The 288,358-nt window shown below is 40.6% G+C and overlaps 4 protein-coding genes, 3 long non-coding RNA genes and 5 other non-coding genes across 15 annotated transcripts; 5 read left to right on the forward strand and 7 right to left on the reverse strand.

The window, feature by feature from the left end:
- Window positions 1–22,126: 22,126 nt before the first annotated feature.
- LOC124075112 lies at window positions 22,127–27,390 on the reverse strand. Its single transcript, XR_006845953.1, has 3 exons — window positions 26,913–27,390; window positions 26,310–26,414; window positions 22,127–22,468 (listed from the first exon to the last, which is right to left on the reverse strand). It is a non-coding gene; the product is annotated as an uncharacterized LOC124075112 (long non-coding RNA).
- Window positions 27,391–35,732: 8,342 nt separating this feature from the next.
- On the reverse strand, window positions 35,733–222,279 carry ptprua (protein tyrosine phosphatase receptor type Ua). The gene is made up of 30 exons (XM_046417582.1): window positions 222,012–222,279; window positions 171,674–171,802; window positions 129,640–129,911; window positions 118,464–118,545; window positions 111,923–112,038; window positions 108,180–108,351; window positions 106,704–106,997; window positions 100,875–101,195; window positions 96,284–96,393; window positions 92,824–93,025; window positions 88,912–89,014; window positions 87,076–87,355; window positions 83,624–83,660; window positions 73,696–73,834; window positions 71,911–71,940; window positions 71,301–71,458; window positions 70,775–70,962; window positions 66,109–66,181; window positions 64,806–64,882; window positions 57,879–57,915; window positions 54,171–54,268; window positions 51,897–52,013; window positions 51,562–51,716; window positions 49,770–49,905; window positions 48,041–48,190; window positions 43,917–44,231; window positions 41,304–41,429; window positions 39,092–39,249; window positions 38,187–38,322; window positions 35,733–36,786 (listed from the first exon to the last, which is right to left on the reverse strand). The coding sequence occupies exons 1-30, from the start codon at window positions 222,079–222,081 to the stop codon at window positions 36,724–36,726; spliced, it is 4,344 nt and encodes a 1,447-aa protein (XP_046273538.1). The 5' UTR covers window positions 222,082–222,279; the 3' UTR covers window positions 35,733–36,723.
- A 15,368-nt stretch (window positions 222,280–237,647) lies between these two features.
- LOC124074551 lies at window positions 237,648–240,165 on the reverse strand. Its single transcript, XR_006845872.1, has 3 exons — window positions 240,043–240,165; window positions 238,725–238,838; window positions 237,648–238,542 (listed from the first exon to the last, which is right to left on the reverse strand). It is a non-coding gene; the product is annotated as an uncharacterized LOC124074551 (long non-coding RNA).
- An 8,028-nt stretch (window positions 240,166–248,193) lies between these two features.
- On the reverse strand, window positions 248,194–258,039 carry gmeb1 (glucocorticoid modulatory element binding protein 1). Of its 2 annotated transcripts, none has more exons than XM_046417271.1 (10): window positions 257,885–258,039; window positions 255,521–255,714; window positions 255,267–255,319; window positions 255,011–255,126; window positions 253,949–254,052; window positions 253,087–253,235; window positions 252,616–252,741; window positions 252,366–252,503; window positions 251,938–252,060; window positions 248,194–250,796 (listed from the first exon to the last, which is right to left on the reverse strand). In XM_046417271.1, exons 2-10 carry the CDS (start codon window positions 255,646–255,648, stop codon window positions 249,943–249,945), a joined length of 1,791 nt encoding a protein of 596 aa, XP_046273227.1. In that variant the 5' UTR covers window positions 255,649–255,714; window positions 257,885–258,039; the 3' UTR covers window positions 248,194–249,942. The 2 variants fall into 2 exon arrangements, with proteins under 2 accessions (XP_046273227.1, XP_046273226.1); XM_046417270.1 differs by having other exon boundaries at window positions 251,938–252,075.
- A 404-nt stretch (window positions 258,040–258,443) lies between these two features.
- On the reverse strand, window positions 258,444–258,580 carry LOC124049173. Its single transcript, XR_006841364.1, has one exon. It is a non-coding gene; the product is annotated as a U11 spliceosomal RNA (small nuclear RNA).
- Window positions 258,581–259,139: 559 nt separating this feature from the next.
- On the reverse strand, window positions 259,140–265,321 carry rab42a (RAB42, member RAS oncogene family a). Its single transcript, XM_046417275.1, has 2 exons — window positions 264,972–265,321; window positions 259,140–263,498 (listed from the first exon to the last, which is right to left on the reverse strand). Exons 1-2 carry the CDS (start codon window positions 265,184–265,186, stop codon window positions 263,066–263,068), a joined length of 648 nt encoding a protein of 215 aa, XP_046273231.1. The 5' UTR covers window positions 265,187–265,321; the 3' UTR covers window positions 259,140–263,065.
- Window positions 265,322–266,936: 1,615 nt separating this feature from the next.
- LOC124049178 lies at window positions 266,937–267,073 on the forward strand. Its single transcript, XR_006841369.1, has one exon. It is a non-coding gene; the product is annotated as a small nucleolar RNA SNORA16B/SNORA16A family (small nucleolar RNA).
- Window positions 267,074–267,139: 66 nt separating this feature from the next.
- On the forward strand, window positions 267,140–268,156 carry LOC124074393. Its single transcript, XR_006845845.1, has 4 exons — window positions 267,140–267,204; window positions 267,410–267,462; window positions 267,705–267,784; window positions 267,962–268,156. It is a non-coding gene; the product is annotated as an uncharacterized LOC124074393 (long non-coding RNA).
- Window positions 267,240–267,309, forward strand: LOC124049177. The gene has a single exon (XR_006841368.1). It is a non-coding gene; the product is annotated as a small nucleolar RNA SNORD103/SNORD85 (small nucleolar RNA).
- On the forward strand, window positions 267,502–267,631 carry LOC124075239. The gene has a single exon (XR_006845981.1). It is a non-coding gene; the product is annotated as a small nucleolar RNA SNORA44 (small nucleolar RNA).
- On the forward strand, window positions 267,824–267,896 carry LOC124049175. The gene has a single exon (XR_006841366.1). It is a non-coding gene; the product is annotated as a small nucleolar RNA SNORD99 (small nucleolar RNA).
- A 25-nt stretch (window positions 268,157–268,181) lies between the features above and the next one.
- On the reverse strand, window positions 268,182–277,069 carry ctps1a (CTP synthase 1a). 3 transcript variants are annotated; one of them, XM_046417272.1, is made up of 18 exons: window positions 277,048–277,069; window positions 275,324–275,502; window positions 275,057–275,227; window positions 274,877–274,974; window positions 274,666–274,782; window positions 273,035–273,118; window positions 272,203–272,283; window positions 271,981–272,132; window positions 271,745–271,877; window positions 270,865–270,953; window positions 270,668–270,762; window positions 270,481–270,543; window positions 269,676–269,719; window positions 269,472–269,568; window positions 269,334–269,389; window positions 269,156–269,252; window positions 268,879–269,023; window positions 268,182–268,786 (listed from the first exon to the last, which is right to left on the reverse strand). In XM_046417272.1, exons 1-18 carry the CDS (start codon window positions 277,050–277,052, stop codon window positions 268,702–268,704), a joined length of 1,791 nt encoding a protein of 596 aa, XP_046273228.1. In that variant the 5' UTR covers window positions 277,053–277,069; the 3' UTR covers window positions 268,182–268,701. The 3 variants fall into 3 exon arrangements, with proteins under 3 accessions (XP_046273228.1, XP_046273229.1, XP_046273230.1); XM_046417273.1 differs by lacking the exon at window positions 277,048–277,069 and adding an exon at window positions 276,866–277,041; XM_046417274.1 differs by lacking the exon at window positions 277,048–277,069 and adding an exon at window positions 275,957–276,395.
- Between the last annotated feature and the right edge of the window lie 11,289 nt (window positions 277,070–288,358).

Consider the following 288,358-nt stretch of genomic DNA (forward strand, 5'->3'; position numbering starts at 1 on the left):
AATCTACGTCCCAACCCTCACCTTATGGTCATATGCTGGGGGTTGTGGCCAAAAGAACAAGACTGCAAATACTAGCAGCTGAAATGAGTTTCCTCCGCAGGGCAGCTGGACTCAGCCTTACAGATAGGGTTAGGAGCATCGACATCTGGGAAGGGCTCTGAGTACTAGTTAAGGCAGTTCAAGCATCTGACCAGGATGTTTCAGGCATATCGATCTGGGAGGAGATGCAGGGGCAGACCTAGGACACAATGGAGGGACTATATCTCTTCTGGGGCCAGGGAGAGCATGGTCTGGGCTTACCTGCTGAGACTGCTGCCCCCACGATCTGGACCAGGATAAGTGTAAGAAGATGAAGACTGAGCATAACAGTAACTTCTGTTCACTATGTTCTTTACTGTAGTTATCTTTGCCTGTAGGTACGGCTAGCATTAGCTCCATTAGTCATGGAACCAGTAGACCTATAGCTAACTGGATTCAACCAGAATCATAACCTCATATCATGAGGGAGGGGGAAATTGGCAATGGGTCTCATCAGTCTGGTGTCCAGCCAAGTTCAGTGGGAGACCAGACTGGGATCGAGAGTCTCAGCCCCTGAGACTCAGACGGAGATGGTTTACAGTGGCTCTGAAAAGGATTATGACTCCATGGACAAGAAGATATGGCAGGCGAGGACAGCAGAGAGGTGAAGCCAGAGTGAGAAAGTCGGACATCAGCAGTAAGAAAAAAATGGTGAATAGAGCTAGAATATTTTTACATCCATTGTGGAAAGACAAACCAAGATGGTTTTGGTGACAGGACTTATCATGTCCCAGTGTTTTGATAAGAAAAGTCAGCAGTAACTATGCTTACTCTTCCAAATATTGGACACCAGCTGTTGTCTTCCCAAGCTGCTGAAATGTGCACATATACATGCTTTTGTCTTCCACATGACATCTAGAGCATGGATGCATAGCTTCTTGTCAGTCTCTTGTGTGTGGCTACATCATCTGAATCTCATGTAAGAAAGGCAGACTTTGCCTGTTCTGATTAAAACTACTGTTTCAGAATTTACAGAATGCAAACACACCGATTGACTATTGCTTATATTGTTCAATAAATTAAAATCTAAAGAAATTCTAACTTTACAGTATTTGAAAAAAAATGCTGTATAGTCATATGACAATTCCATGCATACAGGCTTTATAAGTAATTTTAGACTCATTAATTTGTAGGTTGGCCTGAGAAAGCATGAGAGCCAGAATCGATGCTGAACTTAAGAGGATGATGAATATTAACTGAGTTCACCCACCTTTTCATTCATCACGTCATGACTGGTTGCACGCTCCGACACATTTTCAGGAGCACTCCTTCACATCATTCTCATTACCTGCTTTAGTGCAAGTCACACAGGGAAAACCTCTGCACCTTGCAAATGCTTATTTGAATGCAAAGCAGAATGCTAAAAATGTACTCCGCCACTCAGTGCCGGAAATAATTACCCTGCGCCAGATCTCTTTTCTTCTGTGAATGATTTCATCATTTTCATAGCTATTCCTTTTATTCACATGCTCAGTTAAAAAGGCAATGATGCACATTTTCTGGGGACATAAAGATGCATATAGAATTCTATATAACCCATAAAACTCTGCATTTTCTGCCCTCAAACTGGCACTTAAGCCAAACTTTCTGGACACTTTTCCAAGTATATCACTTGATAGCTGAATAATTACCATCAACTTTTAATTAAAAAGACGAGGGAAACTATGATGTATATTTTAGACCTAATTAGCACTCCGACTCAGGGGAATGCAGTGATTAGATGAGTAAAGACTCCCAGTGGATGCTGCAGACGAGCATACATACAAATGCATGCACACACACACTAACATTCTGTGGGCGTTTGCACTCGGACTTCCAGCCCAGCAGCACTTACAACGATATTTCACTTTGGTGTGACATTTTCATTTTCCAGCTTACAGTGCTTTTTATTCACCTTCAGCATGTCAGCTACCTTTAGCAATAATTGGAGTCAAGCACAATTATCAATTGAAAGAAGAAGACAGAAAGCATACACACAGTACTATCCCTAACAATAACATCACTGAGTTGTTATGTGTTACAGTGGTTGTTTTCAGAGCTCCCATTGGTAAATTGGTCACACAGTGAGTAGAGGGATGCTAGATGTTTTTCAAGGTGTCAGTAATCCTAACTGAATGGCCGAGAAAGAAACAGTGTTTGTTTGTTTTTCCACCGCAGTCACAAGGCAACATGGGCCACAGGAGCACCCACTTCGACCATTAATGAAAGAATGTTTCTGTTTGTTGCAGATATGCTTAATGAACACCACATACAATGGTGACTTCAAACAAGGACATAAACAGACAAAATGGAGTTTGCACAGCCAAAATGCTAAAAACTGTGGCTGAAATTACTATCTTGGCGTTGTGTGTGATGTGTGAAATCGTACACAACATGAGTAGTGCAGCAACACCACTGTTCATAATTGGCTACACAAAGAAAAGTTAGGGTTACAGAACATTTTCCTGTCATTTTCAACAGTCTCATCAGACAAATGCTTTTACTCTCTTCTCAGAATTATCTAACTGGCTTTGATGTTTCAGACTGTTTCAGACTTTTTCCAGGCTTAATACGTTAGTGTAACACTGTGCGTTTGTCTTCTGTCTCCTTCTTTTGATAGATTATTGTCCTTGACTCCAATTATCGATAAAGAAAGCTGGGAAAAAATCAGAAAGAGATTTAAGAACACGATCCCCTTAATGGTGTAGCTGTTTGTGTATGGTATGAAAATGTTCTCTGTCTTGTTGTTTGTTTCTTTCTCAAACATAAAAGCATAACCTAATATTAATCCTCTATCACTCATTTTGCTGTTCTCATTAGCCCCCTTTTCAACTATAGCTCCAGGAACTACAGACCCAAGGCAGCAGTGGCTGAGGAGGTAGAGTGGGCCATCCATTAATTGGAAGGTTGGTGGTTCAATCACTGGCTCCTGCAGTTTACTTTATATTATATTAGATTAGATTCAGCTTTATTGTCATTGTGCAGACTGCAGGTACAAAGCCAATGAAATGCAGTTAGTATCTAATCAGAAGTGCAAGAATTCAAGTGCAAGTAGTGCTATAAAATTATACAATATTTATACAATAAACAGTGTTATTGATGGGGGGTTGCAGCATATATACATATATTATATGAATGATGTGGTAAATAAATTATTCAGATGATGTAGTTTGTATGTACAGTGCAAACAGTATATGCAAAATGTTCAGCTGATTATATGTGTGAAAGAATGTAAGTTCTTTAACAGTAGTAAGAACTGGAACTAGTACTGTGGGGTGGAGTTTCACCTTGGGGAAGAAACTCTTCTGAGCCTGCTGGTGCGGGATCGGTGGCACCTGTAACACCTGCCAGATGAGGGGTAGTGTGAAAAATGCATGTTTGGGGTTGGGTTGCATCTTTAATAATGCTGTTTACCCTGCCCAAACAACATAAACAAAGTAAATGTGCTCAATAGTGGGCAGTTGGGATCCAGTGATGCATTGGACAAATTTCACCACCTGATGGAGGGCCTTCCTATCAGGTATGGAAAAATTGCCATACCACACAAAGATGCAGTAGGTGAGGATGCTCTTAATGGTACAGCGGTAAAAGTCCACTAATAACCATCTGGTGAGACACTGAGCGTTGTGATGTACATGTGCCACACGTCCCTAGTTTCTACAGTAATCCAGGGCAGGCAAATCAAACACTGCTTTTTTGTGGTTGTAAATTGAGGGGGTGTTCAGTTGGTTGTAATCTGCAACCTCAGCTGCAACCTAGATGCCACTATATCATCACTTCATGGTCTAGAATTTTTGTAAGCCAAGCAAGTTTCTCTGGAATTCCAATAAAGACCTGTCAGTCAATACGTCAGTCTGAAACTGGTGAAAAATCCTAACATGGGAAATATGCGAAGACCAGAAGTACACTATATAGAAAAAAGTTTTGGGACATACATCTTTATTATTGAATTCAGGTGTGATATGTGCCCATTGTCCAGAGGTTTGGGCTCGGCCCCTTACTTCCAGTGGAGGGAAATCTTAATGCTTCAGCATACCAAGACATTTTGGACAATGCCATGCTTTCAACTTTGTGGCAACCCTTTGGGTAAGGCCATTTTCTATTCCAGCAAGTCCATAAAGACATGGTTGGATGAGTTTGGTGTGGAAGAACTTGACTGACCAGCCCAGAGTCCTGACCTCAACACCATCCAACACCTTTGGGATGAACTGGAACAGAGATTGTCCTTGAGAGACAAGTTGTTAAAATGGAGAGCTATAATTAATATTAATAAAGATTACAGCAAAATGTGACACTGATAAACTTGATACTCGTCATACTCAAGAACTACCGTTAGTCTTGCCATGTTCCATAATGAAGGATATGTAAAAAATATTTTGGATTTGGTCAAATTACAATGAAATTAACTTTTCTGATTCAATATAATCTGTGAAAATTACCAAAATACCGATCAATTTTTAATCAGTGTTCTGCAGGACCAGAACTGTAGAGTGGACATTGGTAGCAAAGCAGGACCAAGAATAAAAACATCATCCAAAGTGATCTAAACTGCTGTGCCTTCATCATTCTTTTGGTGCACAGATTATGTGCTCTGTAAAAAATGTTAAATATTACCTGAAGCCAACAGGAAAAAACTTCTGCTGGTTCCGCGGCAAGAAAACATGATATGTATAGAATTTGTGCTGTTTCCGCTATAGTTAAATGCTTTTGCATGGTGACATTATTGATGTGCTGCTCAGAAAGTTTACATATACAACACATTCCCTAAGATGAGAATCTATGTCACTCATAAAGAAGATCAGTCACTTTTGTGACACTGAAAACTCTGCATTCAGGCTTTATAGATGGCCAAATGACCAACAAAGTTTTAGCAGTTCAAAAAGGACTCAAGCGCAAAACATCAAATGGGCAAAATGAAAAAAACAAAAAAGCAATCTTTGATAACATAAAGCTGAGTTTCAGACAGCTGGCAGGCAGCAATCACAGAAGAAGCATGCTGGGGCAAATCCAGAAACACCTAGCAGAAATACAAACTGCAAAGGCACAGGAAAGGAGAACAGAAGGAACAAAGGCAGTAAACGCACACAAACTGACAGCTGAAAGAGGGAAAGTACATGGACTAAAGCCACAGAAGGCTGATCAGGAACAGGTGAAACTAATAAGGGCAATCACAAAGACAGAACATGTAAAACAAAACATGACACATGAGGAGAGTAAACTTACAAAACAAAACGGGAAATAACAAAAAATCAAACCCCAAGTCATGACAGATAAGGCTGTTTGCTGACGTTTTAAAAAGGAGAGAGCTAGAACTACAACTGAGGACTGGCCTGCTAGCTACAATCCAGAGCTGTGCATGGATGCACCAAAAACCAGTGGAGCAATGTCAGCTGTACAACCTTGTCTGACTGCTTGCTTTTCGTCACACCCATCCTCACAACTCTCACAAGAAACTCACACTAACGTTCATGGATGGGATAGTAAAGCTTTTTGTCAGGATATGTTGCCCATTGGCCTTGTTTCAGAGGGTTTCAGCATAATTAAAAGAACTGGAGTCATAGGATGAAATTCTCACCACCATCCCAAGACAACATATTTCAGTTTTATGACACCACTTAGCAAAATATATAGGCTATATTGTAGGGTAAGCTACTGTCTCTGGCTACTGTGCAGGTGGATTATGGGCTCCATGCAAATTAATTCAAACAAATCGCATGTTAGTTTATATTAAGTATAATTACGTAATATATCTATCAGATTTTGTATTAACTTAGACTAAGAACCTTAATCATTATGAGGTTGAGTTGAAAGTTGTTTTCAATATCATGAATGAAATGTATTTTGTTTTTTCCCAATTACATTACTAAAAACATGAGTGATGTCACTTTGTATCAAAAAATGTCAGTCATCTTAATTAAAAGTCTACAATCACAGTGGGAGATCTTTGACAACATACTCAAGTACAGCAATGCCTTCAGCTAAACATGGAAATTAGCATGCTAGCATGCTCAATGCTCAGAGTTCAGCAGGTTTAATGGCCACATAGCATTATACATAGCAAGTACAGCTGAAAATAATTACAAATCAATTAGTTTTGCTAGTTTATGGGAACACATCATAGTGAAACTTAAATGCAGTATAACTGCCACATAATGTAAATATTATTTCCTTTATTTTTGTTTAATTATTGCCACATGATTACCACAGCCTGTGGGTCATAGTTTCAACCATCCACCCACCCTTCATACTTTGCATAATTCTCCACCTACATCTGCATTTAGCTAGGTCAGGACTCAGATTTAATATAGTCAGAATAAGAAACGATTTCACAGTACACAGTATGCACTCCTCTGTTTTTCTGCAAACAATCTAATGGAAAGTCTAATCAAGGAATCATCTCATAAGGAACAAAGAGACAGCAATCCTTTAATCACTCTCATCTTTACATACTTTTGTGTTTTTCTCTTGTTGTGAATTTGCTATGTTTGTACGTGTTAAATCAAGAATTGTGACCAGAATCTAAAAAAGGTTTCAATTCAGTTTAAGTAGCTTTGCAATGATCCATAGGGAGAGCACTATTTGTAAATGTAAATGGGTAGTTTTTGCATAAAAATCACAAGATTAAAGCTCTATGTGATGACTTTTCATTTTAAAATAATAACATGTTTGTTTTTACATTACATATTGTCGTAGAACACCAACAGGATTACACAAAGGTTAGATAAACTACTTTGCAATAATGCTTTAAAGAGCTGGTCACCATTTTGTTTACACATGCAGAGATTTGTTTTTCTTATTAATGATTTTTCATCCAAATGTTTGCAATGGCTAGCTTCGTACAGTCTTACGTGAACCTGATAAGACTGAATATAATTTGGACCCAGCTTAACTCATGTACCAGCTCAGGTCTTGGTTATTAGGAACCAAGTACATCTTAAAATACCTCCAAATTGATTGTTTCACAAAACACTACATTTACATTATGTACATCTTTTCACCCACATCTTGTTGCTCTTTAATAAATTACCGGTAAGCCTGAACAAGCTATCAGGGGAGGCCACCAAGACACCTATGACTACGAAGGAGTTAAAAGCTTCATCAGCTGAGATGGGAGAGACTTTGCTTACTGTTGCCCAGACTCTTCACCAGTCAAAGCCTTATGGAGAAAGCCACTGTTGAAGAAAGCTCATATTAAATCTCTACTAGAGTTCACCCATAGGCATGCAGGAGATTATTGGGTCTACTGGAAGAGGGTTCTTTGGTCTGATGAGACCAAAATTGGGCTTTTTGACCATCAGACTAGACATTATGTTTGGTGGATGCCAAACACTGCACATCACCGCAAACACACCATCCCCACTGTGAAGCATGGTGGCATCCTGCTGTGGTGATGCTTCTCAGCACCAGGCCCTGAAAGGCTTGCGAAAGTAGAGGGTAACACAAATGCAGCAAAATATAAGGACAATCTGATTCAGTCTGAAAGAGAACTATGACTTGGGAGAGGATTTATTTTCCAGCAAGATAATGACCAGAAGCATACAGCCAAACCAGAAATGTTTTAAAGACAACAAGGTGAATGTTCTGGAGAGGCTGAGTCAAAAGACCTCAATCCAATAAAGAATTTGTGGCTGGACTTGAAAAGGGCTGCTAAAACCTGATTCCCAAGCAACCTGACAGAGCTTGAGCAGTTTTTTGTCCACAAGTGCAAGCCTGACTGAAACCTACCCACACGGCCTCAGAGCTGTGTGCATAACCAAATAATGACTTGAAGGGGGTAAAAGTCACTCATTTTACATTATATATTATATCATTATTTTTTTTAATTATTATTATTATTATTAATTGACATTGCTTTGTAGAATTCTGTTTTCACTTTAACAATTACGCAATGTTGATGTGCTTCTGCTCCACCAAACACCTGTCTGCTACAGTTGCCATATGCCCCCCTTCAGCACTGACAAGCCAATCTTTGATGGCTGATGTAGAACGCATGGCTATAGGAAAGTCACCACAGACACTAGATTTAAAAATGTCTGATCTACTGTAAAACACAGAGAAATTTATCCAGCCGTCTGATTAAGTAATCAGCATTGTGTGAACTCAAGGGCTTCATTTATGTTAAAATCCTGATTAAAAAGTTAACCTCACTGCCAAAAGCCTGCATAAAAAAATTCAGATGTGCCGTCACTCCCAGTGTGATGAACAGGTCTTTTTGTAGATGTGTTTACATTGTTTTGTTTGTTTGTTTTTTTAATGTTGTTCTTACTGAGCTTTAACACAGTTTTATAACAACAACAAGAAGTATAAGCAGTATAACAGATCACTTTCCCTTACAGTAGGATTGTGCACTATAGTGCCAGGTTTGGTGTGGATATTAATTCCATATTTCCTTTTAATATAACGGTCAACAGTTCACATAATCAGCCAATCAAGCAAACCAACTAATCTGAAATTTCTGCTTTTTTGTATAAGCAGGTGCTAAAGGGTGACCTTCTAGGTAATAATAACCCTGCCCCAGAGTGCCACAGCAAATACAGAATATACTAAGTGAACATGTAAGCTTAGGGGCATCTTGTAATAACAACAATAATAATAATAATCTCTTACATTGCATATGATCATGTCTAATGGCATAAATTGTTTAATTTCATCCACCCATTGTGAAGGACAAAGAGGCTCCTCAGCAATCGATTTAGAAAAAGTGCATTTTTTGCAGCTGTTATAGCTACCCCAAAAAGTGAGCTAAGTATACAGTATTCCAAGTATACTTGAAGTGAGTATTAATCTCCCAAGAGGACTACTGATTTGAATGAATTCTATCTTTAAGACTTAAGTGTAGCTTCTATGACCTCCCATCGTGGACCTAGCTTTGGGCCTGTCCAAGTCATGTATAAAAGAATCCCAATCTCAGTATTATATCCAGTCCAGTATGGAGATCTATTGAGATCTATTGTGTTAGTACTTGTGATAATTAAAAAGAAATCTTGATTCTAAAACCCACAAACTTATTAATTATGAATAACACAGTGGATTCCCCTTTATACTGATACTTGTTCTGTCATGTTAAGGAACCATAATATGAAATTGATGTGACAGTGCATGTGAACATTTAACCAAAATAAGTGGTTAGAATAAGTAGTGAAGGGGTGCTATTTTTTCAACAGTGTATAATAGCACAGAGCCTTCCTGGTTGGCAGCGAGCAAATGTTTGTATATTTGCGTGGCTTTAGGACAAAAATGAACATACTGGCACACCAACCTCCAGCAACATGGAGATCGGCCCATGCAAATGAATGCTATCAGAGACAAAGTGTGATAAATGTGCTGTCAATAGAGATAGTGCAGTGCCACATCACACTCCCCATCACAGCCCAGCAGAGCCAAAAGAAATCTCGGAGGCCCCCACAGACAGCATCACACATCATCTAAAGGGTGCATGAAATGCTGCTTTGATCACTGCAGCCCTGTGATAAACTGTAAAATTTCTAGTTTTGCCTGTTGGCCTTTTCACTAGATTTTTCTGTGCCTCAAATGTTCTGTCTTGTACCTCGGCGGTCACTGAACAAGTCATTTAGTTTTCAAGACCCACTTTCAAAAATGCTCCTGACCTTCTTAAGCATCCTATATAGCTGTGCCCTGAAATCGCTTTTCTAAAGAATAAAACACAAGACCAATGGCAGACTTCCTAAATTATCAGCGAAATAGTCTGTCATCTTTTCTGAATAGGCTGCTGTGGCAGACAATAACATACCTCCAGCTCAAGTGCTGCAATGTGCTATTAATTTTCTTGCCAAATCAATTCCACTTAAGGCTGTATAATGTCACATTTGCAGCCACAGTCTGGAGATCTAAGAAGAATGAGAAGGCACTGCACATCCCATTTTGAAGTATTGCTTGATCCTTTTGTCGATTTCCTCTGATTCGTCACCATGCCAGGTACAGGACCTGTTAAATGGTCCATACCTGCAGAGCAATTCACAGTACAGCTCCCTGATGACTGGAATTAGTTCACCTCTCTGATGTGATTACTATGTATGAACAGCTTGATAGGCTGGGTAGCTGATTGCCTACATCCTAGGGTTTCCATGACAATGTGGACCTGCTGTTGCAAAAACAAGAAGAGATTTTGAGGTATTTTTTACACAGCCTGAATGGTCACATGGAGCAATGGTGTGAATTTAAGAAACCCTGAAATAAAGTGCATGCATCAGTACAGTGAATAAACTATACTGTACTGTACTGTACTGTCAGTCTGTAATGGGAGACTGCAAACAAAGAGGTGGCCAGCTGTTGCCACTGTTAATCAGATTATGTGCGAGCATGTAAAACAGCTGATTTCTCGTCAATGGAGCAGAAACTTTCATTGAACTTAATTTGGATTAAAACATATTTTCAGTCTCCACTAAGGTTGTTTTTTTGTGCAAATTGAAAAGTCATGTAAAACTGGTGGATGAAAATGCTCTTAGTGTTGATTTAAGAGAGATTTTGATTTACAAAATTCTACTATGTGTGAATTTCAGTAGGAATTCATTAGGAAAACACCTTTTGGTTTCGAATTACAGCTATCATTTATTCTTTTGTCACTCTCTATGTCATTGCATAGCCCAGCAGAATATCATAGTTGAATTTTAGCCTGAATGTTCTTTCAGCCTAACATTGTTGAAAGAGAGCAGCTGATAGTCCAGGCTCATCGTCTTTCCTGATCTTGTAACACCGTTTAAATGGTTAGGAAGGAGATGTTTAAAAAATTTCAAATTAAATTACATTCCAAAATAAAAGATGATTACCTTAAAGATGATGATAGGGATAGATGTTTTCAGTTTGCATCTGTATATTGGATCATTGATCATTGAATCAATAGATCGATTCAGATCAGTGATTGTTACACCCCTGTCAGTACAGAGAAAATAATCTGGCAAGATGGCTCAGACAGGATTTGGACAGCATCTCATCAGCCCCAGCATGAGCAAAATAAGTTTAAAAACAGTTTTTAGCAATAGCAGTTCTTTAGAAAGTGTAGCGAAACTGCAGACTGTTAAAATAGAGGCAAATTGACCAATTTTTTTTTCTTTACCCTAAAGCAGATGTGTCAGTGTTGCTGGCAAGCATACAGCATCTCCTTGCAAACCATCACTGAAAGTGTTGAGCAAGGTGTATTTTTTTATGTTTCTCTCTCTTTTAATGGAAGAGGTGTTTGTCCCAAACAGCAGCAAGAGGAAAATGAAAGCCAATCGACAACAACTGGGAAAAACTCTAAAGCTGGCCTTTTCTGTCTCCATCATGGCTGACGTTTCATGTTTTCCTGCTTTTGTGGACATATCCTTGGTTTGTACTTATTTGGTCAAAATCGTAAACCAAAGACATTTAGGTTCTTCAGAGCAATGTTTTGATCTTAAGAGTAAGAGAGCTGCAAGCATTGTTGGAAAATAACATTAGCTACCAGCCAAATGTGGGGGATTTGCTGTAGCACCAGGCGCATTTGCTCAAAGTACCAGCCTTCCGGTCATGAAAAAAATTACATATATACGATTCCAATGATGTCAGCAAATAACAGTAACACTAAGGACTGGATGTGCTGGCTTATAGTGCATCTCTGTCTTGTCTGTCTGTCTCACTACTCTAGTTGGCCAGGACATATCTTGGCTTGTGTCTTGTTTGCTTGCTTGTCTGCCACTTCCAGGGCTGTAGGACTTTGTGCTTAGCAAAAGTGAGGGTGAAACAAAACTATTAAATCTGTTTTCTACGGAAACAATGTTTATAAACTACAGCTTGATAAAAATATAACCTTTGCCCAATTGAAAAAGATGAGTGCACTGTTGAGGAAAGGGATATGCAGTTGTGTCATCAGTTCATGGTTTTTATGTGTGTATGTGTCTCTGAGATTATTTTCCTTCAGAATTTAAATATTGGACTCATGAAATAATATAGCCTAAAGCTTGAATATTTTGGATCTTGCTTTGTTACTTTTCACATGCAAGGACAGGACTATGATGTTCCCCTGTCAGCGGCTCCTGTCAGAAGTTGACAGCACGTCTCTCTAACAATGCTGGTTCTCTCACGACAGACAGCTGCTGCCATAGGAAACACACACAAGCTTGATGCCTAGACACAATTTCCAACAAATATGTCCAACTAAAACATATAACAACTAAAATTTCATATACAAAATATAATAAATTGATTATATCTGCTTTAAAGTCAAACTAAAAGTCTGCAGCTCTTCTCAGCTCTGTGATGCTTTAGAATGACATTGAGCTCAATGTTTTGTTTATCTGGCCCACACACTAACCATTGTGGTTTACTCTCACTGCTCTCATAGGGTGTTCCTACCTTATCAACTAAGCTACCTGCTGTTGAACATAGAGGCGCATTTAGCCAACACCACTAACTGTTCAAAAACATGAGTGACATGTCTGCACTTCCTCCCACTGGGGGGTGATCGAGAGGTTTTGGCTTCATTTTAAGGAAGCTGTCATGTTGTCGATCTTTATATGCAGTCAATGGCCAACACTCACAGGGGAGTGAATGTTGAGCATGACATACCCTTAATGGCCAGAAACATGACTTCAAATGAATGCTAATGTGAATGAATGAGTGGTCCATATCTGTCAGATGTCACCATGTAAACTTAAAATGTAATGTGTTAACAGCTGCCATTAAACAGACAAAATTCAATTATAGGTTTAGGTTCTGGTTGGTCACTTTCTGAGGGTGCAGATTTAACTGCACCCAACATCATATTTGATTAAACGGGTTAAATCAACCATGTGGTCCCCCAGTATGAAAGTCTTGCCTGTTGCAGCTTTACGTGATATACGTCATCCATGTAGGTGTTGTAAGGCAATTTCAGCCCAAAGGTCACTGCCTGAGAAAACAGAACAACATTTAGAGTCTGACCGACTAAATTATTTCCGCATCACTACTTTTATGAGTTTTCTTTCTTACTGTAGTTGCTGAACATTGTCTGAAGCCTTAATTCCTTCAGTCAGCAGGGGAAATCTGAGATGCAAGGCACTCGTGGCACTTCTTGACTCATGAAGGGAATTACATGTAAATCACACAACATATAACTTCCCTTCTCACCTTCCCAATGCAGAGCACATTCCAACAATCCAAAGGCAGTGGGCTTAAGATGTGTCACACAGCAGATTGCAGCATGTGCATGTTTTTGAAGCAAGTGGCTGCATTTCTGAGTGAAATGCTTATTGGTGTGAACAGCATAGGCTCAGTGATTTGACTGATAATGCATGTCTGTGAAGGCGGGGGGAGAAAGACCTCAGTGTGTCAGGCAATCTGCTCACTCTAACTGTTTATGTTAATCTTTCCCCTGCCAGTGGAGAGATGTAAGTCATTACATTAGACTGTAGAGGGGATCCTGCAGAGAGAAGGACGCGCTGATTAACGATCTGAAGAGAGGGGAGGATAACAGTTATGACAGGACAGAAGGGACGTGACCATGACTTGATAGCCCACTGTAGAGACGTTTCATTAAAGAGGCATAATTGTTCCTTTAAGATTTTGCTTTCACATCCTTAAGCACAAAATTCCCCATTGTTTTCCAACAAGTGGCTTTTCTCAAGATTAGCATCCAATAGTGTTCTGTCTCATTTGTCCATTGTGCTGTCATGAAGAATTAAACCAGAACAATTTATCCCACTTCCATTTGAAGAGGTCAGTGCTGTTAAATGATTCCAAGTAGCTCATTCTCTCTCTTGGCAACGCTAGTTTTAGCAAAACACAACAAAGCACTTTCCATTTCAAGAAATCTCAAGTTTTGGCTATTTGGTCAATACTGTGTACAGTCTGACACTTTGCTGTAGAGCATCTGAATCTAGTCAGAATGTGTGTGAAATCTGTACTGTTCTAATGGTTCACGGTGGCTTTGTCACAACTCCAGGTCTTTCCTATGTTCCTTGGTGTGTTGTGTCAGTATATCACTTCTTGTCACCTTTGATCCCATAACCAGCTCATCACTCTTCTCTGGCACTGAGGAGCCATACGTCTCCTCACCCTGGTGGATTCAGGGTTTTTTGATAACTTCATTGACTCCCTATCAAAACTATTCTCTCTCCAAAGGATATCAGTGCTGTGTATGGTAAGCTCTTGGCTCACATGACTAACCATGTTAAGCCCATAACCGTCCTTCTCTCTTGTTACCACTCTCATCATGTTCCTGTTGTGTTGGCTCAAAACTCCATGATCCTCGCATATATTGGTCAGCTGGCACCATAGTAAGTTGGTGCATTTTTTACCATTCACAGTCATCTTTGGTTCCAAGTGAGTTATCAGTACCTTCCTCTCTTGAGTCTTCTAATCTCTCCCCATGATTTAGGTGAGGTTTTCAGTAAGCACTTGGCCCTCTCTTTACCACCGCATAGACCTTATGACTGTACTATTGATCCTCTTCCTGGTACCCCCTTGTTCACTAGCTGTATCTATAACCTTTCCCAGCCTGAGAAGGAGACTACAGAAAAATATATTTATGACTCTGGCATGTGGACTAATCTGTCATTCCTTGCATCCCTGCATTGACTATCAAACCTTAAATTTCCTGACTCCACTTTTGAGCCCTCTCCCCAAGACAACCTCTTTTTTAATTTGGACCTCTGTAATGCTTACCAAGTCACTTAGATCCGTGAGGAGGATAAATAGAAAACAGCCTTCTACACCCCTCTGTGCCATTTCGAGTACCTGGTCACGTCCTTCATCCTTACCAACACCCCTGCGTCAAACCTTGGCCCTGCTGCATTGTTAAGTGAGTGAGCAAGGGGACTCACTCATCATGTCCCATCACTGGTACAATACTAACTCGCCCTCTCCCCCGGAGCTCTTGTGCTCCATCTTTTCTTGGCACTTCAGGAGCATGCTGCTAGATCCAGAATCTCCTACCCCGCCCTCCTGAGGCCTGGTACCGCTGCTAGATCCTGAGCCCTCAATGGCCCTGCCTATTGCACTGATAGTGCTACCAGATCCAGAACCCTCTCCATGGTCCTGCCCAGACCCTGCTGCTCCTGCTCTGCACTGTTCTCTCTATCCTCCCTGTCTCTCCTCTCTCCCTCTCCCATTCTCCTTTCTCTCTCCATCTCCCTGTCTCTCCTTTCCCCCCTCTCTTGTCTCTCTTCTCCCACTCTCCCTCCCAGGCGGTCACAGCAGAAGGCCATCTACACTGAGTCTGGTTCTGCTCGAGGTTTCTGCCTGTTAAAAGGAAGTTTTTCCTCACCACTGTTGCCAAATGCTTACACAGTGTGGGGTTTTGCCCTGGGACCTGTTTCTCTCTGATTCTTTTCTTTTTTTCTTTGAATGTGTTGTTTAAATACCTGTAAAGTGTCTTGAGATAACTGTGTCATGAATTGGCACTTTAAATAAAATAAAATTGAATTGAATTGAATTAAATTAACCTGCAGCAAGCTTTGTTTAATGATGTCTGCCGAGACATGCTTAATCGCTTCATATTTGTGAATTCAGACATCCTCATCTTCTCCTTGAACATGGAGTAACACGTACAACACGCAGGTTGATACTAAATCTGGAAAACAAACTGTTAAAGTGGAAAAATGTGACTTTCATGTTAATCCTGTGAGTTTTCTGTGGGATTTTTCTTTTTGTTTTTCCATTATTGAGCAAGAGGCTACTAACTACTAGGGAAATGCCTTGACAACACTGACATTTGAAAAAAGGAGAGTCAGAGTGTCCAAAACAGCTTATTGAAGCTTATTAGTTCTGTGCAACATCCACATCCACCAATTATCAATAAACATCTTAAAAATGAAATTATGCCTCCCAAACAGGCTGGTGTAACAATAATAATGATAATAATAAAAGTGAAGTTCAGGACTGTCCTTCTGAGAAGTTATTCCAAGTTGTTGGTAACTCAGTTTCTCATGGAGTCATGGAAAAAATAGAAAATAAAACACCTTTATATGGATATTTAATAATACTCCTATAGTCTGTGGTTGTGTACATTCAAATATGTTTTTGTTCTTTTTAAGTATCAATGCACATGTGAACTGACTCCAGTAGGTCTTCTGCACTTCACAACAACAAACTCAAACAACTCAAACTCAAACTCAGCAGCAGAGGTTTTCCACAAAAGAACCTAAATTCTGGTCTATAGTTTGCTGAGGTGGCACCATTGTCGTGTATCAGCTGGGGGTAAAGAGAAAGGATCAACACATTTACATGCAAACGTGTGATTATGCCTGTAAATGACTGATAATGTTGGTTTGATACAGTGCTCTACCTGTACTCATCTTCCTACCCATGATATTATAAGATGATTTGGAGCAAATATTGACTGTCTAAAAGCAACAGGTAACCATTTAACCTTAAAACAACTTCAAAATCATTTTGATGGTACACTGACTTGTAATAGGGTGAATATATTATTTCTGTGTCACTGACTTTGTGCCCCGATTGCCTTATTCTGGACTATGTAATGAGATACGATAACAGTGCATAAAGGCTTTACAGCACACACACAAAGCTGTCACTGACCTTTGTGAAACTGCATCATATTTTCTGTTAAAATATTTTCTGTTCTTTCTGGATTACTCTTTTGGCCAATCCATCGGTGCACCCATGCATGCATCCCTCCATTCATCCATTTTTTCTGCTTATCCAGGTTGAGGTCATGGTGACAGCAGACTGCGCAAAGCACTCCAGATGTCTATCTCCCTGACAACATTTTCTAGCTCCTCCTTGGGGATCCCAATTCTCATGTCAGATGGAATATGTAATCCTTCCAGCGAGTTCTGAGTCTAACCCAGAGTCTTGCTGGCTTAAGTTAAAGTCTTGTGTTGTTGCACTTGCTCGATGTTTGGCTGCGTTAGCAAAATTGTTGACTTGCTTGTTTTGATCAAAAGCCAAGCCACCCAATTTGTACAGCACATTGTCACTGATAGTTTGGCATGCTAAGTTTCTCTTTTAAATTGTGTACATTGCTTGTGCAATGCCTAAACATACATGTTTACTTGAAAACATGATTTTTCAAGACATTAACATTGTTCTGATACTGCAGAGTTTTGTCTGTAGTTAGTATATACATTACACATGACAAATTGAGACTTGGGATTTGTACTACTATTTCTATATATTTGTATTTAACCACTTTCAACATAATGTCACCTTAATGTGAAAATGTGCATGCACACAGAAACACACGCACACAGGCACAACCTGTGAAACCAAAAGAAAAAAATCCCAACAAAACTAATGTATAGTTGGCAATTGCTGCCATATTTAGTCTTTTTTTGGCCTCCGTATAACATTATCCAATCCAATCCAATTCATATTGAGCCTACAAGTTAAAGAGTGCTGATGGAAGCACATGAAATGCATGTTGATAGGCCCTAGGGAGTGTTTTTTTTTTTTCTTTTGACTCTTCAGAACAACACAAGACACCCTCAGCAAACTGAAATGATAAGGGACAGATGAGTGGGTGGGAGCTGGGGGTGGCATAAAATGATTCACCATGGCCTAATTTACTCCTTGGTCACTCACAGTCCTTATGTTTCAGGGCAATTTTGCACCCTCCCTTGATATGCTGGCAGTCGGCCTCAGCATCACTCTCTGGAGTCAAAAAGGCAAAGGCATCATTGGCTGCCTCTCAGCGTACGCGCTGCAGTCCGGTATTTCCACAGAGATGCTTCGCCGTCAAACATGAGCACGGCAGAATCAGTACAACAGATGAGACTGAAATCGTGCCTCGAGGCAAGCTTTCATGTGCGGACTCAGACCCAGTCTTGCCAGATGACTACCGGCTGCTCCAACCGAGAGTCAGCGCTTTGATAAAGCGATGCAGAGCTGAGGGAAGTGTGCAGATATGGGTTCAACAATCTGATAAATTTCAGAGGTAAGGGTTCAGCTCAGTTCACTGCCCAGTAGTTGTGTCTGGTTCAAAAGCAGGTTTGTTTGGTTAGATGGCCGCCAGCTCATTCCACCTGGCAAGAGATGAAAAGTCCAAGAGAAGTCTGTAACAGTAGGCAACTTAATATTGAACACCTACCATGTTGGTTTCCACAGAAACACATATAGCATTTGCCTGTCATCAGTCTGTATGATGTGAGCTCTACTTTTCTCACATATCATATCTAAACACTAAGAGATGAGCTGCTGGTGTTTCAGCAAAAAAAATACTCACTTAACTCCTCCATCATCTCACTGTGACCAAATTGCCAAATGCTGTTTGACAGAATGAGGCTGGATAGTTGCCTATAGCGCCAAAAAGAGAAGTCAAAAGGGTGTGCAGAGAGAAAATTTCATCTGACAGTGACTGGGCTTACCTTCTCCTCTTCTTTTCACTGTCTGATTCAAGCACCAGATTAAAGAGAGGTCAGCCCACTCTGCCTGGGTAGATCACAGGACAGGAGGACTGCTCAATATCCCCAATTAGGATAAAGAACTAGTTACCTGAGAGAGCTGCCGCTCTGTATTACTCCTTAGCTTTACAATAAAGGGGGGTTATCTTGTTGAGTTTTGTGTGCACTGTGGAAAACAGTGAAAGTAACTGCAGCTTGTACCAACACCAACTTGTACCAACTTGCATACTGGGTGAGCACACTGTAACTGGAGTGAAGATAGTATTCAATGTTCCAAACGGGCCCCCTAAACCATCTGATCTTTTGCCAGAGAAACATTTCCAGCTAATTTGAAAGATTTTATCCACAGAAATACTAACGCACAGAAAAAAATTCTCTGTGTCTGACATGGTTTGGGAGGAAAAAGTATACTTGTGACATTAAAATCCAAGTTTACCAGCGTATGCTGCAGCATGCAGACACCTAGATGCTTTCTGTACTGCAAGGTGAAAATATTTGGACTTATCAGAATAATGCTAGTGATGTCACTGTCACTGTTTTTCAGGAAACCAATCAAATCTTAGATGGGGAAAGAGAAGCTTATCCTGAGCTTTATCAGACAGAAATCAAAACAGAGAGAGAAAAGTCTATTTGGAGCAGATTAACAGGACACTGAGTGTTGCACTTTTATCACCCTATGAGTTTTGAGCTGCTTGTTTTGGAAAGTCAAATCTCTAACATAGCATTAAGTTAGCGACGTAGCTAACGTAAATCAAAACCAATGAGAATCAATTTTTTCTGTCTCACCTTCTTCCCAGCACTCTTCAGTGCCTTTACAGTGCTACTGTAAAAACACTACACTATGTGGACATGAGGCCTTACACTTTATAGCATCAGACTTAGCACAGACATCATTCTACAAAGTGAAGCTTAAACATTCAACTGTGGGAACAAGAGTTAAAACATATTTTGACTTCAGGGGCAACACCGGGGGGCAGTTTTTCTGTCATTTACATTAACAACAAAATAGTAACTTTGGTAACAACACAGAAAGGCAATGGGGGTACAAAATTGAAACCATCAAACCGAAACCAGGGATCTGCGGTCCACATCTCAGCTTAAATTTAATCTGACATTTGAGTGTAAAATCCTGCTAGATTGTAACTAGCTGTTCAGAGCGACTTACATTAAGTGCACTTGACCACAAGGATACAACCCAAAACTTGCAAGAATCATGCAAGCACATCAGCTTCATTAAATATATTGAACTGCTTCAACTGCTGTGTGCACTGCTGACGAACTCTCTCAGTCATCTGATTATTCATCAAACCAAAAATGCACTCAGATCCCAGTTTATTTGAAAGTCCATTAAGTGAACATTAAATAATGACCAAGTGCAGTGAAGAGATAAATAAATAAAGCCAACTTCATGACCATCACTGGATTAAAATTGATGCTGAATTACCTCTTAAAAAATGAATCTCTGTTTGGTCAACTGAAAAAAATATCACAGTATTTTTATGCAGCTCATGTCTGATGCAAGATACAAAGTACTTGGCAAGTTAATTCTTTCCGTCTCTTCTACCTACCCCTCCATACACCTACCTACCTATCTACATTTAATTAAATTTGCTTCGCATGCTTCTGTGTGTCAATGAATATTCAATTTCACTTCCACTGATTGACACTTTATTATAAGATGCTCGCAGCAGCTTTGTGAATAGATCCTGGGAGGAAACTCTTGCGCTGGGCAGACATTTATTGATCTTATACTTTAAGTTAATTCCCACAACATGTTTGATTTTCTCTTTGTCCAAGAACCTGCAGGGAAAGGCAGTGCCACTTTGTGAAATTCTGTTGTAAAGAGTAAATAAAAAATAATGAGATGCCTTTGTCTGGAAGATGCTGACAATATGGTCTGTCTGTTGTGCGTCAATGCTCAGTTTTATATCTCGGCAGATTCCAGTTTTAGCCACTACATGGAAAAGACGGCTTCAACAGTATTTAAACAAGCTCACTACAGTTTATAAGAGATAAATTGACAGTCGGAACTTGGGAAATCACAACATGGAACTGCTCAAACTGCAAAAGAGCCACCTAAAATTGGTCTCATATTGAGAGAGTGAGATTGGATTGAGGCCTCATAATTTGCTGAACTGTAACGGTTACTGGGCAGCAGAAATGTTAGATAATATCTGTTGTGTATTAATTTTTGTTAATTTGTGCACAGTTTGTCGGTTTTGTTTTTAATGGTTGTTAAGCACTTTCAAAGTCTGGTTTTTGAAAGGTGTTTTTTTGGTGTTATTATCATTAATATTATTATAGATCTTTTTGTATAAAAGGAACAGCTTTACGTTGCATAGCATTTCTTTATGTTTGTGATTTTCTCTAAGCACTGTAAAAACTATGCTATGTATACCAGGGTCTGACCAAAGAGACACTAAAGTTGCATTGTAGGATTGTAGGATTTAGTGGTTTTTGAGGTTGGCCAGAGCTCAAATTAGTACCTCTGTGTCTGCAATTCTTGCAAGTTTGTCTAAGTTTTCCCCAAATTTTATGGAAGTGCAAAAACTAATTCCAGAAGTGGCCCTTTTTATGTTCAGGTTCAGGGTAAACATACGGGTTCTGATAATTATGACTGGTGATGGTTTCAGGTTTTTTTTACTGTAATAACCACAGTTATTATGTATGTTACCTAGTTGATTTCACACAGCTCTTTTCCGTCAAACTTAGATAAAAATGAAAAAAGAAAGAAATTATGTATTTTCTTACAAATAACCACATAGCCTTTGTGACATCAGGTTAACCACAGACGAACTCACTAAAACTATGGATACTGATTTAAAATGTGTATTAATTCTGGGTGTGAAGGGGGTTCGGGTATCTGAACGGGCTTTTTGTTAAACGAAAAAGATAATGACTACTCTGCAGAAACAGAGGAATACGGACAGTATTACCTTTACCGTTATTGTGCTGAAGTTTTTATTGCTCCATTGTGTGAGTAAACCTCAGATTTTTGCTAGCAGCCTGGGGCACTTCAGGATTATAAGTAGCCAAAACAAAAACTAATTGGTATTGCTGAGGGCAAGTCTGCAGTGTATGACTCATTAAGTTTAGTTTTAATGAACTACTGTAGTGCATGATTAGGAGTGCGGGACAAGGACCCTATGCCCTGGCACATTAGTGTGCTTTATAGTCTGACAAGTTGGGTCCTGGAGGATCGGGGGGTGGGGGGGATGGGGGGGACGGGACTTGTAAGTGCTTTCTGATGCCACACATTTATTTTTGGAGAATCAGTATTGAATATTTTCAAGGTGAGGAGAAGAGAACTTTTACTTCGGGTTATGGAAATGGCATCTGAACCGAGCGGCAAACTCAAAAGCCCATGCCACTTCAAATGCATCAACAGCTGAGGGTAACCAAATAATGATGCAGTTTATGAAGAATTTATAGCAAACACAAGGAGAAAAACTTCAGAGCAAAGTTAAAAAGTACAGGAGCATTATTATTATTATTATACAGCCAATATGCTGCAGCTCTATCAGCTATCTTTTATCATGCTGTGCTGGTTTCTGTCCCAGAGCTGTATACTCTGCTGTCATTAGAGTGACAGAAATACATGGTTTCACTCTCTTCATTTATGCATGCCAACATTTTGCTTCCTAGTTGCTGTGGTGCAATTGTTGAGACAATGGGGGCTTTGATCCCAATAAGAGAATCAAGCTCTACTTGCAATTAGTTTGAAATGAACACGCAGGCATTGATTTTCCTCCCAAATCTACTTTAATTACTGAAAGCAATGTTAACCTTACAGATCTCTTAAAGGATATAGCCGGAGTGATTCCCCAGAGCTCTGTCAGTGCATCCTGAAGGCACTTTCATTAGTGGTTCCACATGGAAACCTCAGCCAGTCAAATTAAAGCACTCAGACAAGCAGCGTTGGAGAAGATTGCTGGGAATACTGGCTAAACCAGATCGCCGATGGCATGGCAGGATCAGCTCAAGTTCAGTGTTCAAGGTGAGGATTCACAAGCCCCCTGATGAGAATACCTCTTAATCCTCATCTCTCCCCTTCTCTCTATCCCCTTATCTGTCTTCTCGATCTGTCGGTTTCCCTGCAGAGGGGAGAAATGCTCTGAGCTTGTTACATCAGATAATGCGCGTTGTGGTTTTAGAATGCAGTCCTGCTTAATCAAAAATCAATTTATCAAAACCAATGAGGAATTAGTCATTATCAAGTATGCAAGTGTGCCAAAGGTATTCAGAAACCCCCAAAACACAGAAAACAGTGCTGATGCACCACTCATTACAGTACGACGAATGTGGTCAGTGTAAATTATTCACCATGAACACATCAGAATCATCAGTTTCTTCAAACTACATAACAAAGGACTTTTAGAGGTTATGCAAACTAGACTGTTGTCTCTGTAAAGCCAAGGCAGAAGTAGTGTTACACCTTGCTCTGTCTGACAAGCAGCCCAAACCAGAAGACAGATCAGTTACTAGTTACCAATAGATATTTTTTTTCTTCAACTATTTCATTAGTAAGTCTTTCCCTAACCTTTGACCAAGTACTTCTAGTTGCTAATACATTAAAAAAAAACAAAAAACCTTAACAATGAGGTGACAAAGGTTGTTTGGGTTGTTTTGAAAGGAAGCGATAAACTACCTGCCAGTGTTTCGCATGAACATGCACATTCATTGAACATGTTCATGTTTTTGGTGAATGATGCACTGCATGTACTGCAACTAATAAACATGAATTAGAGTGTCAAAGATCCATCTGAACAAAGAATATGTCACACACGTGTCATGGACAACGAGGTAGGGTGATAGTAAATGTAATAATGTTACTGAAATCCTGTTAGCAATGTAGTGTAGTAATGAGTAGTGGCAGACTGCAACCAACTGAACACCTCTTGTCCCAGTCTGCACTATGGGGGCAGCTACAAACACAACAATCATGGAAGGCCCTCTCTAAAGCTCGTGTTTGGTTTGTCTATTCTGGGCTACTGTAGAAACATGGCTGACTGTGGAAGAGGACCCATTCCCTCTGTAGATGTAAAAGGCTCATCATGAAGTAACAAAAACACATTAATTCTTAGTTTCAGAAATATTAAGAAATAATAAGTATTATTATTATATTCCATTTATGCCCTTAAATACTCCATATTGAGCACAAAAATACTGATACCAGTAATTGGAAAAATACGGAACGTCAGATCCAGTAAATAGCCAGATTGATAATCAGTTTGCTCCTAATAAGAGGGTAGTCTCATTTCCAAGCCATCAAATACTGTCTCTATGTCACATGAGTCATACCAGGCTTTAATGTACTTCCTTTGCAAGCACATCAATATCAGACAATCAGGGCCACTGCACGACATGATGTAGGCTACAAAGCCAGATAGTCCCAGGAGTAGTGGGTGTCGGTGTCAAGTGGTGGCTATTTTGTGTTGAGGACGTTAAGGTTTTGCAGGTCAGCCTTACAGTACCTTTGTACATCTGAATGAGACGCACAAGTCTCGCACAATACTGACAAAAGGTCAGTATGTGGTGAGCTGGGATGAGAATGTGTTGCTAATAAAGACCCAGTGATGTGGATGAAAAGGAAGGAAGAAATCTAGTAAGAGGACCTTGAATCATGAAACACTGACCATGTTTCATGTAATGATGGAACATGTCAATGAGTGCAATAATATGGATTTTACAAGAGTTTGAAAGAATTCTGAAGCACTGAATAAACAGTATGCAAGGCTTTGCAACACAGAAGAAATCAATTCTTTGTTGCTTTCGTGAGGAAAAATAACAAAATACATCAACAACATCCTTAACCCTGAATACCTGATTCTAACTAGCGCCTATTTTAGACCCTACAGCCAGTCAAATAACAAGACATGAAACAATTTTCAACCCTTTCCTCTTTCTGATTTGCACAATCAATGAATAACAATATTAGTCTGGTATACACAGGTTAACTGGCTCTGCCCCACTTGATACAGACAGATATGTGCAGTGTGCATCGTGCTGGGTGGAGGTGAAGATAGTTCCTGTAAGACCAAGCTTTTGTTTTTTCCTCCCTCCTTTAATCTCCAAGCTAACCCAAGACCACAAAGTGAGGCCTACAGCAGTAAATGGAGCCGTGTGCTTTCATACAGCTGGCATGAAAGTCAAAGAAACCATTGATCATGCTCCTGTGTGTTCACTGTTATTCACTGCCTTTCCCTCAGGTCCATCTCATGGACTGTGCAATTTCTTTGAAACTGTACAGCAACAACAAGAAAATACACACATATGCACACAGACTCACACTGTAAACAATAATAATAAAAACATCTCTTTACGAAATGGTTAGTACTTTTGGTATCTTAATCTGAATGAAAACATTTGTCCAGAGGGTTAACTACCTAAGTACACCAATTCATGTCTTTGTACGTGATTGGCTATTGATTTCCCTTCTGTGTTGTAGATTGGTCTGTGGCTTTTGCCCAACAGACACAGAGAAGAGAACTATAGTCGTTTGCCATTTCATTTCTAGGGTCATTAGCGATGGGAGAACTTATCAGCTGTTGTTCTAGGGCTGTTTGTCATGTTCAAACATGACGCTGCTTCATTGTGTTAAGTTTAGCTCAATACTCAATTCAGATGTGTAATGGTATAGAACATTTCTGTGGGAGATATTGACTGAGGCCCTTCACTAGTGCCAGTTATGTGGTAGCCCATCCTGTATGCTGCTTTCCCGGCTATTCAGTAGCAACAAACACACTGAAGCAAGGTAAGACTGGAGTAGACTATTTTTAATGAATAGTGATGCGCTATTAGTATTCACTGTGTGCAGACAAACTGGGTTCTCTGCAGACTGTCTTTCCTTTCCATTTGAATGACACAGAGAAATCAAAAGAGCGTCAGAGAGGCGCAGATGCCTTTCATGTGCCACCAAGCAAAAGTAAGTGAAAGAACAGGGCACAGAGTTAGAGAGGAAGCGACTCAGTGCTTCTTCTGTAGATTATCTCTTTTTGCTCTGCATGCCAGCCATAAATCCTCTCTGACTTCTGTTTTGTTTTCTGGCTGTGGCCGTCTGCTCCTCTCTGCTCACATAAACAGTGCATTGAGTGCCTCCAGAGGTGGACCTTCAGTGTGAGTTTAGACTTATAGGAATATAAGCCATTTTATATTTCATGATTATAAGTCATTTTTAAGGGGTTTCAGTTCAGCCTTTTAAGGACCCTCTGTATTGAGAAAGTATTTCAGAAAGTTATACACACCTTTAAATTGAAATACAGTCAATAGTATTGGGACACGCCTCTTTATTAATAAATTCAGGTGTGGTATGGGCCCAGTGAAGGGAAATCTTAATGCTTCAGCATACCAAGACATTTTGGATAATGCTATGCTTTCAGCTTTGTGACAACAGACCGGGGAAGGTGTCGCGTCACCCCAGCATGACTGTTTCCCAGTGCACAAAGCAAAGCTCCATAAAGACATGGTTGGATGAGTTTGGGGTGGAAGAACTTGACTGGCCCACACAGAGTCCTGACCTCAACCCCATCCAACACCTTTGTGATGAACTGGAACAGAGATTTCAAGCCAAGCCTTTTAGTCCAACATCAGTGCCTGACCTCACAAATGCTCTACTGCATGAATGGGCAAAAGCCAGGAAAGCCTTCCCAGAAGAGTGGAAGCTGTTATAGCTGCAAATCTGTCTATGTATTATGTATAAAATGCAATGTCACTAAGGTCCCTGTTTGTGTAATGGTCAGGTAGCCCAATGCTTTTGTTCATATAGTGTATTTTCAAGCTAATGAAACTCATGGGATTTGAGCAGGGATCATTTTTACCTTTCCAAATTAAAGGACAAATAATAACAAAGCAAACAACTTAAATGAAAGATAAATTGTGGAGTTGCTGGCAGGTGCCCGCTTGGTTTATATTTTGTGTTTATGCGGGCGACCTTACCAAAAGCTATTCCACTGATGCTGGTGGTGGCGCCATGTCCCGAAAAAGCAATGAGCCAGCAAAAGACTGGAAAAAATCCCACAAATGGCTCTTTGCTCTTCAGTCCTTTGTAAATTTTTTAAAAGGAAGAAAATGGATTCAACATGTCAGTCAAGCCTCAAGGACACACACACAAGGCGTTTTGATGAGAAACACTAAATGTATACATAACCTGTTTGTTTGCAAGTCAGGCTGTACCCAAATCAGGATAAAAATTCTTAGAAACACCCAATATTTTTGCATTATATGACATTATTATTTTTTCCTTCATTTCACTAAAATTAAGGGTACATCGATCAGCCACCGATCAGTGTTATCATTTTATGTTTACACATAAACATAGAAACCACAACATTATTCTATCAGCTTGCTTTCTAGTTTGCCATGATATGCTGTTATTGTGATGTTAGCTCAAGTATCAGGAGATTTGCGAGTATCGCTGACTCTATGAAGCCACTTCATCCTCTTCGTTTCTTAGCTGCTTGTTGGCTTATTTGGGGGGCATAACTTCTGAAGGTGCACTAAAGGGAGAGTGTATATTTTCTCCAGAATCACTGACTTCACCTTTAATAATCAGTGTGAAGAAATGTTGACCGAACCTTCAGGAAACATCCATCAGTTCTTCAGCCTCACTTGTTTTGAAGGGATAAATTCATCCATTTAGACACGCTGCAGCCACTTCTCAGCTCAGCTCAGCTCTTTCTCTCTCAGTCTTTCAGCTTATCAGCCAAACTTTCTTTCTCCAACACATGAGCATTCAGCAGCCAATCAACACATGGAGTAACATCCACTTTGTTTTTTTAAAAAAAACGTTGATGAAAGTTTTAAGAAAAAAATAAAAAGGCCGAGATAAAGTTAGACTTGGTGTCACTTTCCAGGCCCCTGCATCTGAACACAGGTGTATCTAATGACATTAATCAACAGTGGCTGCACTCCAGTATCAGATTCCAGAGACTGTGCATGCTGGCTCATACTGACACACCCAAATGTTTGTCCTAATGGAATGGAGACATCATTAATGTCATTAGTTACACCTGCCCTTTTCCTGCCCAGACAAATTAAAAACTACTACTGAGAGAAAGGTCTATCATTGATTGGGGTGGACTTCATTTGACTTAAAAGGATATACTACCTGCAGAACCATATTTTACTTACTTTATTTTGTTTTACCTTATTCTATTTTATTTTATTTTATTCTATTATTATATGTTACCAGTTCTTAAGTTCTATGTATGCACCAATCACCAAGACAAATTCCTAGTAATGTGAAACCTCTTCACTTACATGGCAATAAAGACGATTCTGATTCTGATTCTCATGATCCTAATTTAGAAATCCTGTACATTGATAATAATATAAATAAAGTCATTCCAGCATTTCTAGATTACAGAGGAAATTTGACAGGTTACTGAAGAAACCTGAGAAAACTGCCACCTATGCTGAATATTTATCATAAAGAATACCATGTACCTATCAGCTCTGTGTGTCTGAGTGTACGGTCCGTGTCCACCTATATTGTTTTGTCACATCTGGCAGACCACTGGTTGAGTAGTTATAGCTACAAACTAGGAAAAACATGAAGTGTTCACAGTAGCACCTCACTTGAAATTGCTTTAAGATGTCATGTATCAGGACATGGCTCAAAGACGGTAGCGGTTTGTGTGTATACAGCAAAAAGTCAGCAGTGTCAGTGCAATTTGTGTTTAAGTCTAGCTTTATCAGCTATCTTATTAAGGACTTAAATGAAAATTCACTTTGAAGATGTAGAATCTACAGGCCAAAAAAAAGCACTAACTTATTTCCATAAAATCAGCCTCTTTGCTGTAATGCTGTAGTAATATTTTCCTGCTATCATAGTGAGGTATACCAGAGGTTGTTGTAACAGAGACAGATGGTGACTTGGTATCTACATTCTGGCCTATAGCTATGACTGAGGTCACCGAGGTCATGTCCTCTCTGGCTTTTGTTCTGGGAATGTTTGGAGTTTTAGCAACCTTTGGATGACTTTACCATTAAAAACATACTCAGGGTGGGCATTTTGTTAGCTGATTTCAATTCACTTTAGACTCACTGAAGGGGGCAAGTGTGTATGTGTGTGTGTGTGTGTGTGTTTAACCAAGTACTGCCAATGCCTAGACACAATCATTAAAAAAGCTTAATAATGCTATAGTCTCTACAAATGGATAGTCTATAGCAACATGTTTTGGTAGAAAACAAATGAAATGTGTTTTAAGATAAGATATATAGCTATATTGTTTCCATATTTTATTGTTACACTGTGTACAAAACCTAATTCACCCTGAATTACGATGTCCTCAGAACATGCTGTTGCAAATTAGTTGTTTACAAATGTGATCTATATAAGACTCATGTTTATTCAAATAAGTGTACCACTTTATTTGAAGTGGTGTGCATAAGACTGATGTGACAACAAGCCTTTCTGCATGTTTCACTGTTAGGAAGCATTACTAAATGTCATTCAGCCAGTTATGTCTTTCTCTTCAAATAAAGTGTTACATGACACACAGTGACACACATTTACTAGAAATAAAAAAATGATACCTGAAAAACGACCCTGACTAGTGTGTGTAGACATTCCTTTCAGCCTGCATTTTGCCTGTCCATATGCACAGGCTGCTTCTGTGTTTGACCAGGGAAAAATAAGTGAGTAAAGCACAACATGCTGCTTTTCTGCTGTCAGTACCTTACTTGAGTATTTCCATTTCTTGCTACTTCATTTCTCAGTTTTACTCCACTGACTTCTACAGTTCAGAGGGAAATCCATCCATTTTCTATACCGCTTATCCATCAGGGTCGCGGGTGGGGGGGCTGGAGCCTATCCCAGCTGACTACGGGTGAGAGGCTCAGTTCACCCTGGACTGGTCACCAGTCAATTGCAACCTGTTTATCATTGCTTTTAATTACTTACTCTTTTATAGCAAATGTACTTGTTAGCCTGTCTGTTTTTATTTTTAACATGTGCTCTTGCCTGTGTAATCCACAGAGAACTTTGGGTTGCCTGTAGGTATAAATGTGCTATATAAATAAATTCGCCTTGCCTTGCATTACTATATGTATGGATCACTTTTACATCCATCCATTTCCTATACCTCTTATCCGTCAGGGTTGCGGGGGGGCTTGAGCCTATCCCAGCTGACTACGGGTGTAGTTACAGGTACACTGCCCACAGTTCAGAGGGAAATATTGTACTTTTTACTCAACAACATTTTTTGGACAACTTCAGTTGCTAGTTGCAGATACCAGGTACAACATCGGTGGTCATCAGCTCATGGATCTAAGAGCAGACCACAGCAGTCTCCCAGAATAAGACCCAGTAACCAATGGCAGACATCCAACAACAGTTTCAGGTATTAAGAACTGGAAAGACAGTCCTCATCATGAAGGATCCTCAGAAGTGATCCCAAGTGACAGCAACATCAAAAAGGAGGAACACGAGAAGCGGAAGAAATACCAAGGCCTGAAAGAGGAGCTAGAAAAGACGTGGAGAGCAAAAGCAACAATGGTGCCAGTGGAAATCGGGGACTGGGGGCTGTGAACCCCAAACTGGAAGAGTGGATCCGGCAGGTTCCAGGTACAGAAGAGCGCAGTCCTAGGAACAGCCAAGATACTGCACAGAACCCTCAAACTCCCAGGCCTCTGGTAGAGGACCCAAGCTTGAGGAATACGCAAACCATCCCAGAGGGGGTGAGAGGGGGATTTTTTAAATATATATTATTATGCACCAGAATAAACCAAATCCACCTGCTCCACCTTGTGGGGTATCCCACCTGGAGACCCCAATCTCAACGTACAGGATCCAGCAAAGTGAATTAGTTTTTATTATTCATGGATTTACCAGCTGCACTATTAAAGAGAGGAACCCATGAAGGCACCAATAATATACAGTAATGTATATTATTCAGATGTGGTGTTACACTGTAAAAATTAGTACTTTTACTTTTTTGATATTTTAAGTAAGATGCCAATACTTAAATACTGTATGAAATTTTTTAAATGCAGAATTTGTAACTGAGTTACACTGTGATATTGCTGCTTTTATTTCACTAAATGATCTAGGTACTTCTTCCACCAATAAATAACTACAGGCAACTGATGAGTGTCTTTAAGTAAGTAGTTCTCTTTCTGGTGGTTGGACAGTAAAAAAATAATGTTTTCAACTGAATTGAAATGATGTCCATGCTTTTAGGGACAACAATGTAAAACTACCTGCATTACATCATTCAAACTCTTGGTCACATCCATCAGTGTGAGTCAGGTATGGACCTCTGACAGCTGTGGATTTATTAAAAGTGAGGGGTGTGTGTCGGTCAGGGCTGCAGGATCACGTTGCCCCCCCCACCCCACCGCCTCCCTCCTGGCTTATTGTCACACCGAGGGGTGGAAGATGGAGAGGCAGGCCCTGTGAACTGCAGGCCACAGGGATAAAGCAGGGTCATCATTGACTCGCCCTCGGCCATTGCCTCATATCTTCCCTCCCACCTCAACAGATTATGTTGTGGGTGGGAGAGCAGCCTCATCAGTTTTTTTTTCCTGTCCTGTGTTTTCAACACTGCCAAAGGCTACCCCGACTGATGTCCTGCCTTCTCACCAAACGACATTTTTGCCAATAACTGCCTCCTTCATGGATGTTCTATCATCTGAACCTGACATAATCAATGATGATTGCCATAGTGAATGAGACATTTTCTTACAAAACACCAGCAGCCTTACCATCTTGAAATAGGTTTTGCAGACCTTGTTCGACATTATTTGATTTGACCGTGTAAAGAGATGAGAGAAGCTTCCGGTCCACATGCAAGTTAAGAGCAGTCTAATTTAATGTAATGTAAAGTCACGTCAGGGATAAGATGAATCCTCACGGAGATAAATTGAATCTGCCATCAGTCAGGGAAGACACACACCTCTATTCAGCAGCTGGGCTGTGGCCCACCTCTGACAGTGAATTTTTGACACAATGGAGATATAGCTGCATGATTGGAGCCTTAACACAAAGCCAGCCGGGAAAGAGAAATGCATCATCGTGTTTACACAGCCTTTCCTTCTGACTTCTGATCCCAGACTGCCAAGGTCTGCTCCCACATGCTCATACGTCCCATCAGCCCATTTGCCCCAACACAATGAACACAACAAAAAAAGCCACTGGTTGATTACAGAACTAAAGAAGCTGTAGACTTAAATGACAGGGATGAGGAAAAGTTTTGCAGTCCTGCAGAGCCCGCTGTACTCAGCTAAAGACAAACTGCCAGCAGATTAGTTGTGGAAACCAGCCCAGTGCTGCTTATCATAGGTTTATAGTCTGCTAAAACAGCCCAGTGTGTTTGCACTTTTATTCAGATATTAATAACTTATGAGTGAGAATTTGAACAACCAAAAGGCATGTGGAAGTCTGTTGTGATTGCTCTCTTAGTAGGAGGGTGTGAGGATGAAAAATGAAACAAAAGAGCAAATAACAAGCTATTCATGTGCAAAGTTGTAGTGAGAGCAGTAACTGCAGGTAGTCAGGGAGAGAAACACTGCCGCTGCTTTCAGGATTACTGACTTTATCACCCCTTAATGACATAATCTGTATGTTTTTGTTGATTGCCTGGAATGAATATAATTTCTCAGCATGTTTGTGAGCGGAATCTGTCCTATGATTAATGAAATCATCAAGAAATCATCAAGTATCCCCAGATACCCACAAGCCTTCTTTCTGCTTCTCATTGCATTCAGTCATCTAGAAAGTCTCAGTTGCAGCACTTGAATGCAGCCTTTCATGGTGAAACAATGGCTTCTGCAGTAATTACAGACACTGTCGCTGTGACAATGAGACTAACGCTGTACTCTTAAGCATTCAGATCAGCCTCCAAAAGAAAGCGGCGGCGGCGGCAAATCTGAAGGCCTTCGTTTTCTTTTCAGCAAAACATGATGAAAAAAAATCATCTCCAGGTTTTTGTAATCTGACATAAACAGATGCTTTGAGGAGAGTCGTCCCTATCCTTTTGTGCGCTACACACAATAGCAATTGTGGTTATTATCCAACAAGCATTATGCAGCTTTTCATGCGGTAAAGGAAGATCTATTGCCTCCGAAATACAAAGGGAGAATGTAATTGAACGTGGGAGACAACGCTGACAGACAAACAATACACCCAAGCATGGCCTTTGACCTTTGCAGCATTGTTGGACTATTTCTGGAGTTCACTTGTCCCGCTGTCAGTAGGCTCTTCTGCGTGTTTCAGAAGCCCGGCCTTCAGTGTGCTGTCTCTCATTTAAAAATTGCACAGGCAGCAGTGGGAGAAGAGTGTATTGATAAGAAGCAGAGTGCAGAAAGGGGTGAAACAGTGAATCAGCAGAGCTTATCAGCCACTCATAAAGTAACCAGACGTGACATTGCTTGTAAAGCGTCACATGCAGATGAAGTGTGTCAGGGCCTCGATCAATGGATCATCAAGACTCTCCAATTAAAGAGGTGGCTCAATCTTAGAGGCTCTGTTTGGTGGCAATGATAAAAAAAAAAAGTCCATTAAGCTTGCTAATTAAATGATAAGCGTAAATTAAAACACAGGTCAAGTGAGTGAACTGTGAGATTTTTAAGCAGCTCTACCTTGTTGGGCGCAAGTGGCGGGGAGGCGCTGGGGGAGGAGGTGTTTGGGCGTCATCAACCACTCTTAAATCACAAACTCATGGGAGTTTGGAAATACCTTTGGCAGAGTGCAGCTCTCTGTGAAACTTGTAAATGTAGAAGGGGCAGACAGGCGCACAATTTCAAAGAAATGTGGGCACAGTTTTAAAAATGAGTAAAGCTATTGACCTATTTAAAACTTTAAATCTTGCCACAAGTAAGTTGCACATCATCAATAGTTACAAATGGTATTCCACTTACGCAATTTGAAATACAGATGAAAGTGGCGATTTCGGGTTCAAACGTCTTCACAGTCAACAGAGGACAGCAGAGACAGCAGCTCAGAGGGATGTACGAAACAAGTCGAACACGGCCTCATACAGCATATTTAAACACAGTACTTAAGAATTCCATTCAGGTCTGACACTGACCCACAATGACGGATACATGGAAATCACTTCAGATTTTAGCCAAATCAAAGAGAAATGATTTTTTACTGATTTAATATTATCTGTCTTAAATACTAAAGGAGTAATGAATTTTTAATCAGTCTTTTAGAGGGCAATGGCAGGAATTTGGAACAAAGCACAAAAACATGTAGGCCTCAGCTACACTGGGTGGACTGTACCACTGGTGGAACAGAGCATGACCATGACATCTGTGGATCTCTGTGGAGACAGAGGTGTGCAAGGTTGATATACGACTAATATCTAAAGTTTAGTATATACATCCTAGCAGGAAGAGTAGACTTCAGAATTGGTGTGGCAATGCACCGAGTAACATTAGTTCTATGTTAATGCTGTTTCCCCTTGATCAAGTGTCATTAAATACTTCATCATAAGACATCAGCGTCTCCTGTGTTTGCTTCCACCTTCTGCGTCTGAGGTTTTCCACAACAAATGTTACCTGAAGCAAATGGGGGGGGGCAATGATTTTGTGCATTAGCAGCTGAATTCATGCAACCGATGCATACAGTTTGCACTATATAACATATTCCCTCAGCTGAGAGTCTGTATTGCTATCAGAGAATAGAATCAGGAAAAGAATTTGTGAAAGGGAAGCGCTGTTTACTGTGACAGAACCTCCTCTGCATCAGTTCAAGTGTGCAGCAGAAGTTACTATGGTGATCAAACCAGGTTAAAAGAAAACCACCTCTGTGACACTGAAAACCCATGCACTTTGTCCAGACCCAGACTCAAACCTGGAGTCCCCTTGCTGTGAGGTAACACTACACCGCCAAAATGCTATTGCGTTGTTCCAAATCAGCCATCGGATGTTAACATTCACGTACTTTTTGACCTAAGTCGAGTTTGTCTTGAATACCTGAATTTCAGCACAATCTGGAATCAAAATAAACCCTGGACTCTGAGCTTTCAACTGATAACTCACTGGACTTGTGTTTATATCAAAATCCACATAATCTATAGACAAACACCATATGTTAGGTATCTCATTAAAAAAGGCCTTGGAGTAACTGTAAGATTGGTAAAACGCTGACAAAACCTGTCCTGGAAAAGGTCCAGTCAATCCAATCCAATAAAATATTGACTGCAACACACAGTATTACATTCATAAATAACAACAATAATTTGCAGCTTTGTCTTTTGCCAACAGATGATTGATTCTTCTGGGGTTTTCTCTCCTTTGTTATCAAACTCAAGCTTGCACTTTAAGCTGTTGACATTTTGACCAAACAGCAGCTTCGTTATACAATCAGGCTAACTTTAGTTTTACTACATTAATTAGCACATAATTTCCAGTTATTATGCTGAATTGAATGTCTTTATATTGTTTTGGTTCACTGTCAGTTTAATGATACTGATGAACAGGCCATGCCCACATTCATTAGTGTCACTTCAGATTTTGGTTAATTCTTACCACCAAAGCATGAGACTGGTGAAAGTCTCTCCAACAGGTTTTGAGGTGCACGTTTTTTGGCATTTGTGGTGCAACTAGTATGAATTGAACTAGAGTAAGGATTAGGGGTACCTGCCAAGATTTATGGTGGCTGGACAAAAGGTCAGTGACATCTGGCTTTTTTTTTTTTTTGATTGACAACTGCCATGTTTAGGGATTTATATTAAAATTGTTTATGAGTTCCACTGTTCCACAAGGCTGATTAAATTTGATAGAAACAAACAAACAACAGTCAAAAAACAGTCTATTCACATTAGTTATGCAGAAGAAAAAAATATATTATGGCAGACATTTATGGTCCCACAGGCTTTTCTGCAGCATGCATTGATTGGGATGTGTCGAACATTAATAATGCCTATCTGAATTTGTGTTTTGGATAGTAATTACAGAGCCACCATCTGGTCAGTTCAAGTCACATTTCCTGGGAAGCATTTGTACTTCATTTCCAGTCAATGAGTTTAATGTGCCTGGCTCATTTCAGCTCACAGTAACTTGAGGTGCAGCAAAAGACAAACAAATATTAACAATAAATGAGCACAAACCCCACATAATATCACCTAATAAGAAATAGCTGCTATTTGTAAATTCAAATAGCTGACAGTCACCGACAGAAAAGGCCCCCCACCCCTTCATAAGAGAGCAAAGAGCCTGTGTTTTGTGTCTCTCTGTGTACCGGTGTGTGTACCAGTAAACCAGAAATCCAATCCTGATGCTAACAGACCAACTACCTCTTACCTTCTCACTACAGTAGGGGTTGCACTTTTCTGTAGGGGCCCTTGCCTCACCTCTGGCTTCTGCCATATCTATGAGTTGTAAAAACAAAAATTCTCAAAAAAGCTTGGCTGTTAAGCAACAACATATTTTATTTATTTTTGTGTTTTATACACTATTTAGAAAATAAAACACAAGGAATAAATACAAATTTAGAAAGCGACAGATTTTCGCCGGATTCTCACAGCAGGTTATTCTCACGGAGTTCTCTCGGCATTAGCAAAGGGATTCGTGTCACAGAATCCACCCTTAAGCAGACTTGGGCCACACACTGTAATGAAACACTTAAGACTGAGCATGCAGATGCTGAAGTGGTCCCCATTTACAGACACAGAGAGAATGGATTGGCACATTGATGAAATGTCGAGAACATCTAGAAACAGCTGCAGAAAGGAGGGAAAAAAACATCTATATACACAGAAAATAAATAAAGAGAAATTAGGTCCAAGACAACTCTACTGTACAGATATGTCCATCGGATGTGAACAACTTCTCTCCTCTTCACCCTCAGTTATACATCAATTCTCAGCCTTACCCACAACAAAGTTCAGATATAGTACAGTACAACATGGAATATTCACCAACAGCAGATTGCACCATTTACAGTGTTACAAACAAACACAAAATATCACCCAGTGGTTGGCATCAACTGTAGTTCCCTTTTAGTGTTTGTTCATAGTAAGGCAGGACACAGCTGAGCTCTTTGAATCCTGTCACTGAGGTGTACAACAGGTAGTCCGGCTGCCTTGACAGTGGTTGTGTATAAAATGAACTCCACTTCTGTTAAGTGTCCTCTGGTCTGGCAGATGTAAAGTGGCACAAAACAGTACAGGTTGGATCAGAGCACTGAGGAAAAGCAAAAAGGGTGTCAGTAGTATGTTACAAGTTGTCCACTGAGCTTTCTCAGTCAGTCTTAATGGCAGGCGATGTTTCATCTGGGCATGGCGAAGGAGACAACCAGAGCTGTATACATGGACTAAGGAGGCAGGGGCAGAGATCCAGGACGCAGGATCTGGGATCCAGACCTTCTACTCGAAGAAGGATGAGAAGTGAGGGATTGGTGCTATCTGACCTCTAAACAGTCCAGGTACTCCTGGGCCAGGTCATAGCAGAATCGGTACTGCTCCTAGGAGAAGAATAGTTTCCCATATTAACAGTGAATAATTAGCATGAACCATAAATTCTCCCTTGTATGTTCCTGTGTTTATACAAGGTAGTGCACTTTTCAGAGGTTACTTATTCATCAAATGTTAAAATTAGCTCATTGTGTCTCTACCTTTCCAGACTGAACTTCCCTTGGAATCAATTGAATTTCCCTCAGGATCAATAAAGTATCTATCTATCTATCTAGCTATCTTTCCTCCATCCCACTTTGTTAAAGGATAAATATTTGTCTTAATAGCCACAAACTTAAAAAATAAGCAGACCCAAACCAACGATGAACTGATCCTGCAACGGCAGGGTTCATCATGTTAAGACTTTTTAATACCCCATAATACCTTTTTCACTGTCATACCAGTCAATGAATGATGGAAAACCAGTAGTGGCCTTAAAATACTTACTGTTAAACATCTGTGAGATCTCGCACATGATGAGACAATAACCTTCCTAGCTACTGCAGTTACATCTACTGACAGTCATACACACAAACATTTCAAACCTTTGTGCCCATGACAGGCAAGAAGAAATATTTCCCACTTCTGGAAATTAAATTTTAGAGTTTTTAAAAATACATTTTTGAAGAAACCGAATCAAAGGCCTACACCTGAACATAGTCCACAATAGATGCACTATTCCTTCCTCGTGAATAAAGTTTGCTAAATGCTACACTCCCCAGTGTGATAGCTCAGGCTCGCTATCGTTATTTAGCCAGAAATCATGTTTTAGTCGCCCACTTTTCATGTTTTGTTTTGGCTCTAAACAAGCAGTTGTTATCAAAGTGGACTTACAACCGCCAGTATAACTGTGCTGATCTCATCCAGCCATTTTTCTGTTGCTATTTTCGCTTGTACTAATTCAGAGGCCTTGAACCAGACTGACTGATCTTAGAACTTATTAAAGACACCAGCTCTCTCTGTTATTTTCCCTTTCTCTGCAAGTTCATAAGCTCATATGAACTCAGGATAAGCACATGTATGATTTATCACTCAACTTGAGACATTTTCAACACGTCTTCACCTCAGTTTGAGCTACCTTGAGAGAGAGACTGTAGGAAGTCATTCCCATTCCTCTCACTTTGTATTTAAAATACATCTAAAGTGTAATTCCCATTCAGTTTAAACACACCTTTAAAGTGTTTTAATGAAGAATATTTCATCTCTTTTGTTAGTCTAATTTAAAAATATACAAAACAAATGAAACCAATAGTAAACATGTTTCATATTACAGAAAGCGTTTGAGTGTTTGATTTCTTTGTCTTCCTGCAGAGCATTGTTTTGCTTCTCTGACATCCCCTGTGTGGGGCAGCAGCACAGTATGATATAACATGTTGCAGTAAAACACCTCTGCAGTCGCCTGCTTGCTCACCATTGTCTCCACCATGTTTGGCTTAGAGTTGCGCAGTGTTTTGGCAGCAAAGAACACGTCCACCATGCTGTGGTGACGAATCATTTCCAGTATCATGGTGCAGGCACAGAAAGTACCACTTCGACCGCCACCGTTCCTACTCCAGAAAGAATGAACAAACGCATGCATGCACACACGCACACACACACACACACACACACACACACACACACACACACACACACACACACACACACACACACACACAGACGAAACAGAAGCATAAAGACATGAGTGACCTGATAAAGATGTGCAGCTCAGACAGGCTCTCAGAGGGGGGAGCTACAGAGTGAAATGTCACAGTTTGACTGAGCGCAGATCAAGCATGCTGTCAGAAAAAGGCCAAATGGCAGACTTTCAAGATGAATATCTGAGTAAAGTTCTCATTAAAATACAGGAGCGGGGACTTAATCAGATATGAGACATCTAACACGCAGCCTGACCTCCAGAGATCAAAGGGCCCTGACATGGAGATGAGGATAAATCTAATGGAAGGCAGGCTCCACCACTCAAGCAGCTAATGTAAAGACACAAACATTAAATGGTTTTTTCCTCTGTAACTCAGAGTTAATGAGATTTAAGAACTTTGAAAAGTATATTTTCATAAGCACGAACATGGAAAGTTGTAGCACAGTGAGGTGAATAATATGAATGCAACATTGCATCTTATTACAACAGTCTGCTTAAGGACCAAACATTCAAAAGTTAAGCCTTCAGTGGAAAGTCTGAAACATGTTTCTAATGCTTTTTTTTATCCACACAGGAACGCAGATCATGGGGAGAGAGATTTAAACATCAAAAGACTAAAAGGGCTCACATCAGTTTTAAAAACGCATGAACGTCTGGATAGATGTAAGCGAACTCACAGGCAGTGGACGATGGTGCGTCCTTCTCCACACTCCCTCTGCCAGTTGTGAACCTGAGCCAAAAGGCTAAGGAAGGCTTTCTTGGAGTCGGGCACGTCGCGGTACGGCGACCAGCGCAGGAACTGGAAGTGGCGCACCACGAGCTGACCTTCCTGAAGCTATTGAGAGTAAGAGTTGTGAAGAAGTGAGAAGAGTTGTATTTTTCTTTCTCATGCATTAAACTCATCGTATATGCTCCACACATCACACACTCATTCAAAACATCTGTCTGGTTATCAGCCAGAGGAAAATCTGTCAACAGCGGAAACCTGCTCAAAGTCAACAGTAGAGCTCCTGCTCTTAACTTCTGATTGGCTAACTCCTTAACAAAGCTCTTGAGAGAGCTGAGAATGAACTAAAATGAAATAAAGTCGCAGGTGCTAAATTCTAAACATTAGCCTGAACGATCCTAGAAAACCCCGTTGAGCTTAGGGTAACTGCAGAGTTGGATTACAATTCATTACTAGGACAAACCTCATTCACATTACAGATGTTTTTTGGGGCTATTTTGTTGCCATTATGTCAACCTTTCAGACATTTTTGGGCTCCAAAATGCCACAGAACAGTTAACCTAAATTCAAGCTTCACAGCGGCCCGTAAAACTATTACTATTGGTAATGTCAAAGAAGCCACAAGCTTATTTCTTCCTGGTTCTGCAGTCTGACAACTCGAATAGAGTTCCAGCACTTGCAGAACTAAGGGTTTCTGGTTTATACATTTCAGTAACAACATAGACAGCCAGGGGATGTTCAATGGATTGTGGCACCTTAAAGGTACTCTGTGGAAATGCTGAATGTTCATGAATGATTGGAGAGGCAGATTTTTAGGTGCCATTTTATTATTTTTCTGGGAACGGAATAGTGTACATGCGTCCGGGTGCATGCATGCAACAGGGACCCGCCTCTAAAACACTGCTCCTTGACACTAACAGTGGTCAAACACTCCACATGGTACTTAAATTTTGAAGGAACTCATGTAAGTCACCTCAACAACGGTTGTCACTTGTTATACTCAGTTATCACAATTTATTATTGCTGCTCGTAGCACCTTTGCTGTATCTACTGGACGATGGAGTACCTTCTTGGGACAGAGGCTATCGGTGTCTCGCTCTGTGGTGTCTGTCTCCTCGGGATCCTGCAGAGAGGCCATTTGGGAACAGTTTCTCATATTGTGTCATGGTATTTGAGGGGCTGGTTGGGAATGGAAGGGTGATGGGGGGTACTGATAGGGGAGGTTTAGGCCAAAGCAAGGGTTAGCACACGAGCTAGGAGAGTTTGTCAACTACAGGTGAAATCCGGACAAGGACACATCTGTTCATCTAGCTGCTGGAGGCTGCAGGAGATTGCTAAGACAGCACCTACTGAGGTCAAAGGATGGGAGCTGGAGGAATTGCGACAGTGCAAAGCTGAAACTAAGTTAAATTACTCACACAGAAGTGTACACCACACACACTCACAAACCACAAATGTACTTAATAACACAAAAGCCATACTTATATGTATGTCAGATATGTTCAAAATCAACAAGACTCTTCAGGTAGATTGTCAGAAAATGCAGAATTTTAGATTTGTTTTACATATTTACTCAAACCATATCTGCTGATTTAACAGGTCTGAGTGTGTGGGACATATGTGGCTGATAACGTGCTGTTGATGCAGAAAGTAGGATTAATACGGTGCAAATTATTCCGACCACCGGGAATAAAAAGTGCCAGCTGGGACCGAGGTTACCATCCTGAGTCATTATATTAGAATCAGGCTTCATTAACACTCTTAAACTTAAATTAATTGGCTCAGTGCCATTAAATACCTCCCAACAACAATACAGAGCTAAAACAGTTCTTTGTTGAGGAAGGACTTGAAGAAAGAGTTTTAGTTAAAATCTACTATTAAAGAAAAAACAAGTCCTTCGATAAGATTAGACATTTAAAAAGCAATTTTTACCACTGAATCTGTCAGACTGACATAGCAACTTCGAGTGAGTCAGAGTTTACATTTAATGTTTCTTTACTCTGAAGACAGCCAAATGAAAGAAATTACATCCTTTCATTAAATTTCATTAGGGAAGATAAATAGGTTTCCTGATATGTTCAAATATAACTAACTGGGTCTATACATCTTCTTTAAAAATAGAACCATGGGACGCTTTTTCACCGTGTGGTGGATCCACCTACTCGAGTGATATTCTGGACCCGGAAGAGACGGATGATAACGTCATCATCGGCTGTCCGGGACAGAAGCTCCACCGTCATCGGCCCAAACTGCTGCAGGCCTGGTTCAGGCCAATACTGCAGACAGGGCTGAGGAGGAGAGGAGAGGAGGAGTGGAGAGGAGAGGAGAGGAGAGGAGAGGAGAGAAAGAGGGGAGAAAAGAGGAGAGGAGGTGAGATGGGGGTAACAGGTCATTAGCCACACTTGCTTGAGGCAGGACAAATCATTCTGTCAGCAGCCAATGATGGTGAAGCCCAGTAACAAGACACCTGAGTATTGACAGCAGAGACAATTAGCCTAAATGACAATGATTATCTACAAATAGCAACCGTAAATTAAATGAGCAAAAAAACAACCCACTCGTCACCGGGAACAATCTCTCACATAAGCTGCGGTCACCTAGCTTGAATTATTCATGAGACCAAATCATTACCATTAGCACATTATAAATTAATGGAGAAGGAGACCTTGGCAATGCCTGCGAGAGATAAACAGGAAGTTAGCCGAGAGGTTGGCGCATGCAAAAGCCGAGGTCTCACATCAGCTCCGCTTCAAAGACACATCCCCCTGGCCCATAGGAGGGTTTAAAAAAAAAAACCAACAAAACAGGGGAGTGGCGGTGACACGCTGAAGAGTTCTGCGGTGACTCTGTGTTTGAAGGGACCCCTGGAGCTGGAAGTGACGATGGCATTTCACAAAGACAGAAGGGTATTAACAGGTGACATTGGGCAGGAGGGGAGATAAATATTTATACATTTAGACAGGAGACAGGCAGCTCCAACTCGGGAGGGCAAACTGTGCATGTGTGTATGTGTGTGCGCGTGAGAGAGAGAGAGAGAGAGAGAGAGAGAGAGAGAGAGAGAGAGAGAGAGAGAGAGAGTATGTTGGGAGGTGTACTGTTAATCCACTGGCAGTGAGAGACAAGGAAGGAGAAGAAGAAGAAGGCAAGAGTGACAGAGGAAGAAGGACAGGTTGCAGCTGACAGGCACGGTGGAAAGGGGGAATTCAGCATGACGATAGGCAGAACAAACCCACGCATGAGCAAACATGGAGGATACGATAAGGCCGCATTAATGCCACCACAGCCAGTGCAAATGAAATAAATGTGGGATTGAAGCCTTGTGGCAGAGCACCAGTTAAAGGCCAGACAAGTGACGACCCATCGTCACCGTGCTGTGTGTCACATTCACATTCTCTTATCTGAACAAAGGATGACATGTTGTCACTGCTACTGTCCACAGGTTACACCATGAGGAATGGTAATACGGACAGGCATGTTTATTTATGAATGTGAAATCTGCATATAATTCTCAACATTCAAATGAAACCATTATAAGTAGTGCTGAAGCATTTCATTAATTAACAACATTTTTTGAAATAGATGTTTAATATATTGCCTTTGTATGACAGTGGGAGGTGGAGTCAAATGACAGGAAGGAGAGTTAACATGTGCTGCCTCCAGCTTGTCAAATGTGATGATTTGCTGCTATTCTCTGCTTTAAATCAAAAAAAAAAAAAATCTAAAAAAAAAAATCTTAAAAAAAAAGAAAACCTACATTATTTCCATGTAATTTTTCTTAACTGGCAAAATAAATAAATAAAAAAATTTAAAAAATCAAGGGTGCAGAAAACATGTTTTAATGGATGTTTTGAACACAACTGTTCTAATCAAAGCAGATGTGTTAAAAACAACACATAAGGTGTGACATTTTAAAACTGACCAAAGATTTTTTTTCATATTTATTGGAGTATGAAAACTTGAGTAAAACGGGGTCCATGTCAGACTGACGTGGAGATGTTTGAGTCTTGCTCCAGCTGGAATACAAGTGTATTTTGCCTTGTACACAGCAATGAAAGAGAGCCTCTCAGCTTTAAGAGTATCCAGACCTACAAGGCAGTTTTTTGATTTTTCAGGGAGAAGGAATTGCTCCTCGCAGGAGAGTCTGCTCTTTAAGTGGACAGGAAAGGGGAGTCTGACAGATTTTTCTTTTTACGTTGACTATTTATTTCTCTGCTTCTGCTCTGGTCTTCGAATGACTGCATTCCTTACAGTGTTGGGAAGTGGAAAGAAATTGGCCCTGACACTCCATACCCCTCATATCTTCTTTAGGTAATACATGCTGTACTTGTCGCAGAGGAAAAGCTGCTGTGCTGGCAGAAGTTAAACAGCAGTGAGCTGATTAACTAATAAAGAGTAACAATCAATTAAATAAGCTTGCAATACATCATTTCTGTCTGATATTTTTGGCGCACTGTCCATGCTGCTGAAAACAATGTATGAAATGATAGCACTGGCAAATTAATATACTTTATTGCTGGGTCATGAGAATTTTGGGGTCTAAAAAATGGGGTCATGGGATAGAAAATGGGGGGAAAAAAAACAACCCTCTAATATCACAGTATGATGATGCAGATGTTGTCACACATTGGTTACCCATGAATTAATTCCAAGTGGCAAGCTGATAATGCAGAACTTACAGCTCAGCCTAATGAGATTAGTAATAAATTGACTTCTACTTCATAGATGTGTGTAGACATTTTAATCTTCTGCTCATTTAATAGCTCCTCTCCTCTTACCCAGGCAGAGTTGGACTGGTTGAGCTGGTTGAGCATCACCACCGAGGTGCAGCCGTAGTCGTACACGAGCCTCCAGAAGTCGGTGGTGGTGCCGGGCAGCGGGTGCGGCGTCACCACGAAGGCAGCAGGCCGCAGGAAGCTGTCGGCGAGCGCTGCGTTGATGTAATTGCTGCTTTCTCCGTCAGTGGTTACAAGGAAGGCGAGGGAGCGGTCCGGCGGCAGGACATCCATGCTGCGGTTCTTCTCACGGTTCCTGGGCATCAAAGAAATGCTGCACTCCTCCACGTCCAGGTGAGGAGTCACCGAGTTCAGAGTCTGAGGGAAGAAGGTGGGGAGGGGGAGGAGGAGGAGGAGGAGGAGGAGCAGCCGCAAAGGAGAAGGGAGTGTATGCAAGAGCGATAATTAAAAAGGTTGGCACGTGTGTTTGGGAATGTGTTCAAATTTTAGATAAGAGATAAAATGAAAGTGTGAGAATGAAGACTGCGATAAGAAGAGACGGATGTAGCAGAACAGACAAATGGATCAAAGAGAGAGGGACAGAGGCAATGATAATATCCTCCGCTGTCAATACTTGACAAGCATAACTGTCTCCAATCATCTCAGGGAAACTTTCAAACACATTAATTATCATTCAAAACTGCCACAGGGCTTAATGGATAAAAACACATTTGGCACAATCTCATACATTATGAATAAGCATATTAGGAAGCAATGAAAATTGAAATGAACTGATTATCTAACTTGCATTCATATTAGGTTTAGACAGAATGAATAGAACACTCCAGCTCGTTACTGGAATATTGTGACTCGGCTACAAGTCGCAATTATGAGTCTTATTGGATGGCTATGAGCAGCACTGAGGGAAGGCAATTGTGCTGCATGTGAAATGGAAAAAGTCTAATTATTCAGGCCACAGGTCACCAATCAATAACATCATTTTAAACTGGACTAATACCATTACATAACAGACAAATAGATGTTCTCAGCTGTAATGTAAAAGTTTCCAGTAACGCTTTCTATGAAGACCACACACATAGTGCTTTATGGGAGCATTTCTAATATATTATGATGCATTCATAACGCTTTATGTAAATGCACACAGTGCTTTCTAATGCAGTAACAGTCATAAAACACAGTACTGTACATGTGACTTATAATGAATTAACATGCAGTATGATGGTAATCCCTTATGAGGCAGTACAGATGAAAATGCATTAAACGGTGCTATCACAATGAAACACTTTGATGAAGCCTGCATCATTATAGATGCCTTGATATGTCTTTCACTTATCATATATAATGATAACTTACACTGCATGGTCTGTTATAGCATATTACAAGTTGAGAGCTGAGGTGAGTATAGGTGAGTATAGGTGGTTATAATGCATTACAAGTCCCTCTTATTTACAACTAACATCCAGAAGATGCATGAACTTTTAAATTACATTTAAGTCATATTTATGACGTGTCATGTGAATACAGTCATAAAGAATTAAGAATGCATTTTAATACAATATGAATGCCTCCACAGGGCATTACGGATGTGGTCATTAGAGAAAGTGTGACCAACCTTCACACTGAGCTAAACGTTTAGTTTTTTATGCTGAACGTTTACCAGTTAGAAGAGCAGCCTTTGTGACAATCACTCTCACGCTAACTAACCTTTAGTTTTTCAATCAAATCAAAGACCTACAGTGCAAGGTACAGTGCGCATAGTAAGGCAAGTGTCTGAATGAATAGGATATAGACTGAATCACAGTTGTGTTGGAGCAATCATCAGATTGTATTGAAATTGACTTAAATGAAAGAAGTCAAGTGGGAGCAAAACCTTGTGCAGGACAAAATAGCAGGACTAGAATCAGGTCTAGGATGTTTCATTATGCCCCATCTTGAGCCTTTCCAGAGCCAAGTAGCATATTCTTAAATTGTTTTATTTATAAGAAAAATGTTGAATATCAGATACAGTAATTAGCCAGGCATATTATTCCTTAAGTACTCAAGTAAAATAACTGTTGTAAAGCTGAGCATAAATGGTAGAGCCAAACACATACACTATGGCCTTGACAAAGACAGTGTCCATAAATATTATTTACAGGTAAAAAATGACAGTCATTCCTCTCTCACAGCATCAGCTCAGAGAATAATATCCACACAAACTGTTTTCTGCGGTGGAGAAACTCACCATCTGACAAATACTGAGGCCTCATGGGTTTAGTTCCACAGTCACGTAATGACTTTGCTACTTCTTTCTCAGAGAAAATTTCAAAGATTAGGCAAACTATCAGTGCTTCCTCCTCATGCTGCTTTGAAGTTTTTAGTCGCCTCACTACAGATATATTACATACAGGCAACAGTTCACTGCTCTCAGGGGTCTTCCCCATATGACTTTTAGACTGTGCACTTTAATAACATTGCATTCTAAATACATAGACATTAACAAGAAGTTGGTCCCCCTTTGCAGCCTTAACAGCTTCCACTCTTCTGGGAAGGCTTTCCACAAGATTTTGCAGTGTTTCTGTGGAATTTTTGCCTTTTCATGAAGCAGAGCATTTGTGAAATCAGCCACTGATGTTGGACGAAAACGTCCGGTTCACAGTCTCTGTTCCAGTTCATCACAAAGGTGTTGGATGGGGTTGAGGTCAGGACTCCATGTGGGTTAGTCAAGTTCTTCCACCTCAAACTCATCCAACCATGTCTTTATGGACTTTGTGCACTGGGGCACAGTCATGCTGGAATAGAAAAGGGTCTTCAACAAACTGTTGCCACAAAGCTGGAAGCATAACATTAACCAAAATGTCTTGGTATGCTGAAGCATTAAGATTTCCTTTCACTGGAAGTAAGGGGCTGAGCCCAACCCCTTAAAAACAGCCTCATACCACATTTGATTTCAATAAAAAAAGAGGTGAGTCCCAATACTTTTGTCTATATAGTTTAGATTTACAGCTGTGTGTTTAGGGCCATAGCTACACACCTGGTGCTGTGCTGTAAGCTAAAATGTAGCTCACGTGCAACTCCTCAAAAACATGACTATATGTGGAGACCACAAGAATTGCGACTGGTCAGCTCCGGGTGCTTGCGATCTCGTCTACAAATTTCTGATGACAGTAGAGATCGTTGAAAGCAAAAACAACATGAAGCAAATTCAGTAATGAATTTGTTGTCAGTCTGAATCACAAATTAAATAAGCAAGACTGTTTTTGCGGGGAGTATAATTAAAGCACAGCAGTCAGTTGGACCAGCTATGTTAGGCATCACAGTGCTGGGTATCATTTCTCTACCGTTTTGGCTGACAGTGCCAATACACTGTAGCCTGCTCAAGCCAGAGCAGCCATCCAGGTTGTGATATGCTTTCTCCCATGTCCATTAAAGTCACCATTTATATTTTTTGTGCAAGAAGTTCAAAAAAAGAAGAATTTATCTGAGTCAACTGACAAATCACTAATATACAAAGCTGAGTAGTGTTCATTATTTATTTTATTATTTAAATGGGACAGTGGACGAAATTCATTTTGGCATTTTAAAAAGAACAATGTAAATGCGCTAGACTTCAACAGCTAATTTGTACCTGTAAGCCTTCAGAAAATGTGGTCCTTGTCTAGTAATACAGTCATTAACTACGTGTTCATGTAAATATGTATGTTTGGATAAAGCTGGTGTTAGTTCAGTCTGCTAGCTATTTAGTTCTATTCAAAACCAAATAATGACGTGTGAGATTGCTTTATAAACTGGCCATTTAACTGTGAATTTATTAGGTACACCTCGCTAGAAGTAACACCCAATTTACACTTGGTATTAAATTATGAACCGCAAATGTTATTTGGTTGGAGCGAGCCGGAGTACGTCAGAGAGATCCAACTGCATTGTGATCACGACACATTTACAGTTTGCATTAAGGAGATTATAGATGATACCACAAGCATAACTTGATAATTGCTGTGGTTTCAACAGCATTTTCATTTCAACTTTTTTTTTTTTTTCACAGTAGAGGGCGACCGCTGAAACTCAGAAATAACACTTATAGCTTCAGGGTTAGAGTTAATGGTTAAGGAATGACTGTGATCAATCACACGCAGGGGAGCCTTTGTATGAATTCTATTATAAAATCATGCGTCTGTGTGTGTTACCTGAAACTCCTCTCTGAGCTGCGAGGTGTTGCTCTGAGAGTCAACCTTTAGCATTTCCTTATAGGTGAGTGCAAACTCATTCACGGGGATGGCAGTCTCTCCGCACAGACAAGCCTCCAGGATGGCATCATGGATGAATACATACTGCTCCTACGAGACAGGCAGCAAGGAAAAAAAAAATCCACCAATTTACAAAGTCACACAACTGCACTTTTGAGCCTCCTAACTGTTAATTGCCCACTTGTGGAGAACAATGCAGAATTTAATTACTGCTGCTGAATGTTGACTAATGGTAATAACTGTCAAATATTCTTCACATCATTGTGCCTATTCTTGCGTATTGTTTCCAAGCAGGAAATTGTATATAAATGGGGTAAAAAAAAAGAAAAAAAGTGCAGAAATCACACATCAGAGGAGCAAAACACTGCCCACACACAATATTCGTATAACGTCGTGAGATGAGCAATTAATGAAGAAACTGAGAAATTTGTTTTGACATCCAGCCAAACAAAAGATCAAAGAGGCTCGGATACATTCAAAATTACAGCCGTAAAACTGTCTCTCTTCCAGCTTATTTCGAATTTTTAATGTGCTCTGTAATTGCAGAAATATGTTTTCAGCTGGTAGACCAGCTCCAGCTGAAAGGTGAAAAGAAGAAATTAAAAGACAGATAAATACCATTGTTTTGGTATTTACTGCACTGTCTCCAGTTCCAGACTTGCTAATAAGTTGAAAAAATATTTTCCAACTTTTATTTATGTTAATAATAATAAGCTTAATGTTTATTGAAAGACTGGAGTTCATATTATGCACACTTTAAATAAAATATTGTGTAATTGTGTGTTTATTTTTAATGAAAGCAAGTATCTTGAAGAATAGATCCTTCTGTTTAAGTAGCAAGTTGATGGCAGTGTTCTGTAGCAGTGGTGTAGGACCCCTAGGGGTTCGAGGGGGTCCTCAGCAAAAAGAAAAAAGGAATTATTCATTTACACTATAACTCTATTCATAATAAACACAATGACAGCAAGTTTGACAATATTGGTCCTGGATTAAAGTCATAAAATATCTAAAAGGAAAATTCATCTAACCTAACATCTAACATCTAATTTCACTGGAGAGCTGTAGAGAAGCAAGTTACTAAGCACAGCGTGAGGACTTTCAAAACTCAAAGTTGTGCTCATCTTTTTTATTGATTTATTTTTTTCATATTACAAATGAATCAAATCAACTTGTGCAATGTAAAAGATCTGGCTTACAGTGACAAGATATAATTATCCCCCCATTCTGCAGTTCCCCTTGGAACTTTTAGCCTCTTTTAGCTCGTTATTTTGGACTTACAGCCTGCGATTTCTGTTCTTTACAAGCCATTTTGAGCTACAGGTGGCAGCAAAAGTGCAGAGAAACACACACACTAAGGAACTTCAATATTTGTTGTTCAGTATTGTTATTTTGTTTACAACGCTGCTCCTACTCTTACTTGTTAGGTAGCCATAGACATAACATAGAGCACAGACAAATGAATACTAATACTGCTCTATGTCTATCGAATATTGAAAACTATTTGCTACAGTTAGTCAAGTCAAATGTCAGTTTAGCTTGTTATGATGCCTGAAGATATTAATGATGGGAAATGTCCGCAACCAATAGCTTCTCATTGTGAAGATCAAATGTGTGAGCTTATGGTTAACACTGCCAGCACTTCAAACCACAGTTCTGCCCTCCCACTCACTTCAGTCTGGATCATGTTGATACGTCTGGAGCACAGGGTCTTGACACAGTTGTAGATGTCCACCACTCCTTCGCACTCAGCCATATCCAGCATGACATCCAGCACAATGTAGCAGCCGGTCCTGCCTGCCCCCATACTGGTGCAGAAGAGAGAGAAGAAGGATCGGCGAGCCTGAATACACCACTAAAATGGAAAAGTCTCAGCGGGAAGCCTTTGGTAATGATTGTGATATACTACCCAAAGTCAAGCATAATAGAAGGCTTTGTTCTGCAAAGAAAGGTTGGAAATACAATGACCATTATGTTCTGGCAACTAATGAAATCTAAGTTTAAGTCTGAGGGCGAAAAACCTTTTAGTTAGATTGTGCTAACAAAAGCTTCCATGCTCGGGTCTAACACGTAACACAGTCAGAAAGGTGTCTGAGTGTTTATGAGTGCCCTGACCCTCATCAGGTAAGGTTTGGCTATGTTAAAACACCATGTGTACTGGGATATTTTAGGCCTTGGGAATACATGTGTTTCCATAGTATTTCTTTCTTTCTTCCATTTGTTGAACGAGGGCATCATGTTGGATAAGATGCAAAAGGATGGTGATTATTCAGAGTAAGAAGCCACAGTCAGATAGCTGGTGTACAGAGATAAACAATAAATCTCAGCATCTTAACATTAGAAACCTTCGCTGTCCTCATGATACCTGCCCAGGTTCTTATTTTCCCCACTTGCTTGAGCAACAATGCTGATATTTTTAAAATGCATCTTTATGCTCCACTATATTCATTTGACTTGAGACAATAATGCACAATACAATCATATCATTGAAAAGTAGAATGTAGAAAATGAATGAAACAGATGACTCATACACTGAAAGAAATTTGTAATCTGGCCAAAGACAACAAGAATAATTTTTGTTTCCTTTACAGTTTGACATCATTCCCTCATAATTATATAGATTACATTTTGTTTTATTTGATTGAATTAGGGAGCTGTGACATGACAGTTTGGTAAATTGTAATATTTTAAGTTCTAGTGTGGTTTGCATCATCATCACTGCATAAACATATACGGGGAAATGATATTATAGTAGACTTTTGACTGCTTTTGACCATGTGGTTGATCTGAGAATAAAACCTCTCAAAGGTTGCTTATCCTAAGATGGCACCCTGAACAGTTCACAGTCAGCAGATGGATTTAATATGACATATTTACTATCACAAATGTCAAGATGACAAGAATAGTCTGTGTCCATTAAGCTTTTATGGGCTGTCCTGTTTTTTGATCATTGACAAATTTCCACCTCAGCAAAGTACATTTTGTTTATAATATATCATTATTTTTCCTTATTTCTGGCATGTTCACTCAGTTCTTTTAAATGCATTTTAACAGGTGAACGGACCGCATGAGCAATGGTTTCTTTTGTTCAAATGAGATTAAAAGCCCTTCACTGGAAAGGCAGGCAATGTACGAGGTGGTCAAAAAATTCTGTTTTTGTTCATTTCTTGCTGGTTATGTGTGAAATACAACATCCTGTTGGACTGTCTGTTTTAAAGTTTTGGTATTTGTTGTCGCTATTGTGCTCTCCACCTACACAGCACCAGAACACTGCAAGTTATTTTGAGAAATGTGGAAAAATCTCTGAAACTGAAGTAGAAATAAGCAGGGCAAAGTAAGCGTGCTGGAATGTGTTGAACATCAAAGAAAGAATATATTAAAGAGTAGAAGTAGTTCTCAGGTTGAAACTGTTTCAAGCACCTACTTCTGTTAGGTCTTAATCAGTTTAGAAAGTGTTGTATTACCTGCAGTGGACCACCACAGGCCCAGCATCGGGAGGTGTTGAGGCTTTGACCCGGCGCAGGAAAGCCAGCAGTCCGGTAGCGTGATATGGCACCCCGTGCTCAGGCCAGGAGGTGAAGTGGAACTGGCACACCTCATGTTTTGCAGGGTAACCTCTCTGGAGGAGACAATCAGGCAGATCTAATGAGATGCTATTATTATAAGAGCGGAAATGCTAGAGGAGCTCACAAATAGAAACCAATTACACAAACCTGAATCTGAAATGTACTGGTGGGTATACATAACATAGAGTCCAGACTGAGAGAGTTGAGATAAAAATAATACAAGTATGACTCACCCTCTCCATGGCGAAGGTACGCACAGTGTACTCTGCCAGTGTTTCTGTCTTCAGTAGCGTAATCTTAATGTCACCATAGAGCTCAGTGTCATCAGGCCAATACTTACAGCACTTCATCTGGACAAACAGCAAACGACTCAAGTTCAGAGAGCTTCAAACACACATTATCTGAACACAAGACAACATCCACACCACTGGGAACTGAGATTTCAGTCAGCAGAAGAATTGCAATGCGTTAATCCTGTTGTGACCTTTGCTAAATATTTGGACTTTACTATAGTTGTTCCAATCATCTCAACCATCCAATAGGAGACATAAAAGTACTGACACCCAGGTTAGATAATACATTTTTCGATACCATTTCTAGAAGCACTTTGCCACTCTTGGAAATAAAACTTATCATCTGAGACGGTGTTATTTTCCCCTCTCTGTCCCAAACAAGAGAGTCCTTTAAACCTGTTGAGTTTTTAAGTGAACGGCAATTTTATTTTTCCCTTGATGCAGTGTTTTTTGTGGCGTTGACATTTTCTTTTACTGCTGGCTGCTTTGTGCCACTACATTTTCTACTGCTTGAGGCTGTGGAATCATTTTCTGACACTATATTTTTCTTACCTGCAAAGGCTGGGAAAGACTACTATGACCTATTAGCCTATGGGGGATAGCAGTTGCAGTGCTATGTAAAAGGATGAAAAGCTGTAACACTCTTAATCATACAGCGTATTTCTGGTGTCTTATTATTTTTTTTTTTAAATCTGTTCTTAAGATGTTTTATTTATTATTTTTCCAATTTTTTCCAATTTTCATAAAGTGCCTGTTGTAACCTTGGTTGATGGTTATTGGGTTGTATTAGTTTCACAGAATGAAACGTGCATTATGTGTATGTTTTTACAATGGTGGCAGTTGTAAAGCTAAAGATTCTGGCTGCAGAAGTCTGGTTAATGGGTTACTTCAGTGATTCAAAAGGCTTTTCCATGAAACTGGAGGACTCACTATATAAAATTTTTTTTTTTTTTAAAAAGAATGGTCAAGATGGCCAAGATACATCAATGACAAATAACAGTTAAACAGCACGAACTAGTTCACAGAAACAAGCTGTTATTTACACTCAGTAATGATGTAGCTAACAAATTGGTGAACAAAAACTGATATTAGCTTGCGAATTTAACCTGCCTATAGAGAAGAATAAAAAATGAATTACGTTTGACACGTGAACCGACACTTGATAAAATGCTGTTTTATAATGAAAAATAAAAATTATATCACATGCCTCAAGTTACAAAACCATATTCCAGAAATGTCAGGCTAAATTACCTAATAATGCCAGCTAGGTTAGCGTAAGTGGATATACGCCCCTCATTCTGAATTACATGAATACTATTAACTCTGGAACACATCTCAACACATAAATAAGCTAAAGACATTAAGGACTGGCAATCACCCCCTGCCCCATCCCATACCCCCAGCAGCCATTTGTGCCAGCTCACTGCAAGTTAAACCTCACCCATAGGCTCTTCTCTTTCTCATGTTAGACTGCTCTTCTGGTTGTCATGCATAACTGCCAAATAACAGTTTTTCTGTTATTTTTTCTTCTTGTTTACACAGCTGACTGCTTTTGACTTGACAGCAGTACAGATGTTTCCTTGCAAATGATTTACAAACGACAACATTTTTTATTAGCTTGGATGTTCTTTAGGTTTTAATTGTGCAAACTGATTTCAAAAAGAATTAGTCTGAAACCATCAAGAAGTTGCTAAGAGCTTAAAAAGGACACAGCCTTTGTAATGGACTGGCAATCAGCTGGTGAAACCCTATCCAGAGCAACAGAGCTATTACACAACTGTCTTCAGTTTGAGTAATTCATACTAACAACATTTCTGGCTGAGTGTGGTATCTTCACTGATTACATCTGATCAAAATTAAGTGCAAACTAAAAACCTCATGTTAAATATTCTGTTAGAATAATTATAATATAATAATTTAAATACTATAACAGAAGCCTATTGTATTTATCAAAGGCAGGAATAGTTAATAAAAGCCACACTATTCCTCCATGGTCTTTCATATACATCAAAGCTTTGACCTTGGAGCACAGCCACCAAAGCAAAAGGTGATCACTCATGAAGAGACAGCGGCAGCCATTTCCTCCCACAACACGGAGCCCAGAAGCCATTCTGATATATAGTGAATGATAAAGGGAGCTCCAGAAATACATCCCCTTCATCCATCTTCACACGCATCTGGAGAGGTCACAGGACAAAGGGAAAGGAAACCTACCCTGCCCACTTCCACCAGCTTGGTGATCATGACAATGCTGAAGCAGTTCTCCTGCCAAACCATCCTCCAGAAGTCATAGATCATCTCCTGCTTCGGGCCTGCAGGAGAGGGGGTATACAGTAGAGGTATAAGCAGAGGAATGGGAGAGGAAAAAGGTGGAGAAAGAGAAAGGAGGATAAGGAGGGTGGAGAGATGAGCCATAAGTCAGAGAAAATAGCAGCAATAACCATCAATGTAGAGGCGCTGTGTAATCCATGCCAGGGAATGGAGCAACAATGTGTCATTCATGAACTATTGCTCGCTCTGTGTTCTCATAATACTACAGAGAAATGTCATTTCAATACACCCACAAATCCTCGGCCATTGTGCAAACAAGCTCCTGTATTGCCTTCCTCAGACACCAGCGGCTGACACAAATCACAGCCCCCTGGAGAAGATGACACTTTCATTGATTTCATTACACTGTGGCGTTGATAATATCACAAGGTCCTCCTTCATACTGACTCTTCTGCCAAACACACTACACCTCTTTTAGTGAATAAGATGTCCATTCATTTCTACCCACTCAGTTTATTTAATAAGATTACCTTGTCTCCTGTAACTGGCCTAGATTACTTTTTAAGAGAACATTGCACTGTAAAATCTTTTATATGTTTTTTCACTGTTGGCAAAGTAGAACATCTTCTTACTCGTTCTTATGTATTTCTATTTGTGCTTGATTCGTTGATTTGAAGTGTATTTGGGAACACAATCTCGAGTTTAAAGTCATTTCAAAAGCTTAATTAAACTTTGTACACAGATGTTGATTGTTGACCTCTGGTGACAGTATATGCGTCAAAATAATTCGGTGTCAAGTCATGATCCATGAAGCAACAGATATGTGGTGTTTTATATTTTCTTTAAATCATTCATTATTCTGGCAATGTGCTGTTTCAGGAGATGTGTTCATTTGTCACCCACATTAAAACTGTGACATCACATCCTATGCTAAGCTGAGGGTAGGGAAATTAACTGTCTTATTCATATTTACTTGGGCTGGGATGGTATAATCATTTTCAAACCAATCTGATACAAAGTCAAACTCTGGACAAGTAGGACAGTGCGTTTAAACATTAGCTAACCAGCTGTCCTGGGGTTTCTGCTGACTAGACGCTTCCTGCTAGTTCTCTCCAACGACACCTGACGAATTCCAGTTGGTCCTAAGAAAATCAAACCGGTTTAAGCTTGTACACCAAACGGGGCTGACAAAACTGAACACTCTCACGTTTATAATGTTTTTCATTCATTTCAGTTTTGAATCTTGAATAACAAACAAAATCATGTGTTTCCTGTTTTGCTGTGATTAGCAAACTGATTTACCAAGCAAAAATATTTTTCTTACAATGAATGCAGAGAGAGAGTAACACCAGCCTCATCCTTTGAAACCATCTTTGGAATAAACACTTTGCTGTTGGAGACGTTGGAGAATCAGTGTGGTGTGATTGAATTTCTGGGTTCTACTTAAAACAGAATTGGAAAAAGCTGACCCTTTTGAATGGCTGTAATCCAGCCTGACAGAGACAGGGACAAATACTTCGGCACACACCTGGGATAGAAAGCATTTGAATGAAGTCAAAAAAGCAACACACAGGCCTACAGAGGGGTTTTTTTTGTCTCAATAGATAAACAAATACAATGAGGCATACAGTGAAGCTTGTTCTCACTGCTTTTTCCCTTCACTGTTGTCTTAACAAGAGGAATCAAAAGACAGACATTTGACTACACACCCCAGGGTAAACATGCACAGACCTCTGAAGGCCGAGGAGGAGAAGGAGGAGTAACAACCTTTCTTGCCTGTCAAGAAACAAGGCATGTGCAGAGCCTGACAACAGCCTTCCCCTTCATAACAGTTAGCCAGTGGTCTTCGATATGCACATGCAGGCAGCTACTTTAACCACCGTTTTCCCTTCTCTTCACGGGGTTATTCACAGATCCCTCCCCTGTTACCAATCACTGTGCCGCTTCCTATGTGTATTAGTGATATGAGATGTTAATTTTTCAGCAGCAGTAGGAGAAGCCCACTAATGCATTGCCAGAGGGACGGGGCAGTCGGCTGAGAGACAGATGAAGTGTGATACCAGTGGCTGGGTGGGCGAATCTGTATGCACAGCACAACATGCGGCCGCTTTGGACTCGGGCTTTCAGAGTGCACTTGGCATTTCTCCTCCTCGTCCGCCTCCTCCGTCTCCCTCGTCTCTGGACATAATGGAGAGTTAGCCAAGAGCACCTGCTGCCTGCTGCACATGCAAAGCTGCCTTAAGACTCTTCATGGTTGCAGCAAATCGACCTCTACATGCCACGACAGCCGACCACCCGGGGGGTCGCCACGAGTATGTGGACAGCATGTTGTTCAGGGAACGCAGTGTGAGTCACTCTAAATGTGTCTTTACTTAAAAAAAAAATAATAAAAAATAAAAATCACAATATATTCCTTACTTACAGTATCCTGCATCATAACCCCTGCTTTGCTTCACCAGGTCGTGCCAATACACAGCTTGAAGCCTAAGCACCCAGCCTCATGAATACATAATTAACCACCAAAATACTGCCATTAGCCTGTAATTAATAAAGACAGAATCATAAGTACATTATCTCTTATTAGTTATATTATTGCATTATTCGATGTTGTCATGAACAGGTCTGGAAAACTATTGAAATATATTAAAGTAACTTTCTGTGTTCCAGTTTTATGTAATTTCCCTAATAACCCTCCTGGCCACTCTCCAGGTTATGTATGGTAATGTATGCATTGCATTTAACAGAAAAAAAAAAAAATCAACCTTACTGAAAATGCAAATCTTTCTAGGCATTTTTTTTTTTTGCCCAGGAAACGACTAAAAATGTAAAATTATTCAATTTTTTTATTTGTTTGTTTGTTTACATAATCTTCAGCATTCCATTTAAAAATCAAAGACACATTTTGTTTGATTCTTTACATCAGCAACTTCAGTTCAAGTTAAAGTAAAATTTCACTGAGTGCTCCTCCTTGAATAGCAAACACATCGTAGCATTCTTTCCACCTCTGCCTGCACCCTCGTATGCAGAACGACTTTTTGAGCAAAATGAAAGAGAGAAATTTTTGGAGGTTACTTTTGTGAAACGGTAGAACTGAGACCAAAGTGAAAGATGGAAAGAAATCAGAGGGGGATTACGAAGTGAAAAACATATTCACAGAATAAATAGGATCAGAGCCGGCAGAGAATAAAGAGAATGTCTTGCTCTCTTTCTCTCCTTCTTTCTGTCTCTCTCTCACTCTCTCTGAATGAGTGTGTATGTGTGTGTGTGTGTGTGTGTGTGCGTGCAGCTAGGGGAACGCAGCCTATATAGTGTATCAAACCGACATCAGAGAGATGGTGCACCACACATGCAGATGGCGGGGAGGAGAGACACAAAAGCAGAGCTTCACAGAGAGTGACAGCCAGTAGTGTTACAGTGCAGAATGACTGACAGTTACAGTGGATTGTTATGGGAGTGCTCCTCGCAGACGGAGGAAAGTGGTGCTTTTTGGTGGAACTCCAGATGTGAGCATGAGGCAACACAGGCTCCTTGTTGTTTACACATTAATAATTCAGCAAACTCATTTTAATACTGTCAGCTGTTGTGCTGTGTAAAGAAAAGCAGACACGGACATTAGCAGTCAAACAGCGCTGCTGGGTATCTCACACTCACCTTGAGTGGCGATGAAGTGGTTTGATCGCTGGTAACCCTGTGAGACGGAGGGAGCGAGAAAAGAAGTGGAGAAAAGACAGAGAAAGAGATGGCAGAGTTAATAATTATAACAGCGCACAATGAAGTGAGACTCAGAGACCTCTAACTCTCATCTCAGCCCTCCCATCCATTCTCTTTCTCCATTTTAAGTCATCTCTTATTCATCTCAGGGCTGAGTCTGATGTTAGCGCTCTGCTAAATTTTTGCTCTGCTTCTGACAGAAGATATTTCAGCTGATGATGATGATGTTCGGCTTCAAATGCATTAGCATATTTGGCCCAAATTTTTTTTTTTTTTTGCAATGTTTAGGCTCCGACTTTGGGTGAAGAATTGCACTTGAATTACAATGCACAGAGAAACGGCTTTAATTCAGCTTTTTCCCTGTCTTTCTCTGAGCCAGGTCATTACATGCAGAGTGAGGGAGCTGCATTTCAAAAGCAGCTCGGCGTGTGGTGCTCTGCATGCAGCCAAGGCTGATGATCAAAGGTAGATTGACAAGTGAAGGATCTTCAGCTCTTGGAGTAATTCTACCTGAGTGACACTGACTGATCTGGCTGTGTCCTTATTGCTCAGCTTGGCATTAGTACAGTTATGATACAGTGTGCACGGTCTGGATGGCTATCAGGAGCTTCCTGGCTCCACACCACACTAAGCCTGTGTGCAGAATGTAGAGCAGCCAAGCATGATAGATGCCAAGAATTAAAATTAGTGTGCCCTCTCATCACTCATGGGTAAAATAATTCCAACTGCTGTATATGGTAAACATTTGTAAAAAATGTTGTAAAGATGCCCTGACACACACACGCACACACACACACTGATATACATGTACAAACTATTCAGCCAGACAGGCACACAAATTACATTCCATAACTGTCATGCCACAGAGGGAAGTTGAGATGGATGGCCATCGCTATGAAAGAGTGCGGGGACCTTCATTCCCTTGAGTTTGCCGAGTTTCCCTGGGCCGACCAGTTTCCTGTCTGTCACCTTGACAACCACATTTCCAACAGCAGGCAAGCAGAAAAACATCAAGCAACGTGAATTCACAATGGATTGGAAAGAAAAACATGCAGAGTCATTTGAGACATGGAAAGCTTATCAATCCCGTCAAAAAAAAAAGAAAAGAAAAAAGGGAAAACAATCATCTTGTTTTACTGTGACAAATTCGACTCACTCTAACTGCAACCCGTGACCAGTGAAAAACTGACCTTGGTGTGTGCAACTAAATGAAAATCAATTTTATCATGCATCCCTTGTACAAATCCTGCTGAAATTAAATATAAATCATTCTCTGAGAGTACTGGAGAACATTAAAGGAAGTTCTGAGGCTTCCTCTGCTGAAAATAAATGACATTAGGGTTTTGCGACACCTCAACAATCTAGTCTAGCCTACTTTTTCAATTCTGTTTTTTTCCTAGTCAAACTGTGGAGTCAACAAATTCAAATGACTTACATCCTGCATTTGAAAATCAGCTACATGAAAAGTGAGATAAGAGAGGGACTATCAACTTGTGGGTGTACAATGAGCCTCTTAAGTACAAATTAAGGCTAAAAATAAGCAGTAGTGGTATTAGTATTAGGGTTTCAAAATACACAAATGTGTATTTTGCGTGTAAAGCTGTGTTATTTAAAAACTACCCACCACTGCATTTATTCAGAATATTGAAAGTATCACTGTGATAGTGATATCCATATTTCCATATATTTTACACTATATAGACCAAAGTATTGGGACCTCTGTCCATTACACTTAAATGGACTTTTATGACATTGTATTCTAAATATATAAACAGCTTTGCAGCTTTAACAGCTTCCAGTCTTCTAGGAGGGCTTTCGACAACATTTCTGTGGGAATTGTTGCCCATTCATGCAGTAGAACATTTGTGAGGTCAGACACTGATGTTGGACTAAAAGGCCTGGTTCACAATCTCTGTTCCAGTTCATCACAAAGGTGTTGGATGGGGTTGAGGTCAGAACTTTGTGTGAGCCAGTCAAGTTCTTCCTCACCAAACTCATCCAACCATGTCTTTATGGAGCTTTGCTTTGTGCACTGGGACACAGTCATGCTGGAATATAAAAGGGCCTTCAACAAACTGTTGCCACAAAGCTGGAAACATAACATTATCCAAAATGTCTTGGTATGCTGAAGCATTAAGATTTTCCTTCACTGGAAGTAAGGGGCTGAGTCCAACCCCTTAAAAAGAGCCACATCCCAATACTTTTCTATATAGTGTACCTCCTGTAAGCAACATCTCAAACAAAATCAACCACAAAAAATTTTTATCCCCTCAGTACCTTTGAATATGTTCACACGTTAGAACGTGTCAGTTTATTTATTATTATTTTTCACATGCCTGCACCACTACCGGTCCTCTAGTTGCAGCTATTAAAAGAAATACCAGTGGAGATGGGACAACTTTCTAACATAGATTGAGAAAATGTATTATTTGTTTATAATTTATTACTAAAAGCAGTGCATAATTTGTAGGGTTGAGTGAGTACTCGGCTGAAAAGGGTATCCTGAATAGATAATTTACTTCTTTACAAACACAAGTATCATTCAAGTGCGTCAAATGTGTCCATATCTGTACTGGTGATGAAGGAAAATTCTCAGTGGGTAGCTGACTGAATTTCATTCACACAAGTGTATAAAATACCGTAACTAGCTCTCTTACTCTTGTAATCAAAAACCTTGAGACTGTTCTCAAAAGTTTTCTCTGAAACAATAAACTTCTGATCAACCTATATTAACTTCAGGCTTAAATTAACTTCCCACGCCCTTCTGAGTACAAATGCAGATAGATAATTTAGCTAGCTGAACAGATATAGATATAGATAAAGGTGTACTTGCTCATCCCAAACCATGTGTATGACTTGTTTTGTGGCCAGTTAGAACCGATTTCTTACATTCACACTGAGAACTTGGGCGCTTGGTTAGTTATCCAGCCACAACACCTCACCAATCAGCCCTGCACACAGTCAAACTTCCTGCAATCATTTCACAAGGACAAGACAATAAATTTTGCTGTGTCACTTTCCTCGCTGAATATGGGCCCAGATAAAAAGTCTGTTATTTGGTGAAACACTTGTTGTTGTCTCTAAAACAGTTAGCACTTGTATGCTTTATGTTTCATTTTTGATTTTTCCTCAGTGCAGTGGCAGTGAATGTGTTCCAGCCTTTGCTGTGTCACGGTGTCACTTAGACCCCTGCATTTTCAGTAAGGCAATTTTTAGGCACTTCACAATATGACTCAATTCAGCTTCAGAGGGGTATCATGTGCTGGTAAAAAGGTGCACTGATATGTCAATTGTTTTGATTTTTCTCCCTATGTACAGTTAAAACACAGCATATTTGTAATGAGCTATTGAGTTTAATTAGGCACAACTCTCTTGTCTAGGTCCCTTTTCCCTTTAACTTCATAGAAGTCAAATCCTTCTATTCACTAGCTTTCAAAGCACAGGCTGCCTGTTGGATTGTTAATAAATTAAGTAATATGAAAGCATCCCACACTCTCCTGCCTGAATAACAAATGAGGAGGAGGTGGAGAGCTCTGCTGTGTTGTTATTACCATTAAATCTCCAGCAGTGGAGAGCAGCCTCCCTGTTGCAGCCATCACTGTCCAGTCCAGGTTCTTTCAGGTGAAACAGACTGACCATAGAGTTACCTCTGAGTTGGTCATCTGTTCTCATTTGTTACTGTTAATCGCTGACCCACTCTGAAGGTCAGTCTCTGGGTAACAGTATTGAAGGTATTCACAGTATACTTTCTGTACATCTCAGAATTTATCCTAATTGCATCAACACATGCTCACAACTGCTTCACAAAGCCTTCTGGAAGATGAATTACGGGATAATGCTGCATTCCATTTACCTCAGTCATCAGAGCTGGGAATGACGACACAATTCAGAAAACCGATGTGGATTGCTCTAGACAGGTTGACCATTGTTAGCAATGCCACTTGATAAAGACGCATTACTCTGTATTTTGTGCATACAAACACATGTCCACAGATAGAGGGCAGAAGGCCTATACTGTCTGGACTACTGATTTCATGGAACAAAAACAAGACTAAAGTACATTAGACAGCTTCAACTACTGTTGATGCGCAGAGTAGCCACCTTTGACTTTGAACTTGGGATTGGTGGGGTTGTGCTGACTTTCTGAGTCAGAAATCGAGTTGAAATTTACAGCTAGGAGCTTGGGAAGCCCATCTTTCCAGTTTACAGTAAATGGAATGCAGCATAACTCTAGCGTGTGCGTGCAGTAGATTGCCTGGGTGCTGCAAAGCCCATGCAGCTGAGTTCCACCTTTTTCATTCCATCAACATGATGGTAATAACATTAACACCAAAAATTGATTTTTGACATTTGTGAATTATTGCCAAATTATCCACTAATGTATCGAAAAATCTGCATTTTCCCCCTCCCCCAGTTTCAATAAAGTTTGGCTTGGATTTGACCTGATCTAATGTACTGTCCCTGTGGGACTACCAGACCTTTTCTAGAAAACCTTGATGTAAAGCAAGAACTGCAGGTGAGCATAACTACCGATGAAAGGACAGAGAGATGGCTCCACTCAATTTTGCAAAAAAAAAAAAAAAAAATTCTGAGGGCAAAAGTGATGGCTAGCGGCGGTCAAGCTCAGTAGCGGGAAAAAGGAAGGAAGATCTGCTGTTGGAGGGAAGCCATGGAGGGCTGGCAGAGACAGCAAGAGGGGGCAGCGTGAAAAGCCAGGAGATGGAAAGAGAAGAGAAGCAAAGTACTTACTTCCCTGTTTATCCGAATCTAAGAGATGCCAAAGGGGGCAGGTGGAAAACAGAGAGAGATAAAGAAGGAAGGTAGGGGAGGAAACAAGAGCTAGTTATAGTGATTAAAGAGCAGAAAAACAGGGCAATGAAATGGTTAGAGAGCAGCTTGCTTTGAGGACCTGTGGAGAGAATAATGTTCAAAAGTCTTAAATTCCCATGTTTCCATGCAAATGATAACATCTGATAACACTCTACACAGCAAGATGATCACTAAGATCTGGAAACATGTCTACATTGCTAAAAAGTCAGACAGAGCAGAGTTATCAGACAGGCTGTACGCAAACCAATAATATCTAATCCTCTTCATTCAGAGGTAAAACCAAAAGTGAGCACACCAAAAATATTGATAATAAACCTTCAATTCCCCTCAGGAAACCCACAGTTTTGAAAAAACATTCAATAGACACACTTTTTTGAGTTATGTGGGAGTTTGTCCTTGTTTCTAGGCCCAGATCTAACTTTTCAGCAATGTTGCACCATTCAAAGATCTCAGAATTTAACTGGCTACACTGTTGTTATTGATGATGCAGATGACGGCAAAAACTACTTAATGAGTAAGTACTTGAAAACTGTATTAACAAAGTTGTACAAAACCAGAATGTTTCTGTGAGCGCACTTTGGAGTGACATGGACAAATAAATGGGCTTATCCTGCCTTCCATAGAGGACTGACAAAAACAGACAATGATACAAGCCAAAGCAGAATTTGCCACTCATTCAAAGAAATGTTCCTTTGTCTGCTCAGCCATGGCAACTATTGATGCCTATTCTCTTTTTTTAAAATCTCTTTTTATCTAATTCCAAACAAATTACTGTTACTTCCAACATAAGTGTGACAGACATCCCTTCCAGAGCACCAGAATCAGAAAAGACTCCCCAGCAGTGGGTGTAAACAACAATGAATGCAGAGTGTGCCGCTTTTGTGTTACATCTGTCAGTAATCAACATCAACAAATGGAACAGCCAAAGATTTGATGTCTTGCTACTCATCCATAAGAAAAATGATGTAAGCCTGCATGTGAATGGGAGGGGAGGACGGTAGAACTTTTCAGTTTAACCTTTAAAAAACTGAAATGTTCCAACCTTTGCATCTTCCGTGAATCATTTGGAATCGCTTTACAGTAGTGTCGTGAGCCAGGGTGCTTGGCGTGACATGCAGGCGTGCTGCATGCGACACAGTTAACAACATAAAGGTCCTGGGAGCCTTCGTCCTAATGCATCCCTCCTGGGCCATGAACGGGAATAAAGCGGCTACGCACATCACACAGAGCTCTGACGTTCCGCTCCAACCAGCGCCACCCACATATGTTGCGTCAAACACCCACTACCGATATGGCCCTTGTTGTCCACTTTCTATTTCCTTTTGTTTAAAAAACAATAATAGAAACAAAGGATGTAATACAGCATTTGGAGACAAGAGCAACCCACATTAAACCCAGCAATGAGGGCTTCACTGGGTATAACCAAAAACAAAAGCAAGACTGTTGAGAGCTTTTCACAGTCACTATTTTCCTATGAGAGAGCAACATATCCTGGCTTGTACTGAAGGAAAAAGTGACTGTCCTTCAGCTAGCGTTGGTCGATCTAATGCAAAGCTGTCCAGATAGGATCTGGCAGGAGTGCGTACTACTGCTGGGACTGGACAGCCACCCTGAGATACTCACTCAAGCTGAACTGTAGGTGAGATCAAAACATCTGAAAGTAGATGAAAGGATCAGTATTTTATATCAGGCCCACTTGCAGTGGAATGTCACCTTACAAAAGCATTTGGGTGAGTCATGAGACCCGACCCGACGAGCTTATGGGCTCCTGTTGGATCTCTGTGACAAAATCTTGCCTCAAAGCCTGCATGCAGAGATATAATGCTATGCTGTGGGTGTAGTTACTAAATGACAGTTCAGTTCACTAACAGAGCGATCACACAGGTTCGGAGAGTATGTGGAGATATCCTCTGAGCAGGCACTGGGTCAACTACAACAATAAGAGACAGTATAAGGCGGAACTGTGGGATCAGCAAAGACAGAGATGAAGGAGTAGGAGGAGAATTAGGAGGCAAGACAAGACTGAGGCTGACTTACGTCAATGTAGTTTGCATTGACATAATCAGAGCTGGGGTCTGCAAGTAGAGAGTGGAGCTTGACTCGATGGCGATCATCTGAAATGCACAAAAAATAAAACCTTTAGGGTCGGTCTGCAAAACCCATATTGACACCTGTCTCACAGACAGCTGCTATCCTCCCTCAAGGATTACTTCATCTGGGTTTTAAACTTGCACTGTGCAACATCTGCTTTCTGCTTCTAGCAATGAGAGTAATTACACAAACACTGTCAATGTGTTTATGACGCTATAGGCTGTCTTACTCTATTCCATTTGCAGAGGCTTACTTACCACTACAGTTAACCCCCCCCCCCCCCCGAGAGATTATCTGGCGATGTCAGGCTTATTCAACACTGTGTGAATTGTCTGGCAAGGGCTTGAATGTACCTGACTTTCACTTATAGGTAAAAGTCCCGCATTGCAGTTTAACGCAGAGTTTCAGTGTCTTAAAGTCATTTCTGAGGCTTTTCCACAATGAGTCTGAAAGAACACTGAAACAAAGACTAAGTCTACACAGTTAAATACCCTGCTGAGCAATTGTCTTTTAAACCTCAATTTACTTTCCTCCTGCTTTCTGTGGTAACCAATGATGTGTTTTAACAGTAAAAATCACCTTATAGTTGTTGCAATTCAAATATTTTTTCTGTATCTGTTGTCAGACAGCTGAACAAGTATGAAACTGTGATTTAATCGCAGTCAATAAAGACTAGTACATGTTGAGCTGCAAGGATAAAATCATTATTTTATAATTGCTACATCATCTAACAAAATTAACATGAATACAGGTTAATGACAACACCTGTTCGATGTATACAGGAAAAAATGGCATTTAAGATGAACAATCACAGAGAAAGTTAGAGACAGCAGAAAGTTGTCTTTAGCTCTCTTTACTCAGTACATGTCGAAACACCAAGGCAATGTTTTACGATTTAAGATACACTGACTCGCAACATTTCAGAAACAATATTAAAGCCACTGTTAAAAAATCAAGCTCAATTAAAAAACCCTTAATTGTATTCTCTAACTAGAGTCATCCTTTTTTTTTTTTTTTTTTAAATAACAGCCACTCAGCTGAGTGTAAAAACAATTACTGGCAGGCTTGGCAGACTTGTAAGACTCAGCGGTAGTGTTGTTAAATGGTAATCTACTTTACAGTGTATGTATGAAAAGCCATAAATGTTAAGGTGTGCTGTAACCTACAGTAAAAGTAAAAGCGCACTGACACAGAGCCAAGGAATAACAGCATTAATGTCTTTTATTTCGAGCATCCCAAAAGTACTTACGGCTGAGCAAGCTATCGTGCCTTCCTTTGGTCTTGTCCTTCTTTTTCGTGACATCCCAGCCATCAAAGAAGCTCTGCGAAATGAGAGATTATAAGTTTAAAAAAAAAAAAAAAAATTAGCAAGCAATGTGTCTTTGATGCATCATAAAACTCGCAATAGCAGTGACTTTGATAACACAGAAGTGATATCCTAAGGTTGTCTGAGTTACTTCACCATTGTAGCATCGTGCCAACTCATCAACAGACATCTGCCAAAGCATGAGGTGGGGGGAGACTGAGAGAAGGCACGCAGCACTGAGAGATGGCTGCGGCCTTGAAAAGGAGGAGGCGACCCGTTGCACTCATTCTCATTCTAGACGCAGTGTGAGGCTCGCTCCTCCAAGATGCCTTCGCTTCATAATACCTCAGTGTTAAACGGATAAATTTGTGACAGCTGTTTACGACAGCCATCTACTAAATCTGCAACCGCGGCAAGATGAGTCATTGAATATAAATCAATACTATAAGTGAAAGAAGTGCAGGTGGAGAAAGCACACGAATATCAGTGTTGACGGGCCTGGCTTCAGTCGTGTAATATTCTGTTGACTTTTAAGTCACAGCCTGATCTCCTTGCTGTATCGGTAGGCACATCCAGGCTCTTGTATTGAATCACGTTGTCTCTCATCTGCAGCCAAACAATCCCCCTCCTGTGTGAGGCAGCTGGGGCAAATTGGGACCACCTGAGACCCCAATGAGCCGCACAAAGCAAGCTGATTGGGGGATTACATCTGCTACTGGGTCCTGTACAGGTAATACCTGATCTAATCCCGCATAACAAACCCGCCTTTGTCCGGCACCTTGTATTTATGGAGCCTCAACAACACTCTGTTCACCTTCACGAAGCACGATCTGTGTCTTCTCTGCTAGCTCATCAGCTAAACTCAACATGCTCAACACTTAAAGCCATAAATAATTGATTTCAAACTTCAAAATAACTCTGTGACAGTAAATATTCATGAATAACTAAGCAGCGATCAAAGCTGAACTTCAGAAATCCCTCAGTTTATGAAGAATTTAACAACCAAAAACCCAGATAATCTGCTTCATCAGGATAGTTCAGGTGTGATTACATCAGATTAGGTTCACTGAGGCCTGGCATCATTAGCAAACAACCCCACAAGCATCATAACATTTTACTGAAATAATTATATCCAACAATGAACTATGATGAAACCATGTTAATGATACATAGATAATAATATTGTGTAAATAATCCAACATAAACGTTAGGCCTTGTGGATATTTTGTTCATCGGTTCATCTGGTTGCCTGGTTACAGACTCTCTTCTCCACCTGGGGGTCTGTCTCCACTAGTGTAACCTTTTAAATTAAACATGTGATCTGCTGTTAAGACAAAAATGTTGATTGTCACAGCTTTAATCAAACTCAGGGGTTTCTTATCAAAAGGTTGCTATATCAAAAGCACATGTGCACAAATGAGCCGTCAGATGTCGATACTGTTCAATCTAATATCGGTCGAGCGCTACATCGTGTCGTTGTTCCACTGTGTTGACAAGGTGCTACAGTTAAGGTGAAAACAAAATGACATGACTTTAGCCATAGAAGCGCTGCATCAGTCATGGAGGATGACACACTTTCTGTCATTATATTTATTCACTGGCTCTGGTTCCAGATGTTAGCTCTCGAGCACAACGCAAACAGTGTCCTACCCACACAGAGGCGCCTGACTCATTCTCAACACCCCCCACAATGCCTTGCAACATGTCTGATCAATGGCAGCAGCACGACCCTGTGGGGAAATAAGGGTTATGAAGTCTGACAGTGGTGTGCACGCTGATCCCCTTCATCTTGTTTATTTCTCCAGGCGACGGGTAGCCAGACTGAGAAGTGAAAAAGCGACCCATACATTGATTTTGGAGGGGGGAGATTTGTTAGCCCCTCAGGGATCTTAATGAATCAAAAAAGAGCATCTGGTTTCCTGCAGGTAGACGTGTGCAAAAAGCCTCATCACCACAGGTTGATATGGAGGACTACATATTAAAGTAAAGAGAAAGCTGAAAGGGGTAGCTTCGAAAAGCATAATTAGTCCCCACAGTGCCAGAAAGTTCAGTATATCTGTTTTATCTCTGTAATGCAGATGAAGTAAAACAGCACATTACTGCTTGCTCATGAATATTAAACGCTCCATTTAGGCTTTTCAGTTGTCTGCAGTAACACAGACAGGCTCTGTACACTAACTGCACCTCAAATAAAAAAAAATAAAAAATACCAGTAATTTATAAACAATGCCAGCTGTAAAATTGTTTGAACTCGTTTTTCTTAGCTGGAGAAAGGGAGGTGTAGGTGCTGGGGAGCATTCTGTATGCAAAAATCTGAACTCTTTTTAGTGGTATTTCTTTTAGAATACTTAACTTTATTTTTCTGTAGATATGTTATATATTTCCCTTTTATCATTTGTAGAAAAAAAAATGTTTTATATATATTTCTGTAGCATATATGTGGAGTGAATGTACATACCTGCTGCAATTGTGAAATTTCCCAGGCTGGGATCAATACAGGATATCTATCTGTCTATCTATCTTTAAGAGCCAGGCACCAGAGCCTCACAGTAATCTTCAAAGCTCAGTGTATGGGATCTTCCCCCCCTCCCTCTTTGTTATCTCCGACAATTTGACATTGACCAAGACAACATAATGTCATTTCAGGATTAATTACCACACTTACAGAAACTATTTGGCCTGATGCATTAACTCTTATGGCTCCAACTGGGACTGTCTGACAATGTGCTGTTTATCTGTTTTCTTCCTGTCTCCCTTGTGTCTCCTCCTCCCCTGTCTAGTGATACATCTCAATCCCCTTACTTATTTTTTCCCCGCTTGAAACGGAAATTCAAGTTCATTCGGCTTAATGCGTTACAAAGCACTTATTTCTGCTTAGAGGATCAGAAAAGGATCGGAGCAAGGATACAAGGAGCCTCCTTCACAGAAGTCCAGCTGACCCCTTATTGGATATCAGTAACTGACTGAACACTGCAGCTGATTAGATTGATCAGATACAACATAACTGGAGCTTCATACCGACAAATATCAGGTAAACTGAAGTATAACAGTGCCAAATACAAATACAAACTATGTCATGCTTCATCTGGTTTGCTGATTCTCGATCTATTTAAAAATCTGCCTTAATTGCAGGACTGAACAACAGGAGGCCAAACACTACATCATTTATCAATCTGTCTTTTCTGACCTCTCACTGGCTGATGATTCCTGAGCGTTGGGTTTGATATGTTACATAATTTCAAATTTTCCTTGAAACATTTAGCTTACTAAATAATTTCAAGTATTCAAGAGACACCAATACACTTGGTTATTAAATAATGCATTCACAATTGGAATATCAAAGAATACAGATGCAAATAACAAATAAATAATAGAAATGTGTTCTGTTAGTAGAAATACTTCCTGTGCCTCTAAGCAGGGCACAGCACACAGTTCAAATACGGAACGCAGCTTGTTATTCATGATCGGGTGTTAAACAGGTAAGCGATCTCTACATCTCTCTGCAATCAACTCCCTGGAACTTATTCAGCTAATCACCACATTGTTCCACCTGCTAAGTGGTCACTCTCTCAGCCACTCAGTATTTCATATACTTGAATAATTTCTCGTGTGTTCTCCCAACGTTTTCTTCTCCCGTGCCTCGAACTGTCAGCGCCAGCATCTTCAGCCCACACCGCACCAAGCCTGCAGCCCTCAGCTTCGCCAAGCCTTAGCCACTCTCCACCCTTCGCCGCTTGCCTGCCCTCTGCCACCATCTCTCTGATCATCTCCATTTATATAATACTGTCTCTGCTTCTGGGTTCTTGTGCCTTGACTTCTGACACTCATGCATCTGAGGACTGAGGGCCAGAACAGCCAGAGAAGCGTACTAGTTTGCATAATACAAAATGTGACCGTTGCAGTAGGACATCATGACTGATATTTTTAGCATACTGCATTTGACATTATGTGCTGGGACATACTTAATCATTTTCTGGCACACTAAATAGCATCACTGGAGCACATCATAAGTCAACTGTAGCCAAAATGTTGTCCCATTTTCTTACCCAGTGCATCCTTTAGATAATAGGACAGAGAAGTGACAGAATCCGACTGCATGGTTGTATTGTATACAATCAAATGTGAGACATAAAATGATTGACAATTTAATGATCGCTTTTTGTTTGCTGCTGATGCACTTTGATTGTTTTTACCACCACGCTTGTACCATTTCTAACTGTGGTAAGGGGAAAGCTTCTTTAATGTAAAAAAAAAAAAAATTCTACTGAAGTCAACGTCTGAAACATAAACTCACAAGGAAACTGTTTACTATGGTAATAGATGAAGTGAGAATTAGGCTCATTAGGCTTCCCTTTTCAGACCCGGAGGCTCAGTCTATATTTTATACAGACTGAACAGACATAGAACAGTCAGTGCAACAGCCCACAGGCCTGTGCGCAGGTCAGTCAGATCAATCAATTTTTGTAATGATTTTTTGGAAGCACCAGGTGATTACATGTTGAAGCACAATTCCCCTCAGTTGTAATTAAAGTTGAAACTATGAAAAACAGGCCAAGACCAAAGTTCACCTGAGTATTAATATAATGTATCTTTCTTTTCTCCTTTTTACCTCATATTCTTGTTTGAAGCCATATCCCTCAGCGGTCTTCATCTGGTTGATGTGCTGGAGGAGGTCAGCCACCCTTACAGCGGGGTGGAGCTGACCGGTGTGATAAGGCGAGCTCTTCCTCCGGCAGTGACGGTGCGGCGAGCCACCCAGTAAGCTGCTGGACTCGTTGACGGAGCTACGCTGCTCATCTGAGAAAGTGGACACACACAGTTCAAGACACTGTGCACTCTGCGACAAGCACGCTGCTACTTTTTTTTATCAACGTAAACTCGGCTGAAAAGTCTAGGGGGCAGCTCAAGGAAATAAAGTCAGTGTTTCTGCAGAGACGTGAGGGCTGACTGGCACTGCAGAATATTCAAACAGACAAGAGACTTGCAGGAGATTTCTCTGCTGAGAGCACCTTATGGTCTGGCAGAACAGATTAGATACATGTTCAGAAGTAAACATGGCTGAAGGTCAGGAAGGAGGGAGCTCCATCTCTCTAGACACTTCCTCAAGAGTACCCATATGCTCCTTGCTGTCTTACTTCGAGCAGTGCAGCCATGGGCCTCCATGAAGGAGTGGGCCATCCTCTCATCCTGCTGAAGTGTGCTCTGTTCTGTCATGCTGCAGTCGATAGAGCTCAGCTTCCGACTCTTCTCCTGCCTATAGGACATGGCTGCCTTGTTTATGGCCACCTTCTTCCTACTGCAGGGAGAGAGAGGTGGAAGGACAGAGAGAGAGAGAGAGGGAAAGGTAGGGAGTAATAATAGACAGAGGACAGCAAAAAAGGGGCAGAATAAGAGAGAGACAGGCAAAAGAGATAAGGAAGAAAGGAAAGGAGGGTGGGTGAGGAGATGAGAAATTGGACTGAGGGGGAAATATAAGGACTACAAGACTGAAACTGGACAAGGGAGAAAGTGTGATTTGGTGATAGCAAAAGAGAGTGGAGGGTGATGGTGGGATTGTGGCAGAGCTAGTGGGGTGAAGGCAGAAGGAGGAGGAAGGAAGGAGGGGAGGGGGGGGGTTATACTGGAAAATGAGGTGGAGATAGCAATGCTGATTTCCACTCTAGTAATCCTGGGGCTACCAAGGGCAAGCAAGGGGAAGATGGTTTTTGTGAATCAGGGTGGCAGATGGAGAAAGGAGTAACTTACGGGTAGTAAGGGTAAGAATAGAAGTCCCTTCTGATTAGCATGAAGGAGGAGGAAACGAGAGAGAGACAGAGAGTGAGGAGAAAAAAAAAGAGAGGTGACTATGGTTTATCAAGATGGCATCAGAAAGGTAAATGAAGATGCTCCGTGCGTTGGGATGTTCCTTGCAAGCACACATGAAGCAAGATCAAAGCATAGAGAATGAAGAAAGGACCTGCGGCGCACCAAAACATTTTCTTTTTACTTTTCACCTTAATCTGTATTTACATTGTGCTGTGTACAGGATTAGAGCCCAGACAATACATTGGTATAAAGCAAGTGCACATGATTTCAGTGCACTGATGTCACTTAAGACAATCAAATTAACATTTACTATGACGCATTACGGGTGCAATCATACTGTCTTATAATGCTTTAGAACTCCACTCAAAGACACACAAGCCCTTCTGAGGCACTATGTCAACAGTCATAAAACATTACAAATGTGACAGTATAACATAATGAATTGAAAGTTAGTGTCTTAGCGATGCTCTTAAGAAGTTATAAACTAGAGGTTGGCTGATGGGGCTTATAATACATTATGGCTCCCTATACTCACCTATGTACACCTGAGAAATAACTCAGTTCAATTCAATTTATTTATATATTATATGTCAGGAGACAACAACAGTGGTCTCATGGCAGTTTCCAATTAGAGCAGGTCTAGACCAAACTCTCACTCCTCCGCTTATTTCCTGTACCACAAATCCTTGACCATCACATTTAAGATCCATTAGAAAATAGAAACTAAAAAAATTGATCATGTAATCATATGGACAGAAACAGAAATTGTGGCTATATGATATTTATTACAAAATGCTAATATAAATGAATTTAAATCAAAATACATACATTTTACATTAAATTTTACACATTCTGTTAGAATTACTGTGTAGCAGTCACTGTTCATCTTGTAGTATAGACGACCAGAATCCTTACCATATTTACATATATGGTGTAAAGTTGTACATGCACAGTAACAATATCTAGTGGTTGAATACATGTCTGCTCCCCTTGCCCCCATGTGGCTGTCTAGCTGTCTCCTATTGTGCCTTTGAGATTGGCCCAGTGAATCTTATCAGTCACTGCCTTCTTCCAGACATCCCATTCATTCTCTCTCTATTCTCTGCCAAAACATTCCTTTTGCAGAGAAGTTCCTCTCCCTCTCTCTCTCTCTCAAAAAAAAAAAAAAGAAAGCAAAAACAACCTTCCTAACCAATTACTAGCCCATCCACTGGCACCTCACAGATGCTCGCCTCATGTAATTGAGTGGGCAATGGAATAACATGCCCCTTGATGAAATATTTTACACTCAGATGAGTGTTCCACCATTGCCCAGCGAGCAAAGGAAGAATACACTGCAGGTGCGATCGACGACAGAGGTAATTTGCAGGTGGAAAGCAGCCAAAGATTCCAATGCGAGCAGGCTGCATTTGAACATGCTCAGCCAACGCGCAGACCTTGAAATTAAAAGATGAGATGAAACAAAAAAGCTTGGCTGCGGCAGAGTTAAGGATTAATGCTCTACCATTCCACTAACTCTGGCTGTAATTCACTCTTATTGCCAAATGCTTTCCTCAATAGACCCAAGCTGCCAAGTGGGATAGAGATAAATTTACTCCTTTGGATAGGCTATGCAGGAACAATAAGACTTTAGACCATAAATGGTTGACTCTGAAAAGGTCTAACCATCTCACATCAGCTAAAACACACACACGCACACACCCACACACTTTAATGGCAGCTCACCCCTTCTTGACGATGATGACGACAGCTCCGAGAAGCAGAATGAAGACCACCAGACCTCCGACGCAAGCCCCAAGAATCAAACCCATGTCTTCGGAATGCTGGGATACCTCCAGAGCACGCTTCGAGTCCTTACAGGCGGCTGCACAGCATGACAGAGAGGCAAGGAAAAGGAGGAGAATCTTACAAAGACAGCAAGTGAATCCAGTCCTAACAACCAAAAAACAAGATGCTACACGTAGTGGTTCGATGTCATAAATCAATCATTGCCACAGTCATTTTGAAGTAAATACCAGAAACAAATATAGCTATTGTCAAGAAGATTGGCAGTTTATGCTGGTCTCAGTGTTGAAGAACTGCTGGGTTGGAAATCCCAAAACTCTGCTGTTCTCTTATCGCTAACACAGCCTAATTTCATCCAAATGATGAAATGAAACCTGAAAAACATGGATGGATGAGTTTGGTGTGGATGAACTTTACCAGCCCACACAGAGCCCTGACCTCAATCCCATCAAACAGCTTTGGGATGAACTGGGATGGAGACTGTCAGGAAGGCCTTTTTGTCCAACATCAGTGCCTGATTTCACAAATGCTCTACTTCATGAATGGGCAAAAATTCCCACGTAAACACTCCAAAATCTTGTGGAAAGCCTTCCCAAAAGAGTGGAAGCTGTCTATGTATTTAGAATGCAATGTCATTAAAAGTCCCTGTTGATGTAATGGTCACATGTCCCAATACTTCTGTCTATGAATCCAACATTTAATCGGTCAAATTCTCTCTGACAGATTGAAAATAAAAAATGTTACAATACTTTGGTAGCTGTTAGTATAAGGTGGCCTGCATAAGTAATGTCCATGAGTAGGAAACATTGATTAACCGAAATACACTTAAAATAAAAAAACAAATAATATGTCAGCTGTGCAATGCACTTTTCATTCACTGACAACTCATTTCTATACTATCATTTTGAAGAGTTTATAGCAAAAGTTGGTAACTATTTTGGTGTTTTTTTTTATTTGTGTATTATGTTGGTTCTGCTCTTGTTTTACTCTTTTATACAGCCTGTAAATTAACAATGTCATGAGTACTATCTCCTCACACACACTCACACACATATAAACCTATAGATCTACATATCTATATATATATAAAAACTTAAAAATATATAACATACATAATTTTCACATCATTAAGCTGCTTTGCTTTGTTAGTAGACAGGAGTAGACAAGCCACTGACACTTTTTCTTCTTCCTTTGTGGGAAGGTCTGAGGACACTGCATACATTTCATACTTTTTGGACACATGTGTCTTCAATCTGCTGTATGTGCACCAATTTGCACCCTAAAAAAGTCTCCCTCACACCGAGGTAGGATTTCTTGTGGCCTTTACTGTCATGCATTGGTAATGCCTGGTGATAATTCCAGAATCATCGTAATGACTCAAAGACAGCACCTCACTTTTAACTCTAATTTACAAAATATGTGATTAGAAATGGATTCAAACAGGTTGCCATTGCTGCAGATCCTGATAGAGCTTCCTCCAGCAAGCCCAGCATGGTTGCTGCAGTGCGCTGACAGGGTGAGGACCATCACTCTGTGGTGTTACATCCACCAGGCTAATTCACACAAACCAGGGAGGGAGTGAGACGTGTTAGAGGTCACCACAGATCCACATGGAGGTTTCAAAGGACAGTGTTTCCAACTAGTCAGCAAGCTCATGCATTACCATGTAAAATGGCTTGAGGCTGCAGTAGAATAAATAGCTCTCTTAACAGCATCAAAAAGAGCTGGAGCACTATGTCAGTGCACATGAGCATCTACAAAGGGGAGCTAAACATATTTGGTTTGGGAGAGACTCACTGAACTGATGCATGCTCCCATTCTGCAGGTATTTCCCTCCTACTCATATATCACGGTCTCAGTGCATTTCTGTCTGCATTGCCATCTCTGCCAGCCAAGAGCATGAAATCCTGCTCTCTCTATGAATCATCTGGGCTCCCTGTTGCGTGTTATCCAAAGGTGAAAAATTGCTATTAAGTCTAAATGAACTGAAGGTGTATTATTACACATCTGGCAGCATGCTCTTCATTAACAAGCTGATGAGAAAACAAATCAGGCGGGGAATAAAAGAAAATGCAGGTAGATGGAATCATTTAAGGGTCTCAGGGCTGTCTTGGTAAGTTTGACAGTACAGCATCTCTGTATTTTAACAGAGCAGGGATGTTTTGCAGGGGGAGTTACTGCTTCTTGTCGGGAAAAAAAGCCTTTACAGCAAGGCAGAGTGCTGAGTTTGGCTTGATAAGCTGTGAATTGGTGACGGTAGCTTCTGGCAGACAATACAGCCTGACAGACTTGCCATAATCACACAAATCATGCTGGGTGAGTCATTCTGCTTTCAGGGCCATATTTGGAAAGCAGCTATCACGGTTAATTTCATTGCACCAAAAAAAAAAAAAAAGAAAGAAAAAAAAATCCATCCCATGCAGGGAGGTAAAGGTAATGGGATGCATGTTTCATCATAATTCATGACTGGTCTGCAATTTATCAGGCAAATCGCATTGTATTACATATATATTATATGCAGATTGTAAACTGAACTACATTAGTTCACTTAGTTAAATTCAATGTGGAGCACTTCATTCATCAGCATGTCTCTCTCAATAATTTACTCCTATGAGGTTTTCAAAGAAACAATGTTCTCTGTCACTAAATCATTCCATTCATTTTTACGTTGCTTTTTTCAGAGCACTGTCAGAAAGACTCGGCACCTCCTTATGCTTTCGTGTAAATGAACATAGACAGTTTAAGTGTCTACTTCAATGCAAGTAAGAAAATTCAAGCAGCTCCTTGGCTGTTTTAAGTCCGGCTCCCTTACCTCGACCCTCAGCTCCAAATAACAAGTCCCTCCCTGCTGTGCTGTGATTAACTCATACTATTATGCTGTAATTGGCTAGTACCCCTTGCTTTGATGTGTGATTGTGACTAAATACTACCTGCGAGTTCACGCCTTGCCCGACTGTGCTATGAGCAGGAGTGTAGATACCAGCAGTTGGGAAAGGTTTATGGTGAAGTCACGGTGACACAAGAGACCACCTGAAGTCAAAAGCCGGTATTTGTGTATGATTATTAGATTTAATTGACTTGTTATTATGATATATTATGATAAAAATATTTGTTTGCCATCTAAGCATGCATTAGCCATAGTAGCTGTTGACACTTCAGGTGCAAGCAGCATCTGCCTAAGCCATCCAGAAGTCAAGTCAAGTCAAGTCAAGTCAACTTTATTTGTATAGCCCATTTTTACAAGCAGTTTGTCTCAAAGGGCTTAACATAACATCAGCAACATCCTCTGCCCTTCGACCCTCACATCGACTAAGGAAAAACTCCCAGAAAAACCTTTAACAGGAAAAAATGGAAGAAACCTCAGGGTGAGCAACAGAGGAACAAACAGAGGCTGGGTAAGGAATTACCTGAACTGTAAGTTTACTTATGTGCCATATTTAACATTACGGAAGCGAACTTACAAATGACAGTAATAGTAGGTCAACATTTAGTTTTCAGACGGCGTTCAAATACTCATATTCTGGGTGAAAGTACTGCAGGTGTTTGACCCATCAAGCAACACAACCTGTATACTATGCTAAGACTCCAACACAATTTTTCAGTCCAGTCCATGATATCCTGTCAACCATTCATGACTGTCGCTGATTTAGACAGGTGATTTTTATCTACCAGTTGAGTCTTAAAGTGAGATGAGTTTCTTGTGATGACATTGTTGTTGTGTTTAGCTGTCACCATGGTACCTTTGACAGCAATGACCTTGTATGGGTGGGGATTGATGACACAGGACCATGTCACCCACTTTCAGTCAGAAAGTGTCAGAGGAGCAGCATGGCGCCTCCTCTCAGCAATCTGTTTCATCCGGTTCTTTGCCAGAGCATCTGCCTGTCGTATTGCTGAATCAATCTGAGACTGGAAAGGAAGAGGAGATCCAGGTAGGTTGATTCTGAATGGCCTCCCAAACAGCACATCAGTCGGAGCCGTACCAGTTGAGCAGTGAGGCGTGGCCCGGTAATTGCGAAGGAACGTATACAGAGTCTGTTTTCAGGAGCGGCCTTTAACATGTGCAGCACGTATTGCCTTTTCAAGGGTATGCATAAAACGTTCAGCCTCTGCCTTGGCCAGAGGCCAGAAAGGAGTGATCTTTCTATGTTTGAAACCCAGGTATGTTGCAAAATCAGCAAATTCTGAGCTTTGGAAGGGTGGGCCATTGTCTGTTTTGACCTCAAGCGCAATCTCCAGTGTAAAGCTCATTTTGTCAAGATTTGGGATTGTGGCCCGGGCTGATGTGGACTGTAGAATTTCTACCTCTGGATATCTGGAGTATTCATCACCAGTGGGGAATGGGTCCCAAAAATCCACATCAACTTTTTTCCCACGTTGATGATGGTACCTCAGACATGTGGAGAGGTTCTGATGTGTGATGGGGTACAACGGCCTGACATGGGATGCAGCCAGCTGTCATGTTTTCCACCTGTTTGTCAATATCAGGGAACCAAACTTTTTTGTTTGTGAATATTTTTGTTCAATGGGGGGGGGGCAAATCTCTGCTCGCATAACTTATCACTCTGGCTGGTTCATGTGGGCCATTCATCTGTGGCAATACAGCCCCAAGAACCACTGGACTTGCTCAGGAACTTTTACACCTGCACCACTGAGAGCATCTTAAGTGGGAGCTTCACCACATGGATGGGCAGCTGCACAAAGGAGGAGGGTAGTCCACTCAGCTGAACGGACGATCAGAACAAATCTACCCGACCTGCAGGACATTTACATCAAACGATGCAGGTCGAGAGCTGAGAAGATCCTCAGGCAGCCCCATCACCCCGGACACTCACTCTTCTCCCTGTTGCCATCAGGCTGTCAGTTCCGCTGCCTGAGAACCAACACGGAGGGGATGAGGAAAAGCTTCTTCCTCCAGCGTTAATCAGACAATCCTACTCCCACCTGCACTAGATGTAAATACTGCACATTTTCACATTTTCACATTTTTATTATTTTTATAAGGTTTCTATTTAATAATATTTAATTTTACTCATTCTATTTTACTTATCTATTTTTTTGGTAGCACGGACAAAAAGAATGTCACTGCACATGGTACCGTGTATGATTGTGTGTGTGACAAATAAACCTATCTTGTATCTTGCATCAACCACCAGTTCAGTTAGTTTGTATGAGTCAAAGTAAATCATGACAGCATCACTTGTTAGACTTTGCTTCATTTTATCAAGGGACTGCTGGTGTTCATCTGTCCAAGTCCAGTGAGCATTTTTTTTGTAATTTACCTTAAAGGTTGAGTTAAAGTCTTGATGAAGCGAGCACTGTAATTTGCCATGCCAAGAAGACTGTGGACTTCACTGACATTGGTTGGGGCAGTAGCATCGTGCAGTGCCTGAACCTTGTTGGGATCTGGAGAGAAACTTCCATCTAAGAATGTGTATCCGAAGAAGTCCGTAGTAGATTGTGCAAATGAGCATTTGGTCTTGAGAGTGAGCTTTTTTTTTCCTTGAGTTGCTGAAATGTGGTCCTCGAAGCTTGATCATGTGCAGCCCTCATTCTGAGAAATGGTACTCTTCTGTGAGGCTGTGTGACTGGAGGAATGTCATTCCTTATATGCAGCTTGACTTGAAAGTCCTCCCCATGAAAAAGGTCAGCATGCTCAGTGAAGATATCAGCTACTGCATTCACCTCTGTCTGATCTGAGGATGTTGTAGGCTGCAGTTGCTGATGCGGTGATATGTCGAGTACATTAGCAACTTTAATTAGTCCCAGCTGACTTGCAGTGTTGAAGCCAAGTAAAGTGCCATTACTGCCATGATGTACTTGGAAAGGTGCAGCTGTGAATCGTGATTTGGACTCTACCGGTGAGGCAAATCTTCCCATGCTATTGTGAGATTTTTTGTGGGAGATTTGTTCTTGGTTGGATAACGGTGTACAGATATTCTTCAGAAGACTCTGTGTCTGCAGTGCTTGCTGCTTGAGATGTTGTGCCACTGTTTCCACTGGTATGTACATAATGCACAACATCTCTGATGCTGCTTTGTGGCCTGCCGGAGGGGCAGCACTTTGCAAAATGTCCTCATTTTCCACAAGCATTACATATGTGCTGGGAATGGCATTCCTTCGAGGTGGGGAAAAGTGCCAGAACAGTTATAGCATCTTTTCTTTACAGCCCCTCTCCCCATCTCAACAGCCATAACATCTTCCTTCGGACGTCCTTGTGTTGCACATTGTTGTGTTAATTCCATACACGATGCCTGAATTTCTGCAAGTGCCATGGTCCTGCCGAGTGAGAGGAGTTTGGCTAGTGTCATCTCCGGTTTCTGTAGGGCTTGACGCTGTAGTTTATTGCATGCGCACGTTTCAATGACCATGGTCTTGATCTCTCCCCTCCTCCATTAGCCGGCTGATGTGCCCTTGAGCAAAGCACTTAACCCCCGATTTGCTCCCCAGGCGCTTGATAGTTTCAGCCCACTGCTCCTGTGTGTTTTACTGCATGTTGCATGTGTGTGTGTGTGTTTCAATCAGTGATGGGTTAAATGCAGGGAAGTAATTTACCAGCTTGGGATTAATAAAGTAAATAAAATTAAAATTAAATTAAAAAACATCTGGAAAATCACAGGTTTCTGCTAATTGCCGTGATACGAGTCAAGCGTTTCCCCTGCTAGTTGTTTAGCTTGTCTGAATTTATAAGTCTCATAGGCGATGTTGATTTTAGGGGAAAAGTACTCACTCAGCTTGTCTTTTGCACGTTTGTAGTCTTTCGCTTCCCTGGTGTCAGTAGGTATGTCAAAGATGTCTTGTACATCGTCTCCAGCATAATGCAGGGAACGACGGATGTGCAGCAGCCATGTTTGTGGAAAAAAAATATTAAATCCTCGCCGCCAGTGTAAAGTTTTGGAATAACACTCCAATACAATTTGAGATGTTTAGATACTTTTAAGTTAGCTTCTCAAAAACCACATTACATTTTCATTTCGCTATCTGTTTTTCACTCTGAACTTTTTCTTTCCTTCGTAGTCTTAACAAAACCCGTAACAACTCAGGAGCGCCCCCCCATGAAAAAGCTATAACAAAGCATGAACATTACAATATGCCACCTGATATTTTCTTCTCTATATTGCTGGTGCCTAAAATGACACAAGAAAAGCCTGATTACGGTGGTGATAAAAAGTCGAAATACGAAAAATGCATTGTGAGAAAACACACTGGTGTCTTATTTATGTGTGGCCAGGCTGCTCTTTTTTTTAGCAGAAACACTGTCTCTGTCTGTCTCACTCTCTTATTCCAGTGTCTCACGGAGGTAAATTTATGTACATCTACACAAAACAAGTCACTTCTAATTTGCAGGATTTTTATTCAAAGCTGTCTAATTATATCAGTGGCACTGAACATTTCTCAGAAATGTCTCACATTAAAAATCTATGGGAAAAGAGGGGAGTTGCTATAAAGATTTTAATCTTTCATCTGCAATATGTTAATGCTGTACCCCAATAGCACTGCAGAACCAACTGCAACTGATACAGCAATCAATAGCATGTACTCAGTTTGTCTTTTCTAATAAGTAAAACTTAATTGAATGTAAGCCAATGGGTCTGAGGTAAATAAAGTATAAATAATTATTTTAGAATTTTTGGTATGATGTCATTCCACTGAGCTGTCACACAGGATTTTAGGCAGATCTTTCAAGTGCTGCGAAAGCTAAATGTGAATTTGATGCTTTTTCTGCTGGCTGAGCATGAATTCAAGCCCCCTCTTGTAGCTGAATGGTGAATCTTTCAAGACAATAATGAACACGTTCTGACTGTTCTTCAGTGTCAGATAATGTTGCTCATATTTCATCTGCGGACAAAAAAAACAAGACAACGAAAAGGGTCCCAATGTTGGGAAAAAAAAAAAACAAAAAACACCCGCCCACCATTGCGGCAGCTTGGCCAAGCGCAGCAGTGAACACAGCTGGCAGCATCTGTGAGTGGGAAGCTGGTGAGAGGAAATGAAGAGCAGCCTGTAAGGGTCTTTACAGGACTTCTGAGGCACCCCTGGAGTAACATCAGCATGTCCTCTGGGCCTGCCACAGTCGTATATGCACCGCTACAGTAAAAAATGTCTCCTATAAATATGCCTGCAACCTCTGCAGCCTCCTGCGATGACACACCGGCAGACAATAGCCAGGCGGAATGCCTTGATGTCATTGCACTTCAGATAAGAAAGAGTTCGGCGAGAGGAATCCAATTTAACTGCCACCTTTCTCAAGAGCACTACAAACTTCAGACATAATTCAGCAGGGAGGAACAGGGGAACAGCTTCATTTCACCCCCTGTCTCTCTCCCTCTCCCCTATTGTTTGAACTGAGAGCCTTCTATCTGTGTCTGTCTGTCAAGCAAACACTCCTGGTCTCTTCTTCTCTCTGGGAGAAAAAAAAAAAAAAAAAGGATACGTTCTGGTTTTCAAAGCCATCGGAGCCCAAGAGGGATTTGCCAAAATGTCAGTGATTTGCGAGGAAGAGAGCGAGATGCATGTTTGCTTTCGCCTTTCCTTCGGTGTCTCTGCAGACGCGAGGCTGGCACGGGGTTTCCTGACTGCAGCACCCAAAACAAGCCTGTGTCAAATCCCCTTAACAGCAGCCTGTTCCGGGATAACTGTCGAAATCTCTGTACCACTTAGTTGAAACCGCCAAAAAAACAAACAAACAAAAAAAAATTCTCACAATGGTAATGATCACTTGGAGCATCACAACTTGACATATTCAGCATTGTTAGAGAGGAGAACGCAACCGGTGGCCTCTGTCTCACCCCCAGTGCTGTCTCTATTGTGGCAGCATTTTCTAAATTCTAGCTTTTTATAATCAGATTCTCATTTTCAGTCCCTCATTGCAATAGATAATGATAACATTTTATTCAACATCTTAATTGCTGAGACGTGGGGATGTGACACTTCATGATACAGTTTAACAACGGAGCTCATGAGGCACCTTCATAAAAGTGCAATATTATCTTAACTAGTTATTATAATGTGATCCTGTCAGACTAGATAATAAAATGTAATCTCTGTATGTATTTGTTCATGTTTTGAGCCATGCTATACAATAACAGAAATCAGATCATATCATAAGCTGTACGAAGCTGTTAAAAATAAATAATTTATCAGCATTTCATTCTGAACTTCTCCAAACTAAGTGTGTCTGTGAGATTGCTGGAAAAATATATTAGCATCTACAGTTCAAGCATGTTAAAAATGTACAGCTACAATGGTGTTGTACATACATCATCACAGCTTGGTCTCTTCTATGTCATGCACCAACACTCTAAATTTATTCTTAGCTGTGAAAAACACTGTTCGGTCCTCTCTGTCAGCCTCACTTTGTGTCAAGTTGCTAACGTTTAGCACCCAGGGGTGTGGGGAAATTACATTAGTTAAAGACTACCTAATCAGCAACACGTTACCTAAACAAAAGTAATGAATCATTTCTTAAAAATTACCATTGCTGTCTCAGTATTTCAAGAGTGAATTTATAGTGATTTGTGTTATTACAAATATCAGTGTTACTCCGAATGAGGTTTTCTCATTTCTGGAAAAGAACCTGGAAGTTCCGCTATCTTTTTGGTTCACTATAATGTTAACTTCCTCCAATATTTACCCTAAAGCTGCAGCTCCACCTGTACTAAAAGAAGAGCACCATCAACTTGTTTTGTGCTGTAAACCACGTCTCTCTGTGCTGTACAGCAATTCAATTATGCGACTTCAAAAAAAAAAGGCCAGAAGACAATGTCATGTAGCCAAGTTTAGGGTGCACATTATAATTAAGGTGATTATGACTTATTAATGTGAAAATGTAAAGCACACTCAAAACTGAAAAAAGGATAAGTGTTACCTTTGCGAGCAATCCGAATGCAGTTTATCCTCGTCTCCTGTGAGCAAAAGAACAGGCCGAGTTAATTCATTTTGTTTGGTGCCATGAATGATTAACAAGGAAAAAAAAAATGACCACAGTGCAACTTAATTATGAGTCAATCTGTTGAAATCCACAACCTTGTTGAAAACTTGCAACTCAGGCAGCAGCGTGTGTCAAAGTCACCCAGGCCTTTGCTATGTGGAGGAAATAATTGAAATTTGCGAGAGGATGACATCTCCTCGTGATATGAGAGACCTACGCTCCCCTTCACCATGTGAGGTCCCGCACTCGGCTTCACTGATTGGCTCAACCACCCACCCCAAAATGGCCACCTCTATCTGGGAGATGGAGGGGCATGTTACCAAATTAAGATTTAAGGAACTTAAATCAGTCTTTATGGGTAATTATGCTAATCTGTGCTCTGAGATTGGAGTCAAAACCCTTTCACCTAAAACGGTTGCCAAATTACCTTTTTTAATTGGAAATGTGTTTCAAGTGGATTCTCATCTCCTCTCATCTCTAACAGTGACAGATAAGTCATATTTACTCCCACCCAAGGGTTATTAAAGCAGTGGCAGGTAGTATGTCATGTGTCATCTTGTCCTCTATCAAGGTGGGTTTTTGGCCTTTTGGAGCAGAAACACCGGTGCTTGTCAAAGAAGGAATTTGAGGGAGCTGAGTTTCCAGTCTTGTTAAGAAGAGGTTACAGTATACTTAAGATTCCCCCACCCATGTATTTTGATTGCATCAAATTTGATTTTCGGTAGTGGATCTGACTGGAATGCTTTCTTATCCTTTTGCAGAATTCACTGAGACTCAGCTTTCAAAATTTGTAGATGAATACAGTTATGAATATCAAAAACTCAAAGATTCAGAACAAGTGAGTCAGTTAAAATATCAATATGGTATGTAATGAGAGCATAAAGCAGCATCACTTGGTATTTTTGACTAAATAGCAGCAAGCTAAGAAACACAGCACTGATATGCAGCACTGTCACCTTAATATTTCTTATGGTGAATAGCAAACTGTTACTACTACACATCCAGATGAAACACAGAACGTTAGCATTCATTTGCAGCCATGTGTCTGGCTCTGCTCAGCGCACAGTTGTGTTCTCCGGCTAGCTGCTAACTTTCTACTGTTCAGTGCTGAGAAGTAGCATACAATCAGTATTTCAGAACTTTTTTTTGCAAACAATGATAGAGCGGTTAGACTGACTCTAAACGGTTACTTTCGGTTAGTCGGTTTTGTTTTAACACTGGATTTAATAGATGCTAGAGCTGGGTGTAACTGTAGTTACATGATAATTCACTGCGTGTTTATCACTATGAGCAACAAATCCTTCACGTTGCATATAGTCTTTTGATCCAGTGGTAATATGACTGAATATGTCTGAATCGTGCAGCTTTTAAGATAAAATATGTGCAAATTTAGATTAAATAAGCATTCGAAAATAACTAATATTCTCAACAGAATGTGAAGAAATAATGAGTTTTAATTTAATAACAAGTCTTGACATTATGGCACTAAATATCACTTTGTACCTTAGGATGCCATAATGACAATACAGCTTCCAGTCTGCCCTCTGCTAATAGGACGGTTAGCTGTAGATATCTGACTAACTACCTAACAGCAGCTACAGCTAGCAGAAGTGACTGATTACTCTGGTGATGTGCTGCCCCATATTTGTTTGGAGTATGAGCTGGTCTCAAACAGTCCGTTGACCGTCATATAATGGTGGTACAAAGTTTCAGATTTTGCACACCAGTGCATCCTTCGTCATTAAATAACTGAGTAAAAACTTGTAAACAAGTGATGTCGGTGTTTTAGCAAGATACTTCCACAGAGTATTCCTGTCAGTTAGCTATAGCTGATATAAATTACTACAAAGGCATGTAAAAAATTTAGTAACAGATTTGTTAGTTGAGTGATTGTGAGTGTTTTGTGAATCTGAAGCTGGAATAAAGAACTCAACCCTACCCAATACACTTGCCAGTATATCAAGTCAGTAAAAAGTCAGTATATCAAGTATATCAGTATGTCAAGTATATCAAGTCAGTATGTCAAGTGAGAGATTTCCCTCTGTGGGACTAATAAAGGCCTATCTTAAAACAAGGATAAGTGACAGAAAATCCCAGAGGATGAATAATGATAAGTGCAACAGAGGGTTGAAAATTAAATATCAGCATTTTGATTTTTTAGTGTAACAGATAGCGGTAGCTAATCTAGATACTGAGTACAGATAGGATAGAGAGAAAAACCGTTCCCTGCTTGTGTTTGTCAGAAGAAACTGGCAGCACCAATCACGGATTTTTCAAGCCCCACTGAAGGCCTATCTGCCAAAGCAATTAGTGTTTCAATTCAAGGGCAGCGCATGGTCCACAATAAGCCCCATACATCTAATTTATCCAGGGTAATTGTCAAAATAATTTTCTTTTTCTCTCTCCCTGAGCATACCATCTTTCCTGAAAACAAATTATAATGAAGGAAACAGACTGGAGATGAAAATGTTTGCAGGACATAAAAGAAAATCATCCACATGAATTATATTACTTGGTTTGTTGTGTTTGCTGATTTCTGTCTCGGAGCTGCCGTGTGCCAACAAAGCTTTTAATTTGCTCTTAAGGGAGAATCACCAAGAATGACTGCAAAAGTAAACTGCTGATTTCAGATCAAATGATGAAGATTTTAGTCAGCCTGTCTGCAGAGACCCTGACCACATCCTGCCTGTGAAGGCCCCACTCTAGGGACCCACCTAAAAGCACCCAGAGGAAACTGGCTGTCCTCTGATGAGTCAGACACTGATACCTAGATGAGAAACTGCAGGCAGCCAGGCACACATAAGCTCCATATGGACCTAATGAATTAAACAGCATTTACTTTCACTGCTTCTGCGCACACTGGCCGGCACATTCCTTATTCATGCTTCAGTCACTTTTTCAATTGCTCAAGGAGTTGCTTTTCAGATCATTTTAAGCTTGGGAGGCAGAGTTTGATTTTCCCCACAGAAAAAAACAAAAATGTACTAAAAGAGCTTCAATGAGGGAATCTGGACTAATCCAAAAAATACAGGGGCGTGCACTGTGTTCTGCGTGTAATTATCTTTCAAACACAACAGATATTCATTCAGCGACTTGGATGGATTTTCATTTAGAAATGGTGCAAATCCAAGGTTTACCAGTGAGAAACGGTCGAGCCAAAGCTGACCTGAAAATGCATTAAAAACATCACCCCATTTGGTATTAAATAAACCCTTGTTTATTCAGAAGACTTCCTGCTCTCTCTGTTCGCTCTGCCAGCATTCTACCTCCTGCCTTCTGACTAGCTCCACACAAATCTAAATTGACTGTCAAGGTTGCTAAAACATAAAAGCACTGTGTCTGAGCACAAGAGAAACAAAAGCCTTGTCAGGCATCTTAATAGGTCTTACCCCTCTGAAGTTGCTGGTGGCCTGAAAGTAGATGAGGTAGTTCTTTGTGGGGTCTAAAGGACTGTTCCAGTAGCCATTGTAGGTGTGGTTGTCACCCACGGTGAAGGGCGTGGCCTCGGGCAAGCTGCTGGGAGCCAGTTCAGCTGTGTAGTAATGTGGGGCCCCTTTGGCCTGCGGCCCGTTGTGGGAATTTGGTGTGGGGAAACAGTCGATGGTGCCCAGCTCCCTCCTCCTCACCTGACGGGAACCATCCTCTTCCACAACCACCACCTGGTAGGCACTGGAGGAGCACAGTGTTAGGGCTTAGTACTACAAAACAGCACAAAGTACCGTGGAGGCAAAGCTATCTATTGCTGTCATGCTATACAACAGGTGTTCTCAAGCTTATTACTCAAAAGCCCGAATGTGATTTTTATTCAAGATCAAAGGTCCAGCACGATAGGCAATAAACAAAGAATTGTGAGTGGGCCAGCACAAAAGGAGGCAGACATGTCTCACAAAGTCCATAAGTATTTCTGACTCACTGATTCCTACATTTCCACTTGGTGTAAGTCCACTTATGGCATTGCTCAGTCCTCACCTACTTAAAAAATTCCATCTGCTAATTAAGACTGTATGATCTGATTGAAAACTATAGAAAAAACAAATTAGTGGACCTAAAGTTAGGAATGAATAGTAAACTGCTTTTTCCCAGACTGAACCTTCACACGTCTGTTCCATTGCTCTGTTAAAGTTTTTATTAGTCATTACATTGAAGTCTGGTGGCAAAAAGACAAACCAAAAGACGGCTGGTCAAATGTCAGTCAGGCTGTAAACATGGAAACAGTTTAGCATTTTAATAGCTTTCTTTTTAAAAGCCCCCTAGATAGTTTTCATTTTTAATCAGGATTAAGTCATCAGGGTACAACGTTTTCAATGTTTGATTTTAAGGCAATCTGAAAGCATTTAGATAAGATAACATTTTTCATTTCTAATGGATTGGAATGGATAATGAGTTATTATTAGTCGTTTCAAAATTTGCTGTGAAATTTGTATTCAGTAACTGGGTACATCTCACAGTAATCTGAGTCATCCTTGTGTACTACTGTGACTAACTATGACAAACTTTAAAATGCATATTCATTTCGAAAAATCATGTGTGTACTGCTTGTCTATATTGCCAACAGCACAGTCAATAGCTCTCCAGAGGCTCTGATATTCACGGCTGCCTTTATAGAGTGTTCATGTTCTGTATGTCTATGTGGTTCGTCTCACATGCCACACACGCCATATATTCCTGTTTGGACTGTTATGTTTGAGTGAGGGGAATTCATTCTTCTACGAAGGATTGGACTTTCTTTTCTTTTTTTTCCTGTTTTTCTCATAGCATAGCGTTTCCATTTTTCACTCAGACTGATTCCTGACTGAAATTGCTGTGTGGTGCTCGTTACTGTGACACAGCTGTCAACCCGTCAGCATGTGATTGCTTGGTATGTGCTGTCATTCCAAAACTGTCCAACATGACGAGTCAGGTTTCAGGACAGAGAATGCTGGGGTTTTGGGGTTTTTTATTCCTCCAAACTCAATCTGGACAGGATCAGATTTAGTATCCTGATGTGATCCGATGTGGCAAGATTGAAGAATGAATCCCTGGTAATTAATTTGAATCATTTCATACGTTCTGCACAAAACCTCTCATTTTCTTCCAACATTGTTCTTAAAGTGGTATCTGCTATGCAACAAGCCTAGAGAGCTATTTGCTCCGGAGAGCTCTTTTTGACTGCAGCTATAAATATCACAGTGCGGGTGAGCGCTGTACGAATGCTGGTGTAGGAGTGAACAGTGTATTAGTTGTACCTGACAGGAGCCCCCCTTGCCAGCGCAGGGCGCAGCAGAACAGTGATGGTGCTCTCCGACTCGCTCAGTGGAGAGGGGATGTCTTCATAGTCAAAGACCGGGGCTGAGGAATACAAACATCAAGTAAGGCAAAGAAACAAAAAACACATAAAATAATGTTGTGGAGGAAAACAGAAGTCATTTTAATTTTTGTATTTCCTGAGTAAGACCGAATTTTTGTTGTTCCTGTGGGTTTAACAAGACATGTGGCAGCGTTTTTGCTTGGACTTTTTCGCAATTTTTTCACTCTTATATGAAAGTCTAGTGTGTGCTATCTTTATTCATTAGCCGCACATGTCCCCTGTGTACTACAGTGTGTGGAGGCCTCCCACACAGTGCCACTGACTGATGATGACTCGAAACAGCAGCCAACTACAGAGAAAACAAGAGGCCCTTATAACATAATTAGGGTAGATCTCAAAGCTGAACAACCTCAGCAAAACTCTGGGGACAATGAGGTTGAGTGTTCCCATCTCTGTTTACTATAGGGAGTGAATTAACTGGAGTATGTCGTGAAGCAAATGGCTGCCCTGGTACAGCAGATAAACTGAAACAAAAAGGCTGCAGAATAAAAGTGGAAGCGTTTCTGCGTCGGAGGCATTAACGCTTGTTGTAAAAATCTGCTTGTGTAACCTGTCATCCAGTAAAAACCACACACTCAGGTTTGCCCACAACAGCTGAGGTCTGCTTTGTACAAAGTGGAGTCGAGAAGTGTTGGAGCCAGTGCGTGTTAGGTGGTTTAATCCGGCATGAATTATGAAAAGACTAATGCGTGCGACATTACACTTTCATGCTCGCTACCAAAAAAGAGTGCAGGAGCTGGCTTCCCAGTGGGCTTTCCTGACAGCGCAGCCAAGAGAGAGCATTTGATACTGTAGGTTGAATTGTATACCATGACAGATGTGAGCCCACATAGGCCACCTTCTAAACCAGATGGAACAGGTACACATAATAAGGAGTGATGGATGTTGTATTATTTAAAGTGTGGGGTTAAGGCAAATAAAGGACTCAAGATTAATCTTTTGGGGAAAATTCATGATGTTTGTGTCCAGCGAGGCACATTTTGTTGATATTTTTTCAAATAATAAACCTTTACTCATCCAGTAAAGGTCAACCATTTTTCATGTTTCACAAGTACAGCCACTTCAGTCACACCTGTGCAGCTCTACGCCAGCAGCATTTAGCATTCTGATGCGACACCCTCATCAGCAGGAAGACATCGGGACAACAAATGTTTCGAGTATGATTCACATGTCCTGATCAATATATATAAGAACAAAGTAATAAGTGTGCACAAATCCATGAAGCCACTTTTTGTTATTATCATTTTCGTAAACAACTGTATACATTGCTCTATTTTATTCATTCACATCCTCTAAATTTCATAACCTGTGTGCATGTTCTATACGTGTATGGCATGAAGGGGGCCCAGCGGCCCAGAGATGTTAAAGGAAAAATAAATTAGCCTACTGCATCTTTATGCAAATTCCTAACAAAACTGCATTAAACTGAAGTGGTTTGATTACACTGCATTTCCTCTGGCCTGACAACTTTAACCACTTTATTCCAATGTAGCATCACAGCTGTGGTTTGAGAAAAAAAAAAACAAAAAAAAGACTGTTGAGGGGACAAAATGTAATGAAAGCAAAAACCTAAATATGTTCATATGAACAGCTGCTTGCTAGCTGCTACTCAAAACTGTAGGTGATGGAAGCATTTCTGATTAAAAGGTTGTCTCCATCCGCATTCTTTTCTGGGATTTTAAGACAGAATCTCCCACTCAGCCATAGATCAAAAAATAACAATAAGGCAGAGCTTGGAGGTGGAAGACAAGGTTTTATATTATCACTGAACTTTCATTTGAAGCCATACTATGCAGAATTTGTCATTTGCTGCTGTGGCAGATGTGCAAGAAGGACAGTGAATGGAGAGAAGGACCAGCGTGAAACAGAACCAAGCAGTGAATGAGAGAAACAAAACATTATTTTCAGTTACATTCATTCCAAAGCACAAAAACAATCCTGTAGGATGATGGCGCACTGCCTGATTTTGTGTGAATTCATCCAAAGCTCAGGCTCCATCCTGTTTGAGGCCAGTTCTCTGCTGCTGCTGCTGCTAATGTGTGTGCGTGTATTTCCTCAGTCAAACAGACACACAGACCTGCAGCTCTCAATCGTCAGGAGAAGAGGCACATTAGGCTGTCTAGAGGCTTCACATGCGGCAACCTTATCCTGCACAAACCTATGACAGGTCATGTGAGATAAAGTTTGTAGAGGTGCTTTGACACTAAACATGTGCATTTCAATCCAATTTTTTTAATGATGGATTTAAATTCATAAAGAGAACTGCTGGGAAGCTACAGAATTAAACATCAAAAAACAATGGACCCTGTCACTGTGACTCCTGGCTCTTTTGATCCTCAGGACAGACCACAGAAAAATTTTACCACTTTGGCACGAACTTCGAATCTTTGGTATTAATTAACATGCACCTGTTTTCAGTCACTAATTCAGTTTTTGCCCCAGTTCCTTAGAAAGTCTGCGATTCGCACTGATGTGACATCTGTGCTTGACACGGCAAAATCATCATGGCAGATTTTACAAAATACGTGCCTTTTTTTATTTTCCATAAGAAAGGAGAACTCATGTCTCCAGGATGCCGGAAGTTTGTTTGAGTAGATCTTTTCTTAGTGTCCCTTCATTTCTCTCATGGATATGAGCAGCTTGCTTCTGTATCACACGCATGCAGCTATTAGCTGGTATACCCTCTGTGCAGAGCCCGAAACACGTTATGATAGAAAGGAAATAAAGATGTAAAAATTTTTCATAAATCCCAGAAGGAAACCGAGAGTCTCGGGACGGTTGGCTGTGGTGCACCCAAATAAGAGTTGTTTCATGGCTAAAAGAAAAATGTGTGACACACAAAAGTAAAGATTCACATGGCTAATAGGCAATCTACAGATTAATGTAAACATAGATTGTTTGAGAGGCATTTGAACAACACAAAAAAGGAATATTGTGCAGCATTAAGAGGTTTATACTGATGTATCTGATGAAAAACCCAGAAAAGGTGATATGAGCTGAGCCAACTTTTCACTATTTTTAATACACATTCCTGAAAAAAAAAAAGAGAAAGAGAAAAAAAAGAAACCACCTCATCAACACGTTCTGCTATTTCCCAGGATTTTTCTTATGGGAAAACAACACAATAGCATGCGATGTTTCATCTGAGTAAACACAATTAGTGGAACAGCTCGCAGATACCTATTTGTAGATAAGAGCATTTCACATTCCCTAAAGACACATTTCTCCAGACCGATCTCAAGATCCACACCGGCAACCTTTTCACTCACAAACACTGCCGCTCTAATTTCTCAGCTGCTGTGTCGCCTTTGAATGATAAACAGACTCAGTTTGCGGTGATGTTGGCTGAACAAAGCTGTTTTCACCCAAACCATTCAAACGGAACACTCGTAGCTCACTATAATTCAGGTGTGCTGTTATTTCATCAAACGAAGGCAATGCACGTTTGAAAGCTGTTTGGCTCAGAGAAAATGAAGATAATTTCTATAATTTAAAAGTATATGAATCATTTAATTAAAAGCTCTTCGGAAAGGGACGTATTACAAGTGTCATACTTGGTGTTCTTTGCTATTGTTGGCACATGCTCTGGGAAAAAGCACACCTTTTGTTTGGAAAAATAAGGTTTTTTTTTTTTTCTTTCCTTTGAAGCGGCATTGTCACGGTGACTGAATTCCACATTATTGGCACACACTAATCACATAGCCGTTCGCATGCACACACACAGACAAAAGTGACCTCTACTACAACAGAACCAAGCACAACAGGAACAGCAGCCAACATGAGGCCTCACCGGAGATGTTGGTGGTGATCTCAGTGAGCGCCGTCTGGCCGAAGCCCTTGGTGGTTCGAGCCCGGACTGACACCAGGTAGGTGGTTCCAGGATGCAGGCCAGAGAACATGTGGTATGTCTCATTCCTCAGCTTGGACACCGTACGGCGTGGTCCTGGCACGTTAATGCCTGGGTCTGACGACTCGATACTCTGGTAGCTGATCTGGAAACAGCGAAAAGACAAAAATGTACAGGCATGCTGTTTACTTATACAATGATTATTTGTGCTAAATGCTAATGGGATGATGCTAATATTTTCACAATGAAAATGCTAATGCACAGATGTTAGTGTAATGTTTACCATTTTAATGTGATCTTATGCTAAGCTTTACTAATTAGCTCTAAACTGTTAGGTTTTGTCTTTGTGCCAGCATTTTTCCATTGTGTTTCCCCCTCCTCTATCTCTCTATCTCTTTTGATTCTTTTCCCTCAGCCAATCCTGGTGGAGCTGTGCTGCCCTGCCTTACCTGCCGGATCTCCTCTCTCACCTGCACACCTGTTCCGCATTCTGCAGTCACTCCACCCTCTTCCTGCAGCCCGTTAAAGACCAGCTCAACCACCACATCTCTGCCAGATTGTTCTGGCTTCATAGCGGTATCAGTGCCAGGCCAGTCAGTTGTTTGGAAGTTTGCTCAGCGTGTTTTGCGTGACTCTAATCCTTGTCTCTTGTGGTCAGGTTCACCTGGTCCCCTCTGGTCCCCTCTTGGACCTAGCTCTGAACCCTTGAGACCTTTTGCACTTTCCTGCTGTACCTGCCATAGTCGGACCCCTGTTAGAGTTGGAAACACTGCGTTATCTAGCCAACGTTTAAGACTTTGTAAATAGTGTTTTCTCTAAAAGACTCTTAAAGTCACTGTTTTTACCTAACTGCTTGTCTCGAGTGTTCTGCTTTGGGGATCCTGTTTTTGAGCTTGTAACATAAACCTGAAGATAAGATAAGATAAGATAGGCCTTTATTAGTCCTGCACATGAGCTGGGGCTCATAGGAATGTACATTTAAATGTACCCTGTGGATGTTCTTACCACTAGTAGTGCTCTGGAGCAATGTTTTCAAGAGTGGATCCTGTGACAATACATATTCCTTCTGTATGTTTTAGGTTACTACTCTGGCTGATAGTTGATGCTTATAATGTTCCAAGAAATGCAGCAACCAAAAGAAGAAGTAAGCATGGACATAAACAGTGCATGGATTCAATATTTTTAAAAAAAATCAGCTTTGTAGATGCTTTATTAGGAATGCACTCAACACAGTTGTAAGATAAAGTTTAGCAAAAATAAAGAAAAAAGCCTCTACATCTTTAAATGAAAACCTGAGGATGGTGCTGGAAAATCTTGCACCTGCAGGGCTTTTACATTTGGTGATTTAACAGGTTGCTGACCAAAATTAAAGTGTATATGTTTCAAATAATATATATATATATATATATATATATATATATATATATATATATATATATATATATATATATATATATATATATATATATATATATAACAAAAAAGTTGCTCCTGTGGCACAACTTGCTCAGAGGTAGTGGTAAAGTGAGCATGGGAATGACCTCGTTCCTTGTTTTGTAGCTGACACTTACTTGAATTCACATGTACTAATGTCCAGAAATTTAATTAAGACACAACATGATGAATTCACTTGACAAAAATTATTACCACTCTTTCCATGTACTTGAGTCCAAGATGGATTGAGTTATGAGAACTACAAGTTTTTAATTTGTGGTCACATGATTATTCTTTTTAACAGTTACCTACATGGGGGGGGCAGGACTGACGTAACACCCCATAGCATTAATAAGAAATAAAAGGTGGCCCATTAAGTTTCTACTAGGTATATGTTTGGTTTATACCTTAGTATATGTTGTTCAAATGAGGTCATCCTATTTCCTAATTCATACCATTGTTCAGTCAGAGCAAATCCTGTATAAACCTGTAAACTATTCATGATATGAATTACAACCTATAGCTTATTTATCACACTACCTGAGAGATTGAATTTAGATGGCATTTTATTTAAAGGCTCTCTCACAGGAAATGCCTCTCAATTAATCTTCTGACTGCAAAAAAGATGTCATCTCACAATGCAGATCTAATAAATCTTGGACTGCAGTTAGCCACTAATAATCAGACTCAGGTAGATTCTGTGTCACATCCTCGGCCTGCAGAACTGCTGGCCTGATTTTACAGTTAACAATAATAATAATAAATAAAGTGCTGAAGGTGAAAAGTATGAATAAAGACTAGCACGATGCTTTTGCCTTTTTGTTCCGTTTTTCTGAATGTGTTAAAGTCTTTATAAAATGTGTTCAAGTGTTTAAATCTGAAATTATATTGATTTTTTTCATTGAAAAGGTCATTGGACTGGTGTGGAGCTTGATACAGAAAAAAATATAAGATGTTACAGCGCTCCTGTTACAAAAATATGAAACTTTTCTTTTTTTTGACTGTGTGGGGATCAATCAGGGGTCCTCCCATTAAGGCTGTCGAAAGTATTGCTGCTCTTTCGATGTTTAAGATGATGCAATAATCGCATTTGATAGTATGTTTAAGTTGGTGTGTGTTCAGTAACTTTTTCTGTGTCAGCACAGTGTTCAGGTTGCTAATAAAAAAATAAAAACAATTTTTGGTTCCTTTTCCTTTCTTTTCTCTTCCCATATGTGGTACCAAACCCCACTGGTACAACATACAGGTTGATATTTTGTTATCAGATGTTTGACTGACACTGACAGTGATATCTGCCTCAGAAATCCAGCACTGTACATCCAGAACAGCAGCAGTTTGGAGTTTAGGGGCAAGGTCACCTCATCTGTATGTGATGCAAGGTTACAGCACCCCTCACTTCTCTGCCGAGTTCCTTACTATCTAAGTTTCTGTTTGTGAATAAAAACAGACTCTCTCCAAAGAAAAAAGCTCCAAAGTCTATGCTACAAAGGTCTACGGGTTGATATGGGGCCATCAATAATTAATTAGAAACATTTAAAGTTGCCCCCTTGTGGAGGCATCTCTTAGGCAAATAAGTAATTAGACTGGTTGTCCCCCATGTAATTACAGCCTGAAGTCTGTGCCTCGGCTTCATTACCATATGAACATGTACAGTAAATCCCATGAACTGTGAAAAGTGGGTCCTCCTCACTCTAGTGGCTCAGGCTTGTGTGTGCAACCAGCGTTTGGGCAAGAAACAGAAAAAAAACAAGCCTGGGGGAAATCAGTACAGTCTTTAATGTGAGCAGAGGAGACTTTTCCTTGATCCAAGTCATTATACTGAGGGAGGATGAGTAAAATAGATATTGGCAAGGGGAAAATAACATCCTACACCTGCAGAGGATTAGTGTGTGTGTGATGTGAAAGCAGCTGCATCACTGAGGATTCTGGATTTTTTATTTTTTTTTGCATAAGTAACAAGATACCCTACCTCGTACTGCGTGATGAGACCATTAGGCTCCACAGGCTCCTCCCACTTAAGGAAGATCATGTCATCAAGTGGGGTGAAGGTCAGAGACTCCGAAGCGATGCCGCCAGGAACTGCAGCAGGAGAGAAAAACAACTTTCTCTGAAACAAACGCTCTTCTCCAGTCTCAAGTTAATGGACTCTTGCACAGGCACCAGGGGGTAAAAACACCTTTGACAGAGTGAAAAGGCACAGGGCCAAGGAGGGATGGAGCAGGACGGAAAAGAGGGATCAGAGAAACAGAGCAGAAGGTAGTGGGGGGGCCAATGAGAGGAAAGTGTGGAGTGGCTTGCTCTTAGCCCTCAGAATGAATGGAGATTCTGGCTTCTACTGTCTGATAACGGAGCACTGTGTCGAGGAGGATGACAGTCGATTTTTCTTCTTTAGTACCTCACTGACAGAAAACAGCAAAGTAATCCAACCTGTGAACTGCCTGAGTACTTCTCTGCGTCTTTTTCCGTGTAATGAGATGCATCTTCTTAAAGAAGTACACCTACTTTTTGGGTGCCTGAAGTGCTGCACCCTTTAGAATATATATTCATTCATAGTGGATTGTTGGCTCTGCTGCATTGTGTTAACACAATGGTGACAATAGCCTTCCAACATGTATTACAAAATGAAAATAAAGAGAGCTTAGAATTAATATTAAAAAATATGTTATCAGGTCTGATAGTTTTGTGCAAAGAAGTGAAAAATAGTTCCTCAAATAGGCTTTGAAGTGTCAGTGTGTTCAATTGGATCATGAGAGACTATGGATTAAAACACAGCTGTTCACCTGAAAAGGAGTCCAAAGTAAACCTGGCTGCATCGATAGAGAGTGAATTATATTTTCATTTGAAAATGTAGAAACTCTAGGGAAGAATGAATAAAATGCACTGAACAAACTTTGATGGTTTTCTTGATAATAACCAAAATCACTTAAGTTCTTACATCAATAGCTATGGCATTGTACTGCCAAAAACAGTGCTTTTAGGCCTTCCATGTTTTCATTTCTGTCTGTTAGTCACATGATACACACAGGAGTTAGTACTTGATTGCATAACCATTGTTTTTGATGACTACAGCCACGTGTCTTGGTATGCTCTCCACCAGCCTCTGACATTGTTCAGCTGTCACAGCAGCCCATTCCTGTTGCAAAAATTCAAACAAATTTTCTTTGTTTTTGGGCTTGTGGTTCTCCATTTTGAGTATGATGATGTTCCACAGGTTTTCAATTGGATTTAGATCTGGTGATTGAGTAGGCCAAGGCATCACTTGAATGTTCTGGTTCTCCATCCAGGCTTTAACTGACCATGTGGCAAGGGGCCTTGCCTTGATGTAAAATCCAGCCATTTGAGGCAGGAAAGAGTTTATCAGCTGATGCAAGAAGACTTGTGCAGTGCAGCTTACGACATGAAATGGCCTCTTATATACCCTGGGAATACAATTAAACGTAAGCATGTCAAATAGGACATAAAGTATTATGGAATCAGCTGAATTTTTGTGTGTTCATTGCATTCTTCAGGTAATATACCTTAAGTGGTATCAGGCATTAAAGCGAACAAGAAAAAGGGGAAAACAAGGTTGGTCTAATGATTTTTTCCATGACTGTATGAAGATGAGGAAGATGACACTTCTCCACTTTCCCCAATTTGCAAAAGTGAAAGCCAAAATATCTAACAGAAACACTGGCACCTTGTTCTGGTGACATCATTTGGAGCCAGAGATTCTTTCTAAGATTACTAATCTAATCTTAGAAAGAAAAATAAACTCTTGAACACTCATCAGTGTGATAAGAACTATCTGAAATGTCAGAAACCATCTTTGGGGATAATTTATTTGATTTGTATTTTGAGTTTTTATCTTGACTGTTGTCCCATCTGCTAACAAGGAGGGAGAGGAGTGTCTAACAACTATTTCTACATATACAGTAGAATTCCCCAATACTAGTGGACAGATTTCACTGTGTAAAATCAAAGAGCTAGAAAAAAAAGACGATTTGACATTTTTGGAGCTTTAGAACTAAACTCTGCAGCCTTCCTGTAGAGTAGCCCAGTTAGTAATGTAGTCTTTTCTCCCCTAAATTTAGTTTGATGATAATCTACCCGCAATGGTAGGTAAAAATTGAACCAGGAAGTCAGTCCATAAACTGTAATTAAAGTTTCTAACAGACGTTTTGATTAATCATGTTTCTGTTTCTATTTGTCTTCTCTTCCAAATAATTTTTGCTTACGAGTAGGTTTGTTTTGAAGGTCTTGTTGTAAATTGTGCTTATATTGGTGTCAGATATTTTGTATATCTTTTGTTTCTATTTCTGTGTTTCATTGTACGGTCCTTACACTTAAATTGCTTTTTACTTTTTCAAATTCTCCTGGGGACTGATAGCTTCATGCTACTGTACACAGAGGAAAAAAAGTATTATGGGCATTCATAATGTATTCTAATGTCTTCATATATGACTACACTCATAAAGACACATAGTGCTTTCTGCTGGACCACATCAACAGTTGTAAAGCATTATAGATATGACTTATAATGAATTATAAGTTCACTGGGGCTTTTGGATGCTCTTGAATCTCTATCTACAAACTAGAGGTTGACCTATAATACATAATCATGGCTTACAATGTATAATCACCTATACACACCTCAACAATCAACTGTAGTAAGTACTTATACTGTGCATGCAGTGTAATGCATTATATGTTTCACGTTCAGGCAGTACATAATGATACATCATGTGACACATCATGTTACTTCATTGTAACATTTTTAACATTGTTGCTAATTTATGGCGCTAAGTAAAATGTAATGCATTAAAAAGTACTGAAAGGAACCTATCCTTCATCACAGATGATTATCATGATACTGAATGCACTATTACAGTATATTATGAGTCTTTACTACAGTTGTTTGTTGAGGACAGTATACTTTAAGTGCTTGAACACCACTGTATGTTGTAATTCAAGTGGTACCTGTGACTTTTTATTTATAACAAGATAGTGGAGAGACCTCTATGTTTGTGAGTTCTTAGCCGTACAAGCTGGAGATAAGAAGTACACTAGAGGAAAATCCTGCTGTATCCATGAATCCCTGACAGCCAAATCTGCTTCCACCAAGCAGCAGAGACACAGCATAAGCAAAGCACAACACCAGCACTGAGTCCAATAGGAAGCATACAGGAAGAGCTGTCACTGGCTGCGGCTCAATTACTGTAGTTGTGAGATGACGGCGGCTCTCCTTGTGACAGGGGGATTGGGTTCTGTCGGACTGTCAGACTTGCATTCAACAGCTCAAAACCAAACCTCTCCATTGGTGCTGACATTCAAAATATCAAGTAAAGTAAAGTAGGGGCAAAACAATCACGGCTTGTTTTAACCTGTCGCTTCCAAACCAGCTGAATCTAATGAATAAAATCACAACACCGTGCTCTATTCCATATGTTATTCCATTCATGCCAATTCATTTCCTGTTGCCTACAAAATAGCAATGTGTAGGGGTGAGTAATTAAGGGTGCTGTCTCTTTTTCCTTATCTCCTCTACTGGTTGGTATTTTCAAGTGTTGCAGTAAAATTGAATGTAAAACAATATCACAGACGGTAAAATGCATTTTGAAGATGCAATAAAAAATAAATCATACCATATCTGTCATTCCCTCTCACTCTCTTCACTGGGTCAAGAATATCCCTGAGTGGCATTCAATTACAATGAAAGTCTTGCTTATTCTACACAACAATAAGTGTTTGACCTTCTGTACTTCTGTACTGTGGGAATTTGCATTAGAATGTGCCTAATCTGCTGATGTACACAGGAAAATATTAATAAACAGACTGGCAAAATCATTTTACCATTTTGCTAGTGGCCACGGCTCCAGCTGATTAATGTTCCACTGGTCTCCATTTAAAAGGCTGATCTTCCATTTAGTTACGCTGATCCAGCTTATTTTGTGAGTCAATATTTGTGTTTTTTTGCTGGTGCTGGATGACTAAAGGCATGGATTTGTGTGAGCTGTGCACAATAATTATCTGAGCATGAAAGCACATGCACAGAAAACTAGAAATTCTAGAAGATCCGAAGCCAGAACTGAGTAACTATGACAGAAAAGGGTTTCAGTGCATACAAAAAACAATCCCTGTTTTCCATTGTGAAGCTGCAGTTGCACAGAGGTAACAATTCAGCAACCCTTGCATCAGCCTAGAGGCCTAGAGTTTGGAGAAGCGGCTTGTGATCGGAGGGTCACCGGTTCGATTCCCCCACCGGACAGGCAGGAAAAATTTGGGTGTGGTGGAGTGATTAATGTGAAAAATGCCCTCCTCCATTAGCTGGCTGATGTGCCCTTGAGCAAGGCACTTAACCCCCAATATGCTCCCCGGGTGCTTGACGCAGCCCACTGCTCCTGTGTGTGTTTCACTGCATGTAATTTGCCGGGTGTTGCATGTGTGTGTTCAACTAAGGATGGGTCAAATGCAGAAGACGAATTCAGTGTGTGTATGTAAAAATATATATACTGTCAATAAAGCTGATTCTTCTTCTTCTTTTGCCCTGTTTACTATTGAGTGGGTAAAATAAAACTCACTGTCTTCCTCAGTCTGGAAGGTGACCTCTCTGCTCTCCTTCTTGCCTTCGGGGTTGGCCAAAGACAGCCGGATGTGGATCGAGCGGAAGGGTGGCAGGTCTCTTAGGGTGAAGTGAGATGTGTTACGATCCACGGAGAGACACTCTCTGACTGTGGCATTGTTCCCCCCACTGCCCCCTGTTGGCATGGAGTAGCGGTAGCACAGGGACAAGGTGTAGGTGTGACAGCGGGTGAGGTTGTAGCCCAGTGGCTCCCACTGAAGGGTCAGCTGCCGGGGCTGGATCTCTGAAGCTGTCAGACCCCGCAAGGCACGCATGGGCTCTAAGAGAAACAGGAAGCAGAAATGATATCAATCAAGTGCAAACAGTGCTCATATCAAACTCATATTTACAGAATTCTGTAGTGGACATCAAGGAGTTCATTGACAGTATTTTGTTTGTTAGGTCGAAATGTCAATACTAGAACTGGAGCTGCAAATGAGGAGAATATGTGAGACTGTAGGTTAAAAAAAAAAAGATGAAAGATCAGAAAACCTAGCCAGTTGAGTTGAAACTATTTAGTCACATATACACAACCCAAAGTCAAGAAATAGCTGCCAAACTTAAGTCAGTCAAAGAGTTGCATGAAATCATGTTCTTGTGGAGATTCCAGTTTCGGTCAGGGAGTCCGACACCTTTCCCCTCTCTTGCACCCCCCCCCCCCCATTTTCTCTCTCTCTGACTTCCTCTCTCTTACAACCCAACTGGTCAAGGCAGATGGCCCCCATATAGAGCTGGGGTCTGCTCCGAGGTTTCTGCTTTCTAAAAGGAAGCTTTTCCTCTTCAAGTGCTTACTCATGTTGGGTTTCTCTCTATTAAAAACTATATTGAAGAGGTCAAGACCTGCTCTATTTGGAAAGTGTCATGAGATAACTTTTGTTGTGAATTGGTGCTATTTAAATAAACTGAATCGAATTGAAAATTGGCACGTCACAAAATGAACATTCCTGCTGATATGACAGGCCATTGAGATGATACTATGTGATAATCATGTGCACGTGGCACGAACCACTGAGAAAGCAGTTTACTTATTTTGTCCAGTGTATGACTGCATCTGCCACTGGGAATTAGCAATAAGTTAATTCCACTACAACAGAGACTTGATGTTTTCTGGAATTAGGTGGAGTAATGTGCATATATCGGTACTGGCTTTGGCGTTTGGATTGGCATGAAATTCATGAAATATCGAGTGTTTTTCCTGCAACGGCACTGACACATCATAATGCCTACTCTTACTGTGATGGCCAACTGACAGATGCAGAAACGTACACTGAAGGGGTGGCTGATTGTTCACTAATCAGAAGGTTTGGAGCTCATTTCATTGGCCAATACCAATGATGTGCCAATATTATTCTGCATCTATAAATCTTGGTTTGTAAAACCAAAATGAAAAAATGAAAAGATGCTAAAACTTTAAGAGGTACTGCATTGTACTGTCTATTACACTTCTCTTTTGTTTCATCTCTAAAAGTAACACCTTCCACATTATACACGGCTTTTACATTTGGGGATATCAACAGATAGCTGATACATATTCGCAGTCAGAAGTAGAGTCTTTAACACGCAAGACATGGTGATATTCAAAAAGGATTTTGCAACAGAAACACTGTTCTTTCACTTTGAATGGAGCCTGTCGAGGTTATTCTGACTCATAAGGATGCAAGTTGCCTCTTTGTGGTGATATTTTGGACAAGTTGATTTGGGAGACCCCAGGGATACACATCCCATTCAGTCTGAGAACATCTTAGGATCTCCCAAGAGAATGTAACTAGGGAGGCAGTTATCTGGCTACTGGACTTCGATACAAAAGAGGATGGATGGATGATTGGGTGGAAAAACATGATCAGTTTGTTTCTAGTTAGAAGGAGTGAGATTCTATTTTCTGTTGCAGTACTATTTTGTAATTTATGCTGACAACTGTATTTTTTCCCCAAAATCTTTCCCAGTAGAGCTTAAACATGGAATACTGATGGGGAAAGAAGACAGCAACAGTTGCAGTTGACTTTATACGCTTACACTATGAGGTTACTGAGAGGTGAATCAATGAAAAACAAAAAACTGCCTGAAGAAGCAAAAGAAGTACAACACAACATTCTACATTCCGTGAATGGCATTTTGTAGGAGACCAGTGCATGGCCTTGGCAGAGAATCAATCGCGAGCGGCTGAAGCCTAATTAATACTGTCATGTGTGAAAGCTGTGATTGCAGACCTCCATGTCCCTGTCACGCTAAATGTCCAGTCCAAGCACACAGGGGGTTATTTCTGTCTTGTAGCCTGCCCTAAAACTTCAAGTGTACTGCTGAGACATCAGATAGACCAAGAGGAGGGCAAAGCCTTCAGCCTGGCACAGACTGGCAGAGCAGGGCTGTGGACTGCTGGGGGGCTGGACTGGGGAAGCACTAGCTCCAGCCCTGCTGCCTCACTAAACATAGATCAAAAGCTGCTGCGTAAATGAATGAAGCAATGACAGGAAGGAGACATCAGTTCTGAGGGGACAGGGGCGACGTAGTGAAAGAGATGTCCTTGGAGTCCTTGCTGCTTTGAAAGATGTTTGTTCCCTCCCAAAAGGGAGAAATAGGCTGAGTTTGTCTCAATTTTGTCTTCATAAACAATAATGACACAAGCTAAAACCCTCCCATGGAATGGCATCAATAAGTCATACAGTAAAAATAAAATGGATGCGCCCAAGAATAAGTTTCTTGATGTCACACTTTTTTGATAATATTATCTTTATATAGCAGTCTAATCCTGCTAAAACAAGATCTGTCGACAGAGGCCCACTGCCTAAATGTGCGGTTTCTGCTCGAGACACCATTATTCGTCATTACAGCAGCACGACGGCAGGCCCTGTCCTCTACGACCTGCCAGTTCTCCGCCAGTCCTGCCCCAAACTGACATTCAGCTTGATTAGCCTAATCAGAGGGATTAGCCAGAGGCAGGAGGAGTGAAGGAGGGATAGGGAGGCCACACAAGACATGAGCAGGTGAAGTGAAAAAGATGAATGAGGGAGAATCTCTATGGGTCTGCACATTTCATCTCATCCTCCTCATCTTTAACAGCTGCCTCAGTGAGCTGCCACCGAGTCTCCTGCCAGGAGCTACACCGGAATTATGATGGACTTTCAGTACACATCCTGATTGTGAAGATGAAACCACATGTGGTTTGGGCTACTGACATGCCTATTTTTAATGAAATTCTGCAGGTGTCAGTATCTTGAAATTCATGACAGTTCATTACCTTGTAATTTTTTTTTACGGTTTGCCAGTTAATTGGCCTTTTCTTGCTGCTTTCATCATTTTATTTTATCAGCCATTTAAAATCAGTCAACTTTGAACAAATACCACCAGTTTTCAAAAGGACTGAAAAAACAAAACCAAAAAATAGCCACGATATGTAGCAAAGAGACGGGAAAAATTAATGCTAAGGTACATGAATGGTACATCTGCACTCATGCCCAGGTCGCCCCCACAAAAAGCATGAATACTGGGAAAGAACCGAAAGGGCGCATCATTCATTTAGCATCTGAACCAGGCCTCTGTGTGGCTGACCACCCGCAACAATGGCACCATGGGATTACAATCCTCTGCACCAGTCAGCATGAAATGTCACTCAACTAAATGTCCGAAAAGAGGAGTCACGGTGCTAAAAGACATGGTTCTCTGTGACACATTAGGAAGACAAATTCATCTAGAGTTTTGTGTCACAGGGCCTCTGCTGTCTGCTGCTTTCTCCCTGGGGATAAAGCTTCAGATGTGAGCAATGGGAGTTGACAGGAGGTGGGCGAGTTGAAGACACTGACGAGAGTGGATCAAAGAGTGTGGCAGGTGACAGGGGCGTCATGTTGTCTACTTGACAGAGTAGCTGGGTGCCTTTTTCACCCGGATGAGCAGCACTGCGGCTAAAACACAGATGAGAGATAGCAAGAAGGCTCTGTCCTCTGCTTGCATGGCATGGGAACCATCATACTACACAAGCTTTTGATTTTGAACTTAACTTTCATCTACAGCCAGAGTCAGACCAAGCCATGAACCAAGGCTGTGGTGCGTCGACTGTCATTGCTATCATTATCACTTGTTTTTCACAGAACACCCCCAATCCCTGTCTTGCAGGTAAAAGACTGTAGATGCTAACACACCTCGATTCCTTCGGTATAAATATATTTTTCTTAGAGGTAAGACACCTTCCATGCTGCAGCGATGACTAACACACCTTTTGTTTTCAGTGGCTGCAGGCGAACTACAAGTTGTTAAGTGATGCATCAAAACAGTTTGATGCAGCTCGCAGCTGCAGCTCAGAACTCAAAGCATCAGAGATGTAGCACAGTCTGTCTCTTGTTTTGTGCCGATTCTTTAAGCATTCCATATGCGGCAATGCGCTAAGGATGCCAAAGCAACTCAGCGATGGTTTGACCATAAGCTGCAATTAGTCCATGATGTGACAACCTTGTACTATGGACTGACTGTTTAACCTTTTGTTCATGTTTCATTCCCTTTATTAATAGCCTTTTGACATTGTCACAACAACTTCATGGCATGGTCTATTTCAGACTGGACCAAAGTGGTGGACTGAACCACAAAGTACCTGATATAAAAATGTGACCTGCATTCAGATTAACTGTCAACTGCCATCAACCAGATAAGAAAAAAAGCATATCAATGCAAGGTGTAAAAGCATCTGGCTGGCACTGTGCTTGGATCTTAGCTAACCAGAAAACCAATGTCTACAATGTGTGCATACACAACATAGTACCAATACAGATATTTGTTTTTAGCTAACATCAAGAACAGGTTATAAGTTGGGAGCGAGCAAGCAGAAATGCTGAAAGAGGCACACCTCTAATTACTGATTATATTATCTATTTTGTGCCATGAAGGTGCTAAGGATGGGTTATTCAACACAACAGCATTAAAAAAAGAAGTGTGAAATGTGGGAGACGGCATGTATCACACTCATCTGTTCAGCCGATTCGCTCTTAACAAGGCGTATCATTTTATCCAGACCCAGAGTAACCTACATGCCTGAAACACGGCCAGACAAATTGACACAACATTTTTTAAACAAAGAAGGAAATAACTTTAATTCAGAATTTGTCACAGAGTTTCACAAAGTTTCTAAATTTCCCCTGACTCAAAAAGTCACAGAACTCCATGTTTTTGTAAGGGAGTCTGGGGGTGATTTGTCGCTACTTCAAATAAGTCAAGTGCAGGTTTTGCTCTGGAGGACAGGAATCTGATCTTGGGTATAAAAACAAATGACATAAAACTGCTGGAGTCATGTTGCTAGCTAAAAGTGTGTGTGCACAATGAATTCAATTAATATTCCTAATTTTCATCACTATTGTTGTTTTTCTTTTTCTTATTTGTATATGAGATAAACACGATTTAACTTTTGGCAGGTCCCATATGAAACCATGCAAACAACATTCAGTGCTGCTTGAAAGTTTCTCTGGATTAAGTGATGGTACAAATGGTGGGGGAGGGGATTTGGTAGCAGAAAGTAGGAAACCTCTGCTGAGCAATTTTATAAAGTAAACAAACTTAGACTTATCAACAAATTGACATATCAACCATTTATGAAAGTTATCATTAGCTTTCACTCTGACTGGTTATTAAAAAAAAAAAAAAACCCAAAAAACTAGTGAAGCCCCGCCCACTGAGGTACATCCCAACCAATTAGTCCAATTAGGTTCTTGTGCCAGAACAGCTCCGTCTCTTTGCGACTAAAACTCATTTCATTTCCATGTATGTTGTATACATTTTGGAGGACAATTCTGTACTTGATCTGACTCACCTGCACACTTTGTCCTGCTGATCAGAGGGGGTCCAGGTGCTCCAGTGCCGCCCTCACCGGGTCGGGTGAGCAGGACGCTGATGCGGTACTCTGTGTCTGGTTCCAGATGCCAAACTTTATAGGTGAGTGAGCCCACACCGTGAGTCTCAGTCCACATGGACTGGCTGGCGCGGTACTGAATTTCCCGCCGGATGACCGGTCCGTCCCCAACAATGGAGTTGGTGTTGAGCTGGATGATGAGATAGGTGGGGCCTGCCCGCAGGAGCTGGGGAGGGGCAATCGGTGTTGGTGGCACTGCAATAGAGAATGTTTTGTCATTATACTGTACATCTAAATATATATAATCCTGTTAGAATTAAGCTTTTTAAATTGATTGAGTGATATTACTGAGGAACAACAGAAAGATATAGATGAGAACGTGTCCTCGAAAAGACTGTCAAAGATTTTCAGCAGAAAAGAAGAAAAGTCAAGGATTTCTGTCGCTAATTTTCTCTTTTTTGTTCCACAGTTTCAATAACATTATTTCTGCTCTGCTAGAGGATTGAGTCATAAAATCTTTTAATCACATCAGGACTATGAGAGTGAGAGAGAGAGAAGCTTTTAAATGCTGTAAATTCTTCATTTTCTCTCTAATGATGCTGAATAAGAGCTTATTTGCATGAATAATTGTATAAGTAATTCTGTCCTCTCCACACATAAAAAAACTCATCCTTGATGGATAATATGACCCTTATCAACCCGACGAACAACAAATTAATTCATCACATGATTTTTGTGTGTGAGCAAATGTGTGTGTATGAGTGGATGAGGGGATGGCTGTCGACTGACACAATGCGCAGCGACTACACCTGGCTGCCTCTACAGTGTTTTATGACATGATTTATTCAAACAAAAGACATTTGAAATGCTTGTTGGTTTACTTAATGGAGTGGTTCATTTTTGAAATATGTCTGTTTGCTTTCTCTTGGGAGTGGGATGAGAGTGTGACTGCAAGTACAGAGCTAAAACCACGATGCAGTTAGACTGGAAGCAGGGGTCAAGAGGTAACCCTGCTCTGTCCAAAGTGAAAATGATCTCCTTTGGTCTCGCTGTAACTGCAAATACACATTTTTCCTCTTACCTGCAGTGCTATTTATCCACCTAGATTGTTTTGATCTGAGTTGCACAGTTACATTAGCTGACATTAGCTAGCTCAGTTAGCTGGCCTCAGATCCACGATTCCTAACGCACAGTAATACAGAAACAAAACAGCTCCTACAAGGTCTGTGGGCTATCTTGCCTCATTGTATCTTGCTGGTGGGTTTTTCAAAGTAAGTTCCCAAGTGCGGGTGCGCTTTAATAAAACCGGAACATCATGTGACATGTTGGTGAGGAGGTTGAAAAGGGAAGTAATCTAATGAGTAAATTAGTGTTGCAATGGATTGATTAATTATTGTAATTACTTAATCAGTGCATCAAGCCATAAATCTAGCTTACCCCTGACGATGAGTTCTCCAAAGTTAGAGATGGTGGCGCCCCTTGGGGACAGGGTGATGCAGCGGTAGAGGTCCTGCTCCCCACGTTGGGCCTCCACTTGAAAGGTTGCCATCAGTCGTTTATGGCTCAACCGAGACAGCAAAGGAGAGTCCAGCACCATGCCGTTTCTCCGCTGACAGCCAGACAAAAAGAAAAACACGCAGAGAGAAATCAGCCATGAGCACAACAACCCAATCACACCTGAAGTCTACTCAAGGGATTACACAGGCTGTGAAGCAGACAGGAAGACAAAGGAGGGCTGGAATTAGCTACATGGGATGGCGAGATAATAAATACGTGATAAATGTCAACGGTAACAACAGTGTTTTTTTCGCTCGAGATGCTGGTGACACAGGCCTCCTGGGGTGGTTGTCTAAAGCACAGTGGCTGAAGCTGACATCTCCTCATCTCTCGTCATGCTAATGTGTCGGCGCTCGAGGCACACCGGCAATTGGCTCAGGCAATGGAACAGGAAATCAGAGACCAGCGCTCACAATGAGCTGTTCCAGGTGCAAACTGCAATCTGTGCAGCCCTCTCACAGAATAAGCAGATTATTATGTTAAACTGTCCCCTGCTCATACGTTTTACATGTAAGTGGATTTGACATCTGCATGTTTGAATTGGTTTAGGAGAAATGCAGTGCTGTTAGAAAATATGAAATTAGACGGGTGCCTGGAGCTATGCACAGATTATAAGTCTTTTTAACTTTCTCTTCGGTCTCAATATAAACTGTCTATTCATGGACTTTTGTTTTCAGCACTCAGTTTGAAGTGACTCCTCAGAGTACAGCATACACATTTTCGATTTCAAACATTAAAAGTCCACATCCACCTGCAGCCATTTAAAGCAAATAAACGCTTCCATTTGCCAGTCTGTTATCATTCCTGTCTGGCAGCGAGCCCTCCATATATTAATCAAGAGCCGGTGCAGTAACTAACTTCGGTTTGGACTCAGAACATGTCAAAGTTGAAGACGTAAACAGCATCTGAGACAGCCGTGTGCAATTTGAGCCAGTGGACATCAGAGGAAATCTGATGCTAATTGATTAAGAAACATTATGCTAACAATTTGTTTGGACCTAAATAGAAGAAAGAGCAGAGAAGCTACAGACTGGTCCAGAGAGGACCTCCACAGCACCGGGGAGATCAAAGAGAAGGAAGCGATTAGCACACTCATTGTTGATGATCAAACAACTAATGGAGAAGACGAAAGGAGTTAATGGTTTGCGATATATCTCTATTTTCTGCTGTTACCAGGTGTTTTTTTTCTTAATGAGAAAAGTAAGGTGGAGCTAAGGCGAGTGTTAACTTAGACAGAGAAGTTCACTGCAGCGTACTGTCAAATTATAAAAAGACAAGCCTCGTATTGTTTGTTTGCATCTCCCTCTGTCTGTGTGCGTCTGTGTGTGTAGTTCAGTCACAAACAAAGTCACAAACTACTCTGAAACTGATAAAAATGGCTCTTTCACATGCCAATGATCTTCAAAGGCTTCAATTCAGAGAGGAGAGAGGGGGGTGTGAAATAAAATCGGGCGGAAACACAAGGGATGGATCACCAAGCGTAGTGAGATCTCATTTGCAAAAGCGCCTTCTCCCTGCTGCCATCATTTCAAAAGCACTTAGATGTGCAGGCTTCAAGGCCAGAGGAAAAGTGGAGGCATTCAGGGATGGATTTTTGAAGACTAATATTAGCTCATATTCAAACTAAGAAAATTGAAACTATTTTCAGATGGTGCATGAGAGAAATGACTTTAGGGGCTTTGGTAAACTAAATGCCATCACAATCAAAATGCTACAAAAGCAGAGGCACAAACTTAATAATCTCACAGACCCTCAAATGACTCATTTCACCACAACAACACAAACATTAAAAGACAGTGTCATAAACATACTGCGTGATTTAACTTTGTCAAATTACAATATTATCACTTGTGTTATGCTGATGGTTGAGATAACGACTCTCATCTTTTTAATAACTACCATACAATTCATTACAAGGTTAGTGGAGGTGACTCCTCTTTGTTATCAGGCAATTTTTAGATATTAACAAAGATTGTTGTACAAACATGAACTTGGGGGAACTTTTAAACAAGAACAGCAAAAACATAACATCAGCAGAAGCTGATATATCCTGACTTGTAGTCCCATAAATGGCTCTAGCTTTACAACAGAGTATCCTACATCCAAAAGGCTACTAATCCATCTTTCCCTGTAAACGCTCAACACCTGGTAAATGTCTACAGCAGAGGTCGTCAAGGGGCTTTCAAATCATGAAAATAAATAAAGTAGTCTAATTAGCCGGCATTTGTTTAATATTTTCCCTTTTTTACAAAATGATTCACATGATATTTTTTGTAGCATATCGATGTGAAAGGACTCCTAATAACATGGGAAATCCCTAATGACGACTGGATACTTAACTAGAAAATGATCTCAGACCTCCACCCAGGTGGTGCTGAATACAAAACAGACAGTTCAACTGATGAAAGAATCCTTGTCTCAACAAAAACTCCACATCAGGATCTCAGGGGGTAAACAAACATACTGGTTTGATACTTGACACAACACTTGGCCAGTGACCCAAGTGAGGACTCTTGTATCTAACAGACAAGCTAGCGACATCTCCAGGGAACGGTCAGACCAGGAGCCAGGAGGTTTGAGGGAGGGTCCACAAAGTAGAGAGGACAGAGTTAAACAATGGGTGGACTATGAATTACAACGTTTTGGCTTTATTATCAGGGGTTGGGAAGCTATGACCATCACTGTCGAGATGAACTGGGCCTGTTTCACTTGTGAGTAACGATAAATATATGTATTTTCTGAATTAACTGATGGGAAGCTTTGGCATGACAGATGTGGGCTACAGGCCACCAGTTGGTTGTTACACCTACATAATATCTGCCTCTGATACTTCTGATCTCATTGTCAACAGTTGTTATAAAACAATATTTCCCATTAAGGAAATATTCTCCATGAGGTCTATGATTACGTGCAGGCAGCAACAAAATTTCTGCTGAAACTGTAACGTCTGAGATCACATTTCTCTTTATAACGGTCATCACATGGTATTTACATTTTCAAAAGTTCTTCAATAGCTACTTCCTGTAATGACATTCAGAAATGTTCAACTTTCACGAGTTAACACAGACCACCCAACCACATCATCAGTTTTTTTGTTTCTGTGAGGCTTGGGGCAGTACTTTGAGATGATGCCATCATGAGGCCCCTTTGGGTGTCTAGTTTGAGGGAGAGGCACAGGATTCAGTGTTGCAAAGATTACACTTTCTGTGACTATCTCTCAGAAAAAGCCAACACCTGCAGTACCCAATAGACTGAAATTTCACCGAGCTTCATTTCTCGCTCTAAGGAGGGGGACTCAATCTCAGAAAGAGCCAAGTGTGATTGAGCATGCAAGAGTCACAGTCACGTGATTCAGTCACAGTATGAAACGCTCATGTAAACAGCATCCTGAATGAGACTTTAAAAGAAATACGGCCTGCAGCAGTGCATGCAAATGTAAGCTGTTGTGGATAAGACTGTCAGCCAAATGCCAAACATGTAAAACATCTTTCTCTTTATCCTTTGTGTTGCTTTGTCTTTCTAAAATCTCCAGTCCTGTTCTATTATCCAGGTGCTGAGACGAAGGCTCGACTGTTCAAGCGAAAATAATAATAATAAAAAAAAAAAACACAACTTGTTCTCACCTCCAGGAGGAAGGGCTCAGTCTCAGATACTTTGCCGGTGGCGACACACTGGAACGAAGCGTTCTGCCCGGCATTCACCTCCACGTCACCCAGCCGAGAGAAATGAGGCACCTTGTCTGTGGAAGTAGGACACACAAGACACACACACACACACATACAGAGTGATGAAAGTGGCACATCTGCAGCCCAGCATCACTGCCGAAAAATATTAAACACACAGATGTGAAGTGTAATTTATTCAGAGTCTGTACAGTAACTACACACTCAGATACAACCTCACAAACATGAATGCATTTATATATCACTGTCACATACTGAAAACATTATATATACATACCATGCAAAAATATTCTTTTAAATGTGTCATTACATCTTTAATGAACTATTAACTAAACTGTTTTAATCTAAGAATCATCTCCAACAGCAGATGTTTTCCTGTGTATTAAGAAAGGAAAAAACACGATCATAAGGCTACATGTGTGGCTAAAGCAGACATTTTTGTGATTACACATGCCCAACAACACACACAGACCTTCTCCGCTCAGTTTGACAGAAACACAGTTTATCATAAATCCCAATAAAATAAGAAATGCCTCACTGAGATGTACAAATCCATAGACCCCTGCTGAACGCTGCTGTTTGTATCCTTAGACAACGCTTTGTTTTAAACTTTTAAAGCACATAGTTTTCCTTGAGGCTGAATGCATTTTCTTTCTCGGCTGATTATTTTGAAGCCTACATTGTATCTGCACCTGCGCTTTTCTTTTTCCTGACTATTGTGCAGTGGCAATTTCACTAATGCTATGCTTGGCTATTTGTCAAGCTCCAAATTTCATGACTTTGGCTAAAGGAGGTTTTCACTTTTTCTAACAAAATTCCTACAGCATTAGCATTTAGTTGCAAGTTGGCACATTGTAAATCACTATCCGTTTAATCCAAAATGGTTTTCCCACTCTTTTCACATGTACATTACAGCAACATTGTGCAACTATTCTACCTTAATAGCTTTTGCACTTTGTAACACTTTGGAACTTGGACAGATACAAACTCCCACGAGAAGTGCCCAACACTTTGCAGTGCCACATCACACACACGCCACCAATTACAGGCCTTCAGCTAGCTACAAGGAACAAAGTCAGTATTCTCAGCACAGATATCATGGCAGAGACAAAGAGACCAACGAGGATGTTGATGGAGAAAGCTAAAACGAGAAAAAGAGACACTCACTGAGCAAGAGGCTGGGCAAGAGTAAATTTTACACTGGTTTTTAGTTTTGCAACAGAAGACAGAAGCCAAACCAGCCTTCTTGCTGTTGGACTCTAAGTAACTTGAGCTGGCTTGCTATGTCTTCCAATGTCTTGCTTTGCTGACTGGCAAGGAAGACACTTCCCACTTTTAAGAAATTACCCAAATGAATGCATCAAATGCAGACTTCTGCCAGCTAACTTCCCACATCATCGGCGCAGGATGACAGCACTCGTATCTGGGATTCTTCGGCTTGATGTTTGACGGTGGGAGGAAGTGGAGATGCGTCATCCATCTTAATATACGTCAATGGTTTGGCCACCATGTCAGAATGGCAATTTTACAATCTGCAGGGAGCTAGGTTGTCGCACATTTGGTTGTGTAGCAACATTTGTCGACTTGCTTTTTTTTGTTTTGTTTTTGATCATTAGCCTTGACAGTCAGCGTGGCTCAGCTAACTTTACTTGGCTCATATAAACCAAGCAGCTTCCATGTTGATGATTATTTTCTGAAGATTGTCAGAAGATATTGTGTTGAAGTGGAAAAAAAAAAAAGAAAAAAAAAGTTCAGCTCTTCAAATAAGTAAATGCACTGAACAAAGATTAAAGTTAATGAGCATAAACTAGACTGTCTAATGTGACAGGTGGAAAGCTGAAAGTTGAAAAATGCTAATTTGTTAATTTTTCCCAAGATTTTTCCTTCATTTCCTCTCTGTTTGAACTTGAATCTCCTAAACAGCTTTTTAAACAAGATGTGAGTAAAAACCATACAACGTTCTGGCTTTACATGACAAATGAAACCCTCCAATATCACACTGAAAAGCATGATAACAATATAATGAGAAAATAATAACCTCCATCATAAGAGATGACCTACAATAACTGGATGCCCTGCTGTGGTGTTAACAGACTTTTTTTTTTCTACTGGACACCAATGTGATGGACAAAATTAAACAATCATGTAGAGGCATGCATTGTTCACACAACCAAGGCTTTCACCAAGGCTTTTTTAACACACCAACAGCAGCATCTGGCAGAAGACAGGATGATAGAAATTGCATGTCACATTTTACCTAATATTCATTTCTCTCTTTCCTCTCTGCTGTCCTTGCTGTATTCCAGCTGTCCAATAAGCAGAGCAAGAGGGCTCTGACCAATTTCCTCAGCAAACATATCTCTAACAACACCCAAACTCATTTCACATGTGTAAACGTTGTGTGCATTAAAAACTCCAGGGACCAGAAGGAAAGATAGCACCACTCACAAAGCATAGATGTTTGTTAGGGTAGCAGTCAGGTTATTTTTGTCTGGAGGAAATGACCATAAACTTTGAAGTCATCTTTAAAGACACATATTCACTGCCCCAATTATAAGAGAAGTCATCTGAGTACGAGGCAGTTGCACTAATAGTTACTAACTTTAAAATTTAATTTAAAGTTTAAAAGCCCAGTAATGTGGATGTGTGACCTGTTTAGCCTTAATTAATACCCCTCAACATAAACAGAGGCAAGGTAATTCGAGTCTCAATTGTATTCCGACTGTCTGAGTTGCTAGTTCTCTAAATTAGTAATGCTGCCTCTTATTCTTGATGCAGGAGGGATTGGTCTTGACTGAAACACGTGTTTAGAATAAAGACATGGACTCCAGAGGAAAACAACATGAATGTCAAATGAGAGGGAATGCAAACTGAACAGCAGCAGCCTTTGACTTGAATATTTCCTCAGGGGTGTACTATTATTCTTGCTGCATGTGGGGAAAATTTCTGTCAGCTTACTAATGTTTACTTACATCTTTTAGTGACTGTGTGCGTTTCTCAGGGTGACTGCACTTGCAGCTACAACAGCTGGTACAAAAGTGATTGTGCACGTGTATGCATTTTTGGTGGCTTGGCCTTTGTTTGGGTTTAGTAGATGAGTTTATATATGCGTGGGTGAATATACATCAATTGTGCTTTATGAGTCATGTATTTATGGTGTAGATATAGCAAGCAGTCGCTGCCAGGGACACTGTCCACTAATCCGAGCTAATAGGCATGGTGAGGGTCCAAGTGCTGCCATCTGCACCAAGGCTAAACTCAGCCTGAGTCACAAACGGAGCTGCCCAGGAGATGCTACCTCCCAAAGGCCCCAACCAAAACCACCGACACGCATCCTGCTCCACTGATCATAGGGTGATAGAGGGCCAGTGGCAAACTTTGACATATGTTTGTGTTTAAAAAAAAAAAATAATAAAATAAAATAAAATAAAATAAATAGTTCATCAGTCTGTTCCGTCCCAGGGAGAATTCAATGATTTATAACATGTGGTCTGCCTTATTTTTTAGCAGAGCCTGGTAAAGATTTTTATGAATTTTATGAGCTTATAAATATCCTATATTATCATTCATTAACATTTTCTCACATTTGCACAGTCAAAAAACAATATCAGAATTTTCACACAAGTCGAGTGTGTATCTAAGAAGCAAAGTTTGACAGAAATACTAGAGTTTGAGTGAAATGATGACACTGAAGGTGTCTAAGTGCCATGATGATAACTGTTCAAATTCTCTAAATCCTAAAGAAAGGGGGCTTCAGTGCTTCCTTTCACACCTTCTTTAGCACTGGATCCATCAGACCATCCTGTACAAACGGAAAACAGATAATATCGTCCCACAGTTCCTTGCAATATCGTCATTTAACGCGACGAACCATTTGGAGGTTCACGAAAACAAGTGACCAACATAATGTCACATTAGACATCCACGTGTCAGTTTCAACTGCACGGCTTATGGAGTGAAAGCAATCTATTTTATCTATTTTAAATTTTAATTTAAATTTAACTTTTATCCATTTTCATTTTTCATTGCTGTTATTATTTCAATAGTTTATCCATCACTTTGAGCAAACAATATTACCCATATATCAGTTACTTTTTCTTAACTAGCTTATTGAACGATTTGAACATTACTACTAGAAGTTACGGGTTAAAAGTTGGAACACAGTTCTCTTCTTGTATGAGAGCTTGTAGTATTCAGGTGTTGCAGCTGACTCGAGTGGATGTATACACAAATTAGTTGAGTTTCTCTTCAATCATTTCAAGTACCTTGGCAACTGCAGAAATACCCCCTGGGGTACAAGTACCCCCGGATGGGCAATCACTGTCAAATGTAAAAAGAAACTACACAGTCATCAACACAGAACTGTATACAGATGTAGGGGGACAGAACCAGTCAGTCTCAAACAGAACCAGTTTGTCATGGTTTATAATCATGCAGCACATTGAGGATGCAGATGTTTGTTGTCTGTTTGTCGCTGTGAACAGACAATCTAGTCTGCAGTGCAGTTCATACACTTCACTGATAAAGCACAGAACTGCAGATTAACATTAGGCTTCATGATCAAAGAAGGTTTTGACATCACATCGATACTGTTCATATTCTCACACACTCTCTCTCACCATGAGCTGACCCTCGCTCTCTCTCTCCCTCTGCAGTGAGTGTGCATCACACATTTTTATCAGCTGATGGTTTTTATAATGCCTTGTTTTAGGAGGTCCTGCAGCCCCCTCAGCACCCCTTCATCCCATGTCTAGACTTATGGCCTATTGCTTTTTTTATTTAAATTCCAACCTTGGTAATCAAGTAATATTTTCACCAGTCTGTGCATGTTTATATAACCTGCATAAAACAACATGGTGCACAGGGAAAAGTAAAGTAAGGTGAGCTTTTAGTAGTTCGTATTTGGAACACTGTAATTTCACCACTGAATGTCCCTACATCTAAGTCTTATATTCACTCCCCTTTTAGCTCTCTAGCTACCAAATGCTCCACTATGTTCACCACATAGTCGCAAACTTTCTCTGTCTGCCATTTGGTGTCAGGCAGGTATCACATAGTGTGTTTATCAAAGGCTTCCTGCTCTCCGTGGTGATTTTGGATGGTTTGGATTTTAGATGACGATTTGGGCAGGTAGCACTGCCAGGGCCATTCGGTATGTAACTCAGGATGAGTTTCACTTTGGTGCAGATGGCGTTGCTTGGCTCCTCACCATGCCTATTAGCTCATATTTGAAGACAATGTCTCTGCTAGTGGCTGCTTTATATATGTATACCATAAATACATGACTCATAAAGCACAGTTTCCTACTGCAGACAGTAAATGGGTTTGAAAGGATAGTTTGTGTACTGTGAAACCAAAACAATAAAGTAAAGGAGGCAAAAAAAGGGGGTCCTACAGATTTAGAGGATACATCATAGTCATCTCATCCACTGTTAATATGAAATACTGATCAGCACAGCTTTAACATAATATAAAACCTTTTAAACATTACATGGGTCCAGCTTTTAATTTCTGCCTCTAGACCATCACGATGCACAAAACCCTTCACTGAAACCACTGAAATTCAGCACACAATTACATCGACCAGTAATAATGACAACAAAAATATAATCTTCAGTATATGTGTAAAACCGTGCATGGTACTCAATTTAAGTTAATGGAATTCCATCAACAGCTAGAGTAGAACTCACCAGTTTATACAGTAATTATGTAATCTAACAGTCTGTATGATGTCACAGTTCAGAAACAATAATTCGTCAAACTAATAACTGTTAAACGGAGAAGGCTATTATTTAATATAGAGCCAACAATGACCCAGATTTGCAGTTGAATATTATCATTTTCTGCTCTGGTACCATGTTATCACTTTTTGGAAGTCTGCATGGGTCAGTATAGCTTTTACAACAACAACTTATTCCAGGCAGACCAATCAGATTGGGTTTATCTATGGCATCCAATAGAACTGATCATCATAACAGCACAGCAGAAAAGGGGTCTGTTATGATGGGTACTACACCTACACAGAGCCTAAGCACCAAAGGACTATAGGGGGTACAATATTAAACTAACAGAACGGAACATAATGTAATATCACCAGCAATCATAAAGCTCCAAGTTCCTGATATCTCAGTGATGACACACACACCCAGAGGTGATCAAACTACAAAAACTAGCTGTCCCTTTCCTTTCTCTAACATGACACTATCCTTAAGAGCACCTGGCTGGGAGCTTAGCAATCAGAGGAGGTAAAGGTCAGCCATTCAGCCAGAACAAAAGAGAAGCCTCCTACTGTGTTACTGTGGCTGTGACACTCGGACATGTACCAGGTATATGTGCATCAGTTGTCTTCAGTCACTCCATGGAAACCATTGTGCTTCCTGAAGATCAACAGTTTCCAGCTTTCGCTGTTCGTCTGGACACTCTCCCTAGGCTCCGTAAAGGTCAGCAGGTAGGTTACGAGAAGTGCAGAATGGGTACTTACAACAGGGGTAATTGAGCAGCACAATGTCATCCAAGGCAATGTAGCCTTGTCGCTCTTCGGAAATGGTTGCTTCAAAGATGACCTGTGGACAAAATGGATAAATTAAATAACTACAGACCATTACAGCTTGAGTGGCAAGCACATTGACAAAGAAGGAAATTGGGGGGAAGGGGTCCAAAGGCCTGTCAAGGACAGAAATGCACAGATTTTTCTTTAATTCCACTGTACATTTGGAAGAAAGCATTATAGTACACTTGATATAGCCATTAAAACCAGGAATGGTTCTTTCATTTTTTTTTCAAAGACAGCCATGATAGAATTTCTTAGTAGAACCTTTTCATTACATCGCACTACACTGATTTAGCTGATGCTTTTATCCAAATAGACTCACACTAAGAGTACTCAACCATTGAAATACAAACCAAAAATTACAAGAACCATGCAAGTACATTAACCTTATCAGCTATACAGAACTGCTGAGGACTATTTTTTTTAGGGCCAAGGCACTATCTGAACAGGTGAGTTTTTCAGTCTGCGATGGAAAATGTGTAGTTTCTGCTGTCCTGATATCAAAGGGGAGCTCCACCCATAAGGACAAACAAAAAACAGTGGGATTTTGCTGAGCAGCAGGTGGGCACTCTCATAATGATGGAGTAGCAAACCTGGCATAAGCAGATTGTAGTGGAAGAGCTGGGGTGGATTGTTCAACCATGTCCAGGATGTAGGCTGGCTGTGAGCCATTCACAGCACGACTGTCAAGTACCAAGTGTCTGGAATTGATTCCTTTTCATCATTTGTCAAACATCAGGTTGAAGCAGACCCCCACAATGAAAAAACAAGTGCTCTCTTGAGCCAGTATTTTGTTCTAAAACATCATAAAAACTATCATTGAAGAGGCACAGATATCAGTTTCTGCACCAACAATTCATCTTTCTGGCAATAAAACAGATTAATTATCTGAATAAAAATCTCATTTTTTGCCTGCCCAGTCTGGATCTTAACCAAACCTTGACCAAACTCAATCTTAAACTAATCTTGAGCTTCCATTTTTATTTCCATGTTTTGGTGTTGTACAGATTTTAAAGTCCTTTGAGTTACATTTGCGGTACTGGGCTATAGAAGGTACACTGACTTGACCATCAGCCATCTCTTACCTAATGGATTAGCATAAGCATTCTTACCTTCACCATCTATGATGTTAGCTAACCCCCAGTGAGTAACTGACAGTGGTTTCTGACACTCAAAGACAAAACAGTACATTGAGCGGAAAGCTTTACCTTCATACAAATTTGCTCTGACGCACAGGAGCGGCCAAACCAGTCACTGTCATTTTTATTCCCAATGATGATGACAAAACCAGGACTGGCTCAAGTGAAGCCTTCAGTCTGTCCTGTTTGTATGTTGTATAGTGGAAACATCAGAAACTGCCCAATCAGTTTTGAGTTCGTGCATTGCATGCTCATTGCTAAATAATCTTTAAAAGCTTGACTACTTTAGATTCCACAAATCAGAACTGACTTTCAAGGCACTTTTGTTGTTTATGTATTTTTTTTTTTACAGTGATTTTATCCTATCAAACCAAACAGTGCTCTCTCCTTCTCGGCTGTCTTTCTTTTATGAATCCATGCAGCAGCTGCAGGTGTCCTTAACCATAGCCTAAATATTCACTCACTCATCTAAATGAGCCAGACGCATGCAGAGCCTGAAAGTGAATCAGTAGGCTTCCCAGAGTGCAACAAAGTCACTGTGGCTTTCTGAGTAGTAATTACAGTCAGCAGAGCCCAAATCATTTCCTCCTCAAGTAACTCTTCACTTTTTACTACAGTGCCACAAACTCTGAACTTAAGGGTTGAGTGCATCAACAGCCAGTAATATGAAACTTGTAACTGTATGCTACATCAAATGTATGTGTGTGTGTGTGTGTGTGTGTGAGAGAGAGAGAGAGAGAGAGAGAGAGAGAGAGAGAGAGAGAGAGAGAGAGTCACCCCCTCACACTACTTCTAGTTATCTATGCCAAAGCCCAGTGGAAGTCAGACTGTGACCGCGCACTCAGACGAGCAATAGATTGCAATGTTGACAATACATCAGGCTTTAAGTGCCTGGGGCCAATCAATACCACAAAAGGCCTTGGCAGATGGAAACAGACTGAGGCTTTCTTTCCACTAATTAATTTTTATTTTTCATTCCTATTTCGGGCCATTAGAGACGTCTGACCGATTAACTCTTCAATTCATCACGCGTCAGTGCACCCATGACCATTGATTCACTCTACCCCGTGCTTTGAGCCATCATTAGGCTCCTCCGCATCTACCCTCACTTATAGAAAAGTGCGTTTGACTATGACTGCAGCAGACACTGAGGAATAACCTTGGCATGCAACAGTTATGCATAAGAAAACAAAAACTATTATACATATGGTGGCAGTACAACAGTTCCAGCTCCTTGGTGTCTGCAGCTGCAAAGTGGGGCACTGGAAATGAGACAATATGCCCAATGTGTGAAGGTTGCAGTGAAGGTGGAGTGGGAGACGGTACGGTGGCCCTGAGAGTACAAGGCACCGCAGCAAAAAGGAAACATGATGGATGGATGGGCAAATGGACAAAATATTTCGATTTTTGCCCTGTGACAGTCTGCTTCATGTTCAGGTTTCTCTGTCTCTTGCATCTTGACCTGTCCAATCAAGGCAAATAATTAAAAAATAAAAATAATTAAAACGCTATGAAATTAGGAAAACATCTTCACCCATAGCATAACAAATATGTACTCATAATAAAAGCGATAAAGCTATATAAAGATGGCACAAGTGCGAGGTGCTGCAGAAACAGAAAACACGAGCAGGTAAGGAAACACACCTCAAGCTGCACAGAAACAACCGAACTAAGCGGTGAAAGTTTCTAAGGGACAAGGAGAACAATGAATGTGTCCAGGCATGCGAATTGTTGCCATGGTTGCAGACTGTTGTGACATGATGGATACAGTGTCTGCAATGAGACTGCTAAAACTGAAACAAACTTAAATTGCTGCCTTATATTTCGGCACTTGGGTAGTCAACTTCGTTGTGTATTTGATTTTTTCTGTATTTGCAGTTCCTGTCTGTATTTGGATGCACCGAGGTGGAAGTGACATTTTGGACCAAAATGAGTTACATCTATCAAATGAAAGCTCTCGATGAGCTCTCTTGCTACTGCCAAAAGGGCACATGTGAATTCTAAACCAATCCAGAGTTATTAACCATAAACACTGAACACTGAAATATTTGGGACCAAATAAAGACAGATTTTTTTTTTTCTTCAATAAATGTCGAAATAGTGTTATTTAGGCACACTGCTATCCATGCGTTTATGAAAATACTTTCTTCATTTTGCTTGTGTTTTGTCTATTTGCACTTCTTTTCTTATGTTGCCGTGTGTTGAGTTGTTGGCGCCACCGTAGCAAGGAAATATAAAAAGATGTATAGGGAGAGAAACCGTGCAGGAGAAGATAGTGCATATAGGAGGAGGAGGAGACAGAAAGTGGAGGGTGGAAGCTTAAGCTACACTGATATTGTTTGCCATGACTGGGCCTGATAGCATCTTTAATATTTGATAGCAAAGTTTCACCCTTTTCCAGTACTTACACAAGTAGTGGCACGGTGGAAAATGTATTTCTGCAAACAATATAACAGATGGATTCATCAAATTGAGAATATACGGTTCAAGGTGGAGTCGTTCCTCAGCCTTCTCTCAGCTTCTCCCAGGCTTTTGTTGTGACCACAAAAGAAAAAAAGAAAGAAAGAAAGAAAAAAAAAGGAAATGCTTTTAAAAAAAAAAGTCAAAGTTAAAGCACAGTCTGTGAAGTGTGAATTGAGGTTTGGTTTACTGCAAGCAGCAGGATGCCATTTTCTGAGACGCAGCTCTGTGCCATCGTCAGCAACCAAAGGAAATGACACGAGAAACAAATCCAAACAAGGAAGCAAGTTCTGGGCTCTAAGAAAATGGAGACAGTAAGGGAGAAGCAGCTGGCCAGTCACATTTGATGTAAAAAGCATGGAAGCATTTTAATATGTGCCTCCTGCTGCATCGTGTTTGGCTCATAAAATTCAATGGCAGAGAATTGATAGTGTAGAGTAACAAAATCCATACTGCATCCCAGGAGGCTGCACAGTGAATACATAAAGTCAGTGGTGGCAGTAAAAGGGATTACATAAAAAAAAGAAAAGATTTGCACAGTAATTAATATTTTAAGCATTTAGTTTTCATTACAGTGCTGCAGAAATTATTTATGCGTGTGTACTAATAAATAGATAAAGCTCTCAACTGATCTGTTGGTGACACCAATCTTCATGAGGACTTTGATTCATTTAATGTCTTCCATGTAGTCGTTTGAGGTATGTGGTGTGCAAAAAATGTAAGAAAGTTCCCTTAATTGATTTCTTCAACTACAATGAAAGCAACACTATTGATCCATATTGGCAATGAGGCAGTAAAACACTGAAATATATGACATGCAATTCCACCTGCCACCTTTTCCCTGCAGGCTGAAGAAATAAACTGAAGTGTACACTGCAGCGTGCTGCTACAAGACAACATATGCTGAATTTCTGTGCGTGATTGAGGTCACTTGCATATATATTCAACAGTGCACCTTGACTGTGTGCCCAAGAACTTGCTTGTGGTTATGGTGATACACAATATTTGAAAAACATTATTTTATTGACTGTACTGCTTTTATACCACCGTTATATACTGATCCTCTTAACTAGCACCACCATTGAAGAACTACTTTATTTTGGAATTTGCTTCCATTCCACTCTGTGCTTTTAAGGAAACAAGAGAAAGAGAGAGAGAGAGTGGGTTGTCTTGTAAATTAATAATAAGACACAACAGACAATAAGACATAACAAAAGGCATTTCTACCTACTGGTTACTTTGAAAACAAGGCTATCTTGCTGGAATGAGCACCTGGTACAGATAATGTACTTTTAACAACTATTAGCATCATTTGAGTAAAACATGCCAAGATCTGTAGCTGACTGAAGTTTACTCATTCAAATTTAGGAAAAACATGCTCTGTGAAAAGTTACTGTGCCCTGCCTCTCACCCACAGTCAGCCTATCCCAGCTGATATTGGACGTAAGGCAGTGCACCCCCTGGACATCATCACAAGGCTGACATGTAGACACAGCTATTTATACTCACATTCACATACATGAGCAATTTAGAGTCACCATTCATCCTAACCTGCATGTCTTTTGACTTCGGGAGGAAGCCCGAGAACCTGCAGGAAACCCACACAAGCATAGGAAAAACATGCCTTGTTCCTGTGAGCTGACAGCGCTAACCACTGCTAACCTGAAATGGATAACCCGCACATTAATTCCATGCCTGAAATGTTAAGATCCACTAAACATGAGATGAGTAAGTGCCTGTTTTTGTTTTCTCTGCCACCATCTTGACTGTTAGCCTGGTGAAGATCTGCATTCTACTGGGTGCACTCTTTTTGTTTCAATTTTAGCTAGGAGGGGACCTGCACAGGTGTGATGGATAAAGTTCAAACTCAGCGCTGTCTCTGCAGGCCAGAGCAGGGGTTTTAATGACTCACTCACACAAGTTATTTTTCGTGTTCCTCCGATGTGTGGATGCCTTGTAGCCTCAGAGAAGCTTTCTGATCACAGGCTATGGTGAAGGATCCAGTCTTCTTAAACATGATTGCTTTTGTTAAAAAAAAAAAAAAAAAGAAAGATAAAGTTCCAAATACAATGGTCAGCACTAATCGCTAAAACACCCATAACATCTGACTTTTACCAGACCTTTGAAATCTTTCCGTCTCCCCTGACCAGTTTTCAGAAGCCCAGGAGTTACCTACACAATCCACTCCATAATTTAAAACGGTGACACTGCGCTGAGAGAGTGAACAGTCTCTGTGCATGCTGGGCAATCAAATAAAAGCTACTATATAAAGGTCATTACAGAATGTATCTGCAAGAACTGGGTACGGACAAAAATATAATCAGTATAAACAGTATCAAAATTAGGGGCTGATTTAAATGAAATCTCAAGAATCACAACCTTGAAGTTTGCAAAGTTTCAAGAAAAGAGAAAAGGACTTACCCTCTGTAGCTACATCCCTGACTTACGGTATTTTGCCTAATGACTAAAGGTATTAGTTCACCGGACCTTGCCACACTGCTTCACTGCATTGGTAAATTAAGGTGATGGGTTAGTAGGGGGAAAAAAGCAATGAAATAGGCAAGTAAAAGAGAGAGAGATAGGAAAGATAAAAGTGAAGGAGGCTAAACAGAGAGCTGCTTTGGGAATTAAGATTGTGAGATAAGGAGGACAAAGCAGCCAAAGAGTGAAGAAGAACCCAGGTGGACTAAAGCAGACCGACAGGGAGAGTGTGAACGAGTCCGATCAATTCTCTCTTCTGTCCTTCAAACCTATGACAGTCCAAAGCCCAGTCTCTGTCTGTTAACCAAGTCCTACAGCGTCTGACTCCCGCTCAATATGGGTAAGGTGGAGGGTCATGAACGCAGTCAGATAACACATGCTGATCAGATCACATGTTCTGCCTGTGCAAATTTAACCGGCGTTCACCAGTTTTGTGAAAGTCACTTAGTGATGACGACATCACTTCATAAAAATTCACAAGTCAAAACTTGCGTTTTCAGCAAGATTTATCCGACAAGATATCCAAGTGATCAGAAATTATATAATACAACTTTTACAAGAAGTAGAAATTTTTAGCACAAAAAGCACAGTCAACACTAGACATTTAAACCTCTGAAATATTGGCACTGAAGACTGAAATCTCATATCAGCAAAAGCCGAAATGCAAAAGGCTAAAACCACTTCTGATCACAGTCCAACGTATCTCTGAAGCAGTCTGTCTTTCCTGAGGGGGGGGGGTGTTGATGCTCGCTGATTATTGGATTTTTGTTTTTTAAATCTCAACCACCACTACCACCAGCAGCTGCCTACACACACACACACACACACACACTTTCTCCTCCAAGCCTTCTGAAGTGGTAGTACTGTCCCTGTGTGGAGTTGCTCCTCGGTAGCCTGCAGGGACTGATCTGTTGGCTGGGAGTGCTGGACAGTGATCTTTATCAGTGGGACTGGATGGATGAGTGGAGCCCTGTGGGGCCTGCACTGAGCTTTGAGCCGTAGCGGTGGGAGATGGTGTGGAGAGGAGTGGGGTCCCCGGGGCAAAAAAATAAAAAAAAGAGGAGCGGAACACAGAAAAGGTGCAGAGTGTCACTCCTGTCCTCTTCAAACAGCAGATAGACACACTTTGCTCCTTCAAGTCTACATTTAAGCCTCCTCACTCATCTGCACAGCTTTACCTGCTTCATTATGTGCTGCCGATCATCCAGGTTTATAGGACAAATAAAGCAATCTGTCCTGTGTCTATACACCTGGCGAGAGGACTTTAGAGAACAGCGCCTTCTCATCACTCCGGCAGCTTGGACATACATCACCTGAGTAGTAGATTACATTACTTATGCACCCCTGCTCAAATGGTAAACACTGCGGCGCTAAGCAAACTTCCCGCCTGGGCTGACTTGTCTGATTGTACACCTCAGCTTCCCCCTCTGAGACCACTAACCCCCACCCCCCAGCCGTCACCTTCTCCTCTGCTACGGTGCGTGGCAGACAAACTTCTAACACCTATACAGAAGGGAAGAAAGTCATTACTGGAAATCAGTTTGTGAGAGTGGCTCAGGACAGGAGAGCTGAGGATGGTAAAGCGCAGGCTGTCCGCATTGATCTGTGCAGCCCTCTAATCTCATTAACTGCCTCTTGATTTATTGAGATGGGGCCCAGAGTGCGCCAAGGTTATGGAAGCAAACACCCAGCCTGATCCCCCACACTGAGGGTCGCATGGAATTGAGGTCAATTGACTGTTCGGCGGACCCACGCTCTTTCAGTCCCTTAGGCCAGCCACTGCCGTCTCACTAATGCCTGCTTTTGAGGATCGTGAGGTGACTTGGTGGGACGAAAGAAAGCACTAGGGGATAAATTATCAGGCGTAATGAGGTGAGGCAGGCCTGCATCCAGTCATCAAAATCTTACAAGCTACACAACAGCAGTAATAACGCAGCATCAACAATACAGGCATCAAACGGAGCTATCGGTTACACTGCAGCACGCAGGTAAATTGACCAATAAATAATGATACAATGCAAACATGCCAATGTAATTATACACCTATTGAGTCAGTGTGATATAGGACACAGCTGCAATTTGCTAATCCTTGCATGTTGTTTGACAAATATGAACCAGCTGAAGCTGACAGCAGGTCAAGGTTCAGTATTCGATGACCACTGAGCAGCTCAGTGGAGCAACTGGTGCTTCTGATTGACAACTGAAATTTTAACAATGGGAGGGGATGTTTACATGGGAAAGAAATCATAATGAAAATATTGCAAGATGATTTCGTCATATCAGATAAATGTGAAATTAGACTCGCTGCTGCTCTTTGGCACAGCAGTGCTTTGAGCTAACAAGCTCACAATAACAAAGCCAATATGTCTTCTATATTCATCATCTTACTTCAGTGTAGTTCAGATATGCTATTTGTATTCCAGTAAGATGCAAAGCACTGAATGTCTTTAATCAAAGACTTCGGTGTCCTAAGAGATCACCAAAGCCAGACCTGATCCTTGGGGGACAATGAATGTCTCTACAGAATTTCATGGGAATCCATCCAATATTTATTGAGAGATTTCAGCCTGGACCAAAGAGGTGGCATCGGACAAAACTCTTCGTAAAACAAAAAACATAACATCTCAACATAACAACTCAGTGACCTTTCATTATGATATGACTTCACTAATTTGACCGGTATACAGTTTTGTTGAATTATTGTTTGACCCTTACTCAGTGATTTTCATCGTCCTCATCATCAACTCCACCATGTTACTGCATGTAGTATGTAGTCAGTCTGCATTATTATTCATCTTATCTCAGGGGAAGTGAAAATTAAAAAAAAAAAATCACAATTATGTTTGATATTCATTCATGTATTCATTATTTTTGGTTACTGACAAACTAATGTAAAAGGTTCATTAATTTACCTACAATAAATCTACATTTTACACACTAATGTCTTTAATCACAGCTTATAAAATGCAATTATTATATACTGATAAAAAATGAACTAAGAAGGGCAAAAAAATCAACTGTAAGTATCCATTCTTCAAGCTGTGACCACTATCTTTATCTAGTTAATGACAAAAGTGACAAAACAGTTATCAAAATTACAATCACGCTGCCGTAGCTATCGGTTAACTAATAATGTCTGGAGAGGACAGTACTTCAATTAAGTTTGGGAATCACAACAAACAGATTTTTAAAAACTGACTGAACTGAATCAGAGCAGCAGAGGCTGTCAGAGATGTCCTGACTTTTATCCCAGCTCCAAAAACTCTGGACCATATCCCATAATCCAACTCTGTAGCATCTTTCCGTGGATCCTTCCTGCTGTGTTAATCCCTTTGTCTTTCATAGTTGATACCACTTTTTTTTGATGAAAGATTTCTGTAGCTAAGCAGTAGTACTCATGAAGATTAGGAGGTAAAATCTGTGCTATGCCTCTTCAACTAAAAGTGACTCATTACACTAAGATGTTGCTGTGTTTGTCAAATTTGCATTTATTACATTAAAGAATAGCACTGGCTTTGAGCTACTGATTTTGTTCCATGTAATAAAAAAGAACTGAAAATAATAAGGAAAACCGAGTGTTTCAGAGAGACAGTTTACCATTTTTGGAGTCGAAACAAATTGTGATGTGTATATGTGGGTTTCCACGCTGTTTGTTTGGATCCAACTTACAACTCTATAATTACCCACCAGGTTTCATTTCTGACAAAGTGGGACATGGATACAACAGCTGCAATGAGGGGAGTGCACTGTTTATGGGAGGAAACAGCGTGCTGGCAGAGGTCCCACATTGCTGCCAAAGTCAACTGAAAAATATGAATACTTATGTAACACTTTCTCACACTTTGCCGAGTTGTTCACTGACATTATCCCAAATGTTTCCAACACTGTTCAAAGCCAGAGAAATTTGTAATTTTGTACACGTTAACGGTGCATTTCATTTGGTCATCTCTTGCTATAAGATGTAGTAGAGACTCAGAGAGTGAGGAAGGAAGTTGGCCAACGTGATATAACATGAACACAACATGAATAGAATGTTAAAATTTTACCTCGTCTGTGAACATTTCTTCCTGATTCACATCAATCAAGAAAACAACTCAAATGATCCCATGCTCCTTCACTACATCATCAAACTAGGTCTTTGGTTTTCCTTGTTTTGATTGAGAGACCCTTATTGGCAGAAACTAACAAGTCTTAAAGGGTTTAAATATACAATGTTGTAGAGAAAAGTTAAGTAAGCTAAACAAGCAACAATTTTTAAAGGTTGAAAGTTTGACATTAAACTGAGCTAACTTGCCTTATGTGGTTTAGTCAGATTCAATTTTGTTGTTGTTGTTGACCCTCCCCACATAAAATCAGTGAGAAGAGCACAGAAACAGAAACCTTCCTCTACTCCACTACCTTTACACTTCTTTCTACTCACTTCCACTCAATTTGCACATCCTTGTGGAGTCTCTACCACATTAAATGCCCTCCCAAACCAATTACCCTGGAGTAGAAGTGGGTTATAAAACCCTCCCACAGCGAGTCTAGAACAGTGGGAACTTTCTGACCCTGTGCAACACTGTGGAAGATGCTCTGTGCAAGTAGAGTTCCATGCATCTCCCCATACAACATGTAGTGCTCAAACTAAGATAGACAGTCTGACAGACATTGGCCACTAAAATGTTACATTGTATTTATGATCAAATATGTCCTTCCCTAGTCTAGAAAATGGGGTTCATTAAGCAAAAAACAATCAGATGATCACAGGGAATTCTGCCCTTGAAGCTTTCCAAGGCTTCAATCAGTTTTGTGTGACTGCAAATGGAGTTGATTACGTGACGCAGTGGGGAGTGTCCAGGTCGAGAAAAGCCAAACAACTCCTCCAATCTTGGTAGATTACGTGGTATTGATGAAGAATCCAGAACAGGTTTTCCAAGAGACACTGAATACATGTATGAAAACGTAACTACTTCCACATCAGTGATGGTGGAGACAATGTCTGCAGGCCAATGCTGTCTTCATATACTGTGTGTAAAGGTTCGTACCTGGTATTCACTAGGCCAGAAAGTGCTCACGGCGAGCTCCACTTGGTGCCACTGGCGTCCCTGGGAGCCTGAAATATTCCAGACTGCACTGCCCTTGGGGCCCCCGTTAACCCGGATGTAGACCTGCAGTTCCCCGGGGCTGTGGCCATCACGGCTGTACAGGAAGTAGCTGAACTGGATGCAGTGGGTGTCATTCTCGCTTAGCGGGAGGAGGAGCAGCTGAGCCCGCTGGCCACCGAAATGCTGCGAGGAATTGACCATCATGAAGGACCCTGGGTGAGGAGACAGAAAATAAGGACGCATGAGAGGACTATTCAAGCATCAATTTAAATACTGCTGAAGTTACAGATAAGTTATTATTGGCAGACTATCAGAGACAGCCTACTGGAGAGAACAGATAAAGAATAGTTTTAACATTTAGTCCTGATAAAACAGATTGACCTTGCCTGACAAAGACAAACAGCAGCTATTTCAGCATTTTCACCAGCCAGGCGGCGCTGAGTGACCTGAGACATAAAAAATAACAAGATCCAACTCTTTGGGCTTCACCTGTAACACCTCAACCCAGGATAGATATGTCATGTTAGTTTTCAACCGCTCTAGAATGACTGCTTCTTTTTTTATTTTTAAACCCTGAGAGCCAAAGTTGACAGGCGCAAGGTTGTTACCCAGAACATCCGTGTGATTCTTTCTGGCTATCTGTACTTGGTCTGTCTCTTCTTCTCCCTGCTTCCCGCTTCCACACGACTTCCATCAGTTTTGCAGCATTGCCTCAGATCTGGTGCGCTCAAATCTGCAGAACTAGATGTCAGATTGGGCTTTCATTCTGGACGGCGGCTCACAGATCCACTGCTGGCTCTCTCATCCCCTGGCCACGAGAAGAGCGCCATATTAGAGGAAGGCAGCCGAAATAAAGGGGAAGCTTTGTCTTTGACTGTGGCCTTCACAGCTTTAGGAGGTTCAAGTAAGAAAAAAAAAGTTTGGCAAAACTGATGTTTTCGTGCCTACTCTACACTAAAACTAACAAATTTTATGTTATTTCAACGTGAAATGTGAAACCAATCACAACTAGACCTATTATATACCACAAAGCCCCAGCTGAATGAACGTGATGTAGTGTCTTTGACTAACTGTTGTTGATTGCAGGAAAGCAATGTCCACTGCAACAAATTATTGGAAATTAATTACTTTCAATAAAAAATTCTTCCTTCATTCTTTCAGCATTATTCAAGAGTAAAAGAAAATGTTAACATTGTGGCATCTGCAAAAGTCGTTGACAACTGAGGGATGAAAAGAGGTGCAATGAAAAAAAAACCTCAAGTGTGTGATTTTATAGTCATAAAAGTTCTATAATTCATTCCAGAAACGTTAAAGATGAAACTTTGGGCTTCCAGAGTTGAGTATGTAGAAGAAACAAAATTTGCTGCCCTAATTGGTTTCCACTTTCTGTTTGCCCATTTCACACTGACATTGTTCTTAAATTGTAACTTCATACAAACAAATCATGGAGATAAACACAATGAGACAACAGGACTGGAAGTTAGCTGTCTGTGTTTATTACCTTGGACTGGTTCAAGTGGCCTTGGGGATCACATGCTCTCCTCCCTAACTTCTAACCTTCCACTCGTCATCAACAGGTCGACTCTTTGATGCTGGCAGCAGGAGAGACAGTGCATGCTAATTGCACACATAACCTTCACGATCAAGTGCGGTGCTCGCTGCCGCTCGACATGGCCGAGGCGGAACAGGCGCAGGCGGCGGGATCGTGGGTAGTGTAGTCACCGAGGTACTGTAGCTGAGCGAGAGTACAATCAGAGCCCTGCCTCTCGCCATTAATCACACTGACGCGGTTATTAGGCCATAATGGCAGCCGAGGGAATGCTTAAACCAGAGAGATGGCTGTAATACTGGCACGCTGACATGCAGGACGCATATCAGAAGACACACACACACACACAAACTGAGTCCTCTCTCTCTCTCGCTCTCTCTCTCATATACACACTCAGTTTACAGGCCCAAAAGCAGACTCGGATCCTGCTGACCTTTCCAAAAGTGGCATCCTGTTTCAGCTCTCCCATCATTCCTCCTCTCATCATCTTATTTGCTTTTTTTTAATCTTCTTCCTCTACCTCCCTTTTCAGCTCCACTGCTTCCATTCTACAGCAAGTTGATTCTCCAACAAGCGTGAAAAAAAATATCACTGATTTCGGTTTATTAAGAGGTGATGTGTGGAATCGCTTTCACCAAGGAGAAGAGACATTCCAGAGGGTAAGTGCCTTAATTTCTTAAGAATTTAAGCAAAACTGTTTATTTAGACAAAAACAAATGTGAATTTTGTGTTCTCAAGTCAGTTGCATCATTTGCTACTCAAAAGCAAGACGCCAGGAGCCAGGAGTCTGCTTTAATGTGTGGCAGGGAGTGCGCATCTTTTGCACGGCCAGAATTACAGAAGAACTTTTGATTTCTTTCATCAGTTCCTCAGCTTAAAGAAATCTAAAAAGGAAGTAAAAAAAAAAAGAAGAAAGAAACAGGTCAAAAGCCGGGTCAGATCCGCAGACAATCTGGATGTAAAGAGATTTAAAATGCATGTCACAAAGCCTCCATGACCACTGTCCGCTCCCTCCCTCTGCTCCATCTTTCCTGCCCCAAAAGCAAGGATGAAACGTCAAACTGCCAGAAATATCCTGTGATAACAAGCAGCTGCTGTCCTTTGAGATCTCGCTGTATTCTTGGACAACGCTGATATTTTTCTCTCCCTCACCTGCTTGCAGGCGAAGGCGGGCAGGCTGTGGCTTAGCCCCCGTTTCCCCCCCTCCCTGTCACCACTGTTGCTTTGATGTGCCGGTTCTCAGGGGGGCTCTGTGGCTAAATTGCTTTTTCTTCAGCTATGAGAGCTGGACCCCTTCATTGTTGGAGGGCAAGTCTCCAACTGTCCCCATAACAAGACTGTATTGTGAAGAGTGAGGGGGAGACACTGAAGAAACATAGCTTCAAAGCTGTTTGTCTCATTATATTCAAATATCTTTAAGCAACTCATGGTAAAACCAAATACAGATACATCCTCTGCAAATATTGCTTTTTTTGTTTTGTTTTTTTTACTCAGCTGAAGCCACCTAGTGGTTTTAAAGGTGAAGGGCAGTCTAGTAAAATGGTTTGTCTGTATGGGGATTTAAACACACCTTGAAATAGCCTCCTTTCTTTCTGAAAGTGAAAGTCGAGGCTGCTGCACTACATGTGGTTGCAGTGCATGCCAGTTAGATTTTTCCCATATGAAATGAAATGTGTTTATTTTAGGTCTGCAAAACATCAACGGTCATCAACACAAGCGAAGTAAAAAATTCATAAACTAACAATCCAACAATCCAAAGGCCTGGAATGACTTTTTTTCTGACAGGTGGGATGTGATACTGACTGGTGTTAAGCCCTGAAGCCCAGGAAATATCTTTTTTCGGAACTTCTTTCTATAATTGAGAGGATCGTCTGACTATCAGCTGATGGCAACCTCATAAACTGGCAACTGAACATAGAGGACACAAAGAGAGACAAACAGAGACAGAGAGAGAGCAACATTAAGTTGTGTTTGGGTTGTGTTTATGGCTTCTTGATGATTGCAAGTCTACTCTTTACTCTCTTTGTATCTCTGTTTTGACCACTGTCTACTTCTGAGAAAAAAATGTTTGGCTAGTAAATGTAAATGTGGCTTGTTACCTAGTCGTGGATCAGCGGTTAGGGTGTCGGACCCGTAACCGGTGGATCGCTGGTTCGATTCCCCGTCCCGGTGTCCATGGCTGAGGTACCCTTGAGCAAGGTACCTAACCCCCACTGCTCCCCGGGCGCTGCACGCGGTCGCCCACTGCCCCGGGTTTGCTGTGTGTGTGTGCACGTCACTTGGGTGGGTTAAATGCAGAGAACAAATTTCGTTGGAGTGAGTTCCCTCCAATGACAAGATATGTCACTTTCCTTTTCCTTAAATGTGTCTGTCTGCTGTTTGAGGTTTTCAAGCTTTTCTGATGGCAAATCGCCTGGAAAAGAGCTTGATGAAAGCAGAGAAATCAGCCTGAAAACAAACAATGAGCAAAAAGATGCAATATACTGTAGGCTGAGGGGAGCTGTGTGCTTCTACAGACAGCCTGTCCACTTCCTATCAATCCTATTGTACCGAAACTTGGTTGTAATTCATCGAGGGAGCACACACGAGGTAGTCCTCAATGAACGGGAGTGAGTGGAGCTAAGTAGCTAAAATTGATATATGCAGCTACTTCTGGACAAAAACAGCCAAATTTTGTTTTAGTTTTTGCAAATATAGTATTGATTATATATCAGGATTGAAAAGAAAAAATACCTGTACCTAAACTGTTTTTCTTACAGGGCAGGCGGTTTTGCTCATAAAGCGTTAGCATTCTGCTAATGCATGCTGATTGGTCTTGTTTACAACTAGCAATGTTAGGCTAACTTTAGTTATCATTACATGAACATAAACACAATAATACGTTTTTGTTTTTTGTGTATTACGGTCCTTATGCATTTTCCTAATAATAGCTCCATCAGACATCAGCAGCGTGTTTAAAACAAAACACAAACTTGCATGATTGATGCGTAGAACTAACACGGCGAATGCCACAAACTGGCGTATATGCTTAAATAATAATACAGAAAGGTATTTCATCACAAAAAAGCTGTGAAAATTTAATCTCTAGTCTCTATCTCTAGTCTCTACTGCTTATACTGAAAACATAAGGAAAATTGGCATAAATTATTTTTTTACACCATAATAGTTACATTTTGGGGCTACACCTCCATAAGACCCCATTCATTTTGAACTATCTTGCGAGTGCCCCTTATGTAATTTATATTAGAGTTTCTTTGGCTGTGAGGTCGTGTGTCTGTGAGTTTGTCACTACAGTTGACAAACAAGACATTTACTGGTGAGATCAGTGGTTTCAAACAGTTGCTAATGACCATTAATATCAAAGTATATACAAGCAGCAAAGTATATCTGCAACTGCAGAGAGGAATTATAGAGTTGGGCAATAATTAAATCACTATGAGTAATATACCCCTCAGACTGTCATTTGAGTCATGTCACTTGAGTTCATGTAAAATATAGATTTAGAGTCAAATGGTGCAAATGCTGGTTTTAAGCAATAAAATGGTATCATTTTCTGTTTGTTTTTTGGGTGAAGTACAGAGAAAATATTAAATATATCAACTGAGGAAGGTTAGCACACTGGCACAAAACAAGTCCAATGTCTTGCTTCATTTTATCTTGATGGAGTAAGACAACATGACTGATGCAGTCATTGGAAGCTTGATAAAATTCTGAAAGATTTTACTGTCTCTGATGACCTTAACTCAATATCCTTGAGGACACACATTTGCACAGAGACACACAGTATGTACGCATGCACAGGTTGATGTGAAGTATAACAAAAAAAAAGACCCAATGCAGAGAAATTCTCCATAAATCCATAAAAGCTGATAAGGCTCCATCTATTTCTCCCATGACCCAGCCAAGGGCGAGGGAACATGCATTAAGAGATTAGGGGACGGCCTCAGCTCCCTGAATTCATATCAGAATGTGGGGTGGGAACCTGAGTCATAGGTCTGCCTGTCTTTATCACACTTACACTAAGAATAAACGAAGAGGAGCTGAAAGTGGAAAGGAGGGGTGGGGAAGTGTAGGAAAGAGGGAGAGATAGCAAGGGCTTTTATCTTTATGTTTGTCTCTGTCATTTTTCGTTAGCTTTCCTCCGCTGCCATCAATAAAACTTTATATAACTTGGGCAGCCCTATTTTACACAATGATAAAACCAAGTTTCTTTGGGAAAAGGCCAAGCAAAACCTGGTGTATTTTAATCAAATTTTTATCTAACATTTTCTACCTCCCACCACCGCCTCCGCCACTGCGAATAACAGTTATCAGTCTTGTTTCTGGAGATGTTGATCGAGGCTGTGTGATTGGTGAGAGCAAGCCTGACTATTTTACTTGACCCATCTCCTCCAGGGCATCTGCAGAAGGTCATCCAAGATTTTCAATTTGGTCTTTCAGATCTTCATTTGCTTTCTGTCTTTTATTCTTTTTTTTTTCTTCTGATATTGCAACCCGGAGCCACGCCGACCTCAGATGATATTGCACGTACGCTCACAAAGTGAAGTGCGGCGAGCGTAGATGATTGGGAGGGTACAGATTGGTCTCACTGTGTGCTCCTCTTTGTATCTCTAGCTGTAGTGTGTGATCTGTTCTGCTGGCAGGAACACTGGGGCTGGGGCTTGTTTACTGGAGCCAAAAGGCAATGCAGATTTTGGCATTTACAAAAAGTGACACAGTGCTTACACCGTGCAAATGGGAAATCTGCAAACCAACAGCAGCTGGTCATGAATGCGACACTGACAGAGCCTAAACGCCCCACAAACAATACAAGTCTGACTGCAGCTGACAACTCGAGCTAATGAATTCCCCAGGTAAAACTCCAGAGCCCAGCAGACAACCTGGAGACCGCTGACAACAACAGAGTCATTATGGTGTTTTTACAATGATGCTTCCAAGATGCACAGATTAGGACCACATACTGAGTAAAGTGTGCCAACAATGCGCACCTCTCATTTTCCATGCTAATGCTACATCACATGGAGGGGTAATGCCTGAACGACTGTTCTGTGTATGCTGCATGATTACACACACATTATTCCTGTGTTTGAGAGGAACTGATTCACTGCCAGATCCTGATACATGAGTCAAATATTAGCACGTAAAAACAATATACCTGGTTTGTTTTGGTTCATTGGTACCAGGCTCATCAGCACTCCTGTTATTGACTTGTTTAGTCTTAGAGTCTAGTTAGTCTTTAGTCTTCCCACATCTGTGACCAACCATGTAAATTTCACATTGACAAAAGACAGCTCTTTGACAACACTCTTAGAGGTTATTATAACATTTTAGTTCAGAGTGTTTTTCCGTGAAAATTGACAGAATCCATTCATTTTGGTTTCAGAAAGTGTCTGAAACCCACATCTCTTCATGTTCAAGTGATACAGCCTTCTAGCGACGGTGATAATCACAACGCTGTGGACAGTGGGACAGGATTTCCTCAGTTCCTGTTTATTATTGATTGCTCTGTATGCGGATGGGGAGGGGAAACTACAGTTATTATTGTGTAAAGAACTCTGTGTTACGTCTTACTTGTATGAAAAATGCTATACAAAATAAAGTCTGAACTGAATGATTGATTCAGAGATCTCAGCAATTACTTTGCACAGTACAGTGTTATCAAAACAGAAGAATGGCTGGAGCTAAAAAAGTGAAACCCAAGTTGTAATAATAAATTGTAGTTTCTATTTAAAGTCTAAGAATAGAAAACACAGCTCATTGTGTTTGGGGTTAGATTTGCTGTCCAAGCTTTTGCCATGCATTTATAACTGGCAAGAAATATTTCATATCATCAGTGTGTACTTTCAAGTTAGTGTAGTACTAAACATGCTTTTGCTCAGTAAATATTTAAATATTTTTTTTACAAAAAAAATGAAATTCAAAGGGGTCCAGTTAGAGAAAAGATTCTGAAGCAAAGGTCTAGAAAATCGTAATGTCCAACTTGTATTATGGTTCAATGCCATATAAAATATTTTATTTCCTGTGCCCTCAGTTTGTTTGTTCAAAACATCTTCTGTGTTTCGTCTTGTATGGCTCTTCAAATTGCCACGTTCAGCAATCACAGGTGCTCTCAGATATGAGACACTGCCTTGAACTGCCCGTGGGAACATGTAAACATCTAGTCTCGATTAAAGGATCTGTGTGTTTCCACTGTTTATGTTTTCCTTTTTAAAGCACTTCATGTGAAATTACTTTTCTCTGACCCGCTTATTCCTCCGACTGTTGTCTCCTGGCTTGTCTTTTGCCCGCATGCGCATCAAGTCGTGACGTTTATTGGAAGGCAAATATTTGATTTGATTAGTCATGCCTCAAACTGGAATGGAAGGTGTGGTGCTTTTGAATGCAAAAAAAAAAAAAAGAAAGAAAAGAAAAAAAGTTGGAATTGTTTCATACCAATTTTTCAAATATTACCTGACCACTATTTTTCAAGCACCGTTTTCAAAGCAATTATTTCAGCAGCCTCAAATAAAAAGAAAATCTATAAAACATGAATGGCTGTCGCAAAAAAATATGCTCATTTTATACTTCTCAGGCTCAATTACTGTTTGTAAAAAACAATCATAGCACTGTATCAGCAGGAGGAGAGCCATCTGACTGGCTGCCTGTGGCCAACAAAGATAAAAAGTTCTGTTGTGGCCACCTTTTCTCACTGACAATCTTGTTTAATGACACAGTCTCACGGCCTCCTCAGAAGTGGTGCTCAGAAAGAAAAGATGAACTTCTAGCTGTTGCTTGAAACATGGATTCAGAGTTTTCCGCAAAATAAATTCAACCCTGATCCTTACCTCGACTCTAAACACTGGTCCTAAGTCCAGAGTCCAGGCTGCCTGACTAACTTGAGTGGATGGAAGTGGACTCAGGATGCGAGGGAATCTTTTCAGGGGCAAAAATCAATAGTGCATTAGCAGCCACCCAGTGACAATGTGTGGGCTGGCTGTCCTGCCTCATACCACCACCGAATCTCCTCCTTTCTGCTGCATCTTGATATATATGACCCGCCCTCAGCCTCTTCATCCAACTCCTGTGATCTACTGTTTGTTTCATCTCGCCATCCCGGAGGCCTTTAGGGGAGCTGGTGCTCTCTCTCTCTCTCTCTCTCTCTGCTCATCATGCCAGTATTCCTCCCTCTCTCTGTCCTATTTCTGCGAGGTTTCTCTGCTCATTTCAGCAAACAGAGTATGTTATTTCCCGGGCCCTGCTACTTTCCTTTGCTGTCTCTTGCTGTAGAAGATCGGGGCCTGTGCAGGGACATCCTAGACTGACAGGTAGAGTAGCAAGGAGCTCTCCCCCGAGGACGTTCCCGCCCTCTACAGAGCAGTGTATAGAGTTTTAGACTACATCGACCAGCGCACATGGTGCTCGAAAAGGCAGGAGACTGTAGAAGAAGAAGAAGAATCCTTTCTCTTGCTGTGCTTACCATTGTGAGAATTATCAAACTTGAGACTATCACACGCCACTAATTCACAACTAGGTGTGAGCACGATAACACCGAGGGCAACATAGTCCAAAGTTAATATTACAAAGACCGATCATTGTGTTTTTACATAGTTTACACATTTATAGGGAGCCCGATAAATATGTAATGGAACCAAAGGGTGAATCTGAGGGCTTGTGAGAAACATAACAACTTAAAATGAAAGAAAAAAAGATATATATATATATACAGTATATATATATTCATTTTTATCATTGCTCTGCTTTTTTTGTTGTGAAACGCTTGTAGGTTTACATCTGAGAACGCTTTGGATGGTCTACACACAACTGATAGATGTTTATGATGAGGGTTAGCAAATATGCTTGGCTGTGATGAAGGTACACACCAAGACGCACACATAATAAACAGTAACAATAAATAAATAATAATAACAATAAATAGCATCAGTTAAGACAAAGCCACCACAAGTGAGTTTTAAGAAGAGATCTGCCTGAATGAGATCATCCAGCAGGGAGTTCCACAGCTGAGGCGTCCAGACAGTAAAAGCCTGGCCAAGTAGTAGGGCCTTGCCAGAGCATCTTAAGCAGATCACAGACAGGCTAGGCTTTGAAAACAATGGGTTAAAATCCATTCTAAAACTCGCTGGTAACCAGTGAAGGGAAACAAGGATTTCTGTTACGTGGTCACTTTTAGTATGTGTTAAAAGTCTGTCAGCAGCGTTTTCTATCAACAGCAGTCTATGGATACTACCCCTGCTAATTCCAGGATCAAAAGCATCGCAGTAGTCGAGTCTTGAAGAGATAAAAGCATGGATGACCTTTTCTAAGTCTGCAGAGGAAAGGAATTACCTGATCTTGGTTAGCTGTCTCGGGACTGAACTACTTTAGTCGTCAAAGGACAAGTCTGGGTCAAAGATAACACCAAGGTTGTGGGCTTCTTTTTGAACACTGTTAGATAAGGCACTCAGACTAGAGGAGAAATCATTAATGCTGCCAGAACTGAGGCCACAGGGGGTAGTTATGATTGCACCTGATTTGGAATAACTTTACATTCCATTTTTAATTCAGTGAGGCATACAGGACATCGTACAGGATGCATCGAGATTTGGCCCAGAGGTATCATGCAAATGGTAAACAAAAGGGGACCAAAAATGGATCCTTACGCAACCCTACAAAATAAAGGCGCAGGAAGAGGAGTCTCCAAACATTACAGACAAGAACCTGTTTCATGGATAGCAGATGAGCCAATTCAGTGCCATATCACTGATGCCAACACAGTTTTTGGACATGTAATTAAGACATTGGGGTCCACTGTATCAAAGGCGGAACTGAGCTGGTGCAGTGCTGTGTGGACAGAGCGTTCTTTTGGTGATCATAAAAGAATCAGTTGAGTGGAGACAACTGTTTTCTAAAATCTTTGATAAAAATGGCATCTTAGATATGGGTCTAAAATTACTTAAAAAAGAGGACTTCAGGACTACAGAGGGCTTCTTTAAAAGGTGGCAAACAGTGGCATGTTTAAAATTAGAGGCAAAGTACAAGTAGACAGAGAACGGTTAATAATGGCTAAAATAGCTGGACCACCTGTCTGAAATACAGCTTTTAAAAACAGTTGCAGTGCATTGTCTGGCTGATTTAGACAATGCAACACCTTCAATGAAGTGTGTTAATGTAAAAGGTGGGAGAAGTGGCATGGAGCTCTCTGAGTGTTGAAAGTGCTTCCAAATATGCACCATTTTATTATTAAACTAATTAAGAAAGTCTTCACATCTGTCCTAGGTGGGTTCCCCTGGCTGGCTAGGCAAGGAGTCAAGCACAGAGTTTATGGTTTTAAAAAAGATTCTGCAGTTGTGACCATGTTAAGCAATCAGACCTTGCTACCTTGATTGTACACTCATGGGGGGAAATTAAACCTTTCAGAGAAGCAAAGGAGGCTCTGAGTTTAACCTCTTTTCATTTTGGCTCTGTCTTCCTTCATTGTTGCTTATAGCTTCTTAATTCAAGACAGGGAGGACAGGTTCTGCTTTTTACATCTGATTGGGGGTATACAATTTAAAATGTTCATACACACACTGCGGTTTGGCCACAATTTGGCTAGAATTAAAAAGTGGATTTGAGGATGTCAGAGCTTGATTCAAGCATCATTCACAAAGAAACTGTGGAAGACCACATGTGTGTGTCCTTTGTCATTGTTGGGCTGCGTCACATATTGTTAGTGAGTTCAAACAATCTGAAGGTTTGATAAAATCAGAAGTGTGCACAGAAGACGAAGGACAGCAAACTATGGAGCAACTAAAATGGTTTATGTGTACAACTGCAAGGCCACCCCTTTAGCCTGTCATTGCATGATGGTGGAAAAATAAATATTCTGGAGGGAAATGACTCAGTAAGTAAACCAGAGGATTAATCTAAGACTCAGTAATGATAAAAAAATAATAATAATAATAAATAAAAACAATAATATTGGTCATGATAAAATCCTGACAGATTTAATGGCAAGAGATCTTACACTGAGAAAACAGAGAGCAGGGATGGAGGAAGTGGTTTTAACTGGGATCACACTGTTTCTTTGTGGACTGCGAGTTAATTTTGTTATTGCACACTGCCTTTCAGTGATCCTAATAGAAAGGAATGAATAAGTGAGGGTGCACAAACACAGAAACAAAACCAGCACCAGCAGGACCCACACTGTTGGGGACAAGGCTTTGAAATATAGAGCCAGGATGTTGGGCAGAGTCTTGCTGGGGAAACCATCAATTTAGCCTCAAAGCAATAAAGTTAATTAAATTAAAATTCAATTCTTCTGTTGCTTTCCTGCTAGGATACAACCCATCATATTTAAACAAGTTCTGCTCGGTCTAAAAGGAGTCAAAATGATTTGTGAAACACAGTCCAGTCCAAAACTTTTGCTTCTACACATGCACACTTAAAGACAGCTAAAACTTTCAGATGTGAATCTGAATCTGAAGATAACACACCAATTAACATATCGCTCACATACGGATTTCAAGCTGGTCTTTGTAAATTGAAATTTTTGCTATGAGTTTATGGCCAAGTGCAGGTGAGCTGAGTGATTGATTACCTGAGTTGACGTTTGCATGGGGGGGGGGGCGCACAGAGGGAAGAACAGCAGGACAGTAAGGTGAAAGACAAGAGGTGGCTGACACCAAGCAGGGCAGGCAGTCAGGCTCCAACAGCAGTAACAAATGGGATGTTTGAATCCCGGGGTGGAGGGGACCCAAAACCAAGGTGAGACTCATCGAGGGAGTCCAGCTGGCAACTTAAGAATATTTAAACCATATTACGATACAGAAATATGTGGAATTATAGACCATGCAGTCAGTCAAAAAGCATTTTAAAGTAGTGCACACTCACCAAATATGAATATTCAAAGGTTTTCCCCTCCACTTTATTTTATTTTTTGATTTATAATTCTGTGCAAATGAAATCATGGTTTTCTACCTCACTTAAAAGATCATTTTTTGACATCAGTTTTGACATTAGATCTTTTAGTAGTGTTTTGTTGGCTGTTTTGCTTTGGATTCACCGACAGCGGATGTGGATACAATAAATATTTACGGTTGGCAACCTGTCACTGTAACCATCACATTGTCCACGATTGAAAAAAAAAAAAAGCTAAAAATGAAAAATATAAGAAAGAAATACATTAGGTGATGTGTTTCTTTAACTTATTGTTTATCTGCTTTGAAATGTCACATAGCCACTTCCCTGATAACAACTAATGGATGTGACTGAGAAAACATAAAAATGCATCTACTTTAGACAGATGTATTATCATTTTTGTTGATAAGCCCTAATGGGTCTGTCTGTGTGCTGAAAAGAGAAGCAAGTGGCTGTAATGTAAAAGGCTCCATCAGAGTCAAGACCATGAAATCTCCCAGACATCAAGTTGTACAAAGAGGTGAGGGAAAGAGTTGAGTTACAACATCCTGTAAGTGCAAGGCACACTACACAATGCAACATGAGAACAAGTGCTCAGGTGGAGTAACCAGAGGTAAGAGGAGGAAGAGGCTGATCGATAAAAGTTGGTCCTGCAGAGGAGCAGTCCTGGGTCCTCAGCTTCTATGCTGCTTGGCAAAGACAAACCATTCCCCAAACCCATCTCCTCTTAAGATAAGCACATTTCTTGGCTGTATTTGCCCTTCACTGATAGGGGCCCTGAGAAGTGGGTGGGAAGTTTGAGGCCAATAGCCTAGGATCAGATTTCCATCAGTTGGTGCAGTGCAGCATCTGTGAGGAAGAGGAGGAGGGGAGTATCGGATCTGCCAAGCTGGATCAAGGCCCATTGCAGGTTCCGCTGCCACCTACCCCCGCCATCCACCTCCACACACAGAGTGGCTGTGATAAGGCCCTATCTGTTACTGTCCTACTGCGCGCCAGTGGCGGATATGGAAAGTTAAAGTACATCTGGAGGTGAGAGGCGACCATCTGGTCTGGCTCACCTTCAAGATGCAAAGACCAGCACTTGTTTCTTTCCACCTGTTCCTTCCTTAGCCCAGCCACAAAGCCCTGACCCCAGGAAGATGCTGTCAGCCAGGGTTAGCGTGGGCAGAAAAACGGTGAAATGTTGGATGTGGAATCTGAAACAACAGCAGCAATGCCTGGGAGTTTGACAATAAGAGGTAGTGCTTGCCTGAAGCACGGGTTCGGCCACAGATACAAATACTCTCTGACTGAAGCTGCTGACAGCTGTGAGTTTGTGCCAAACACTAAATCCTTTCAACTCACAAAAGTATGGGGCATTTCCCCAAGAATTTCATTCAAAAAAGCCACATTAATATGAAGACCTAAAGACGTAAGAATTAAATAGATAAACAAGAGATTATGAAGGAAGTAGTCATATCATTAAAATAAATACACATAATTATGAAGTGCTCAAAAAAACTCCAGTTCATTGCGCATATTATTACTATACACCTTTTAATACCAATGCTATTATTATACTTACTTTACTATACAATACTTACTAAAAATGTCAATTTCAATTGCAAAAAATAATTGACCAATGCGGTGACTTAATGAAACACTGGTGAAACACCAGCATTTCTTCATATGAGGAATAGCTAGCAGGAGCTGAAGAATTGTTTTTACTTGGAATATGGAATATCACTTGAATAAAGTATTGGACTAAATTAAACTGTCAAAAAGATCATTAGGTGGAGGCAATAGAGGAGTCTCAGTAGTCAATAGAGGCAGAAATACTTCATTGCAGCACCTATTCTGTTTTATGAAAAGAAGAAGAAAAAATAGCAACTTAGCCGGTCTATTATGTCATTGTTGTTGCTACCACAGTGCTCGCATAAGGTAGCATTTCCCCAAAAAACATGCAATTCATGTACTACTAAAAATCCCACATACTATTTTAGTGTTAGTATTTTGACAGAGCCTGTTATGTGACAAGCTGTTTGTAAAGTATTACTGGAGGTATTAGGTTTTTTCAGGGTCATATTTTTTATTTGCATTTATTTTTATGATTATCTCTTTAATAATGTTTTATTTAGATTTGAATGCATCTTGTCTCCATGCTTTTTAAAAAATAAATAAATAATTAATTAATAAGTTCTACAAAAAAAAAACTACAGCACCATAACATCAAAGGTAGCAGACCTTTACTGGCTGACAGTTCATTCTTTATATCAATAAGTACAACATTATCCCTTTAAACTATTTTAAGGTACTTAAATTCCCAAATGAAAATCATCAAGTGACTAAAGATTAATATGAACAAATATGTTTGCTTGTTTTCTTTATTATTTGAAATATACAAAAATAACCCTCAGTCTGTTAGTAGACATAGTTGAGGGCTTCAGTCTGGCATTAGGGGGCACACTAATGCTGGCCTGCAGCATACACTGAGGCCCTTTAAGTAACAATAGACCTGTAGCCTATGTGCCCCTATTCTCAAACCAAAGCACACGGCACCCTGTTGGATTAAAAAAACAGAGGGGTTTAAATTTTAAATGTGTCATTGAAAGGCGGACCGTTAACTCACAGGGGACCTTTCAAATCCCTTTTGGGACTATAAAGCAAAGGACTAACGGCTTAACGTACCACACACAACGCTGTGACTGTGACTCATTCAAAATCACCCACGCTTCAACCCAATTGGCTGCCAAGAGCAACAAAACCAGCCAATAGCCTGGCTGCGTGATTCAAACGAGCCAAACAAAAAGCAGGCATTTACTCTTGAGTCCATTTACTTTCACAGTTGCGCACACACACACACACACACACACACACACTCTCTCAAAGTCATTGCTCTGCCAGACACAACTGAAAGGCGTTTGTAATCCCCAGGATCTTAATTCATATCCTGTGTGGCTGCAGTTTTAATGGTACAGCTTCCAGCAAATAAAGCCATGGAAATTGAAATCAATAGCAATAAATCAGCATAATAAGCATCTCGGCTGAAGTTGGAGGGAAAATGTACACTGTTCTCAAATCTATCATTTGACATTTATGAGCGGAACTCTTAATCCTTGGATCCGCTAACGGGGAGCAGAGCCGTCCTACTGACTACAAATCAGAACAGGAGAGCAGACGAATGTCCATAAAGGGGCTGCAAAAGCTGACCCTGCACCCCTCAGCAGCCTCAGGTCTGTAATTACAAGCAAACACAGAGATGAAAAATCCTGATGAAAGCCCAGAGGGAAATATCCACACAAAGTTACAGCAATTACATTCAGTATTTTGTCCTCTGCAAAAAGCAGGTTTGGTGCAAGGTCATGGGCTGCATTGTGAAATGTGTTCTGGAGCAAATGACTGACTGCAGACAAAAAGAACCTTTCGACAGTAATACACGATGAGGCGCAGAAGAAGCAGCGGAGGCATCCCAAGACGGCCTTCTCATCGGTTTTATTACAGAGAGCAGCGACTTGATTTAGGGCGACAGAGGTAGAACAACAAATAAAAGAGGGAGACATGAGTTTTCAACCATGCAGTCAGGGTAATTCCTTGTCTCTTCTCCTTTACTGGTTCTCTGTGCGGTGCACTACAAATGAACTTAACGGCAGTAGCCCCTCAGCATGGTCCCAAAAAGCCAGGAGAACAATATCAGTGGTTGAGGCAGTGGCTGTTATAGTTGTGACAAGACAGCAAGTGGTTGGAATTGAGAGGGGAAGGAGGGGGAATGTGTGTGTGTGTGTGTGTGTGTGTGTGTGTGCTGAGGGGTTCAAAGAGGGAGTCCGGCTTTGTGCACCGGCTGTTGCCCTCCTATGGGGGGGATGACAAGAAGGGTGGCTTGGAGACAAAGGGTTCCAACAGACTGGAGACGAGGTAGCCAATGAGAGACTAAATCCTCTCTCACACAAACACACACACACACACAAGCATTTTACACACTTTCATAACAGCACCCAAGCGGAGCACATCGAGAAGGAGGGGAGCAAACTGGAACTGGGTCAAAAATCCAATTAATCCATGACAGGAGAGACTGTTTGGAAGACACTCAGAGAGATGGTGCAGGAAAACCACAAGAGATGGGAAACAATACACCACTGCCCCCTGACCTGTGTTTGTGTGTGTGTGTGAGAGAGAGAGTGTGGTGTGTGTGTGTGTGTGTGTGTGTGTATTGTGGTGTTTCAGGCGCATTCATTTTGGATCAAGGTCAGACTGTGTTTGTTAGGCAGAATTAAGTGCTACTACTATAACTAATGTACTTGGACTGCTGGCATTTTTCCATAATCCTTTTGAACTTCTCTGAAAGAATTATCAACTTTCCCAAATTTTACATAAAAACACCTTTGACTTTCACCGATTTATTTTACTTACTGACTGGGGACAGTTAATTATTGTACTGAGACTACCCTTACATATGTTCTACTCTAATCCTTCCACAGTTTTGCAAAAATCCCATCGCCTATGTGGGGAGTGGGACTGAGGAACTTTGAAAGATGTGCAAGACTGGGGAAAGTGCATGTTTGGGTCCCCTGGAGAGCTGGAGATGTTAATGCGGGTCGAATGGGCTGCAGCAGTGGGGTGACAGCAGGGATGTCAGCGGGGCTGCAGAGCAGTCACCACGGGTGATTGGTGTCAGCTGGGAAGATAAATAATGTAATGCCTATGGGATGTAATAGCAGTCATATGATTTGAGTCATTCTTACGGAAGAGGAATTCACAGGCATCAGCCACTGCTTTCAGAATCAACAGCCCACCAAGAATGGAAAAGGAGAAGGAAAAAGGATGGGGGACAATAGATGACTAAAGCAATACACCAAGATTTAGTAGATTTCTCTGGGTTGGTCCTTTAAAGAGTAAATCCTTACTGAATCAGAGGAGACAGAACTTTCCGATTTCCTACTGTATGGCTTGAAATTTTCAAGCAAGTTGCATTTCTGGTCACTCCCCAATTGGTGTTGTCCATAAGATGTCAAAGTCAAAATCATCATTCAGTATGGACTTAACCTTAAAACCTATGACCAGTCCAGTCAGACACATGATGACTGTGGCGACCCCTTAGTGCTATTATTTTGTCAGCTGTCACAAAGAAACTTGTCACCTGTCACTCCCCATTCAACTTCAGTCCCTCAGTAAAACTGCCTTCTTGTACCTCTTACTGCATGATGCTGAAGCACTCAGTGTTATGCATGTGCCACTGGTTACAGTTAGGAGTGCAATTAAGAATTTGTGTACCGTTTTTGCTGAGCTCTCTTGCTACCTTTCATACCACATGCAGCTCAGAAAAACTGGCACAAAAAAAGGAAGAAGCTGTCAAGGGGAATAGTGAGACAAGACGTAGAGGACAAAAACATGCAAAACAGTGTCCAGCACAGGAGACAATAACTGATTGTTAATTTAGCCACATCATCTTCAAATACAGTTCCAGCACAGTGTAGAACCACCTGCAAAGTCAGCATTCAACTGCTGTGCTTGCAAAAGTTGAACACCATCCACCTAACAAACCATCATGTTCTGTCAGCTCAGAGGCTGTAGTGATGAGTGGTGGGCAGAGGCACTGACTCAGAGACGTTGCTTTTGGTGGAAAAGGACACGATGTCTATAACTGTGACGGATGGTGAGGTGAACTACCTAACTAGGAATCTTATAACTAATGTAACTACTGATCTTTTTTTAATTAAAGTTAAAGTGAGAAAGATAACAGCTTCCACTCTTCTGGACAGGCTTTCCACAAGATTTTGGAGTGTTTCTGTGTGAGCCAGTCAAGTTCTTCCACAACAAGCTCATACAACCCTGTCTTTATGGACCTTGCTTTGTGTACTGGGGCACAGTCATGCTGTGTTGTTGCCACAAAGTTGGAAGCATAGCATTGTCCAAAATGTCTTGGCGTGCTGAAGCATTAAGATTTCCCTTCATTGGAAGTAAGGGGCCGAGCCCAACCCCTGAGAAACAGCCTCATACAACACCTGAATTCAATAATTTCATGAACATTTCAAACATTTTAAATTTTTGGCATTTCATTCGTGAGTTTTACTGATGCAAGAAAGAGAAGCAAAATGGCTGGACAGGAGAAGAGAGGAAAGAAATAAGAAAGAAATGAGAGGATGGGTGTGTGAGGCCGGGAGACAGATTCATTTGAAGGGCGGAAAGACAGAGAGAAAGGGAAAGAGAAAGAACAATGTGTGAGAGGGTCAGGCTCATTTCTGGGGTCGTCTGCCTTAATCAAGACTCTGAGGCACCCGCGGGTGCAGCATGGCTCCAGGAATGTGCTCCTGCAGTCTGCAGCAGGGTCATCAATCAGAGTTGGTGGCATCCACGCAGATGCTCTGCTGTACCGTAAGTAGCACACACACACAACGATACACCGAAAGCGACAGAGACGAATTAGGGAACGCTCAGACAGTTAAGGAGTCGCTGACTCTCCTCATCTGCATAATAAACTGTCACATGATCTCATCTCACTTTGTTCCCCTTTCTTCTCTTTTCTGACTGGAGTTTTCTCTTTTCTCGACCTGTATCTATCTCTGATCTGATCTATCAGATTTTTGTCTTTTTTTATTTTGAACAGAAGCTTGATGTTTAATTTGTTTGCTACATTTCGACTTTTTCTTACCAAAAATCTTTTTGGGTAAAATTGGCAAAACTTACAGCATCTAAAATTAAGATGATCATCACTTTCTCTTTAAGCACATAGAACAATCCAAACAGAGTTGTTTATTTTTACCTAAAAGATGTCACTACAATACAGCTTGAATTTGACCATGAAAAAAACTAGGATGCCCCTTCAGTGGTTTGTGGAAATAGTCTTGCTATGGTATTTCCCTCAGTTGCCTGCAAAGTTGAAAATATGCTGTTGTTCCCTTACTACCGGGCAACCTTGAAAACAATGCGATCCTGGTGATGAGAAGACTCTCTCTCACAACATCCCACTCAAGTTTTGTTGACACCCAACAAGGTCCAAAAACAAGCTCAACTCCTCAACAGCAGGAAGAGTGGGAGGGGGAAAACTAACACAGCAACTGTAAGACACATGTACAACAGCAATTGCATCCCAAAACTGTTGCATAAAATAGATGACTTGATGATGACTAGATGAAGAGCGACTTACCCTGGAAAGTGCTTGATAGGCTTACAAACTAATGAGAAATAAAATGAGTCTCTCTGTGCAGGGAGGCATATTGAGTGAAATCACTGGATTTCTGTCCTTCCTGTCAAATCAATATCACACACAGATCCTCAAGAGCCTAAAAGACCACGGTTTTACTATGTGGAAAATGCTTTGTGGTATAGTTTCTGTCGTCACAACCTTGTTTGGTAAAATACACCACTGAAGCACACTATGAACAGCAAAGGTCTAATGTTGGATTCTGCATTCTTAGCCACACCTTCTAAAGATGCTATGCTAGTATGCCTAATTAGTGTACTGTGAACTAAGTTAGCACTTAGTTCATAGTACCCTCCTAGAACTGCTAGCATGGCCATAAAGTCTTACACTTATTACCTAATTTTAGCATATTATTACTTATTATTATTATTTATTTTGCATTTTGTATGGTGCACAGGAGAGAGAGAAAAATCCGGAGTCAAATTCCTTGTATGGCCACACATACCTGGCAAATAAAGCTTCTGATTCTGATAATGGCTTCCAGCAGGACCTTTGTTATTTACCCCCAGGCTAAACTTGTGTGTGAAATTGGCCCTAACCACGGTCTAAAACAAACTGCTACTTGGTTGTCTGTTGTAACTTATTTTGACGAAGGTATAACACTGTATTTGTTGTTTATGTATAAAAAAATTAAATCACTGCATCAGAAAACTTCATCAATTCAAAAAGACTGAATCTTTACATATGGATTTCCTTATTTTCGTTTGACATTTGCAGTGGTTTAATCTGGGGAAGCAGCATCTTGTTTCATTTTCCCTGACAGCAAAACCTACCATCCACGTGCTGCTTTATTTTTTTTTTTGCTTTTTCTTTTTGTTTATGACAGTGTGGGCGGTATGCGCTTGGTGCATTATAGACTCTATTAATCACAACCATGTTCTGCAGTCTGAACAATGACAGAGCTCAAAGCGTGGAGATGAAAAACTGCTGCCACAGCTGAGCTGAGATGGAAAACAAAAGCATGCAGACTTCAGTCTTCAACAGAATGAAGATTCTGTGGCCAGAGTGGCTCACTTTAGGACACAGAAGACTGCCTTGGTTATACTGGTTATTTTACAACTCCTGCCTACTTTCTTAAGTACAAACACAAAAACTTCATTTACAGTCAGCAGTTCTACAAAGGTGGTGGGAGTCCACTGAGAGTGATTTTAGACTTAGAATGTCCTCCATATGAATTATGTGAACCATACACAACACTTGACATCAACATTTAGCTCACATTAGGGTTTCATTCAAAATTTTCATAGCATTGCTGGTGTAATAGCAGAGCTTTTTTTCATTTTACAAAAGAAACTACTAAAGTTCTCAAATGTTAAGAGTGGTTTAAACACCCACAAAGCAAATGTGGAAGAACTACCAACAACAAAACAGTTTTAAATGAGCTTAATTTGTACTTAAATCTGACCCAAAGCCACCTTTCAGGACATGACAGATTTCCAAACTCAAGGACACATTCCAGTCAGCACCCAAAGAACTGAGGTTCAGTACCAAACCAAATAATATTTGCCTTACAGTCCGATTCTCAGACTACTTTCTGTTTTGGAAAGTTGCAAAACTTGATACATGGAATCGTAAGGAAAAGTTAATAATTCACATTTCATCTTTACAGACTTTTGAGAAACTAAAATTGTTTATAGTTCAAATGTATAACATTCAAAAAACTGACAGTCCAATAATTATGCCCACTATATGCAGTGACTGACACGGTGTGTGGAGGTGTTGTAAGGCAGAGTTTCTTTCTGAAGATTTTCATTGTTAACATTTGTTAAAAATTTGCGTCGGTTAACAATTTACATTCTGGGAGAGAGTTCATGGAGGCAGTGTGACACAGCCAGATGGAGGCGATAATGAAAGGCTGTTTGCACCAGCTTCATTTTTGGTTATTTGGAACATGTATAAACACTTACACCGTTATGTGTTTGGCTGACATGTCGTATAATCAATATAATGTTAGTTTGGATCAACTCCGGCTAAAGTCAGTGGAGACTATGGTCTAGTGCTACTAAGTATGTGGACAATCTGAACAATTCCATTTGAGCACAATAACAAAGAAATTTTCATTATAAATTTCTTGCAAAGACAACACGAACAAGCCTGTCAAAAATACTTCATTTCCATTACACCAGAAGAGGACGACCATCTGATGAAAATTACATTTTTCATAGGATAAACCTAATCCTGAACCACACATATACACCTGATGACTGCTTCTCCAAACAGGACCTGTAACAGATTGTGCTCTTTTTTGTTTTGTTTTGTTTTTGTTGTTTTTTTGGACATTTCCCCTCCTCTCTCAGGAGAGGGATGATAACTCCCCCCCCCTACCCCCCACCCCTCCACCCTTTCTTCATCTGTGCTTGTAGCTGACAGGTGCGAAAAACAAAAGCTCCGTTATCACAGCTGAGAAGGTGCACCTGCAGGCGGTGGGGATCACTCTGTATGTTTAGAGACAAAAAAAAGGAGAACTTTTTACTTTTTACCTTACCCCATATAGTTTAATGATCTTTTAGGAAAGGGAGAACAAAGAAAAATGAGGACCTGCACAAATTTAATACTAATTCATTACAGCTGCTTTAGAGATATGGCTAATGCAGCATTCAAAGACCACTTGAAGGGAAAAATTACTCAGAAAACTAATTTGATGTGCAGCGCTGAGAGAAACTTTCCTGACTTTTAATTACTTTATCAGTCTCATTTTCTCTATCTTTACAGAATTTTACTGTGAACCAGAAGAAAGGAGGAGATATGTAGCAAGAGCAAGACAGCAAAAGAGAGAAAGGAAGAGGGTGGAGGCAATATATTATTGAGAAGTGGACTTAGGTAAGATTCCGTCAGGTCCTTTCAGCTGGGCTTTGAAGTGCCTGACTCCGCAGTCCCAGGACGAGGGTGGATACGGGCCGTGGAAAACAGGATTACACAATCCTCTATTGTCCAATTAATTATCCGCCTGTTTGGGGAAATAAACTCTCCTTATCTCCCCGTGCCATCACTCTAGTAGTCTTCACCCTTTCTCGTGGGGGGCGAGTTTCAAACCCAACGCTGGAGAATAGTGGACAGCAAATCCCACCAATTCCAGCTTGGTCTAATCAGGAAGGGTTGTCCCGGAACTAATTAAAGCTATATAGGATACATTAAGATTCAGGACTCATCTAGGCTGAAAATAAAGATTTAATTGGACTTGTGAGGATTTTTTTAGATTTATCCTGACCATCTCTACAATGCAGTGGTGAGCCACTCCACTGTTTTTCTTTTTGCAGCAACATCTCTTTGAGGTCTTTGTTCTCCTCATAGAGCAGAGAGAGTGCAGGAAAGGAAAAGTCTACGCTTATCTAAGCCAAGGGCAATTCTCAAGGTCGCAACCCTTTATTCGTTGCTTCACTCTGGCCTGAAGTAAAAAGTGCACAAGAACATCTATGATACAAGTAAGCCTCCAGCTCTGGCCAAAACATTGCACCAGTGTGGGCGGTCCAATCAAAGTCTTGCATTCTTCTCAGTGGGAGTTGCAGCCCTTGGTTAAAGATAGCAGCCTGGAACAGCACATCCTCAAGTCTGGATTAGCCCTGCCAAAAGTAGATTCCCTCACTTTCTCTCTCTTCCTTCGATGGCTGCTCCAGGAGAGCATGTCAGTTCTTCTCAGCATAAAGATGCGCCACGGGAAAGCCGTCTTCTGTTGAAGTGCAGCATAGGAACCACACGGTACCCATGGGTGCACCTTGCAGCATCGCTCCGAGTGGTCGGCAGCCTCTCAATTGCTTGACTTTAACAGGCACTGTGAGAACCATGTTGTAATTCAAAGACAAGCAGGCAAACAAGTGCAAAGACAGAAACCAGAAATAATTGCCAACTTGTCACGACCGGTGAAAGCTTTGGATTCATCTGACGTTCAATGAAAACAGCTAAATGTATGTGAAACATGTGAAAATGTTTTGAATCGTGTTTTAGGAATTTTAGTTACAGGCATACATACAGTATATGCAATATTGATTAATTTATGACATGACATGACATGACATACTCAACCAAAAGTTTCTCTTTTTAACAGAATTTAGAATAATAAATAGAATAATACATTTCTAAATTTCAAGCCATTTCAAGCTAAATTTCAATTTTAACTTATGAATTATGTTCTTGGAGTTGGAATGGGAAGGTTTCTTCAGGTGGAACTTTTAATTTACTTTTTTATACTTATACGTAATATAGATCTGTGCAGAAAGTGAAAGTGATTTAATGATCGTAGTAACAGCAATACTCCTAACACTAAATTAAAAAAAAAACAAAACAAAAAAAACTGTAATAATGAATAAAAGAAAAGCAAGCCAGCAAGCAAGCTTTTCCAGAAAGCCATTCAATTTATTCTCCATGTCTGTGTTGAATACAGTCCAAAGGAGGATGATCGGGCTCACCTCAACTGGGTTTACACATTTTAATTCACCCACAAGTAGCATCAAGGGATGTTTCAAAGGGAGAGGATGTCCTCTGAGCTGTTACCATATGTGCACAAACTGTTGAGTTTCATTGTCTGTAGCTTATCAGTAGGGATCTAAAAGCTACAAGATGATGACAAGATATGATTAAATAATGATTTAAATAAAATAAGATTAAATTAGAACAATCCTACCTTACACTACATTACATTCCAGTTTTCCAATTTTCAATTCATTGGAAAGAAATGAAACAGGAAAACAGTACAGGGACGCTGACTGCACCCACGGTTCTTTTATTAACAACATCTGGACAAAGCACACACAGAGCTGCACTATTACAAGCAGTCGTAATATTAATGACAATTTGCTGAGATAATTTCTATCATTTCAGGTGCAAATGCTTATTTTGGACAAAGTTTCTTGGTGCAGCCACCATTATATTGTGGAAGGGGGAATTTTGAGCATTTTTGAACATTACCTTTATAACTAAATTCCTACTTTGTCAACATCAAAATAAAATGGAAGCAGATAGGAAAAAAGGAAAGCTGTCAAAGTAAATGAAATTCCAGGTCAATATCTGAGCTTTTACAGTAAACTCAATACAGAAAAGGAAAAGTTCAGCACTCAGGCGGGGTAAAGCTAATACTTGAGCAGTACATCAACAGATTCAAAAGGAAGCCAAATGATGTCTTTCCATCCCCAGACAGAGCTTTCACACTTGGCTGCTAAAATATTTCTTTTTGACATCATCATCTTCATCGGCCTCATTTCCCACATTGCCTCAGCTCTTTCAAAAGCCAAGCAGAGTGTAGGGGATGTTTAGCAGTACCATTTCAAATTTTAATCCCACAAACTTTCAATTTCACCGTAGCCAAGATGAGCAAGAAAGAGGAAGTGAGAATGAAAGAAAAAAAAGACACGGCGACAAGTACTCATCAGTGGGAAGCAGAAGACGAAGGAGAAGAAGCAGCAGGAGAAGAAGCCAATTACCCATGTGGGGAAGCCGACCGTGGGGAAGTGGTGCACCAGGGCTGCCTGTTCTGAGTCCGATAACCCTCCTGTGTCATCCCTCTGTGTCAACCAGAATTTTATCTGCAGCTCGGGGGGAAAAGACAGCTGCCACATAGGCAACAACAACCTGCAGCTGAAGAGAGCCGCAAGCCACAGACGGAGACGAGAATTAAGAGAGTCAGGCAACCACAGGGGCAACTGATAGGCAACACATGAACTAAAAGGAAATACTGACACACACGGAGGGAATCATCACACACAGCAAACTATCAGGAGGGTGGAGAGAGGAGGAAAAGTGTTAGAGGTGTAACAAAATAGGGCTAGACCAATATGTTGGCCTGGTTATGTATCCTCAACATGTTATTTATTTTTCTTCATATGCAATGCACCACTGAAGTGATGTATAGGTTTATGATGTACCACTTGTAATCTGCTGGAGATTCTTTGACATATCAGCACTAAGCTTCAGAAACTCACTGTCAAAACCAGGTTAAAAAACCTGCAGTGCTGAAATAACACAATATATCATGTCAGCTCCTGATGTATTTTTGGACAAAGTGTACAAACTAATTACAGTTTTCACTGTTTGCTGCTTCAGACAAAAGGCAAGAGGAGAGCGGGAAAAGAATTTCTTTGTTCAACAATATTAACAGCTCCATAGTAATTAAAGCCTTGACGTGTTGAGTATTTACCTCAATAAATCATTCCTACATTTTGGTGACTGCAGATGTAATGGCTGTTGGGGGTGGGGCAGGGTCTGCTGCAGACAACTGAGTCAAAAGACAGTACCCTCACAAAATTTTGACCAGCACAGTGAAACATTATTCCACACACGGTTTACTTTCCCTGACATCCATTGCAAGTCTGTAGTTCAGAATCTGTATGCTTGACTTTTGATCTCAATGTGTTCCGGTGCAAATGCTCTGGAAAACACAGACAACCTAAATAAAATGGTTGTGGTTGTGTGATAAGTCTCTGAATTTATTGCACAAATTTCACTTCAACAGAAAGAGGAGGAGCAGGTCAGGACTGCATGCCTGCGAAGGCTTCTGTCAAGCCCAAATCGACCCTTTGCACGTTGCTGTGTCTGAGGTTGGTTTTTCCTAAGTACCAAGCACAATGAAGCATTTATCTTGTGGCACTGCACTAATATACTACCTAACACACGAGTGTCAAGATCATGGACAAAAGTGTTGCCAGTCATATTCACAAAGCTGTTTCTTCATTTGATTTATTTCAAAATTTATACTTGAGATATTGCCTTCCTTCTGTTAGTATTGACTGCAAAGACATGGTTTCTGCAGGCTTCACCAAGTCAAATTTAAGACTTTTCAAGACCTTTTTGATATATCATGTAGAATTAAATTATTAATTAAAAGTATGGAAGCATGATTGGAAACCAGAAAGGACACTCAACAGGGACATCAAATCCTTTATTATTATTATTATTATTATTATATCACATATTTTCTGTACTTCCTGCCAGGACATCATTCCTAAAGATATAATGGATTCAGTTAACATGATGTTTGGAGCGCTCACACTGTATGGCGTGCTCGCTACATCTGTAGGCCAGTACACAGCACAAATCAGGGCATTTTCTGGGGCAGCCCAGAGGAGGCCGAAGACCAAAAGAACTGAAGAGTGAGCCAAAGCAAAAGTTTATCGGACAGCGTTTCTACAGAGGAAACGGAAAAGACTGTCAACAACAGGATAGCAGAGCTTGAGAAAAAGGTAGAAAAACCCTCTCACTTTCACCAGGTCAGGGAACATTGTAAAGCGTCACACAAGGATGCAAGAAGTGTCCATATGAGGCAGGGAGAGGAAATCACTCAAGGACTTTTAGTCAGATGACACATGCTAAGGAAGCTCTGTGCTATAACACCCAACAGGACATATCCTTGAGTGATGTGAGAGGAATGTGCTGCTTAGCTGCAGTGAGGCCACGCTGCGTGGCTTACTGACCAGAGGCGGCTGCTTCACACAGCGAGACGACTGAGTCAGGCTTAAGGAAAGCTGCTCCTCAGTGACAGAACTATGTCTGTTTAATTAGCAGACAGAGTATCAACTTTAACATCACACACACACACTGGCCACCCTCCAGACATAGCTGCTTCGACATCATGGGAAGGTTGGTGGTAATTATTGTCTACAAGGTCACAGAAAAAGGTATATGCACTGACTAGCACAGTACCTCAGTGGAGTTACTGTGAAAGTGTTCTCCACATTTGTTTTGCCTAATTGAATTTCATTATAAGCACACAGTGTGATATGAACAGTAGGCGACTGAGCATGACATGTTGTTAGCATCTGGCAAAAATCATTGAATTCAAAACCCGTGATGCAAAAAAGCATCATTTTCTCACTCCTCACAGTTAGAATTCAAATATAAACTGGCAGCATATACAAACTTGGTCTCAAATGGTACATGTGTGACAGCTGAAATACTCCCACTACTGCACCCAAGGGCTTGCCTGGCTCATCAAATTACTTGTGAAAGTTTCAGTCATGTTTAGGTTCACGGGGTTCACAAATTTCCATTAGTGATGGAATTCTTCCTTTGAGTACTAAAAGTAACTCCTTCACTTTTGGCAGCATTTAAATGTTTGCGCTGGTTCTCTTAGGACCAGAGGTCAGAGATCCTGTGGTCTCAGCAGCTATTAGTTAAAGGAGTTAGGGTGTCTGAAAAGTTCTTTGAAGGATTTTGACTTTGTTCTGCAGATCAGTAAGTTTCCTGTGTATTCTCCTTTTTCTCACTACAGAGCTCCAGAGGTTTTGATCTGGCTGGAAAATATCACTTATTGTGCATTATTTAAATGGTCATTAGTCTCGCAAGCCTCATCCTTCCTGTGCACGGCTCTAGGCTTTCATTATTACATCAGTTATCAGCCCATTATATGCAAATGACTCATCCTAACTCTAGAACCTATAATATAAAATATATCAATTACACTGACAGAGAGACAGTGAGGCAGTGAGGGGATATGGAAATATATCCTAAAGATAGGCTGTCAGCACCTGGGAGAAGCGAGGGGAGGAGGGGTGAAGACATGGGGGCAAAAAGAAGACTGGAGACAGAGATATTAGAAACAATGTGAAGGGGAAAAAAAGCAGGAGCAAGAAGAAGATGTAAAAGAGAAAAACAGGGGTCAGCCTCAGAGTTGTCAGGCTTTCCCGGACAACCATCACAACCAAAATAAACAAAGTTATTACTATAATGGACATTTGTTGTTCTAGCAGTGCCATTGAGGAAGAAAAAAACATTTCTAAGTGCAGTTAAAACAGAAAAAATCAAAACATGAATGTATATTCATATTCAATCATCATTTAGGATATTTAAGTATTAATGTTGACAAATAAATTGACGGAGGTAAAATGGGACAAAAATGATGTGAAGATTTTTTCCATAAGAAATAATGGCAAAATAGTAACAGTCAATAACAGACTGTCAGATGTAGGAGCTTAAAAATACATATTGTCTCAGTGTTGCTCTAATCCCAGTTATTACAACCCTAAAGATAGAGCTCAAATACTAAGACACCTTATCTAAGGTTTGAATTATTCTTTGAATTCATATATGCAGGGATATTTGAGGTCAGGATATGAAAATGCATGCAAGTAAGAAGCTTAACCTGAGTAAGACCTTAATCAGAATATGAGCTATTAACCACAACACCATGTGCTGTAAAATTAACACGAGTACAGGAAAGCACTCTTACTTGTTGTCTTCATCCACAATGGTTAACGTATGTCACAGATCCATTACACTTAACTAAATAAAATAAATCTGGAGTGATGTGAAATGTGGAAACATGTCTGTGGAGTAAATCAACCCCTTCTTCAAGCCCACGTCATGTATATTTAGATCAGCAGATAGTTAGATTCCAAATTTGAATTCAGATACACATCTATTTAAAAATGTTCTCAGCCTGTACTACTGTTCTAACCATGTGTGGCTTTCTAGGTTGTTTACATTCGTAAAATAATGACAGCAACTACAAATAGACAGTGGTATATTTGTTATGTGCCTGTGGGTGTGTACACGGAGTGTGTGAGCTGATGTGCAAGAACAGAGACAAAGTAGTCATAGAAAGAAGTAAACAAGGAGTATAAGCGACCTTAGGATAATCAGTGGTAGTACGAGAGAGCAGAGGCCGTTTTGGAGCAGTGGGACCTGTTTGTTGGAGGAGTCACTTGCGGTGCAACGTGCTGTTAATGCCAGGTATTAAAAGCTCAAGCAAACATTGAAGGGCGTATCTAATAAATAATGCAAATCCACTCTAAATGCGTTCATATACTGGAGAGAGATTAAAGAGGCTGCTGCGACTGACCCTCTTGTTAGCTCAAGACTCAAGAGCCACATTTGCAGGCACGAAGAAAGAAAAAAAGAGAGAGTTAATTAAGGACACAAGGAGAACTTCTTAGATAGCATTAACAAATATGCCGGCAGCCATTTTGGAGGTCCTTAGCTCAAAGAACAGCTGTTTGTGAACTATTGTTACCACTGCAAGCTAAACTTAACTGACTAGTTCGACAACATTTGTAGTTTTGTTTATAGACTGAATATACACTATATAGACAACAGTATTGAGTCAGGAACTGTTTTTAAGGGTTGTGCCAAGGCTCTTACTTCTAGTGAAATCTTAATGCTTCAGCATACCAAGACATTTTGAGCAATGTTATGCTTCCAGCTTTGTGGCAACAGTTTGGGGAAGGCCCTTTTATTTTCCAGCATGTCCCAGTGCACAAAGCAAAGTCCATAAAGACATGGTTGGATGAGTTTGGTGTGGAAGAACTTGACTGGCTCACACAGAGTCCTGACCTCAACCCCATCCAACACCTTTGTGATGAACTGGAACAGAGATTGCGAGCCAGATCTTTTCGTCCGACATCAGTGCCTGATTTCACAAATGCTCTGTTTCATGAAAAGGCAAATATCCCCACAGAAACACTGCAAATCTTGTGGAAAACAATTCATCTGGAAAAAAATGCAACTTGTCCTTGATACACTCCTATTTAATGTGGCCCACTAAACCTAAAGTCAGGTAAGGATGGAATGTCACTCTTAAATTTATTCTGTTCAGAAGATATGGACTGCCTTGTCTAACCATCCCTTTTGTGGGGTGGTGGTCGTCCCTATGTGAATTTAAAAAGTTTCATTTCACTGAAAGGCAACACCTTAACACATCTCCAGGTACACCCTGGACTGGACACCAGTCAATTGCAGGGCTTTGAGAGAACATAAACAGGAAAAATCCTTCTTATAAGTGCATTCTTTTATTGTCCTTATGTAACTAAAAAAAGTAAATAACAGTCAATAATTTATGTCAGTCTCTCACTATCAGTGGCATGTTGTCACAAGCGACAACCAGCCCTGAAGAGGATGTGACAATTGTCACTGTGATTTTTTTCCAAGTGACTAAGCTAACAACCACAGCCTTGCTTAGAAAAAACCAAAAACATATAAACTAGAGTTCTCCCTTCATACTGTTGCTAACACTGTAACTCTTTCATTATAAACCCACTTTATAAAAGCCAAGAAGAGAAACACAGGAGAGCCAAAAACTAACATTTTGTCATGAAAAACACTAAAAGTCCTTTCACCTATATGTTCACTGTGTCACTCCAGGACTGACCATACAGGTGACCTCTATCCCCAGTTCTGTAAATTTAAGTGCCAACATTTTATAACAGCATCCATTAGGGTGCGAGTTCTAATGAATGTGACAACCAACCCCGTTCTCTCCTGTTATTTTATATATGACAATTTTGAAAATTATCCTAACAGTCTACAATGTCTTGAAAAGCAGTTGAGGAACTGTTCAAGGGTAAAGCGAATAAACATGAATGACAGCAAATGAATACTTCAAAATCCAGGTACTTAAAAATATATCGCTATAAAGCTGTAACATTACCTACCTACAAGGGCCTAATACACCTATAGACATTAAAAGGTATAAACAGTATGACAAAATGCTTCTTATCCTACTATGCCTACCTTTTACCTACCCCAACTACATCAACTGTGGGTCAGCCAGGTGTCATTTTTGTGTATTTTTGTGACCCAACTGGCATACTGTCCATACACAATATCTTGCCTCAAAAGAGCCTTTTCATCTGAAAACCTTCCATTAAAGCTTCCCTCCTGCACCTCCATCCCTCAATGTTTGGCAACAACAGAAAGGGTGTCAACATGACACCGGGGTCCATTTTAACATGGAGAGTTGGATGGGTGGCACTGCCACTGAACAAATATTGCTGCCTCTCACTCTAATGACATGAGCAGATTCGCGGTCTGTGTCCTCTATTTAAAGGGTCTGTCATTAAAGTCATGTTAATTACAGAGGGATGGTCACATTATTGTCATACCTGCCACTGAGATGGAGTAATCCCCCATGGATGTGAAGACAAAAATTGGCACCTTAATTTAAAATGCTAACCCATGTCTGTTATTGAAAACAACATGGTGCTGCAAAAAAAAAAAAAAAAAAAAAAGTTTGTCAAAATCAAGACAAAACTACTGAAAGTGTACACATGTACTTCGGATTCAGAATAAAATGAGCCCGTGTTAACCTGGCACTGTGCGTGTTCTTCCCCAGGTGTACACTTTTAGAAAAGATGGGGAAAAAGATTCAAGTGCTAATAATTCCCCTGTCAAAACTCACAAATGATTACTTTCTCCACTTGCATTTTAATCTGTTTAAAGAATGTAGTTGTATTGAAAAATCTTACCTATTGAATGAACTGATTATAGCGGTCAGCAGCAGTTCTCCAAAGACAATAGCAAATCAGACAGAGCCCCGCATAATCACATCTCTGTCTAGTGGCATAATAAGCCAATCAACATGCGCCATCAAAATCATTTCTACAGCATCATAATCGTGTGACGGATTCAGAAGGATGAAAGCTTGAGTTCGCTCCTTGATGATAGCTGATGCACACAATGTGTAGTGCTCACGATCCACCCTCGGCAACAGAGGACAGGAGTTTTAGATGGCTTTGTTATCATCGGTTTTCTTCTACCGCACAGTGCAATTTCACTGTTTGTCCTGAGTCTTTATCAGTCAACATGCCACAAGAGGATAAGAAAGCAACAGGCAAGCAGAAGTTCCACATGGAAAATTTTGGCTACATTGATAAAAAAACAAAAACAAAAAAAAGCTCTATCACTTCCCTTCAGCCTATCACTCCCAAATCTCCCCACAACACATCGCCTTTTCTCCTTCAGTATATATTTTTCCACCTTGTTTTCATCTCTCAAGTCTGTCTATGGTCTGCTTGTGGTATTTAACGGGGTCAGTCGGTCTCACCCAACATGGTTTATGTCCTCTCCTTAACTTTCCCTTGAGTCTGATAACAGAAAGTGAATTTTGGACTGCGGAGGAAACAACAACAATTTCAATGACAAGAGCCACTATTTCAAGGAGGGTCCAGATCAGTATTATACTGAGCAGTCATTGATATTTTCCAATGGAAAGAAATGTCCATTATGATACCAGTTAATGCCAGCCAAAATCTGACGCAATATCCAGTTCATAAAAGCTTCATTTGCTGTTCTAAACATGATGAAATGTTCTTTCAAAGAAGCAGCACAAGTCTAAAAGAAGGAAGACAAAAGAAAACAAACAAAAAAAACTTCTACAGTGAAATATTGCTGTGTGCTAGTAGCTATATTGGCATCATAATGTGATCATGGCTAGAGTTCAACACACCAAATTATCAGCCAGACAACCAACTCTATTGTGATAAGATATCAAGGCTCAGCGCATCACAGGATCCATCTTAGTGACTGCATTTTTAAAATTTTCAGCGCCCAGATGGCAACCACTGCATAGTTAAGCTTTGGTTAGCTTTATGAACAAAAACTGCTTGGCTACAGCAAAATATGCTAATTTGCAGTCTGCACCTCTAAAGATGAAAATTACAACATTGACCTGAGGCCAACCTGAAATCAAAAATTGATGTTCTTCCTTTGCTTTTTGTATATGGTTTAATAAGTGCAATACAACATGTTATTTACTGAGCTGAAAGGCAGATTCTTGAACTCTTGGTGGGGAAAAAAAAAAGTCATGTTTCCCCCTGCTTCCAGTCTTTTCGTTGTGTATAAGCATAAGCACAAGAGTGGCATCAATCTTATCAACATGAATAAAGTTCATTTTCCCCAGTATGTTAAGGTTAGAAATAGATTTAGGTTAGGGTTTAAGAAACTTCATATGCTTTGTTCACCCGTCCACCTTGATTTTCCTGTTTTGCAGATGTCCATGTTTTGCTATAAGAATATGTATGCCTACTTGACTGACTGGTACCAGCTTTCATGAACAAGGCCTTCAGCAGTACATGGACCTTACTGTACCTCCATAAGAACAGACTCTCCATACGATGAAAGGAGACTGCTCTCTGTTAATGTGCCATTTAAATGCAAGGAGTCATTCTGCCTCTTCTAGTTAGTTTTTCTACTCTGGGTCCTGGATCATCAAAGCCAGCAGTGTTCAGGAAAAAAAAAAAAAGCAAGGAGGGGACAGTCGAGAGGGCAGAGGTTGCAGGCAAGAGACCGTAAACGGTTTGAAGTTCTGCTCAGCAAATGGGCACCATGTTCAGACCGCCAGAAGGAAGTCTGAAGGAAGAAGAACCTCAGAAGTCTGCTTACCTTTACAGAACTTTACCAGACTGAGCTGCAATATCATTCATAGCTCAGAGGTGATTTATGCTGAAGCAAAGGTGCCATTAATGATGAAGGCTTTTTATTTGTGAGCCACATGATATTTACATTCTGTCCCTGTGTGAAATGGCAGGGCTGGGTGTTTGAAGAACTCTTAAGGCAGACATCAGCTCTATGCGTGGATGGCAGTGCTGTTTTTTGATGTGAAAAGGTTTGTTTTTTTTATGTCTCCATCTGTGTTTTGAAGTGGCTTCACACAGAAAATACCTAACCTTTTTTCATACGCTTGTTTTGAAAACAGGTAAAACTATTGAGCTATCTAGACAAAAAACAGCACTTCATATATTTCTTCCACTGCAACGATAATTAGTTTTCCGGACACACCTCTCTTCTGAACTTCATGTGGAGTAGTGGGCTGCTTTTCACTTAGATTTACAGGTGTGGGTACACATTCTCAAGCTGAAAATGACCGTCCAAACAAAATGAGCTAATTAAGTAAGTTTGGTATTAACAAACTACCTTTTGACTGTGCCTACTTGATTGAAACAGTGACTAAATTACCAGACATCAAGTTTTTAATGTAGAAAACAAAATATAGTACGGAATATCCTGTGGGATTCGGCGCTTTCTACGAAATATTCCAAAGATTTGTTTTTATGCAGGACTACTTTTGAGAATTTAATTGGAACCAACCTTTTTTGATGTTGCCAGTTCTCAAAGGGTCCCTGTGGTTATATCGACTTAAACATAGTCCATTTTTTGAGGCGTCCTCTGTGCGCTCATTTTAATTCAACTCCAATAAAATCTCCTTCAAGGCCCTCTGAATCTGCTTTGTGTCATCCAACACAGCAGAAACCTGTTCAATCCGACTACCAAAAGAACAGCACAAACACCGTCTATCGAGCAACGGCAATCATGTCTGCCTTCCCCTGCAGCTCCAGACGCCGAGCTTGGGCATCTCACATCCTGCAAGGCTGGCCAAGAGATTCAGAAGAAACACTCACTGAAAAAAAACATAACTGCAGAGCTGAAGGGCATAACATGTTCCTTTTAGCTGCAATGTTTCATGTCATTGGTATTCCACTGACTGTTAGGCACAAATCAATACTATTGAGCTCCCAGTGCCCAATAAACTAAGCTGTTGTCTCAATCCCAGTCTCTTTAGCATCTCTGAAAGAATTTAAAGCCCTTGGGAAAACTCAAGGTAAAATTGTTTTTTTTTTTTTGTTTTTTGTAATGTTTCTTCACAGCTCCTGGAAAACTATGACCTTGCATATTCTTCATTAGCTGCAGGACAAACCAGAGGAGTGAACAGGCAGATCTGTTTTCATATGCTGTGTGAAAACATACAGATAAGGCGCCATCCAACTTGAGATGAATGAGTGCGGTAATATTCCCACTCTAACGAAGACAGAATGTTCATTTATAGGGTGGCAGCTAATCAATTACACTTGTCTGTGTTACATACAGAAGCAATGTTAGGTAAAGAATACACTTGGGAACTTATTTAAATGACTGTCTCGCTGGACTCTGTAATAATGAGGTACAGTTAAAAATCTTTGTTGGTTATATTAATACACAGTACAAGTTCATCATTAGCTTAAAAATTCCTTTAAGCATGGAATTCCTGTGAAACCAAAAATCAATAGAAAAGAATGTAAAAACATGTAAGGCTTGTTTATATGGTGGGTTGTTTCACTTTGGTACCAATGGATGTAAATTAGTATTACTATCAAAATGTACCTAAAGTGACAAAAGTAAGAGCAGAAAAACTGTGAGTGATATACTAATATATATTGAATTGTTATTATTATCATTATTGTTTTTATTACTACTACTCTGGACAGACCGGGCTGATTATGACCTCAGCATATTTCTGCTTATCTGTATGAGCAGTTTTTTGTCAGATTGTCAATAATACAAACAAATTTAAAAATAATTGTTAAGAATTGTAGATTTCAATTTCTTTTATTAATAATCTGAATTTACAAAATAGTAACAAAAATTTACAAGTAAGTTTAGTGACATAAAAAGTGCAATACTAGTGAGTAAAGTACAGTTACCTTAAAACTGTACTTTGTACTATAGCACAATATATAGTAATAAGTTACTGTACAATAGCATACACACATAGATCACTGACTCTTCTAAATTTTGACAACTGATTATTTAATTTTTACTGCATATATATACCAGTTCCAAATATCAGTCCCCTTGATTACTAATAATTGGTATTGACCCTGAAAAAAAAAAACAGTCAGTCCCTGATTATTATTAATGTATACGCAGTATTTTGCTGTTGTACTTGGTTAGAGTTGGGTTGTGCTATTGGGTAATTTAATCTGTAACAATTAATCATATTTAGTATTTTAATGTTTTTAGTGGAGTAGACATATAAAGCAGCATGCAAGCAGTTTGTCTCTCCTGGCTTCATGTGATGTTTTATAGCAAAAGAGCATGTGGTGTGTTTAGCTCACTCAACCTGCCTGTTAGTTGGAAGCCTATTCTGTGTATTCTGAAATGGCTGCCATATGATTGGTTAAAAATGTCACTGTTTCTGTGAATAGCCTCGTTTCTGTTGATTTAACTCAAACGATCCCTCTTGGGGTTTGAACTGTGATGTTTCTGTTGTGATAAGAGATCACAGTGCCCCAATGCTTTTGTCTGTTACTCACAATGGACATTTTTCCAAGCTTTATGGCATAAATTACCTTTTTAATCACCTAATTAGTACCTTTCACTGCCAGATAACAGGCCACTGACTAAACAAAGATTAGAATTAATATATGGCAGAATAACACCACAGAACAATGACATGAAGCTAATTTTCTTATTATCCATATGTTTCTTTTTTTAAATTTACAGCATTTGAAAACATAAATTACTTGCATATATTTTGTTTTAAGGACCTGATTTTGATCAATCCTGAGAAAATGTTTGAGGTTTGTTTGTTTGATAATATCAGTGTGACGTTATAACTTTGCACCAAGCAATTAAACTTCATTTAAAAATAAAATAAAACAATAAATTCAAGGATGCACTTTGTTAAGTTGTGCAAGACCATGTGACAGGAAGTGATATCACAGAGAAGACCCTAACTACCGCATGCCAAGTTTAGTAACTCTCTTTAAAACCTCATTGGAATTCATAATGTGATCATGGCTGGTGACTTACAAAGCAGGAGATGTCAGCGTAACACTTGCTATGTGGTTCATGCATGACCTCCGTAAGAGAGCTCGCATCTGTGGGTGAGATCTCACACATCTATATGTCAAATCTTGATCTCTTATTCAGCAGCATCTGAGAGTCATGTTAAAGTGTGCTTATCCCAGTTGAAATTGGCCCTCTCTAATAGAAGAAAAGAAGATGAAAAGCTGCCTTTTTGACACTGCCTGCCCCTGAGGAACACCAGGAAGCGTAATCAGCAATGACCCGTGCTAGACTCCACCAATCCCAGGGAGCTCCTTAACATAGCCAGCCTGCCTCGGGGGAGCTGTGCCTGGAACAGTGGAACAAGAACTTGATAACGGAGAATAAATTATGAAATCCAGGGTATCTGTCAACTCCTTCCACAAATTGTCACAATTTACCACAACCAGCAGCCTAAAACCAGCACTGCCCTCACTTGGCTGTTTTTCTTTCAGATGTATGTTTGCATAGCATTTCCTAAAACAGACCGCTTTAAATAAACATATATAGGAAATGTCAGTGCAGATTGGAAGCAGGCCACCTGTGTAGATGCAAGACAAACTTAAATAGAAAAGCAGCAAGGGACTGGATGTGGGAAAACAAGCTGTCAGTATAGGATGATTGGAACAGCATCCAAGCTAATAAGACTGTTTGGCATAAATCACTGAGGAAGCCTGGTGAGTATGCAGACTCCGTCACCTCTAAGTCCATTTCAACATCCATTAACATTCAGGCAGAGTGGAAATAAAAGCGTGTTCGCACTTTGTTCAGGACACATGACATAAGTTAGAGACTGCTGTGACTATGGCCAGATTTCACCACGGGTTAGCAATGTGCATGTAGAATCATTATTCATGAGATTCTTTTTTATTTTCACCAGGATCATCTTGGTTTAGGTATTTACTGCATCATCTTCTAAACGCATCTAAGTTACTGAAGGCCACTGGAGGCAGGAGTTATTTTTGATGATGAATTATAGTTTCAGTCGTTTTTCAAACATTCCCTAATTTTATCTTTTCAAATATGTGTGAGTTGTTGTTTTTCTGTCATTTACGATACTGCAGATGTCACAAGGACCGATGTTTTGGTAACAAGTCACAGCTAAAACTCCTGACTTGTTATTCCATACCATAGCTACCTGACATGCAATTCTCCTGGACCCGACAAGAGCAGCATAGACACCTACAACTGTTCTCGTCTGCTGTGACATGCCGAAGGAAGAAGAAGAACGCCTACCTATGGCTGTATAAGGGACATGGAAGAACAACAACAACAACCCACAGTGACAGATCAACTAAGACGAGAAGAAAAACAGGAGAACTCGTGGATAGAATATCATCTGGGATTATATATATATATATAATAAATTCACAAATATATAAACAATATAAACAATGCATCAAACTTTTTCAGACAAAGGGAGGTAACACTGGAACTTACTGAAGCACCTCAAAGACCATCCATTCAGACCATATCTGCTAAATGTTGCGCTGCTCACTAGCCAGTTGCTAAACCAAAACTACAAGCTAAAACAGGCTAAAAACCTCTATAGAGATGAGGGGGGCTGCACAGATGGGGGATAATTCTTTATGGAATTGTTTTTGGACTTTTCTATAACTGTGCTTTCATTTTACCTTTCAATTGCTTTTGCTTTATCTGTCAAATTATCCTCCTAAAGCCTTGTTACTTAGCACATGGTGGGACAGCCTTTCTCCCATCACTATATCTCCTTGTTGTTGCTCTTTTTTTTTTCCTTTCGTAATTAACTTGGTGTTATTGCAAGTGAAACCCCCCAACCCCTTAATGATATCGGGTTGAATGAAAGAATTGGGTCTTTATTGCTGACCCAAATAAACGCGAGCACCCATTGGGGTTTATAGTAAATGCAAATGCATCTCTGTCTACACTGAAGGACCAAATAGCCAACTCTGTATTACGCACAGAGCAAGACAAACACCCAGAACACAATTTATTTGCCAAACAAGTTGGCACAAGGTGATTGTTCCGCGAGCCTTCCTCAGGCAACACATCCAACAGTCTGATGACTCTCTTCTCTGGCCAAGCTGAACAGAACAACCACACTGTTTGGTTGTTCTGTTCAGCTGCAGTCAGAGTTTATGACCTATTCATCAAATTGCGTTACTTCACCTTTTCTGGACTACATCATATGTCTGTGAAGTGATATAAGAGATAATCCAAATTACATAGATAGAACTATTACCCAGGACTATGCTCCCATCAAAAATCAGTCATTATGCAGAGGTTTAGTTGATGTCATCAGGCTTCAGAGATGTTGTCAAAACCTTTTGAAAGTGACGTAGACAGCATTGGCATTGATAATGCAGTGCTTTCGCTCCTTTTTTTGAACCTTTCCCATTCAAAACCACACAATTATGCTGCCTTGATTACTCTGAAATTATTTTAGACTTGATGTTTGGACTTGTTCCTTTCCAGAACAGAACAGTCTGCTTTCAGTAAATTTGTTTATATTAAGTGTGTCATTATTTTATTCTAAACATTCACAGAACTCCCATAATGAACAGTCTCAAAAAGAGCACAGCACAAAGGCTTCAGCCAGTCCAACTTATAGACTAGTGGGTGAGCGTGTGCTGCATTTCATCTTCAGAGGCTTGGAGCTTCTCTGGTTCGTGTTTTTTATTTTATTTTTATTTTTTTTTTCACAAAATATATGTTCCTAAATACATCCAGCAATAACCTGACTCCAGATCTAAGACTGCTCCTTATTTAATGCAAGTAAACTCTCTCTCGACAATGACATCTTGGTGCTTACCTGACCTTTGGTGACATTTTCTCCAGCTCCATTAGCACATATTACAGAAATCATGACTCACAGGGTTAAGCAGTGTGTCTATATGTGTGCAAACGTATAGCACAGAGTGGGAAGTTCGTACGACATGTCCTCCGACATTGTTTTAAAGCAAATGAGTCAATAGCTGCCAAAGGGCGGCTGTAACGGGGAGGAGTGAGATGTAAATGAAATGCAAATTATTCATAAAGGGATAACAGTGCACATTCCTTGAAGGTATTCCATCTATTAACTTCCTTAATTCCATCATTGTAAAGATGTGAAGTGAGAGCGGCCTGCACTGTCTGACAGCTAAAGAGCAAAGGAGTGATTTCAGAAGAGGGCTCGTGTGTGTATATGTAATGGTACTTAAATTCATGTTTAGTTTAGTATTATTATTTAGTATTGCACCTTTACTGACTGAATTTTACCAATCTATCATTTACGGACATATGACACCAGATTACATGCACAGAAGGTGACAGTGCTACCTCTCAATACCACTCATGTAAATAATGCACATTTTCACTTTTTTTAAATTTAATTTTAATTTTATTATTTTTTCTTTAAATTAAAATTTTGTATTTACCTATTTTTTGGTAGCAGGGACACAAAGAATTTCACTGCACATTGTACCGTGTATGATTGTGTGTGTGACAAATAAACCTATCTTGTATCTTGTATCTCAAGTTGTATACAGCCCAAACAGCCTCTACCAACACAAGAGTAAACTGTACACTGAGAAAAGAAAACAAGGCACAGCTTATGCTTTGCAAGTTAATAAAAATGAGGCTGACTTTTATCAACTGCTCTCTTCTCTCATGTGGACTGTGGTGGTCGTTTGGTAACAGAACAAAGAGATTATGAAGAAAAATTAAGAATTAAGAAATTGCAAATCCATCACGGTGGTCAGTTTGCTCCTACTGAAAGACACCAGAGACCACTGTGATTGGCCGTGCCTGTTTATTCTTTTCTGTTTCTGGTTTATAAAGCACTGAAGGGTTTAGGGCCACAGTACATATCTGGTCTGCTGCTACGTTACGAAGCATGCAAGACCTCTCAGGAGCAGGACTGCTTTTGGGCAAAACTAAAAATGGAACCAAAGCGTTCAGCAGGCATTCATACTCGGATCTATTCCTACTCCCCATTCTTTTAAATCAAGGCTAACATAATTCTGTTACCACTGCATTCTATTAAATTACATTTAGGACTATTCATTCATAGCTGGCCTAGCACTGTAGCTGCACTAAAATCTTTACTCTCATGTTAAATCGATTTTCTTCTCTTCTGTTCTATTTAATGTCCTGTCCTTTTTACTATGTACCATCTAGTGTGTAATTTTGGTATCATTTTTAATGCCTTTTAAGCTTTATGTGAAGCACTTCAAATTGCTTTGTTGTTGAAAAATACAGGTGTACAACTTGGCTCAGCAGCCCGTATATGAAACTTAAAACTAAATCAAATAATTACCTTCAACAGGAAATTCAAACTCCCCACATTTAAATGTAACAGGATGAATTCTTATAGGTGAGCCTATCCTGTGGCTAAACTCAAATCAGTGGCAAGCCAACTGAAATCTGAATCCACAGGATATAATGTGATACGATATAATTGTCATGACTGTTTGGTGTTGTTCGTATGATTATGAATAGTGTCAGATGTGTAAGTGTATGTTTAAACCGTGTTATTTCTTGAATGGAACTGCCTCAGGATGTACAATGAATTTCAGTGTAAACTGACAATAAAAAAATATTGTATCGTATACAACACCATAATAAACCAACCTTGCCCAGCCATAAATGGTAACACAATCAGTGAAGCTGGATCCTTCCAAATCCCACTATGTATGGCGTGTGTGTTGCTTTTCAGCACGCACGAAAAACATTAACATCCTGCTGCTTTTCTTTGCCCGCTGCTGGCTTGAAAATCTGCACCCTAAATGTTAACTTAAAAAAAACAAAAAAAAGTTTGAACAGATGTTCATTTCCACCTGTTGCCTTTCATGCATGAGATGCACGGTCCTTTACCAGGTGTGCATTATGCACTGCCACTGTGGATGCCACAAGGACCACAGCTACATTTTCCCAGTTGATCTGGGGTCAAGACAACTTGAAGTGACTAAAACCTTCACATTAATTACAAAAGATGAGATGATTACAGTAAATTTTGTGTGATGTTTTACAGTGTACTCAGTCCAAAGCTGGACTTAAGGTTACAATACTACCAACAATGTGTTCTGACCCATTAGAAGCCTTTAATTGTACCACATGTTGCTTTCTACCTCGTAGAAGATCCGGGGTCGGGTGGGGCCAGTTGTAGGTCCTGATCAGCTGCCAGTCGAAGTCATCCTCTTGGCCCTGCCGGTACTCGCAAAAGCCAGGGTCCGAGTCCTCATCAAAGGTGCAGCCAGCTACAGAGAGGAAAGAGCAAAGTGTGTTATAAGAGGCGATGCAGAAGACAACTTGTAGCTGTAAGTAAACTTCCTTTGCCACATGCCTCATAGACACCAGAGAAATAACCCTGCAGTTACATCACCGCAAGCTCACTGTAAATGTGTTAACACATCAACTGCTGGGGCTATAAAGTAAATTACAGCTAATGGTTGGCACCGGGCAGTCAGCACCGACTGCCTATCTCATCTATTCCTTCAAAATCTACCACCATTTGGTGCAATTAGCCCTGTGCTGTGAAAATGACACAGCAGCCACAGGTCATCCAGATAGCCAGAAATAATGGGCAGCAGTGCCAGAGCAGCAAAAGGGGGGTTGGGTTTTAAAGCTGATGGAGGACAACAACAGCCTGGCTCTTCGCCTGTGAAGGTGACCCAATCCTGTCTGGCCTCTAATGGTTACATTCAGTATTCTGCCATTATCACGCGAACCGCAGGCTTTCAAAGCAACCGGCTCGGTAGTCAGAGTAGAGGCAAAAATGTTCACTTTTGTTTATTTGATCAGAAAAATGAATGGACCGGACTTGGGAGGACCAATCTGTGGTCATGCACACGTCAGTGTCATATGTTCTACTTGACCTCATCGATAAGTAATGTTTCCCATTGATAGGCATGGTTTAGACTTAGTAAGTTTTTCTGAGCCGGAGCTAGGATGATCATGAAAATTAACTTGACAACTGACTGCCGCACAAGTAATTTGGATAAATTATTTATTTGTCTTTTTCTTTTTGTTTAAGCCTCTATTATATGACAGCTCACCCCAAAATCAAAAACATCAAAACAACATTTTTCCTGTCACATAGTACTGTTTATCCATCTAGATTGTTTTGGTGTGACCTGCTAAGTTTTGGAGATATCAGCCGTAGAAATGTCTGCCTTCTCTCTCTAAAGGACCTAGATCGCACTTTGCTTGTGGTGCTAAAAGCACCAAAAATACATTTGACATGAGTCAAACCTCTCCCCAGCTTTGACTCACATTTCTACAGTACTGCAACCACTTACTTCTCAGAGATTTCAGAGCAAGACTTCTCCCAGAGCAACATATGTGTTTCTGGTCAAACTGAAAGGATTTTAATCTTAACAAGAAGGTCTGTCCCTATAGGGATCCCTTCTGTAATGTTGTCAGAGACCTACAGTAACAATCTTCTGCGTAACCTGTGAGTGGCAAACAAAGCCCCTTTACTGGACGTAACTTTAACCGTCAGAGATGCCCCAAAAGATTACATTGCAGCCCTGTTACAGTTGCTAGCTGAGGAGATCTACTGGATCAATTCAATAACTCCCTGTAAGTAATAATCATTTACAAAAATCAATACATGTAAATAAAGGGGCAAGATTTCTCTTTAAGGATCACTGAAACTGATAATGACAAATGTATAATACCATATACTTTTATGTATATGATATTTTCGGTTATCATTTGCTGCAGTCGCACAACCGATGACTGCTCAACACATAACATTTCAGTTTTCCTTTAATGGTGTTAACACCAATGTCCTTGCTTTTGCAGCTTTTGCTGAGTTTGACTGCACATCCAAGTCAAACGGCCTGAGCTCACTACAGTCCCAGGACCCTCTTCACTAACAGATCGTATTAGGGCTTGGCAGCAATTCTGCTGGAGTTAAAGAGCTACTTTGACTCAGTGCCAACTTCTACTTAATAGTATCCCGTTTGGCCAAGTCCCCCAATGGTACTTTTTGTGTTTTGTTTAGAAGTTCCATCTGTTTTCTTTATTAATGCATATGTTTAGGGTCTGAAGAAATATTAGTGCTGAGACCACTAATTCTAGACCACCACTGTCGCCATTCTGCTGACAAATATCATCACCCAGCCACCAGTGAACGTCTCCACTGCCCCGGCCGTCTTCCCCTCCGCCCGCAGCCATCCAAGTGTTTCCGGGTGTGTAAGCAGATCAGAGTTTTAATTGCCTCCTGTGTGAGGGGCTGCTTGTTGTGCTGTGCTGTGCCCGGTTATATGAGGATGAGAGGGCTGAGTGGTGGATCAGGCCCTGCGGTGAAGGCCTGCCTTTCATCGAGAGCCCTGCAGTTCTAGGAAGAAATGTCACCATCAGACACGTTCCACTGATTCCCCTCATTAAGACTCATCCGTCCCAGCCTCCTTTGCTTTTAGCGCACACGTTCCTTTCAGTGCCCAAATGAGTTTCCCTGGCAGCGGGAGGGCAAACCCACGTAATTAGAAAAGCCACGTGCGTTCTGTTGAATTCTTACTGATGTGTGTTTGTGTGCAGTCATTTCAATGTGCGTGTGTGTTTAGCTGGTGTTGCTCGCTGTTTTGCTGTTTACTTAAAAATGAATAAAATTATAATGAATCTGTCAGTGTCACACAGGCTAAAGCTGTAACGACTGTGGCAATGAAATATTTGTGTTCATCACAACAACGGGGAATCTGGTCAATGTGGGACTAATTTTGCTCAAATTTCAACATAATTTTAACTTGAACGCGAGAGAGGCTGTAGCTTTGAGTATGCTAATTGCTTATCAGAGGCGATAGCATGGCGCCGTTCGGCACAGTCCCCGAGCTACACGCTGCAATGCCGAGGAGCAATAACACCTAGAGACATGGATGGCGGGGCCCGAGATAACTTTAATGAGCCACTGTCACGGCTGACAATCTTTTCGAGAAGAGAACAAAGAGGGAGAAATAAAGAAATGTACAAGAACGAAGCATCAACCTCTTTGAAAGGTAGGAGAGGAAATTTGCCAAACAAGAGCTGAGCTTGTCTTTAGATACCACGCCTGGAAAGTGTAATCTATGTTTGGCTTGTAGTCCTGTCTCAATTTCATATCATTTTTAACTCTTCTACCTTTAGTGAGACACTCCAGTGAGACATTTGGCGTCCCACCTAACTCGTATTTTCCTTACTGTCCAGTTGTATCAAACATTAATTTGTGCTATCCATATCCTTTCCAAGAAGTTCATATCAACTTTATGATTCCAGCTGGAAATCTACAGCAATGTTTCGTCAGATCCCACATAATCAAGCAATAAAATATTTTCTTTATTGCTAATTTTAAAAGAGACTGCTGATCGGAGTAATCCTCTGTGTGGCATGGGGGGATTTTACTAAACAGCCAACAAAAGCCTGCAAGAGGCAGCTAAGAATCTCATTAATATGGCTTTCAGTGATGGTTTAAATACTGTTTCAAAGGCTTTCCCATGATATGTCCGAATTCTGAAGGGAATACCCAAAATAAGTCATTTTTCTGGCTCTCCTTTCTTCAAACAGTCAGACTTAAATAATAAGGCTGGAGTTATTTAGGGCTGAACAATTAATCAAAATATTCTCAATCGAAAGATCACAATATCTGTCAAAGTGATTGTAATAATTGTTTTGCCCAAATTTCAGCCCATTATCTTATATTTGTCCTCACTGTCAACAAAACAAATAAAGCATACTCTTTCTGACTCTTTCTGATATCAGGTATTGGCTTGAAGCAATTGAAATGTTAGTACGCCCAAATTTCATAAAATATGTGTTGTCTTGTGCATTTATATTAAAGACAGAAAGAAAGCATGCAGAGGGGACAGGTGACAGAACAGAATCACACCAGGGACATTGAGATTATGATATGCACCTTAAACCACATGTGCAGTGGGAACACACACCCTCCAAAATACTTTTACTACTTTTATTATTATTATTAATTCCACTGACTTCCACTGTGTTGTGGTTGAGGCAAGAATCTCAGATATATCAGCATCTGTGTACATAAAATCAAAGAGATAGATAAAGAGAAAATATGTTTTTGTTTTATAATTTGTGTGCATCAACCCTTTAAGAGATGCCTTTCAAAACCAGTCAAGAGTTTAAAGCCTTTGAGTGTCTATAGAAGGAGTTAATTGAATCCTATTAGCAGTGTTTATGTGGTATCAAAGTCAGGACGGTACAGGGAGAGCATAACTCTGCTGCACAAAAGTGATGTGAAGCAGCCAGAAGAGGCCCTGGAGGGAGATTAATGGGAGTAGGTGTAGACCAGCCTCAAGTGCTTATGATGGAGCCCAGGTACCAGTGTCCAACCCAGCTTCCCGCTCCTACACTGGACACCGCGAACCCTGACTAATAGCCGGTACAGCATACACATCATAAATATGTTGTGATGGAGAGGGAGGAAAACACAAGCCTCTCACAGAGCATTTATCCTGGAGAGGGAGAAATAAATTAGAGGGGCGAGTCAGAAACCCGGGGGCTGAGGGAAGAGCCCTCAAAGCAGAGAAGGAGAGAGAAAGAGCGAAGCCAAAGGCACAGGGATAATAAAAACAAATCACAGTCTATAACAAGAGGATTCCTGGAAAACAACATTTCTTTTCATTTCTTTGTCTGTACAGTATAAAACACAAAAAGGTAATCAAACACATCTAAGATGAGGACGGATTTCTATTGATCCAGTTCAGCTCTCCGATGGGCTTAAATCATCTATATACAGATTTAACAAGGGCACTCATTTGCAATTACTCTTACAAGGATAGCAGTGATTACACAGCGCAAGGCACAGCGGCGGTTCAGATCCACACAGATATAAACCCAGGCTGGTATGGAATGCAGCCAGTCTGAAAGTGTAAATGCTACCGATAGCTCCATTAAAAACAGACCTTTGGACGTGCTCTCTCATGATCAAATTGATCATTGAAATTGATTTTTTTCCGACGTTTCAAGGAAAAAGACTTTTCTCCCCTTCAATTTGCATGCAAGACTTTCTCTTCTCCCGCACTATTTTTAATGCACATTCCCCCTTCAGACACAGAGCACCATTCTTGTCACTAATCTCTTACTTTAAAGAAAAAAAAAAATCTGGCTTAAACTCGACTGGGTGAAACCTGACCAAAAATCTCATCCAGTGCTGATAAGGCAGCTCTATCTGTTAAGCTCATTTCCCATTGCATTAAAGGAAATTCCGCAGGCAAACCACCTAATATTGTGTAACTGGCAGCAGAGCTCTGCTGGCACTCGTTTAATCAGAACCTCTCAGATACAGCAGCTCTGGCGGGACTGAGGATCCAGGATGTTTCTGCCGTGTCTCTTGTTTGGTTTGAGATAAAGCTCCGCTGCTGCGTGATTTGCATTTGAGTGTGTGCAGGCAATGCATCAGACCTGACAAGTTTACTTACAGAGGTTGGGGAATGGAAAGAAAGGATGGGGGAAGTGTGAGTGTGTGTGTGTGTGTGTGTGTGTGTGTGTTGGGGGGGGGGTTACAGCTGTGCAACTCATCAATAATGAGTCAGCAGAAGAACACCACTTCTCACAGACCATTAATGACAGCCAATGCATTTTCACACACCTTAACAAGGAAACAAGGAGGAGGACAAGGCAGAGTGCAAGAGAGGGAGAAGGAGAGGGGTGAGGAAGAAGAAGAAGAAGAGAGTGGAGTATACCACAGGGTTCGGAAAATATATGTTTTTGATTGGCAATACTGAAAGCTATATGCAGTATTCAAACCAAAGCCAATATTTGGGTGTCTACAAACTTGACCTTTTCCAGACAATAAAAATATTCAGTGATTTTTATGCTTTCCATTTTGAAATTGCATATCAGTGATGAATACAAAGAAAAATCAAGTATACCCCACACTGAAGCTGCCCTATTTATTTGTTGCTATATCCTTTATTCAGTTCTCTTCTCCCTTGGCATATTGCAACATGATCTCATAGATGGTATACACACATATATTTAGATTTTTGACAAAATTAAGATGATAACTAGTTAAAAACTAATGCATGAGGTCAAAAACTGTGATGAAGTCTATTGACATTTTCTTCAGTGAATAAAAACAATACAAATATGATTTCCAGAGACAAAATCCAATCTGGACTTGGAAAATTACTCGTCAATGAAATTAACACTGGGAAGGAGAGCAACGATTCTCTAAATCCTCCAAATGGTCTTTTGTTTTTTTGGTGGGGGTGGGGGTGAAAAGAAAAAAAGGAGGAAAGAATTTCTAGGTTTTAATATATCCGCTATAATTTGGAACACTGAAACAAATGATCTGAGTGCTAGAATCATCAGCCACAGTGTGTAATAGTCATGCATGTGGGGATCTAATTTTCACTGGCAGGTCTAAAGAATGGTAGAGAAGACACAAGTATTAATATGCAAATGGATGATTAAGGGAGGCATCAAAGTTCATTCATGTCAATCTATTATATACAACTGATTTCTAAATCTGTTTTGTATCTATATTTCTACCTTACATGGGTAACCCAAGTAAAAGCCAATCAAAGGTCTGACCCAACAGTCACTAAATGAAAACATACATGTGGCAGGATGCAGTGGTTGATTTTGTTGAGACTGCAAACGGTGATAACCTGCGTGAGTAGACAGGCTGCGTATGTAAGGAGAGATCGATCACAAGGTACTTGGCAGAGCTACAGCTGCAGTCATTCATCATCATTTATCATGATATGGGGACTTGACTGGAGATATCCAAGCAATTATGACTGAATGGACTGTACCACTGTGCTCTTGTGACCTTTACAAGATGTAGAGTCAATGATCTGGTAATGTCTACATGGACGTCCAACCTGAGACAAACCTGCATGGCATAAGTCTTCTTTCATTCCTGTCTTTAGCTCTTACCTATCTATCTATCTAAAATCTAATTTCCTTCTAAGTGCATGGTGCAATTTTCCTGCTTGGGAGGCAAGATTGGCACCGCAAGGCATATACTGTTGTGTGAAATTGTTTCATTACTGGTCCATGATGGTTCCAGTCCCTAACTGCAACTGAAGTAAAATCCCAGTAGCTGGGGCCAGTCAAGGCCACATGAAAGAAGGTCGATAATGCTTTGTAACATCTTTCTGTATCTCCAAGAGGGTGAGGGATAGATTTTTGCTGCACAACAAAACAAAGTTGCTGCAGTCTATCTGCAGGTGTTGGTAGCTGTTGATGCACTTTTAAAGAGTTGGATAGGAATTTGTTACAGTTCCTCTTGAAGATCATTGATTACCTAATGCCCTTTCAATTTAACTAGCTTCCAGTTTAAGAAAAGAAAAAGTATCAGCCTAACCTGACCAATCACTGCAGCCCAGGTGAACTTGAAGATTAAAGGGGATGAAGGGGCGGCTGCATGATGTACCATCTAGATGGAAAAATAGATAGATACCAGCAGAGAGAAAAGGCCCTGCCTAAGACATACTCGACCCTTTTGTCAGTGCAGAGATGGTGGATAAATTCTCTGCCAGCAGTTTAGTTAGGTAGAAAAAGAAAGCCACAAAGCACCCACTGCGGACAAAGCAGATACTTTTCATTAGCGTGGACTCTCTCCATTCATTTCTCATTTAATCCCCCCACCATCCGCAGAGACATCAATTACACGACTCCATCTCTCGCAATCTGAAGCTGCGCTCTAAAACCTATCGGAACTACTTAGCCAGTTAATGCTATTGTTAGAGATGTCATGAGGAGAGGGCTGCATGAATGGAGGTTGATGAATAAAAACAGACCTTGTCCGACGAGGCTCAAATCATACTAACTGAGAAGATGGAAGGTTTTTCGTCAGCACCTGCGTTACAGCGTTGTACCTCTTCATTTATGGAGGAAGGGAGGAAAATGACAGATACATTCAACTACTGTAACATATGAAATATTAATCAGTGCTGGAGTGCTGGAGGAGACTCTTGTCTCTTCATGTGGAAAGCTGCTTTAAGTGGTTATGTCAAGTCTTTTTTGTCCCCTGCAACAGAGGAATATTCATTTCAGGACTGACCTAAATGCATTAGTTGAAAGCTTTATATCTCTGTTTGGAGGTGATGTATTCATATTGGAAATTATTATTATCATCCCCATGATTAAATTATTCCTAAATTCTCAGCAGCTACATATTCATGAATGCTCTTTAAAAATGTGATCATTTGTGGAGAAGGTGTGGCTCCAACAGAAATCAAACACATCCAATTCTAAAGATTTTTAAAAAACAAAAGCCTCAAAAATGGCTTCCATCTCTCTGTGCTGGATGTTAGTTGCAGTTATGGTAATTGCATGCATAGATTTACACAACATGCACGATTGCATGATGTCACGACAACCAACCGCCCGGCAGCTTTGATGTCAATTTCCATACAATCAAATGGTAAAAATATCCGCCTCGAAATGCTCAGAGCCGACTGAATTCATTCATGTGAAGCCACAAAATGAGGAAACAACTCTACTGCTGCAAGACTGATAGTGATGGCTATTTATTGGTGACTTTATTCTTCATGTTGGCTGCAGAATACATTATGCACTCAGTCCTGGCAGTCACTGCGGGTGGTTGGCCACAAGCGCAGAGAGCTCTGTAAGGCATTAGTACGTTTTTCTTATTTATTTTCACATATTGTATACAAAAAAAAAAAAAAAAAAAAAAGAAAGGAGCAGAATGTGTCCAGAATACCAAGTGATAAGATGCAGAGGCTCAGATGACAACACTCCCTCCCCTCTTCTGTCCTCAGAGCTCCACAGGGCCCAACACGGCTCCTGCAGCTTGTCCCTTGGGTGCTCCAGGCAGCTGCAGGGCCCTGACCTCCATTATTGAGACGGGGCTCTGACTGCACAGGCTCCCTGCTGTCCCCATCCCAACAGACGCATGGCGAGACAATACACTTGAGCACACCTCCCCATTTATGCAAACAGTGTGCAAGATTTTTCCTAGAACAGGCCCAAAGAGTATTAAACTTCTTCCTGAGAGGATCCTGTGCCAGCATTTTAGTAATACAAAACATTGATAGCGGTTTTGTTTCAGAATTCAGCCAGTTATAGCAGTGGAGGAAGTTTTCAGATCTTTTAAGAAAGTAAAATTAGCAACACTGCAAAATGAAAATGCTACATTACAAGTAAAAGCCCTGCATTGGTCAGTAAAACTATTATCAGCAAAATGCACTTCAAGTACCAGAAGTAAAAGTATTCATAATACAGAAAAATTGCCCTTGTGAGTCTTTTGCTTTCATAGCAATATAGTATTATTGCACTATTATTACTGATGTAAATATTTAGGGCTGCAGCTAACAATTGTTGGCATCAAATGTGTCGATTTGTCCAACCAGTCCATACCCCAAAGATACCATACCTCTGATAATGTAAAAGCAACAGAGGAAAGCAAATTCTCACATCCAAGAAGCCAAAACCATTACATTTCTGACATTTTTGTTTATTAAGTTAGTAACTTAGTAATTTTATGACAGTGGATGGAATGGAATGGAAATAATTAAGCAAAGAACCCTTAAATTACAATACTCAAGTAAATGTACTTGGTCTGTTTTCTCCACTGAAGATGACACCTAACAGGATGTGCCCAGTAGGGCTGGCTTTAGAACCACAACACCAATATCCAAAGTATTGGTCCTACATGATCAGACAGATGGCGTATAAATAGTGAGCCGCTTTGTGTATCATATCACAGATTTGAAGCTTTCTGCCATTTACTACTGTCCACATATTAGGAGTTTTAGATGTCCAGCAAAGTCACATGACTTTGAGTTGACATGAGTCGCATGACCTATGGTCACAGTTGGAAGACATCCTGGTTTGGGTTAAAATACATTTGCTAACCTTGTGCAGATGTTAGCTAATGAACACAAATGAATTAGATCAATGTTGACTTTTGGTTTTACAAACACTGGTCTCCTGGGTGAAAGATCCATTTGTTTAAACCCATCCACCACCTCAGCCTCCTCCACGTGTGGATTCGCTCTTTGTGCTACATTTTTTTGTTTCTATCATGCCAAAAAAGCAAAAAATGAACTGTAATTACACGTGAAATGACTTAAGACAGTGTTGTGTTATTCATAAACCATTTGATGAAACCAGGCTGTTTGCTCAGGTACTGAAACTCAGGTAGTGCACGAGAATTTATGTTTGGAGCACCTTCGAGGCCAAAGAAGTCAGTCTTCTCTGCAGTACCACCCCACCCGGCTCTGTTTAACATACTAAAATGCTGCCATTCAGAAAGCCAAATGTCGAAAAAGTTAAACAAAACACAAAAGCCCAAAGGCAGCTGTTACCACAACAGCACTTGAAAATCCACATGCACAAACTCACTTTTGCACACACGCACAATATGCTAAACTACCATAATAAGCCCCTGCAACCACAGCGATGAGAGCCCCTCTTTGAAAGAGATCAGTGCTCCTCAGAGAGAGTTGCACTGTCTTTGCTTCGACTTAATTACAGCTCACACCTCCCGTCGCACTCTGCAGAGGAGAGAAGAGAGCGCTTTGATTCAGGTGCCCTGTGGAACAGTTGATCCTTCCCTTCCGGTGCCATCGTTTACTTCCCTTATCTAAGCTGCTCTGTATTCTGCTCTTAGTTTTTTTTTGTTGTTGTGTTTTTTTTTCACCCCACTTGTGCTGAGGATGCATCAAGCATCTTTCTAGTAGCAGTGCAAGGTTACACCATCCAGCTGTACATACGAGATGAGTAAGACATGGAAACGCAAAATGTTATTCAGTAAGAAGGGGCTTTACATCACACTACAAGCAGCGCTTCTTCAACGCCATATACATTTAAATGAGCACTTGTAATAAGAGGCTTAGCTGTGAGAGTGCTGCCCATTATTACGATAAAAAAAAACATTACATAAATGTCCAAGATGCAGACATAATTGCCCTTCTATCTTTTAGTGGGCTTTTTGCGAGCTGCTTAATTCCGGCACGCAGGGAAATAAGGCCTGAAGTTATTTTGAGAAACTTCAGGGAAAATAATGAAGGCAGAGAGAGAGAAGGAAAGAGAAAAGGTAGAAGGTAGAAAGTTAATTCCCTTCAAAAAATTCTCCCTTTTAATATGTGCCATAGAGGAAGTTTCATACCAGTAACTGCAAACGAAGGCAGTCAGTTTACACTCTGAATGAATATTCATACACTTCATTTTTAAAAAGCTGAAACCGCTGAGGTTAATGAGAAGCAGTTGTCGCTCGATCAGCTGAAGTGCTTCTTTTAATCTGCTTCAGCATTTGAGTGAGACCATGTTACTTTGCTGAAGACAACGCGGCATTGACAAGTGACAATTACAGAATAATGGTAAGTGTGGTGTGACAATAGCACAAACAGAGAAGAGCTGACAAAATGACATACAGCATACAGTGAGGTTGGATCAACCCTCATGGAATGAATCAAAAAATGAGTTAAGAAAGAGGAAAAGAAAAGCAAACTGGAGCAACTCTGAACACTTGAGGACTTGGGGAGACAGAGAGGTCAACTGCCCCACTCCCATAAGCTGCCCCTGTGTTGGAAAAAAACACAAAAGTACCCTCCTGGTTGCCTCTATGGTAGTTACAAGTGAAAAAGTATCCTCTGAGGTGCATTTCCAGCGGAGAAAATAGGCTAAAAAAAATGGATGAAAATGGTTTAATAGTTAATAGTTTCCTTTGTGGTTTTATTACAGATGTGTAGTATTTATAACATCTGAATCACATAATACATTTTTTAAAAGATTAAATTTTAAAAGTTTGAAACTGTTCCATCATAAATACAGCTGGTGCCCTTTATGTTTTTTTGTGCCCCAGCCCCTCAGACAGCCCGAGTCCGCCTCTGACTCAGCTTTACAACTGGAGAAACGCAAGAGGTTTGGCGCTCAAGGCTCTGAGATTTGAAAGCTCAGAGAAGGTCAGGCTGAGTAGAATATCTAGCAGGCTTTCTAGGCTTTCAGGCTGCTAGCCCTTTGTGTATCGGCCACGAGTAGAGAAACAAGGAAGGTGTGTGAAATGAAACATTATCCTGATGTGTTTTCAGCACAGTGTACTGAAAATGACTAAGGGTCCAGACAGAATCCAACCAGGGACAGCCAAAATGAAAACACCCCACTGTTGTAGGTCTGATGCTTCAATTACATGATGCAATTTCTACAACTGAAAAATGCAGTCTAACAGGATTGTCGTGACTGATGTAATAACTGCCTGATAACACAATATTTCATCAGAATGTTATAAAGCATCTGCTCTCACTTGTTTGTGCATCTCAGTATAAAGGCTTCTAAACATTTTTTTCAACACAACTGAGAAGACGAGCATCACACTGGGCACATCATTATACCACTTTGGAACAGTACCTTCTGGTCCAAGTCCATCTTAAAACCACTGTGTTGTAATGCAACAGCCATGCTTGTTAATATAGAAATACATCAAACTATTCTACACAAATGCCACAAAACTTTTTTTTTTTTGGTAATCCATAACAACTTTTTCAGCAGTGAAAATGGCAGCTAATTCATTATAAATACACCGTGAAATCAGGAAAAAATAGGCTACAGCATTACTATTCCGAATCCACGATGTGAACATTTCAGGGGAAATGTTGATTTCAATTCACGCTTTGGCTAAAACAAGAAAAAGAAAATCACATAGAAAAGAAAAATCCATGCAGGCACAATGAATTCTTCACCGTGCACTGAAAGTGAAATTGAGAAAAAAAAATTATTATTTGAATCACGTTTAGAAGAAAAGTAAAAGCACAAGGCTTTCTGCTCCCTCTGCTTCTTTTCAAAAGAGACAACACATCCCATTATGTTGGTTTACCTGAGTGCTTCGTGTCAGTTAATGACCTCAAAGTGAAGGCTTCGAGAGTTTTAAGTTTTTTTTCTGAATCTCACAAAAATGACACTCATTCATAGCCAAATTTGTCAAAATTTTTCACTCTCTTGTTCCCTTCCAGTTGGTGCTTCACGCAGCACACCTCCTCACCAGGCAACAGCAGCACAAATATGGAACAACTGAGCCTGGAATAGACAAGGGCTCATGAGATATCGTACCAAAAACAACTGTGAGCAAGGAGGCGAGACGAGTGTGTCTGAGATACGGGGCTCTGCGGTGGGGCCTGTAATTACCACAGCTAGGGGCCCGCTCGACTTGCACTCGTATGGTCAGTGAGCCGGCCTCGACGCTTTCACGAGCTCCCTCAGAAACCACCAAGGCAACGACAATGTCGGCCCCGTCCCCTGACACGCTGTGTCGCAGGCCTCGGCGACGCTTGATAACCTCCATCACGGGGCAGTATAAGCTGATAATTAGGTGCTTAGCTGTGGTCATACAGAAGTAGCGATCTGATATGCAAGCCTGTTGAGTCACTGGGGAGGAGTTTAAAGACCGTAGAGCAAGGGTAAAGAATTACAAGGGCTAGGAATGTGTGCTGCATATTAATTGCAGCCAATATAGAGGCCAATGCCCACAGCCCACATGGCCATCTGGACCAAGTGAGAGAGCAACTGGGACTCTGTAGAGGTTAACTAGATCCTGTGTGAGTGTGTGTGCAGTCTGTGTGTGCGTGCGTCTGTGTCAGCACGAGTTCGACCACGTAGCGTCCATCCACACGGGCATATGTGCAGGCATGCGCAAAAAGCTTATGTGTCTGTCTTCGGAGCATTAAGCAAGGAATGAAAGTTTATGACGTGGTAGTATCCATTATGACACTGAAGCCGCTGTTGAGATAATATTTTAAAGCTCTCTATCCATCACTCGGGCTGGACCACTGAAGCCCCTCTGACAGCCCAGATCCCATCCTCATTTAACATTCACACTCTCAAACAGCTGCCAACATTTTACAAGGAGCAGCATCCAGGTTGGGCTGCACAGCAAATCACATCAGTTTGTTCTTTTTTTGTTTTTTAGCATCACTTGGTATCTGGCCTTTCTAACACCGGGAACATCCATACAACAATGTGGGCAAACAGCTCGAAACCAAAGGAAATAAAGTGGAACCTGAAAGTGATCTTTAACAAGGACATGTTCAGAATTAACCTTTGCTTCCAGGGTCAACTTTGAGCATGTATTGTTTGTAAGTGTGTACTACAGTAGGCTTCCAGAGGACAAGGCAAAGTGTTTCTGGCACACAAAAAAAGGATCACAGCCATTTAATACCATTACAGTTTAGCAACTTTATGAAAAAATTTGACTTTTTATGTAACTACACAGTTAGAAGCTGTAATAACTAGAAAGGCTCTCTGAAAGCACGTACCTCCGCCAAAGCCGTCAGCCCACCCTGCGATGATTTGGTGTCACCATTTTATGTCCAAAAGTAGGTTTATCAGGGCTCTCTCTCTTCAGCATCAAATTCAGGGACGTTTCAAGGACTCCAATTCAACACGGCAAAGTTTGAGACACGTCTCAAGGTTAATTACTGTTACGACACTCAGAATTTTTATAATGGGAGCCATCAGGCTTTGCAGATGCTTGCAGACAACAATTAAAAAGAGAGAAAGCCAAACACGGAGGCCACTGTGGGAGTCACACATGCAGGCAGCGGAATGTAGACTCTTTACTAACATTAAGTAAAAAGTGAGGTCGGACTATAGGCTAATGTAGCAACCAGGCTGCATCTCTGTCTCTCCTCTGCTCTGTTTGTGTTATTGATGTAGAAAGAGCTGCAGTTCTTTGTGTTTGATGCACTTTGTCTGAACTCGCACAAAATCTGGCAAAGTGACACCTTCCTGCAGGGTTGTGTGGAGGTGTTGGCGTCGTTATTTGTGCTCTAAAAACTAACCTCCATGAAACAATCAGAAAACAATTTTTGTTTCGGTGATTTACTGCTTTGTTGTCTCTAATTCCGATCCCTCACTTTATTCATTGTCCAGCTCGTTATAGCGCCACATGCTCTTCTTGAGCCAAGGATGAGGCATCAACCTGCAACAGTCCGTAACCAAGTCCTACTCATTCTGCAAAAGTAAACAAAACACTTGCGTGTCCACCCTGTGACTAAAATTCGCTCCAAAATTTAATAGGTTCTTTCATAAATCTTTTTTTTTTTCCCATAATCCTGCTGACGTACAGACAAACAAACCAACAAACTGGACCAAAAACATGACCTCTAAAATAAATTAAACTAGTCCCACAATGGCACTGTAGACACTGTCCTTTCAGTGTGAGGTAGTAGGCCTCTTGCCAACATTTATCCCATTGCTAGTAGTGTAGTAAAAGATGTGGGGCTCCAAAATGTCCATATTGCTGAGGTTGTCTTTGTCAGTGAGCAGAACACAGACACTGACCTTCCATTAAACATTCACCCTCTTAGCAGGAGATCAGATTGGCTCGCAATCCTCATGCAGCGTTAACATGTAACATTATATCAGCTGGGAGGAACACATTAGCCTTATAGTGGTAATAACTAGTATGGAGTGAAGAAGGTTTTTCCAGTGTATGGATGTATAATGCCAGGGTCAGATTAGCAGGCCAAACGGATCCCAGAGGCAAAGATTAGAGCAATGTGAACAATTTTCACTCAACTACTTTCTACCTAAAGAAACAGTCCAAATAATCCTTTCAATGCTTTGAGCAACAGAGACTGAATTCTATTTGCCAACATTGTATTGTGGTGGAAGCAGACTAACTACAGCTACAAAAATCCTATCAAATACTACTAAGGTTTGGGACAAGCCTTTAAGATTCTTAAACTGACCTCTCTCGCCTAACCTGCAGCTACTTAATTTATACTTGATGTCCGAAAAACAGATTTACATACTACATTATGCCAGTAGAGCATTAACCCAACCCTCTTAACAAATAAACACATATGAGTTGCAGCAACAGGATGTCATCCTATTTATCCACTTTCTGCCAGAAAGAGTGGAACAGCATCAGAGAACACCCCCCCCACCAGGGAACTCAGCTGGACCACAAGCAGATGGTATTCCTTAGACACTGGTGCTTGGAGATGGCTCGAAAGGACCCTTGGAGCCCTAGCAAATTCTCATGGGAGATAATGACCATCAGCTCACCATGTGTGTCCAGTGTGTATGGGGGGGACCATTGAGGAAATGAGCCGAGGTGAAAGGGAATCACAGAGCTGTCAATCTGGCCTTGATCCTGGCTCCCAATGCAAGGGCCTCCCACTACTTCTACCATCCCTAGGTCCTTTTAATCACCACATGGAAGCACATTACTGATCTTAACATTTTCCTTCAAGAGCAGTTTATTCCCTCGTTTCCCTCTTTTCTTCCACAGCTTTCATCTGCCTTATCAGCCAAGCTCTTCCTCTGCCTCAGTCTCTCTCTCTCATATCTCTGAGTGAGTACTAACTAAAAGAGCAAAGTCAAGCCAGTCAATGTGTGTGTGCGTGTGTGTATCCAACCTGTGACAAGAGTGCTCTGTTTGTATATATAAGTGAACACGAGACCGGGCGGAGAAGAAACAAGCGTGCTAAGAGCCGAGAAGCTTTTGATAATCTTGGAGAGTAATGAAAAACAGCATTAGCGCAAAGTCTCCCTGGGGCTAATGAGTCCAAACCCCCTCTGCAAAGGATCGGCTGAAGCCACTGACCGGTTTCTTGGCTTCATTCAAAAGCAAACAGAGTGGGGGGGGGACTTTTGTAAAGCTGGAATCTGTACAAATAAGCATGAAAAGAGAACAAGGAAGTGTTTACTTCATCAGGCTTTCTTCACACCTCTTACATCTGACTGTGCAAGTGAAATATTTTGTACTTTGATTTTGCTGGAAAAGAAGCAGTGACATGCAAGGCAAACATGCGCCTCTGGGCTGTTCTTTACTTACTGGGGATAAATAGCCTCTCTCATATCAGGACAATCTGTCTTTTGTAAATTGTTTTCAGAAGCAATCATTAGGTGTTCTCCCTGGGCTCTTATTAAATGTCGCGAAATGCAAATTTGGTGAACACAACAGAGACAGTGAGAGGATTCAAGCAAGTTGTACCTGCTGCAAACATACTGTAAATACGCAGAAGTGAAGTCAAGCTCAAACAACATCCTATGACATTCCAGACGTTGCTGAGCATTTCTCCAGTAGGTCCAGAGAAAAAAGGAACTCAATTTCCTCTCATAACATTGGTGACTCTTTCGCTATATATATCTGTTCACTTGATCCCATTAAAGCCCAAACCCTCTGTGTTCATTATTATCTGAATGATAACCTAGTCTTGTTGCTTTCATCTCAGTAGTCATATTGTATGAGCATCCCATTGTTTAAATTCTCATTTCAGTATAAAATGTCATATGATGTGATTTTATGGCTCTCTGCTCATCAGTATCAAAATGAAGTGCTTGTTTTGATTGGGTTGTACGTGGTAGGGGTAAATGATACAGACCCCCCCGTCCCCCCCTCCCGTGGACAAGAGTTAAACGGATATGTAAGTTGATACAATACGGGAAGTTGCATGCAGAATGGCAGAGATAGGCTATGTCTCAGATGGCTTCGAAAGAAGGTCTTCACAATAGTGAAGAGCTTGACCATCGGAGAGCGCTGACATTTACTTTCCATCTACAAACAAAAAAATATTGTCTGCTTTGTGTGATGTTATCAGACTTTCACTGTATACTCTTAATTATTGATGTTGCTGTTGCCCTCAAAAGAAGAGTCAGGCTGAGACTACAGAAAGTGTATAAAAGCATCCTTTTGTGCATCCTGGACTGTACTTCATTGTCATCTCACACTCTTTACCGCTCACTGTTACATTAAAACGCCTTTCTGTATGAAGGTGTGAAAAGGGCTACTCCGTTAATTCATCACTTCAATAAATCTTTTGGAGACTCATAAGTGACAGATTAAAACAAGAATGAACAAAACCGGAGCAACAGAGGCCACGTAATGACACTGGATACTACAGTTCCCATAATGCTATGTAACAGTTCCATCCCATGGCTCTCGAACTCACAGTTTATAATGCAGGAATTGTTGTAATGAATTAGAAGCCTCAAGCCCACTATGAGATCACTATGACATCATCGGGACTTGACCAGCGCCTCCCCAGCTGAAGGAAAACATTTCACAAATGTTTTCACAGGCTAAGTCACATTTAATATGGCAAGTAAACTGATGTTCAGAATCACTGAAGTGTAGACTTTGTCTCAACAAGCTGTGCTGCTACTCATATTACTGAAATATATACAGTAGATATATATATTTTTTTTTTTTTTGGTTTAAGCCTGCAGTCTTACATTTTGCTTTGCTCTACTCTATAACTATTTTGCGCTGAAACAATTTTCCCCTGAGGATCATTTAGTGTTCCAGCCCAAACCCTTGCTTTGTCAGGCTGAAACCCAGCATCATGTGATGATCTGAGAGCACAGCGGGTGTGAGCTCTGAAGCAGCACTGTACTGCTGCTCAGTCCTTTGTAAAGTAACACAATGCAGCAGATATTTTGTTGAGGCAAAAGAGAGAGGAGGATGAGATAAAATGAAACTTTCATGATCAGCCCCAAGGAAATTAAACTGTTGCAGCAACAAAATACCAAAGGAATAAAACAAACTAACAACCAAAAAAAAAAAAAAAAAAAACAAAGAAAATTGAATAGAATGTATATTTGGCATAATAATTACCCATTATTTTTTTAAGAATTAAGGAAATCCTAAATCATATAAATGGTTTGACCACCAGAGTAATATTCTTCAAAGGGCTGCTAATACATTAATGACTGCTCACATTGGCAGAATCATATGCTTGCCTGTATTTAGGTAACTAATGATTATTTCCATTATAATGCAACCTGCCAAAAATTTTCCTGATTAATCGATTAATTGTTTGGTCTTCAGATTGTAAGAAAAATGCCCATTACAAGTTCTCACGGTGCAGGGAAACAATTTCAAATGTCCTATTTAGTCCAGCTAATTATCCAAATATATGATAAAAACACATAAAAGCTGCCAGACCTCATACTGGAGAAGCTGGAACTGGTAAACTGCAGGAATGTGTGTTTCAAAATCATAACTGGTGACAGCAGGGTGCAGACTCTGCAGATGTAAGAACAAAACCTTGACCAGGCCAAAACTAACCCACTGATACATCATTCACTCTGTCAAAAACACTTCTGTGCAGAAATTCTCTTGAGACCATGTGAAGAAAATGCAGATTTGAGGTTCAATGGGTCCAACTTCAGATGGAGGACACTTATGTACAGGATATTGAAAATGTATGTTAATATATGTTGATATGTGATGCAAGATGCCTTGCAGGAAGAAGAAAACAAACAGATGATAAACACTACCTCAGGCCATCACACTCACATTCACACACAGCAAGAGCGCAGTGTGAATCGATTACGTACAGGGTATGTGCTCAAGAGAGCTGCGACAGGTAAACTCAAGTGAGTGTAAGAGGCGGAATGTCGAAAGTGAGAAACAAGACACATGAGAAGAGCGGAAGAGAAGAGAGAAAAGGAAGAAACACAGTTAAGTTGCCTTCATGTCATGTGGGAATATCTGTCAGAAAGCGCTGATTGTTAAAAACAACAACACAGGAGTGTTTAAGTATGTCTGTAGTGTTCAATAGCCACCACGGGTGAAGTATTCTCCTGAGTATAGCTTCTCTGCTTTTCCATTTACTCTACATGAACTTCTGAAGTGACATGTCTGAGAACAAGTTCAGGTTTCAGAGCAGCTCTGTCACACACACAACACAACACTCTGTGGTTTGAAAGGGTGCAAAATTAGCATGCCATGTTTCTTAAGCTCACGTGAATGAATCTTTAACCAGGGAAGTGAAAACACCTGCCAGCCAGGAGATTCACTGAGATTCAAAGCTATCGGAAAAGCAGGGTCAGTTGTCCAAATCCAAAAAAAATTCAAAAGTCAAATCGAATTGAGGACTTGAAGAATCCTGACGATACTATTTATTACACAGAACCATCTGAGAAGACATCTTTGGAAAGTGTTTGGATAAGGGCAGGCGCCTCAACCAATCAGATCAATGTGCTACCAGCAACTTTTGACTTGAAAAATTCTCACAAGCACATGAAATGTAGCCACTGCCATCTTTTCTCAATTTGCACCAAGCTGAAGTGTTATTTTATTTATTGTTCTGATGCTAAACATTAAAAGAAGAAACACTCACTTGAATTGTTGTAAGAAAAAAAATGTCCCGATGGACTGTGGTGCTGCTACACTCTAATGGCTCAATTGGAGCAGATGCCGAGTCATGGTGTCACCTAGTGATAAAATTTGGTACACCAGTCCGATCCAGAGTTTAACTTCATGCCAAATATTTAGATTATTATTTTTTTAAACCCTTAAAGATTCTACACATGGGCTTAAGTGTGTGCATGAGAAAGGAAAGATGCTACAAATCCCTGCAACAGTTGTTATAATTAGGAGTAAGTACAAGTACTTCTTAATTGTAAAATAAAGTGTTTACAAGCAGCAAGCTTCTAAAGAAACAGAATGCATAAGCTTATAAGCTTAATGCATCATCAATGTCTTTGTCTTGTTTCTTCCAGGAGTGCACACTGCCCCTAGTGGAGGAGAGGGGTCCTCCACAAGGCCTGATCATCATTGCAGCATTACTTTCAGTCACAAGTGGTAATTATTCATATGTTACGCAGAGGAGAAAAAAAACTGTAGCCACATAAGGATGCAGGTGTTTAATAGATTTATTTGCACAGCTGTCGTTTAAGCTGCAATGCTCTGCAGGAAACACCACATCTCATCCTGTGTGAAGGGATGGAGGATGGAGGAGAAGAGAATTGTCCTTCAATGATTCAGCCCCCCTGTGCGCTTCCAAAATGTCTCCAATTATCTCCATTTACCCCCTGCAAACCTAGCAGAGCCTTCCTGTCCTCGCACCTCCCATGGTACAAGAATTATCCCAACTCCACCCTCTCCCATCTCAGCTGTAAAACATTGCGTCTAGACTGCATCCACCCTTCCTTCTTCCCCCCGGGTTTCGTCACCCTGCAGCTCATCAGAACGGAAATGAGAGTTGGAAAATAAAAAAAATAAAAAAACAGGAACAGAGAAGAGCTGGGACGAGTGCCTGAGTTGTCGGAAAGAGTGATGAAACCTGAGATGTTTTTCATGCAACGACGTGTCACATCTTTGTGTACAAAAGGTAATTTACTCTGAATGGAGCAGCGGGCGCAGAGATTTAGGGGGTACGCAATTTCACCAGGTAGGTGAAATGGCCTGGGGGAGGAGGCAATGGGCCTTTTGATGTACTCTGCTCTGACATTTATGGAGAGCAATTTGAAGAAGCATGCATTTATTCAAACACAGAGACAGATGGAATGACACACACATTCACACAAACACTCACACAACCACAGCGTGGAAACACATTCAAAAATGTGAGAACACACACTGTTAGGTGGCACATATGTACACATCCTCACCTGGGATGGAAATTTGCATACACCTAAACTTTCATCTAAGAGATGTGAAAATGCACAGGTAATACACGCCCTAACACACAAACACAAGAGATAATCCACAGTTGTTTCCTTATGCAGCTTGAAATGTCAGGATGTTCAAGCTACTGGTCTGATGATGCTCCTAAATGAAAGAAACAATCCATGACTCTAGGTATTATATCATTTCCTCTCCAGACAAATAACAGCACAGAGACAAAAAGGGAAAAGAGCAGCGTCTGTCCAAACATTTAGAGAGCTGTGTGAGTCAAATCAAGGTGGGCTCGGACTGCTTACAGCAGGTTCATTAAGGTAACAATGCTGTCCTCTTAAAAAGTTGGCGTTTGGTTAATTTTTCCTGGAAAAACTCTTCTGTTGCAGAGGAAGTGCTGCATTACAGTGTTCTGGTTTATTTGAAATAAATAGAAATGTGTAAATCTCCAGGGCAATGATAAGGCACAGCAAGATTACAGGATAATTCTTATTTATTACAACTGTGGTCTTATTTTCATGGTTCAGCCTAATTACATTAAGACAAAGTTGTTGTATTGTTGTATTTCAAGAAAGTCTCAAGTGGTGTTATGAAAAACCAAGCCAATACCAACAACTATCAGTTCCCCAGTTAAGATCAGTGAGTCCTGAACCAAGACCAATACAGCCAAGTCAAGGTAAATATAAGTTAAAGACAGGTAAGTTCCCAGTCAAGACCAGCAAGACCCAAGTTAGGTTCAAATTCAAAGACCCACCAGTCCCAAGTCAAAACCATGAAGCAATTATGAAAGCTCTGCATGCTTTGTACCCACAAACAAGTAACGAGGATGAGACATAAAAAGAAACTGAACTCCAGCATTTGTCGGCGTCAGACAGGGTGACATTAGCAGATGGAGACAGAGTCCCAGACAGCTGAAGATTTGAAAAACAAATGACAGCTAGTGTCCCCACTGCAGTTTCTCATGGCGTTTTATTCCAGCATAACCATCTGTGCCTTTCTAAAAATCCACACTCCTTGACAGGGTTTAATGTAGTTGCTTTCTCATAAGTTTGACCCTTCTCTTTTAAAAAAACAGAAAACTCAAGTGCCAGTGCACACTAACATGACACTTAGTTTGCTCAAGCGAACGAGCCACTCTCTGCCCGTGAAATAGATAGCCAAATCTTCAAATTGAGCCAAGAGGAAGCAAACTCCAATCCTTCCATCTCACATCGAAGCACATTAGATGTCCCCAAAAAAAAAAAAAAAAAAAAATCGTTAGCGGTTTCTCTCAAATCCCTGAGGTTCATAAAATATTCACCTGTTACTGTCGGCAAGGTGGCTGGGCACCACAAGGTTATTTAAGGGCAGGGACAGAGACGCCTCCTGAGGCCCTGCGGGTGCACAATGTCACGCGGCCTCAATTAATCTCTGTCAGCCAATGGACAATGTGACCTATACCTGTCCCTCCTCATGATGGGGTTTAATGGGAGTAGGTGGCTTTGACTTGGCCACCATCATCCGCTCAATTTATGGATATCCTATAGGAGCTGCAGCGCTGAGCCTGAAGGTGGGGCAATGTATCGATTTAGTGTTCTGAAATACAGGCATTAAATCAGACATTCACAGAGTTAGTTTAAAAGTCTATTACTTCCCGGTTTTTGTGCGTAATCTTCGCCAAGAATGAGAGGGAGAGTTGAAATAATGTTTGAAATAATTTAATAACCTGACATCTTCCCTTCATCTCTACGGCATTGTCTGGAGCAGCTGTGCGGCACTAGCTGCCCGCCGTCATTAGAGCAGCCTGCTAAGCAGTCAGAAGTACACAAATAAACAAGATCAAGGAATGAGGTCAATGAATTAAGTGAAGCCCCTGTCATGCCTACATTGTCTAATTCTCTCTGAAGACATACAACTGAGGCCATGTCTGAACAAACACACCCCACCCCCTCACATATTAACATACACACGGGCCTTACAGTAGACAGTGTCGATACTCAACTAATGAATGTTTTTCTTTCTGGACATGTAAGGCATAGTCTGTTATCTAATGTGGACAACACAAGGACCCCGGGATAGCTGCTGAAGCAGAAACAGAGGAAATTTCACTTTTTAATGATGTATCCCAGTACTAGGCAAAAAACCACATCCATCTTTAACTGGATACAGCACGCAATGGAATTAAATCACGTTTGTTACTTAAAGAAAGCTTTGGACACCATCACATCCTACTAATGGTCTGCCTGTGGAATTGGCCACGAGGCAGGCAGCATAACGATAGCAAAAAATAAATAAATAAAACCAGGAAACAACATGCACTGCATCATTATCTCTGGGTCATGCTCTCTCCTGCTGCCTTGCTCGAGGTTGTACCCACCGTAGTTTGCACAGTTGGTGCCGTGCCACCCCGCAGACGGCGAGCCTCATGAGCAGGCCGTTCCTGATAACACTTCACCTCATGTTAGCATCACAGCTAGATTCAAGCAAGAGGTTGAGCTTCTCAGCACAAGTCAATGCTCTCTGTGAGTGCACCGCCTCAGAACGATGTTCCAGCATGTGGGGCTTTTCATGCTTATGCATGTGCTTGTTTGCGAGTGCTTTGGTTGTGTTTGAATGAAAGGGAAGGAGGGGAGAGAGCTAGAGATGCCAGGATGTGCAGGTTTTATAAAACAGACAGTGGATTCTCTGTGTGTGCGTTTTCTAATCCACTTATGTTTGCACCCTTAGGCTATCACACACTGAAGTTCCAGAAAGGAGCATTGCATTAGGCTAACCTGCCAGCTAATGCTTTATTCAGGCAGAGAGCCGCGACACAACAAAATGAATCACTCACTCTCAGAGAGATGAAACACATAAATACATCTGGACCAAATGGGGTGCCCTAAATGGGATTACTCTCTTTGGTCACAATCTTGAAATCCATAGGCTACTGGATGAGGACAGGGTGGAGGGATATGAATTTTGGTGCATGGTGCCCAGTGATAACTTCACCTTCAGTGTGCAATAGCCAAAGGGTAAATTAACTACCTATTCCATCTGGCTACAGGCCTTAAAGAGTAAGGGGATCCGTTAAGTTCTGACCCCCCCCTCCACACACACACACACCCATTATTCATACTTTTACTTTTAACTTAGAGGTGATTTATGACACTCCATGATGCCAGTGACACTGGCCGTGCAGCCCATTTGAAGACGGACAGCGTCTTTTCTGTCCTGATTAAGGGGAGAATAATTCATTGCCGACTCAACGAGCATGGGTGTCACCTTTGGGAGCAGTCGGATCTCGGCATTCAGCCAGCAGAGTCTTTGTAGCCTGCAGTCATGCCGCTGAGCATATCTTCTTGTGTGACTGTAATCACAATACTATCACTTAAACACGTGCGTTAAAACATGAGTTGGAGGATGAAAAGTGCTTAGTAAGTTCCTAACACCTGAAAATATCACCGCAGTGTATGGGGTTACATGTGCTGCACAGGTCAAAGGTCACAAAACATTGGAGAGGGAGAAGTGTCATCTCTTGAATAATGCAATTACAGCCCAAATATCATATCCATTAGAATGGATATCTTTCATAGGCAATCAGATGTCTGAAAACCCGTTGAGTCCGTCTGGAGGTCAGAAGGTCTTCAGAGTTGGCATCCAGGAAGTAATCTCAGTCATTTGCCTCAGGTGACCACTATCAGATGCACCTGTCTTCGCTGAACGGGAGTGAGAGCAGGGACACATAAAGCTAAGAGGAGCTCAGTCCGGCGATAGGCATATAAAGCTTTCTCCAACCCTCAGGCTAGATTCTCTAGTAGGGCTGAAGTGGATTTCTGAGGAGAATTAGGGCCTCTTAATCTCTTTTGTCACTGTTCCCCAGAACTCAGCCAGGAGACAATGACTATTTCAGAAAGGCGAAGGGACCGATTTTCCACATTAAATTCAATAATGGCGCACCACGGTTTAATTATTTTGTACCCTAAATAACAGATGAATGAGCCGCTGTCAAAGCTGGCAAAGTTGCATGACGCAGAATCACATACTGAAGAAATTTTCAATAATTCCTGTAGTGTATGCTTATAAATTGTGTATTTGAATGCAAGTAGGTCTGTCACTGATTCTTTAATCTAGCATTTCTAAAATGTAACCAAGGCTTTTGGATTGTTGCTAGAACAAGAACAGCAAGACCAATAGCGCTGCACCGAATCTGACCATACCTTTTTCTTAGATGCTACTCGAAATGGAACCTTCATGCGAATACCTTCAAAAGCGTTCCCACCATCTACTAATGCAGTCTTTTGCAAATGCTGAGTCTCAGCAGTGATTAGCATGTAGTACTAGGCAGGCGTCTTGGAGACAGACCAAGCCGTAGTCCATAGGGAATGAATGGATGCGATCTCCCGTAATCCTGGATCATCCAGACCCTGATTGAGGGAAGAGCCTGTGCATCTCGGTGCATCAACCGTCCTGTTTAGCTACCCAGACGAATTAATGCCAGCCATGCATGGGAAACAATCGGGGCCTGCGGACATAATCCCTACCCGAAGCTGTGTAAATAACTCAGCATGGCTCAGAGGGGGTTACGATAACAAAGTCACATACCGTACAGAAGGGATACAGTTTTAGAATTCATGAATCTTTGTGTTCGGCTAACAAAAAAGCTACTGGAAATCACTCAGTGTGAAATGACGCAATTATAATGCAAACAGCTATGTGTGTGCTGTATCTGTGCATGTGTGTGAGTACATGCTCGGCTGTGTGCATGTTTAAGGGTGTCTGTACTTTCCCACTCTGTCAGCACTCTGGTTTGACAGAGGGCTGTAAGTGAAAGGACAGGGCAATATTACTGGCTGTTTGTTTGGCGCGTTTGGCCCTGTCGCTCTGTCACTCTGGCTCAGCATCAGAGCCACTGACTGAGATGCTCTGACGGCTCCTCTGTCACATCGGCAACGCGGCAGGAAGACTGAATGATGGCCCGGAAAGGCAAGAGGTGCAGGCTGGTGGGTGGGTATCAGCAAAAAAAAAAAACAAAAAACTTGTGGTATATGTCTTTGTGTGCATTAGAAAGCACAGGGAGGAAGAAAAAATTGCATGACTATGGGGAGGTGAAGTGAGTGTGAATGTGCATGCATGTAAGGAAGGAAGAAAGAAAAGATGCCTTCAGCTATTCCTGTTTGTCTGCTTATATGGCTTGTAGTTCTGAAGTCTCATGCAGCTTGGATCATGCTGGAGTTTGAGCTAGTTTTTCCAAAAGAAAATAAAAGAGAAATCTCCTCTGTGGCATGGCCAAGGTTTGGTGGTGGGTGGGTGGTTGTGTGTCATTCAGGCACAACGTGGTTGATCAATTAGCAACAACATGCATCTAATGAGCAACTGATCCTTGAGGAAAGCCGGAAGCAGAAGGTTTGCGTGGGAAACAGCACAGCTAACAACCATCTTTGGCTTCATGTGTTATTCATACAGACAGGGCACTGGTACTGCAGGGATGCTAACTTTATTTCTGTAAAAGGAAAGTTTTTATAAATCTTCAGAAGCCCGCTGTATGCATTAGGCTTTGAAGCTGCATTAAAAAATCTTCTATCAACCTGTTGGCAAAAAGTAAAACCTGAGGCAATGCTGACAGAAGTTGTATATACTGCAGACAATATAGAAACAATAACGTCATTGACTAACTGTAGCTGAAATCAAATAAAAACGTAGAGGTAAGAGATAATATGTCACCATGCAAAATACTGTGATAAATACCGTAATAAAATGCTGCTTTGTCACTGTCACTGTCTGGCCTGGGAACGAGGCGTTTTAGCTTTCGTAGCTGAAACTCACTCATTGCGCCATCCATCAGTGAGCTGAAAATGCCAGTAGCTGAGGGAATGGAGGAGGGGGCCCGGGGGGGGGGGGGGTCTACAGTAGAAGGCAGGACAAAAGTGAGTTCTGAAAGTCAGAAAACTCAGCAGCTCACTGAGTAACTGTTAAGTCGTTGATACTAATTAAAAACACTTGCCATCATAATTATACGACGATAATCTAGGTACACCTTGTGCCTCTATTACACTGGACATATCATAAAGTAAAATAAGTGGCTAATCAAAAAACTGTCATAGAGCTTTTGTCTTAAAATGCTATAAATCCATACTCTACAGTAGAGATAGAGTAAGTCAGTATTTTTCAGATTATTGGCATCTTCTACTCACATCCGCCTCTCTCCGCCTGTAGTCACCACTCTATGGTCTCAGTGTCCCACCCACACGTCACAAGTCACATGTCCTATCAACAATAGTTGAATACTTACATACCTTAAATTGTTCTTCTAAATTTTGTGACAAAGACTGTCACTTCTATTGTAAATATATGTCAGTTTCAACTATCGGTTTTCATTTTCCTTCATTACTAATAATCAGTACCAGCCCTGGAAAAAAAATTTACGGTCAATTCAAAATTAACTGTTGTGTACCTTGCAACTTGTAACTCTAACCTCTAGTTAATCTGCAAATAACTACTTCCCTTTTCCCGGGTTGCCACTACTACCTTTGAACACTGAGGTAGTAGTCTGTTTTATTAACACTTCCCTATCCTTCCTGATCCTGCTAACAACACTACAACACTTGTATTTCCAGTTTTCAATTTCTGCATAAGTGCATCTGGCGTTTCTTGTAAGCAGATGTCATTTTTACACCATTTTTATTATCATTTGTTGCTTACACTCAGATGAACGGTTTACTACGCTTTCGAACGATATGCCAGTTAGAGCTACAATAGTTAATTGATTGGTCGAGTTAAAAGAAAATCAGTCGCCAACCACTTTGACAATCAGTTAACCATTTCAGTCTTTTTTTCAAACAAAAAATTCCTGCTTTTCTTTTATATCATACATCACATATATTCTTTTATATCTATCATTCATGATCATGAGAGAGTGGATATTGGACTGCTGGTTGAGCAAAAGACATCATTTTGGGCTCTGAAATTGTAATGATTATTTTCTATGATTTTTATAATTTTATATGCTAAATGATTATTTGAAAAAAAATATTATACACATCATGTGCCCTTGAGCAAGGCACTTAACCCCCCCCAATTTGTTCCCCAGGCACCTGACATGGCAGCCCCCTGTTCCTGTGTGTTTCACTGCATGTTGCATGTGTGTGTTCAAACAGCGATGGGTTAAATGCAGAGAAGAATTTCTGTGTATGTAAAAAAATATACTGACAATAAAGTTTATGTCACGACGTTTCAAGAATTTTCCCAGAATGAGTATCACCATTTTTGAAAAAGCAAGCACAGAAAAACATCATGATGTATCATGGATGTGGATTTCTGTCGTCTTCTATGATAAACTGTGTATCAAATTTACACTAAATTTCTGAACCTTTCCATGAGCGTTACACGAGGTGTGAATGTCATCACGGTGGCAGAAACATGCACTGGATGCAGATAAACAGATACAGACATGTACACACCCATCCACGCACACACACACACACACACATCCTAAGTCTCATCTAAGAAGACAGGAGAGACTAAGCCCTGAGGATAATGGGCAGACAGCACTGTGTGTCTTCTTTCATTTTGGCAGTAAGAGAAGAAATGAGACTTAAGACACTCAGGAGACACATTCTTCAAGCAGACAGATCGCTTCTACAAATACGCCCAGTCCCCTGTGGAGAAGCACATTCCTCAGAGCAGACGCTTCTCTAAAGATATTCAGTCGAATTTACTAGAACATCAGAGGAAAGGGGAAGGCAAGGGGGAAGGGGGGGAGGCAATAACCGCCCTCATAAACCTGTCTTTACTTTAGAGTATTGACTAGAATAATCCCACACAGTCCCTCAAAAGCAACAGGCAGCGTTCAGCGTTGCAGAGTCTTGGGATTTCTCTCAGCATGGGCAGCCTACTTAGCAATATAACACGTTCCTCCGAACCATCGAGAATGATTATAATTAGAGTCTATTGTATATGAGTCAGTGAGAAAGTGTGTAATTTATTTGCAAGAGGGATGATATGCCAGCTATCGGCCAGCAGCTCCTTCTCCACTGTCCTCGTTTAATAGAACCACTGATCATCAGTTTGTTAATGAAGCATCAATGATTGCTGGTGCATTTTTTTCTGTTTTTATGGACAGAAAAGCTGCTTTTAGAGACAAAATACCACCAATTTTCTCATTTTCTACTCACCACTCAATAAAGTGAAGTCTATGATCTGTCAGTGCAGGACTGTGATTATCATCCATTTCAAGAAGAATCTAGAAGCTTTGCAATCAGCACTACATAACATGAAACATCACAACCATAGATTACAAAGTGTGGCATTATACCATAAATGAATTTTTCTAAATTTTGGATAATCACTCTTATTCATGGCTGAAGGTCTTTGCAATCAGATCTGTTTGTGTTATCGGTTGTAGTAATCAAGCCCATTCCAGTGTGATCTGCAGAGTCAGGTTTGGAAAATGATAAACACAACACAGGTGCTGGTGTGGTGGAAAATATACGGGTAGAAAATAGTGCAATGGACAAGAGGAGTAGAGCAGTAACTGTTAAATAGACCAAAAAGTTATGCTACGTTCAGGTGATAATGGAAAGTGGAAAAATGGAATCTTATTCCTATAACTTGGAAGCATTTGTCTCACAGACATTGTCACCGAACTGCCAGCTTCCCACCTGGCAGCTCGTGCTGTGCTTTCTGTAAATCTGATCTGACATGAATGCAGCATAAACTTGACTGATATATTTACAGCCTCCTGCTTACATTAGATGCACCAGTCTAGTTTGTGAAGAGTCTTTCAGTGATGACAGTTTACATTTATCCCAATGGACACACTGAGTGACACCACAGACACTATGGAAACAGGATCTGACTGGTATGACTCACAGGCAATACAGCAGTTTATAGAATAATCTTACACTTGCTGATATGTAAAGTTGCACAATTTAACCACTTTTTAATGAAGAAAGTAGTGTTTTAACTCAGTGTTTCCCCTACCATTGATCCCTATGAAAGAAAAAAAAATATATATATATCTTTTTATGTTTATTTATGAATTCTATACATTTAAAGACGTGTTATGTTCAGAGACCTTTGTCTTAACATTTTATTTTTAACTCGCAGGTTTATTTCAGTTTGCGTCTCCTTCCTCTGCTCAGCCTCTCTACTATTTGTTTCTGCTATCATTAGCGGTACACAAATCACTGATCCTGTAAATTCTAATATGACTTCTACAAGGTCCATGCAGTGCAATTACTTTTTTTTTTTCTCTGTATTTCATGAAATTTCACTGTCTAGCTATGTTAAGAGTATTTAATTTTCCACTGTATTGTCAGTGGAGACTAATGAGACTTGTTTCATTATTAAGCCTGTGTTAAGCTAACTGTCAAGCGTAGCTAGCTTGCCCTGTATTATTTGCCAAATGTGGGTAAAAGTCTATGTAGTCCAGTAAAACAAGTGAGATCAGTCACCATTGGAGGGTTATTGAGATAGGTCTACTTCACTGCAAACTCACAACAGCACAGAAGTTGATTAACCGCATTTGTTCTGCATCGAATCTGCACTCTGTGGTTGCAGTATCCCAGTTCTTTAATCCCTGCTGTCCACCACCGTGACATTTATTTCTCTTTGAGCCCAACCATAATGCTGATGTGGCCTCAGCTGAAATTAAGTTTGTTACTCCTGCGAAAGATAGGCAAAAATTGACCCCAAACATCTGAAATTGAGGCCAGTTCTACTCATTTGTATTCTCATCACCACTCAAAACGTTTAAGTTCCATAAGGTGGTTAGAGATAGAGAATTTTAAAAAGGTTTGCATCGGAATCAAGACAGATTAAGTGTATCACTCGATAATAGGTGTAGTAGATCATCATCATGTCCAGCATACCACAGGTGGATGACACTACCTGCCTGATATTTATGTTTTTCATAAAAAGCCTGTATCAGCAGACCCATACATCAACCTAATAGTTGCGACATGTCTAGAGGTGAGAGATCAGGTCTACAGATCATCAATCAGACCAGAGTTGAGAATTTTCTTCACATTCGCTCCAAGGACACGCTGTACAGTCCTGGAACACTCTCTACTACAGCACACAGTCCTTGTGTTCATCCATTCATCATCGCTAACCCTAGAGCAGACCAGCAGACAGGCCCATTCGGCCGTTCCCCCATGAAATAGCCCGACAGTCGCATCAGGTCTAAGTTTACGACAGATTTTTGGTACACTACGCTACAGGAGGTAACACTTATAGGGAGGATGCCCCAGAAAACTTTCTGAGCTCATCCCCAAGTCAAAAGGGGCATCTCTAACTGAACTCATATATAGACAGACACAGTTCCAGTGTACACACAAACTACATCCTGTCTTTTGCACCTGGTTTACAAAAATGAAGCGTTTCCCCTGGGTGTTTTAAAGTCTTGAAAGAGGGACAAGACAGCAGAGGGCCAGGATAATAAATAGATTGCACTCCCTTCCTCTCATCCTCTCTGTATGCAAAGATAGCAGAACGGATATTTTCCACATGGGGAATTATGTAGTCCCAGTTTTTAAGTATCTGTGGACTGGTTTGACTTTGCATTAAGTGTAGCTACACAATAAAGATGACAAATCAGACTTTATTCTTCACTATCTTGACAAATGAGCAGTTCTTATGAGGATGTAATGGTCTCTAACATGGGCCTCATGCCATAGCGCACATTAATGAGAAGTCTCTCTTTGACATGAAGTCTTTCTACATTGTGTTTGAACTGATACACATAGTCCCACAGATGGAGCTCTGCCATGGAGTCCATGCAGCTGCAGACAGTCAGTGCTGTGTTCCAACAGTGGACAACAGGCTCTCTATTCTTCACAGTCACTAAGTAGCCCCCTCATCTTCCTCTTCTCCTAATCTCCGTCTCTTCTTTACCCTTCCTTCAGTCTGCAGCTGAAGATATGTATTGTTACTAAGGCATTACAAACTTTCTGCTCTGTTATTTCTTCCTCCATCGTTTACCTTTTTCGTCGCCGTTACTCTGTATTGCTACAGCTCATTCTGCTTCTTTCTGCAGCAATCATTCTCTGTCTCTCCCTTCGCTTCAGTCTCCTGTAGACTCTGATAATGAGAGTATATGGTTTTGCTTCCCTGCTCTCGTTTTCTCTGCGAGTAGCATGCTGCTTTGCCGTTGCGATAGGGGTTTAAATCCTCCAGCGCAGCCCGCCGGCACTGCCGCAGTTACCCACTGGGCCGGAATAAATCCAGGAGCCTCCAGTCTCGCCTCTGAATGGGTCCATGCCCCTGAAAGCAAGCCCAGAACAACCCACCCCCCCCCTTATGCATCAGTCCAGCAGCAATCAATGAACCCAAAAGGCCTTCCTCTGGGAGGTTTAGCTTCCCTCCCTCGCTTGCCATCACAAAGGATGATTTCAGCTGCCTAATCAACCAGAAAAAAAACTTGTGCCCTCCTCCCAGTTCCTGCTCCAACCACCTCCCCAACTCCTACACCACAACGCAAATTTCACATGCCAGTGATTTTGTTTTTCATAACATGAAGGGAGAGGGCGATTGCTGTGAACAACATTTTCTCCCAAGCATATTTAAAATGTCAACATCATTAAGACCAACTGTCAAATTTAGTGACAGTGAAAGGGCCCCTACCTACCTAATCATTATAACCTCATGCCAAGTCTTTAAAAAATCTGTGGAAAAAGGTTGTTTTTCTGTCAGAGCTCCAAAGGCTTAAATCCCTGCCTGCATCCGCAAGGGCTCAAACACCTGTGGTAATGATCTCAGTGACAGAATCAGGCAATTACTGGACATTTTATTCATGCCCCGGGCTAGGTCAAAAACTCACACACTCACATAACACCCACATGCTTTCTGAGCCTGCTTCTGCTACCCTCACCCCCACCCCCTAAACAGACACCTAGTCAGACTTTGGGCAGGAAAAAAAAAAAAAAAACAGCTAGCATGCCCTCTGGCAAACCCCACCCCCAAAATCCCTACGAGCGCCCAGGGCTTATTTTGCACCTGCAAAAGTTGGGGGTCAGTCCTGGATCAAGTGTCCAGTGGTCTCACCAGGTCCACAGAATCAGCTCTCCACATTTCAGGTTTAAAGCTGGTCAAACCACAGTGGGGGCCTGCACAGTAGCACATTCTGTTAAGGTTTAAGTCTCAAAACTATGGCTAGACATGTGCATACAGAGATATCCATTCATTTATTTTCCATACCGCTTATCCGTCAGGGTTGCGGAGGGACTGGAGCCTATCCCAGCTGACTATGGGTGAGAGGCGGGGTTCACCCTGGAATGGTCGCCAGTTAATCGCAGGGCATACAGAGATATAATGAAGTTAATCGGTTATAATTCTTTGTAGGCTTTATTAATATTTCAGTGGTTGTGGAAGCTCTTACTCTCAGTTAGTATTAGTAGTATCATTATTTGCATTAAGATCGACACACACCAGTGGCATATGACCTTCAGTATGTTGGTCTATCAGCACTGACACATGGCAGCACTCCAAAAAAGCAACAACTTTTGTATGTCCAGGTTAGCTTACCTTTACTATTTTCTGTTGCCATTAGAGGATTGCTGATTTTCATGTTCTTTTTTTCTTCCAGTTAATCAATCATCTTTTGCTCTTTAAAATGTCAAAACAACAACAACAACAACAACAACAACAACAACACTGGGGCAAAAGAAAATCCAATGAATTTTCCCACAATCTGTCCCAGTCTGACCACCTGTCCAAAAGGCAAAAACATTCAGTTCACTATCACATGAGGCAAAAAGCTGCAGATCCTCACAGTTCAAAGGTTAGGACAAGGGAATTTGGGGCGTTTTTGAATTTAAAATATGTCTTGTTTTGTTTGATAGACAAGCTTTTCAATAGATTAATCAGCTGTTTCATCCATAGTGTGAATATAGCCAGGTGGAGGTGTTTGATGCACTAGTTGTAAATGACAGTAACAGTAGTAGCACTAATACTGTTTGTATATTATTGGCAGTACAGCAGAAGAAGCATTGGATTGGTATTTGGAAAATTCATAATAGTAGTAGCAGCAACACTACTAATGTAAGTAATAGAAGCAGTGACATTAACAGTGCACCCTCTCCATTTCACTCCAGCTTCAGTGATGTGAGCTTAATAACTGTATTAAATTAGCTGCAGGAGCCACAAACAGCTAGCAAACCATCTGTGTTTTTAACAAGTCCAGTGAGTTTCTCCAGCACTAAAGTAAAGACAGGCTTCACCTCTAGGACATCGATGATCAGTCATGTTTGTCTTTTTTATCAACATCATAACACACTGTCAATATACGTCTTGTCTGGTGTTTTCTTTTGCAGTGATTTCAATGCCTCAATTCCCCACGTGAAAATGTTGCACCAACACGAGTTCTCTCTCTCCACACTCTTTTCCAAGGTCATCATCGCTGTATCCATGGGCAAGATTAATTTTTCCAAAACCTTAGCCATGAAGGTAAGTTTAGATACTGAGCCAAAGGATCAAGAGATGGCTTTTTGAACTGTAGAGGATTTAAAATAATCAGGCACTTGACCAGATAAAAATGAGGAATTGTTAATGGCTAAGACAAGCTCAGAGACTGAAATATTTCTTTCAAGAAGAGAGTGGGAACAATGTCTAGCGAACAAAAGGGTGATTTCATTATTGTAATGATATTGGTCAGATGCTTAGGAGTGTCTTAAATGTGAGCAGAGTATAAAATGTTTTACAGCAAAGGTCAGAGACAGTTTCAAAGGGAGGGATAATTGCACCCCTAACAGCTTGAACTTTATTAGAGAAAAATAATAAAAACTCTTCACATTTATCAGCTCAAGCCTCAATGAAAACCGGGTGGGGGTTTGCGGCTGACATTGTCGAAGAAGCGTTCGGAGAATAAGTTTAGCTATCTGGAAATACTGAATATGTGCAAACTAAAATTCTTTGTGAGATCCTTCAGCCTTTAAAGGTCCGTGAAAAGTTTTGTAGCCCTCCATTTGCATTCCATTTTCCAGCAAGTTCTCTTTATTAAACAGAATCCACCAATAAGTCAGAGTTCAGATTGCATTTTAGGCTTTTTCAGCAGGAGTAATGTTGTCTAAAATATTTACACAAGTGGAACTAAAAGAATTTAACATTACGTTGTTCATTGAGGAGCAGAGTTCATAAGAAAAAAACAAAGAGTCATCTTGCCATATCGACTTTGTCACAGACCCCAGTGTCTCTGTGTAGCACGTGTGGTGGCCCATTGACTGACAATCTGCGTGACATACAAACACAATTTACCTTTCCATCACAGCTTGTTATTTAGTAAATAACCAGAAAAGCAAACCAAGTCCAGAATGTGGTCCTTATTGTGTGCAGCTTCAGTTGCAGCATAATATTAAAAGAATCTATCACTCATAAAAACTCCCAGGGCAGCATAAATGCACATTAAAATCACCTAAAATCAAAATATTATCATAATCGTGTGAGTAAATGTAATTGCAGGAGCAGCAACAGCATTAGCAGTTTGCAGCATCAGCACCTATGAAATTACAAGTAGTATCAGCAGTAGTAGAAGTAGCAGCAGCATTTATCAGCAGTACCAGTGGAATTATTATGTTGCATCCGTACTTAGAACATTTCTACAACATTGGCAATAGAAGCAGTAGCAGCGATGATGACTCAGTATTGTTTGTGGTATATTGGTCAGACATACCCTAAAAAAGCTTTCAGTGACACAAATGTGACAAAAAAAAAAAAAAGATTTTACCACTCAAAAGTGTGCACCTTTCCTTTTTCCCCCACTTAACTAGACATGTGTGTCTGTCACTGTTTGTGTGTCCGTGTGCATCTTCTCACACGGCTCCAAGGTAAGTTTTGTTGCCGGAGCATTCTTACATCTGTGCTGCAGTAAGCAGTCCAGTAGGTGAGCAATTCCAGCATGCCTCCAGCCCAATTAAGCACAAATAAATCAACTTAATTAGGCAGGAGACCGCTTAGCTGAGGATTTACAGTAAATCAACCCAAAACATGCCAGCCATTCCTGCATAAGGCAAACTTGTTAGCCTTCGCTCATGTCCTGGGTGATGTTTTCAACCTCAGCCCACCCGTCCTGTGCCCAGCCAACCAGCCGCACTACTGATTCTGCCTTTTCTCTCACTTCTTTGCCTCTACAGATTCACCCCACCTTGTACTGTAATCCCTCTCCAGGGGATTTTGAATTTAACATGGACAACACATGGGGTCAAAGACGTCATCTGGGTAGCAAGGATGCGCAGGCTCGTACTCGTGTCGGACTGTGCTACACTGCTCGTTACTCAACCTCCCTTCCTTTCTCCAAAGACAGAATAAAGAAGAGCTGTCACTTTTGACAGGAGTCCTAATCTGCACCCCACCCCCCTATTAATTGCTCCACCCTCCATAAATGCATTCATGCGTACATAGATTGACACACATTCACACACAAAACACTGCTGAAGTCAACTGTTACTGTCCTTGGCTACAGCCTCTAAAATGAAGATGTGACTGATTTTATTACCATAAAGTAAGCGCTCTCATAAATCACTTTCTAGAAAGTGTGCAGCTCTCTCCCTCCTCCACTCCCTCCCTCATTCTCTCTCTGTGATTGGCAGGTTTAATTAACAACAGGTCCTCGGTCCTAGCAGAAAGTGGGTGACAGAGTTAGCGAGTGGTCGGGGGGATTAGACTGGAGGGGAGGGGAGGGTGAATGTGGAGATATGAAAACAATGCATAGCCTACTTTCGTGTGCACATCATTAGAGATGTCTGCTAGACACCACTGTGGGCGTGGCCACACAATTTCAGGCAGAAGCAATTTATGTGCAAACCATCCTTTAGGAGTGACAATGACAACACATGTCATACATTGTTCTACAAATGCATTCCCCTCTTCTGCTAACCACATCAGGGCTACTGTAACCTCTCCCTGTACTGATGTCAGCTGTTAAGCACATGGCATATAATATGAATGAAAGTGGCAAAGAAGAGTTCTGTCAGGTAACAAATTCATATAACTTAAAAGTGAAAAATGGCCTTCCTCAGAGTCAGGAATTTGTACTAACCTCTTACTTTAAGGCTGAAGCACAGCCTTTTCCTGTTGTGTCCCCAAGGTTTGATACCTGGTCCAGGTTTCTTCTACATTTATAAGTTCCCTTCAGACCACGTTATCCATAAGTACAATATTTCCTTTCACAGTTATGCTGACAATACCTAGCTGTATCTATCCTTACAGTCCTGCAACTACATTAAATTAACAGAAGTGCCTCCAGGACATCGTTTCTCAAAACTTTCTCTGACTGCATCAGAATATAAAGTGATATTAACTCTGTCCATGGCATTATGGCAAACCTATATGTAGCTTTTGTGTAAAGAAACTGTACATAATACAACAAAAAAATGTCATAATAACCAATAATAAAAAAAAAAATAATTTCTACATTCTACCTTCTAAAAGTGGCTAATGTTAGCTACTGTTAACTAAGTAAATAACTCTGGGTACCTAATAACACTGTCACAGACATTTGAAATTATCTCTTCTATTGCTACTCTTAAAGGAGAACTCCACCATTTCACACATGTAAGATTTTTTTTTTTCTCCAGATGTTGGGGAGTGGAAAAAGTTGTGCTAAGCCTTTTGTTTCTTCAGAGCTGTGTGAAGCCTAATAGATATCCTCGAGTGATGTCATTTGAGTCAGAGTCAGGTGAGTAAGCCTGCAAGTTTGAAAGTAAAAATCTTAGCAGACTGATCCTCATCTCCGGTTGAGGCTACATTAGCAGCTAGTAGCATAACATGCCAAAAACAACACATCTCAAGGAAATTCAATCGAATGCAACTGGACTTAGTTATTTGTCTTTGGACTTTGTCTTTGTCTTCAAAGACAAATAACTAAGTCCAGTTGCATTCGATTGAATTTCCTTGAGATAACCATGACCTGGATGAATGAGAATATTCACAGGCCCAAAAACAACACAGACAAATGTGTGGAATAAAAATTATAATGTCCTGATTCTGTTGAATTGATACTGAACCCCTTTTCACTGTCTGCCAGGACTACAATAATGTTATAGGAGTGCAATGTTAAATCAGTGGAGCTCTACACACATCACTACACACATCATTTCACACCAAACCACCATGCAAACAGAAAGCAGCCATGGTTGCTGACACCAAAGTTCTCATGTGTCTTAACATGTTGGACCTTCCATTGCAATGCTTTTTACTGACTGGCTTTACACCATTGCTGATCTGCACGTTTACTACTGCATGTCTTTTCTGCAAGAGTTGCAGCCTCCATGTGATGAAATCGTGATCTTATATCTATTTTACTATCTATTTTACTCTATTTTTCTGTCAATTTGTGCTCCTCTCTCTCTGATGCCAAGCACATACTACATTAAATGTTTTCATTTAAAGCGGAATATAAATAAAGGTGCGTTGAGAGCCACTGTAGGTTACATTTTCTGCATCCTGACGTAATTTATAGTAGGACTGATACATCAGTTTGCAGATATTTCCCTTTCATTAAACACATGCTGTAATGCCTGTCACCTTTGCCCATTGCAGCTTTGAGAGTGATGGGCTGAAAAAGTTGGCTGACTGCCATTTTATCTGGCTTTAAATGAAGAGTTTCGATGGGCTCTTACAGAGGCTTTTCTCCTGAGATGAGAGTTAGATTTTGGAATAAAACTCAATACTCAATATCACGGGAATAGTTCTGGCATAAATATGATCAGTGCTGGCAGAATATTAGTATTTACCTTCAAAAATCCACAGTGGCTAAATCCTACTTTATACCTTAAAGTGATCAAGCCACAAATTAATTGCACTTACCTTGAGGGAATTGTTTTGGCATGAATTTATCCTGAATGTTGAATAAAACCAGAATAAACCATCAATAGCAACATCTTCCCTAAGATATGGGTGCTGGATTCAAAAACCCACATCAGTTTAACATCACCAGTAACCTATATCCTATTCCCACAGTCCAGAGCCAATGCTCCCCCTGTGTCAGAGAATTTCTTTTAGTTTCATAATACATTAACACCAGCACGGAGCTTCAATATGAAACACAGAAAGGAAAGAAAAATCATCCACTGCAGTTTTTTGATGGCAACCTTTCTGCTGCTCTCATCACTTTTCCAGGTCAGTATACAGGAGGTTGAGTTTAAACCAACTCACAAACAACATATGTCAACTGCTGCCTTATGCAAGGACAAACAAAGTAGATCTGTTATCACTGTCTGCTTAGGTCATCCCTGCATCATCCCTCCAGTGTCTGGGCCAGCCTCATCATCCTCTCTTGCCCTAATATTATTGTGTGTGGGCTTGGTGACCCGGTCTTGGTGCCATCTGCTCAGACTCTATTGATGCTGAGATTAGCAGGGTAGGCCAGGAGGGCACAGGGACACACATGTTCAATGGCCGATCTGGAGATGCTTCCCTTGGGTCGCTTTCACCTCAGGTCAGCTAGATCAGACAGCAGAGAAGATGAAAGGCGGCGCTCAGAATTGCAGCACAGACAGAGAGCCAACCACCAGCTGATTTCCATGCTGTCTATCAACAGCTTCCACTGGACTAATCAATAACGCCCCCCACCCTCCTCCAGTACTCCACACACTCTTCTACTCTCTCACTTTCTGCACTTCACTCTCTGCCTCTTTTTCTCTGCCCCCACCTGAAATGCTGCGCCTGCACCCGAGGGTCTTGCTTTTTGAATCAATGATTCAATTCCTTCTATAATAGTAAGCTTGAAAAAAAAGAAAAAAAACCCCAAAATATCATGCTCCGGGCAGCGGCTGCAATACATCTCATAAAATAGAATGAGGATTTTAGAGGTATATGCCTCCAATCATTCTTTGCTAGGCTAACACACTTCACTGTGAATGCAAAGATGCTACAGCTCTCTCATTCCCATGCAGAGCATGATCCCTCAGCTTCTTGCTCATGAATGTAATCCTTTACGTTTATCTGTCTGAGTTCAGAGGCCACAGGGGCTGCAACCTCCACACTTGGAACTGATGCAGAAGGTGTTCGGAAGGCAAACATAGCAGATGCTGGTCCAGGTGCTGTTGCATCTTAAAACTGCCAAAATCCTGCCATCACTTGAATCATTGCCAACGTGGCCCCTCTGCACACAAGTCAAGAGGGAAAGCAGAAAGACGAAGAAGACGGAACTAGCAAAAATGCACATGCCAAGTGATTTCTAAAAGAAGCAGCGAAAGGACAGATGGGTTGAGAGTTAAGAGAGCTAAGATGGGGAACCAAGCTATCAACACTGCCTGGGTTAAAGGTTTGATTCCCAGCATGAAGTATAAGCTGGAAATCTTTATTAATTCCACTTTCCAGCCTATTTCTTGAGCCAACTTCTTTCACACATCCGGCTGCAAACTGACACAGATCTTCAAGATCACAGTGTGAACTACTTGGTATGAAGGTGTGAGCATGAAGGACTTGTACAGATTGTGAAACCTCATTTCCCCCCCTCACCTTTCTGACACTGTATTATAAAGAGTTCAATGAGTTCCAGCTGAGAGAATGAGGTATACAGATTTTAAATTTGGGGAGATGGTGCACTGATCAATCAGATATGTACTTGGCATAACCTGAGTTAACGTTCTGGAATTGATAGCAATATTCTCATACCAGTGATAGTGTCGCCTAAAATGCTGGAATCTGTACTGGCGAATAATCAAGTCTATGCACTGATCGAATACCACATGGTTTTATTAGAAATGGGAGGTACACTCCATATACCTGGATGCGACTTAACAGATTTATTTTTACACAACGAGGAGTTAACATGCATACTTAACTTGAGTGCTCGGTATCAGCAGGCGCACAAATATGGAGTCTGAGTCTTAGTACATGTTGCATGGGTGCACCTTGTTCCCTATTTGAATGGTTATTTCCTGTCACTCATCAGGGTTTTTAACATGATAGCTGTACTGAATAGCTAGAAACACTTTTGCCTTCCTGGTAAAACAGCATATGATCCAACTAAGGATTGAGCAGCTGCACAGGAAAGGTTGGGGGTTATGTGCCCAAAAGCACCTCTGGAGTAGTTGCAGATGGAGAGCAGATTACTCATCACGCCGCCTCCCTTCCTCAGCTCGCACCCTCATTCTTCATGCATATTGTTGCAAAGTAAGACGCTCCGGAAAAAGGCAACATTGAGTCGCAAAAAAGTGGCATTGATCCAAATTTACTTACCGAAGGAGGAAGTGAACAAGTCAGTGATGAAGACGTCCCACAGTGATAGCAGACACACAGGTGTTGCTGCTCATGCTGCATAACCTCTCCTGCTGTGCACAGCAGGGTCATTGCTAACCTTGACAGGGGTGAACAGGCACTGCCGCAGTGCCCTTGTTCACTCTGCTGAGGGACATGTCATATTATTTATTAAATAATTTGACTTTTTTTTCTTACAAGTTTCTTTTCAACTTTTAATATCTCCTGTGTGCCACAGGGACACTCCGAGGCCCACAGGTTTGATAACTTTAAACAGCTACTTTTTAAAGTGTAATATCTGCAGGTACCCTGGGACCCACACACCCCGGGTCTTGCCATATCACTGATTTTTTCTTTCTTTTTTTTGTACCTTACTTGAAGGCTAAGAGTGAAGGAGTGAGTTTGTGCTTTGGCTGTTATAACTTGAGTTTATCAGTATTGCGGTCTTCCATGTTAATGACACAGGGGACTAAATACAAACCCAAGAGGGAAGAGTCTGGAAGATAACAAGTTGAGGAGGAGTTACCGGCAAAAAAAAGGCTTTTGGCATCATGCATTTATTTTATCCCAGAAGACGCAGAGAGGAAGAGAGCGAGAGGAATGCTATTTCGAAGTTTGGCCCTGGATGTCATCTCAATCTAAAGCGACACTTGCTGACAGCACCACCGCAAAAATCATCCTGTGGCTGAACTCTGACCCTGTCTGCTGAATCTGCTGCTTGGTCATCTCACGCTGCAGCGATAACCGAGCGACAGTTTCCTGTCTGCTGCCAGCGCCACGACTCACATCAAACTGTCATCAGTCATGACAGGTCTGACCACAGGTTTCATGGTCGGGGAATATCTTGGACAATTGGCTCAGCCACAGAGTGTAAACACACCATCTACTAGGCAGCACAAGCAATAGAGGAATATTCATAAAGATTATTCATGGCTGACTGTCAGAGGCGGTGACAAATCTGAGAGGTACTGGCAGCTGGAGCAGAAGCTTAAGGAGAGCAGGACTAAATAGACAGGCAGCCATCACGGGCAGAACAGTCACGCTCCTGCATGTCTCATATCTGTGTCCAACTCATCCTTAACACAAGCACACAGTCAGAGCTACAACCAACTGGATTCTATATCATCAATCTCACCTGCCATTCCTGACAAGGCGGCTTGTCTGTGTGCTCAGTACCACAGGGTAAATTATCCATGAAAGGAAAAATCCTCCCTCAAACACTGCGCAGTGTTATCTATCATTAATCTGTGATGTTGAGTGCATTCCAGGACTTCAATTTTGAAGCAATCCTCTAATTTTTCTTTCCTGTACACTGACTTTCCCTTGACCTGCTATGTCTGCTTCCTCTAGCTGGTGGTCATTTAAAACCATTTAGCAAGAGTGTTGATACAATACCTGACTTTCAATATTGATACAGTTAGACAAAGCACTTAAACTCTATGCAGGTACTTCCACCAGAAGCAGCAAAGCTTCTGACACAGCCTGGAAATGCTGGATCTGGTATCTGCAAGTACACAAGGCAATGCACCAATCCGATACCACCTAATTTATTTATTAGAAACAGGAACCTACAACTTCCCAGCAGCAATCCGCACACCTGTCTGTAACTCAACAGATTCTTCTGCTGCACAGGTAGCCAATATCCATCAACAGCAAGACACTTGTGTAATTTCAAGCATACCTATAACATAAGATCCATGCAGGGTTAGTGGCATACAACTGTGAAAAGATTATAATACATAGATTTTTCAATATGCGATGGTATCAAATCTGTCCTTGTCCTTGTCCTTTGTGGTGCTCAAAGTGCCATAAAAATACATATTCTTTTGTTTTGTATTTTTATTTTTCTTTGTTATATTACAGTGTTTGTAATCTCTTCTACTTTGATGTTAAAATTAATTGCATAATTCTGTCCTATTTCATATAGATATAATGAAAAAAATGACTTGCAACTTAAATAAATTAATTTAAAGGACTGCTTTGGTTTGATGAACTCTGACTTGCTACATCAGTATCTTTTTTTGAAATCACTTTCAAAGACTTTTTATTCATAGGCTTTGTCATATATATTTTCTTCTTTTAATTTTTAGGTCTGTTTTGATGTTGCACTTAAATGTCTTGCGCTATTCTGTTATAATGTAAATATTGTTTTTACATTTTAACCTTTAGTGTTTAAACATCATTTTAATCATTCCTCCAAATCATTCCTCTTTTATGCCAGCCTGTCTTATTAATACATTACTGTGTATTTTATTTTTGCATTAAAGTAAAAATCAAAAATCAAGCAGATTCACTATGCATACTGACTTTTTTTTTTACACACTTAATTTTCTCACTTCCATATTTTAGTCGACCTCAAAACCTGCTTAGAATAAATGGGTTCTCTTTATTATTGAGATATTTCTCCAGCGATCCCAGTCAGGGAAAGTCAATATAAAGCAACAAAAGAGACCCATGAATGCTTAGCACATCACCACCAGCTGTCACCCAATGGCGTTAAAGTGTTTTAAGGTGAACTTGTTCGAGATCCATTCCATCAGATTCAGCGAGATAAGTGTTCCTGCCTGGCTTGATGATATTTCCTTTCTTGAGGCTCTTAGAGGAATTAAGAGACACTTTCCTGATGTGAGATGTAGCATGTTTTCAGAGACAGACATTGTTGTCAGCGCAATTACTTCACCGCAATCTGGTAAAGCTTCCCATGCGGCTGCTTTCAAAGCATCATCCTCATACTCTCAAATGCTCCGTGGACAATTTGAGACATGATCTGTGGCAGACAGTGAGCTCTTATGTTGAAGAAAAGAGGTGTTGAAGGAGTGCAGAGGTGCAGAGATGGATCTCAGACGCATGGAGCCTTTCTGAAACTTGCTGAAAAGAAAGCTTATGTCTGAGTACCATCTGCAGCTGAAAGGTCTGGGTGCTTTATACTCCTTGGCTTTTGTTGCCCCAGCAGCAGTCCTCTTAGTCTTCTGACACTATAATCACACAATTAGCAGCATTCTACATACCTGCAGCAACCAGCAAATTCCAAGACTGAAATTCCATGAGCAGCTGTTTTTCAGGCAGCTCATTCATTTAAGCTATGTAGCTTTACTTTCCTCAACCATTTTACTCATTTCATGAAGCATTCCATCCACTAGATCATTATATAGCTTGCTGAAATAAAACTGAGAGCCATGTAAGCAATAAAATGAGTCAAGGAGGGAAGAGTGAGCAACAGCACTCACAGCCTCAGCAGCTTCTTTTAAAGTAATTTAAATGGAATATGAATGTAGACGTTCACCAACAGGAGAGGATGCTGAAAAGTGAGCAAATTAACTTTATTGTCCAAACACATTTAACGATCAGCTTGACAGGCAGAGCAGTGCCTGCTGGCACAGCTCCATCTGCTTTGTAATGATTTGTTGTTGATGGGGGAAAAAACAACATATTTCCAACACCTGGAGAGGCAAAGACAGTCCTGGTTCTCCCCACAAAGACACCTCATGGGTTCAAGCCAAGGCAGCCTGGCAGCATTGTCAGCTCCATTAACAGTGCACGGTGGTGACAGGCACACGCAAGTAATGGCAACACTGGTAGATTAACGTCATAAATATACTGCGCAAGGCAATAATTGAGGCAGTATAATTGCTAACACCATGAACAACCAACATCTGGTTTCCAACAAAAGCCCCGCTCAATATTCAACAATTACCTGAATAAATTAGTCAGCAAAATCAAATGTAAATATTTCTGCCTTCAAATGGGTCATTTGAAGAAGCCATTGAATAGCATCAGCGTTATCATGGCTTAAAGTTCCAGCTGAAGGCAGCATATGACCACCAGTAAATCTTAGCACAGCTATGTCAAAGGTGTCTTAAAGCCCTTTCCAAAGCCTCCTTGACACATCTTCTGTATTAACATGTTGACACAGAAAACAACATTATGAAAAATCACATGCTCCAACTCTGAACGAAACCTGTTGATTCCGAATGTTTCACTATCTGTGAGTGACATTCGTGAGAAAACACAGCGTAAGACAACTTTTATACCAGTGTCATATGTCCCCCCCAAGGCTACCAACAGCTGCATCCAAGTAATGCTGGTAGAATGGGAAAAACAAGAAACCATCCCTTTAATGGGAGCAACTTGGGGGTGTTCACTGTTTATCTCCACTGCTAGCCTTGTAGGCTAGTTATTTAAACACCCTAAATTAGTTTATTCCGTGGTGTTACATATTCAGTGTAATTTAAGCAAAACCAGATACAGACAATCTAAATATTAATATTATCAATCTGTATATTAAGGATGTGTGAAATCAGCCGTCTAGTCTACTGCCAGCCATTTGTTAAACTGACTGTTATTATTCTAATGGTATATATGTAAGAGCCATTTCTAGAGCTAAGCGTTTCACTCAGAGGACAGGTATTGTTGAATGGAGTAGCGCTATGCTAGGCAAACGCTGCATTGTTGTATTGGTGACATGACTGGCTGTATGGAGATTTATGGACAATGGTTATAGATTCTTGCATGGTTACACAATATAGATCATTAACAGTGTGCAAATTGAATTATATTTAGATATAGAAGAACTGCTAGCAGTGTAAGCTTTGCACACATTTTTGTTACCAGCTTCGTGAAACTTCTTTTCGCCAAGTGGGGAATGCTGCAAATGCCTGACTAGGAATTACCAATGACATGGACAGCTTTCCTAACTTGGTTGCTTGTAACTGCAGATTAAACTGAAAATACAAATGATGCAAATGTGGCATAATTGCCACCCCATACCCTGTGACAAGCTAGTCCCAGACCAATCTGTCCACTGAACACACTGTAACAGTATGTTTAAAATTCTAACCTCAATTGAAAGAAAAAAAGAAAAAAAATCTGATTACTGTTATACATAATACATTACTGGCCCTGCGATTGACTGGCGACCAGTCCAGGGTGAACCCCGCCTCTCGCCCGTAGTCAGCTGGGATAGGCTCCAGCTCCCCCGCGACCCTGACGGATAAGCGGTTTAGAAAATGGATGGATAATACATTACTTCCCAATGCTGTTAACAACTGAGATCTACTGAAGATACATAAAATTGAAAGACAGGTGGAGGTGGAATTGCAGCATAGACGTGCAAAATAAGGTCTGCTGGAGGTGACATTCCATTTCATTAACTTAACTCTCTTAGAGAAATTGATTTCAGTCGTTCAACAGCAGCCCTGACTCCTTCCTCGATGATGAGAGGAAATCATTTTTTTTGATAAATAGAAATGATCATGCTGCAGATACAGTACATATAAAGGCACTGACGTTTGCCAAGTTTCTCAGCTATTCACAGGTCTCACAACTTCCAAAATCCAAAAAGTGCTCAGCTGTGATGATTAAAAGTACAGTCGTAATTCTGTTGAACACCTTTACAACTACGCTTTAGCCCCACTGCCAGTAAAACTCTCTGAGACGAACAGAATGGCTGGCAAGTAACAGCAAAAATTTCTCAGAAGCCATCAAAGTGGCGGAAGTTAGAAGTTGTTGACTTCCACCTCAGCTCTCATTGGTTCCATTTATGGGACTGTGTTGGTTGATTGAAAATGTCCATGCACATTTGACGCTTGACCCATCCACTTAAACTGAAGAAGCACAGGCTGGTGCGACTGCAACATGCAATCCATCTAATGCTGCATCAGAATGCTAAGGAATGAAAGGTGGGCTGCACTTTATTGTTTCAAATTAGTCATTTTTATTCATCTCATGCTTAATTGCATCCATTTTTCTAAAGCTAAATAGACAATTAATGCCAGGTCGTTTAGTCTCTTGCCTCTGAAATTTAATCCCACAACTGTGTGGCAAATGATGTGGTTATATATTGATAATTTTCTGTGATTTTTCTTCCTTTATAAAGTGGGTGTCGAAACAACCATTGTTCCTTGCCATCTCATTATCATGAACTGTAATTACAGAGTGTACTCATTTTCTTAAACATCGTGTAGCCATTATGCAATTCACTATTGTTCTATGAAAGGATCTTGTGTTATTTCCTCCAGAACAACCACATTTCATCATAGCCTTTTGTGTGAGCATACGCTCCATTTTCTCCATTTACAGCCTCCACATTTGCCCCAGGAGAGCTGTGTGTGTCAGGCTATTTTCTGTTGGATTAACACTGAGCTGGATCCACACTGCTACACGCTGAGGACTCTCTCTACATCCAAACCGTGAAAGCCCACCTTCTCGTGTCAGCGCCCATTTCTGTGTGAGGTCTTTTCAACACAACCTCCTTCCGACCTCCAATCTCAGACTGTTTGGAGCTGCATGTCAGCGCCGCTCAGTGTTGGGGTTCGCTCACATGGTTCTCCTCTAAGATTAAATCATCTTGTTGCTCTGGCTCCTTGGAGCCCCCGCTAACTGGGGCCAGGTGAACTTAAATAACACGACAGGTTACACCTCACCTCAACAATCACACATTCTGTCGGTGAATATGGAGCTGAGGTAATAGATCTCAAAGTGCAGTCACATGCAGGCACTTTGGCACTGAGGCATTTGGCTGAATGCAAAAGAAACACAGCGTGATGGTAGCACTGCATCTATGTCAACAAACTGCAAGGCTCATTCATTTATACCCACAGTGGTGTTCAGAACCTCATCACCATTTAAGTACAGACCAAAATGTAGCCACAGTATGGAGTAGCAACAGTTGACAAGAATTGAAAATGTGCAGCACACACCAGACACGAGGCATGTTGATTCATGTGTGCGCAAATGTGTTCATGTGTATTAACTGGGGCTGAATTTCTTTCATTATCGATTCATCAGCTCATCATTTTTTCAATTAATTAACTGTTTGATACATTAATTGTCAGATGGTGGTAACATGGTGACATCCTCCATTGTCTTAATTTATCCAAAAGCCAAAGATATACTGTTTACTGTCATGGAGGAATCAAGAAACCAAAAAATATTTGAAAATAAATATAAATATAATATAAAATATAAATACAATATAAAAACTTGAGAAGGGTCAAAGGGTTTACCATAAACCATAATGTCCCCAGTTTGCACCCATGTGAGCATGTTGCATGTCATTCTCCATCCCTGTCTCCTGTCATTTTCTAACAGAGGCACACGATTTCATACACAACATTCCAAAAAATAAAGTCAGCATTTTATCACATTCACACATTCACCAGCCAGCTGTCCCACATCAAACAACCTTAACCTTATGTGTGTAGAACTTCCTTTTTTCCTCTGATATTATATCTGCTCTAACACCTTTTCTAGCATTGGGTCAGGTTTTATTTAGGCAAAAGTAATTTAACACTCAAAACAAAAGCAGCCATAAAACAACTTTGTGGAAACAAACGTCCAAATGTTGATTGAAATCAGGCAGCATCTGATCACTGAAATAAGTAAACATGATTACAGATCCAACTGGATGTTTGAAGCCAGCTTTCAGTACTATTCCTTTGCTGGATGCTACAAATAGTACCAAAACAGCACTGAGGTTTGACGCACAGCACAAGACATTAACCTGAGTATATGAGACCTTTCCACTAAATAATCTGAATGCATGTCAACCGGTGGTGAGACACTTTGCTCTGTTGTTCTGTGTAATCTCATAGCACAGTTGGCTTGTTCCATTTAAGCTTGCCTACAGAACCAACTTGATCCTGGAGAACAGGGAGTGGCTCAGTGCACGTCTGTTCAGCAACTGGTTTCGGTGGCTGTGTAACTGATCCTCACGCACCAGAGTATTTATATCGTAGCTACAGCACTCACAACAGTTGCAAAGCATACTTGGGACCAACTGGCACTTTTACTTGAGACAACTTGACACAATTTGACCAGAGGCATTTTTTTATTATTATTATTTTTTACCGTATTCCACAGCATTCCTCAAAAGACCCAAAGTTCACAGGTCTCAGAAATCTTCAAAAAAATTGCTTCAGCCATTTAAATGTTAAACGCGCCACAGGCAAAGTGAAGAGGATTTGAACTCCTGCCTCAGATAGGCTCTGTGGATTTCACGTATTATGGCTTAAAATCTCACTTTCCCTCTCTGAGAACACTTTAAAACTGTCTCCTTCCGCCTGTCAGGGTCTGACTGATAAACACAGAGAATATTTGGATCAGCTGCCAGTGATATTATTTGGGACACAACACTGACATTACTAATTCATCTGCACTGTATTGCTTTGTGGCAGCAGAAACACACTCTTCTTGATATGCTCACTGTTGAATTTTCCTCCCATATGCCTCTGACGGCTGCTCCAAACAGAACCAGTCAACCAAAATGATCCTCTTGCATCAGCAACATCATCATGCAACATGTTGACAGCCTGTTTCATACACATCAGCAATACAAAAAAAAAAAAAAATGAAACAAAGCCTTAATCACTAAGATGTCATTTACAGGACACACTGGAGCAGAGAACGTACTGAAGCCTGACCAATGAAAACATGACAGTTAACATCGTGTGATGCTGAATTGGCTGGACAGAGACAGACAAGACAGAGTGAGACAATCAAATGATGAGTCCAATTTGATTTTTTTTGTTTTTTTCATTTTGAACTTTGCAGATGTAATCCTGAGGCTGAATGTCGTTAGAAAAACCGAGTAATCACCACCACTGAGTCGTATAAAGAAACGATGTTATCATGAGGATGAAGGCATTTCTATTTTGTCATGCGCTCTGGAATATTCGCGTCTCTGTGTTTGCGCCAGGGAGAAAGTTCACACCGCTTACACGAGCGGGGTCTTTGTTTTAAGAGCCGGACACACACTCTGAGACAACTTTTGAAGTTGTGAAACAAAAACAAACAACAAAACAGCAAAATGCAGCCTTGACTCCGAGATTTATGTCTACACCGTGGAGTAACAGTGACTTTAAACCCTGATAATTAACTTTAAAAGAGCAACTCCTCTCTGTGGGGAGATTTACAGGTGAGCATCTGCAAACATCCGAACATTTCTTTTCTCTCTTTCTTTTTTTAATTTTTCCTTCTTTTACCTGTTGGTCCTTCCATGCTGTCTGCGTAGATCCTGACCCCCAGCATCAGCAGCAATGCTGTAAAATACATGTTGGCAGAAGAAGTAAAGTCCAGCTTCGTGGGGTGTTTTTTTTTTTTTGTCACAAGAACAAAATCCTAGAGGAAACTCCAGCAGCGGGGGCAGCAACAGCAGGACTGGAGAGAAGTTGTGCGCTCAGCTTCATTCATCGCTGAATCCCTGTGCAGAAGCACTGCCTGCCTGCTCCCGTCTCAGCCCGCACAGGGAGCATCTGATCTCGAGCTAAAGCGTTCAAATACAGCCCCCCCACCAGCCTACCCCGCCCCCCCTTTCTTTCCTGTAACGGCTCCGATACTTTTTTTTTTGCACCGTCAAGCCAGCTAGTGGGACGCAGGAATGCGGGTCTGCGGCGCCTCCATGTGGCCACAATGGGGACGTCACTGCTCATACCGTCACAAACCCTTGCATATGCTGTAATATGCTGTTTCTAGAGGCAAAATGGATTATTAGACATGTAGTAGGTCACCCCGCTGTCACATTAAAAGAGACATTTTTCTTCGATGCCCCCTTTAAGTGCATTCCTGGATACTAAACTTATTCATTTCCGCTTGGCTGTTGCTCTCCATTATTATGCTAAAACCACCAGATTAAATTCTGACTCATTTGTGCTGGGGTGCTGAGGGAGTAACACCAAAAGATGCCAAATCAGTGTCAGTGCCTGATTGCAAGTTATTTTTCACTATTATGATACTGTAGTAGGACTGCTGAAAGTTCATATCACACTGGTTTGTGACGGCGGGGAGGCCGTGTGCTAAAAGGAGACTGAGTTTTACCCGGGCAGCGTGTGTTCAAGCCACAGATGAAATGCCTGTGGCAGTTTTTTGCTGCAGATTCCCATTTTCCATCTCAGACAGTGCCCTGCAGCTGCTCCTGACCTGACCCCTGACCTTGCCCATTGGGGTTTGCTTTCTTTAATGTTTATTTAGCAGGTATTTAATGCTCTACATGTATTCACACATAAAAGGTTTTGTCTGTAGCACTGATTCCCGCTTCTTGCCTATTTTGATCTTAACTGGGATTTGATATGGTCTCAAGTTCAGGTTGAGGCTTTCTGAGTGTCTTTTCAAATAAGTAAACAAAATAAAAAAAGCAGCAGGGCTGTACTACCCTGCTGGGGGGGGCACAGCAAATATGAAAAGTCAGAGCTTCCTATTTCCCCTTCTTTTAAAGAAACCTAACCTTGATCGATCTGTTTTTAGTAATTTTAGACCATTTGACATTTTTATCTAAGGTGCTAGAGAAAGTGGTATTTACGCAGCTTTTAGAGTTCATGTGTCACAATGACCTCTGAGAAATTTCAGTCTGGTTTTAGATCACTGCATAGTACAGAAACTGCCCTCCTCAAGGTGACCAATGACCTCCTTTTATCGGCTGACAGTGGAGAGAGACCCATTTTAATTCTTTTAGAGCTTACTGCAGCATTTGACACTGTAGATCACAACATTTTAATAAACGGTCTGCAGTTTTGGGTGGGTATCTGGGGCACGGCACTCCATTGACTGTGCTCTTACCTTCTGGACTGAACTTTTGCAGTCACCATAGAAGAATACATGTCATCCCTAGCCCACATCACCTGCGGTGTGCCACAGGGCTCGATTTTAGGTTTTAGGGGAATTTTTTAATTTTTATTCTCTATTTATATGCTCCCACTCGGCCAAATTACTCAGAGACACAGTGTCTCTTTTCACTCTTTTCGACACACGGATATACCCTCCCATAAGACCCAATGACCCAAGGAGATTGGCTGCTGCCAGCAACTGTTTCAGTGATGTAAACTGTTGGATGGGCCAAAATTTTCTTCAGATCGATAATTCAAAAACTTACTGTTATACTGTTTAGCCTCCCACATGCCCAGACGTCAGTAAGCCTTGGTCCTCTGTCCACCAGTCAAAAACTCTCTGCCAGAAACCTAAGTGTTATGTTTGACTCAAACCTCAGCTTTGATTAGCAAGTCAAAAAAATTGTCCAATCTTATTTCATCCAACTGGGTATGATCTCAGGACTCAAACCGCTCATCCCGCAGTCTGATCTCAAAAAGGTGATCCATACCTTCATTTTCTCCAGGGTAGACCACTGTAAGTCTCTTCTGTCCGGCATCTCCCACTCTCACGCTTCCAATTAGTTCAGAACTCAGCAGCTCAGCTTCTCACTGGTTTTAACAGACGACACCATTTCACCCCTATCCCAGCCTCCCTTTACTGGCTGCCAGTCTGTTTCACAATTGATTTTACTGATCACTTTTAAAGCACATCTGGCTCTCCAAGTTATACAACAGAATTGTTGACCCACCCTGTGAGTCAGCCTGAAGCCTGAGATTCTCAGGTGGGGACCTTCTGGTTGTCCCAAAGTCGAGGTTAAAAACTAAAGGTGACCGGGCTCTTGCTGTCCGAGCCCCTCGGCTTTGGAACGACCTTCCCGAGGAGATAAGGCTTACAAGGTCAGTGACTTCTTTTAAATCACTTCTCAAAACACACTTCTACAGACTGACTTTTATGTGATGTTGTCTTTTTATTGTCCCCTTTAACTTACTGGTTTTAAATTGTATATTTCCTTTTTATCTATTATATACTTTTTTCTTTATTTAAAATTTAAATCTTAAACCTTCTTCACCATTTGTCTATTTATATTTTGTTTATTGCCTTGTATTCAGTGTGCAATTTGTCGGTTTTGTTTTTAATGATTGTTAAGCACTTTGGAAAATTGTTTTTTGAAAGTTGCTATATAAATAAAATTATTATGATTATGATTATTATTATTATTATTATTATTAGTTGTGCTGTTGATTGTCGCTCCTCAGCAGTTTATTTTCAGCAATCCGGAATATATGACTTAACTTTTCCAACATGAAAATGAAATATTACAGAGAAAGCATGAATTTCCCCAGTGTGGGACTAAAAAAGGCTTATCTTATCTTATGATATGGATCTCTAGCATTATGGACTGAAGTCATATGGCTTAGACCCAAAGTTACATCATCACAAATTTGATGACTTAAGACTCCATTAAATTGAAAAAATACTTGCAACTCAACTTGGACTTCGACACCAATAACTTGTTACTTGGATTTAAGCCTTTCGACTTAAATACTTGAAACTCCCTCCAAGCCCAAAGATTAAAAAGTATGTTATTTAAAGAATGTGCCATGAATTCATCATTTACCTTTACCTATTTACCTATGTCAATTAACATTAACGGCATGAGTCTAAAATTAACATCCACCAAGCTGCCAATGTTGGTAGATTTTCTAGTTGGTGATTAAATCTGAAAAGTCTTTCCACCACAATGGCAAGTAAATTGTTGTACTAAAATTGTCATATAATGAAAAACCATGTTTACAGCATCTACTGTGTTTTGGTGTCATTAAGGGGCTCACTGCTTCTATCCTCTGCTGTCTTGTCTAGGGACTTCATGGTGCATTCAGGTACACTTTGTAAACTCTGAAATCTACATCATGCTGTACAACAAGCAAAGCCCATGTGCACCAACAAGGACTCGCAAAATGTGCAGATAAAAAATTATGGACAGGGATGCCATAACTTGTGGCTGCGTTTGACAATTGATGTTGCACAAGGAATGGTGAGTCGAGGCTCTGCTGTTAAAGTGGTATAACATCTTGTTAAGACTGCATTATGACTTCTTGAATGTTCAAAACTTTAAGTTCAGGACTTGGGAACTGAGACTTCTTGATCTTCTGACTTCTTTGACTTGAGTGCAAACACTCAAGATTTACTTTTGACTTGCAAGACAACGAGTTGGTCCCACCTGTGTAAAATTATAAGTTACATGGTAGTAATGCCATTTCTGTAAATGTGAGCATACTATGGCAGTGTGCCACAAGTAAATGACATAAACATGTTAAAGAATGCACACGTCGTTAAGGTGGGCAATACAATTAAAGCACAAGCCAACAATTCATGTGTGTTGCACTGAAGTGGTGCCTTCACAGGGTGAAATTAGTGGAGGTTTACCACCCTCTTCACTCACACCACATTAAAAACAAACCACATATAAAAACCAGTATAATTTGTTAGTGAGTTAGATTTCATGTTGGTAACAGCAAATGTGTGCTTGAGCTGCCGCACTGATTTCGACTTCAGTAAACTAGTCCAGAACAGTGGCAGCTGGACTGGCTCAAAAGCAATGTAATGGCCCAGCCTGTGCAGGATACTTTTACCCCCTTGGTCTTCGATTCTCCCCAGGGTCATTCTGAAGTGGCAGGGCCCCACTTTGGTGATGGGTAGATAAATAGCTTCACATACCTCCTGTGATGGTTTTTATTTCAAAAATTATCAACACACTGCAGGGTGAAGCACAGCCAACTCTTTCCTATACCTGTTAAATTTGTGCAGTGGCCCAAATCCACTTGGCTGTGGCTTCAGATGGCATCGAGCCATCCCGCTGCTCACTACTGGACTACTGGCTGCTTCAAAGACAGGAAGAGCTGGATCAAGACTCTTTATCACCTCCTGCCTATGAAATATTGATTCTGTAGCCTCAGGGCTTTTAACTTGTGTCTGGGAGATATTTATTTCTTGGACGATAGTAGTGGGGGGCATATTGTGAGCTTGCTTCATTTGGTAGGCTGTAATAATTCAATGTGAATTTCTTAACTATTGGGAGAGGTTGATATATTGGTGTCAGTGATACAGTGGTCCACATGCCCTTCAAATCTAATAACTTCCTCCATGCTTACGTTAACGGCTCGCTCATAAAGTTCTTATATTACATGTTATATAACCAGTTAATTTGCCTATATTAATTCTGCTGTATTTCATGTTACCTGCGTCACCACTAATATAGCAGGAAATTATAAAGGTCGTAAAGTCAGATAATCCTGCGGGTGATCATTAGGCAGACAGCCGTCGGTAGAAACAGAGATCAATTACATCTGCAGGGAGGCATCGATTTATTCTACACTTTTATTCCACACTCTAAAGGTCTATTTTAGGGTTTGTATCAATAGCCTCTAACTGTTAGGGAGTTTGAAATTTGAACATCTCATTTTATGTGTCAGGAAATGTAAACTCAGCGTGACTGACAACTGATTGCTAACATTAGCTAGAAGCTGTCAATTTAAGTTGCCTCTCTTAACAACGTTTGTTGTTAGGTTTTCGTTCTACTCAGAAAGTCAAACCTAGCAAACTACGCTTAGTAGCTTCCACTGAGAAAGGAAGCTAGTGGAAACTAGACTGTGGCTTTTTAGCTAGTGCAGATGCATTGGTCTGCTTGTCAGGTGGTTGAACAGCATCTTAACCCTCTCTCCACATACATTTCCTGTAACCTTCTGAAACCGAAAAGAGAATGAACTTCAAACAGTGACTGACCTGGAAATAAGCAGGACACTCATTGTTTTTTTCAGTCATTGCAAAACAATTCTATCACTATGACAATTTCTATCACTGCAGAAAAATACTTTTTTACTTTTCTTTTTTTACATGTTGATGGTTACAATTTTTGACCAAATAAATTCACAAATCAGAACTACAAAGAGTGATTTATTTATGATTTTTTTTTTAACAGTAACTAGTCCATTAGTGAGTATACCACGCACTATATCACAGACTGGTGTACAGCAGAATATTGTGCTCCGCTTTTGGTCTCTTCACTTGAATGCACACAGCTGAGGTCATCCTAACAGAAATCCACTGCTGCAGTTGTTTTGGTGTATGTGTTACATTTGGAGTGATTTAATATGAGCGGAAAGGTAAATGAAGGGCTGCAGAGGAAGCTATTGAGTAAGCAGATGCCTAGCTGCTGCAATGGCACTTTTTGCACTGCAGTGCTTGAGTCAGGCCTTTAGCAGTCGTTTTTTTTATTCACAATATGTTCTGTACACAAGCAGCTCAGTAGATATAAGTCACAGGTCAATTTAAGGTCTAAGCTGTTTCCTAATTCATCAGGGCAGCAGCCCCACTAGCCTCTGTGTACCATTGTTACTAATGAATAGTCATCATGAAGACTCTGCAAAGATTTTCTCTTGACAAATCTAAATCGAAAGCTACACATATACTTTACCCTTTCTCATGCATTTGAATGCTTTGGTAGCTCATTTTTCACAGCCATTATAGTGCACAGTTTGAAATGATGGCCTCAATTATGCAAGCATTGGGTATTCAGCAAAGTTGTGCCTGCACCTGTTTTCAGGGAGTAGTGTGGGTGAGCTGAGTTGTAGGATTGCAGGAAAGCAAAGTTTGGTGAGTTAATTGCGGTCACTGCACCAACAGTATTTGTACTGTGACAGTCTTCATATTGCAGCTACACAGAACATCTCTTCCTTAACAATGATGAGGGGAAGAAACATTCAGAGGCCAATGGAGCCTTTAACCTTTTTACCAAACACTGCTCTGCAAGCATGTTGTTTTGTACTATGTAGCATGTAATATATGTATTAATAGATTTGACTCTTTCACTTTCAGTATTTGGACATTTTCAGTGCGTAAGTGCCCTGTCACAAAAATTAATCCAGTTTCATTGCACAACTATAATGTTCTGAGCAGCACACAGACTGATGAATAAAATGTTTAATGCATTTATTTCTGGATAAAAGTTCCATCCAAAAGTCCAAAAGTGTCCAAATGTCCAGATAAATGGGCTTACATCAGCAAGACACAAGTCAAAAGTCAATGTGTAGGTGTTAGCAATAAAGCTTTAAACCTGTTATTGTGCATTAACAATTACAGTACAAATGCTGAAAAAGAGATGGCGTCTCCGGGGGGGCAGGTGGGCATTAAAGGGTTGCACAAAATTTACAGCTGTTCTTTCATAAAGAAAAAAAGGGACAATGTGTTGTGGTAAAATCTTTGGAGTGTCCATTTTCAAAGTCTTGATTGATAACACTGATAAAAAACAAAACAAAACAAGATTTCTGGTGATTTTTGGTCGCCACCATAGGTTCTCCTACAGACTTGGAGAGGGAGAATGGGGTGAGGGATGTTTGGTTAGTTGCAATTTACAACCTTGCCACTAGATGCCACAAAATCTTACCATTTCAAGGCTCACTAGGATACATAAATAGAACAGAACTATTGTAAGACATAGTTGTGCATTTTCTTCAATCCATCCATTAACTATCACCGCTTGTCCCATGCAGGGGGCTTTTGCCTATCCCAGCTGACTTTAGGCAAGAGGTACAATAAATCCTGGACATGTCTACTGTAAAAAAATGTTTTGATGAGGATTCTGCCTGCCTGCTCAATCCAGCTAATGACAGTCAAAAGCTAACTTTTGCAAGCCCATAATAAATGGCTTCAGCTGCCCATAGGCTTACCACAGTATGATCCAGAATGTTACAGTATCACTGAAAGGCCAAAGCGTAGGGTTCTGAGCAGCACACAGACTGATGAATAAAATGTTTAATGCATTTATTTCTGGATAAAAGTTCCATATTGCAGCTTACAATACTGTGGCCACTTGTGTCCAAATGTCCAGATAAATGGGCTTACATCAGCAGGACACAAGTCAAAAGTCAATGTGTAGGTGTTAGCAATAAAGCTTTAAACCTGTTACTGTGCATTAACAATTACAGTACAAAACAGTTAATCTATATGAATTTAAGTAAGTGGGATGTATTGATTGCAGAAAATGGTTTATTATTTGATGACTTTGCTGAATACCTTGGATATAAAATAGTACAATATTTGAACAGCCTTCTTCACTGATATCTCCACTGACATTAGACAAATTCTTATGTGACATCTAGGAATGATATTCAATCCATTAATGTCGTCTCAAGTAAAACACAAAAAGCTCCAAACACATCTGATATTTCCGAGCTAATTTTCCACACACCTTTCTCTGGTTTAGACTCATGACTGAGTAAAATGTACATTTAAAAATGTACAAGCGAACAGAGTGTGACACAATCTAAAGCTTACTGGTGTTTGTTGCTCAATTATTGTGGCAAAAAGCCCATTCAGTGGTCTGCTGTATTGAACCAACACTGTAATTATGTGGCATTTTGTGGACATTGTTTTCATTCCCACACATTAATTCTCCAATTAACCTGAGTTAGGTTTGCTGGGGAATTTAATCAGTGTCAAAAGGAAAAATAAAACTGATGTGTTCGGGAAGGAAACATGAGGGTGGTAATCAAATGTTCGACGGTAATTCTAATAAGTGTACTGAGGGTGCTGAGGAGGCGGGGGGAGGTGGGCAGCATTTAGAAATAACATCCAGCACACTGTATTAGGAAGGAGTGACTATAATGAATGAAGTACTTTGATTACCTACAAAAAAAAAACAGAATAAACGATTTTCTACATGCAGGAAGCACGTTTGTTCTAATCACTGCTTAGAAAATGATCTAGTTTCTGGATATCCATCAAGCAACCAACACTAGCATCTGGTTGTTGTTGACAGACTGAGATTTTCTGAAAACAAATTCCTTGTCCATCAGGTTGTATTTTCTTTTTTTTTTTCTTCCAAACATAGTCTTCATATCCAACCAACTCAGGTGGACATTTATCAGACTTCACTCAGCTCCCTTTTTTTGACACTGCAAACTTTATACAGCTTTTTTTACACATATGCAGTAGCACTCCCCAACACCTGTAACTCTGATTGTGCAGGCCCCCTTTAATTATTATTACAAATGAATAAGTTCTTGCAGATTTCAGGCTCTATTTATTGTCCATTTTATTAGTCCCATCCTAAGGTGCATTTGCTTATGATCACTGCATTGTCTATTAATACTGTAGCAGGCTCCTGAGCTACACTAATGTGAAGAAAATGTTTATGTTATCTATGACATGTTTGGCTTGCGTATCTTGTGCTGTTTTACTCTAATCTACATTACATATCATCACCATGAGTTTTGCTTTACTAATTACTATATAACACATCTGCACACGTAACACAACGATCAAGATCATGTTACCATAACCTGCACTCCAGCCGGGTCATTCAGGTTTCTCAACACCAGGATTAGAATTTCAGATTCAACAAACAGCAGTGAACACAGCTCAAAGCATTTTGTGTCTGAAATCCCCTAAACATACTGTATGTATTATATAGCCAAACAATCAAAAGCCCAACCACAACAGAAATGTGTATGCCTGTAAACATACCAAAAGACAGCATAAATTTAAAAACGACAGCTTGTTTACATATTCTTGTACAGAAATGTATCACAGAAGAGCAACCTGTGCTTCTCGGTCTTTATTTTTTCAGATAGTATACAGTGCCGTACAAATTAAATACACCCCATTGTTCTAGTTGCTTCTTTCCAACTGCGTTCTCTCCCGCATGTAAATCCACATCAAGTACAAGCCAGCTCTTATGATGAATTTCTGTGCACAATACCTTCAAAGAACACTTTGTTTGAAAATATTGGCCACGTCAAGGGCCATTTTTATTTTGTGTGTGTGTAATGGATACAGAGACACGGGCTACTGCCGCATTATATATCAAAAAGGACAGCATGTGAACTGCAGTTTGTCTTAACAATGCAGTATTACACAGCTACTTATCACTTTCAATGGAGTTTCATGACACTAGATGTACTCAGCAGAGTACATTCTTCTGGTGGCAGTGAAAAGAATCAAACTGGCATCATCTAGCTGGGGACATGCAGTAAATTCTTGATGGAATAAATTTAGTTTTAATGGAAATGTGAAGTTATTGCAGTAAAACAAGATATATGCTCACAAAAGCTACTTAGAATTGATCTCCTCTCTCTCTCACACACACACAATATCTTCTGTTGTCTTTTTCTGTATTTGAAGAGCTTTTCTTTTTCTTAAATGTGTATGTGTTGTCACATTAATTAGCTTGTGCTTTGTCTATCTGCATGGGTTTTCTTAAGCTGCAGTGCATTGAGCTCACATGGCCACCACAGGAAACACTGCTACTGAACTACCTGAAGCCTTGCCTTGTCAGTAGTGCAGACTTTTTCTTCAGTTACTTATCACTGTATAGCACCACATCTAGATGGATGTCCGCCTTCCACTCAGGTGTCCCTGTCTGCTCTTGTTATACGAAGATGTGAAAGCTACAAGCTAAGCAGCCTATTTCGCTGTTGTCTTCATCCCACAATCTGAGGATGTCAAGTCCCAGTGAATTAATTTGTTTTTGATGGAAATGTGACAGACATGTCCCTACAACAACTAAAGAACTACTGAAATGTGCGTATTTTTCCCAGACTGCTTCAGTAACTTTACAATCTCAAAGATTGTATTAACAAAGGCCAGTAACTGTCTTCAAACTTGGAAACTGTAAGTTTTGTCATTTTTTGCATTGTTTTACTGTTTTACAGGTTAATCTGTTGTATTGTGAGTTAGCATGTTGTTTGGCTAACATGGCAATTCCCAATCTAGGCTATTGTGGGTTTAATGTTATAATATTGAGGGACAGCCAAACTGTGTCAACATAAGCCTCATTTGCGACAACTAAATAATTATAGTAGTTTGTTTCTTTCATTGACATTCACATTAGTGAAGGCAAAATATCCTAGATACAAGAACTGGCATCTTGTGTTGGTGTGACATCATATGGAGCCAGAGTCTGCACGGTAGTGAGCAGGTGGTGGACTAATGGGATCGAGTTCCCACTCATACACCAGTCTGACCTGAGCAAGGAGCGCTCAGTTGCTAATCGTCGGTCATGATGTATTTGCAGTGTACTTTTGAGTTTAATGTGGTCCTTGTACCATCTGCTAACATGGAAGGGGCGGAGTTTATGACCTGTACTGCACCCAGCAACCAGGAAGTGATGAAGATATTTTGGTTTTGTTCTCATGTCCATCTTTATATACAGTCAGTGGTTTTATTGTGTTGCTTTATATGTGTTTATGCTGCAGCGTTAGCACTCAGCTATAGTTAGCTTTGTTGTTATACAAAGCCCAGTTTTGCCCTGGGATCCTCAGCTGTATGTGTTTATTGTTTCATGAAGAAGGTGACTAGAGGTGCTGCAGCAATGTATAGTTGTGAAAAATAATGTTTTGTTTTTTGTTATTTTTTAACATTAAAGCACTATTCTGGTGGACACCCTCAATAAAAGTATAAACCTGAAAATGAACATTTACACCCCAGCCAACCACACACAGACATCTGTACCCCAAGCCCTATATTAAACATCATTTATAATGGCAGGAGAGCAAAATACAAATTTTCTACAAAATAAGATAAGAAAAGTGAGGTTCACTCTTGAGACACAGCAGGCTGACTTGTCACTGATTGGAGGCGGGCATGATTTAAAAGCAAATAAATGATATTTGAAAGTAACAAGAAATTGATCTACCTTCTGGGAAAAAGCCAACAGATTAGCAATTAAAGAATAAATTCAGTGGAGATTTTATTTAGGAAGATAAAATAATAATTTATTACAAGATGAATACAAATGACCGTATCTTAAAGTGGTTTATAATGCTGTTGAAGTGTCTGAGTAGATGTTTTAAAGCTGGCTGTAAGGCTGGTAATGGAGAGGGAAGCTGCCTGTATCTCATCACAAGTGCATTTTTGGCAGGTGCTATGAGCAGTGTGGTTGTACAAAAGCATGCTATTTTCCGTCCAAGTTTAACAGTTTGGGCTACTTAAAGAGAGATTTGTGTTGCTGTTCTTGTTTTCTCACCGGTCAGGGCTCTGCTGGAAACAGGAAATCAGTCAGAATTTAGCAACATTTGAATCAAAACCTGATGACGGCTGTGGGCTTGTTTGCATATGTTGCCAACACTGCAGATCAAATCTGAGTATAGATACAGAAAAACAGATGTGTTTGGATTAATATTGCTGCTGAGTTAATGTATATGTTACATTTTAGTGAAGAAGATGCTGAGCTCATTTTCACTACTTTATATACTGTTGGATAGTTTCATCTCCTGCAGTGTACCATTTTGTATAAGATCATCATATATTTGTAGCCTGGCTGAACTATGACAAACACATGTCTCTAAAAAGTCAATTTCTCATGAGTTCAGAAAAACCACCCAGTTTTCAGCTTTGAGATACTGCATTTTATAGCTAATTGGAGGGGGCCTTTACGTAGTTTATCTAGCCTAAAATGTAGTAGAACATTCACTTCATTCTCCAGTTAATCACAGACATTCATAATGAACATAACTGGACATACATGGTTATAACTGGACAAGAAGGGTATGAAAGAATATGAACTGTAATCTGAAAAGTAACTTGTAACTAAATCTTTCAGGTAAATGCCGTGAAGTAATAATATTTAGCTCTAAGATGCAGTGCAATAGAGGAGCTGCATCAAATGAAAACACTCAAGTAAAGCAGAAGTACAAATGTTACTTGTGTAAATGTACATAGTTACATTCCACCTCTGAATTTAGGTGACATGACTCACAGGAACAAGGCTGCTGGTATAAGCATACCAATGGCTCAAGTGTGGCCCACAATGGCCCACAAAGGTCCATCAGGCCAAGCTGATAGTAATAGTAAAAACAGCCAACCCTTTAAATCCTCCCAAACATGTGCTTGTTGTTGTGTCTTTTGTTTCTGATTTCCTTGCATCCCCTGCTTTGTTCCTGGCTGCGTTCTAGCAGTGTTGCTACAGTCTTGCTACAACTGCAAGAGTCCCAATTTGAACAAGAAACTCTAATGTCAGCTCAGTTTAATTCACTTCAGTTCGGTTCAAAGCTCAGTGATAAAGGCAGTTAAAAACCTGGTTACATAGGCAGGTTTTGTCACAGACTGACCTATTAGAAAGAATGACAACTCAACGCTGGTTCGGTAACCCTCTCTAGTCCTGGTAGTAAGGGGATACACATATCAACAGATAAGAGACTTCAAAACAACATTTTACCAACTACAATGTTAAAGTGATGAACACATAATTATAATAAAGTAAAACAATATGCATTATTCTCAAATGGCCCTTTTACTGATTCAAGGTGCTTTTTGGACTTTTGGACCTTTGCTTAAGTACTGTTTCTCCAGCAACACAGCACAGTAAAAGTCACCCATTTATCCTGTGTTTGTAACTTTCCTTCAGTGTTAAAATGTTTGTCTAAAATTGTGGTGGCAGTGGTTTTCCACCCCTGCAGCTCAATAATAATGCCTGTCACTCACCTCCTCTGCAGGGAGATGACAAACGTATAAAAAGGTCACATAAAACTAGCATAATGCAGACTAAATAGAGAGCTAGTTTTTCTACGATAAAAGATGTGTTCATCAGGAGCCAAATTCAGGTCAGATAGTGGAGTAAGAGTCAGCCAGAGGCAGAGTAGCATTCTCTCACTGTACCTGCTGTTTCATATAAATCTGAACTGCCATGACCAACCTCTTGTTATGTGGGAAAAAATATTCGTGCTGGCGTTTTAGAATCTTCCTTTTAAAGCAGCGGACATAGCAAAGCAATATTTCGGGCAGCTATTAGAAGACATTAACACTTTGAACTCGACTGAGGCAATTTGTGCTTATGCTGAACTTACATATACACTCATGGAATTAAAGTGACTTAACCTTTCTAGTGTCACATGTATATCCACTGTAAAGGTCTGTAAACCCTAGAGTCCACAGCTAAAGGTATGCTCCTATTACATGCCCATATTTCCTCCATTGTCCTTTTGACTCTATTGCAGCAACAGATGATAGCCAAATTCAAGCACATGTTTTCAGCTTAAAGTTCACATTTGGTCATCTCTGGACTTCTTTCTCCAGTACCAACCTGAGGTGTTGGTTTTGAATTTTGAGTGAAATTTCTAAACAACTATTCGATGGGTTGCCATGAAATTTGGTACAGACATCAATGTCTCCTTTGGCGTGAATTGTGAACTTAGCATGTAGTCTCACACAGCTGTTAGCATTTCTGCAGACTCTAGCTTTTGCGATTATTAAATATTTATCACTGGCTGGAACCTGAAAGAAAATACAGTAGCATCAGTGTTGGGGACTGATGAATTAATTGTATAATAAGTGTTTGCAGGAAATCTAGCACGAGTCAAGTTACTATATTTTAAAGGCGCATGAACAAAAGCGGTTGTCAGAGGCCACTTGAAATAATCAGCAGAATTCAACTGCTAAGAGTCACTGAGGAGAAAAAAAAAAGAACATTCACACATGCACAGGCAGCCTCAAAGCAAAAGTTGTGAATGTCACAAGAAAAGTGCAATGACAGATCAAAACAAAGGCAGGCTGAGGTTTCGTAGCATCAGGGCAGCATCAGCACTTGTCACAGTGGAATACTGATAAGAGACATGTTGCCTTGGCCGTGAGCCTCGACTGCCCCTGCCTCAGCTCTGCTCCAACCACCATACATGTCCCCCCCAGCAGCAACCCAGGGGCCACAGAGGCTGAGTAGGGGGCCGAGGCGAAGGACTGTGTCATGCATCTCAATGCAAACCAGGCGCGTCGGCCTGTCAGCCCGGAAAGCCATCTCTCTTCCCCAGCTGACACCCGAGCACCCCAGCCAGTTCAACACTCGTCAGCATTTATTTTCATAAGTGGAGGAGCGGTGAGATGTCAGAGTCTGGGCGAGAGCACTGTTCAGATTTCCCCTTTTGTGTGTACAGTCACACACACAGGATAGAGGAAGTGCCTCTGAAAGTTTACCACTTTTATTGCCTTGGCACAGCTACGTTGCTGCACACACGCACACACACACACACACACACACAACAGTAAGATTTGGAAACTTTAACATAAAAGGCTTCAAATGTCAGATGTTCACCTCAATCATCCACAGACGGAGGATTAACAGCTTAAAAACTCTTTATCCCCAAGGAGATGGCTGAATTTTAGTCCTCTATCAGCCTCGACTGGGTTCAGCAAGAGGAGGTAAGGCAATAGTCTTTCTCCTGTCACGCTGCACCAGGTAGTTTCTTTATTTCCACTGTTTTTTCCCTGCACTTCCATGGGTGTAATTGTGGTATGAGATGGTACTTTGAGCAGGGGCTGTTCTCATCAGCACGGAGCAATTACATATGCCCCTAGGGGTGCTGATAAAAACACACACTGAGAATGAACTCTGCAGTGCCAGGTGATGGCGGGGAGGCTACAGCAGGCCCATATTAAACAGAAGAGGGCCACAGCACCGTGGAGGTGAATACAGATCGCTCCCATACGGGCACACGCAGCCCAAACAAACCCCAGCAAGCAGACAGCTCCCCGGTTCCACACCGGGACACTGGGCTTTGTCAGTCCGCTGACCTGTGAAAGGAACCAGCCTCCATCTCCCTTGCCTCATTATAGTGGCCAGCCAGGTTGATCGAATAGCACTACCAAAAATATCAGTCCCCTGTGGCTGTGTTTGTGTGGAAGCGTGTGTGTGTGTGTGTAGTGAGGGTATTTTTATGTAATGTATTCACAAGCTTTTTTTTTATTTTGTATTTGCCATCACAAGTCATTTGAATAACAGCTTATTCTGTTTTTCTTTTTCAACATTCACCACTCAACATGTCGAAATAAACGGGCACCTGCACCATAGAACTATTATTATGGCTTTTTTCTGTGAAACCTTTCCTGAGCAAGACACAAAGAATTGTTTTCTATAGTTCAAAGTGTTCTAAATTATTATTTGACAGAGAAAAGAGAAAAGTAACACAACTGTTAGTTGTATAAAAGTTTTGTTAACATAAAGTATACATTGTATATATGTCAATCCTGAAAATGGTAGCAGTTGTGAAATCCACATCAATATGCCTTAAACCCATGATAATCAGCCTTTAACATAAGCTAGTGGTCTTTTAAAGTCTAACATTCTCCATAATTTACAAAATGAGGAGACAGTGAAAGTTAATAAAGAACTTAATCATTCATGTCCAATCAAAGATGGCTGCTCTGTGCATCAACAATGGTTAAAGCTGTAGAATATAAAGTTTGTAAGCACTTCTGTCCTATTTGTGTTTCATTAAATTACACACAGACAACATTATCAGTGTTCTATCTGTGGACATATTGCTGCGGCGTTGATCTTAGAACTAAGTTTCAGACAGAACATTTTTTGAAATTGAGCACATATTTTGTTCTACAAGTTTGATGATCTAGCGACTACTGACAGGGTTAGTTAGTGAACAACTTTAGTTAACCTTCACTAGTAGTCATGCTATGTGAGCTTAAGTTGCTTTATACTGTGCCATTTATTCCTCCATGGTATTTTGTTCTGGAATTATGTGTGATTTCACTCACTTTTTTCATTTTTCATCAACATTTTTATCGAAGAGGGTAAAGGCTCTGAAATTTCACCATTTAAACTGCTGATGTGCAGAGCACTGATGTTGAGCACGGTCTGACCAGAAGTGGCAATATGAATTTCACTTGGACGCTCACAAGACAAAGCTTCAAGCAGTGTGTATGACCAGCAAGTTTTGTTTTTTTTTCCCGAAGCACTTCATTGGGATTAACCTTTAACTCTGTCCCTGGACGCACAAGGATATAAACAATCGATAGTTCTGGAGCAACAGATCAATCAAACCCTCTCCACAAGACTGAGAGACTGTAATTCACGGGTCAAAGTTCAGTCGTGAGTTGAGGCTGGATCACCTGGCAACAGGATAAAAACGTGCCTTCATTCTTTCCTCGCTGAAATCAGAAAAGGACAAAAATGTTCTACTTTTCATTGCCCATATTTAATTGTATAACATGACAACATACCAAGCTGAAAATCCAAATCAATGACAAGCTTATGATTTCGAAAAGTATTGGTTATGCTGCCAACAGGAGCCCAAGCTACTTTTCATAGTTTGGGAGGACTGAGTACTGACCTTGGCAATAGGTAGTTTGGCGGTGGTAAACAAGTTCTGCCGTGATTGGTGAGTCAAGAAGGAACCTCCCACTCACTGCTGTTCACAAGGCATTTGTGTGAAGAAGAGGGTTTTCTATTGATAACCACACGCAACATCAAAGTTTCACTTAATTACAGTGGATAGGATTCTCTGCTGCAGGCCTGTTTTTGTGAACCACACACTTCACACATCACATCAGGGCATCATTCAGTAAATCATATCTTTTCCACCTGAAACAGCACATCTTTTCACACCTCTCAGTTCCATCGAGTACTTGACGCTGACACTCGATTCGATCAGGCTTTGACAGCCTGTCCTTCCTTGGATGTGACATGCTAGGAAGTCTGGGAATTGCTTATGAATCTACAACAAGAGCTGTCTGTTGTTGTCTCTTGCTACTTCCTGAAAATGGTGTGTCCTTTACTATTTTTACTGACTATGAAATCATTTTTGTTGTCACTGGAGTAATATGAGAAGTATGACTAGAACTGAAGCACTTCTGAATTGGATGAAGTGCCATGATATTTTGCATAGATATTCATGATTCACTGAGAATAAACTACAATAAAACCAGCAGATTAAAGTGTTCATCCAAAAATAAGTCTTAGCGTCGACGGAACAGACTACCCCAAAATATTAACACACATTCATGTCTCCAATATGATGACTTCATCTGGCTGCCTGTCTTTTCTTTCAGTACGCCAAAAGGTCGATAGTCATAAAATGTCTCCACTGCTTGTTAATTGATAAACTGATTGGCATGAAATTTGATACAGTGATCACCCTGACAGGATGAACTGTAACAGCTTTGATTATCCCTTAACTTTTCATATAACACCATCTTCTTGGCAGAGTTTTGATTTCATCAGTACTTTGATTTAAAATCACATACCTACAAAACTAATGACATTCACTCAGAAGAGATGCCATCTTCTAGCACATGTTAGCATACTAGTGAGCTAAACTAAGAGAATGCATGACCGGACGGCAAATATTATATTATATATTATATAATATTATATACCTGCCAAACACATCACAAGTTCACTGGAACATTTAGATCCAGATACAGGAGATGGCAGACACACAGGCAGAGGTTGTTGTGGCACGGGCTGAAGCTTTGGTTGAGAGGAAAATGGAGCGGCAAGCTGATGGTTAGCATATGCTGTGCGGTAGCGAAACCAGGAAGCAAACTAGAAACCGATAAGCTGGTTTATAGCATACTGACAGCTAGCGGATCAAGGTTTGGACTGGTCACTGCGATCCCAGGGCTGAGTTTTGAAAGTTGGACACCTACCTGGGAGCATCGAGACTGTAGCCTCATGTTCTACAGACTCCCAGAGAGACGCCATCAACTGGCTGGTTGGGTCATTCTGTCACAAGTTGAGTGAAACATCTGGAGCCATATGAAGGAGACCACACCCAGAGACAGAGGAGGAAGATGACCACACCTGCTGAGAGAGACAGAAGAGCACTGAAACTGGGAGAAAAAGGAAACATGAGGAAACCACTCAAGGCACGTCCCACAGGGAAAGAAAATATATGAACAGATGTTTTTTATCTATGCCACATATATTTTCTAGCATGCACATATTCGAAATTGGCCCCCTACATATATGTCTTTCAACTATTCTGATACATATCCATATATCAGAATCAATCAGAATCAGAATTGCTTTATTTATCCCCGAAGGGAAATTCTTTATATGCACACATATATTTACATATATAAGCTATACATATATATGCAAATATATGTATGTGCACATATGTTGGAAAATATATGTGGCATAGACAAAGAACATATATGTTCATATATGTTCTTTCCATGTGGGACCGTATAGTGAAAAGGTGTAAACAGCATGATGCAACAACAGTGCTGCTCTGCTGTTGCATCATGTCCATCTGTCCATCCAGTCTGATAAGCTGGAAGACTAAGTTTCCATTTTCAGGGGACTGAATAAGATACAGACATTAGGTTGTTTGATTATTTAATCTTATGCCACTTCCTGTTACAGATATGAGATGTAGTTGAAAGCTCCAAAAATGTAGTAATTGTATCTTTAAATCTGTTATGTTATGCAGAATATGAACGTCCTTACTGAACAACAAACTTCTGTTTTGTCAGCCATATGGGGATATTTTTTAAAATGTTCTTTATCACACACTGGAGGGAATACATGACAACACTACGATCTTAGGCTGCATAAAATCTTCTAAAGTCCACTTACTGTAATGAACTCGAACTTGTCAGGCCGTGATGTCGAAAAATCCGAGCACAAAAGAGGGAAAACTTTCCTGAATGTAAACAGTGTCCAGCTGCATGGAGACACCAGGACCAGCCGAGGTCCTCGGCTTTGCTTCCACGTTGGAAATGAGACAAATCTCAGCCCATCGTTTGTTTGTACCGAAGCGATCACGTGAACGACTGTGTCAGTTAACGACACAGCACGTTAGCACCGTGTTTTAACTTGTTTAAACAAAACAACAGAACACAAGAGCAACGTCACGCATGCAGCCGGCGTAAACAAACTTTTCAATTGCCCACAAAGCCCACAATGCATTGCGGTTTTCCCACTCGGCTACGTCACACTTTGGAGCCCTACAGCCTTCTAAGCCGGCTGTCTCGGTTCGGCTTTATGAGTCGGTAGTTCGCCCGTCGCCGCAGTGTGGATCGAGTTGATGAAAGATGACAGAGTGTGAGGCCACTTTAAAAACTGCTGCATGCAATAAAACAATCAAAAGCTATTGTCTTATACGTTGAATTTTCTTCTGCTAACCTCAATCTGCATTAAATTAAAATACGTACAATCATAAACATATGAACGTATATGCACATTACGTCATTTGCAAATAAAGTGAGATATAAACATTATGTGTGGCATATATGCACCTGACTTTAGCATATATGTGGATATATGTAAGTCATATATGACACATATATTTCCTATATATCCACATATATGACCCTAAATATGGCATTCATGCAACATATATTCTGCATATATTTGGATATTTGGATATATGTTCATATATTTCCTTTCCGTGTGGGACAAGAGTGACCATGACAAAACATCAGCACGGCCATAGTGAGGCTGTGAGCATATGTTTCAAAGCACCACTGTGCCTGTAAATACAGCCTCACAGAACCAATAGTACGTTCCTACGTGTTATAATTGTCACATGTCACATACGTAGCATTTGCTACAGTCTATTCCTTTGCTATAGTGTTTATCTCTTCTAGTATTTTTTTTTCTGTACTGTATTCTAAGCTATTTCCTGTTTCAATGTTCCATTTTCCCCGATGGGAATGAATACACTTTTACTTCTTATTTTGGAAAAAATACAAAACTGACTTTCCTTCCTTGGACTTAGTAATCTGACAAGACTCACAGTGCTGTCTGTGTAGCACTCATTTTGTTCAAGCTTTGAAATATTTTTCAAACAACAGCCAACATTTATTGTGTGCTGTTAGTAATTTAAGGGCTTGCAGTGCTCTGTGCACTATTTCTAATGAGAGCTTGTAAAAAAAAAAGAAAGAAAGAAAAAAAAACCATATGTGTACACACTCACAGAGATGTTCATGGGCATTCATCCTCTTCAGAGCTCCTCTAACTGGCCACAACAGTGTGACATCAACAGCAACTCTTCTATTATTTTAATCTGCTGTTTTGGTCTTATCTGCCAGACACTACAAATTGGTCTTATTTAATTTTAAATGCGAAGTTCCAGTCTGTGGTTGATAAAGTGTTATCTCCCGCATTTTAACAAGAGAATAAGAGACAAACAAGCCTTGGTTATTTTTGAAATTCTCGTCAGTTTGTTTCTCCACTGTTAAATGCATCCTACAACAGCAGTCATCAATTTATGAAAATGTTCAGCTCCTGGGACTCCTCTCTTCTCCTCTCTCTGCTGCTCTCACACCCTCAGTCTTCGAAAATCTATATCCAGTCCAACTGTCCAGCACCACAACAGCGCATCCACACTGCCTCTCCATGTCCTCAGGCTTTTTAAACTTCTCTTAAGCAGTGAGGGCTTCATTTACTCCGGTATGCCTGCAGATTTAATTCATTTAACCACCCTTGTACATTTCTGGAGCCAGATGTCTTTCCCCAAGAGATTATGCTGAAGCTAACTTATAACTGTACATGTTCATTTTCATTTAAAAGCCATGTTTCATATAAGAATGTTCCTTACAGTACTTCAGTTTAAATGCTGTGACCTCTCACACTTCAATAATCTAATAATCAGCACGGTTTAATAGCACAAATGACATTTCCAACATCACTTAATGAGCACACTGCATACATGACCCAGGTGTTCTCAAGTTTTCATCTCAAGAAGCACTGTTAATGGAAGTTCATGCGCTTCAGTGCCTTCCAGGTGTTATAGGGCACAGGGTCATTGTCAGCCAATACTGGAAAAGTGCATGTGAGAGGAAGCTATGTGAGGACAGTGGAGGAGTATATGGTATGTGGAGGAGTGAAGGGAAAAATAACATGAAAAGCAACAATGTTGCTGATTTATGGTGACATCAGCTGCAGCAGATCTCTCCAGAGTAGCTGGCTGTCTCACGGTGAGATAAGAAGAGGCAGATAGGATGTTTCCCTGACAGACAAGGTGACAATCCAGCCTCAGCATGTGTAAACAAGAACGCTGCTATCTCTCCCAGCCCAACGACGGGGTTAACACCTCTGTCCATCAGCTGGGCTCCTGTCATCGCTCATGGGGCCCTCCCCTCCCCGTCTGCTTGTCAAGGCCCAGAAGAAGGGAGGTCGCACCTTTGGCTGCTGGTGTGCGCCAACATGGCTGGCACATGGAGGAGATGGGGTGGCACATGGTGACACGGGCTGCCAGAGCTTTATAGGTTCTCTTCACAGCCTTGGTTGCCAAAAAAGACAACAACAAAAAAAAAAAAACAAGGTTGACAATCCTCTTTGTCTGCACTGTAAACACTAAAGTCCTCAGAGCCAGAAATCCCTTCAAGCAAGACTGAGTGGAGTGTTTGGGATGATACAGTAGTTTGGATTAGCAGCCCGCCAGCAGCTTGTTGTGTCAGTAGTTTTAGTCGTGTCAGAGTGATACTGTTCATCCCTCTTCAAAAGTATCTTAGCATTTTCTTTAGGTTTTCATGTTGCATATATGAACATGTATATTGTCATTATTATTATTACTATTATCACTATTATTACTATCATTATTATTGGTATTATTACTATTAATCAATGGCCATATTAAGGTTGAGTAAGTACTTGACTGAAATGAGTATCTGGTACAAATAATGTATTTTTTACCTTGGAGTAAACTGTTTGCATACCCAAACTCACAATGAAAGAAAATCCTCATTGGTTGACTGAAGTTTATCCATTCAAGTTCATGAAAAACTTCACTGTGTGAATTAGAGATCAACTGATCAACTGTTTTTTGTTTTTTTGGTTTTTTTAGGAGCGGATACTAATTAATTAGGATACTAGTTAGTAATCAAGGAGATGGATAACCAATATTTGGAACAGATACACATTTATAGTAAAAAAAAAAAAAAATCTTAGTCTCAAAATTTAGGATAACAAGTGATGGAATGTAATTAATTCACTAAGTACAGTACTTGGATTTTATTTGAGTATTTCAGTTTACTGGTATTTTATACTTCCACTCACCTACGCACTTATTGTACTTTTTACTACATTTATTTGACAACTTTAGTTACTAGTCACATTGAGTGAGACCATCCAGTGGTGACTACAGACAGAGACAGGTGGCCTTATCAGAGCCAAAATATTATCTTTTAAAATTAATTCACTTCATTGGAAATCGGACACAAAAAAACAAAGACGAAAACAAACAGGTACTGATAATCGGAAAAATGCTGACTGACAACTGACCAAGGCCAATAATCACTCTGTCCCCGCTGTACATTGATCTGATGACAGAGCATCAGTGCTCATTTGGTCAACAAAGCAGAAAAATGAAAAGAAATAAATAAAAAAAATAATAAAAACTAAAGGACAAAGTGAAAGACAAATGGACAAGTGAAGGTTTTAATGAAAAGTCTTATTAAAGAAAGAAAACAATGTCTAGACATATAAAAATAATCCCTCTCAATCATCACTTGTGAGCTATTAAAAACGTGTGACAGTGTCTGTATCTACAGAGACCCTGCCTTCTGTCTGTGTTTTCATGGTTTCTCATTATTTTGAGATATTCTGGATATTTCTGTCGACGATTCTGAAGAAAAAAAGAGTTAATTGCCGAATGTCATTCCCAGGTTGTCGCATTTTGGGCTGGTGGCGATGAGAATGACACTCGGCAATCAACTGTCTTTCTCTTGAATCACTTAATGGTGTGTTTCCAAACGGAAAGCAACAATTGCGGCACACCTTGCCTTCAGATGACGTGCACGCATCTGTGATTCGGAAATGGTCTGTCTCTAACAGTTATGTCACAGATTCTCTGCAGAAACAGATTTTATGGGCTATATGAATCAACAATCCACTGACAGTTAGACAAGGCGCAGCAACAAAGCAGCTGGAACAAACTATAAAAATATGGAGGCAGCACACTGACATTTATTGCAAAACATAACATTATCATGTGCTGTGGATGTAAAGTTTTCGTCGTGTTGCTATCCAAAGAGATGCGTAAATTCCAGGATTAATGTCAGCTGTCAGCCATGGAAATATTCCTCAAGATGTTCGCTAAAGAAATCTTTACTATTTTATGATTTCTGAATAAAAAACATACAAAAAATGAATGACAAAAGTAAGTTTGACTAATGTTAATTTACATTGTTTTTGAGATAAGACAAAACCAAACTTAGGTGCAAAAAACACTACATGGCAAAAGCTGAACAAGGCATTTTACATTTTTTTCCATTTTTTTCTTTTGCTGCAGTACTTCAGCACCAGGTATATCGACACAGTCATTGGCCACCATCAGTCAGTGTATATGTCAACCACTGACCACATGTTCATCAAGTCATGGTTGGTAGTTGTGTTGCACTGAGTTCCCCACTGGATGAATTTTCCTGATGACAATGGTGACTATTCCCTTTAATCAACAGTTTAGCCACTGACGTGTTGCTTTATACTGAAAACATGCGGCCAGACTTCCATTACATTTGCTGTTGATGTTCATGATCACGAGAAAAATAACATAAAATACAACAGAACCAGTAAAGTGCCATGCATTATGCTTACCTTTCATCTTTCACAACCATCACGAAAAAAATGTTCACCGATATAGACAAAACTCCTACTCCGTAATTTTACGAGGATTCCAGAGGATGAACCTTTTCCATTTTGGACTTTTCATATACTTTCTTATAGTGCTACCTTTCAGACAAAATTTAAAAGGATAATTTCACTTTATTTGGGTCCCTTTTCTCTTCTTTTGGCCATTCATTTTGCACAGCCAAGTCACTGATTGAGGTTGTCCAGTTTTCCAGTGTAAAGAGAGTTTATTTTTGGCATCCAATTTATCGAGTTTGTATAATCTGGACAAACTAGTAGCTTTAAAATGTTTGTCTTGTTTGCCTTTTTTACAGCATATTCCAGAAGCTGGGAAATTATATTGATAGTCAAGTGGTAAAAACTACAAAAAACCCAATTTCCCCAAGAAATCACTAAAGTTTTCCAATTCTGATCGGAATCAACCTTTAACATTTACATCTAGACCCATTATTGTAAGGCTCTGAAAAATAACAAAAATCTATGGTAGATGTTTTAACTGTATGGTGTAAGGAACATTTCATCCTCTTGGGGCCACTAGTGGGGCTTTAGACTTGTGTTACTTGACAGAGGCACAAGTTTTTATCCTTCACTTGCCTCATTCTGAACCACAACTGCACCTCGCAACCTTGTGATCTGGCAACCCCAAGAGCAGTGAAGAACTGCTGTCTGTATATCGTTTTTTTTTTTTTTTTTTAATGGGATAGATATTGTTACCAAGAAATTTTGTAATGTTACATCAGTAAAGGGTGTACTATGAGAAATAAAAGAAGGGGTGAAGATGGTCCATAAAATCTACTGGGAGCAGCTTCAACCAAGACTGCCTCTCTATAATTGGTGTTTAAGACTGATAAGAAAGGTTTAAATCCCTCTTTGTTAAGCTTAAAGAGCTGCACTGAAAAAAGGTCTGGATAACCACAGCTCTTGTTTCCAAAGGCTTCAATTAAGGCTGCAACTAATAATTGTAAATATTCTCTGTTCTAAGATTATTTAACAAACAAACCTGACATTTTTTGCTTGCCATTTTAAGCTGTTGGCTATTAATCATTATTTATGTTAAAGAGACAGATGACTGTCCAAAAAAAAAACCAAAACAACAACACACTGTCTCTGACCACGATTGGTTGGAAATTACTGAACACACGTTTACGTAACAGGCTCAGCTCACTGTATCACTACGCATGGTACGGGTTGTGTTCTAATTAATTCAAATAAATGAAATGTTCATTTGAAGAGTCTACACGTATAAAATAAATATGGAGGCGTGGATAAATAATCCTGGAAATTTTAAAAGAACATGATTTGAAAACAGGTGAAACCTTTCCCTTACCCAACATATGGTTTGTCACTCCATTTTTATGTCAAGCGTATGTGTTTAATCTCCTGGGATATGACAGAGTTTAGGAGCCTGCTTTCCTCCTCCGATGCTATAGATAGAACTCAAAGCTGTCCTGCCTGTAAGATATACTGACAACAAGATGTCACGCTGGTGTATCTATTCTAAGCTAAAGCCGTTACAGCCAAGGTGATACTGACAAAATGTCAGCCATGTTGGCCTCTCTTTGAAGAGCCTTTCAAGCCCTCAGGGGTCTTTGAGACCAGTCAGACCAATGTTTCTGATGCTCCGGCTCTTTGTTTGCTTCTTTGTCTTGTGCACAACATGTGAGGAAACCCAATCTACAGAGTATGGAACGCTGCTGTAATTTACTTGGACAGCATCTCCTCTCCTCCTACACCACACAATGACCCCTGCGGTTCAGTTTCTCAACCTCTTGGTCCTGATCCGGCCCCCAGCGGCTTCATATTCAGCATCTGATGTTGGAATGTTTCCAGTTCATACTCCCCACCCACACTTGTGACCACGTCTCAGTTTCAGCGCCTCTGGTTTGTGTACATGCCTGATATTGTGCTTTTATAACCCAAATCCCCCCCCCCCTCCCAGCCTGTCTGGGAGTATTAGGGGCAACAAGAAGAGGGAAATGTAATAACCAGCCCAGTCAGCAAGGCTCAGCCTCCAGAGAGCTCTGCCCATCACGGACAGCAGCCACGACGGTGCAGATTACACCATAGACTGCAATAAGCCTGACACATGGACAAGTCAGATTACAGCAGCAGACTGTTTCCACCATTTCTTAATGCAGCTGCAAACCTCATTTCCAGTTTAAGCCCGTTGTTGAGTGAGCACACAGCGCTCTCTGGTGGCAAAACACTGACACAACCACTTGTTTTTTGCCGTTTTAATCCAATATTAAAACACATTACAAAGTCAGTATGCAAATACCCTCATTTGTTAAATTAAATTACTGGAAATGCACATGTCTTGAACAGGTCATGTTGATGTGAACTACGGCCATGAGCATAAATTAATTAATGCCTGCACCTTAAACACAGAGGCCCATCTCTTCAGTTTGGAAACTAATAAATATGACACTACTTTACAAGTGGAAAATACAGGCATGCCAAATTTGACATTAAGTATACATATTTAGATTCTAATATACTGACTTAAACAATCAGCCCAGCAGATCATACTACCGTTCATACTCAGATAAAGCAATAGATGACCAAAAAAAAAATGGAGTCTGTAATGAAATCAGGCAGTAAGAAAGCACAGAGAGAATAAGTGCGTAACTGATGCATTTCCAGTGAGTTGAGTTTTAACTATACACAGAAAAACCACTCAGCACACCCAGCAGTGTGGCCACATTCTAAGGAAATGTTCAGAGAGCAGGCATTGTTGCAAACATCTTCCCGTAGTCCCAAAAGGACGACACACAGTGCAAAAACAATACAGCTTGGATGCGATTCTACGACACAACACACAAGTGCAATTAATCGCAGCCTCAAGTGACACCAACACTGTTACTGGTAATAAGAGGGATCAACAGCAGAGGGCTGTGACTAGCAGCCTGCTGCTACCGAATCAATTTAAGAGGACGTGAAGTGACGGGAACATCAGCACCATCAGAGCCCTGCATGTCAGAGTTACAGTGCATTCTCTCGTCCTCAGATTGTTCATTGAGGCTTTAGGGACAATTCCAGGTACTTCCAACTTGGGTAATTTAGTAGTTTTGATGACACTGTAATGACCAAGGTCACTGCTGAGATGTGGGAAAACAGCGACATTTCTTTAATGAAATCAGACGAAATCAGAAACACAAGCAGCCAGAGTGTTTTTTGCTGTTGGTGTTTTTTTTTTATGACAACGTCGTTCTGCAGCATCATCATGACCGAATTTAAGGTTAAACTTCATGCATCCTGAATGTTTAAATATAAATACACACACTGGGCCTTTTTCATTTTTTTTCTTTTTCATTTCATCCACCTCCCAAATGGTTTAACTCTTTTAAACTCTCTCGAACTCTCAATGCTTTGTTAAATGTTAGCTAGCTGGTAGGAGCAGTTCAAGGTTATTACAGCTTAAAAATGTTGGTAATGATCCAACTGTGTTCACACAAGTACGGTAAGTACGGTACTTCAGACTGTCAATAGATGTGCAGTTGATGTTTTCCTTCCAAACAGGTTTACTAATCTGTGACTGCTTGTATTTCCAGCACTGTCTGACCTTTTATTTAGAAACACTGACACATTTTGACCTCACAGTAATAAACTTGGTGAGCGTAATATTATTACTGGAACTAAAAATAAACAAAAATACAAATACCAGACCCAAGTTGAAATAAACTGGAATATTCCTTTAAATTCAAAACAAACATAAGCATACAGTATAATCTACGCTGTGATGCCTATGTTTCAGTAAAAATGAAGAAGTTGAGAGGACCATGTATACACACACACACACACGCACACACACGCACTCACACACCTAAAGGAATCATGTCTACCCTATTGCTTGGTCTTCGGCCAAGGCAATTTGTGGATTTGGGAATTGTGTGTATTTACACTTTGATGAGTCTGTGGCAGCTCAACATGAGTCAATACCTGCTCTGCTGGATAAAACGGGGTGAGTTTCATTTGGCCTTGTTTTCTTCCTGAGTATTGTCTCCTATCACCACTATCTGCACACCTGACAACTGTCCACTGGCATCCAGCTGCAGCCCCTGAACCCCTTCAGTCTGCGCCTCCTGCATTTGGCACTGTGTATCCTCCCCCCCCGTGGCCATCGTCACCTCCATCCCGCTCTGGACCATCATGGCCGCTCCTTCTCTGCCCGACTCTCCGGTCAGCTGCAGCTCCATCACTCCCACCGTCTGCTCCATTGGAGCGGGGTTGATCTCAATGACCGTGTGCTCCTGGCCGGCCTCTACCTCACCCTGCATCACCTCTTGCTGCACCAGCATGGTGCCGTCCACCACCTGGCCTTCTATGGGCACCACCTCTGCTCCGCTGGCCTGCTGGCTCAGGTGCACAAGCTCTAGGGGGCTCACCACCGTGCCCAGCTGGCTGGAGTCTTGCACGGCGGTGGTGCCCACAAGCGTGAGGCCTGAGGATGGGTGCAGGGTGATGGTGTCTGCCTTTCCGTCTCCGGTCACCATGTAGCGAGTGAAGAGCTGTGAGCCGGCGGGGAGCAGGGTGACTGTGTTGGAGGACTGGGCCAGGGTGGCGATGGGCAGGCTTGTCATGGTGAAAGGCTGACCCACAGAGGACAGAGAGATGGGGGAAAGAACGGTGAACTGCTGAGGCTGCAGGGTGGCCTGCTGGTTAATGGGGGAGGTCAGGAGGGTGGTGGTGGAAGCGGGCCTCTGGAGACGAGGCCTCTTGGTCTGGCGTTTGGTGGGAGTTTTGCTTTTGGCAGGCTGCGGGCACGACAGGAGAGCTCGCACCTGCTGCTGCTTCCTCTGTTCTTCCAACTGCAGCTCCAAGCCTACACACAACACACAACACACAACACAGTTCCCAAAGTGAGGGCTGAGCAACGGATTCATTTTTCACATTCATTTTCTCCAAAATTTTTTTTTTCTCCTAAAATAGCATTTTTCACAATTTTTTCACAATCAATATTTATCAGACACGGTGGGCACACTCAATCTGGCAAATGTCAAGTCCAATCTGAAAACACAGACACCGCTGACTCAGCGAAAGTGTCATTTGCCCCTTTTTGATGAAGTATTCAGACACCGTGCTAAGACAAGGCATTATAGATTTTTCTTAGCATCTAATCTAAACATCCCGTGCATTTGGACTTCCATGAGAAATAAAATCGAACTTAAAGATGCATCCAATGGGCTACATAGACGATGATGACTGTGTTTGCACAGAAACAGTTCAGCTGACTGAGGCATGTACACACTAATGGAGCGTATCGGTCAAGTATGATGGCATATTAGGGCCACTGAAGGTCAAAACTAAACAAAACAAGGGTGGTAACATTTCAAGCGAAAAAAAGGTAGAATTTCTGACATTAAAGTCAGAAATTTATGAGGAAATAAAAAGGAGCCACATCACTTCACTTTGTACATCACACCATAGGCTGGCCATGTATTATGCCTACAGTGGATGACCTCATTGAATCAAATTATACTTTTCAATCAAAATTAGCAAAGCAAGGGAATACTGGGAATATACGTGATGATAGCCTAGATAGACTCACCAAGTTGTCCTATTTATTTGGACTTTGGGTCTATTCAGATTCAGAGAGAACATGTAATTTGGTCAAGGTGATAGCTTTTGTGCATCAGAAACTGCAATACAATGAACATATGTAAAGTTATCACTGATTTGATGCATCTACAGAAAATGTATTCAAAGGCTGGATATGGAGATTCTGGAAATTATTCATGACAAGTGAGTGGCATCTGTGGTGTGACGAGGAAGATTCAACCTTGCGAAGTGATGTGGTTCCCTGACAAAAACTAAACAAACAAAAGAAGTCAGGCTTCAATTAAATTCAAATTTCTGGCTTTAATTAAGAGTTAGAATATTGGTCATCGTAGCCAAACAAAGGCCAACGGAATAAAGAACAGTATATTGAGACATATTCAGAGACTCAGTGGGACTTTACTCACTGGTGAGCGTGCTGAGGATTTGCTCCTGGCCGGGGTCCGTTTGCTGTTTCCTCTTCTCCAGGATCTTCTTCACTGAGTCGAGCAGGCCGAACACTTGGGCGAGGTTACTGAGCACCGCCACCTCTACCAGACAGGAATCTGGGATCAGTGCGGCAATCAATCAAAGGGTCACTCGGTCAGTCAGAAACGAGGAACAAATTCAGCTGTTGTAAACAATCAATTTTACAGAAACAGAAACCAGCAGTAGCCATTCTAAGTGTTCTGATGTTGGTTTTTCGTCCATCAGCTTCCAACAACAGCTGAACTTGTTCTCTCTTTCCCACTTGTCTCTCGTTAATGCGCCTTCAAAGCGAGCCCTAAGCCTTGTGTATGATCTGTTTTGATGATGTGGTTTCCTGCAGCCAGTGCACATTAGCATCGTTCTGTACCTGTGTCCTGTAAAGCAACGGGCTCCCTGCGCTGCTGCACGCCGTTCAGTAGCTCCAGCAGCTCTGTACTGATGTTGGTCACCACTTCACCCAGCAAACCCACATCAGCAATGCCCTTCCAGAAGTTCAGCGTGTCCTCTGTGGACAGACAGACAACACACACGCTCACTCACTGGTGTGCTCTGTTTTTATGTGCATCATCTTTATGGTGAAAGTAATGATCTGTGTTAGGATGTGCACTCTCTGTGACCTGAGATCTCATTAGATTCCTTCTTGTCCACAGACTCCAGTGTGATTGAGCTCCAGTCTGCCTTCCCGCTCAGAATCTCTGCTCTGTCCTCGCCCGCAACCCCACCATTACCTAGGACCACCTGAGCTGCAATTCACACAAGACAATAAGCATTATGCTTGTTACATGGGCATTACATTGCCTGAGATTTGAGGATCCAAAAGCATCGCACTGAACACCGAAGATAATGCAGAGAGTCTTGAATGTCATCACATCTTTGTAACGCAGAGCTTTGACTACAACATAAAGACAGCGTAACTTTCAGTATGATTGATTTCTCTCATGCCAGGTTTTTAAACATACACAACTATTCTTAAACATATAAAGTGACAAAAAGTCAGAATGACTCAAACCTAAGCAACACTGCTACACTACTGGCATGTCTGACTTTTAATAAAACAGGCATGAGCCACGACCTTGCTGTGTTCTCACCTTGAGAGGATGTGGGCGTGGCAAGTCCAGTGCTGTCGGGAGGGAACCGTGTGTTGTTGATTAAAAGGTCAAACTTGGTGCTGCGACACGTGTTGGTGCACAGTGTGCTGTGTTGGTAGAAGTCCAGCTGACCTGAATCCATCATTTTTCTGGAGGGCAGGAATCACGAAGAGCATCAAACAGTTAGGAAAGGGAAGAGAAAAACAAATCCTATATAAGTGACTTTCCAGAGAGGAGTTTGAACCACACCTGCTGAGACAGGCCTATTTATCTCATTTCTGGTTGAGTGGAGCTCTTCAGGGAATGTTTTGGATTAGTGAGTCATCAAACGCCACCTGTTCTGATGTCCACATTCTTCAAATACTACAAAGGGCTGCATCCTATACACTAGAGATTTTTCCAGAATGCCTGTATACATCCTCAGAGTGCCAAAAGCACCCAAAATTCTATGTGCACTTTCTTCACTTCTTTTTATTAGCAGGGCGGATTCTTGTTGGCACCAGACAGTCAAAAATGTGTCTACCTAATGATTGCAAGTTCATTATTTACTCTCCTTTTAGCTCTGTTTTTAGACTCTACCGTGCACCACTTTAGCCACTCACTAACTGTGTGTGTTTGCTGTCTGGAGCTAAGCAGGTAGTCTACAGTGAGTCTATCAGAGCTATTCAGCTGAAAACTGCTGCACCTCGAAACAAAGTTAGTAAGAGTGGAATATGTCTAACTGTATAGTCGTGTGATAATTAAACTGAAGAGAAACCTGGCTTGGGATGGCTGGCACAACCGCTGCCGGCAGACCGTGATGATTATTAATTATAATGTTTAATAAGTGCCGAATTCAGAATATGATGACTTCCGCTCCTACCTTAGCATGACTCCACCCATCCTAATGGCTCTTTTCCAGTCTTTCAGAGTGGCTTTTCCGGAAATGTGTACAAACTGCTTTGGGCTGATCAGCTGGTCTTCATACTAGTGGAGAGTATTAGTCACATAAAAACATTTGGTCCGATGAGAAAAGAGAAAAAAAAAAAAATCAAAGCAAAGTGAAATAATGTACTTCATATGTCTAACATTGGTTTCTTGATATTAGCATTGAATTAAACAGTTGTATAATAATAGGCATACTGTACAAGGTTTCCATGGTGCCAGTCCACGTGTACTGGAGGGTTTCAATAAAAATTCGATGGGAGTATTTGACAAGAATCAGACCAAACAATTAACTATCTTTCTTCAGAATAGCCTACTTCAACTTTAAAAACAAATTTTGCTGAGACTTTTGGCTCCATAAAGTTTTTTTTTTCTGTTTTTCAAATATGTCCTAACTTCAACAGTTTTCCGTCGTGCCAAAACAGAAAAACTGCGATACAGTTGTATTTTGAAATCAGGGCATGATGTTTTTTTCATACTATCACGTCCCACTGTGATCAGTGTTATTAAACTACCAGACTAAGTCCACTACGTGTATCTACTGTGTTGTGTGGTGTAGAGCTGCACACTGCACCCTGAGGTTGAGGGGACAGTCAAGTGTCATGCAGAAGTGATACATACTACAAAACATACATACAAAATACAAAATTTGTCATAATTTTCTCATGACGGATTAAACTCAGTCATCCGTTGTAAGCACATGACCACCTGTAGTTCTAATCAACATGAAGCAATCTGAGACATTTAAAATGAGAAGAAATGTGGTTATATAGTTACTCTGGAACACCACAAGCAGTTAAGACTATTGAATGATCAAGTTGCCATTTAGCTATGTAAAGGAATATATGGTAACAACCATTTGTGACAAATTTCTTCAGAATGTTTTACTATTTCAGGTCATGTATCTTATGACTCATTTTCACTCAAAATCTAACTGCATATGGATGAGATGAAACCCAGGTGCAGTTGCTCCTTCAGCGTGGACATGATGAATACCAACCTTCACACATTTTACATTGATTCCTGGGCACACAAATTTCTTCACTAGCAACACAGCTTTACTGTCGCCGCATGTTATGGGACAGCCAATTTCAACATCATCTCCCTCAGTATGTTCTGAAAGAATGAGAAGATACACTCAACATTTGAATGTGAGGACAAGAGAGGTAAACATTTTGTAATTTAATTTAATCCGCTACACGCACGTATCACTAAATCTTTCAAGTGGTCCAAATGTCGTTCTGAAAATCTCTTACCTGGCTGTGCTTCAACAGCCATGACAGCTGCATCTGTTTCAGCAGATTCATCTCTGAAAAGAAAACATTGGACATTTTCACATTTCTTCTTTGTTTTATAAAGGATACTGTTTACCTACTGTGTATCTGAGTATCTACTACTCTTGGTCCCACTGTAATTAAAACTGAATAATGACTGATCGTCTGAAAACCCTGAAGATGTGATTGTTGTTTTAGATTCATTTGAAGTAAACCTAACCTCATTCATTACATACCCAGTAGCGATTGGCTGGAGCTGGAGAATGACCTGAGTCTTATTTGGGTCATCAGGGTCTCCTTCACCATCAGTCTTCACCATCACCACCTCCCCCATGGACACCGTGACCTCCTCGGAGGTCGCCATCACACTCAGGGTAACCTACAGAGGCGAGGCCGCTTTCGTACAACAGCTATCCAGGAGTTTGTTCATCTGAAAAAGGATAAACATGTTTAAAAAAAAAAAAACAGACAGCGAGCAATTTGGGAACCATACAAAAAAATGCGCAATGCAATAAAATTAAAGACGTCGATGTCACTATGGGTTATGGTTAAGGTTGGCCTAATTGTATCTCAGCATATATTTAACAAAATACACAAATATTTTGTAATTATATTTTATTTATGTACCTTAAATAATGTTCGACGGTTTGACACAGCCAAAAAGCATCTTAACAGGTGCATGCTGGGTATTTTGTTTGTTTGTTTGTTTGTTTTTTGACAGTCCCTGTCATGGTTGTGACTGCAGAGCAGAGGAGATCGACTGGAGTTTATGGTTATGTAATTTATGGAGAATGAATGAAAAGCTGAACATATTGTGGAGGACAAGCTGCACATAAATAGTACATGAATTTATTGTTGTTTCTGACAGTAGGGCTCAGTGGTGTGACGTTCTGCCACCAGACATGTTGATGCAATTTACACCGTCACATTTGGAAAACAGTTAAGGAATGTCCCACAACAGCGACCTGCACACTCCCCAGATCCCAGCCGGATCGAGAATCTCGATCTCATATGCACCCAAATAAGGCCGATCCACTCCCCCACCTGAAGACCCCAAACCTCACTGCACAGGACCCAAAGGACCCAACATTACGATGTTGGTGAGCGCAAAATACCCCCCAGAGGTCCTGTGTCCCTGCCCCTGACAGGTCAAAGCTGTTTTAGACCTACAAGATATTATGCAGATATGATTTAATGTTGTGTCTGATCCGTGTATTTTGTAGCCCAAAGGGGTTTTTGGTTCAATTTAGTCTATCATATCATTTAAAAAAAACATGTTATCTTAACCTCCAGTTATTTCCAAGTTAATCGTAGCACAGTAACGTTTTCACAGAGTACATTTGAACCGTTTGCTTGTTAGCTAGTTAACACTAGCTAGCTAACGTCAGATAGCTAACTGAAATTTGAACTTAAGTGTATACAGGAGATACTGTACATGTAAGCATGCTGTAACTTAACGGTAGTTGGTGAGTTAAAATTGTTATTATTTTTATTTATTTATTTATTTTTTGCAGCTGTGAAGTTTACCTAAATGTTTCACTCAACCTAACATGAACCAAACCAAAACTTTATTAATACGATTTTAATTTTAATGTCATCCCTCGCTTGTCACGTGACTAATGCGTCCAAATTTAATGATAAATTCAACAATATTAATTAAGCATAACGTTAAGTCTGCTAATTCATATCAAACTCTGGACTTCGTAGCTCACTGTTTAATAACCTTGCAGAAGTGGGTCGACTAACCCAAATTTTCTTGTTTTCTGTGACCTAAATCGAACAATCTTTAGTAGGATAATGGCAAAAAAAATAGTCATTTCAAATAAATGTTTCATGGTGTGCATATAAAAGATGCATTTATCGGAAGTTATTAATTAATGTTGTCAATTGTCATAAACCAGGTTCTGTCAGATAATGAAACTATGAACGAAGCCCCCAGTTTTTAGAAATCGTCAAGACTTTTCAGCGGTTAGTGGAGATTTCCCCCCGCATACTGTGGAACAGAAAACGCAGTTTTGCGCACTTTATGGAGATGCTAACATGCCGACATGTGATTTTTACAATTACACTATAAATAAATGCACTCGTTTTGCTGCGTATAAAAGACTCCCGTTTCCGCAACTTGGATGGGTTATCGCGACCGCGTTAAGTTTGGCACCTGACTGCTTTTCGCTGTCGAGATTCACACAGCTACTCAGACTAGGCTCGACGGTAGCCATTATGGCTAACGCAAGGGCGTAACTTGCTGTAGGGGGAAACTGGACAGTTTTGTGAACTATACTGTCCGAGACCGGTAAAGCTTTGCATTTACAGTGTGACGGTTACGTGCCGCTTGTCTCTGAACCGTACGTCCTTTCGTAACTCTGCATTTTAACTCTCCGCTCCCCCTCAAAATGACGTCTCCCTGTGCGGCGGCACGTACAGCAAACAACGGCACGGCGACGGCGTTGCCCCTCCATTCTGTACGAGCCTTGGCTGACTGAACCCCCTCCGCAACCCGGACCCCCGCCTACAACTACTGTTAGTGTGTTATGAGCGGGTGATATTTTACAGCCGAGTATAGTTAAAGTTACATAGTAAAAAAAATAGCTTGTCCTTACCGTTTTAAGCAGAGAAACGCAGCCCTAGATTGTAGAGAGCTGCGGCGCATGCGCATATCGCTGTTATAGCTTGACTTCCTGCCGAATAGCGCTTGCCTTATTTTCACGCTCTTGAAAACCTTGAAAATCTACCGCAACTTACATTGTCACTTTGACCAAACTAACGGTATGTCACGTATAGTGACACCCTCTGTTTTTATCTCGTAAATCTGACACATTCTGCTTGTACACAAATTAGTGTTATCACCGCTGAAATATAGGCATTGAAATGTAGTGTTTTGATAAATTGTATGACATTTTGAATAGTGGCAGCGTGGTTGTAGTTTTGAAGTCTTTCTAGGGTACTCCAAACCAAAAACCGAGGTATAACATTTAGGTTTTTAGTTTAAATGTTAATGTTCGACACGTTTAATTCCAGAGACGCATCACCCCTGAATAGCATCATTAGAACTCGTTGAGATTGTCAAACCATACCATGACGTATGTTTTCAATACTGCGCTGCTGCATTGAGGTGGAAGTGGTAACAATCAACTTCCCATTTATATACACATAAATATGCGGGGCGCCAGGACAAGTGATCACCGGCGACCCCTGTTTTAAAAATTATGCTTCCGAAATCTCTTGATGGCGATTCCGCAAGAAGAGTGGGTATTTCCCCCACCCCTCCTGTGCCAATCACAGCAGAAGCCCTTTTTACTGAAGCACTTGAACATCCCACCTTGTGGCCAGCTGCAACACGTTTCTGCAACACGGTTCCAGAACTGTATTTTTCACCTATTTGTTTGAGTGGTTCATAGCACTAAATTGAAGTACGATAGCAGCTATTATTTGAAATGTAGTAATTAAAGAGTTGGATTCGAAATGTAAGCAAGTTGGATACCCGAATTTGACCGACGAAGAGCATGGCGGGTAAAAAAGGCGGAGCAACCGAGAATACTGATAGCTCTCATTGGATGCTGTGCTTCAACTACTGTGGCGTTCATGTAAATCGGGAAACCGACGAGCACTTAAAAAAAAAAACAAACATGCAAACTCCACATATGGGATTCGAACATTAAATTCTTTTGCTGTGAGGCCACAGTGCTAACCACTGCATCACCGCGCAGCCCCACGGCTTTGTCTATGTTAATATTAATAGTAACCAGTTTAGGTCACGATCGTCCTTCTTCATTCTGTCAGAAGGGGTCGCCACACTCCTGTTGAAAAACAACAAACCTCGAGTCCAAGCATTTTATCATTGTACATCTATTTATTTATTTATTTATTAACCAATCAATAAAATCACATCAAATAAAATTGAATCCCTTACACATATTATATAAAATAAATAACATTTATTCAATAAAGCTGTGAAATTTAGCCATGGGGATCAGGAGCTTCCATTCTATTCCATTCCAAAATTCCATTGAGCTCTTGTCTGTGAGTTAAGTACACAGCTCTAGTCAAGATGTCTGCACAGCTAACCTTGATTCATATCTTCCATGCATCATTTTGGATTCCACTGTTAGTTCAGTATGTCTGTGTACAGGGACAATAGGACCAAATCTGGCAGTCTCACTGTGATAAGACTGTCGAAAGCCAAGCCAATGGTCGCCAAGAAATAGTTGCAGCATGCCAGCCTAGTTTACCTAACAGCCTGAATTTACTTTTCTGCTTAAACAAACAAGATAGAGTGTGATCTTTAGAGGTACTGATAGGCATATACTGAAATATTAAAATTCAGCCTGAGCCAAGCTTGTTGTTTCTCCTGCTTCCAGCCTTTGTGCTAAATCTTCTCATTTGCTAGCAATCTTTATATTCAGTTCTCAGATGTATGCAAATGAATGAATGCAAATAAGGATGACTACGTCTTTAAGATTACAATAAGGGAGAGACTGGATCTGAACTGAAGATTGGCCACCATCAATGTCATCATCATTGCACAGGATGGCTTACAAGATTGGAGTCTGTAAGATTACAAATGATGTTTTAAATCTCATTTTATTTATTTTTTGGAACTACTGAACGATGGTGGTTATAGTGGGGTTCCACAATGACTAATGAGATATAAGCTTGTTTCTTCCCATAGAATCTTTCAATAAGTCATGTCTTCTTGGTGTTTTTCCAATCTTGTCCTTTAACCAAATCTATTGGTTAACCAAAGCTCTGAGGCTGCCATATTCACATCACACAGTGCAACAGGCTTTTCTGATGTGCGGTGCTCAGGAATGGGAATCGTGCTCACTAGTGGGCAGTTTGCTAACAGCACAGTAGTAACATAATAAATTCAAACAATATCATACAATTTAACCCTGTTTAGATGAAGCAAGGAAGGTAGTTGTAGTACACAAAGTAAGACTAGTTGGTAAACAGTAATTTTGGGTGTTGCATGGACATTTAGCTAGATTTCAAGGCATAGCACTCCTGTGACGTCTTCACCTGTGCCAAGAACACAATATGTTACATCTGATTGTCAAATCAATGAAAAACATATAGTGTATGTACTACTGTACACTGTACTTAAACCTGGCTGTAACAGGCAGTGTTTTACCAGCAACCATACGGTTTGAATCTGTACAGAAAAGTAAAAATAAAGGGATGGTGCAAAGGCTTTAGAATACATTCCTTAGCAAATACTAGGCTGCCATCACATACTATAAAGTATATCTACTGGATCACCCATACAGCCTTAATAAAGTCAAAGAAAAAAAATCTCAGTTTGGTCACATGAATGCAAAGTAAAAACCGTAGAGTGCATAATCTCTTGCTGTTTACAGAGCGTTTGTGTGTTAGTATGTGTGTGTGAACAGGGTTTTTGGTGAGATGCTGGTGAAAAGTGAATGAGAGGCGGAGGGGGAGGTGAGTTCCCAGGTAAAGTGCACTGAAGTCTGTGCACTTGTACACGGCTGTAAACAACTAATTAATGTCACCCACAGTCCAATGTGTACACGATCCTCTGTGTCAAACGTGGTTACTGTTATGTTTGCAAATTCTGCACGCAAGCATGCATTTATCATACATACGGCTCACCAATAAGAACAGCAAGCTGACCGTGAGAAGCTTCACTACAGCTGGTATTATTAGTGTCACGAGGTGTTAAGTCCAAAATGCTCTTAACCATGTAAAAGCTTAATTTATGTCAAAGAAAGAACTTCAGCAACTTTAAGCAAAGCATTAAACTTGGGATTTATGTTCAAAGTTAATAAAAATCTCGGGTTTGAAAGCCAATGAGTAAAAACAGGCATTTTGATAACTTTAAGGACAGTTCAACATTTTGGGAGGTACACTTTGCTTTCTTCATGAGAGCTGGATGAGAACATTGTCTCATCAGACTGTGACTAGCGTAGCTCAGCCCGAGGAATGGGAGCAGGGGGAAACAGGTATTAGTTCACTGGAAAGTAAAAATAATAATAATAATAAAAATAATAAAATTAAAAAACAATTGTCTATTCCCTCACTTGTCTCGGACTAGCACGGGGCAGCAGCTAGTCACCAAGAATGGGTTTTAGTTTATTTAACTGGCACAGTTTTAACACATAAGGTAACCTGACTGAAGTCCCAAAACACAAGGAAGTCTCTGAGTCTTGCTTGTCTTCATCAAGACATAGTGACAGCACGCCACTCCCTTGAAAACCATACATTCTTTTGAGTTTTTTGGAGGTGTATTTTTGACCTATAGGGGGAGCCAGGCTAGCTGTTTACCCCACTTCACTTGTATTGCTAAGCTAGGCTATTTGCCTCCGTTTCCCCGATAGTGCCACTTAATACACAGAAATGAGACAGTTCATAATGTTTTTCATCCAACTCTTTGAAAGAGGGCAAGAATGCTTATTTCCCAAAACATCAATCTATTGTTTTAAGTCTTTGCAAATATCAAATCAGGTAGTTTGTCACACAGGGAAGAAGCTAAAGGAAATATGAGTGAGAGAGGCAATGACATGACATGCAGCAAAGATACCTTGTCAAAACCAAATCCAGGGTGCTGTGGTTTCATGGCATGTTCCCTGGACTGCTGAGCCCCACATAAACTGAACTGTCAGGGGTGTGGAGGACTGCAGTAACCATGTTCAAAGAAATACTAATTGCAGTGTGTGCTGCCATTTCAATGTGGCATCCTCAAGGTTTTTTCTCCAGATTCGAACACAAATTTTCTACTGACACCTCCGACACATCATAAAGCCTATACACAAAAGCAGCACATATATCCGCACCATTGCATTTAATGAGCTGGCATCCATCAATGGCTCATGTCTGAATGAAACATCATTTCGGTGAATTGAGCTTTGAACAAAAGAAACAGCTGTTTTGTTCTGAATCGCACACATCTTGCTGCTGATAAAGTCAATAAAGGTCTGAAAGTCCATGACTGAGAAGTGAGACACTCGATGTATTGCTGTTTATGCTATATATATATATATATATACCTAAATGGGTCTCATTTACCTTTCCTACAGTGGCCTATACACCCACAAATAATCTATTTCTTTTTTTTTTGTTTCTTGTTTTTTTTTTTTTTTTTTTTACAAATCCTTACTCTTGTGTTCACAGAATGACCAGGTTCAAGTCAGTTTGGCATGAGTGCACACGCAGCTTACAATAGCAGGAGGAGCACATTAATTTCATATGGTGACGCTTATCGTAGAGCTTTTTGTGTCTGTTCACACTATCAGTTACATAGCTTTCAGTGACCTTTTAGCTTTCTATAAATTTCACTGTTATTTACAATATTACAGTTCACGAAAGACTGCAGGCAAAGCATTGCACATACTTTGACAGATAGAAACCAGCAACGGATGCCAGACTGCAGCAAGTCACAGTCCATGGATTCATCCACACCTTCAGTAAACTCTGTAGTCCCTTCACTCCAGGGAAAAGTGAAAAGCAGTACTGGCCGCACTCCCAAGGCCAAAGACCTGATCAGCTCTGTACACTTTCTGTGTTTTCTGAATCTAACGAGGCCTAGAACAGGTTGGCTCATGCTAACACCACATGAATTTAGAGACACATTTTGCCTATAAGGTACACATTAGGATACACAGCCAGGTAAAATAATCCCAGTTGTCAGAAGAACCCACACACAAAAAGGGCACGAAGCACGAGGTGAGGACGTGACAGAGCCTGAGTGACTTGATTTTGATGGACAGCTGTGACGAGGTGAGCTCTTGGTGTGACAAGACAGTGTTTGGATGAAGAGTTCTCAGTCAGCAGTGGCAGCCCTTTTCGGGGGTTGTGGTAGCTAGTTCTTCTTCTGTGTAGAGGACCTTGGCGGAGAGGCCACTTTTCACCCCATCCCAGCCGTCGCGGGTAACAATCTCCCCCATCTTCATCAGCTCGTAGATGTCTCTGGTCAGCAGCTCAAAGGCCCGGTCCACATTGTTGTTGCACTTGGCTGATGTCTCCACGTAGCGGATACCCAGCTCAGCCGCCAGCTGCTCTGCCTCATCCCGGCTCACCTTGCGGTCCTTGTTGAGGTCGCTCTTGTGACCGATGAGGATGTAGACCATGTGGTGAGGCAGGATGTGCTCACTCACCTCCTTGTGCCACTCCCTCACATGGTCAAAGGTCTTGCGATTGGTGAGATCAAAGACTAGTAGCCCGCCCACAGAATTACGGTAGTATGATGTTGTGATGGACCTGGTGGGTAGATAGATTAATGGCATGTTAGTAAATCGAGGACAAATTATCTTGACCGAGCAGCTCTGAGCATCTTGGACAGAACAGTGCATGAGCATGCGAAGACATTCCACTATAAAATCATTTGATGTAAGAGCCAGAGTTGTTTTTAAGTCTCATATCCTCTTTTTCTGTCTCAAACCTAAAGCTCTGATAAGATCCATATTCTCCTTCAGCAACCTTATCCCAAATTATAATATTTCTAATTATATTTTCATAGGCGTATAATCACCTGAAGATAACCTGAACTTAGAATTGTTGTGTTTTCATGCTCTTAGAATGAGCCTTTCATATCCACAGAGGGAACGGGTTCTCTTCCAAAGAGTCTGCCATGTTGACGTTTTGCGTTTTCAGCAGCCACCATTTATTGACCGTCATTTTCAACCTCACTGGTAGACGCAACTAAATTCTACGCACTGGAGCTTTAAGCACCCACCATGTACAACGTACCATGCACATGATGGGTTCATTATATTTTGCTCAGCAACCCGAAAAGCAAGTAGTAGCCCACTCTGGGGTTGGTCTGTGCCAGTTTGTATGTAGACACTGAAATGTATTTAGGCATAAGCATTATGAGTGCACAATATTGACAGAATAAAGGATTTTGATACAGGGTACCTTGATACAAGTCTTGGCCTCAGATTATAACAAAACTGTACTGAAATTAAATGAAACAAATTACCACAAATGAGACAGTAAACATGGGATCCTTGAGGTCCCCTAAAGGTAAGGGCCCTGGAGTCCCTCATGGTCCAGCTTTGCAAAGATCCACACACTATCCTATGCACACGGCAGTTTCAAAACTGCTGATTGACTTCACAAACCCTTTTCGTATTGGGATAAGACAGAAGTGAAGTGACTGAAGTGTGGTGAAGCCTGACGGAAAACACCCTCTGAAGGCTTGTGCTTCAAAAGGGAAAGCAGATCTAAGAGTGGAGCTCCAGACAGAAAAGTGCTTTAAAGGAAATTATCCATGACGGCAGCGACACATGAAACGGAACAAGCAACAGGGTGGATGAATGCAAAAAACTAGATTTGGGTACTGAGCTGTCATCCTTGTGTTACCGTGGAGACCGTGCAGTCAGTATCTCGGGGAAACAAACTGGGGCCTAAATATGAGGAGGCTGCCCATCATCCGTGAATGAATGCAATGATGCGACTCGATTTTCACTGTTTTATATAGGCCAGTCATAAGATCCAGGCCTATATAATCTCCTGACCCCTTTCTGCACTGTCTACACTCACTTCATTACACACAATGCGAGAGGAAATAGCTTTTAATCAATTTAAAGCGTTTCAATTTATAATTAGCAGTCAAACACGACAGTGAGTCAAGGCCTCTCCGTTATTTAACGATAAATATACACGGCGAAGACAGGCCGTTCTACTAAATTTAGCGACCTTTTATTTAAACTTCCTTGTTCAGTTTCGTACCTGAATCGTTCCTGGCCGGCGGTGTCCCAGAGCTGGAGCTTTATTTTTATCCCAGACTCGATATCAAGCGTTCGGGTATAGAAATCTACGCCGACCGTCGGATCCGCCACATCGCTGTAAATCCCGTCCGTGAAGCGTTTCAGCAACGACGACTTCCCCACCGTCGAATCCCCGAGTAAGATAATTCTGAACTGGTATTGCCACAAAATATCCATGGCATGACTAGAGGGGGGATACCATCGGAGTGTGTGTGAGACAAAGCCCTGTGCGCGGCGTGTTTACATGAAGCCCCCCCCCCGGCTGCTGCGGCTCCTGCTGCCTTGCCTTGCCTTCTGCTCAGGGGAGAGACGCGGAGCACACAGCGAACGCAGCGTATCATGTGATAGATTTACCTATGCTCTACTACGCCGCATGTTACAGCTATAAACCCGCCGCAGTCTTAAATGAGACTGTGCTGTGAGTCATAGGTAAGCTACAGTGGGATTTTCAGATTTAAGAAAACATAATTCGGATTTATAATGCCGTACATAAGCTCTAAATTAGCCACAAGTCAGCTGCTTATTTTTGCAGGACGTATGTCATCGTCACCGATGAGTAATACTTTTTGTTTTTTGAGTATGGATGCGCTGTTCTTTAAGAGGACAAACAGAACTTATAGCCATAAGCACAATCGGTCCTTGAATACAGGTTGCTGTCCGTGGTTCTGAATTAGGTTAAAGAGCTATGGACATGCTGTACAATGTATTTCTAAATTTATGCCCAGTTATTCACTTCTACATTTATCTCTACAACACGTGTCCTTAGTGGAAGGTTCTGTGTGTTAGTATTCAAGAGTCTAAGTGACAATAAACCAGAATGATGGTAAGTGTTACTAACAGATTGGTTAAAATACATATCCCGTCATGCAAGTGGTTCATGTGATGTATGCGGGCCAATCAGCAGCCTGCTGCTCGAATCGAGAGTATATAAAACCATGAGACCCTCTTTCTATCTCTTCCTATTTCTACTCTTAGACGAGGAGGGAGATGTTGAACAACCTTTAAACTTTCGGTAAGGCCGCAACCAGATTTTTTTGGTCCAGCAGTTGTATTTACATAAATACTTTTGCAACGACTATCTTTCGCTTTTATGTATTATTGAAAAGTGGTATTTGTCAATGTTAGTATGAAGCTATTGCTTAGCCTAGGCTACACAAAACTCTAAAAACGGGTAACGTTAATGTATGTAAATGATGCCATGCAAGGTAAGTTAGCTAATTGTGTAGCGTTACTTACCAAGTAATTAACACTGCGTATGCTTGTTTTTTAATAAGTTCAGTGTTAGGTACGAGGTTAAAGCTTACAGCTAACCTTAGAGTTAGCTTAATGCTAGTATGTGTAGACCACGTGGCTAGGTCGTTATTTCGGCTAGACCTTAACATGCTACACATTAGCACAATGAAATGATGTTTTTAGTGGTATTACTCCATGCTTGGTCTGACTTGTTAAGCATTAACGCCTTTTCTCCTGGATATTTGATCGATTGATGTCTGAAAGTGCTCCTCATATCCTTGGACGCAAGAGATTTGAAATTTGTGCACCACGTTGATTAATTTTTAATGAGACCACATAACTATTAAACAATAAATAAATACATGCAACTTGAGAATTTAAAACGGCAAGGAGCTAGTGTTACTTTAAATGGCATTTATGCACAATGTAAGTAACCTTTCATTATGCTATTCTACATGGCAGTCAGCTGTAGTGCCTTCTCCTTACTAATTATAATACCAATGTTTAAGTGAATCTGTAAATTCAGGACTTTACATCCTAACTTGGCCAACTTCACATGGACCACGTACAATGCTGACTGTCTAATTTTCCTTTACAGGAGCAGTTGGTATCAGAAACTCGACCTAGCACTTCGTTATGGACATCTGTATGGAAAACAGGCAAGTTTTCATCCCATATTAGGGCAGTTGTTCTGCCAGGCTCCTATCGAAGCCGATCCTGCTCTCATGTAGCAGTGAGCGGTCAAAAGGAAGCCGAGATGAAGACTTTCACCGACGGTCGCTGTTCAGTTTGAAAGTAACTGTTCCAGCAACATTTAGGGGAAGGACAACTGCACTTAAATCCAAGAGTTAATCACTGGTCAAGCTTATAAGACTGATTCTTTTAACTTTCATCTTTCTGCAGGTTTTTGCCTTCATTGAAGATAAAAGGACGAACCATGAAACTTACAGAATCATATGCAGGTATCTTCCGGAGCCACATCTTAAGTACAAACAGTTCTGGCTGTGATGACACACTTGCCCTCACTGATATGTCTTGATTGAGACAATTTATTGTTCTGAGCCACACAAGCTATAAAGTTTTTTTGTTTGTTTGTTTTTTTTTCTTTTTTTTTTTTTTTTCAAGAAAGTGAGTACAGATTTAAAGAGAAACCATTTGCTCCTTTAGGTGACCCACATGGCTGACCCACAGAGGACTTGATGAGGAAATCTCATGTTGAGGTAATTTTCCTTTCCTATTGTGACTTGTTGTCCACACTACAGCATGCTATCCTAAGGACCAGGGCTTGATTGTAGCGCTAGGTTCTCCAAGTGCATGCCAAAAAATAGGGCGGTCTTTGACTGTTGTGGCCCCTTCTGCCATCAGCAGCCACTCAGCTGTCCTACAGTTTCCCCATTTGATGGTGTAGTCAGAGGTGATCAATATTATACAGATGTTTTCATATTTCTGTCTTCTCCTGTAGGTATCGCTCTACTCATGATCATCTGTCTGGCATCCTTGGGCTGTATGGACTCAGACATCTTCTCTTCCTAGTGTGACAAGGTATGCAACTCCATTGTAGTACAGCATGAAGTAGCTATTGTGATCTATGATGAGCTCTTAATACAATGAGGACTGTTGGATGAAGCTTGCGGATATGGGACTGAGATCAGCCCTCGTTTTTGTTTTCTGAAAAGATTTGTTGAATTGCACTAAATTGAATATACTTTTTAATTCCAGGTTCAGCTGGCGAGCCACTCCAAGGAAGTGGTGTTGGGAGGAGTGTCCTGATTCTTGGCTGTAAAGCATCAACATAAGAATTGTTCTCTTGGACTGATCTTATTCTGCAGTAGAAACAGACCTGTGGGGGTTGGTTTAAGTGTGGGTGTGTATACACTTCATACAATGATTCTAAGATGATAAAGGCAATAAAACTCCGTATTAATGAAAAAGCACTGAATGTCTTTGAATTCATTTATTCATCTTTTACATCATTTGAATAACTTGCATGTTTTGAATAAACCTCCAAATCTGTGCCAGTAAATATTTACAGTAAGGCCACAAGATACAAAACACAGGCCCTCAAAACATCAGTGACCTATAAAATGATGGAGCAAACTCTCAAGATGACAAGATTAGCTATTAAATGGTTTATTTCTTGTGAGTTAATGGTATTGGAATGAAGAATCATTTCCCTTTTTGGTCTGGACCCCATTCAAGAACCCAACTTTGACAAAAGGATAATCTTGTATCAGCTCTACATATTACCAAGAGGCTATAGAAGATGTTTCAGTAAAGTAGTTCATTACAAGACAAGAGTTCCAAACACAAAATTGGCCTCAATCAGTGCAATAATGAGTCCATAATCCACTTCCCAGTAAATTCAGAACTATCAGCAACACCAGCAAGAAGGGGTTACATCTGTACAATTTGTAGTTATTTGCAAACATCAGTATTAAATATTTTCAGTACAGTGTACCTCATTCATTTGAGATAGAAGGTAATTTCAACTCTGATATCTCAGAGTCTGGGCTGCTGCTGCCGCTCCGATCACTGTATGTATCCCTGTGTCCAAGACAAGATCTAATCATCAGTACTCTGGTCTGACAAACTGAGCATGTCTATGGGTAAACATGTAATGTGATGTTGATGCTCACCGCGGAGAAAGGCGGCAGCCCTTCTGTAAGTAGCTCTGCAGCTTCCCAGCAGATGCCAGCAACAATCCAAGATAGGGAGGTGAAGGCTTGATGGGTCGAGAGGTGAACTCAGGGTGGTACTGCACTCCGACAAAATAAGGATGGTCTGAAACAGAGAATTGTTTTGTTTTTTTTTTTTTTAAATAAAGCAGGCAGAAGACTGTAGCAGACTTTACCTTGTAAAGACCCCGAAAGAAAACAGTTATCCACAAGATCAAAGGTACTTCAGTTTCCTTACCATCCAGCTCTATGACCTCCATTCTTTCCCCCTCAACGTCCTGACCTACAAAGCGGAAACCCTTCTCTTCAAAGTGACCCTTGAGCTCAGGATTGACCTGCACAAGGACAGCATTCAAAGTTACAAACACACCCACTGCAGTCTTTAAGGTGACGTGTACTGCTGGTGATGAACACACCTCAAAGCGATGTCTGTGCCTTTCGTCCACGTATTCTGCATCTCCGTAAAGTCTGCCTGTGATATAGAAAGTCCATAAGCAAGGGACACGCAGCAACACGTCAGTATTGGTCTGAAATAAATGTCAAATTTTTCTTACGTAAAATGCTGTGGTGAGACTTGAAAATGGTCCGTCTCTTCCCGAGCCTCATGGTTCCGCCCATCTGCCCGGGATTGTGTTCCGGCATATCGATGACCTGCCAACGTTAAATACGAGAGTCTCAATAAAACACACTACTCAGCTTCACAGGTCGAATTACAACTAGATCATTTCGTTATTCAGAAAATACAAAAAAAACCTTACCACTGGGTGCTTTGAATCTGGGTCAAATTCAGTTGAGTTGGCATCTAAATGTAAAACAGGCAAAGACAGATCGGTTAAGTTCAAAGCTCAAAGACAAGAAAAGAAGCAATTATTTACAGTTAAAGAGCTGCGACCAGCAAATGTTTGACATTAATGACAGAAATGTTTAATTAGTTATCAAAATAATTTAAATTTTTTTCAATAACTCCAATTGTACCCTACCTTTTCATTCAGTCAACATCACATTATTAACAAACATTAAGCGATGTCAGGATTTGGTAGCAGGTTATCTTTGACCTTCAATTTCTAAAATGGCTGACAATGGATTTTAATATAGCAGTTTGAATGAGTTTCCACTGTCAATTGCATGAATATTCTTCTCATGCAAATATGTTGTCCTCAGGTTACTTCAGTTCTCATACAGGGACAAACTGATTACTTTCTAGGTTTTATAAGCAGAAAAATCTAACAAGTAGACCTCATTTTGTCAGACTACCACCCCAAGGCCAACAATGAACATCTATGCTTTCTTTTCAGTTTGAGAAATTGTTCTAATTAGCTGTGTTGAACATAGATCTGACAACAAACTCTGAGATCCCAACACTACTTGAACACAGGGGTGAAGATGTAGTCCCACTCAGTCTTACACCTGAATTTGTCATAGTAAAATGAGGAAAACTGGCTTCGTTTTGAATAGCATGATAACTTTCTCTCCGGTCTTGCTAGTTTGGACTGATTCATTGAAAAAGGTTTTCGAAACACTTGCACCAGTTCAGTTTCAGCTGCGTAGGACTATCAGTATTACCTTCCCAGCCGAGCATGTTCCTGGCAAATTCACACACGGCCAACTGCATTCCAAGACACACACCTGCAGAAACACATCGGTCCAGGAGTGAGTTCACAGTTACTGATGTTGGCTCTTCATGTCAATAGGACAAATCTGAAGAAATACTCGCAGCGCTAGGTGTGTAAGATCAAATTGAAGCATGTACCCAGAAAAGGTTTTTTCTGGTTCCTGGCCCAGCTGATGGCATGGATCTTTCCCTCAGTTCCTCTGACACCGAAACCTCCTGGCACCAGGATGCCACTGATGAAAGATGAGGGGTGAAAAAAAAAAAACAGATGATGAAACTACAAATTAAATGCCCAGGTTGTATTACTTTCAAACAAATGGTGCCTCAGCACTCACTCAGCGCTGCAGAGTTTCTGCCATGCCTCGTGATATTTCACTGGTTCCTCCTGCAGAGTGCTCGGCTCCAAATACGCAGAGTCGATATACTGAGGAGGAGAGACGGACACATTTTAGGTGGCAGGTTGAAACAGATGCAGAAGATATGAAGATGCAGATATAAAAACATCTGTTTTCTATCTCTGCCCATTTAAACAGACAACATGCAGCCACTGCAATGCACACTCACTGATTCATGTATAGGATAGATTACGCTTTCACTTGAACACCCCATGTGTCCAAACAAAAACGTCAAGAGAAATGTGAGCATATAGTACTTCTTTAAAAAGCAGGTCCAGGCTAGATTTTTTACCCACACTATATAATACATATACTCTCCAGTAGATCTAATCAACCACACACAAATGAGAGCACTTGTGCAGGTATGGGGGCCTTTGATATAAATCAACTCATGAGCTGATCATATGTTTCAGAAGCACAAAATAGTCCTTTGAAATGCAAGTAAAGTAAAATGCATGTAACTAAATACTATACTTGAGTAAATTTACTTTATTACTTTGCATCACTGTGTCATAACATATTGTGATGTGTTTCCTGCACAGTGTGGGGACAGAACACAGGGTAACCACTAGATGGCAGCACCAGGAGGTTCAGTCTGACTCTAGTTCCTCTTTCAGGAGAAACTTCACAGCCCAGTTTAACTTTAACTTTTAATAAATTAAAAAAAAAGCATAATTCAGCACAATAGGCTATATATGACAGGAGGTCCCGACACTTTACTTTGTTGCACCTCTGCTGTTACTGCTACAGCTCATATATTTGGAGTGAACAAAATGAAGACATTGGTAAACTGTGATAATGTTGTGTTAACAATACATACCTTAACCTCCAATTTATGGCTAATGGCCAGCGCTGAGTGCTCCAGTGCCTTAATGACAGAAGCATAAGAGTCAGAAAACTTGGTGTACTTCCCAACCAGTGCTATAGAGCAGGTCTCCAACAGTCTGTCTGACCTGTGAAGACAACATGAAGATTAATGTACCATTTGAAACAACTGATCACAGCACAAGAGCAGTTTTGCATGTAATTTTAAATGTCTGATTTACTAATACTCACCTGTCAGACATCTCCTTCCATTTGGTCAGCATCTTCCTGGGTCGGGCCTCTATGGGCATGTTGAGTCTCCTGCTCAGATAGCCCACCACGCCCTGACTCTCAAGCAGCAACGGTACTCTGTAGATGGACGACACGTCGTGCACACAGATGACCTGCAACAAGACAGCTCAGTGAGTTTACAGTAGCTAAGAGAGTCTGGGGGCTTCAGTGTCTGTGAAGTACCTGTTCGGGTTCTACATGGCAGAACATGGAGATCTTTTCTTTGACAGAGTTCTCCAGCGCTGTGGAGCAACGACACATGATCTGTCAGAAAAGATGAGAGGAAACTTTAATGGTCACTGAGAGGGAAGCGGCTCATGTTCCACAGAAAACACAAGCAGGATATTAATATGAAGTCATGAGCACAGTGACCCAGGAAGACATGACGGTGCTGTGACAGCAGTGAACTGCAGTTTAATGTGTCAACACGTCAAGTTTGCAGTAAATACATGTACTGAAGTACTTCAGCTGAGTACAATTCAAAGGTAAAGGTACTTTGAGTTCGGAGTTCCAGATACTTTACATCAGTGTACATTTGACCAAATTTGTGTCAGATGTGAAAGCAGATACAAGCAGTGACCAAGTGGTGGAGCAGGGACTTCAGGACACAAAGACCTCAGGACAGAGACAGATAACTGAGGCTGGGACACAGAATACTGCTTCTAGCAATCGGCCTCAAAAATCCCGATTGGAGTAGCGCAAAGTGTTATTTATATCAGTTAAGCACCACCTGAATGCCACCGTATATCTGCCATGTTTCACTGTCAGTACTGCTCAATGTGACTTTGACATTTCCACTTAAGCTTAACATGAACATAAATCCTCCTTGTTGACTTCAGATTTCAGGTTGTTCTGGGGGTTAAATCAGGACAACCACACAAAAAATGTTCTGCAAGACATCTGGTGAACAACAATGATTGATGAAGTACACTGATGTGTAAAGTCACAGTCAACAGAAAATACACACAGTGACACTGTGTATTAATAGCAGGATGAGCGTCGATGAGTGACTCACCAGATCAGGGGACAAACCCAGCCCTCTCAGCTCTCTTACACTGTTCTGGGTTGGTTTGGTCTTTTGCTCTCCTGTTGCACTGGGCTGGACACAACAATGGATCATAAGACACATTAAACTGACTGCACACAACTTATCTGATGCTAACAGAGCATCTGCAACATCCAACACGACAAAACAGGTTTTGATCAAAATACAAGATACACACTGAACATGGAATCCTGTGTATCTCTAGTTAGATATACGGTTAGTATATCTGCAGTTCTAGATCTTCTAGTTTCCCTTTTTGACTGCTGGATACAGCCACCTGTTTGTATGGAGAGTTATCTCCTCCCACACATGAGCAGAACATACATGCTGGTTGGCCATTGGCTGTTGTCTTTGTGGTGTGTTTAAGTGAAACTTTTTGGCTCCAACAAAGGAGATGTGAGGCAATGCAAGAGCCAGCCTTTGTAGTCACACCAGTTCCCGTGATGTCAGTTTAGTGTGTCTTGGGCTTAACCCAAAGGTTTTCAAACTGTGTTTGGGGGAACAGCAAAAAGGTCCTTGAGTGGATTGTAGGGGGCTGCCAGCAAAAGGAGGATTGGTTAGGGTTAGGTTGGAAGAAAGAACAGTAAGGTTAGCTGTTTTGATGTTTTTGCATCTACTGTGGGGCCCTGGCCTCAACCACATGCTCACAATGCTGCAAATGTTTTCTCTGTTAAGGTACAAGCTGTGACTGCATTCTTCACATACTTCTGTCTCAATCCTCACATGTGCTGGCCTGCAAACCTCACAGGCCAGCACGTGCATGTATGACCAATGTATGACTCTAATGGAGCATTATGTTTTATTTTGGCTGTATATTCAGAAGTATAACTGGGCCGTGTGTTCTTATTTTTACAGTGTGTTTCCCAAGACAGGATCTATATGAAATTTAATTAAGATTTAATGTTGAAGTAAGCCACAACCCACAGGGGGTTTACAACGTGACTGCTACATGTGCAAAACCATACAACGGAGGCAAGACAAGGCACCATTACAAGCAGTGTGAATATATGTCACTGTATAGATCTGATCTGATAATTTCACACAGTTGAGTCAAACTGCCTCAGCGCCAATCGTTTGGACAAACATTGACAAAATATAATCAGCATTAACTTACTATGTAAATTGCATAATGTTAAATATCAACACATTCTCATTATGAGATTGGGCTACTTATTTATTTTGATATGATATTGGCGCAAATTAAATCTAATTTTAATTTTTACCTATGTCCAACAGGCCAAACCACACACTGTCAGAAATAAAGGTCACCATCATTTCTTCTTTGTCTACATTCCTTCATCAAAGTACGTATACGATGCCTCATAATTAACTTGTGTGTTACTCCGACATAGGAGTGCTTTTAGTTTCAGCGTGATTCCAAGGAGCGATTCTAACTACAGGCCAAGATTCTATAATATTCATAGAAATATGACATTTCAGATACGAAAATGTCGTTTCTGAAAAGTACAAAGTTGTTCTGCACCTCCAGAGGATGAAACACACTGCTGTGAGGGAGGCTCGGTGAGCGTGTGTGTGTTTCTATAGCTAACACATCTGCCCTCAGATAAAAGCAGCCAGGCCTGAAGGTGTTGCTCTCTCACCTGTGGTATCAGACTGACGTGAATGTTGCAGAAGTTCTCTCTCTTCACTTTAAACTGGAACTGTCTGAAGGCCTCGATGAAAGGCATACTCTCTATGTCTCCAACAGTGCCTCCCAACTGCAAACATGCACACAGCAACGAATATTATTAGTGATGATCGTGGTAGTCTTGGCCTCTGCAAGGGCCCCCACGCAGAGACAAAATAACATACCTCTATTACACAAACTTGAGGTTCTACATCATCATCAACGGGTACTTTGGCCTGCTTCACAACCCATTCCTGGATGGCATCTGTGATGTGTGGCACCACTGTAAAAGACAAAATCATTCTTGGCTAACCATTTCTCTTCAGCATGGCACCCTCCTCCAAACATACACAGTGGTTGCTTACCCTGCACAGTCTTGCCCAGGTAGTCTCCCCTCCTCTCTTTGTTGATGACTGACTGATAGATCTTGCCGGTGGTCAGGTTGTTGTCTCTGGTCAGACGGATGTCGAGGAAGCGTTCGTAGTTCCCAAGGTCCAAGTCCACTTCACCCCCATCATCCAGCACGAACACTTCCCCTGTACAGAGCGGCCATGACACATTTGTAACACAAACACACAATATGTGGCTGTTTAGTTATGAAATAAGTCCAATGACAATTTTCTCCGACATACCATGCTCATAGGGTGAAAATGTGCCCGCATCTATGTTGATGTAAGGGTCGATCTTGATGGCAGTTACATGCAGGCCGCATGATTTCAGGATTGTGCCCACACTGCTAGCAATAATGCCTTTGCCAATACCAGAGATGACTCCTCCAGTTACCAGGATGTATTTCATCATTGTGCTCTTTCTGGAAATAGATGACTGATTAAAATCATACCATAGACTATTAAACACCATTCATTCAAAGGATTAAAAACCATCATAAACATTGTTTTGTGTGTTCAGAAAATTGTTTGTTTGGCTCCACTGTAAGTAAACATACATCCCAACTATACAATATCAAAGGACACAAAACTTAAAACACAAGTTTAAAAGATAGCAAAGACTGCAGTGGAGCACTGAAGAGGAAAAGTGTGGATAAAGTAAAAAAGGGACTGCTTATTATACAACACAACAAAGTACACATTCAAAAATGTATGTAGAGTAGAAGCAGCCTGAACAGAAATTAATGTTTTACCAAGCAGTTTGACTCTTCTCAAACTGCTTGGTCTACTCACGATTCAGATATCTGACAGAAATATGTGTTACAGCTCACATTAACAGTACAGGTGTGTTAAAGACAATGCGGCTGTTAAGCTAACCAAAACAACGGAGAAACCTCAATGTCTTTGCTCTACAACGTGGATCCCAGTGCCTGTTGACGAAGTAATTAACAGGGACGCAGATAAACGATAAACGCGTATAGCTAGTGGTTTATGAACATGACAAAAACTTAAAGATGACCATATTTCAAAACTACGTGTACAGCTGCAAGCTCCAAGTCTTTTCCAACATAGTAGGTTCACCATGTAACGCATGGCACATGGGAAACGCTCGGTTACACACTCCGTATGAGTCGAGTGGGTGGGAAATTACCGATTCCTTTTCACTGAGAAACTACAAGTAAGTGCACCGCCCGTCCCGGTTACCACCTCCCAAAAAGTCAACGACTCAAAAATGAAACCCGCCAGCACAATTAGCTTTTAGCTAACAGGCGTAGTATCAGTGTACGACAACTAGTATCAGACACTCAAAACCAAGGCTTCTGTTAGTGTCTGCAATGGCAGACGGACACATTTAACGGTCGAGAAACAGAGCACCACGGCTGATTTATTTCATTTACTGTGTTAAAATACAAATAATAGCTAAGATGTTATCCTTTTCTAATGACTGCATCAAGCTCACTAACTTACATGTGGCCAGGACTACCGACACTGCATTCAAAATAAAAGTGAAAGTAGCTGTGCTTTACCTTTATATGAAAAAGGTGGAAGCAAAACAGCCACGTTATTGACAACAATTTGAGCTACAAGACTACTGCTGAAATAAATGTTTATCAGTCGGCACGAGATATTACACTGATAACACTGCGGCCCATATCGTTTCTAACAGAATTTTATTCTTACTTTCATTAGCCGGAAGTACAGTCTTATTTATTCTGCACAACATGTAACTTAATAGTTTTCTAGCTAGTCAACAGCCTCCGTCAACAGCATCAAATTTCAACTCACCAAAATATTCTTCAGCAAGAGCAGTCCCTCCAAACAAATAATCGACAACGAAAACAGTTCACAAGAGAGACGAAATTTCAATCTAAATAGGAACGCTACAGCCTTTGAGTGTTTCCTCTACAAACCCTTCTATCCTCAAACTGACTCGACACGTGTATGGACCACGATTCGGGCTGCAGTACCTCATTCATTACAATCGATGCTTACAAGACGGTGCTGCCTTTAGGTATACCTCGTAAACTGCTATTACCCACGTGGGAACATTGCTCTCGTGTTTTTACGTCACTTGAAGTATTCATAATGATATAGTCCGGTGACATTAATAATCTTACAGAAAAGTTGGGATATGAAATAAAAAATATTTTTTTTTTACATATACGTACATATACGTATGACGTAACATACATTACATATATAATATGTTACATAAGAGCAACGTTAATGCAGTATTATAAACATGTAATCAATACTTTAAGCTGAAGCAAAGATAATTTTACCTGCGTGATATACCATTGGGCAGTATAATGAACCGTGCCTTGTGTACACAAGTAATCATGTATTTTGCATCTAAAATCGTCATGCTTAAAGTCACTCATAACTATTGTAGTTATAAGCTTTCAAAGTATAATGAAATACACTTATCAGGATTTGCTTCTAAATTGTAGTGGGACAGAAGTATAAGGTAGCATAAAATGAATATACTAGAAAGGTACACTTATGTTAAAAACTGTACCACACTTGTTCTTCAATGGGTGTAAATCCTACTGTCATGAACCTAATTTCTCTCCACCGCTGTTTACATATATCTCGATTATCACAACAAATTCCTCATGTATACTACTTTCCCCGTCAGTTTTCTTATTGTGAGCACCTGAATGCAGCACATTTTCATTTGAAACAGCAGGGGGCGCTCGTGTTTCATGTTTCAAGACTCAGGCTGGAAAAGATAAAAAAAAAGGAAAGAAAAAAAGAAAAAAGTTGCAGTTTCCTCGTGTTGAAAGGCCTTTCACCAATAATGAATACTAAATGTTTGGTTTAGCTTTACAGATTAGGTTTTTATCACCATTAGATTATTTAGTTTAAAGCACCCTGCATTGTTCATATCTTATTTCCAAGAAGCAGAGTCCACATGTCACAAGTTTTGCACATTTTATCTGTGTGATGCCCAAATGTTCACATCTTTTATTTTCCAGAAACCGCAGAGAGTGACTAGAATACATTAATAAGTCATTGAACAGAATAACCTTAAATGCTACTGTCACAGCCATTTTTCCCTGACAATAGATGTAACAATGCATCAGTGTGACTCCAGTGATAATGTCTGCTGCTCTATGAAGTGACAGAGCAAAACTGAATTGATCCTGCAGCAGAAACACTATGTTAGAATGGTTAGAAGTACAGAAATGTTTTCCTGTGGGGTTACAACACACAGGTTCCTCTTTCTCGCGTTGACACAACACAACACTTTGTGCTGCTCTGCTCCATATAATGATTGGCCACAGTCCAAAGTGGTTAGTTACACTGTACCGTGGAAAGGTCAATGGTCTTGTGATGTGGATCACAGTGCAATATCCTCATTGTGTTCAGTGAGATATGAAGTCCAGGCAGGGAGCACTGTGGTCTAAATTTTGTCAAACTGATTGACTGATTCAGTGACTGATTCAGATTAAACAACAAGATGTCCACATAGCCAACTGTTGTTTGGATCATCTGCAACAGGGTTCATTGGGCTCACTGTGTGGGTGAGTACAAGCACTGCAAATTAAAATAACAAAATGATGGAGTTAGTGACTGATGGCTGACTCACAGACAGATAGCTGCAGAGCTGACTGATGCTTCTATGTAACACCCAAATCTCTACTTGTGAGCCTTAGCAGCCAGCTTAGTCTCTGGAACACAGGAGGGGGGTTTAATGAGAGTTTTAATTCATTTTTGACCAGAGCTGTGATTGAATTAAACTCCCACAGAAGGGCTGGATCCTTTCCTCACTGCAAGCCATTTCCTCCTATTAGAGATGGAGGCTAACAGAAGGAGCAGGCAGGGAGGCAGGTCAGTCTGAGATGGTCATTAATTTGATGGAAACATATATTCTTACAGACTCAGCTTGTCCTGTTAATGTTTTGACACACCTGCGCCTGTGTTCCTTTGCACATTTTAAAGGCACAATTCAGCATGTCGGGAAATTTTATTTGTTTTTTATTCCTCAAGGTAGAGGAGATTTGTTGCATGAAGGTAAGTCATGAAAACAGCTGGCTAGTTACCAGGGTGCTAGGGTGTTTTTCTTAGTGAACAACAGCAACAGGGACCAAATGCAGTTTCCTGAAGTTTCTCTTTGTAAAGAAAAAAGATAACGGCGTCAGCAAGCTTTAAACATGTTGATCTGCAAATGCTTTAACTTTCAACAGACCTGTGTTTCCCCTGTTTTCTAGTCTTTATGCTGATACACATACCCTGACTTCAGCTATACCTTTCATATCAATCTTATTGCAGACATTTACCTCTTGGGCACAGTAGAAACAAATTGTAAACATAAAATTGATATTCTTTAGTTGATAAAGCAAATGTGTTAGCAAAAAGCTGCTTAATTACACATTAACAGTTATGGCGCAACATTAAACTTCATCTGGAGTTGTTCTGGCCATCTGACAATTGTAAGTTACTAATACTCTTTTTCAGCTCTGTTAGATGCCATATTCTTTGTCCACTGACTAGTCTCTAACTGCGTCATTCTGCTGTTCGGTAGCAAGCAGTTTCTGTGAGTTTCTCTGAAAACGGCTGCCTGCTGCGACCAGAAATGATGCGATGAGAGCGTTTAGAGTGAACCAAAAGTGTAGAGTTGCAGTCAAACAGCTAAACAAGGAGCTGAAACTCAACATAACACTCCATAAAGCAGAGGTTAGCACTAGATTTAGCTCATACATTTCTGTAGGTTCATCACTATAATCAAGCCCTTTCACATTGTCACGTTGTTTTCACACTGATGCCTGATTCTAGAAATATTTATAGCTGCTTTAAAATAGTAACATACCTTGAACAGTTTGCCAAAGGGCTTTTTGTCTTTATACGCTTACATCTTTCTGTTCTCAGTATCTTGGTTCAAGCAGCATTACTTTGGGCATCATCTTGTAGGTGACATTATTACTGTAGTTAGATTCCATCTTGTCCAGGATGGCATGTTTCAGGTCAGCTGCGAGCGTGGCACCCTCCTCAGGGGCATTGCCGAGACAAACAAAATAAAGACTAGCCGCCAAATTAAACGACTCACGCCGCTTGTCATATAATGCGAATGTCAGTTAAGCATATTGACTAATGTAATGTAACTGTGATTGTACTAGAGTATTTCTTGGAATGTATGTTTCTATGCGTTTTGGCCTTTCGTCTACATGCAAACCGCGGTTTAGGTCACTGAAAATCGATCTTTTGGAAAACTACTTTGAAGGTGATGATGTTCAAAAACTTTCAGTGTTCAGTATCTGTGTGATTTATCGAAATGTTTCTACCCTCACTAGTTAGCGCCACAAATACTAGTCGGTTTATAACTATTATTATTATTATTATTAGTGGTAGTGGAGGAGGAATAGTAGCAGACGTAGTAATCAGTAATCATTCTTTATAAGGAGTTTTCTTTTTCGTATTGTTGCTGGGCTCAAGAATGGAAAGCCATTCCATTGTCTTTGCAAAAGAGATGGTGGGGCATTTGTTCTCCACACAGGCTGTTTACCTGCATGCAGCCAAAGCCTTATGAAATTTGATTGGTCCATTCCACTCAGACTACAAACGGACTACAAATGGAAACCAGAACACTTCCAATGCCAAATTCTTGTCCCTTGTCTCCAGACTCCACAATCATATGTATTTCTAGAGATTAGATGAGACAGATTACACTGATGATTTCCTATGCTATAATCATGTTAAAAGAAGAAAATCTCAAACATGAAAGGGATGAAAGTAACAGATTTTGACCAGGAGACCAGTCCATTGATGGTGCTAATTCGTCAAATTTGTTGTGCGTGGTATAAGCCTTATCCCACTTATCCAGTGTGAAAAATGTAGGCCTGTCTTACTAAAGCTTTGGCAATAATGTGGGGGTTAAACATCATGCTAAACCAGCTAAGTGCTGAAGACTGCCTTCCCCTGTGAGTGTGTGATCCCAGAGAGGAGTGCAGCAACGCCGTGAAGGGGGATGGGCAGATTACAATGTCTTACACCATGGTGATGAAGTCGCCGCCATGCACACAGACTCTTTTCCTGCTCTCAGTCTCTCTCCATTTAGACCAATATATCCAGAAGGCTTGTTAATGTAATGGTACTAGTGTTCATCTGTATCATCCACCTCTGAATCCAAGAATTTAATTTGAAAAGCCCATAATTAACAAATGAATTACAATTTAAGGGTTGTATACATGTTAAAATGTTTGCAGGTGAATATTTGATGAGATTTGTATTCCCAACATTGTAAAGGTATTAAGGTGACCTACACCCCAGTTCTGGGTTTAACTAAAGTTTAAATTAGTTAATATTTTTATGGGGTTTTAATACCTTATCTGCATAGTTTAGGGGGTATATAGGAAAACTCCCCTAGAAAATGTGCAGAGAAATAGTATGTGTAGCCCTTTATTTGTACCATAAAAGATCTGTGATTAATGTGTAACTTCAGTAATCATTCTGTTTTGAGAAGTTTGTATTTTTGAACCATTGCTCCATGTTTACAGACTTTGGTATGTAAATAACTAATAGCTACAAAAAGCTTTAAATCGGTCCAATAAATAAAATAAAGTTGAGTAAAAATAAAGTTAATTTCTGGTGAAATAAAAAAAGATTTTACTCCTCTACACTTTTAACATAAAAGTCAAAGTTGCCCCCAGTGATTACATTGCAGCTCATGTCATGGCTGCCAGCTGAGGAGGTCTACCTATCTACTTTTTTTTTTTTTTTTATCTATTAGTCATTTACACACCAAATGTGTATAAACAGGGCCCAGTTTAAAAACTACTAGCACTCCCCTTGAAGTGGTTTAAGGGTTAATATGGGAATGAAATGTACTGAATAACATGAAATTTGTCATTGAATTTTCATTGTAGCTGAAAAATGAAGGTCATTTCAAGGTACACATTATAGGCCCCGAACACCCACGTATCAGCTTACTTTCGATGTTTATTTACATGTTTATTCTAATGTAATGATAAGTACATTTTAGTTTGAACCAAAATACTTGGATTGTTGCCTTAGTAAATGTAGCCTGTTATAATCACAAAAACCTGCTCCTGAAAATAGGACGAGTCATTTTTTGGATGCAATGACAAAACATCAAAAGTGCACTGCAGGCAGCCAGCCAGCCACATGACCTGGGAAATTTACAGATCTAAGCTAATTGCTAGCTGATATTGGAATGAGTACATTTGCTATGCCAGCACCTGCACATAAATCAAAATATCAGAAAAGGAAGAAAAAATAGAGAACTGGCAAGTAATGACCAACATTTTTCAGTCAGCTTACAAAGCTGCTCCCAGCCAGGCTGAAGAGGCAAACAATAGCCAGGAGGCTACAAGCCAAGAGATAGTTAATGTCAGTGAAGGAGCCACCACCACCGTAGTGAGAATGGGGATAGTGTTGATAATAGCAAAGGTATTGTACATGTGTTTATGTAGGACAGGTAGAACATGTGCCTGTGTTGATAGTAGTAAAGCAGATTTGAGGAGGGCCCATTCATATGTCACAAGCTTCTAATTCACCAAGAGGAATTCAGTTTCAGGGGTTTCAAATAAGACTTTACACCAAGTGAAAACAGTTTCGGCATGTGCAAAATATTGGAGTGGAGCTGAGAATGCAGCGTGTGTGCAAACACCGGTCCACATATTGATTTCTTTTGACGACGGCTGCGCTGTGAGAAAGCATTCATTACATGACATCATTAACCACTTAATGGGCAACAGTGCACTGAGAGGTGATGAGGAGACTGCATGTGCAAACATTTTATTAAGCTCTGCTGCATGCTGCACAGATCACAGTTACATTGTACTGCTTTGTTTTTTGTTTTTTCAGCTCTGATGAGTCCTCAGTCCTCTTTCTGTTCACACTATAGTTCCTCTGGAACTCTCAGGCCTTTACCGCTTTGGCTTATGGGTAACATTCACCTGGAACAAGATGACAGGTTCTATATTAGCCTTATCCATATTACTGTGGTAAGTAGTTAGAGTAGCCCACAGACATGAAGAAAAAAGAATTGTTCAGATCACATGTGAAGACAAAAAGCGACTGAAGAAACTCCTCCTCCACTTGCCATCTTCTCATCAAAGTATCTGCAGCGGCTGTGAGGCTGTGACTATTACTGCTGTAGTTATGCTTTAAAATGTCTGGCAAAGCTACGGATGATCTGTTTGATACCCTTTTAAAATGTTGTCAGAATATTGGATAATTTGTTCATTGAACTGTCAACACAGTAATGAAGTTTGACTGTGAAACAGAGGAAAGTCTTGTGTTGCTTACAGGCATTGTTTATGACCCTTTTAGATGCAAGTTTTTCTATCACTTGTTTAAACTGAGAAATTACATAAAACTTTTGAAAGAATATATTTCCAATTTATAATTACTCTCATTCTATAAACACTCCAAAATCCAAACATGACAAAAACACTTCTTAAATGTCATGTGGACATTCTCCAACACACACCACTCACCTAAACAGTGCAGAAATGAGTGGCAACGGCTCTTCCGGTCTGCAGCAACACCCCCTCCCCCCAGGTGGACAATGTACACACATACATATACACTACATATATGTATAACACCATATTGTTTAACCGGAAGAAGATTTTTAGTCACTGAACATCTCGATCTTAGTTATCAGAGAAATAAGCTGACCAATCATTAACTGCAGCTCAGCCCACAACCCACTAGATGGCTTGTGCCCACTAAGACACTGATTTTTAACATGGAAACTGCTTTATTCAGTGTTATTACCAGCTTTAATTACCAGGTCCCTTTGTTTTATAGGAGACCTCTGTGGATAATATGGTTCTTCATATAAACCTCATGAACAATGAACACTGAACAAGCTGAGCTAAAGTTGGTGGCAGTTCGGCTCGCAGCGCCTCCCGATGGCCTGTGTCAGAGAAGCCCTGATTTCAAAAGTGAAACGGCTCAGGCTTCAGTACTAATGCTGGCCCAGGAAAACTCTGTTCAGGTGAGTGGAATGGGTCGCGCAGTCGTCCAACCCGCAAGTGAAAAATAAATGTGTTGTCTAATATAATGTCATCTGAAAACAAGCTCCATAGCTGAAAGAGACCCTTTCCAGCTGAGCTGCGTGCATGAATGGGTTGTAAAGAAAAACATCTGAAATTACTTTTTTTATTTTTTTAGCCCAAGTGCTAATCATTAGCTCATTCAGCCAAGGGTGTGGCACAATTGTATCCCAAATTCAAAAGTGAAATTTAAAGTGATAACTGTCAAATATAAATGCAAATGAATAATATAATAGTCATAAAAAAATTAGTTTAGGGAGAAGAAACCAAACTGAAAAATTTCAAAGATTTGCTTGTTATTCATAAAAGAAGTCAGTCGTGTGGAGACAATTCTTTCTAAAATCTTTAATTTAAAAAAGGCATCTTGCTATACTAACATCAAGGAAGGTCGACATAGCTTAGGCTCAACATGCCTGGCTAACCCATTACTCTTGATTTGTAGCGCACTCTTCTGGTTCACACCATTCACTCAGAAATCATGGGAGGGTACAGGGTCGTGTGCTGTACATATTGGGTATAATCCAAAAAATGTTTGATGTAAATGTACAATTCAGACATAAACAAGGAGAAGCAGGGTAACAAATATGAAATGTTATAATAGTGATTTATTAAAGGTCTGAAAGTACGAGAAGAATACCAGATGGAAATTTGTCGCTTGATTGAAACACAAAAAATAAACAGTTTAGGTCTTTTGTTTTGTTTTTTTTAATCCTGTGTGTTACTGCAAGGCAACCCCTTGAGCTGTGATTCTGGGTTGGTGATAAAAAGAGGGACACATTCATCAGGGTTAATCCAAGTCTCTGTGATGATTTAAAAAAAAAAAAAATCAATATAGTTGGTCATGATAAAATCCTGCCAGATAAAAGTCTTACAGGCTGCTTACACTGAGTAAAGAGCTGATTCAGTTGCAAGGGTGGAGGAAGTGATTTCAGCTGTGATCAGATTGTTTCTGTGTGGACCGCGAGCTGATTTTAGTATTGCAACACCGCCTTTCAGTGAAATGCACTGCTGGAGCGAACCTTTTTTAAATGAAGATTTGGAGCAGTAAAATGTCATCAAACCTAAATCTACTTTAAAGCTAGATTTTCAAAGGCGCGTTCCTTCAATTTTTAATATTTACACAAAATCAGGTTTAGGCAGCCTAGTCCATAAGTGCTGGTACTAGCCTGTATCCTTGTCTTCTGCTTCATACTCACGCCCCATCTGTTAATGCTCCAGCACGAGCTGTTGAGCTGCCACAGCAGAGATGTAACTGAGCATGTTTATATCACAGAAACATGAACCGACGCTACAGAGCAGCATCACACTGATGCAGTCGTCAGGCTTCAGGGCTCACTCCTCCTCTGCGGCTTTTATCTCATTTAATTATGCTGAGAGGATGACATCGGAGCTTGGCTTTTGTACATGCTGCGATATGGCTCTGTGGAAGATCAGTGGGCAACTGTACCCCCACACCTCACCCCCTCAAAAAGACTCATCTCTCTATCTCCCTCCTCTCATTCACTGGTTAATGACATTACTCATCTCTCCCCTGGCCTCAGCTGTGTCAGTGGAACAGCTGGGGTTGTTCCTAGGGCACAGATCCTGGGAAAGATTAATCAAAGGTCCTCCTGCTGCCATTGATTAAGACAGAGGGGAGCGAAGGGCAAATCCTCCTCTCATCCTCTGCTTTATTTTTTAGGATCTCATTCATTTAAATTACAGGTTGAACAGGAAGGGAACTTTGAATACACACACCTCGTTGGTTGGATTATTCCTACATGTACTTAACCTAGATAAGGTCTACCTTGGTGTCCTTCTTGGTAAGGTGTTTTCCCCCCGACCTTTTAGATTGTCTTGGCCATGACCATCTTGCACATCCAGAGCTAGTTGTGTAGTTGTAGTGCAGCTGGTGAGGGGGAGGAGGCTCTAATGATATCAGTTAGAACAGAAAAGAAAAACAATCCTCCAAACCACATTAAGAAAACTAAATAAAGAAATCCTTTATAGCACGGCGTTTCAATGTTTTATTCTATGTTTGAGCTGAAATCTTAAAGAGCAACGTCTAGTTTTCACACCTTTAACAAATGTATACCTAACTTTGTCTGAAAATAACCACTGGAAAAGTTAATGTTCATATATTTCAAACATAAGGGCATACATTCAAAGGAAAAATGGGTCAATTTTGAGCAAAGCTCCCACCACACCATCACATGAGGGAGTCAGTCCTCGACTCTGCCTCAGTTTAGTGTGAGTTGATTGTATTGAGTCTGAGCAACTGTCATTTGTTTTTAGCAGTTTTACATTCATTTTCAGCATTTTGAATCATGTTGAATTATTTTGTGTGTGCAGATTGCACAAAGTCAGCTTCTCAGGACATCTGTTTGCTAACAAAAAACAACTAGTTGACATTAGCTTTCCTTGGTTCCTGGGAAGTTCTGTGCATCTGAAGGGACAAGCTTCATTGCTGGATCTGTAATGAAAACCGTGGTCATGCACAATGCTCATTTTAGACAGAAGGATTATGTTCCTTGTGATATGATGGAGCTCAGAATGGGACAAAATGTATGCTGTGCACTGCACATCTTGCTTGCTAACACTTATTCACTTCTAGATCATTCAGCATAATGATTTCAATAAAGAGAAGCAACACATGGGAAGTATGTATTATTGTAACACAGCGTAGTTATCTTGTAAAACACTAATGGTAAAAATAACAAAAACTGGTAATGTGTAATGAATGCTGTTACATGAGAAAGCATAATCAGTAAGTTTGTCAACATTAGAATCCTGAAGTGCCTGTTCTATAGCAAACAAATTCAAAGTTTGCATAATGTAGGAGGTCTTAAAAACACCTTAGTATGATGCAGTCCAGTACAACCCAACACAATGACTATCTCAATAATCAACATATAACTGAATTAACATATTGCAGACCAAATATCAGCATAAACTGGGCACTGTAAGCGTCGCACAGGTAGATTTTATGGTGACACTTTATTCAGCATGCGGCTTAAAATTGTTAGCCGTCGGATCTTCAGTAGTACTGGCTGGTGTTTGGTTTATTTTGGGTCTATTTCGTATAAGTATCACCCTATAAGGATTTTACTCATATTGCACACCACGGAAAAACGTTAACTTTGTCATCTTTTGTCCTCTGTTCCTGGTAATCTTACCTTGGCCCAATTATGCAGTATATAGTAGCTCTGGTTTGTCATGTTTATAAGTGTTGTAAACATGGTTCGCCATGCTTTGCCACTTGACCTCCAGCACATATGGAGCTCTGGGAAAGTGGAAGCTGCAGCCCAGTAGAGGTGGTTAATGATAGCTTGTCCTTCAAGCTTCAGGTCTTAAGAGAGAGAGAGAGAGAGTGACCGACCCAGACAAGATTCAATCTCAGACCAGCTTTTCATTGTTAGAGAGAGCCTCATGAAATAAAATAAAAATTCTTACCGTTCAATTATCAATTAATATTAGCAGGCTTGCCATATGTTGTGTTGTTGCACTTGCTTTATGTTTGGCTGTTTAAGTAAAGTTGCTTACTCGCTAGTTTTTAATCATAAGCTCTGTCAGTCAGCATATGTCTTTAGCTTCAGAAATTGTCTTTTCCAGTTCCAAATCCTTCAGCTTATCAATAAATACATGTGTACAACTGGCCATAGCTGGGGGCTTAGGGGCCACGGCACACTTTGTATTTGTGAGTGTGGTGCACTTTGAAACTGTAGGGGGGCTAAGTTGCAAAAAATGCAAAGTTTTGCACAAAGCTGCTTTAAGCAGCTAATATTAGCAGGCCTGGATAGCTTAGCTTCACCATATAGACAAAAGTACTGGGACACCTGACCATTACGCCAACAGGCACTTTGATAACATTGCATTCTAAATACATGGACATTAATATACAGCATCCAAAACAGCAGTGATAGTATCGCAGCAGTGTAAGAAGTAGCGTTCGTAGCATTATCAGCTTTTGCAACAGAAGTAGTGGTAGCAGCAGTTTAGCAGCCGTGTTAGTACTAACAGCTGAGGTAATAGCCGCATTTTCAGCAGTAGCTGTAATAACAACAGTAGTAGTAACAGTATATTCAGTGATCCACCCATCCACTATTAAAAATATGTTTTTTCATGGCTCAGCCTGTCTGGTCCAGCCTGCGTCCTGCCTGTGTTATCGGAAACAAATAAGCACATTCTACGTTTCTCTCTCTTTCTCTGCAGGCCTCTTAGCTGTCTTGTAGGGCTGTTTTCAAGGAAGTAACAGCTCTGTAGTCACATGTCC

Source organism: Scatophagus argus, chromosome 17, assembly GCF_020382885.2.
Source record: "Scatophagus argus isolate fScaArg1 chromosome 17, fScaArg1.pri, whole genome shotgun sequence".
Taxonomy (NCBI): domain Eukaryota; kingdom Metazoa; phylum Chordata; class Actinopteri; family Scatophagidae; genus Scatophagus; species Scatophagus argus.

Coding starts and splice junctions, on each gene's coding strand:
- ptprua (XM_046417582.1), bottom strand. CDS start 222,081: ATGTATTTTACAGCATTGCTGCTGATGCTGGGGGTCAGGATCTACGCA. Junction 118,546..129,639: donor TCTGGCCTAGTGAATACCAG/GTACGAACCTTT, acceptor TTTTGTCCACAG/GTCATCTTTGAAGCAACCAT. Junction 87,356..88,911: donor GCAAGGGGGGCTCCTGTCAG/GTACAACTAATA, acceptor GTGCTCCTCCAG/TGCCTACCAGGTGGTGGTTG.
- gmeb1 (XM_046417270.1), bottom strand. CDS start 255,648: ATGGCGACCTCCGAGGAGGTCACGGTGTCCATGGGGGAGGTGGTGATG. Junction 254,053..255,010: donor TCAATGTAAAATGTGTGAAG/GTTGGTATTCAT, acceptor ACTCTCCACTAG/TATGAAGACCAGCTGATCAG. Junction 252,504..252,615: donor GGAATCTAATGAGATCTCAG/GTCACAGAGAGT, acceptor GTCTGTCCACAG/AGGACACGCTGAACTTCTGG.
- rab42a (XM_046417275.1), bottom strand. CDS start 265,186: ATGGATATTTTGTGGCAATACCAGTTCAGAATTATCTTACTCGGGGAT. Junction 263,499..264,971: donor GCCGGCCAGGAACGATTCAG/GTACGAAACTGA, acceptor TCTACCCACCAG/GTCCATCACAACATCATACT.
- ctps1a (XM_046417272.1), bottom strand. Junction 274,975..275,056: donor CCTGGGCAAGACTGTGCAGG/GTAAGCAACCAC, acceptor TGTCTTTTACAG/TGGTGCCACACATCACAGAT. Junction 272,284..273,034: donor TGGGTTTGTCCCCTGATCTG/GTGAGTCACTCA, acceptor CTTTTCTGACAG/ATCATGTGTCGTTGCTCCAC.